General features: G+C 41.3%; 16 protein-coding genes across 17 annotated transcripts in view; 11 read left to right on the top strand and 5 right to left on the bottom strand.

Annotated features, from left to right (window-relative positions):
- elmod3 (ELMO/CED-12 domain containing 3) overlaps positions 1 to 6,500 on the top strand; it is an 8,472-nt gene extending 1,972 nt beyond the window's left edge. Inside the window, exons 2-13 of the mRNA XM_083911765.1 lie at positions 216 to 1,015; positions 1,783 to 1,854; positions 2,235 to 2,309; positions 2,397 to 2,466; positions 2,838 to 2,900; positions 3,017 to 3,105; positions 3,580 to 3,703; positions 3,814 to 3,936; positions 4,413 to 4,543; positions 4,831 to 4,907; positions 5,024 to 5,151; positions 6,257 to 6,500. Of these exons, the coding sequence (XP_083767891.1) occupies positions 980 to 1,015; positions 1,783 to 1,854; positions 2,235 to 2,309; positions 2,397 to 2,466; positions 2,838 to 2,900; positions 3,017 to 3,105; positions 3,580 to 3,703; positions 3,814 to 3,936; positions 4,413 to 4,543; positions 4,831 to 4,907; positions 5,024 to 5,151; positions 6,257 to 6,498 (1,230 nt within the window). The 5' untranslated portion in view covers positions 216 to 979 and the 3' untranslated portion in view covers positions 6,499 to 6,500. The remainder of the gene's footprint in view (positions 1 to 215; positions 1,016 to 1,782; positions 1,855 to 2,234; positions 2,310 to 2,396; positions 2,467 to 2,837; positions 2,901 to 3,016; positions 3,106 to 3,579; positions 3,704 to 3,813; positions 3,937 to 4,412; positions 4,544 to 4,830; positions 4,908 to 5,023; positions 5,152 to 6,256) is intronic.
- An 8,692-nt stretch (positions 6,501 to 15,192) lies between these two features.
- Positions 15,193 to 28,545, top strand: aebp1b (AE binding protein 1b). The gene is made up of 22 exons (XM_083912226.1): positions 15,193 to 16,214; positions 17,236 to 17,406; positions 17,500 to 17,556; positions 18,693 to 19,169; positions 20,866 to 20,940; positions 21,487 to 21,552; positions 21,892 to 21,975; positions 23,058 to 23,129; positions 23,226 to 23,335; positions 23,713 to 23,852; positions 23,943 to 24,027; positions 24,129 to 24,273; positions 24,392 to 24,480; positions 24,944 to 25,067; positions 25,240 to 25,436; positions 25,589 to 25,765; positions 25,908 to 26,071; positions 26,256 to 26,821; positions 26,961 to 27,100; positions 27,234 to 27,333; positions 27,454 to 27,620; positions 27,706 to 28,545. Exons 1-22 carry the CDS (start codon positions 15,971 to 15,973, stop codon positions 28,081 to 28,083), a joined length of 3,828 nt encoding a protein of 1,275 aa, XP_083768352.1. The 5' UTR covers positions 15,193 to 15,970; the 3' UTR covers positions 28,084 to 28,545.
- A 142-nt stretch (positions 28,546 to 28,687) lies between these two features.
- pold2 (polymerase (DNA directed), delta 2, regulatory subunit) lies at positions 28,688 to 32,802 on the bottom strand. Its single transcript, XM_083912030.1, has 11 exons — positions 32,684 to 32,802; positions 31,629 to 31,858; positions 31,417 to 31,538; positions 31,187 to 31,310; positions 30,924 to 31,038; positions 30,152 to 30,350; positions 29,953 to 30,033; positions 29,576 to 29,733; positions 29,350 to 29,477; positions 29,154 to 29,255; positions 28,688 to 28,982 (listed from the first exon to the last, which is right to left on the bottom strand). Exons 2-11 carry the CDS (start codon positions 31,849 to 31,851, stop codon positions 28,822 to 28,824), a joined length of 1,413 nt encoding a protein of 470 aa, XP_083768156.1. The 5' UTR covers positions 31,852 to 31,858; positions 32,684 to 32,802; the 3' UTR covers positions 28,688 to 28,821.
- A 284-nt stretch (positions 32,803 to 33,086) lies between these two features.
- Positions 33,087 to 34,747, top strand: nono (non-POU domain containing, octamer-binding). Its single transcript, XM_083912136.1, has one exon. The coding sequence runs from the start codon at positions 33,166 to 33,168 to the stop codon at positions 34,471 to 34,473; it is 1,308 nt and encodes a 435-aa protein (XP_083768262.1). The 5' UTR covers positions 33,087 to 33,165; the 3' UTR covers positions 34,474 to 34,747.
- A 3,972-nt stretch (positions 34,748 to 38,719) lies between these two features.
- Positions 38,720 to 49,809, top strand: npc1l1 (NPC1-like 1; the record flags this gene model as incomplete). The annotated part of the gene is made up of 21 exons (XM_083912797.1): positions 38,720 to 38,761; positions 40,238 to 40,399; positions 40,541 to 41,452; positions 41,711 to 42,004; positions 42,097 to 42,320; positions 42,413 to 42,513; positions 42,616 to 42,788; positions 43,174 to 43,302; positions 43,928 to 44,110; positions 44,211 to 44,325; positions 44,428 to 44,693; positions 44,890 to 44,979; positions 45,685 to 45,875; positions 47,561 to 47,688; positions 47,796 to 47,925; positions 48,009 to 48,064; positions 48,157 to 48,307; positions 48,445 to 48,676; positions 49,061 to 49,174; positions 49,331 to 49,493; positions 49,589 to 49,809. 21 exons carry the CDS (start codon positions 38,720 to 38,722, stop codon positions 49,807 to 49,809), a joined length of 4,077 nt encoding a protein of 1,358 aa, XP_083768923.1.
- Positions 49,810 to 51,087: 1,278 nt separating this feature from the next.
- On the bottom strand, positions 51,088 to 73,881 carry LOC310946563 (rapamycin-insensitive companion of mTOR-like). The gene is made up of 37 exons (XM_083913064.1): positions 73,806 to 73,881; positions 73,633 to 73,680; positions 71,361 to 71,458; positions 68,968 to 69,032; positions 68,548 to 68,679; positions 68,250 to 68,313; positions 66,994 to 67,120; positions 66,662 to 66,831; positions 66,255 to 66,322; positions 65,607 to 65,674; positions 64,993 to 65,075; positions 64,423 to 64,510; positions 64,128 to 64,218; positions 63,397 to 63,463; positions 63,126 to 63,206; positions 62,848 to 62,948; positions 62,497 to 62,662; positions 61,782 to 61,883; positions 61,648 to 61,694; positions 61,427 to 61,562; positions 61,117 to 61,316; positions 60,889 to 61,015; positions 60,488 to 60,652; positions 59,881 to 59,957; positions 59,678 to 59,756; positions 59,407 to 59,516; positions 59,234 to 59,321; positions 59,001 to 59,093; positions 58,806 to 58,912; positions 56,850 to 57,079; positions 55,592 to 56,690; positions 54,087 to 54,346; positions 53,412 to 53,618; positions 53,147 to 53,299; positions 52,766 to 52,889; positions 52,516 to 52,654; positions 51,088 to 52,424 (listed from the first exon to the last, which is right to left on the bottom strand). The coding sequence occupies exons 1-37, from the start codon at positions 73,852 to 73,854 to the stop codon at positions 52,344 to 52,346; spliced, it is 5,190 nt and encodes a 1,729-aa protein (XP_083769190.1). The 5' UTR covers positions 73,855 to 73,881; the 3' UTR covers positions 51,088 to 52,343.
- A 2,643-nt stretch (positions 73,882 to 76,524) lies between these two features.
- cUnh5orf34 (chromosome Un C5orf34 homolog) lies at positions 76,525 to 79,955 on the top strand (the record flags this gene model as incomplete). The annotated part of the gene is made up of 11 exons (XM_083913017.1): positions 76,525 to 76,728; positions 76,897 to 76,986; positions 77,077 to 77,454; positions 77,528 to 77,790; positions 77,876 to 77,974; positions 78,839 to 78,959; positions 79,069 to 79,160; positions 79,239 to 79,308; positions 79,416 to 79,513; positions 79,600 to 79,646; positions 79,777 to 79,955. The coding sequence occupies 11 exons, from the start codon at positions 76,525 to 76,527 to the stop codon at positions 79,953 to 79,955; spliced, it is 1,641 nt and encodes a 546-aa protein (XP_083769143.1).
- A 1,531-nt stretch (positions 79,956 to 81,486) lies between these two features.
- Positions 81,487 to 91,436, top strand: rnf34a (ring finger protein 34a). The gene is made up of 7 exons (XM_083911676.1): positions 81,487 to 81,616; positions 83,128 to 83,346; positions 85,436 to 85,822; positions 86,639 to 86,701; positions 87,601 to 87,802; positions 88,682 to 88,711; positions 89,650 to 91,436. Exons 1-7 carry the CDS (start codon positions 81,611 to 81,613, stop codon positions 89,835 to 89,837), a joined length of 1,095 nt encoding a protein of 364 aa, XP_083767802.1. The 5' UTR covers positions 81,487 to 81,610; the 3' UTR covers positions 89,838 to 91,436.
- A 1,028-nt stretch (positions 91,437 to 92,464) lies between these two features.
- Positions 92,465 to 102,949, bottom strand: kdm2ba (lysine (K)-specific demethylase 2Ba). Of its 2 annotated transcripts, none has more exons than XM_083911759.1 (10): positions 102,823 to 102,949; positions 99,416 to 99,640; positions 99,049 to 99,192; positions 98,143 to 98,229; positions 97,463 to 97,762; positions 96,534 to 97,348; positions 96,230 to 96,393; positions 95,957 to 96,118; positions 95,384 to 95,602; positions 92,465 to 93,802 (listed from the first exon to the last, which is right to left on the bottom strand). In XM_083911759.1, exons 1-10 carry the CDS (start codon positions 102,874 to 102,876, stop codon positions 93,621 to 93,623), a joined length of 2,352 nt encoding a protein of 783 aa, XP_083767885.1. In that variant the 5' UTR covers positions 102,877 to 102,949; the 3' UTR covers positions 92,465 to 93,620. The 2 variants fall into 2 exon arrangements, with proteins under 2 accessions (XP_083767885.1, XP_083767886.1); XM_083911760.1 differs by having other exon boundaries at positions 99,416 to 99,637; positions 102,823 to 102,940.
- Positions 102,950 to 107,419: 4,470 nt separating this feature from the next.
- On the top strand, positions 107,420 to 112,626 carry LOC310945607 (calcium release-activated calcium channel protein 1-like). The gene is made up of 2 exons (XM_083911753.1): positions 107,420 to 107,736; positions 109,158 to 112,626. The coding sequence occupies exons 1-2, from the start codon at positions 107,623 to 107,625 to the stop codon at positions 109,698 to 109,700; spliced, it is 657 nt and encodes a 218-aa protein (XP_083767879.1). The 5' UTR covers positions 107,420 to 107,622; the 3' UTR covers positions 109,701 to 112,626.
- A 2,621-nt stretch (positions 112,627 to 115,247) lies between these two features.
- LOC310946354 (histone-lysine N-methyltransferase SETD1B-A-like) lies at positions 115,248 to 125,364 on the top strand (the record flags this gene model as incomplete). Its single annotated transcript, XM_083912796.1, has 17 exons — positions 115,248 to 115,385; positions 115,544 to 115,648; positions 116,134 to 116,404; positions 116,508 to 116,620; positions 116,760 to 117,772; positions 118,038 to 118,659; positions 118,784 to 118,900; positions 118,994 to 119,072; positions 119,179 to 119,369; positions 119,453 to 119,591; positions 119,689 to 120,099; positions 120,664 to 121,680; positions 121,989 to 122,155; positions 122,242 to 122,367; positions 124,596 to 124,715; positions 124,948 to 125,085; positions 125,191 to 125,364. The coding sequence occupies 17 exons, from the start codon at positions 115,248 to 115,250 to the stop codon at positions 125,362 to 125,364; spliced, it is 4,941 nt and encodes a 1,646-aa protein (XP_083768922.1).
- A 1,299-nt stretch (positions 125,365 to 126,663) lies between these two features.
- On the bottom strand, positions 126,664 to 131,078 carry LOC310945973 (4-hydroxyphenylpyruvate dioxygenase-like). Its single transcript, XM_083912239.1, has 14 exons — positions 131,040 to 131,078; positions 130,845 to 130,871; positions 130,272 to 130,334; positions 129,913 to 130,017; positions 129,604 to 129,646; positions 129,054 to 129,136; positions 128,818 to 128,907; positions 128,588 to 128,691; positions 128,415 to 128,492; positions 127,696 to 127,858; positions 127,526 to 127,597; positions 127,317 to 127,439; positions 127,041 to 127,157; positions 126,664 to 126,889 (listed from the first exon to the last, which is right to left on the bottom strand). Exons 1-14 carry the CDS (start codon positions 131,040 to 131,042, stop codon positions 126,779 to 126,781), a joined length of 1,182 nt encoding a protein of 393 aa, XP_083768365.1. The 5' UTR covers positions 131,043 to 131,078; the 3' UTR covers positions 126,664 to 126,778.
- A 6,135-nt stretch (positions 131,079 to 137,213) lies between these two features.
- carnmt1 (carnosine N-methyltransferase 1) lies at positions 137,214 to 140,975 on the top strand (the record flags this gene model as incomplete). Its single annotated transcript, XM_083913160.1, has 8 exons — positions 137,214 to 137,350; positions 137,883 to 138,078; positions 138,203 to 138,369; positions 138,577 to 138,717; positions 138,950 to 139,128; positions 139,836 to 139,949; positions 140,313 to 140,416; positions 140,523 to 140,975. The coding sequence occupies 8 exons, from the start codon at positions 137,214 to 137,216 to the stop codon at positions 140,730 to 140,732; spliced, it is 1,248 nt and encodes a 415-aa protein (XP_083769286.1). The 3' UTR covers positions 140,733 to 140,975.
- Positions 140,976 to 142,386: 1,411 nt separating this feature from the next.
- Positions 142,387 to 144,768, top strand: LOC310946304 (uncharacterized protein). Its single transcript, XM_083912742.1, has 2 exons — positions 142,387 to 142,821; positions 143,974 to 144,768. The coding sequence occupies exons 1-2, from the start codon at positions 142,444 to 142,446 to the stop codon at positions 144,139 to 144,141; spliced, it is 546 nt and encodes a 181-aa protein (XP_083768868.1). The 5' UTR covers positions 142,387 to 142,443; the 3' UTR covers positions 144,142 to 144,768.
- Positions 144,769 to 147,655: 2,887 nt separating this feature from the next.
- trpm6 (transient receptor potential cation channel, subfamily M, member 6) lies at positions 147,656 to 167,783 on the top strand (the record flags this gene model as incomplete). The annotated part of the gene is made up of 40 exons (XM_083912795.1): positions 147,656 to 147,670; positions 149,170 to 149,249; positions 149,472 to 149,510; positions 150,195 to 150,384; positions 150,702 to 150,915; positions 151,419 to 151,543; positions 151,679 to 151,850; positions 152,238 to 152,412; positions 152,588 to 152,711; positions 152,794 to 152,866; positions 153,118 to 153,218; positions 153,332 to 153,466; positions 154,093 to 154,146; positions 155,042 to 155,176; positions 156,630 to 156,755; positions 157,044 to 157,315; positions 157,871 to 158,099; positions 159,593 to 159,739; positions 159,857 to 160,012; positions 160,112 to 160,240; positions 160,367 to 160,618; positions 160,716 to 160,890; positions 161,458 to 161,572; positions 161,652 to 161,848; positions 161,977 to 162,109; positions 162,254 to 162,683; positions 162,847 to 163,534; positions 163,779 to 163,873; positions 164,018 to 164,120; positions 164,403 to 164,449; positions 164,577 to 164,635; positions 164,746 to 164,771; positions 164,878 to 164,928; positions 165,119 to 165,184; positions 165,279 to 165,577; positions 165,763 to 165,845; positions 165,919 to 166,124; positions 166,206 to 166,257; positions 166,358 to 166,470; positions 167,362 to 167,783. The coding sequence occupies 40 exons, from the start codon at positions 147,656 to 147,658 to the stop codon at positions 167,454 to 167,456; spliced, it is 5,976 nt and encodes a 1,991-aa protein (XP_083768921.1). The 3' UTR covers positions 167,457 to 167,783.
- A 4,682-nt stretch (positions 167,784 to 172,465) lies between these two features.
- Positions 172,466 to 176,334, bottom strand: rorb (RAR-related orphan receptor B; the record flags this gene model as incomplete). Its single annotated transcript, XM_083912867.1, has 10 exons — positions 172,466 to 172,630; positions 172,837 to 172,949; positions 173,163 to 173,273; positions 173,461 to 173,568; positions 173,674 to 173,806; positions 174,112 to 174,233; positions 174,654 to 175,085; positions 175,348 to 175,489; positions 175,614 to 175,699; positions 176,316 to 176,334. 10 exons carry the CDS (start codon positions 176,332 to 176,334, stop codon positions 172,466 to 172,468), a joined length of 1,431 nt encoding a protein of 476 aa, XP_083768993.1.
- Between the last annotated feature and the right edge of the window lie 43,666 nt (positions 176,335 to 220,000).

Below are 220,000 nucleotides of genomic sequence, written 5' to 3'. Positions count from 1 at the left end.
GACAGGGACAAGCGGTTGAAGATGAATGTATTTAATTATAGACGTATACTTATTTTAAACCCCACCATTTTGCGGCAATGTAGCTAATAGTTTTTATTAAATTTTGGGACTTGACAATCAATTTTGACATGACTAAACCCACATTTTGTTATATGCATCATCATGTAGGCAATAATAACTAACGTTGTGTAATTGACTCAATCTTTTTGTTCTAGTTTTCAGATATTGTGTACATATGACAGCCCCTCCTCAGGACTCTGACCATACAAGAACTCTATCCATGACCCACATCTCACCGGTCACCTTCACTTCTTACTTTGGACGTGTACTGCTGTTTCGTGTGAGGCTGAAGACATAGCAGCTTTGGGGCAAGTGAATTGAGCTGTACTGGTACTTCTCGGTGTGTACTGGATTTGTCCTGAGTGCCAAAGTAATGAAGTGTCTCGGAAGGGGAGAGCCCAGCCCTGAAAAGCAATGTCCTTATCCAGCTTTTGTGTTTGTCTGATGGGGCTGAGGACTGGACCCACTGGCCAAGCAGATCTGTGGATAAGAGGAAGGAGGCAGATTTCCAGGAAACTTGTGCATTGATGGATAGTCATTTCCTCCTGTCAGCTCTTGTAGACTGATACCTGCACATCCCTCTCAGTGTCAAGGTTAGACTTTTAGAGTAGCTAATCAAAAAAAACAAGCTGCCATCAAAACCACACAATCATCACCATTGCACGGAAAAGACAAATATGATGTGCACAACGTGGATTTCTTCCGCCAGTGACAGTTTTGGGAAATCATACTGGTGACTGTGGATGTTGAGTTCTCTATTTACATGAGGAGAAAAGCTACTTGCAGTCACTTCACATGTGTACTAGGGAAACCATGATGGTCCTTGCATCAGCTCCTCTGCCCATCTCAGTCCATTACTACAGAAGCCTTTAGAGGCCACGATCAGGAACACGCTCGCCAGCCAACACACTCATATGCAATGGAAGAAGACACTGATGTCACATCCCACATTGAGGTAATATTATTTCACCTTTGGTCTTAAAGTTTGTTCCCGTCTAATCTCAGTCCAGCTTTTGGGTGTACAGCAACATAACACCATTAAAACAGAAAGAAGAACATGCTGTCTTACCACTGTTGCCATATCGATGTAGTCACCCGCAAGATAATTTATCCTTTCCCGTCCCACAATATTGTAAAATATACAATTAAGAGCTAATTTGTTTAATCAGTTCTGTGACATGTGCTAACTTAAGGCCTAAGGTCAACAGTTATGCTGCTTTAGCTGTAATCTCTGGTTTGGTGTGCTTGGTGTGTTGCTATGGCGGCAGCTGACAAGGCATTTCCCTTATCCCCAGCTTGGTTTTCTAGCCATAACATTACTTATTGCTCCCCGGCCTCTATCCTTGTGTATTGCTTCTTTTGTAAACAGTTGGATAAGTATGTCCCCTGCCTGGCTGGATGCAACGCAACAGGGAAGAGACAGTTTCAATTCAAAGGAATTGCACCCTTAAGTTACTGAATCCACCTACCTAAATCTACCATCACAGGAAGCATCCTAATAAAACAGAAGAAGTAAAGTGTTTAAAGTAAAGTGTGCAACTTCTGAGACAACTTTTTTTTGTTGTTGTACTAATATTTTTTCACACAGGGATGCCAGAACTACCAAAATGATTAAATGCCATGATAATGAATTACCTGTTTTAAAAGGCAATGAAAGCTGCACTATTTTTACATTGTGTACATGTCTGAAGCATCTGTTCTGTGTTGCTGCACTCCTTCTAGGGCCTGAATGGTTTGTCCTGTGAATGTAAACCATTAGAGGATATCACCAATGGACACTCCAACCATAAACCTGTGAGTAAAAAGAACATTTCTCATTGATGCATTCAGGGTTTGTACAAAGTCTGGAAAGTTTGTTACTATTTTCAAGATTAGGAAAATGCTTGAATTTCAATATACTCCTTGAAAAATGCTTGATTTTCAAAATAATCTAATGTTTCATCTACATAATCGCGCATGTACAGCAAACATATTTTAATATTTGAGATGAAACAACTCCCAGATGTGATGGTAAAGGCTTTGAGAGTGAGTGTTTTGTTTAGGTGCCTTGAGATTACTTGAAAAGTGCTTGAATTGTATTATCACAAAGCTGAATGAACCCCATTCATTGTAATTAGTATTTCCTTGCAAGTCTTAGTTCAGAAATTCACAATTCAAATGATGTGTCTTCACAGGTCATGAACGGGCTGATAATTAGTCATAACGTCAAAGACCACACCAACGGCAGCGCACCACTCAGATCCTTGCCAGTAGTTAAATTTTATTCTTAGCATCTCACTGCAACCAACATGTCCCTCCTTGAATGAAAAGTAATCCGTTATTTGGTAATTGTGCAGATTTCAGCACTGAAGCAGAATGGTCTTCTGCAGACCCTGACAGCCGGAGGGGACCAGCCTCAGCCTGCAGGTAACACACACACATACTGTCACACAACCTCTCCTTTTGTATCAAATCCTTTTCCCACAGGAATGTGACACAGTGCATCCTAGATACCAGGCAGTTGCTGCAGGTAAAACCTCTCTCAGGAGTGCAGGTTGCCTGCTTGGATGAAGCAGAGGGTCTCAGTGGCACTCTGAGTAATGCAGGTCTGTTAGACAGGAAGGATTAATGACTGAGGATGAACTGGATGGGTGTCGGCCATTGCACCATAACCCATTGGCCGAGGAGATCATCATCAGTGCTTCTGGTGACATTTGTGTGTGTGTGTGAGAGAGAGAGAGTGTGGGAAACAGTTTGGTGTAATAGATATTGTCCTTACTTTATTTATATCTCTACAGAGGAAAATGTGGAACTGGAAAAAGCCAGACAGGAGTGGGAGGCTCTGGAGAACGTCCAACCAGGTCAGATGCATCTTCCTGTTTCACCTCTTTGCATCAAGATGGTGATGACTTTTTTGAATTTTCTTTCGTCTGAAAGGTGTTTAATTTTTTGTTGTTTTTTATGCAATATCCCCCAGCTCTCACTGAGGATTCAAACCCGACCCCGCTCATCTCCTTCAATGAAGCCCTGCAGTACTTCCAGACCACAGACCTTGGGGACTTGCTGGTAAGGAACGCAGCACACCCCAAATTCTCAGTGAAACATTGTCTTGCTACATGCACACTTTGAATTTGATGATTCGATGATCAGAAGTGAATTGCTGTGAATGTTTGCATTAACAGTAGACATAAGCAACAGCAAATATACAAAAGCAAAGAAGAACAAATTAGGAACAATGGGGATTTGAAACATTTGAAGATTAAATGAAGACTTGTCTTAAAAAAAAAGACCTGTGTCACCTGTCAGTGAGATAAATAAAGAATAAACAGTATGTGAGTAAAAGAAGGACATGCATACATCCAGACAAAATTTAATTATTTCAGTAAATTGAGATTGCGGCCATCTTTCTTCTGTCATGATGATATAAATATTCAAATAGGAAATCAAGTGCATGATGTGGATTTGCTTAAGAATTGTAATAATAGCTCTCACTATCGTTTTAAAGCTGTGTTGTATTTCTGCCCCCACCCCCATCTGTAGAAGAACATCCAGCCAACCATTCGCCGGACAGGTCTGGCTGCGATCACACACTTCCTCTTCGGACCGCCACGGTTGCACAGGGAACTCCTGGAGGAGAGAGATCTTGTCTTTGCCATCGCACAGTGTGAGTGTGTGTTTGCATTAATCATCCTGCCATGTGTAAAATGAGTGTTTCTAAATAAACTACTGATTTTCCCTCATGCATATATTTATGTGTGTGTGTTTTTTCTATAGGCCATGTGGACAACAGCCAAACAGTCCACATGCGTGTCCTCCAGACCATTTATAAGAGGCTGATTGGCAGCAGGCTAGACTGTCCTCGCTTTGGAGCGCACTGGGAAAACATCGGCTTTCAGGGTAAGACACCTGTACCCTCCTTCGCTATCTGGTCATGAACTCTGATGTAACACCCTTTTTAAAAATATTATTTCTGGTTCGAATTGTCCATCGATCGAAACAAACAACAATTGCCGTACCTTTTATAATCACTTCTTTCTTCAGTGAGACACCTTTTCAACGATATAAATGACAATTCTTTCAAGTCTTTTTACATTTAAAAATTTTTTTTTTTTAACTCTGATCTGTTTAAACAACGGGTAAGATATACTGGTTCAAGTCTTTAGATGTTCACATTAAATCCATCCGGCTAGTGAACTGCTCTTTAATGTCACAGTTTTAATATAAAAAAAAAAAAAGTATAACGGTTCAGTCGCGAAGGTCAATGCAGGACATGGTATTTCTACAGTATTAAACAGTATTCTCTAATGCATTCATTAATTGAAATAAATACATAATTATTTTAGTAAAGGATTGGTTTGAATTCTGTCCTGCAGGTACAGACCCAGCCACTGACCTACGTGGCACTGGGTTTCTGGGACTAATGCATACGCTGTACTTTGTGATGGACCCAGAGACTCTACCGTTGGCTAGAGACATCTACAAGTTATCACAACACCCCACACAGGTACAACCAGGTCACACAAGATACTATGATGCCAGAGATGGCTAATATGGGAATGCATGCATGTCTTTTATTCATATGTCAGATTCCACTCATCCTTCAGAGACACTGAAAGACCTCCCACTTTGTGGCTGACCCTGACCTTTGTCATCCCTACAGAGGAAACTAGAGTGAAAAAGAGAATTTCCCTCAGGGGTCACGGCTACAACTTGTTTCAGGCCTTGCTCTTGTAGCCTCTGTAAGTACACAAGTATGGACCTAAATTTAGTTGTGTATTTTCTCTGGTTTAGAACTTTCCATTCAGTGTGATGTCAATCAACATGACCCGCATCGCTCTGCAAGTACTCAGAGAGGAAGCCTTGTCCAAGTGAGTCACCGGTCCTCAGTTTTTCTTTTACTGCATCTTCTTGAGTAGGTATGTGGCTTGCTGTCTATTAATCACACAGCACCTCTTCACTAATGCTCTATCTTCCTTCTCGCCAGGGAGTGCAATCGTCGTCAGCAAGTGGTTGGTGTGCTGAATGAGTTCTACGTTGCCACATATCTGCACCTATACCAACTGTGGAAGACCCAACAGAAGACTATTGTTGACTCTGGCTTTGTACTAAAAGGTAAAGAAAATGATTTATGGTTTCTATTATTACCGAGCACTTTAAAAATATGCTTGTTCATTCATTTGTAATGAGACTATCTTTCATTCCATTGCAGATGCATTGTATTGTGGTAAAGGTGTTGAATGAATTGATTTTTTTTTTCCTATATGATAAGGCATCAGTAAAGGGGACTCCACCAATTTTACACATCTTACACCATGTTCAAGCGACGCATGTTAATTATCAGCTACAAAATCAGTTTGATTGCAGTGTTTTCTGTTGGAATGTCCCAACCAAACGTGAACGATGCAGCGCGACGCTACACAGCGTGTAGTGCTGTCAGACACCCGTTTCTATTTATTTATGTCACTTGCATTGAAAGCGCAGCAGTGGATGAGGACCTTTTTTCTTAGGAGCATAATTTTTAGCACGTTCAGTGCATATTAGACGGATTCTGTGTGGACAGAGAGCGTTGGATGTACAGGATAGCCAGACCCTCACTTGCTGCTAGGACACGGTGAAAGTCTGTTTCCATGTCTTCAGACCTCTGTTAGCCCGCTCCTCGTCTCTGTTTTAGGCTGTCAGATCGAGGCTACGTTAGTCACTGCATAATAGCATAATACACCCGAATCTCCAGTGAACTCTTGGCGGTAGAGTGTCACTGTGTGGGCAAATAAGAATAATGTGTGAAATTAAAAACAAGATATTTTTGGTTCTGCTGCAACAATTTAGATTTTGTTTTTTAACTGTTCATCATGAGTCCAACAATTTTATAGAGTATTCTTTTAACTGCATTTGTTTTTGCCCTGGCTTTTTTTCCTAACAAATCAACCACGTTTAATCAGGCTGAATGTTAAATGAGATGATAGCCAGCTTAGAGTAGTTAAGACTCAGGAAATCAGCTAAACTGGATGCTGGCTTTGGCTTAATATTTAATGGACAGATATGCAAGTGGTATCAATCTTAACTCATGTATTTTCAAAAACATCGCACTTTCCTTTAAAGCATGAGTCACATGTCTAGTCTATGCAATGAACTCAACACTCAGATTGCAGAAGCACAGTTAAACAGATTGTTATCCCAGCACGAATCCCACAGTTTCTGTGTTTTCTAACCCTTTTAGAAGTGGAGCTGTTTGCCAAAAAGAACCCCAAGCAGATGCTGCGCCGACTAGAGGTCTTCTTGAAAGAGAAGCGGGCAGGTGGAATCCCCCGTGGGACATCGCCAGACCCTCAGGCCCAACAGCCCTCACCGAGCCTGGGGGCCAGAGCTGCGACGGGACAAGGAAGCAAGGGAAAGGAGTTGCACTTCACAGGAGTATGTGATCTAACGCCAGACATGGAGGGAGAGGCCAGACTCATCTAAGCTAGACTGTGTGTGTTTGTGTGCGTTTGCGTTTGCGTGTGTGTGTGTGTGTGTGTGTGTGTGTGTGTGTGTGTGTGTGTGTGTGTGTGTGTGTGTGTGTGTGTGTGTGTGTGTGTGTGTGTGTGTGTGTGTGTGTGTGTGTGTGTGTGTGTGTGTGTGTGTGTGTGTGTGTGTGTGTGTGTGTGTGTGTGTGTGTGTGTGTGTGTGTGTGTGTGTGTGTGTCACTGTGTGTGTCACTGTGTGTGTCACTGTGTGTGTCACTGTGTGTGTCACTGTGTGTGTCACTGTGTGTGCGAATGTGGCTTGCTCTCGAAAGCTAGAACCCCACCAGTCCCTGATCTAGGCCTGCTATCTGAACCTATTCAAACACTTCCACTCCTTCCACTGATGCTGGGGTGCTGCACTTTGATCCAATACGCTTGAGGGTCTTTCAGAGTTATATTTGATTTTTTACATTTTTTTTTTATTAATGATTAATTTATTTTTTTTAATCAAGAACATAGAACAGTCACAATCTATAAAAGCCGATGCAGGTGAGAAAAACATAGTGATTGTCTGCACTTTTCTGTGGATTTAGTAGCCAAATTGATTGCTGCCAAATTCTCGTGGTTAAACTCTACCTGCCTAGAAGTCCAAAACATAGACGCCTGTGTCCCTAGGATCTCACAGTTTGGGTATGTTAACATTGTAGAGGGGGGGTGCATGGCATGGAGTGGCTTCTTAACAGGCTTGACTTTTTCTCCCGCTCCATCACACAAGCACGCTAACAGCAGGCTACGGGCAGCATTGTCAGGAATCTTGTTAAACTCTGTAAATGAATGCAGTGTTGAAGGTCTGATCACTTTGCATTCTCTATTAGAGCGTGAATGAAGTGTACGTCATATGAAAGATGTACAAGAATGGACACTCAGACAGTCCAGATGTGTGAAGGTATAGACAGTTGTTGGTGTAGTACTGGTGTCTGTTGCCAGGGGTCTGATAGACTAGGTCCAGAGCTCCCACTTAATATGGGGGAATATATTTTAAATAATTTTAAAGATGAACTATTTTAGTCCTTTCTGAAGGGACAGCTGTCATAACTCTCCAGTTGTGTATAAAAGCACTTCAGGACTTTGTTATGAAAGTGGTGGCTGAGTGACCGTGAGAAGGATTTTTAACACTGTTTAATTCCAGCAGACGTCAGAAAATCTTTCCGAACTGCTCACGATTAAAGCCACGGAGACACTTCATAACAGAGTCTGTGTGCTTGGCTTGGTCCCGGCTAAAGTCAAAGGTCTGGTATGAGCTTTCTCTACATTCCATTATAAAGCATGTGATTGTAATTTTTTTTTTTTGACCAGTTAAGTGCGTGTGCGTGTGCGTGTGCGTGCGTGTGCGTGTGCGTGTGCGTGTGCGTGTGGGTGTGGGGATGAAACGGTCTGAGAATTCGTATCAGGGTTATCAATATTATCATGGTATTGATAAAATGAGCTGGAAATGTTTCAAGTTTTATATTGAACACCCCAAACAAAATTAGCAGCACCTTTGTTTCTATGAACATTAAAATAATAACATGTTCTGCAGACAGGGTGACCATCTTCAGCACTCTTATGAAAATCAAAATACCACCACACTTCAGACTCTCTTAGAAGGCTGTCCATGCCTTCCACCATGTTTTCATTGACGTAACACAAACCTACGTTTCTGCGCATGCCTCTGGGAGACCGTTGCCGGCTTTGGAGTATTTACCGTGATTTTCTTTCCAAAGTATGGTAATAAAACATTGATAATTAAAATTCGAAATGGTAATACAAAGTGTCTGGAATCCTACCGCGGCTTATCATTAAGATGTTCACCGTTTCATCTGCGTGTTTGTGTGTATGTGTGTGTGTGTGTGTTTGCTTGCGTTTGAGAGAGAAATGAAATGAATGAGCTGATATTGATGAAGGGTGCCTCTCCAAGGAGATGTATGGTACAGTATGCAATCCCAGCCCTCACTCAATGATAATCAAACGATAGTGCTGTGTGACGATAGAAATCGTTCCTAACTTCAGGGTTTGTGAGCTTGTACTAGCGAATGTGTTTGTGTGGACGTTTGTGAGTATATGTGTGTGTCGTATGACAGGAACTGACTACAGATGGGGTGCTTTCCTCTGCACACAAAAAGCCAGCTTTACTAAGTACTTGATCCATCAAGCTGCAAAGACGGTACTTTTGTCATTTTTAAAAATGGTACATAACATTTCTGAAGGCAAGATTTATCCCAAAACAAAGAACAGGCTTTTTTTTTTTTTTTTTCTGTTGTTATCTACACCTGGAGTCAACGGCTCTGTGGCCTCGGATGGGTAGAGCTCCTCAGCAAAGCTGGTTCCTGCTTTGTGCTAATGTGAAACCGTCTCCCATCGTTGTAGTCTCAATCTGTAGCATGTTCAGGTAGCACTAGTACTGTAGCATCCTATAGCCTCCTCCTCTTCGTAAAGCTTGTTGATGTCATGTCTCAGTTACAGTCCGTAGTGTCAATGAGTGCGCAAACTGTTACTACTATAGCACATTTATTTCGTATTTGCATTAAGCCTCCTTCAGTAGTCACACATTTAGGTGGCACAGCGTATGTTTAGGAGAGACGTGGGAGAGGCTTGACATGTTATTGAGCTCAACCTTGTCTTCTAAGAAGGTAACAGTTAAAACGGTGCCTACATCCAGTGGAGCTACGTGGGGTAGAGCGCTGGTTTGTCCCCACTACCTTTTTTTTCTTCTTCTCGTTCATTTGAGCCACCGTGCCACAGTAGACTTCCTCCATTCATGAAACACAGTAAACCGAGTTGTTGTGACCCCCTAAAACGGATATATACATAAAAATGACACAGGCATGTACATTTTCTGTGTCGACATCTACTCAAATACTTTGCCATCTCCGTTCTCCACCACAGAACTTCAGAAACGAGCCGTTGTAGTTTAGCCAATTGTCTGCGAGTGATTTGATTGAACAGGAAAATTTGCACTGTTGTAGATATTTGATAGTATGTGTGACGTATGCAAGAGGAAACAGGCCATCTTCAATAGCCATAATGTTCATTATCGCCAACCTCATGAAACAGGATTCGTGGAGTCCGATTCCCCTCCTTCCGCTGAAACCAATTGCACCACAGATATGATTTCACATTTAGTTTTATTCAATTTTAAACTGAGGAGCAGTACAGTGTATGTAAATCAGGAAGTTTGTATATAGAGAATTAATGATTGTAACTGTATGATTGTCTGTAGGGCATTATACTGAAACACATTGCTTACCTCAAGACTTGAGACAAATCTCTCCTTTCTCTCTCCTGATGTTTGTTTGGCCTCTCAGTCAGAATCTATCTTTTTATGTTTCCTTGTACCTAGGCCTTCTCTCATACCAATTGGACATGTTATATAATGTATATTCGACACCTGAAGCACTATGTAATAGCAAACTAACACAAAAGCTGATCAATGTTATGTGTATTCCTATTTAAAGACACATTTATAGACACTATATAGGCCCACACACGCTCTGATCCGCAGATGCAAAAAATCCTTTTTGAAATGATTATAATTGGATGATGTTTACCATGTTTGAAATAAGCTGGTTTTCTTGTGGCTTCAGTGATATTACGGTATACTTTTGCTGTGTTTAAGTGTTTGATGTCCGGAAAACACTCAGAAACCATCTTTACAGCTACAGTCACAAACAAAACATTTCAATATATGATTGTAAAGATATAGGCTTGATTAGCACTCATAATACGGTGTATGCTTTGACCTTGGTATATATTCAGTATCCAGACAAGGCCTGATTTATCCTCTCATATTACCCAAAATTATATTTTCAGCAGTTGTAAAAGATCATATTCTTATGCGTTGATCATTGTTTGGAATCTCCTCAGTTGTGAAAACCAGAACCGAGAGGAAAGAAAACAAAAACAAACGGGTTCTTGCAGGATATCAGATGCTCTGAGAGGTGTGGTGTGAAGTTCTTCTTCCTACAGCAGCAGCTCGGCAAATACAATCACTTCTCTCAATACCCTGCGCTTTATATGAAGGTGTTTTACTGTTGCCGTTGTCGTCATGTCCCTCAGAGCATTTTATGACTGTACCTTGATTGTAGAAGCCCTATTTTATACTGAGAGTTATTTCAGAATACAGTATGTGCTGTTGTACATTAAATGTATTGTATGGAGAAAGCTAAATAAATGCTGTTTAAAAACTTAGCACATTGTCTCTGTGAAATCACTGAACTCCTTGTGATTTTTGTTTTATTGAATCTAATGATGAATTGCATTGACGTGCTTTCTCCTAACTCCACACTTACTAATATATTCTGGGACAGAGGGAAAGCCCCAGGAGCAGTGGCAGTACCCTTGAAAGATAGATAACGGAAGAATCATCTCATCTCATCTCATCTTCATCCGCTTATCCAGGCTCAGGTCTCGGGGGCAGCAGCTTTAGCATGGGACCCCAAACTTCCCTTTCCCGGGCCACATTAACCAGCTCTAACTGGGGGATCCTGAGGCGTTCCCAGGCCAGTGTGGAGATATAATCTCTCCACCTGGTCCTGGGTCTTCCCCGAGGCCTCCTCCCAGCTGGACGTGCCTGGAACACCTTCCTAGGGAGGCGCCCAGGGGGCATCCTTACTAGATGATCCTGAACAACCTCAACTGGCTCCTTTCAACGCAAAGGAGCAGCGGCTCTACTCTGAGTTCCTCACGGATAGCTGAACTTCTCACCCTCTCTCTAAGGGAGACTCCAGCCACCCTCCTGGGAAAACCCAATCCGGCCGCTTGTACCCGCGACCTTGTTCTTTCGGTCATGAATAACGGAAGATAACGGAAGAATGCTGTCTTAAATAGGCTGCTAATGGCATACAGTCTACATCCGGTGTCTCAGACTAGAATACAATAGATCAATAAATTAGTAATGTACTAACATGACACGAATGTCACTGCCAATTCAATTTCCCAAAGAGAAGATTTGCAACTTCTATTTTTGTTAACTGGTTAATTGTTTTGTCTTTAACATGTTTAAATATATATTGAAAGTTCTGAGTCCAGTCAGAGAGAAACAGAAAAGCAGCAAATCTTCACATTTGCGAAGCAGAAATTGGCAAATGTTTTCCACGTCGGTCTGATTAATAAACTAAAATGATTCATTCTTCGTCAACGTGGTTGCAGATTGATTTTCTTCTTTTGATCGTCTTCTGTTTCAACTGTGTATTTAACCTTTTCCAGCTGTGAGCAGCTTTACTTTGTGTAGTGCACTGTGGGGCAATGGTGCACATTGATGTTTCAGTTTGCATGCTGACATGTTTGAGCACTCAAATACAGTTTAGAATTACTTTATAGTTTTGAAATGAGACAGAGTTATGGTTTGCGGTGGGCCTTCAGTTGTACTGTAGCTTTTCTGTAATTCAGCCACTAGAGGGCAAACTCTTCCAAGAGAACATTACAGTCTACAGGTGCTTATTCACGGGGTGTTTTATGTATTGTAGTACTACAAAAAAAAAGTACACAAAGAATCTGTTCAGTGGTCGACGCTAAATTTTGATTTACACTTCACAACACACTTCCATGTGTCAGTACTTTAGCTTCTAATGCAGTGTCTGTTAACTCTTGTGAAATTTAAACCTAATCTTTGCTTATTCTCCCTTTGGTTGTTTAGTTTTAAGTGACCCTCATAAGTTCCTCTGGTGCTTCATCATTAGGGCGGAGCACCAGTATTGGCAGGCTGTGTGTAGACACTCTTTAGAGCCTCAGCCACAGTCCAAGGCTCTTCAGTCTTTGCTTCATCTTTCATCAGGGAAATAAAATCCTTATAAAACAGAAATTCTTGTAAATGTGCCTCCCTTGTGTAACTATAATACACAGCACTGTATAAATATTTGCAACCGATCAGAGAGAGGGGGTTTTGGTCCTGGGTCAGTGAAGTTGGGACGCCTCCAAAGGAATCTTGATGCTGCGTGCTTCTACATCTGTGCTTAATCAGACTCGTGGCTTCAGTCCCACGGTGCCAGATGACTGGGCTATGGCGGACCTGCTGAATCATAACACTCAGGGTGGAAAAATATTTCAACCAACGTTTTTTTTTTAATCACTAATCTGTGTCGAAATCACAGTTCCATGAGCGATTTTTCATATTTGCTAATGGTTTCCCTCTGCTGTCTGTGCTTGTACTGGTGTTCTTTGGCGTGCACGTGGTTTCAGCGGAGAGCAAAGGACAAATACAAGTCTCAACTTCAATTATAACACTCAGGAGCCCTTTAAAGGGTAAATAATGTCACACACAGAAATCAGTTATGTGTCAGATATCCTACAGGAGTGTTTAGGTTTACACATGCTCAGTGAGAGTGAAGAGAAAAGAGCAGGATGGAGTTTTATAAATCTGTTTCCATTTGTACCTAGTGAGCCTGCTGGAATACAGCATTTCTCTCTCTCCCTCTCCCTCTCTCTCTCTCTCTCTCTCTCTCCCTCTCCTTCCCTCCCCCAACTCTCTTCCTCTCTGATGTCATTGTTTCCTGCTCAGTAGATGCTGACGCTGAGCTCAAAGCTGTGTGCAAAGACCCTAAACTTAATGTATAGTAATGCTCTGCTTCTTCCAAACAGGAATTTATAGACACAAATAAAAGTGATGTCAGATCCATTAAAACCCAAGTCTGCTGTTCTCTGCACTGCAATTAAACCTTCCAATGAGAACATTGTCCAATTCAAGTTCGTTTAGGTCCTCAAATGCTTATCTTCTCTTTGTCATTATCATCCATGATGTCTTTTCTGAAACATTACGCTCAAGCTTTTGTGAAAAAAGTCACCAACACTCAGTCTGATGTACTGCCCGAACAGTAATTACCATGTGAGTGACATGAGAGGTCAGGAGTTCTTATCTCCATGTCCTCGACTGGTATTTGGTTGTTTTCAAGTATAGCACACTCTCTTTTATTCCTGTGTGCATGGTATAAGAAGTATTCAGATTATTAACAAAGTGAATGATGTGTAAAAACACAACATTACATGTATAATTGATGTATTCAAAGTTGGATCTGTAAATGATGGAATCAGTCAGTTATGCAAGAATAATTACCCCTAGTAGGTCTATATTAATGTAATGTAATAAAATTACATTTACTCAAGTACTACACTAATTTGCCAATTTGTAGGCTTCTTCTAAGTCAGGCACATTATGTGTGTTTCACTCCACTACATGTATCTTACCAGTTACTTAACAAATTAACATTTAACATTCATAAAATATGATCCGTTATGACTATAGACCTAAATAGACCTAAAAATTAAAAGTATGCATTTACAGAGTAAACCAGTAGCCTATATAAAGGGGAGTGTACCTATGTCCCTCGGGTCCTATGTTCCCCCCTTTGTATGTGACCTTTTCACAGGAAAGGGTCTGTTATTTTTTCCACAATCAGTGACGAATTCCTGGGCATATAGGCCTATGTTGACCCTACCACTAACCCCTAACCCTGACCCTCACCTTAACCCATAACCCTAACAAAAAATTCTAAATGAAATCAGCCGAGGTAGAGGCTTATGCAACCGGGGAACATAGGACCATTTAGGGGAACATAGGGATGACCCCCTTGGCTGTATCAGTTGTCTTTTTTGTGCTACTTTTACATTATATTTTTAGCATTTACTGTTGTCTCATAATTGCCACTTTTGCCACTTTTGTTGCTGTTCAGAAAACACAAACAGCACTTCCTGCCAACATACTGCAGTTAACGCTAACATTGGTCACATACCAGAACAAGTAACAAGTATGGAAGTAAATTCCTGAATTCCTTACTGCAATCTTACTATATTGAGCAAGTGAGCCTTCATTTGGCTTTTATTACTTAAATCATTGCCCCTTCAGATTTCTGTCTGTATTGTGAAATAGCTTGGGTGAAAAAAAAAGAGAAAGCATTTTCCCAGCTTGCTCCCCAGTGTGTGTGTGTATCTGTATCCTTGCCAGTTGAAAAGGCCTCTCCTTGACCTTACTGTAGTCTCAATTATCAGCTGCATTCTTCACAGCCTCAGTCATATCCTCCATAGTTCTGATTACTTGTTGCAATGCAGTTTTCTTAAAAGCAAACCTTCCATGCCTTATTGCAATCTGTTCCAGTGTCTTCACAAACTGAGAGCGTATGAACTGAATTGTTTTAGCAGGTGTGTGCGTGTGTGTGTGTGTGTGTGCGCGCGCACGCGTGTGTGTGTGTGTGTGTGTGTGCGTGTGTGTGTGTGTGTGTGTGTGTGTGTTTGTTCCTCTGTGTGTCTGGCTCGTCTGAAGATTTGCTTAGCTTTAACAGGTGAGGCACAAACTTCAGCTGAGGTCATAGACATTGACTAGACTGGTGGTTTACGACGGGTCCAGCACTTGAAGGCCATGACAGTTTCTCCGAACAGTGGACGGAGGAGGAGGAGAAAGAGGAGGAAGAGGAAGGATGCTAAAGGAAACACCAAATCTTAAAAGGTTATCATTCTGTCATCTGCTCAATTCACAATTCTCCTGTTTCTGTGTGTGTGCGCCTCCATCGCTGATCATAACTTTTCCCCCAGAAAAAGAAAGCGAGCTACGCAACACCGCGAGGGAAGAATGACAGAGCAACACTCAGCAAAGATCCATTCCCAACCAAAACAAGTCCTGGACTGAAAAATGATTTATGTTCTACTCCTGCCTGTATTCATTTTCTTTGAATTCCTCTCTCTGATGATTAGTGGTGTTTTGTTAACACACACAAAATCCCTGTCCTCCCCTTTTTGCCCCTTCCTCCTCTTCCTCCCCCTCCTCCTCCTCCTCCTCCTGTTGTGGAATTCACTGTCTCTGGAGTCGCTCCTCTCTCCTGCTGATCTGCTCTGTGGGGAGTCTGCAGGGTGAAAGCTCTCCGGTGAGTAATTCAACAGGAGCTGCAGATGTAAAAAATAAAAAAAAGGAGCTTGCTTATTTCTCTAACCCAGGAGGTGCAAACCCTGTAGTCTGAGGCCTCACCTGCCTTCCCTCATCCTCCTCCCCCGCCTGTCGCCTGTCTGAGCCTTGCACCTGTTCTGACTCGTCAGGTGAAGTGGATCCTCTGGCCTTTGCGCTGTTGTTTCAGCTGACCGTAGCTGCGGGGCAATTAGGAACCCAGTCTATTCATTTGACTGGATTGCTGCTTTGCGCTGTATCTCTCTCCCTGTGTGTGTGTGTGTGTGTGTGTGTGTCTATAACCCACCTCCCTTCCCTCCCTGCATATCCCAACCCCCCTCCCACTCCATCTCAGTCTAGCCCAGTCTGAGCCTGGTGGACGCCTGTGACTGTGGGTATGTGTGGAGCTCCAGAAATTTCCCTGCTGGAGTAAAAGTGTGGATCACATTGCAAGGACACAGGGGTGGAAAGGGTGAAAAATAATTCTTCTGGTGAGCGAAGTTGGACTGAGCATTGGACGGCTGAGATCGAAGAGTAGAAAACTCCAGACCAAAGGATTCTGCAGTTTGGAAGAGCAGCAGGTATGAAAAGCCAGACTGTGGTTGTGTCTGGGGCTCTGCTGGTCCTGTGCTGCCTGCTGATTCCCAGAGGAGTGGAGAGCGCTGGGGGGATTGTTTCTCTCCAGCAGACTGAAGGGGAGAAGCAGGCAGGGGATCTGCTGCGAGATGGGTCCATGGATGACCCAGAAAGTGAGCAGGGACTCGTAGAGGACCCACTGGGGAGCAGCAACACGGATAAGAGAGACACAGAGGAGGCTGCACGGCCAGGTGAGTGAAAACGAAATCCAATTTGAACTTTAAAAAAAATACAAATATGCTACACAGACAATACATATAAGCTGTTCAGGTTTGGTTTGAGGTCCAACACGACATGGAAGAGCAAACACAGACATAAACACACATTGGTTCAGTCTCTGACAGCTCCATCAGGCATGAGAAAGTCCAGTTGCTCACCTCGCAACTACTACAACTTCTCCACAGCAGAGAAGAAACAGGTTCGACTGTTTCTTTGTCTTTGTCTCACACCAGACACGAGTAGAAGACAGTCAAGCATCTTGCAGACAGATTTTTACAACACTGACCTCTTTCATTGCCACTGCTTACTGCCTGTAACCCTGTATGATTAATGCTGACTCCAGTACTACATTCCCACACAATGGGAATGGAAGCTTGTTGCACACTAGCAATAAACCTATTCCCTGCTTTCTAACTAAGCTTCAAATGCAATACAAATCAGCACACACTAGCTCTTTAATGAGTCTCACTGATGGGTTTATGCTTTGGCAGTAAGATGTTGCTGAGGTGATACTGATGTTTTTTATTGAGTATCTGGACAGATTTTGTGTCATTAAAACAGAAATGTGGTTAATGGAGCACACTTAATGGAAAGGGAGGGAAGTGTTTCCATGAAAATGCCTCAAGACTTCAGACGACCTCAGAAGGAAATACTGATCTGGCTGTCTGGATATTCCTTGGCAGCGTTTGGTTGCGTTTTGACATCGCCGAAAATAAATCATTGCATAATGTTGTTCTCACACTGTTCAGAAATGATACAAAGTGTGGCATAAGTTTTTACTTGAGAACTCAATATGAATGTGCTTTCATAAATTAATAATTTGGCATGTGATGGCAGATTTTCACCTGCTAAGAAATGTAGAAATAACAACTGAAGAGGATTCATTTTAAATTCAGTTCAGGAGATTTCTTGGGCTGGTGACAGGGACGATGAATTATGCATCAACATTTGTTCTGATCACGAGTGCTACATGCTTCTCCTCATCTCTTCCAGGTATTTTGGACAGGGTAAGGAGAGCACCAGAAGAAGGCAAAAAGAAGAAGAAGGACAAGAAGAAGAACAAAGAGCCAAAAGACCCCAATGCCACCAAAAAACCCAAATCTGACAAGAAGGGAAAGAAGAAGGACAGGCAGACGACCACCACTTTACCACCAACGACGACAGGTGAGGGCAGAAAAGAGCACAGAGCCAAGTCTGTACTTGAGTGACCTGCTCTTGAATGCATGTCGTTGACCTTGTGTGTGTCTCTGCCTCCAGCGATCCCGACTGAACCACCCACTGAGCCATACACAGACTACCCCTATCCTGATGTTGGTGAGTGACACATCAAACAAGCAACCCAACTATTTTTTTGTGTAACACTATTAACAACTATTAACGGAGAAATCCGGTAGAGTCGCATTAAAGCGGCTTTTTAACCACTAATACTGCTCAAAATAAGACAAAAACCTCTGCAGTAGCATGATAAGAGTCCCTACACATAAAACGAAGCATCAATGGGCTCCTTCCTTTTGGATTGCATTCAGAAAATGACTTGAATGGACTTTACTATGAGAGAAGCTGGTACCGAGACCAGTTGGTAAGTCTTTCAAAACACTCTACTACATTTGTCGGGTTGCATTGTGAGAAACACAGGCTTCATGTTTTGACAAAGAAGAAGAATGTGTTGGAATTAAAGAGGTGACATCTCTGGTTCTGCTGCTACATTATTGTAAGAGTGCTATGCTAAATCAGTGGAGTACTCTGTTTCTGTTATTTACACAGTAGCCAATACTGTGGAAATTAAAAGTGAAATTGGTCATTTATACATTTCCATTAAAAACAAAATAAGATGCTGAAGTTGAACCATATATATAAGGAACTACGAAATATAAATGTAGGGTGATAAAAGAAAAGACTCCTCTCTGCTCTTCCAAAAAAAATCCCACTATAGCATAAAGAAAAAAAACACAACCATCCCTTTTGTCTGACCTCCCATCCCTCCCCTTATAGTTTGTATACAGTCTTTTAGGAAATTTAGAGTTGTACATGAAGTAACTATGGATCCCTTCAATTTCCTTCTGTCCTCACAACACCATTATCCCACCTACAGGAAAACCTCTATTGAAATAACAATTAGAATAAAAAAAACAACAACTTTTTAGCACTAGTACTATTCAGCTGTCATAATCATACTTTTCTTGGAAGCCTGTCCTCGAAAGGTACACGTGCATGCAAAAGAAACCAACTAAACCTTTCTAAATTTGATTCATGCTTGCTTCAGTCTGCTTCCAATAACAAATGCTGTATCATATTTCTAAGAAAGTATTATTTGTTTTTCGTTTTGCATATTTCACAATTTCAATATGTCACATCCCATTTAAAAACAAAAGCAGTCTAAAAGTGTAAAATTTCGGGAACCATACAAAATATTTGACTCTACACATCTGAGACATCTGTTTCTCTGTCAGACAATGATTACTGGAAACCGGACGACGATGACTACTGGGAGGCCGAGCCAACACCATCCAGGCCTCAGCCCGAGGCTCCGGTAACAGATCTTCCCTACGACTACTGGAAGCCGAAGGAGGAAGACCCAGTTGCTGCAGTGACAGACGCCTACGAGGACTACTGGAAACCAGAGGAGGAGAAAGAGCCGTCCACACCGGCGCCTGATGCATACGACGACTACTGGAAACCAGAGGAGGAGAAAGAGCCGTCCACTCTGGCACCTGATGCATACGACGACTACTGGAAACCAGAGGAGAAAGAGCAGTCCACTCCATTACCTGACGTCTACGATGACTATGGGCCAGACAGCAAAGAACCATACGCCCCCGTGACTGATAACTATGACAGCTACTATAAAGAGGTGGACCCAACACCCCCCGCCCCTGAGGTTGATGGGAAGGCCGGGAAAGATGACACCGATTACTGGGACGCCACATGTAAGTGTGACTCTTCCCTCAGCTCTGTTTGGATTGAGGATGTTTGTTTTGTCAAACATGAATGAGATGAGATGAAACTATAATAATCCCTTGCTTTTTACTTTTTCATTGTTTTTTAGATTGCTACTTTTTAAAGTAGACCAATTTAGAAATCCCTGCAGACATGTATTCGGACATATATACAGTAGTAGTACTAATAGTCTGCTTGGAGCAATAATGTGTGTCGGATGTGTTTTGTCTGCAAAAAGTCTAATTTCCGCATTTAAATCCATAAAAGGCATCTACTTCTTCTACCTCATTAAAAGGTCCAGACTTCAAGGCTTCAAGTTTCTACATCACAATTGTATATTAAGTCGTAAATTGAACAAGGAATGACTTCCAAATTAGTTGTGATGTCACAAATCATGCTCGTAGGCTCATCCCTCATGATCAGATTTCCAATGAGTGCAGAGAAACTTTCCACTTTCAGTAGATGAAAGTGAAAACATCCTTCTCATGTCAAGCTCTGCATAATATCATTCTGCACAGTGAAGCTCAAACATCCAACAGGAAGAACAAGAAGAAAAACATATTTATTTGCTTCTTATATTGGCAAGCGTCGTCTAACTTAATTTCCAACTGCATTTATTTTTTTGCTCGCGGTTTCATATTGGATCACTTCATGCATCGAGCTGCCTCATAATGACTCGTTTCACTGCGTTGCTTACAGCCACAGCCAAACGTGGATCAGTGACACCTGGTTTGAAATCTGTGTCTAAAATGGGTGCAGGGAGTTGTTTACGGGGATCTCTGTCGTGGATAACATTTTAATTGTGATCGAAGAGAAACATCTGAGACACTGGGAGAAACATTTTACACATATAAGAAAAAAAATGGCTCTCAAAACTTATTGTAAATGCCACTGTGTCTGAATTTTCACCCAATACAATGCATGCTGGGAACTGTGCAATAAGCTCACAAGATTTCAAAGAAACTCTAAGTGATGTTTTTTGTTAAATGATCAGTTGGTAATGAATCACAGCTAAAGATCCTCATGACTCACTGTTGTTGAGAACAGCTTGGGGGGTTGCCATAACTAAATATTATTGTTTAAATAGTGATCTTTAGTCCAAACCAAGTCGAAAAAACAAATAATAATTATTCTATTTAATAAATTCAGTGTTTAAGTCTTGATATTATATGGAAAATGATATACCTGAAATGATTTTTTAGATATTTTTCCTTTATAAAGTATATTACTGATATTTAATACAATATCTTCTGAATTCAGGCCTCTGATAACGACAACACATTGTTCCACCCTTTTCAAAATAAAGCCAAATAACAAATACCTCAAACAATTATCCTTTAGGATCTTAATTACAGACTTCATGCTGAAAACCTTTATGAACGTCACTATCTCTTCCAGCCTCCGTGCGGCCGGAGGTCAACTGTGACTGAACTTGTTTTTTCCACAGGCTGAGATATCGGAAACATTGTGTCGTGTGGCTTTGTGACACTAGTCTGGACCGGAGTGACATTCTCTCATTACTCTGTGTTTCCAGCATACTGTACCGTACCACTGCTCTCCCTACATTTCCACTGATTCCCTCACACTCGCCCGTCCTGCATTTGCTGTCACTTTCTCCTGTTTCTCTAACTCCCTGTGTTTGACCTTTAACATCTTTTTATTATGTTTTGTTTTCCTCTCCTGCAGTTGAGGTGCCAGAGAATCTGCCATTCCCTGATGGTGAAGAGGTCAGCCCTGAAATCAAAGTAGAAACTCTACCAGGTAACTGTTGTCACTCAAGCACGTTAGAAATTCGCTTCACATCCATTAATCGATATGTCAGATTTTCAATTAGGAGAGTTAACGTGTAAGAAATCTCTGCAGACTTGTGACGCAGATGAAATGATCATTCCGTCTGTGCCTTGAGGCTCGGAGCAGATGAGAAATCATGAGCAATTCAACACATGGGAATGGAAGTATAATAGTGAGCCTGTGAGCTAACCTGCCCTACTTTTCAAACACGAGTGTGTGTTTGCTTCGTTCCACGGTCAACAAAACTTTCCAATGTTTTGATGTGGAGTTAAAGAAGCCTTGTCATCAGATCACAACTGTTAGGATTCTTGTAAATGTAAATTAAAGATTTAACAACTTAATTTCATGGTAGGCGTCACATTGGCATCAAAATAAAGAACCTTTGTTGTGGTTGAGAAAACCAGGGCTGTGCTAACCTGTAAAACTTTATGAAAGCATGTCGTCTTGGTAAATGTCATTTGTAATGTACGGGTGTCTGTCACTGAACCAGTCGTCTGACTTTTTTTTGTTACACAGACGAGCCCACAGCCACTTCTCCCTACGAGGGGACGTGGTATGATGATTATGACGAATACGGAATGAGTATGTGCCCACACACACACACACACACACACACACACACACACACACACACACACACACACACACATAACATATGAATATATGAAACATATCCATACTGAATGTTTTATATCAGGTCCATTAGTTAAGCTGCAGTGAGACTTCCTGCCAACAAGGAAAAGGGATAAACAGCAGTCAGGTTAAATAACTTTCCAGACTTATAAATGATCCTTTGTGACCTTTTTTCTGTTTATGGTTCCTACTGGCTTGCAAAATCCCCAAAATACATGCATATACATATACACAGGGCTGCCGTATTACAGCTATTTCTATAAAAAAAATACCCTTGATTTTCAACAGGAAGGAAAGAAGACGAGAATGACGACAAATGGATGGTGAAGGAGAGAGAGAGAGCAGAGAAAGAACGAGCGAGGCTGGAGAAAGGTAAGATAACCGCAGGTGTGAATCTTACATAACACCACTCTGCACAGTCATGTCAGAATCTGGTCAGAATACATATCATACTGTAGATGCCAAAGCAAAGCACGCGGCCTGTGACCTAAGTGCAACAGTACTAACAGATAACATCTCCAAGTGTTGGATCATATTTCTGTTCTAAGAGAACACAGATGTGACTTAACACCGGGCTCATGTCGGCGGGCCTTTGGTGCTTGCTTTAACTTGCTCGACAGGGACAAAGTTCATCGCTCTGAAACAAAATGGAGATTATTCAAAAAAAGTTCAGAAAGCTCTCCATGTGCTATAGACTGAAGCAAAGAGAGTGAGATGAGGGGGGGTTGGGGGTTAGCTGAGCAGTGGATGAGTGTGAGTGATAAAGAAAGGATGCAACAAGAATTAGCAGCCAGTGGATGTTGCACAATGTCAAGCTCTAAAGTATCCACATCACATTCGACTCTCTCTCGCCACGTGTTTGTTGTGTGTAGCAGGTTTAGCTGGCGGTTAAGGAGAGCCTGGAGACGATGATATATAACACTGTCAGGACCGGTGTCAATAGGGCACTTCCTGTGCGGACGCTCCGCTGCTATCTGGCTTAAAGGTGCAAAGGCGTTTTTAACTCACATGAGAAGTTTCTGCGGCACTCATCTAACACAGAGGCCCAAAAGCAGATGTGTGTCAATGGATGCATGTGCTTGCCCACTTGAGCGTGTTTCACATTCACCGCTAAGACGTCTGGCAGCCATACCACCAGCAGTAAACTACCCTGTGTCAATGTGCCACAATGTCCGGCGTGTGAGAGTTAATAATGATGGATGGGATTCAGCAGTCTTCTTCAATAGTAAACTCTGTGAGTTTGATCGCACTTGGACTGGGAGGGAAATCACAATATCTGGAAGGGTTTTGTTCACCACACTCCAGCCCTGGGGGATTTTTGGCATATAAAACTGACAAAATAAAGATGAGTTCCTAGATCATTTCTTGGCAGAAAGAGAAAGAGAGAGAGAAAACATACAGCAGAAAAAGCACAATTTATTTGGCATTTAGACTGTTTTTCTGATTTCTGCCAGAGAGACTGCAGAAGCTGAAGGAGGCAGAGGAGCGGGCCAGGAACAGACCACGTGTCTTCAAAGAGCCAAAGAGTAAGTCAGCCTCTGTTCAGATCTGGAAAACATGGCATATGAATTGGTTATATAATTAACATATCATTTGATTTTCTCTTTTGTATGTCTGTGCAGAGTGTCCTCCCCTGGGGATGGAGTCCCACAAGATCGAGCCTGACCAGCTTACAGCCTCCTCTATGTCTCAGTACAGTTTTGCACCCCAGAGGGCACGCCTCAACATGCAGGTACACACCACTCAGAGCAGGAGTGCTGTGATGTGAACGCTTTCATGCAGTATAGCTATCACTTAGATACTGCCAGGCCTTGGAATAAACACCAGCTACCAGCCACGTGTTGGAAAATACTGTTATGGCTGAGTCTGCCCTTTCCATTAGCTGCTTTGGGTGTTTATGTTCACAATCTTTATAGTCTTAGAATCTTTTTAGCAGCTCAGCATTTAAATCAGCACACAAATGTTTCTGCTTAACCCCTTTATTCATCATGGCATCTGTGATGTATGTCCAAGTATGAATGAAACCACTTGTGTGATAAGCGGATGAAGTACATGTGTGAGCTCAAAATGTGACAGAGTCAAAGTTGATGTGGTCTCTGTGGTTCCCAGGGCTCCGATGATGAAGACAACATGAGAGGCGGAGCGTGGTGTGCAAACTCAGAGGACACGATCCACTGGTTTGAGATCGATGCTCGCAGGGAGACGGAGTTCACAGGAGTCATAACACAAGGGCGAGACTCCTTGAACGAGTAAGGCAGAAATGCACAGATGAATACACTAACCGTATTTTTTCTAAATTTCTAAGTTCAACATGCTGCCCACGTATTGTGTCGTTTCAGGAATGACTACGTGATGTCCTACACCCTGGCTTTCAGCAATGACAGCAGAGAATGGACCCCCATCCACGACGGATACGCTGACTGGGTGAGAGTTTACCCCAAAATGATGCATTTCCTCAGGCACCATGTGTGATGACTCCTTCCTCTTTCCCTGACTCACCTCTCTCCCTCCTCTCTCTCGCCCAGTTGTTCTTTGGAAACAGTGATAAGGACACTCCGGTGATGAACCAGCTAGCAGAGCCTGTGCTGGCCCGCTACATGCGAATCATCCCTCAGAGCTGGAACGGCTCTTTGTGTATGAGGCTGGAGGTCCTCGGCTGCCCCCTGCCCAGTGAGCCTCAAACACATTAACACGCTTATACATATGCACACACACACACACACACACACACACACACACAAAAACACACAGAATAATTAATACCTTTTGATCTTTTTGTGTTTCACAGATCCAGTGGACGTTCAGTACAGGCAAAATGAAGTGACTCCAGTAGATTACTTAAAGTTCAAACATCACAGCTACTCAGAGATGGTTGCAGTGAGTATCCTCAGCCCCCACCCTGCTCGTTTGCAGGCTGATTGAATTCCAATGTAAATGTGCAGCTATTTTCACAAAGCCAAAAAGAAAATAATCTCCCTGAAACAATTTAACATTGAACCAGGAGGTCTGCTTTAGTCCACTTTAATATAAACTGATATTAAAAGTCCTGCAGAGGGCTCATTCCTTCTCAGTTTGTTATTTCAACCACCTGAGGCCAACGCGACCTTTTCACACTAACGCTTCCATAGTCCATAGTGAACTGCGCCCACATTTTCTCATGCTCAATGCTTTCTCAGTAGCACAGATAAATCTGCAGGGATGTTTAGCTATTGTGACAAATCTGTGAAGAAGGTCTGATGATGTCTGAATAACAGCCATCAGCTGTTTCGTAAATAATGTGTGAATATGATAACATACAATACTTTGCACACTGACTGTTTCTATAATCTCATGTGTTCAGCTTATGAAGTCAGTGAATGCGGAGTGCCCCAACATTACCAACGTTTACAGCCTGGGCCGCAGCTCCAAGGGTCTGGATATTATGGCCATGATCATCTCTGGTAACCCGACAGAGCACGAAATAGGTGGGAATGCGTTCAATTTTAACAGCATAATGCTAATTGGTTGAAATTAAACAGCTGGGCCTCGATCGCACCACAGAGATTCCTGTGAAACCACATAAACACCAGGTGGAAGTCGGCAAGATTGTTCTTAAGCTAAAAATAGCTACAGCATCCTGTCCGGTTGTCTCTGCAGGTGAGCCAGAGTTTCGCTTCACGGCAGGTCTCCACGGAAACGAGGCTGTGGGTCGGGAGATGATCCTGCTTCTTATGCAGTACTTGTGTAAAGAGTACAAAGACAGAAACCCCAGAGCCCAGCGGCTGGTAGAGGGAATACGCATCCACCTGGTGCCATCGCTCAACCCTGATGGACATGTGGAAGCTTTTGAAGCGGTCAGTGACTACGGTCATTAAACAAGCTTAAGTTTCTACTTAACTGGCAAACAAAAGAGCGAAACAAACAGGAAATGCCAGTGAATCATGCTGTGGCATTGGTCTGAAGTGACTTGACTCCATGTATCGCTTGTCCAAATTCTCCCCTGCAGGGATCAGAGCTGAGTGGATGGACCACGGGACACTTCACTAACGACGGCCACGACATCTTCCAGAACTTCCCCGACCTGAATAGTATCCTGTGGGACGCTGAAGAAAAGGGCATGGTGCCCAAACTCACTCCCAATCACCACGTACCCATACCAGATGACTTTAACACCAACAGCTCGGTAAGGAGAAGAGTACTGTTCTTTCAACCAGCAATCATAAAGTAGACCTTTGTACTCTTACAAAGGTGGTTGTGGTCCTCTCAAACACAAACAAAAATGAAGTTCTACTAAGCTCCCATTGGACTTCCTGTTTTTGTTCCAGATTGCTGAGGAAACCAAGGCTATAATCTCCTGGATGAAAAGCTATCCATTTGTGTTAGGTGCAAACTTCCAGGGTGGGGAGAGAATTGTAGCCTACCCTTATGACAGCTTTCGTCTCAACAAACCTGCCGAGAGCCAGAAACCCCACAGCCGCAAGAAGAGACAGTATGATTTTTTCTCTTCTTTTGCCACTGCGTTTTGTTGTTGTTTCCCTGCTTTACACATATTTATTTCCCAAACTCTCATTTGTTTCCTCCTCCTTTCTCCTGAATAGCTCGCCATGAACCACTCACTGTTAAAAATAATTTAAATTTTAAATATTTGAACGAGATGGACTTATTTCTTGCAGGTATGAAGAAGAAGGTTTTGATGTGACAGAGTGGGGAAGGGGATACCAAGAGGAGCCAGAGGAAGACTGGAGAGGAAGAGGATACACAGATCCCGAAGAGGAGTGGAGGGGCCACGGCCGTGGCTACGAGCACAACCAAGGCTACGACCGGGGCTACGAGCACAACCAAGGCTACGATCGGGGCTACGAGCACAACCAAGGCTACGATCGGGGCTACGAGCACAACCAAGGCTACGATCGGGGCTACGAACACAACCAAGGCTACGACCGTGGCTATGACCAAAACCAAGGCTACGACCACGACCACAACCAAGGTCACAATCAAGGTTATGGTACCAGAGAGGAGGAAGAAGATGATAGAGGAAGAAGCGCCGGCTACCAGTACGCTGAGCCCGAGGATGAGCCACGGGTGATAGCAGACGAGTCCCTCTTTAGGTGGCTGTCTGTCTCCTATGCCTCCACACACCTGACCATGACACACAACTACCACGGCTCCTGCCACGGAGACATGGCTGCAGGGACGCACGGCATCGTCAACCGGGCCAAATGGAAGCCAATCACAGGAAGTAAGTAGAGGGCAGTAGGTTTCTTATGTTTTGCAGGAATTAAATTTTGTGCATGTATTTATAACACACCCTGGTGGTCAATGTGTGCAGTGCAGACTCTGAGGTTTATGTATGCGCATGCGTGTTCTCCCTTCTCTAGGCATGAATGATTTCAGCTATTTGCACACCAACTGTTTTGAGCTATCCATATTCCTGGGATGCGATAAGTTCCCTCACCAGAGTGAGTTGGCGTATGAGTGGGAGAAGAACAGAGAAGCGATGCTCATCTTCATGGAGCAGGTCAGTCGCATTCATGCTGTGTGACAGCATGTGATACACAGTATATAGACTGCTGTACTGTAATACAGACGCTGACTTTAGATTGTCCACATAACTGGTACTCAATCGTGGCAACTTGAACTTCCCTCTCTAGGTGCATCGTGGCATCAGAGGCATCGTGAAAGATCAGCAGGGGAACCCCATTGTAAATGCCACTGTGTCTGTAGAGGGGATAAACCACGATGTCACTACAGGTTTGGTGAAAGACTTCCTCTTCCCTTTCCTGCAGCTCACATGTTTTAACTCAGGTGCTTTGACACACAATACAGCTCTCTCTGTGCTTCAAATAAACTGTCCTCACTTTGTCATTGTAGCACCATCAGGGGACTACTGGCGGCTGCTTAACCCGGGAGAGTACCGCGTGACGGCTCGAGCTGAGGGCTTCTCCTCTGTGACCAAACTCTGTGTGGTGGGTTACCAGTCAGGAGCCACCGCCTGCAGCTTCAATCTGGCCAAGTCCAACTGGGACCGTATTAAACAGGTAGGGTGCTGCCATCCTGAACTGACCACACCATAAATACTGGTCGATCTAGGGCTTAATCAAGCCTTTCTTAATTTCTCTGCAGATCATGGCACTCCATGGCAACAAGCCGATTCGACTCAGCTACAGCGACAACAGAGTACAGAACCCTGCAGTGTCTAATGGTAACAGACGCGTGGTTGATGGCAACAGTGGGTATTCAGCAAATTCACGAGTCAGCGCTGAACGACAGAGGCGGCTCAGGATAGCTCGTATCCGTCGCCTCCGGCAGCAGAGATTACTCAAGTTAAGATCAACAACAACAACGTTACCCCCCACAACAACCACAATTCCCACAACACCAGAGACCACCACCTCTTGGTATGACTCGTGGGCCATAGGGGAGGGGCAGTCCTCGACACCTGGCGGTTTCACAGACTCCATCCTGGATTATAACTATGAGTACAAGATCGATGACTATTAATCTGAATACACACGGCCCCGATTCAGTTAACATGCAACTGTCCTCACCTACAAGTAGTTCTCATTGCCAAGTTGTACTTCGAGCAGGCTGAAAGAATCAAATGAGGTATCAAATCTTTGTATGACACATGAGTAATGAGAATGTACAGAATATTAACTACATTAATTGTATAAAGATAGTGTATCTATTACTGCCTTTCCACAGAAATTGACCCTGTTAATAGTATTTCCATGCGACAGTTTTTAATCACTTATTATTCAGTCTTTTTGCTTCATGAAAAGATGTTTATTGTGGGTGCACATAAAAAAAGATTTTTTTTACAGTATGAACAGTCACTAAAGGTTTAAAAAGCATTTGTTCGAAGTAGGTAACAGAGTCAGAGGAAGGAAAGCATATGACGGGTTGCCTCAGACAGCAGCAGTAGTTTTTTTTTTCCAAATAAAGGCTTGTTAATACACAACGCTTGTCTCTTTTTTTCTGTTTTTTTTAGCACCTTTGCGAAAATTGATCTAAGAGTACAATACTTGGGTATCAGAGAATACACCTTAAAGACCATATAAGATTATTTAACAACAATGCATTGAACATTATGACTGGACAGCATCAGTGCAGAAGGGGCTGTAATTCTTGGCCCGATGTCGCTGTGACTCCTGTGTGGTCAGGAGAAATGAGTCTGAATATTCATCAATAGTGCCCGAGAAGTGTCAGCATTGTTGTACTGTATGTGGATATGGACCCTCAGTGGCTGACGTTCATCTCACTTTCCTCATCGTCGTCGGCAGAGAAGGCTGAGAAGCTGACTGGCTCACATGCAAGAGTACGTAAATTGACCAGGCATGCCGTTTGCGTGCTGCTGAAGTCTGGAATAGTAACCAACAGGACTTCTTGGCCATCAGGACCTTGCAGGAAGAGAAGAAATACATTGGCACATTGGTATGTACAGTTCAAATGGAATGATACTGTATAGCCAAAATAATGTGAATATGTTGTCTGTTAAGGGTCCAAAGAAAGACCAAAGTGATCGTCCAACAAGGTTCTTATGTGTACATGTACACATCACACACACTGACCTTTGATGAGCTTGGAAGCAAAGGTTGGGGCGCTGCCACTGAAGTAAACGTTGGGACACTCTTCCAAGATGAAAGGGTCTTTTTGGTAAAATGGGTAACAGCCTGACACAAAACGCACAGAAAACAGTGTGAAAACTTTGAGCCAATATCAGCCAGAAGGTTCGTGTTTTATTCTGCATCAACTTGTCAGACTTACCTAGAGTATCAGGTGCCGTAGGAGCCAGGTGTCTGAGTCGTAGCGTATCCTCCAGTATTTCCAGATGATTGTCCATGCTGCTGTACCTCTGCATGTCACAGACATTCTGGCCCGATGTGCCCAGGAAACTTGAAGAAAACACAAATACAGGGACCTTTAACGTCTGAAAACTTGTTTGGGATTCAAGGCTAAATGGAAGAGAGTGAATGTGTATGTTATTGCTTACCTCACTCCATCAATGTTAGCTTGGTGTGGATTGGAGGCCAACTGTAGTGTGGGGTACACTGAGGACAGAGGGAACATGCAGCGGTGGAGAGGCTGCTGTGGGAGGGTATAGTTTGTGGGGTCATACTGGCCTGGCATCACATCCACCGGAACTGAGGCCTAAAACAGGAGGCAGTGACACTGTGACACTCATATGCCATCTATATTATCTATTATACTTTATATCAGTACTGCGTGGGAAGCCCGCTTACACTCCTGAATCCAAAATATATTACAGACAAATACAGAAAAAAAACACAGCAAATGCTCACATTTGAGAACCAGCAGTTCAAATAAATACATAGATACATAGCTAGATAGAGGGGGAAGCAGACTCACCACCAGTTGAAGCAGCAGCTCATCCAGCAGACGAATGGCCTCCACACTGCCAGCCTGAGTCTTCTTGGTGAGGTACTTGGGCTTTACACACAGAAAGGAGAAAACGGGTATTTAAAAATTTTTTTTAAGTGAACCGCTTTGCTTCTTTTCTGCAAGAGTAATAAAAAATATGTGTCAAGGTTAAACCAATTCCAGTTACCTTTGTTGATGAGTCCTTGTCCTGGGTGCTTTGGCTGAGGAGGTTTCCGGCCAGTAGGACCCTGGAAATGGTCGCTGCCCCGCTCTGCTCTCCCTGGTCACCGAGCTGACCAGTTACCATGTCAACTAGCAACTGTAGCCCCAACATGCTGTCAGCATTACTACTTCCTAGGCCAAGTCCTGAGACCAGGAGCACAAACCTGAACGGCGGCAGACAACAGCATTAGAATCTTTTATCAAAAAGGCTGGATTTAAGCTGTACATGTGCCATCCGACCTCTGCAGCTCATCTTGAATTCAGCGGCTCAACTGGTCTTCAACCAACCTATGTTCTCACACTACACCTCTCCTCCGCTTACGTTCAGGACATGATTAAACCGTACACCACAGTCCGCCCACTCTGCATCGGCAATTCGGCTTGGAATCGGAGGGGAACACCTAGTCACTCGACTAAGTCACGACTGTTTGCTGTCCTGGCACCCAAATGGGGGAACAAGCTCCCCATCAACATTCGGACAGCAGAAAGTCTACACATCTTCCACCGCAGGCTAAAACGCATCTCTTTCGACTGCACCTTGGCCAAGAATATTTTTAAAATTGCACATATATGTAGCACACTATAGTTTGGCTTATTTGAAGCTACGTGCTTACTTAATAACTTGCTCTCCTGGTTTGTACCCTAATTGTTAAATGCACTTATTGGAAGTCACTTTGGGCAAAAGCATCAGCTAAATGAAATGTAATGTAATGCATGTACAGTATGTGCATGTTTACCTGTCAGAGCTGAGCGCAGGTCTTGGTTTTTGAGGAGGAAGATCAGCCATGCAAAAGTCCTCAACGGTGAACTTTCCGTCGTTCTTCTCAGCTCCATATATTGCAACAACACTGCCTGAAGAAACAGAACAGATGCTATGTTACACAAGAGACATGTGCACATCTGTATTTCAGTGCTGCAGGGCTGTAATCTTTTAGTGATGTGATGTGACAGAGACATGGCTCATCCCTCATCCTGTCTTAACCTTAAGAAAAATCCTGACCTGTGACACACTTGTCTCTGTCAATTTTGCCCTCTAGTTTGATCCTCTGTAGCTCATCCTCCAGAATCAACTCATCTGTTTCACTGATGAATTTGGTTCGTGCAGGCTGTGGCAGCAGGTTGTGCTGAAGGAGAGAGGAAAACAAGAGACATGATACATGCAACTGTCAGCAACTGATTTCATATTTAAGTGTAGATGGGTCAGATATTGAATTTAGCCTGACTGCTGACCTCCTCGCTGATCTCTTTCAGAATAGATGGCTGCAATTCCATACGCTTGAACAAGGTTCCCACAATGCAACACTGCTCCCCTGTCTGAAGATCACACAGCTTTCTGATAAGCACATCTGATCCTGGCAGAAACAGGAAGAGACAACCAAATTAGAAAATACATGGAGGTATAAATTCTTTCCCAGATGTAGTTTAAAATGACCTGAGCTTACCCCACTTCTGCTGCGCTCTCTCTGAGAGCAAGGGCCTCATCTGCATGAGACGTGCCGCGTAAATATGAGCATACTGGCGACTGAAGCTGCGCTCCCCGACTGTGTAGCGCTCAGAGCACGGACTGTAGGCCAGCGACATCCTCTCAAACACCGGCCCCTGGTCCTCGGCAGGGCGGCAGAGCAGAGAGGAGCCCTCCTTTTGGGCGCTCATCTCGGAAAACATGATTGTTCTGAAGCAGAACCAGAGGAGAGTTTAATAGAGAGGTTAGTAATAATGTATCTACTTTATGGCAAGCAGTTTTAACATTTAATCGCTAGACTGGATATGTATTGCAGCTATCTGTAATCCAGTTCTTCCTAGTCAAAAATAACATTTAAGCTATTCACAATGATATATAATTGCCATTTCAGATATCCTCAACATCACTCTTACTGCTACAAATGCTGTCACTTTTGCCATTCATGTGTGTAGGGCTTTCAATTCTTGATATCAACAATTACATATCTACAATGCACATTCTGAATATCTGTCATGGATATCCAAAATGAAAAACAATTGCAGATATCCATCGAAAATACATTCTGACTAGTAAAAATGTCATTACACATATGCACAAGTGCAATTTTACTAGTAAGTATTACATTACAGATATTTTGGATATCTGAAAATCTTATCCAGAGTGTTTAGTCTATATATCTAAAATGTTATTGTGGATATCTAGAACTCAAAGCACAACACACATAAATGCCAAACTAGTAGTACTAGTACTAGTAAGAATGATGTTGTGGATATCTGTGACAAGTGCAGATAGGACGAATGTCACTGTGGATATCTGAAATTATCATTCCGACTAGCATGAATTCAGTTTTAACTAGGAGAAATGTTGTTATGTATATCTAAAATGAAATTACAGATAGGAGTGTGACTCGATAAAACGTGCCATATCTACTTTGGAGTTTTAACAGCCAGGTCCAGGCTTTTATCAGTAATGCCTGAGCTCTTCCCAGAACATGCCACCTGTGAACCACGCCACTGTAAGTTTCAACAACCGTACCTTAGAAGAGGGGAAGTCACGCTGCAGCTGTGCACCAATGTTGAATCAGGTATTAAGTTATATTTTCAGATATCACTGCTTTTATTCCTTGTCGGCGTGCAGCAAAAGACAATTCCCGCGAAATCACCCGCTCGACATCGGAGCGACCACGTATTCTCGCGAGAACATGGGCAAACACCATAAACACAAAAAGTTAAGGTGTCATAAGCCTCAGCGAAAACGACTCACGTCAGCTGCATGGATAGTATTACATATATATAGATAAATAACGTTACACGGTGAAATATTTCGCCAAACGCCGAGTCTTTTCTTGTTTTCTCGCACCGTCGCACAGGACCTACGTCACAGATTTATGTTAACGAGTCGCGCTACATTGAGGTCACAATAGCAGCGTCGCCATTTTCGCAGCTCTTTGTGCGCCAGCGTCGGTGGTTTCGTCGACTCCTATTTTAACAAATTTGCTGAAGAAAAACCAAAACAAAATGCAAGGAAACAGAGGCCCCCAGCACAACCACGGGTCTAACCGCCCCGGAGAGCAGAAGAAACCCGGAGGAACAAACACCAACGGGCAGCACCCTGAGCACGCCGAGCACACCAGACCCAATGAGGCCTTAACCCTGGACCTGCAGAGCTTTAGGAAGCCCGGGGAAAAAACCTTCACCCAGCGCAGTAGGCTGTTCGTGGGAAACCTACCAACCGGAATCACCGAAGAGGATCTGGAGAAGCTCTTCGACAAGTACGGCAAGGCAAGTGAGATCTTCATCAACAAAGAGAGAGGCTTCGGCTTCATCCGGCTGGAGACCAGGATCATAGCAGAGATCGCCAGAGCCGAGCTTGATGACGCTCCGTTCAGAGGCAGACCCATACGGGTGAGATTTGCAACACACGGTGCTGCTTTAACTGTGAAAAATCTGCCTGATTTTGTGTCCAACGAGCTGCTGGAGGAGGCCTTCGCCGGCTTTGGTCAGATAGAAAGAGCCGTGGTCATAGTGGATGACCGAGGGAGGCCCACGGGGAAGGGAATAGTGGAGTTCACCTCAAAGCCAGCTGCAAGAAAGGCTTTGGATAAGTGTGGTGATGGCGCCTACCTGCTCACAGCGTTCCCTCGACCCATCACAGTGGAGCCCATGGAGCAGCTTGATGAAGAGGAGGGACTGTCAGAAAAAATCATCAACAAAAACCAGCAGTATCACAAAGAGCGTGAGCAGCCACCACGATTTGCCCAGCCGGGCTCCTTTGAGTATGAGTACGCCATGCGTTGGAAGGCCCTGATGGAGATGGAGAAGCAGCAGTACGAAATGGTGGACCGCAACATGAAGGAGGCCCAGGAGAAGCTGGAGGCTGAGATGGAGGCGGCCAGACATGAGCATCAAGTGATGCTGATGAGGCAGGACCTGCTGAGGCGGCAGGAGGAGCTGCGGAGGATGGAGGAGCTCCACAGTCAGGAGGTCCAGAAGAGGAAACAGGCCGAGCTCCGGCAGGAGGAGGAACGCCGGAGGAGAGAGGAGGAGATGCGGATGCGCAATGAGGAGATGCTGAAGAGGCAGCAGGAGGGCTTCAGAGGCAACTTCTCTGAAAATAGGGAGCAAGACATGAGGATGCACATGGGCGGTCACGGGATGAACAGAAACTCACTGGGCAGCAATTCTGGTGCTGCCGGTGCTGCTGAGAATGCTCCAATGATGCCAGGGGCAGGAAACGCCAACATGCCCGGAGGAGGCCAGGCTGGCTTTCCCAGAGGCCTCCCAGGGCCAGGAGACTATGGACCTAACAAGCAACGTAGATTTTGAATCATGTCATATTTTTTTCTCTTTTCATACTCACTGTATTTTACAGTTCATGTAGTGAGTGTTACTTTTTTGAACTTCGAAAATGTTTTGCATGTATTTTATTTTTTACCTTTTTATTTCTACCTTTTTGAGTTATGTCTTAAATACTAAAATGTCATAACTTCAAATGAGCCATGAGTTTAACTATTTCTCACCTTTTACTGTATTTTTGATATAGGTTTAGGAAATTTCTATTGCCTGGATATGTTGACTTTCCTGGAATAAATTCATGATTCCCCTCAGAATTTTGACATTTTTGACATGACATTTTCCATTTCTCTACATCTTTTAAAGCAGCGTGGAGCTGTCAGCAGGATCTGTGGCATTAATTAGAATTTGCTTTAATGAACACTGTTCCTGATGAATCAGTGGCGCCAAACACAATTCCAAGGCAGCATACAACATCACATCAATAAAACAATCTCCATTGTGAATATGGTGAAAAAGTAAATAATGCACAGTAGAAACTTCTGAAATCATACTTTGCTTTTCAGCACACACATAAGTAGGGACCAAGTTAATGAGCGTGCATTGGCAGTAATATTGAGGTTATTATTGTCCATCCTTGCCGATGGGAATACCAAAATTCAACTTGCTGATTGATTAAATATTGATTTCATTATCTGTATTGTCGTGTTTACCCTGATGTGATACAGTGACGTCACCTCCAGTCAGCGAGCAAAGCAAACAATAGTTGTCATACTTTATGACATTTTCCAGTAATCGCAGAAAAGGCGCAGGTGTAACTAATTATTCGTCATGGCTCCATCACATTTAGGTGTGCCACTGTGATGTCGTCCTGTTTATCCTGCTGTGGCAACATAAAATTAAAGCTTGTAATGCTCACTGATTTGTTTTGACAGATTACAGAACTAGACGTGTTATGACTCATCTACCATCTAGCAAAGGAGCAAGCTGAGAGAGTTGGTGAATAAAGCACTGTCCAGACACGAGTGCCCTAAAATGTCACAACTCGCTGCATAATGAGAGTAAAAAAAGGGGTGGTGTCATTTGTAAACTAGCAGTAGGAGGAAGGTCTGATGTGGTTTAATAAGCAGGATATATGAGGCTCAGCACCACACCATAAACTTACAGGCGGCGTCAAAGTAAGTTCTCATGTACATCGCTGTGAATTACTTAATTGACCCAGAGTTTAAAGTTCAGTGCAAAACACAGGAATGAAAGTTTTTTTTTTAATGCTGTTTCAGCTGGATCTTAGTGCTGATCTCAGTGCAGATGCATGCCATGTCAGCAGTGTGTACCTCACATCACGCTCTAATGTTTGAGTTTCAGGAAGAAACCCCCTCATCTAGTGACCTGTCGGGATGAAACCCCAACAGAAACAGCATGCAGAGGTAGGCTGCTTTGTCAACAAGGGCTGTTTCAGTGGAGGTGGACTGAAACCGTTTAGAATTACATAATAGCCAAACAGTTGCAACGTGCATATGCCGGACTAGTGAAGTGAAAAGAGCCTGGTTGTATCATTATACTCTATGTGGCTTTGCTTGAACAACTGCTCAGTATAAACAAAACTTCTATTCAGACAGTTATAGAATAAAGTCAGTGGTAAATTACATTTTTAAAACCAGTAGCTTATGGTTGAGTCTCCTGCCAAACATCTTAAATGTAAAAACATGCAGCCCTTAGATGATTTGTCACCCGATAAAAGAGAGAATCTGATAATTGCAGCTATGTGAGGAATCTCCTATCTCCATCATGCAAAGGTTTTATATCCTCTCAGACAGTTTTCAGCTGATAGCCAAAGGACTTTCCTAGGAGACTACCCTTCATCCATATCGGGGTCCAGAAAGTCAAGACTGTCCTGTCAGCACAATGGCATCTCCATAAATGATTATTGATAAGGACGCGATCATAAAGAGGGGAAAGTGTGCATTATCTGGAGGTGAGATCAAGTGAGAGTCTCTGCAGCTCTCTCTGAAAGGTTTTTCTTTTTTTCTAATTGATCGTAAAACTAAGGCTTTTAAGTCTGCAACTTTAAAAAGCACAACGATTCAGTCGATATCTATCGCTTATTATTCCTTATATTTAACATATACATAATTGTACATGCATAACTGCATTTCCTTTAACTTATGGGGACCTTTTTAGGCAATAATTGATACAATATTAGGTCTTTTGTTTGAATATTTTCTCATTTACATGCCACCATAGTGGGAAAATGGTACACAACAATTCATATTCATCCTGCAATATGCAATATGACCATGGAAAATGTTTTTGTCTCATGATCATATTACAACTATTAGATATGAATATGCATAACAATAAAAGTGGGATGTAGTTTTACTTATATAAAAGCATCAGCACAGGGTTCTAACATTTATGAACTGTAAAAGTGCTTCTTGTGTAAAGTGGCCCTCATTTGCTCCCGCTCTAATACTTGAGCTTTTTTTTTGTAAGAACAACACAACAATAAAAAAAGACACCTGTAAAATACAAGACAATCAGACATACCTGCACAAGTAACCGAAAAATGTAATATGACCGTAGCATTAAAGGAATATTTCAATGGCAGCCTCAAAAGAAATGTAGGTAAACATAAAGGTCATATTTATTTAAAGTATAAATACTACCTTTGTAAAATGTATCTTTAACCTGGTGCGTTTTTGTTGAGACTGTAGATAAATATTGATGGTAACTGTTTACTTGAATTTTCAAGTATGTGAAAAGGCTATCATGTTATGCATTAATCGTGTGTTTCTGCTGTTTTGTCCAAGTCCTGAATTTCCTTCGTCCTCTCTTCAAGGAACAGCTGGTCAGTTGCTCTTAACTCCTTGGTATGCTCAGTTTTAAAAAGGTGGTTTACCAACAAGATGACTATACTGTATGCTAAAATTACTTCGAAATATTATGCATCCTATACCATTATTTTATTTCTCTACAATGTGATTTAATGATGTCTGTTCTTGACTATTTAATACTCATGAAATGTTTTGCACACTTAAAACCATAATTATACATACGTAAAGACTTTCTAATCTTACTGCTACACTGAAGCCCAAAATGTAACAGGAAATCTAGCAGAAATGCAGATGCTTGTTACATTTTGTAAAAAGGATTTATGAATATATGTAGAGATAGGCACGTGTAAAAATCTCTCTGCACCTCTCAAGGCTATGTAAAGATGATGCTTTCAGATAATCAAGATATAAAAAAGAAGAGATATTAATGTATAAGGTAAAAAGTATCAAAGTAGGTACTTTTCAGAAGAATGTTGATATGTTCTGTGCTGAACAGACACTTTTACAGTATACTAATGTGGATAAACCTCATGATTTTACCTTCTGATTGAAATAGCTTTTGGTTTGCTGGCTACGTTACAGATTTCCTTGTGCTGTCGTGACTTATCAGCATAGGAAAGATCTAGGGACATCATCATATCTGTCCCTTCTTGTCTTTTTCAACATCTGTGTTTATCACAACTTGAAATGCTCGAAGTACGCACCTTCGCCCTGATGCACCTGTGGTACGATCGAGGAGCCTTGGGTCTAAGTCTTATCTCAGTCATGACCTTGGCATGTGATAACAACATTATTCGAAAGTTGATCTGATATTGAAGGATGTGATCCAGGAAGTGGTTATTCATGTCATTTTGACACAGCATGGCGGCTTTTATGCAAAAAAACAATTTAAAAAAACCTCTTATCATGTAAAACAGTTTATCATATAGGCTGTACACAGAAGTGTCACTTGGATGCTGGTCTCATGGTTCAGGAATGATATGTTCCGAGAACAGATCAACCAATATGTATGGGTCTTCAATAAAAACACCCTAAGTTGCAGAAGGTCAGTAAAAATATATGATTATAGAGACATAAGGAAAGAACTGGGTGCGGTTGGTATTTTGGATTCCCCTGTAGCTATCGATGTCCCTAGCAACCCTATCGAAATCTCCCCGTGTTAATTATCAGACAGAGGAATTGGCCATCCATGGCTGTGATTGGCCAGCTGCAACATCACACCAGATAAGAAAGGTGTGACATCACAAGAGTGATGACCCTGGACATGTCATGATGTTTCTCCTTCTCCAACCCCACTGTTAGACGGACGGACAGATGGTAGGAGAGACTATCTCTCACTTTGTCTAATGTATCTCCCAATAGGGCAGCAGTAATTGATATACACTCCATTACACATTGTACCCGAGGACCCTGACTCTTCTGTTGCTGAAAGACTCTCAGGAATCATGGTCTGTGTCACAGCCCTGATCACTTTTCTGACTTGTATGGTAAGTTGGTCTGGTAACTTTTGTACCTGAGATATGTTGCTGTAATATAAACACTGTTCACTTGATCCAGTCAACCGCATAACAACCTTGCTTCATTCTCATAGTGTTTATAGAATACGACCTGTGGCCAGGATTGATAAGAAGAGTACATGCTAAATGCTTTTGTAACTGAAATATTTGCTAATTGTAATCATTTACAGATATAAGGAAATTACATGATTAAATTGTAGCGCTTACCAGATGTTTCTTACCATAAAAGGACTACAGTTGACAATTTGTTCCTTCAGTAAAGCATCATAAATGACGAAGCAAAAATGATAGTCAGGTGCTTTGTCACATCCGAAGCCGAGTTCGTCACGTCTCTTTGATAAATGTCATAAATAAACATATTCTGTAGTCGTAAGTTCAACTGTACGGAAGATATTAAATGCTTGAATATATACAATACATTTAACATTGTAATGTGTAATTCAACTTTGTTTTGTAATTCACTTGATGAGTTTGTTTGATTTGTGTCTGTTTAAATTCCTTTAAAATCTTCCTGAACATTTTAATGAGATTGTAAGAAATATATTTATATTAATGAATCTAAAGTAAACAGCCTGTCATCTTTAAAAGGGGACATTTCAAAAGCAGCACTGTAAACATGTTTATGACTTTAATCTACGTTGATGTTTTCAATCGTTTACAGTAAATAGTCTTAAAGTGTACATTTGCATATAGGGTCCAGCGATTTACGTTCGGTCTTGGGTTTAGATCGATGACTAAAGGGTGAAAATAACTGCTAAAGTAAGTCACATCTGGATTAATTCATATTTTCTGTCATAACTGAAAATTAAAATTGAATAAATGTGTAGAAAAAAATACATGTTTGGCCAATTCACTCAAAGTTAAGCCATGCATTTATAAGCACTTTTTTCATAAGTAGCAAAAATAGTAAAAATAAAAATAAAAATAGTTATGAAAGACATAAATAATTATGCTAACATTAAAAAAATAATAATTAAAAAGCCAATAAACAAAGAAGTAATATTCATGGCCATATGGATCAATCATTTTACTATTATACTGTATACTTTTTGAATTCACATTTTACTAGTTTAAAAAGCCTTGAAAGAAGGCTTATGATTTATGGTAATAATTGTGGTATTTATATTGACTACAAAGAGTTTCAAGGTAAAACGTGAAGACGCCAAAAACTGTACATAATACACTTCAAAACTAAAAAGGGGATTTGGAGAGTGCAGACCTCTTCTAAGGTCATGCCATATCCCGCAATGTTAATGAAAAAGAAAAATGATTTATGTGGCAACCCTGTGGTTCGGTTTCGGGATAATCCGGTAGATTTTCTGTAATCCTTGACAAACAGGCTTACAAACAAACTGACATAACGTAAAGCATCAGTGCTGAGATGTCTTGAGTCATCTTCACTTACCTGTAGCATAATGTGGTTTTCCCACTGTGATATTCTTGCAGGTGCTGTCTGACGCCCAACATGAGCCGGGCTACTGCTCTTTCTATGAGGAATGTGGTCGTAACCCGTCAGTAGGATCAAGCCTCCTTCCCCCGATTGTCCCCTGTTACGACTACAGCCCCGCCCGAGCTGTCGCAAATGAACACTACAAAAAACTCAAAAAGGTCTGTAGGTCCTTCTTAGTATTTAGGGGAAGCAGTGAACATTATTGAATAAATCATGGTAGAGAATATCCTCTTGACAAGAAGTAAACATATTGTGTTTTAGTCTGTCAGTTTATATAACAGCACCCGTTCTTGCTGCAGGTGTGTCCCATTTTGGACAAAGGAGAGGGCAACACGTTCGCCTGCTGCTCCCTCAAACAGCTGTCATCTTTGGAAATGAGTCTGTCCCTGTCCAAGGCGGTGCTGATCCGCTGTCCTTCCTGCGCCGAGAACTTCGCCCACCTGCACTGCATCAACACCTGCAGCCCCAACCAGAGCCAGACAGTAAAAGTCACAAAGGTGATGAATGTCACTACCCTGGGTAAGACGAAGGAGGTCGTGGTAGGTTACCAGGCGTTCATTGGCACCACCTTTGCAGACACCTCCTTCCAGTCTTGTAAGAATGTCAGGATCCCTGCCACAGGGGGCTTTGCTATTGCCACCATGTGTGGTCGGTATGGCGCCAAATTATGCAACCCCCAGCACTGGTATGACTTCCAGGGAGATTCCAGTAATGGCCTGGCCCCACTGGACATCGACTTCCGGCTAATAAAAGAAGGAGACACTGAGGGAATACCAAAGGGCGTTATTCCCTACAACGGACGTGCTCTGAGTTGTAATGAGACCACACCATCCGGGGGTCAGGTGTGCTCCTGCCAGGACTGTCAAGAGTCGTGCCCAAGGATGCCTGATCCTCCACTGCCCCCCGGCCCCTTCAGACTGCTGGGGACAGACGGCTTCCTTATGATTTCCATCATCTTATTCTGTCTCCTGATATTTGCCTTCCTTTTCTACCTCTCCGTGTGCTGGTTGGTGAGGTCTCAGAAAAGAAAGGATGAAAAGAAAGGAAAAAGAAAGAGGAAAGGCAAAGACCAGAACAGTAATGATGTGACTCAGCGGGTCATTGATCCGTCAGAGGTGACGTGCGCTGAAAGGAACAGCCTGGCTGCTCAAGCTTTCCTGAGCAGAGAGTTTCAGCACTGGGGAACCTTCATGGCCTCTTATCCTCTTACGGTTAGTTTCATGACAGTATTTTTTTAACCAGCAATATAGAAGGCATTGATGCAGACCACTGCGTATCGTTTTACTTTGCTGCTAATATATAAGTTGTCATTAGTTACTGTTCCAGACCAAGTAAGGCTGTAGCAAAGAAGCATCTGTGAGTGTATTGACTTGAGCACGGTTGCATTTTATTGCTCATGAATTCAAATTTACATTTGTAACAGATTTGATAGCTGAAGCTATATCTCAAACATTTTACCTTCATTCCAGGTGCTCCTGTTGTCTGCTATAGTCGTTGCTGTTTTCTCTGCTGGCCTCAAGTCCATTGAGCTCACCACTGACCCAGTCGAGCTGTGGTCTGCTCCCAACAGCCGTGCCCGCCAGGAGAAAGAATTTCACGACACACACTTCAGCCCCTTCTTCAGGACGAACCAGCTGATCTTGACAGCACCAAACAGAAAAGGCCACATTTACGACTCTTTGTTCTTTGGGCAGCAGAACTTCAGCGGGCTTGTATCCAAAGATCTCATCATTGAGCTGCTGGAGCTCCAGACGCGTATCAAGGTAAAGAGCTCAGAATCACAGTTGCTAGTATTCGCAAAAGCTCACAATATGATTTTTGAAACATTGATGCGTCTTCTATGCCGTTTTTTTAGAACATTGAGTTCTGGTCAGAGGATTTGAACCGCACAGCAAATCTGAAAGATGTATGTTTCGCACCGCTGAACCCATCCAACCCCTCGCTGACGGACTGTGCGATCAACAGCTTGCCACAGTACTTCCAGAACAGCCTGGACAACATTAACAAAAGGGTGAACGTGACAGAGCTGGGAGTGACCAAAGAGGTGGACTGGAGGGACCACATAATCTACTGCCTCAAGTAAGGATTCATCAAATGGAACTGAAAAATCAAACTTCTGCAACTTCTCAGGAACTTTAACAAAATCTTCTCTTCTTCTGTCTCTTCTCAAGTTCTCCCCTTTCCTTCAAAGACATCACTGGTTTAGAAATGAGCTGCATGGCTGATTACGGAGCTCCAGTCTTCTCTTTTTTGGCTGTTGGAGGCTACACAAGTGAGTGACTTTCAGCACCATCTTTTAAACATAAAATACCTGAACAATACACACACAAAAAGGGGAAACTCGCTTGAACATTATACATCTTGCTTTTCCCAGATGACGACTTCACCAATGCCGAGGCCTTCATCCTGACTTTCTCCCTCAACAACTACATTCGCAGCAACCCAAAGTTCAATGTGGCTCTGCAGTGGGAGACTGAGTTTCTTAAAATTGTCCAGGACTACCAGAAGAACCCCGCTGCCAACTTCACCTTTGCTTACATGGCGGAGGTACTGTACAATATGGAATCTCGTGAAGCACATAATACATCGGTCATATCACAAAAACATTTATAATTCTGTAAGAAATACAGGTTGATTTTGTGGTTGTGGCAATAGCTGAAGTGTTCAGTAGCCAGGGTGTCTTGGTGGCCTTGGGTTTTAAGACCCTGACCATGTCATCTCAATGTCCTTGGTTTGAGTCCACCGAGGGACCATTGTTGCATGCCATCTCTCATCCCTCTCCCCCTTATTTCCCCTCTGGCTCATTTCTAATAGAGGCACAATGCTCAAAAGATAAAGGCTTCTGTCACTGCTTGCACAGGTGTGTTGAGTTCTGTCCTCTTCCCTTTTCCCTTAATCCTTTTCTCTCTCTGGCCTCCCCCATGGTCTACAGAGATCTCTGGAGGATGAGATTAATCGGACAACAGCAGAGGACATCCCCATCTTCATGATCAGCTACGCTGTAATCTTTGTCTACATAGCCGTGGCACTGGGGGAGTACTCTTCCTGGAAACGCATACTGGTAAGACTTTACCTTTATCATGAGGTAGTATTTCACTTGACTCAGCTTAAAACTCAGTTTCAAGCATTTGGTCAGTCCTCCACTTTGTTTCGGAATAGTCAGAAACTACTGGATGGATAGGAATTTATTTCTGCACAAACATTCCTGCTCCCCATAGGATGCATCTTACAGACGAGGTAGATGCTAGATCCTACCCACTGAATGAGTCATTGAAATCTGGCATGATATGAATCCATCAAAAGTAAGAAGCTAGCTAATGTTACTTTTTAAGCGTCAAATACCTGCAAAATAAAAAAAAATACCTGACATCCCCATCAGGCATACATACAGTATGTTGTTTTATGAAATAAACAGAGCTGTAGAACATGTGCCTGGGAACGACAAGCAGTCACCATGAAAGCAAAATTGATGAAACAGCACTTACCAAATACATGATAAGGAGATACTGCAGCAGTATGGCTGCTGCTGTGTTAGCTCTATAGTGCTTATCTCTATAATGAAGCACATAGCTTTATTGGCTATGAAGTTATACAATATAGAAGACATGATGCAGCAAAAGATACGGTATGCAGAAGGGTCAGTGAGTTGAGTATAACATCTGTATTCTTATCTCTTCATCCTGTAGGTGGACTCAAAGTTTCTGGTGGGTCTGGGTGGGATCCTGGTTGTCGGCTGCTCTGTCCTGTCCTCCATGGGCTTCTACTCCTGGATCGGGGTCCCATCCTCGCTGGTCATCCTGCAGGTCGTGCCTTTCCTAGTGCTTGCTGTTGGAGCTGACAATATCTTCATCTTTGTTCTGGAGTACCAGGTGTGTATATTTGTGTGCGCCATGAATGTACAGTATTGCTGATTTTATAAGATATGCATATCATTTTTAGTAATGTTGCCCTGCTCTTCCTTCCTTGCAGAGGGATGTACGGAGGCCCGGGGAGAAGAGAGAGGAGCAGATTGGTCGTGTCCTTGGAAATGTAGCTCCCAGCATGCTCCTGTGCAGTCTTTCCGAGTCCGTCTGCTTCTTCCTAGGTAGGAAGTTTTGCAAAAACTACATTCACACAACTCAGTGTATACAAAGAGACCAATATTTTTCTGTATGATGCCTCAACTGTGTCTGTTCTGCTACCCAAGGGGCACTCTCCACCATGCCAGCAGTAAAGACCTTTGCTCTGTATGCTGCTCTGGCTGTGCTCATGGACTTCGTCCTCCAAATGACAGCCTTTGTGGCGCTGCTGTCCCTGGACACCCGGCGCCAAGACAACGACCGTTGTGAACTGCTCTGTTGTGTGAAAGTGTCAACCAATCGCCCCAAGAAACCAAATGAGGGCTTCCTGCTGCCCCTCATGAGAAAATACTACGCCCCTGTCCTACTGCACCGTTACACCAGGATCATAGTGGTAAAAATACACAAACTTTAGTTTTAACATGGGTCATAGGATTCTCAACCTTAGGTGTACCTTTAATGTAAATTTAAAGCTTAGATTTTAAATCTGGTAAAATGAAAATAAGCTAAATAAGCTGATTTTCTTGCCACACACAGAGGCCTTTTCACTGAATATTTCTTAAATGTGTTCTGTCCTGTGTTCTCCTCAGATGGTACTTTTCATCTTCATGTTCAGTGGATCCTTATTCCTCATGTGTAATGTGACCGTGGGTCTGGATCAGGAGCTGGCTATGCCTCAGGTCAGTAGGATAATATAGGATACACCTTTGTTGATCCGCAGCGGGGAATAAGTATAGAAAGTAACAGATTAACAATTAGCGGTACATACTGTAAATTACATGGAATAGGATAAAATATAAACTATACAAAGATACACATAGAAGAACATGTTGACACAAAAATGACATGGTAAAGTGTGTGGTGCTGATAAAGTTACAATGTTGTGATTAGTAGCAGCAGAGTCAACAGGTCTAAGTAAACAGCATACACCAAATGATATGATATTGTTAATTATTGGTACTCAGTTGGTCTATATTAATGTGATAGAATATAGTGCAAGAGTCAAACTAACATCTTAGCATAATATAGTGTGATATGGTACATTATAATATAGTGAGCTGAATGAGACAGTATAAGATGCAGTTGTATAGTAATATAGTCTAGAATGACATAATAATGTACAACAATACAACATTATATGGTACAGTATAGTGCAGCAATATAACAAAGTATATAGTATAACTAAGTGTGGGATACAACATAATACATCACCTAATACAGCAATAAAACATGTGGAATAGCAGCATAATATGGAATTATAACATATGGTTTAGTATCATGCAGCATATTACAAGGTATATAATAATCAGCACTGCTATATCAATATAAATGAACAGCTGCACACTCCTCTTTCCATGTAACAGGTTATTCTGTTTTTGATGCAGGACTCTTATATGCTGGACTATTTCAAGTACCTGTACAAATACTTTGAAGTTGGAGTCCCTGTGTATTTTGTAACGAAAAAGGGCTTCAACTTCACCAGCGTGGAGGGCATGAACGCAGTCTGCTCCAGCGTGGGCTGTGATCAGTTCTCGCTCACCCAGAAGATCCAGTACGCCACCAACCACCCTGAACTGTGAGTTGATAATGCAGGCAGGAGAAAATATAGGCTTTCAAGACAAGTTGTGCACTTTTTTTAACTTGGGTCTTAACAACATGTGGCTGCTCAGCTAAACCCTACAATACACCGTCCAGTTCCACTGCTCAGTTGAGTGGCTCTCTGCCTTTGTCCTTCACATTATTATTTTTCAATGACACATCCTTGAACCTGCTTTTATCATAGTAGCAACCTCTAACATACTAGTCAATCATATCGGTTAATGATAAACTTGGTGACATGGACGCCACTGAGCAGATAAAGTTGGCCTCTAACTGCTCATTTGTGCCAGGCATAGAGAGCAAACACCCCAAACACCCTCTACAATTACTGGCATTATTCAAACCATTGCATTATGGTTATGACCAGGCTGATTAATAGGAGTAATAAAACTTAGCTATACATCTTTTCCACCAAACTGGCAATGCCTAAATGAAGACACTTACAGTAGAGAATTATGTCACCTCGTGACATATAATTATAGCATCTCTATCAGCTAGATGACTTAAAGGGGATTGTGAGAGGGATTAAAATTTACAACACACATTTGTTTCCTGGAGATAAGGATAATGGAGATAATGTGTCGTTTGCAGTATCACTTGCTTACTGGCAAAAGAGGGAATTTGCAAGATGGTCATATGAAAGTGAAAGATGTAGGCAACAATAAGACTAAAAAAAAAACAATAATGCTGGATAAGAGATGTATTACATTTACTTTTTTGGAAGAGTTTCGTTTCCAGATGCTCGCTCAAATTAGCTGACATGGTGTCCTCTTGAATTCCATAATGTGAGTTATCACTGTCAAAAGTGAAAAGAATAGTTTTTAGGAAATACTCTTATTTACTTTCTTGCTGAAAGTGAGATGAAAAGATTATCAATATTATGTCTTTGCGGCTATCCCCCATTTCCAGTCTTTATGCTAAGCTAACTGGCTGCTAGCTGTAGCTTAATTTTTTATCATTTGTCTGTGTGGAGCTCCAGACAGGAGGAGGTAAACCTAGCTTAGCATAGAGACTGGAAACTGTAATTATTTCCTCATGTACAAAAGAGTATCATTCTGCTCAACAGGCCTGTGTGGCATCTGTTGTAGACGCCTGTCAGCATCATGGTGGCCGCACGGCTAGGCTAAGCTAAGTTAAGCTAAGCTAAGCTAAGCTAAACTAATCATGATTCTAGCTCCATATGTCATGAGACATACTCATACAGACGTGAGTGATATCAATCTTCTCATCTAACTCTCAGCAAGAAAGTGTATAACCTTTAAAGAATAAGGCTGATTCTTTTTGTATTGTCACTAAATCCATGAAATGACAAACCTAACGTATTGTCTGCGTAGCCAAAGCATGATGTATCTTATTCCGCTGTGCCGTAGAGCTCCATTGCTGTCTGACAACTATTACAATGGATATTGTAGTTTATTCTGTATAAATCCCACACTCCCTCCTGCTGCCATAAATCCTCATAGAACGATTCACCATCAGTTCACAAGAGACAGATTAGCCTACCTGACGGCTTCATATAGCGCACATTTTCTTTCTTTATACATTTTCTTGAACTGAAAGAAACAACAACCTGAATTACACATGACATTTATCTACTTTAAAGTAATCTGTTCATACTAATGCTTAAATTCAAACTTCCTTCTGTGACGATGTGATCTGTAGATCCTACTTGGCTATTCCTGCAAACTCCTGGGTAGATGATTTCATTGACTGGCTGAACCCAGGATCCAAATGCTGTCGTCTGTACGCCTTTGGTCCAAATGCTGGAAAGTTCTGTCCTGCAAGCGAATGTGAGAATCACCATATTAACACACATTTGTTGCTTAGCAATTCCTTGTGTGATGAAAGAGATTGCCCTTCTTTTATTAACACCTTCTCTGCTTCCATGTCTCAAAAGCTGGTTTCAAATGTCCCCGGAAGTGTATGGCTGCTCCTTCTGATGGCGTCCTCAGGCCCAGTGTGGAACAATTCAACCGCTTCCTCCCTGACTTCCTGGGTAACAGGCCGGACCTGCAGTGCCCCAAAGGGTGAGTATTGTAGCGACACGTGTGCATACACAAGTGCACCACAACATGACAACAACATTCTCAAAGTTTGTCTCCTTTCACAGTGGTCTTGGAGCCTATGACACGGCTGTGGTGAGAGATCAGAGTGGGGAAATTATAGGTAAGTCATCTCAAATCATCTTAAAGCAGTGGAAGATCTTCTGTTCTGATAATAGCAGCGGTGCGGTAACTGAACCCGTTCTGTGTCTCCAGCCTCCCGGTTCATGGCTTACCACACACCTTCATCCAACTCTCAGGAGTTTACTGCTTCACTTCTGAAGGCCCGAGAGCTAGCCCATAACATCACACTGGGCATGAGAAAAATACCAGGCACCTCGCCGGATTTTGAAGTATTTCCCTACACGTATGTACTTTTATTTCTAAAGCTCCATCTCATCTTCCCCTCTCTTCAAGAACTATTCTTGCTTCTACAAGTGTGGGCTCTTTATTTTAAATAGTCTGTCATTTCTTACTATCTTTGCTCTTTCCTCCTTGTTCCAGGGTGACTAATGTATTTTACGAGCAGTACCTGACCATTGTGCCAGAGGGACTCTTCAACATCTCCATGTGTCTGTTGCCAACCTTCGTGGTGTGCTGTCTGCTGTTGGGTTTGGATCTGCGCTCTGGTCTGCTCAACCTAATCACCATAATCATGATCACCGTGGACACCGTTGGTGTCATGACGCTGTGGAGCATCGACTACAACGCAGTGGCCCTTATCAATCTGGTCACGGTAAGAACATATCTGCGATGGGGATTAAAGAGGCACTCAAAATTACAACAGAAAGCCTGTGTTACTACCTGGAGGTGTGGAGTTTGAAAAATGATCACCAGGCTGCTATCTACCTACCTATCTAGTTGTATTATAGTAGTATTATGGGAAATGTAGGATCCAGTGGGTTTGGAGCTTGACTCATGCTAAGGATTGAAAATCAGGATATTTTAGCCTCTGCTGCTCCAATTTTGACCATTTGTTGTTCATCTTTAGTCCCTTTTGAGTCCCCCGACTTTATACAAGTGCAATACTTCATTGCTGGAATGTTTTTTTAGATAATCTGTGATGTTATATTTCATTGGGTGATGTCTTGCTTTACTAATTTACATTTGTTGTTTTCAGGCGGTCGGCATCTCCGTGGAGTTCGTGTCTCATATGACAAGATCCTTTGCACTCAGCACTAAGCCCACACATGTAGAAAGAGCTATGGAGGCCACGGCCAACATGGGCAGCGCGGTAGGTGAACTTTGAAGCAATCCAAAGCTGACATGGTTAATCCCTCACATATTTCAGAACAGAAATAAGAGACATTTTTCATGACATACACACAGTTAATTTAATAGATAAATATATACAGTAACAGCTGTTAAATATTTGCTTTGTACCGTGTAGGTGTTCGCTGGTGTTGCTATGACAAACCTGCCAGGCATCCTTGTGCTGGCATTTGCCAAAGCGCAACTTATCCAGATCTTCTTCTTCCGATTAAACCTGGTCATTACACTTTTGGGGATGGCTCACGGACTCGTATTCCTCCCTGTGCTGCTCAGCTACTTCGGTATGTGCTTTGTGTATGCAACAAAAAGGTTAGAGGAGTTATATTCCAACAGAATTTGAAAAGAAATTCACAACTTCATGTCTTCATTTTTTCAGGTCCTAGTGTGAATAAAGCAGTGCTGCTGCAGCTCCAGCAGGAAAAAGCAAAGGCCAGCCAGGAGCTGCAGATGAGAAACATCGCGAGACATGTCTATGATAACCTGAGCTATGAAGGCAATGGCTCAAACCTCACAAAGGCCCCCACAGATGCCAGCAGACCTTCACAAATCACAGATAGCCAACATGAGGAGAAAGAAGTGAGATTGGACCGTTTCTGAGCACCAATAACAAAACTGTTTTTTAAAGCTCTGATGAGCAAATACCTCTATAACAGACTGCACAAGGATGGACACAGAAAAGGAAAAGAAAGGGTCATGAATTTGGCTCCGTATGGTAATCATTAACCCAACTATGTACCTCAATCAGAAATGGGCCGGTGGGACTGAAGACAACAACAAAGTTGTGCAATATTTCTGAGCAATGCAAAGAGTGGACTATCCTATCGCAATGAAAGTCAACCTCCCTGTCTCAACATGTGAAAATCAACACGTCTGTTTTTACAAGCACTGCAGCTTGGCAAGAATTGTTGTTCGACTGTGTAATTACTTGACAGGACAGGAAGTCGACAGATGTTCTTGGATTAGTCGTTTTGTATTTTTTGTATCGAATGTAATTATTTTGTATGTGTGAATACTTCACATTAGCACTGTTTAGAGTCATTTAAAGGAACACACACTCCAGCTTTTAATATTATAGTTTCTTCAATAGCAGTATGGTGGCATCGCTGTAAAATGCAAAAAACAGTGAAAAAACATTGTGTTCAAACATTTCACATCATTTTTCACAAGTTATTTATGTTACGTAATTAAATCATGTCGCCTGTGGACATTTGAATGTAATGATTTCTATTTATAAGATAATGAATAGCACAAGTGTGTGACAAATGATGTCCGGTCATAACAAATACTTTCTCTCCACGAGTTTTCTTGATGTGGTTTTGTTTGGGAGCATCCTGCTCTAAATATCACTAACATTCATAGTCTCCTGACCCAATATAAATAAATAATATATAATTTCAGAGCTTCTTCAGTGTCATGGCTCCAACAGAATATTAGACATTTGAGACTTGTGTATGAGTCAATTCAAATAGAAGTTACAAATGAGGATAAATGAAGAACTTGTCAAACAGTTTGGGTATTTCAAATTTTGTTTTATTAACAATGCATCCCTTTGATAGGATTGTATGTTTCTTTAGGTCATCAATGCCCCAAAAACATACTGTACACATTATTCAAGGGAAACCACGATTCAGGCAAAAAAAAAAAATCTTTTTAAATTATGATACAGTCTTGAGGAAAAAATATAAATAACTTTTTTTTCTTCTCTGGTTGAGCTCACTCTATGGTACAGACATATAATAAATAGATCGGATCTGACATCACTCAGCTGATCTATGAATCATCTCTCTATGAGTCCATCTGTGTAGCAGCATTATAGCAAAAACAAGCCAATGGAAACACCCCCCCCCCCCCCCCGTTTCCTTGGAAACCTTGTACAAATCCTTTAGTCATCACACCGCCTCCCCTCCTCCATCTCAGCCAATGACAGACAGTGATATTGCAATGTGGAAACAGATTCAGGGGTAATTATATTCTGACAATGTCATGGCAGCATGTAATGGCAACCTATTATTATTATTTTTGTTTTACAAGCAAGAAACATTTTAAAGGTGACGTTACAACTTTGCCATGCTTGTTGCACATGCAGTGGAAGTGAAGCACAGAGGTAAGAAGGCGTAGAGTTGGGTGGCTGCTGAGCTTATGCGGGTTTTGGAGTCGTCTGTGAGCAGAGTTTGGTACTAAATCTGTAATGAATCATTCTACAGATAACTTGTACAGCTGAGCATCTTTCCAAAAGACCAACGCGTCTCCTGGAGGAGCTTACTAATAATTGAAATGGCTGAAGAAAAACATTAAAGATCCTAAGCAAATAAAGGATGGCATAAACTAGCATTAAATAACATGCTATTCTCCTTGTGTACTGAATAAGGGTGGCATATATAGTGCTTTAGAAAATACAATACTAGTGATGTTTGATTGTCTGAGATACAAGAAATAGAAAAGTAATTGGCTGTCTGTGCTGAGAAGAGGCTACAGGTTGTAGGAAGTGGTGAGGCAAGAGAAGCAAAAGCATGTTATCTGGCTAGAACAGATCACAAGTCAGGGTGGGATATGAACCAGGAAGGCTCCAGATACGTTTTAAAAACAGCAGGACCCTTCTGTAGTGTTTTGTTTCATAAGGAGAAAAGAACGCGGGGTCTGAGGAATCACTGGGTAGACACAACAACATGCCTTATTCATTTCATTACAGAAAGAACACCACCTCTGGAAAGAGATAAAATGTTAATAGAATTTCTTCTTTTTTTCTTGAAACACAACTTAAGTCTTTGTCTTAATGATCCAGCTTGTCCTTTAGCATTATGTTGATGTTTTATTGAGCGTTGCTCAAGATTGCCAATCCATCTGAAAACAGTATTTGGTTAAACTGCTCCCCCTTTTTCCTGTTTTAAAAAAAAAATAAAAAAGTCTTAAACAGCATTAGGCGTGTCGGGTTAAATTTTGTTTACAGATACCGACATCCTTCGTTTCGATGAAAGGTGAGCGATGACTCCCTCTTCCTTGGCTATGGTACTCTGTTCTAAACAACAGAAAGCCTTGGCAACCTTGTATCTTATATTCTCGCAGTCGTTTTTTTTCCATGTTTGTGAGGTCGCGGGACCAGGGCTGTGCAGGGAACACAAGGAGGAAAAAGATCAGGATTCTGCAGGAGGGTCACCGTCCTCTTCAACAGGTTTTGGTAGCTTCGTCAGGATTGCCTCTGCTTCCTCGTACATCTGAAAGAAAAGGAAAGAGGCCTGTAATACATGGGATTGCAAATATAAAGTTGAGTGTAAGAAAATGTAGGGGGGAGGTATACTGTCTTACCGACATGAATTGCACATCCTGGAAGAGTTCCTGTATGAAACGTCTTGAAGTCAGGCGAAACATACAGTGGGCTAAGAGGTGGGAAACCTCGGAGTACAGGCAGATGTCGTCAAACGCATAGGGGAACTTCTCCTTTATCCTGCAGGAAAAGGAGACATTTATAAGGCCTTCAAAAAACTTCAATTGTTCTGCAAATGAACGACCATCTCAGATTTTTTTATTGTAGAATAAAGAGGAGAGAGAGATTTACGTCAGTAGTCCCGTTTCGTGGCCTTTGGTTCCTACAGAGGAGCTGAGGTTGATGATGAGGCGAAGCACCTCCTTCCTCAGCAGGACTCGGGAGGCGGGGCCATCTTCTGATATCGCTTTGCTGCCTAAATAACACATAGGAATAAATATTCAATATTCACCACATCAAAGATACAATATTGAGCAGTCCCACTGAGCAATTACGTTTTTGTTTAGTTTGCTCCCACTATTATTTTTTATTCAATTTTGAGATCACGATTATTAAACACCATTACTCGTTGACTTTGGAAACACATCTATTGACAACATGTTTCTTTTGAAAATCCTGATGACGTCTCGAAAAACACACATAACTGCAGGTTGCAGTTACTCAGGGTCTTACCTATGACGATGTCAGCAGGTGTGGGTGTGCTACAGATTGAGCCTTGTGACACGGCAGCGTCGCTGCAGCCCGACACCCCAGAGAACTTGGACTGAGGCATGACCTCCAGACGATGGCCGCTCTGCCCTCCCCATGATGGGAAGTCGACATAGTCTGGGAGATAAAGATTGCGCATTATATTCTGCACTGAGTTTAAAGTATGGTAATGTGAACAGCTGAATGTGTGTGTGCGTGCGTGCGTGCGTGCGTGCGTGCGCCTGCTCACCTGTCCGAGGGTGTGTGCTGTTGATCTGTGGTTGTGTGGGGTATCCGAGGACGATAGCTCCTACACAGTAGAGGCAGTTTTCTTCAGTGTGCTCCTGCAGTCCCGTCTCTTCTGAGCCCACCGTGTGGTTCTGAGTGTCCCCTCGGCACACAATCAGCTCAGAGATACTGAACTGTTGCTTCAGTGCTGGGAGAGCAGGGCGATCACCTACAGAGGAAAAAAAAACACGGTGAGCACCAGGCATGGTCCGGTTACCGGTTTCAAGGTATACCACCGTTTGGAAAAGTCATGTTTTTTTTATGAATGGTCAGGTACAGAAAGTGCAGGTCAGGAATCCCATTCAGCATTATTAAATATATTTCATAGTAGAAGTACTTGTAGTGATATATGTATAAAATAAAAGACTTCTTCACATTAAGTAGACACACTGTACGACTGTTGTTGTTTTCTTGTGTACTTTTCTGCAAACTTGAATTAAAAAAATTTGGAAAAAAAATATATAAACAAAATACACTGTATTCAATGGAAAAAAAGTTTTTTTTCTACCCAAACATTTCTAAAGAGCTGCGATTGCAATACCTCCATATTTTTGCAAAAGGTTATCATACTGTCAGAATCTCATAGCTAGTGAGCAACCATCTGTTTCAAAATCTTTCTTCATAGCATAAATTTTACCGTCTCCATCGCCGAAGAGGAAGCGTTTCCGCTCTTCCGATGGCGGGCTGACCCTCTGCTGAAAGTAGGCCGAGTCTCTGATGTGGAACATATCGTTGATGTCCATAGGCAGTGCTAGGCCCACATAGTCGTCGCTGCACCCGTAGGTGGCACTGGAGACCATTGAGCGCACTGAAGAGCAGCGATGTAGAGTGCTTTGGTTGATGGGACTGAGTAGTTCCTCTTTGTCCAGAGAGGCAAAGCTAAGAGCCTTCAGAAACCTAGGGAGGGCAAGAGGAGAGGTGCATGAGAGGATCCGGGGGGAGAGACTGGGACAGAAAAAGGAATATGAGGAATATGTGGAAAAAAATGTCAGACTTAGTGAACAAGGAGTGAGAAGGAAGTTGGGATCACAATGGGCTCTAAAGCCCAGCACACTGCAGCAAGCTATCAGAGCAGCAGCTACAGGTGAACTCACAGCAGACGACACATGTGCATCCAAAGTGTGATACCACTGTCTTAAAGCAACCTGGAGTACATGGCATAGATTTAAAATACACTGAAGGACCCGAGCTTCTAAAGGATCGGCTGTGGGAAATAGCTATTGTGAATTTTTCACAACTGTCTTTCCTTTTATACACCAAACCATCGATAGATCAAAGAAATTAACTCACTTTTTAATGGCTTTATTATTTCCCCTCATAGAATGCCTTTTAAATAGTGTTCAAGAATGTCAATCCATCACCTCAAATGTAAAGTTATAATTATCAAATTATTATTAGGAGTAAAATAATAACTGAATACGCAGTGAGTGAGAGTTTAGAGCGTATGTGGTTCTACTTAAGCTCTTTTGTGTCAGAGCTAGAGCACAAACACTTCTCACACTAGAAGACATGTTCCCCCATATTCTGTCCTGTGTGGTGTCATTTCTTCACCCATCTTCAAATCTACATTATGGCACCTGTGTACTATTTACACCTCCAGGAAGATGTGCAGCTCTAAGAGGAGTGAACAACCAACAACTGACCAGTCTACATGGGACTTGTTCACATTACAGGGCTACAGGAGTCAAAGCAATGACAAAACAACTGCAGGCATAGAGCTGGAGCAAGGAAATATTTGTCTGGATCGGGGCTAGAAGCTACGTCTCTACTAAGGAGGACACGAGTTAGGTCCACCCACCACGGTGCGAGTGTTCTGGACAGCCTGCGGTATGGATTTAAGAAGCTGGGCTCTGGACAGGTATCCCTTCTATCTCTTATCCTGACAGACATAGAGGGTGCACAAAAAACACACTCACACCTGTCATTGCCCAGGTAGACAGACGTCTACCCCAGGGGCATTGGCTGCTTCAGCTACAGTGGCACAAATGTTTTGAGTTTTCCTCTAGAATGAGTAAACACACGTTTTCATTTATGCAACAACAAACATGAAATAAAAAAGCCATAAACACATTCATGTAGACAAAAGAAAAATAAATGCATATGCTTTCTGTCCTACTGTCCCGGTAGCAATGGCTGACTCACCTGCGAGGCGTTAATCTGGAATCCAGGCTGCCGGTCTTCATAGTGATGGTGTCAGTGAACAGCACGTCTTTGGCTGGTGAAGCCAACGCTTCACTGTGAGACAAAGACGGGTGTATCCTCTGCTGCTGCAGCCTCTTCAGCGTAGCGTAGCCCAGTGCGTCTCGTGGGCTGGTGTACATGAAGCTACAGTCGGCCAGGCTCTTGATGGTGGTTACTGAAGGAGACTTGAGAGACTGAGCTCGGCGGGGGAGAGTGTGCGAGGAGCCGGGCGGTACCAGAGAGACAGTGGACGACTTAGACGTGGACATGTGGTTGGTCTGAGCCTGGGGGGTGAGAGAAGAGAGCGTTTTGACAGTCTTGGCTGACACCACTGTGTTGAGGCTCACACAGTCAGAGGAGTCTGGTTCGGGATCGGGATTTTCGGGGTTTCCAACGGTTTCCCTGGATGGGCTGGAGCTCATGGAGCTGATGCCGCTAGTTGTGGTGTCCGTGTTAAAGCTCTGGCTGCGGCTTTTAAACTGAGTACCTCCGCCGCCACCTCCGCCCCCGCCCACATTGCCTCCACTGGACGAGGAACCACCGTCTCCTGCTAGACGCTCTCGGCTGCTCTGTTCCCTCTCCCGGCTGGGCTGCTCCCCGGCCCCATGCCCTCCAAGACCACTTAGTCCGAGGCCTGAGCCTCCTCCCCTGACCAACCTGCCGTCCGCAAGCTGCTCCTCAGAGCCCCCCCTGGTCCCGACAAAGGATGTCTCCAGGCTGACTGTGGGACTTTTCGGCATTCCCCTGCCATTAAACACAGGGGGGAAGACGTCCCCCTGGTTTGGGCTGTAGACAGAGGGCTCCGTCACGGTCCTATTCCGCCTAATATTCTTGAGTTCAGTAGGGGTGCGAGAGCCTGATGGAGTCTTGGGGTCACTGGTGGAGCGCAGTTTCTTGCTGGGGAGGGACAGGGAGTTGAGGAAGCGAGTGCGAACAAAGCGTGTGGAAGCCAGGATTGTGAAGGGGCTGCGGTCCTTGACGGGTTTGGAGTGTAGATAGAAAGAGGGCTCATCTGACTGGTCCAGAACATCACATTTGTCATCGTCGAGGATGTACATGTCTGAGAGCACAAGGAGAAAATTGAGAGCATAATGGGAGGATGAGAGTACTAATGTCTACCATAATTTCAAAAATATCTGATTACTATGATGGTGGAGCATCATAGATTCAACTAAAGTTTTGCCGTCAATAAAGCATAGTCAAAGTAAGTCCTACGTACTTGGCTGAGACTCACTCTCACTATTGTGGCGTGAGCTGGTGGATTCAGAGTTCAGACTGAGTGTGCTCGGTACTGAGGAGAGTTCAGAGGTCAGCTGTGCATCGACCTCTTCTGGAGTGACAGGCCACAGCGTCCTGCGACTGTGTCTGACTGCATCCCAGCCATACTGCTTTAGCACCTCACAACCCTGCCTGGTCTTAGAGATGACACCCAGCACATAAACACATGTCCTGTGGATAAAAAGAGGACCGTTAGTAAACACACAAAGTGTACAAATAAGTTCTGTTAACCCATCACATGCTTTCAGAAAAATTTGACATTGCTTGATCTGTTTTGTTGGAGAGAGGTTTCAGGTGAACATGATTAATCAAATGGAACTGAATAAAAGATAGGATGTCTTATGCCTCTTTGTGTTTTTGTTTACTCTATTAACATCAGGATCATGTTGGAAATACATGTTTTTTCTTTAACATTTTTACTTTTTTGTTATGTACATAATCCATGAATAGAAATAGAATTCTTCTCAGGACTGTGTAGGTGTGTATAATGTGTCTGTGAGTCTCCTGATAGCTTTGTTGCACAAATTACACCTAAATCATGCTTAACGGTAGATAGAGATTTGTGACCGGATAAATTCCTATAGAAACTCCGCCCCACTTTCAACCCAAGAGAGGTCTCATCAGCCAGAATAACTGAAACACCTGTGTGGGTGTTCAGAGGCTTTAAGACTAAGGGACCAGAATTCCCCAGTTTTTTTTAATGAAGACCTTACTGTCTGTGTGATTTCATGAATAAAGTATCGCCTGTGTACAGCTGTGTGTGGCCGCCATCTTCTGGATGCTATCTGTTCAACTTATACAACAATAAAAAAAACGCAGCGGTAATTTGAGCCCAAATTCTGCGGCTGTGGTACAGGCTCGAGTCAGGGTTTCACAGAAACTACGCAGGTTCATGAAGCTTTGTGCCCAAGCATAGCCCTAGATCAGAGGAGTTTCCAAATCACTGCTGGGATAGCAAAGTTGGTTGTGAAATAGTAAAAAAACTGTTTAATTGGTAGTTTTAGCAGTATTTTGCTTATGTATAGAGTAACATTATTTAAGGAGCTGAACTTGAAATTCTGGAAAATAAGTGGGCTCAGACTGCCTCCACGTGGTTCTCACCAACCGTTCCCCAACTTGTCAAATACAGACGCTTTGTCAGGGCTCTCTGCGTCTGATACCGACGCATAAGGCACTCACATGCATGCGCTATCCGTTTTCGGCTATCAAAACGAACAACAGAGAAACTCAGATTACAGCATACATAGAGGGAGAGTCAAGACTGGTAGAAAGAGGCTAAGTCACCAAACAAAAATGGCGAAGCTGTGGGTGGTATGACAGTAAAATCTGGTCTGCAATCGCCATGAGGCTAAATGGGGGGCGCACTATCATGGAAAGAGAAGAAGAAACGGGCCAAGTGCACCCAAAGAGCACCTGAGCAGAAACCATCACTTTAAGTGTAACGCCATCTGCTGGAACCCTCCAACAGCGCAGCTTCAGTTCAACTGTACATTCGTCATACCCCCAAAGCGCCGCCCTCTTTGATTGGTGTCCATGCCTCCTTCCATAGCCTTGTGGTGAGTGACTCCATTCTCTGCTTAGGACGCCATTACTCCACTATATCTTTACATAGCAGATATTTGTTTGCTGCTATATTAATGGTTTGAATGTTGATAACAGCTACTAAATTCTGAAACAAAACATTTCAAAAATCTAATAACTATATATCTAAAACTGTTTTTATGAATTTGGGGTGTTGCTGAGCTGCAGCATCATGAGCAGTTAATTTCTCTTCGTTTATTAATGCAATGATATTTTGAGCTGACCTCACCACCAGAAACCCGTTTACTATGATTTATATGTTCTTGCAGGAGAAAACCAAACTTTAAGGGGCATAAGTTGGAAATGATAAGCTTACCCTCGCACTGACAGCACATCACAGTGCTGAGCTAATGCAAGCATGTCAGGAATTACATTCTCCTCCTGCAGGAGATTCAGACCCCAGTTTGAAGAGCCTATGTTGCCCTGCAAAGAAAATGGCATACCATACACCATCAGAGCCATCTCTTTGTAACTATTATCATTATAGTCACTGATTTACTGTGATACCGACCAGGGCCCAGAGAGCAGCCTTCAGCTGTTTAATGCCCTCCCAGGTGTCCAGCATCGGGGAGCGAACTGTATAGCTGAGGTCAGGAACCACACTCTGGAGACAAACGGAAAAAGACAGACATTAGGAAGAAAGGTCGCTAAATCTCTATAACCCACTGCTCCCCAGAGAAATGAATGTAGAACATGAAACATTTGAAAAAACAGAGTATGCTGTGGGACAGCTGAAGCAGTTACCTGAGCCTCCAATAGATGACAGCCTGTCTTATCATGGACCAGCTGACCATACAAGTGCACAGGGAGATAGACATTTGGTCTTTGTAACCTGGAGACGCAACCAGAGAAATTAGGCACACACTCTTCGAGGCATCCTGTGGCTCGCCAGGTGACGACTAACTCCAGCTTCTCACCTTTGGTTGCTGCGTCTGACGTAGTTGTCTCCATCGACAGGTTTGCGGTAGGTTGTTAGTGCTTCGTTGAGCTGCTCCTCTATCAGGTCCACGTACTTAAGGTTGTATTCCTGCAATCAAAGAGGCATTTGGGTCAAAGAGTAAAACACAAATTAGTTAATTATCTATTAGTTTGTGGTCTCGTCAGAATTCTCTAGCCAAATTAAATTAAACGGGGATTGCAGATGATAATTTATTTTGCCGTGTGCCAATATCATAACAATAATAATACCTTCTGCCATTTGTCCAGCTGTTTGCTGACGTAACCCCTCTCATTGAGGTAGGAGAACCCTTTAGGAATGGACAGGAACCTAAAGAGCAGAAACAATGTGTATAGTGTATTCAAGAAGGCTGCTGTACAACACAAAAGACTGAAATGTGTCATATACTGTGAGCCATGTGTGATTAATTAAGCAGTGCTCTTTTTACACCCACCTGAGGAGCAGAAGTAGGCCCTTGTCTCCCAGGTGGGAGAGAGCTGGTTTCAGCTGGATCAGAGCATGGAGGTTGGCCTGTGAACCAGCACAATATACCAAGTCAGACAAACACCATGAACTCAATGTACCTGTTCCACAGATTATTATTAACCCTCTGAATCCTGAAACCTGCTGAATGGTTTAAAAGGCATGTAATCTTAAAAAAATCATATTATTAATTATAGCCAGAACCTGTAAAAGCAGAAAGCATCACCATATTTCCTTGAATGAATCATGTGAGATGATTCTTCCGTTAGGAAAAGACACCACATCTATGTATAAAATAGTAAAATATTTCCTTTAAATCAATTCAATCGACATGTCTCATTTAAAATGTTAAAAAACAAACTGTTTGCAATAACCAAAAAGAAATTCAGCACTCCTCAGCACAACTGGAAAGCCACGAATTACTCGGCTGAGACAGTAACAGTCACGAAGAAGAGGACAAGAGAGGTTAGGCATGAAATAGATTTTTTCTTTGGATGATGGATTGCATATGAAAAATACAGACTCAGTGCACAAGGACCTTATGGCAGTACAATTTTTGTGTGTTCTCAAGCAGTCACCTTGTCTTCGCAGGCCTCGTCCAGTATGTCCAGAGCCTCCATGGACACAGCCTTGCTGTGGTCGTGAAGCTGTGTGACCAGCAGCTCCATGCCCCAGCTGCTGAAGAACTCCACGCTCGCACGCAGCAGCACACGGAGGTGTTTGGTGGCGTACAACCTACACACCTGTTCGGCAGGACAGGAAGCATTGTGGGAGAAAAGGGTGACATAAGGTTGCTAATAGCGGATCTTGTAGGTGGAACAATGCCGTGATGAGTGCATTATTGTGTATCTAATGACTCTATAATGTGATATCTAATATTTTAAACAAGTTGGGGTAATTGACAACTTGTGAACATGTACTGCTTTTTAAGAAATATTTTCTTATATGCAACGGCCTCTTGTTGTTGTGGCTGTCTTACATCAGTAGCAGCAGTGAGGATCTTGGAGAGGATCACTCTGGCCAGGCCGTCTCTGCTGTAGTCCAGTGTGGATACAGCAAGTTTCAGCACAGCGTCCTGGTTCTTCACAGAACACAGATTCAGCAGGCTGCGAAAACAAAAAACAGGAGTTGTCGGCAGAGCTTTAATAAAATGTGTCAGTTTATCCAACATTTATTCCGTCTTACATTCCTTTGTCGATACACTCACCACTGAAACAGGCCACATTTCTCCAGCAGTTTGACACCCTGTGGGTGTGCAGAGAGTGTCCCCAGGAAGAGGAAGTAGTGTTGGCTTAGTGTGGTGAGCAGGCCGTTACTCTGCAGACAGCGCTCAGGCTTCAGCCCTGAGGATGAGGAGAGCCATGACACCATGTCCCTCACCAGGTCCTCCAGGTAACCTTGGCCGTCCTAGTGACCGTGTGAGCAGGAGAAAGAGAAGGCCGACAGGAGAGGCATGTTAGAAAGCAACAAAAAGTAATAACAGGAGTATGTTTTTGTGTTCGGCACACTTCTCTTACCTCATCCGATTCCATGAGGAACTCAATAAACTGACAGCCGACCACAGTGAGTTGTCTGGCCTTTGGGTGATCCAATGCCAGCCCTGCGTACAATTTACTACTGGGCTTATAAAAGTACAGCAGCCTCCGCACAAACCTGCATCACACAGAAGACAAAATGTATTTAAAACAAGGTGTCAGAGAGATAAGCATTTCAAATTGATGATATGAAGGTGTCTTACTTGTGCATATGCTCATCTTTGTTGTTCCTGAGGTTTACATGTGGCCACTGGGAGAGAAAAGAAAATACTTAAACATTAGACAGGAAAAACAAACTGAAATCAAGGTCTGTGGTGGTGCATGAGAACAGCCTGACCTTAAGGATGGTGGCGATCAGCAACCAGTTCCACTCCAGGTTCTGCTTGTGATTGAGAATGTGACTGTCTCTCAGGTTCATCATCAGTGCTTCTTCAGTGTCCTGAACACAAACACAGAAAACGTGGATTTGACAATGTGAAAAATATAAGTACAACATAATGACGTTTTCTTAATTGTGCAAAATGAGCCCAATAATAATAACAACAACACAGCAACATCAGTTTTGCCCCAATTTAAGTAACTTTTTTGGAACATCTGCTTTACATTGTGCCAAATAACACAGCTGCCCTAGATTGTACTTTTCTGATGTCATGTCACCTAAACCTACAAAATTTCATTCAACTACATGAAATTTAATTTAGAGCCATAATAGATGTACATTTTTTCCATCTCTGATACGCGTTTCACAAGTTTCAACAGGGTCAATTGCGTCGTTGCGACCCTAGCTGCTCTGGCCCCTACATAAAACCCTTTTGGAAGTGAGTTGTTTTTTCTTTTTAACCTGTGATGGAAACTAGCTGTTTCTGCCTTTTGAGCATTCATGCTAAGTCACCCAGCGCAGACCTTTGTACTGAGCAAACAAAGATGAATTTGATATCAACTGTTGGCAAGACGCTTAAGAAGCTTATTTCCCAAAATGTATTTCTTTAAACTACTTTGAAGAGAGTAGCTACACTTTAAATCTGGAATCTGAAAAACATGTTCATATTTACCTTAATGGCGTAGATGTCCCTGTGGACACGCGAGTGTGACTCTCTGCGGTTGTGTGAAGACACAGACTTGCGGATGATTTGGTCCAGGTACAGACTGTGTGGTTTCAAACCTTTCTTCTTCTTTTCATGGAAGCGCTTCAGATTGTTGACTGCTGCACTGGCCCGACTGGAACATAACAACAAACATGAGGGATGCTTGGACTTTTCAGAAACTTGGTTTAAAATATTTAACATGCTATACAACATATAGTAATGATATGTAATGTCTATTGTTTACTTGTAATATCCTACATTTGGTAGGAGTGAAAATTATTTTTGTAAGGGAAAACATGCAAATCTGAGTGTGCTCACAGTCGTTTCTGCTGTGCGATGTCAAAGGAGGCCGCCATGTTGATGAGGGTGGGGAGGCAGTGCAGGTGGTGACTGTGGGAATGGGGAAGGATGGTGTTTGCCTAGACAAGAGAGGGGCGTGTGGAGAAAAAACAGAAGACGCTTTTAGTATGAGAATCAAAATAACTCACACAATCACCAATATTAGTTTCTTATTTAGTTTAAAAGATTTCAGGGTGGCAAACAAAACCTTTTTAGCTTTCTTAAATAAAAAGATATGTTTTGCAATTTTATATTACCATGTGCAGAAGTTCTCCCAGGAGGATGGTGGCTCTCACACCAAGCTGATCATCGCTACTGGTCACAACTTCGACAAGACCCTGTGGTGACAAAGGTGAGGATAGAGAGGAAGATATGGTGTAATGGCAACATTGTGTTAAACTGTAACAGAATACAATATGAGAGCACATGACGTGAGATACCCATAAAAATCATTCAAGGAATATCTTTTCTCATAAATAAGCCCTTAGGTAAAAAAACAAACAAACAAAAAAAACAGTATCAGCTCACCTCTAACAGCCCACTGCTGATGAAGGCGGAAAGAACAAATGCCAGGTAGTTGTCCATCAGATCAGGTCTAGTGAAGCAAAGAGAACTAGAATTAACGCCTTGTAAGTCTCTGCCAACCAGTGAAGTTGCAGTTTACATCCAAATCTGTCCAGACTTATGTAGTGACATAAATGTAGTTAAGACTTTGAAGAGAAAATGGGTATTTTTGGTGAAATGGAAGCTGTAATTATATTGACACTTAATCATTTCCATGCGTCAGTTCCCCACGATTGATGTAAAGGTGGAGTGTTTACTGCAGATTTTGTCAGATGAAAATATTCATAAACAGTTGGGAAAAAATAAATCTCCAAGGGGTGATGACGTATAATCAAGAAGCATTCAGGCAGCGGCCCAGATCATTTCAAGTAATGTGAGTACAAACGGGCCTGGGTGGGGGAAAATCACCCTAAAGCGCAGGGCACGGTACGAATTGACAGTGTGAGTGCGCCCACAGATGCTTTACACACATCTTCCGCCCGAAAGAACAAAAGACCTATACTTACCTATAACAAATGTCATCACTTCACCTTATTAGACATTTGTATAAAATGTTGTCATTATTAAGGTAGGAATTATTGAGTTAAGGCGTCAAATGTGTTTTGTGAGGTCAGAGTGACCTTTGAAAACCAAACTTTAATCCTCATCCTTTAGTCCAAGTGGATCCATTTTTATTCTTTCATATCATCACTCACCTAGAGCGGGCCCGATGGGGTAGGATGACTTTGGCCTCAGCAGCTAGAAACCCATCAGACAGTCTCCAGGTGTCCTGGAACCTGGCTGGGTCTGAGGACAACCAAAGCAAAGATTAGCTTATTCTTAGTAGAAAAGCATTTTAGTATAAAACTGTCATTATGATCATACGCCACAAAGCCAAACAGCAATTACATATGAAGTGCTGTATGTAAAAACACCAGTAGGTACCCAAGGTCCAAGGACAAAATAAAAAAGATAATTCTGATACAAAGATACAAAAGATGTTTCTCTCACCAACACTTAGAAGAGCTTCCATGAAGTCTTGAGTTACAATGGGCACAGGGAGCCTGAATATCTCATATAACACCTCCAACAAGCCTTTCTGCAAATGACATCAGGGCAACCAGATTCACATTTGATACAGCACAAACCACATTTACTAGCACTCAAAAGAGCACTTGGAATAGCTCAATGGTGCGGCTGTGTTACTTGAAGGTGGTCCTAATCTTTCTGGGAATCCGAAGGAAACAGAGTTTGATATATGATCATGGGGGGTGGGTGGATGTGCTGATGTGCTACGGTAAGCGTATTAGTATTATTAAAGTGACTTCCATGACACTTTTCTCTCCTCCCTCCACCTTCATCAGTCATGTACCTTTTAATGTATGTTATTAACTTAACTTCTTCCCTGGAGTCCTTGAGCTTTCTAGTCCAGTAGGTTTCTTTGTATCGCTGATGTGCCAGTTGCCGTTTATATTCATAGTATCATTACTGCTTCTATTTGTACTATTCACATCATTCTAGTATATCCATAATTACTACTAGTCCTATTTCTATTAAAAATAGAACTGTTTCAATACTCACCCTAACTTCCATATTTGGTATACAAAGTAAGCCAATTAAAGACTGGATCCCGGAATTTCCAGCCTTGCATAGGTTGATAATGCCTAAGTAAAGAAAGAGACAAAAACGTCACATTGAACAGCAAAGCACAAGTAATGTAAAACAATCTAGTCCATGTATTTACAATTCTCCATTAAAGGTCCCATATTGTAAAAAGTGAGATTTCCAGGGCTTTTTTTTTAATTATACATATACATTATGAAGGTTGAGATGCTATATAAATACAGTATCAAAACACTCTGTTAGTACTTCTGTCCGGTTTTCACGTCACAGCTATACTAAATATAGGTAGAGAGTGCCACTACAGTGCAGTTAGTCATTCCCCAACTATAATGACTGACCAATCGAAGCTGACTGGGCTTTTTCAGGAGGGGGTCTTAAAGAGATAGGCGCTAAAATTGAGCGTTTCAGAGTGGGGGTGAATACAGACAGTGTGAGATAAAATAATTAATTTTTGAACATTAACGCATGTAAATATGATTTAGTAGAAACCAGAAATACAAGTTTGAACCTGAAAAATAGCACAACATGGGACCTTTAGATAACTATGTTTAATACTGCATCCAAGTCCTTACCAGACCAGGAGCGGAAGGCTGCCACTATGGCCATTCTGCTCGACAAGAAACGGGCCTCTCTGTCCTCCCTGCAAATATGAAAACAGACACACACATTAAAAACAGCACACAATGTTCCATAAACATAACATCATTAGAGAGAGAGAGAGAGAGAGAGAGAGAGAGAGAGAGAGAGAGAGAGAGAGAGAGAGAGAGAGAGAGAGAGAGAGAGAGAGAGAGAGAGAGAGAGAGAGAGAGAGAGAGAGAGAGAGAGAGAGAGAGAGAGAGAGAGAGAGAAAAGAGAGAGAGAGAGAGAGAGAGAGAATGCAGCAAAGGGCCGCAGGTCAGAATTGAACCTGCGCCGCTGCAGCGAGTACTTTTATTTAACCCCTGAGCCAACAGGCGCCCATAAAAGCAAATTTTTCAGTCACTTTTAGGTTTATTGTGACTTCATCTGCGTCACATCCTCAGGAAAGTCACTCTGGAGTCGAGAAGCCCTGATAGCAAGGGTCATATCACAGAAACACAATACAAACCCTTAACTTTCTCATTGCATGGTGTTACCAATATAGGAACACAGCAAACAGTAAACAGAGGGAATGTCAGAAGAATATCTTTTTGTTTCTACTGTAACAGTGACACTCTTCATACCCCCACACACACACTCACTTGAGTTGCCCTTCAGCCGTGTCTGCGTTGTGACGGTAGTGAAAATCAGTGAAAGGCGCAAGGATTTGCTGAAGAAACCAAAACAAACAAGAGAGGGATGAGTACAAAATACAACAGATTTTAAGGCTCTTCATTAAGCATTCTTAAATATTCCCACGAAACAGCTTGCAATAATAATTAACCTGCCTCACATCTCAAATGACATCCATGTGGTTAAGACTGTGGTGATGAGATGCTCCTGTCCCAGGTGTCTGTTTACAGACAATGAGGCTTTAGAGAGCTGCTGTAACTGATTACTATAAGCTCCATGGGAAAGAGACGGGCAACCTACGGCTGCTAATCCTGACTGGAGTGACTGCCAGCAAACTGGCTCATTTTAAAACCTCAATTCATATCTGTGTGTGTACCTCCAGTTCGACGTCAACACGCACATACTGGCGGGTACGTGGGTGGTTGAGTAGATGGAGGATGGTGGTGATCAGAGCTTCGTTGATGCGACTCAGCTGACAGTCAATCACACTCTTCAGGATGGTGCTGAGGCCTCCACGTTTGGCCACCACTTCTGGGTTCTTCAGAGCTACACAGTCAGCCACAAGAAATAGAACAAATATCTTCATAACAAAGTATTTTAAGAAGTATTTATGTCCACTAAGGTCGCGACTTCCCAAAGGCTCCCAGCGAAGCCACTGCGTGTGCAGAATTAATGGATCATCTCCATCTCAAAGAGCCAGAAACTCACCTAGCTCACATACGATGGCAATGGCTGCGCGGACCATGCGGTCTCTCTCCTGTAGTCCATCAGTGCCCACAGCAATTAGAGAGTTTGCAACAGAGGAGGGGAACAACATTGCATTGACCGTGATAATCTAGACAGAGGGGGGAGAAGAGGAAAACATGAGGCATCGAACAAGTCCGGACAAACAGAGGCAGAAAAATAACTACAATCTTTTTAATGGCCATTTTTTCTCAGACTAGACAAAGAAGATATATTTTTGAAATGCAAAAACATTATCTGAAAGGTATTATGAGTGTCACATATCTCAGAAGTTAGAGGCTATATGTCATAGAATGGACTATGGTTGTTAGATGCCAGAATTTCAAACTTCAATAAGAATAACTTTCTCTGGGGAAGGCAGTAGCTCAGTCCATAGGTGACTTGGCTGGGAACCGTAAGGTCGCCGGTTCAAGTCCCTGTGTGGACCATGTATGGAGAGTGGACTGGTGGCTGGAGAGGTGCCAGTTCATCTCCTGAGCACTGCCGAGGTGCTGTTGAGCAAGGCACCAAACCCCCAACTGTTCGGGGCGCCGGTCACTGGCAGCCCCCTCGCTCTAACATCTCTCCTTAATTGCATGTATAGGTCCTGTCTGTGCATGTGTGTATTTTGGGCCTGTGTGTGCAACATGTATAATGATAAGAGTGAAAAAATTCAATTTCCCCGTTGCGGGATAAATAAAGTAATTCTTCTTCTTCTAAACACAAAAAACTACTTTTTTGTTACCAACCTGCTCACAGAGCTGGTATAAAAAAAGTCACTGAACACATACCAACACAGTTATAAAAATGCTGATAGTAATTAACATTATTATTACTATTTTTCAAAGCTTTGGTACTTTCAATAATATAGACGGTATAATGAACAGAGCTTGTATCATTTTAAACATGTGGTATGGAAACATATTGACACGTTTGCCAACCTTAGAACGAACATGGGTTGTATTACTGCCTGAATAGAAACCTGGCCCAGACCGTGTGTACGTGCGTGTGTGAGAGTCAATGTGTATGCGTGAACAGAGTTTACAGTAAACTACAGAAAGGGCTATAAATAACCTCGCCTGCAGACTCGTACAAACCGTCCACACACTGACATTGCTGCTAACTCAATGATCTTTCTGCTGGCACTAAGGCTGAGCAGTGAGGGCAGAGGGCACATTTTTTTAGAACTACGACAGTGATTGAACCAATTAAAGTATGGGGGAAAAAACATATGATCTTACCTTTCGTACTAGTCTCAGAGCCTGAGTCCTCTCCCCCTCATTGCTCTGCTGGATGTCAATGCATCTAAACAAGCACACAAGCATAATTAGTCATCGTGTCCTTTTCTTAATACCACCGCCAGCAAGTAGGAGAGCTATAAATGTGTCAGCAGGAGAAAAACAAGAGTGACTGAAGCGTAACATTTCAAATTAATTGACTTTGGACTTCCCATAAAAAGGAATATTTTTTGACCCACCAAATGAGCAGCTAAACAGGGCTTTTTTCCACCTGACTTGTGCGGCCAGAGCAGGATCTCACCTGGCTATCAAATAGTCCACCTGTAGTCTGAGGACCTTCTGCAGCACGGTGGTGTCTCTAATGAGGTAGCGGAGCGCCCGCAAACCTGCAGCACGCACTTCCTTGGCCTCATTCAGTAGAGCTAGTCGCAGACTTGAGGTTAAAAAATAAAACAATTAGATAAGCTTAACATTGCAAATTGGGCACGACAAAAGATTTACTGAGACTTCATAAATTATTGTAATTTCCTGAGTGCTTTTACAAACATGATGATTTCTGATTCCAACTAATGCTCTCAATGCAAAATATTCCAGCTGATTAGCCACATGATGTGACTTACAAAATCACATGGCTGCATAAATAAAACTAATGGATTGAAAACATGATGATAAAAAGTACACGGTGTACAATAAGCAGCTACTGGCTGCTGACAACACTTACCAAATGATGATTTCTTCATATGTAAACCCAAAGTTTTCCTCACGGTGGCTAATGCTGCATAGCAGCTATAAAACAGAGACAGAACAAAAAGTAAAATACTTGATTCATACAGGGAATGCATTAACAGGACTTTGGTCAAGGATAAAAGTAAGCCTAGCACGGCCATTGTGGTAGAACCAGAGCTCCTAAAAAGGTGTTCATAGGAGAGTTCAGCTGCAAAATGACACCATCATTCATCTGAGAAGCTCTAATGTTTCACAGTGTTTTGGTCAAAAAAGCATCAAACTAACTGCATATCCACTCTAACAGACAGCACAACACTTTCCTGTGGTTGCTGCAGGAGCCATGCAGGTGTGTTTGTTGTATTTTATCACTGGTCTGTTACATGCTGTTTTGTTTGGAGTAGGTGAATCGCTCGTGACTGGTTAATATTGTGCTTTCACTGGTGTTAGATGGTGGTTATAACCACAAAAGCGTCGGGGCAACACATCCACGCTTGTTTGAGTGCATGTGCTTGATTGATATGTTTAATGTATGTGTTGGATATATATTCAAATAATAGAAGGTTTGATAACAGAAAGTTAGAAAAATAAGACATTCTGTTGTATTCTTCTGCTCATAGCCTGACTTTTTGTTCATGCCATGCCTGGCAATGGACCCTGTTTTTAGCACAAATTGCCACTTTTAGCATTTCCCTCACCACAGTTCCTCCATCATTAACAGAGGCCCACACACAGCTGCTGTGTACAAGATTCCATTTCTATGTACACAAAGGCAGTTCATTTTAAAAACAATCTCAGTCTAAAACTCATTACATGCGCGAAGCAATGAGCTCCTTTCGGGCGATGGATAGTGCTATTTCAAAACTGCCAAGTTTCTTATAGGCACCCTGGCGCTCCATCACAGTAGTTCAGTCTACTGTTGCCTGTTGATGCCTGTGAGTGAATTCACAGGTACTTTTGTGTGAGTTTATGTTTAAAGCTGGACATGAATCTCCTCTCTTCATCATAAACCACAGAGGAAAGAAGGAGGCGAGGCAGAGCATGATAGGATGGGTGATAAGAGGCATGGTGAGTAGGGGGTTGTTTGAAACCAGAAGAAGGCAGGAGGAGAGGAGAAGGGGAGAGAGGGGCTTGTGACACTCTCTGGGGGGACTAGGTCACCCTCACTATGCTTGAACCCTTATAAGGAATCAGATAGACTGTGCTCTCACAGACGTGTACGCACAGATAAACACACGCCTCGACACAGCTATTACCCTCCTATTAGTTGTAAACAAACGTGTTAGGTGTATGCCAGGCCCACACACAGCCTTCAGCCATACAGCGGTGACAGACTGTCAGACCTGGTTTAGGGCAGCAGGGTGCTCAGCATAATATCAGTGGCCAGGGTTTTGTAAATGGCTTTGACATTTCTTAATGAAGTGATTGTCATTTACTCATTTTCTACACTCTGGTATTACTGTTCAAAATATCAGGAAGGCTCGAGACTATGCAAGCATGTGTTGGGTGGCAGAGGCAGAAAAACACCCTGGAGAACTAGTCCATCACATGGCTGACGCAGGACATGTCGGCACTAAGAAAAACACTAAAATCTAAAACCACTGTCAACATGAGAAAATGACTTTCGTCTGCACATTTTTTATAATGTTTTTATTCGCACTGAAACTCCAAAAGCAATAAGGAAACTAATTCTGTAATGCTTCCTCTTTTTTAACTTGTAAACAATAAAACTAGGCATCACAGATGTCACCTGCTCAGATGTGCGACAGACACAGCCCAGTTATTCATGGTGGTCTCAGCATTTTAAATGTCTGTTCTGATGCCTCCTACAGTCCATGATCTTTCAGTTTCAGCGACGTGAGAAATCTGAATGCACGTCGTACAGTATGTAATGGGTGTACACAGTGCAAAACTGAGACAGGACAGGTTGTAGCATCTAACAGACCAACAGAATACATTTGGGAATAAATATGAGTTACAGAAATTAGAATTTCTGAGGCTCGTAGGAGCATTAACTAAAGATTAGAAATCTCTGTGCTGCTCTGGATGCACGTTGTTGTGGTCAGAGTGTTTTATCATCCCTAGAGCTCGTGTTACATTCACTGTCAGCATCACAATGACAGGCCCAGCTAGGCCTGCTGGCAGCAACACCCAAGAGGAGAGGATCAAGGAGAGGTTAGTGGTGACACTACAGAGGAGTGGGAGACCAGCTTATCAGTCTTTACAGATATACGAACAGTGAGTCATGCTTTTTGAAAAGATGCATGTTGGTATCCATAGCTTCCACATGGCTTTTAGGAGATAACAACTAATTCTAAGTCTCAGAGAGAACACTGCCTACATTGACAAATAAAACACTGGGATATAAGCACCATAACTTGACAGCAGTACCTTTATGAAGTTGTTCAGGTGGCCCAGTTTTCGCATGTTACTGACTCCGTGTGGTTTGGCCACATTTTGAAGGATTTCACGGAAGTTTTCTGATGGTTCTGCCAGAAAAAAAAAAGGAAATACAATGTAACTAAGACAAACATTAAGCCATATTGCCATAATATCGGTCAATGAACCGTAATTTATATGTTGCAGGAAGGAAGTTGGTTTATCAGGTCGAACTAATTTAGAGTTTACAGTCAAAACAACGGCTAGACAGTAAAAGCAAGACTTGAGCAGGGAAGTGGGTTTTTTTGTTTTGTTTTACCGTTCCTTTCAACGATTACATGCTTCTGTAAGGCTTAATGTTCTTCACAAATGACAAATGTTTTTTAAAGCAGATGGAGTAGTTTGCATGGAAACAAGTTCTATTTCAAACAAAAAGATAAATGCTGCAGAAGCTATGAACACACTAATAAATCTATCCATTTATTTGTCACATTAAATCATATAAAATATATAATTCCAGTGAAAAGGAAAGTAGTGCAAGTTAAATTCCTTAGCATTTCAGTTGATACCTAGAATTTCCTTATGCGTCTCAGGTGAAACATAAGCCGTTTCTCAATACTAAGTATTCTAAGTTTGGACTTGTGGGCTTAGTAGTGTAGACTTTGCAAGTTCGACTCGGGAGTCCACACTCCAGAAGACACAGCACAGCGTTAATGTGAAATGCATTCTGGGATAGCTGGCTGTCCTAAGAACACAGGTGCATCCTCGACAAAATGGGTGGAACAAGTCCCATCCAGGCATTTGGACTGTACTTGGCGAGATGCGGCCTATTGAATTGGAACAGTACTTGACGTTTCACAAGTCCGCCAGAACACAAGTACAGACAAGAATGCAGATTGAGAAACAGCTATTCTCTGCATTGCCTTTATCACCACTGTACAGTATGCAGCTCAGGTGAGGCCTCTGGCGATGTGGACACCAAGGTTTTTGAAGTTGTCCACTCTATAAAGGTTCCATCTCTTCTTCTTCCCAAAGTCCACTGTCATCTCCTCAATAATGCTGATGTCATGAGTAGGTTGTTGTCCTGACACCAGTGGGTCTGGTCCTCTACTTCTTTCGAATGGCCTTTTCTTGATGTTAAACACTGAACTGTGGTCAATGAAAAGCAATCTCATATAAGTTTCCTTCTTTTCCAGGTGAGGTAGAGTGGTGTGGAGGATGTGTGCCACTGGGTGGTAGTCCTTCAGGCAGGCTAGTCTTTTTTGCTTGGGCACAGGAATGATGGTGGCTTCTTGATGCATGTGGGTATGATGCTAATAATATTTTCTCCTAAGCAACAAAGTTCACCAAAGGATGAGGCGGATTTAGTTTCCATCTTCCAAATAGTAATAACTATCAGTAGTTAAGAATAACTTAAATCTAGGGGGAGAAAACTAGTGCAAAACTACTTTGCTAGCACTGAAACAATTATAGGACAGAATGCACAAATAAAACAATAATACACAACGATTGATAATCATTTTCAGCCTATCACATATAACCAGAGGTTGATTAAAAATCAGTGACTCTACATGCATTGTCTCTTGCAAATTGATTTGGACTTGCATACAAATGTAGGGCTTCATGATCATCCTCCTCCCATGCTTGTGCTTGGGACTCGTATCATGTCAGTGTGCCTAAATACTGTTTGTTGCATTCATCTGCAATTTCGGTTGCAAAATATCCCACGGTTGCATTATGAAAATCAGCCGGTGCTCCATCTAAACAAACTGGTGATGTACTGCAGCTGCTCTTGCTGTTGTTGTTGTGCTGTTGCAAATCTGAGCAGGGTGTGCAGCTGTGTATCCGAGTACCACTGGAAAGAAGACACCCTGCGCTGTCTAAATGCTACTCAGCTAACAGCCGTGAAACCCAATTTCTCACACCGCCAGCGATGACCAATGCATGACTACAGCACTTGTGGCTGGTCAGCTAAATAACAGGCTATATATGCCCACTCACACCAATCAAAACAACAGAGCGTCGTCATGGCTGGTTAGCTGTGGCAGCTAGCTATGGCTAACTCAGCTAGTTAGTTAGCTCGCTGCCGCCTGTTATTATGATATCGCTAGCAATGTTATTACACGAAACAGAAAGGGAAGACTGACGACATTACTACAGCCATGACAGGACGAGTGCGCCGACCAACTGGCCTTTTTAATTCACAGGGCTAGTGTTTGCAGAAGAGCCCCTCATCCATTTTGAACAATAATCGCTTTGAGGGGGATGTGATGAAGCTGCTTACCTCTGGTCAGATCCAGCGGTACGTTCTCCTCCCCGCTGTCATTGCGACCTGTCAAAAACACACACCAAGGACACAATGAGGGGTCACGCCCGGGTCATCACGTGTCTGAGAAAATCTAGTTTTGTAATATGCCGCAATTACAGCTATCATTGCATCGAGTTTTTTAAGCTTACCTCGCATCCGAAGACTCCGGATAGGACGGCCGCGGAAGCTGGCCGCCATGTTTCCAGGAACATACACAACACCGGAAACTTCGCGGCTTCTCGCGAGAAAGTGAAACGGACAACGGGGGGTTTTGGACGAGCCTCTGGTCTCTCCGCAGTGTAGACCTGTTTTTTTCTTTTGTTCTAATTTTTTTTATCAACCTTAAACTTGAAGATGTATCAGTGTGGCTTTGAACAAAAAAATCAAATATAATCTATACTTTGATTTCCGTAGGTCTAAGTCTACATGTTTTTGTTCTTGATTAAGTTGTTGTATTTGGGGTAACAAAGTAGACTACAACAGCCTACAAAAATATGTTGCATGAATGCTGTCTTTTATTGAAGAGTAGGCTATTATGCTATGTATTTAGGTCTATTAATACCTAAACGTGTGGGTAAATGAAACTAGAACAATTTGGTGGGATTTTGATTGGCCTTTGAACCAAATGAAATGTAAATCTGGTAGAGTCACACCCTACATTTTACTGTGTGGGTGATGAGGCATTTCTAAACTACAGTGTACACGGCACTTTATCAGGAGTTTATTCTGTTACACCAGTGTAAAGCAAAGTTTCCTAAAAATCACCATTCTCTTAAGATTACGTTGTGTTCGCATGTCGGCAAAGGATCAATATAAAATCATATGACTCGCCGTGTATTGAATGCATTTGTTGACCGTTTTGTTGCAGTTTGCATGTTTGCTGGAATTTAGAAATGCAGTCTAATGGTGATAAAAATGTTTATAACAGTTTGAGAACTACCTTATTATGCAGTACAAATTGGGAAAAACTACAAGGTAACTGAAATGTTAAAATGACCATCTAACGAGTCAAGTAAAAAAGTTAGCCTATGTGAAATCAAAAGTAAATTTCATATAGGTTAGGAACACCTTAGGGTTTAAAATTGTGTTTATACAACAATAGTGTCCACTATACTATAGAAAGTCATGATAACCTTTTGAAATTGTCACCTTTTTTGTCACAATCATGGTTGGAAAGGTGCTTTCAAAAGAGCTCTGGGATAAAGTTGTGGATAGGAACAAGTTTGGAGAAGGATATAAAAAGATATCAAAGGCTTCAACTATCCGTCTGAGTACCGTTCAGAGTATTGTCCAGAAGTGGAAGCCATATGGCACCACCCAGACCTTGCCTAGATCGGGCCGCCCCTCTAAACTGGATGATTGAGCCAGGAAAAGATTGATCAGGGAAGCTAACAAGACGCTCATGTTGACCTTGAACGAGTTACAAGTCTTAATGGCAGATATTGGTCAATTGGACAATTTCACAAGTTCTACATGTATGACAGGGTGGCAAGAAAAAAGCCTCTTCTGAAAAAAATGTCACACAGAGTCTTGTAAAAAAAAACATAATGAAGATTCTTATGCCATGTGGCAAAAGGTTGTATGGTCGGATGAGACCAACATTTAACATACTGCCAAGTCCACCCAAATTCTAGAGGAAAACCTGCAGCCCAATGTTAGACAATTGTTTGAAAATGTGCAGGTTGTTCACCTTCCATCATGACAACGACCAAAAACACACCTCCATAAAAACACCACAGTGGCTAAAGGACAGGAAGGTGAATGTCCTTGAGTGTCCGAGTCAGAGCCTTGACCTGAATCCTACAGAACATCTGTGGATGGACTTGAAGAGTGCAGTCCATCGCCGCTCACCACAGAATTTGACTGAACTGGAACAGTTCTACAGGAAGAATTGAGAAATATTGCCCAATCTAGGTGCACAAAGCTGGTAGAGACGTTTTCAAACAGACTGATGGCTGTAATTAAAGCAAAAGGTGCCTCCAAAAACTATTAAATCTCGGGATTCATAACTTTTCCAACCCTGCTATTCTAGTTTTTCATTATTATTTTCTTATGTATTATTATTTCAGGCTGTAAAACAAAAAAAAGTGAGCATTTCAAAAGGGTATCATAACTTTCTAGGTTAAAATGTTTTTGTATAGTTGCACTGTCGTTATTTGCTGCTCTGTGTGCCCTGAATTGCCCCCCGGGGACAAATAAAGTTTTTTGAATTGAATTGAATTGAACTTTCTATAGGCACTGTACCAGTTAGCTACTTTTCAATGAAATTAGGATAGTTTTACTATGGTTTGAATTTCCTCAGTTCAATATCAAATCTTGATTTGCATTTCATTTGTTCCATGAATTCAAAGTTTCACTTAATTTAACACCCTTGTAACACCCTGTAGTAGTCACACCAACGTTTTGAGTGTAGTTTTAAAGGGGTAATGTCTGCTGCCACCAGATGGCAGTCATGTGTCGCTGATAAGCTAATAATTCCCATTTTGTCAAGTTCAGCTACCGGATGTTTGGGAAAATAAATCTATAATTTGAATCATCAACTGACAGGAAGTTAACAAAGACCAAGGCTGTTGCCTAGCAATGCAATTCCGTTGACAATTTCTTTTTTTTTTTTTCAATAAAGAAAAGAAATAAACATTTTTGGCATTGTGTATAACTTCTGGGACATGTAAGAAAAATAAATGTTTGCATTGCATATTTTCAATACAAATAAATACATGTAAATAGTTAAATAATTTTTTTTTTAAAAACCCGTCACCGCCTGATGACGTACACCGACGCGTCACTATGTTTTGAGTTTCAGCGCGTCTACAACCCGGGAAATGTTTTTACACAGTCTATGGTTGAGTACCATTCGCGGTTTTAACGATGGAAACCAGCTCCAGTGTCAGCTCGATGATCATGTATGAGGATGAGTCCGTGGATGTTCGTTACGGAAATGGAGCCCGGTTACAACTGTCGCCGTGTGGCTGTGAATTCATGCTGGTACAACCCACAGACCCCTCCGGACACCCTCTGCAGCCCACCGAGAGAGTCCGGCAGAGGACACGGTTCACCATCAGCACTTATAAGGTGTAAACACGAAGTATCAGCCGTTCTTTAGAAATGAATGCCAGCCCAGTTTGTGTCTCCCTTGTATTTAAAGAGGTTGTTGTTTGCTGCAAGAAATGTACATAGTTTTGTTGTCTTCTGCATTATGCATAGGCCCACTATATTCAAAGTTATTATATCATTTTACAGGAGTTTATGGTAGCTGCTTTGGCATTTAGGAATAAATATGCTAGTCGACCATATCTGCCAGAGGAGCTCTTCCCTGTTGACCAAAAGAAGGTACGAGGAGCTATTTTGTAGCCCACTATTAGTCCTTCAAATTATGCTTAGGCAATGATATCTGTTTTTATTTTCCATGCCTTTCTGCAGCCTTTTGTTTACAGCACCGACTCAGATGTGAAGTGGCCTGAGTGGTCTTCCTGTGATGCCGAGCTCGGACCTGGAGGCGAGACTATCGTCAGGTCGGACGGGGGTAGAGCTGTGTTGATGCTGTCGCCCTCAGGTGAAGAATTCTCACTAGAGTTCACATGCGGACTCAGTCGGACTCAGAATCAGCAGTGCAGCATGCAGGGCTTAAGCAGAGACTCTGACATTAGCCCAGACAGTCAGCAGCAGCGAAGCAATCTGATCCGTCAGTCCACCAATGATGAGAGCGGGGAGGTTCATCAGGGAAGAGGAAGACGGAGGAATGAGACGATTAGATCGAGGTCTTGTTCTCCTCGGGTTATCAGCACTGCTCAGCCAAAGGTAACATTTCTTAGTAATGTTTCTGTCTGCTTATATCATAGCTTTTGGATAAATATTTCACTTACCTTCCCAGCCAGAGCAGATGTACCAGTCCACTACAGTGGTCCAGCATCACTCCTGCTGCACTGTTGCCCCCATCTGGTGCTACCCTCTCTCCTTGGCTCGCCATCTCTGGATGACTCGTCTCTCTGAACATACAGATGTCAGAGCAGAAGGAACCAGCGATCTCACCCAGGCCCAAAGGAGCTTTAACACGCCAGACATGTCCATTGTAGAGAGACGGTTCTACCTTCCTCAGGCGCTGCCTCTTACATGTCCATCGCCTCACCGGCACAGGTTGAATGATTGAAAAACAGACATATCGAGCACTATTTAACAATGTTCACTGACTGATTTAAGCTTCCTTGCTCATATGTTTAAGGTGGAAGGTTAAAGACCCCCTGGCCCAAAAAAAACATTCAGACGAAGATCTTCCAACAGAGTTGGTAAAAGTGATGTGGTGTCAAGGAGTCACCTACAGGTAGGGATGCAGCGTTTTTTAGGGTTAACAAGGTCCTTAAAGCGTAATTCTGGCGCAAAATCATCCCTTGGTTTTTTTCGGCACTTGCATACATCAAATAAGGCATCGATTTGTGTAACAACTATTAACGGAGAAATCCTGGAGAGTTACTAACAGCCGGTCGTGGCTAACACTGATTAGCTCAGGGCAGTACGGTGAAGGCATTAAAACAGCTTTTTAACCACTAATATTGCTCAAAATAACTCCAAACCTCTGCAGTAGCATGATAAGAGTCCCTACACATAAAACGAGGAACCAATGGGCTCCTTTCGTTTGGATTGCATTTGGTAATCGACTTGAATGGACTTCACTACGAGAGGAGCTGGTACCAGGGCCAGTTGGTAAGTCTTTCACAACACTCTTTTAATAAACTCTGGGTTCACCAACTACGTTGTTGGTGCTTCATTTGATATATAGGGACTCTTATCAAGCTACTGCAGTGGTTTGGTGTTATTTTAAGCAATATTAGAGGTTAAACAAGATGTTTTATTGCCTTCACCGTACTGCCCCGAGCTAATCAGTGTTAGCAATGTCCGGCTGTTAGTGACTCTACCGGATTTCTCCTTTAATAGTTGTGACACGAAAAAAAACTGTCTGGATCGCTTATCTGATTTATTTAAGTGCTGAAAAAGAACATGGGATTTTTTGCACCAGAATTACACTTTTGTCAATTATGTCAAAACCTGCCAAATTATACATATAATATATATATATATATATATATATATATATATATATATATATATATATATATACACACACACATATATATATACACACACACATATTTTTTTAACTGTGTTGACTTGTATGTCTGCTGTGTAGAATACTGAGCGGGGCGGTCTCAGTCATAGAGGTTTCCCCAGGAGATGGCTCAGTCATCCGGTCCAACGGTGTCCTTAACACTTATTTTACCCATCACAAACCTGAGCTCCCGTCAGGGCAGGTACATTTCAGTCACTTATCAAATATCTCAAGTCTATTCAACTTTATTTAAATTACGATGCTATTACATATAACCAATCCAACAATGAGTAATTGTGTGTACCTCACAGGTGAAGGAGCTAACATACCATCTGAACAACCTTCAACCTGACGCACCGGGACAGTTGTACTCTGTATGCTCTGTTGTGAGTCGTGCAAGCAGGTGAGCGTCATCGCGGTCTAATGAATTTCTGACGACTTTATTGCATCAGTTCCTGACCATGGCGTCGCTGTGTTACAGGATCCTCACTTGCTACAACGAGGCCAAGCAATCACTGAAGCTCCCTGTCACACCCAGCTGCTTTCAAGAGGTCAAAGAAGTAGCCCCTGCTGATGTTACTACTGTAATATAACAGTTGATATCTGCAGTATTTGCTCAGTACTGAAGCTTCTAAAGTTATCATACTTCTGTTGCCAGGGGAGACATTTTTCTAAACCAGCGAGGATTGAAGAAAATCTATCCAATCCACTACCTGTTGAGCAGCACGTGAATGTCACACAGACAGAAGAAAGTCGGTGAGTTATATTTTTTGATCACTTCGGTGTTTTATTAATACATGTAATAATTGTATTAATTGTTGTTTTATTTTAACTCCATTTAGATCAGAGCTAGTAGCTGTAGAGCTGGAGAAAATACAACGTTTCAACTGTATCCTTTGCACTAACGGGCTGTAGACATTGAGTTATTGAAACGATCGTGTGAGATGGTAGTCGAGGCGCATGTACTGTCACTGTTAGGTGAGGAAGATCGTGCATGCTCTTTAACATCGTGACCCCAGTTCTGCTGGAGAACAACCACCTGCTGCGAAGTGAGAAGCGATGTGTGAAAGTGGAACGTAGCGCTGCAGAAGAGATGACTAATGAAGTGAACGAGAATTGCATCGCTGAGGCTCTTCAGAAAACATCCAGAGCCATACAGGACATTGATGCTCTCATATCCTCTGCCACACTGACTTGAAAGAGTTTTAAGGAGAAGAAACCACAGTGTATGAGCTTGATACTTAAAAATGTAAAGCTGTTTTTGCAATGTGAAATAAATACTTTTCTTTATGTCAATGATGGTAGATGGCTTTAAACTGTTTATTGGGATTTACTATTAATTGTCAAATGCTGTTTTTAACTACTGACAGAAATCTACAATCTCTGGCACGACAGCATTCATACCGCTAATTGTCTTTGTCACCACACCTTCCTGTCAGAGTCAGAGAACTTGCACTGGTGCAAACTGTTTTTAACACCTTGGTGTTTCCCCCTACACCCATGACAAATTGTGGTGTGACTGATTTTTTTAATAGGCCTCAGTATGATATACAATTTTCACTATTTCTAGGTCATTACATGCTGCAGTCTTGCATTTAACCAGATGCCTAAGGTGCAATATGTACATCAGGGCGGTGCTGACAGTTTAGAAATAGCTAGAATATTTTTTCTTTCTTTTTTATTTTAAAAGATTAAGAAAATACAAATATACTCTACAGTAGATGCAAAGTTGTTTAAAATGCCTCAGTATACAAGAAAACTGCTGAAAAAGAACTGTACCTATTCCCTGTGCTTGTGTTCAAATTCCTCAGAAAACAAACTTCCAGTCTCTAAAACGTACTGTATGGAATCAGCAATGCTATTTTTATGCATCTATATTTTGTACTGTAAATGAGGGACACAATATTTTAGTTATCTATACTATTATTTTATACTTTATTACTTTTATTCTCTATATTTGTACCCTAACGGGATATATTGTATTTATTAATGGTTAGTTGCGCTTGATTAATGTCAAAGTTTGTATATTTTTAAAATCCATGCCCAAACAAATTCCCAGCAACTGTAAAACATTTGTCTCCGGTTCGAGTCCCTGTGTGGACCATGAATGGAGTGTGGACTGGGGGCTGGAGAGATGCCAGTTCATCTCCTGGTCACTGCCAAAGTGCTGTTGAGCAAGTCACCAAACCCCCAACTGCTCAGGAAGCCGATCCATTGCTCACTTTGACATCTCTCCATTAACTGCATGTATATATATGTCCTGTTTGTGCATGTGCGTGTATTTCGTGTGTGTGTGTGTGTGTAACATGATATAATGGAGGGAAGAACACTGGTGTAACGGGCCCCCTTTTGTCTAGGGCCCCAATAGACTATAATCGCCTCTGGCTGCAGCATCCTATGTGCAAAACGAGCTCTGTCATCTAGCTCCACTGGTAGACCACTGCTTCATGTGCACTGTAGCTGGCCTACCAGCACAGTGTTTTTCTTGCAGGGCTAATCAACAAATAGACCTACTGGAGTAAAAATAACCACCATGTTTAGATTAGGTAATTGGAAGATTTAGACTCCTCCTCCGATTGCATAACCCCATCCAAACACTACAGAGTAGGGCATGACATCAGTGGAAGTCGACGACACTCAATTCTACATATGAGCTGTTGAGGGCAGCAAAACAATGTGCAGTAGTGCAGGCTGCCGCAGCTCCAGAGAGAAGAAGCAGCAGCAGCTCGGCTCCCTCTCCACCGCTGCTCTCATCACATCGAGACGCATTGAGGCAATTAAAGCAGTGATGCTCCGTGTTGCAATGTTTGCACCGTCAACCTCCTCTTTCACAGTAGCCACGCCGGAGCTGCAATGAAGGTGCCATTTTTCTTTACTTAACCTCTGGTCCGATTTCAAACTATCGCTAGCGGCACAGCTAACGTTAGCAAAACGAAAGGCGAGCTTCATGTCGCTGATTCGGGGCAGAGTAGTTGTGTTACCTAGCCTGTGCTAACTGAGCTAACTGTCAACGGTCGGCTAGGCAACAACTCTGACAGCTGTCACTAAACACCGACTTGACTAATGTTAGGCATGGCATTATTTAGGTAAGTGTTTTTGAAGGTGTGTTTTGTTACTTGTCGGTTTCCTGTCACGTTAATGTCAGCAGGTTAAAACAGAAATGTTTCAACTATGCAGCTAACTCAAGTTGACTGTTGACTGTGTGGGAGTGTTTTGACAGTTGTAGCTGTTTTTATCCGCACAGTGTGTTAAACTGGGGCTAAATGCGTTTAGTTCTCTCAGCTGTAATAAGCACCCATGTGTGACATCTATACTAAACAAAACTGCACTGTGTTAGGGGTGTAATGGTATACTAAAGTCACGGTTCGGTACGTACCTCGGTTTTGAAGTCACGGTACGGTACAGGACGGTACGGTTCATAGTTAAGGGGGGAAATTAAAAAACTGCTTGGTTGTCAGAACGAACAAAGTTTAATTAGTTAACAATTAAACACAACAGTTAAACAGTTGTATCTGTCAGTGTGAAATATACAAATACAATGTAAAACAAATATACTGCTGAAATTCTCCAATAAATGAAATACTTCTTAAATAATTGCAACTGCAGCATTAACTTAGGTTTTGGCATTTGCCCGTTCTGAATTCCCAGGTAGGGGTTGTTGAAATAGAGTCGGGAGCTGGGTTTGCACAGCCATGGTAACACCTGGATGGTGCCTTTTTAAGTGTGTGTGCATGTTCATAATTAACCTGGAAGCTGAAGTTGTCCCACACTTGGGATTTGAATGACAGGGGGACGTCTGCGAGCTTCGGCATCATGTTGTCGTTCGGCACGCAGTTGGCTCTCCGTTCTCTAGCCATCGATCCACACAGTCACGCTCACGGGTAGCCGGTTGTCCCGTGCTACTGCCGCTGCCTGCTCTGCTACTCTCACTTGCTGGCTGCCGAGCAGGAGGATAAACATACTGGGGGGAACTCTGACTTCAAGTTTTAAGTTGCGCACCTCAAAACATTTCTGTACATTTGCATACTATGTATACCATATTTACAGACCGCGGTCCACCTCTGTACCCTACACTGTTACACTTGGTTGTTGTAAATTGTAAATTGTACATTGTTTACGATTATAACATTAAGTATATATGGGTGCTATTTGTTATATTTATGTATCTATTTTCAATCCACTTTGCTGCTGCAACAATATAAATGACTCACTTGTGAGACAATAAAGGACTATCTTATCTTAAACAAAGAGTATGACTTGTTTCTTTGGTAACCAGGTGCATGATGCACACATGTTAAATGTTAAGTCTAAACAAGATATATGTGAAGATGGAAAAAGGCTTTAATAAATGTGTTTTTTCTGACTGTCAGGCAGGGGCCTCGTCCATGTGGGCTTCATGCTGTGGTCTGCTGAATGAAGTCATGGGTACTGGGGCAGTGAGAGGCCAGCAGCCAGGGTTTGGGGCCGGTGCTGGACCCTTCAGATTCGCCCCAAGCGCGGGATACTCCACATACCCCCCCACCAGCTCAGGGAGTCCCAGTCCTGTATGCAAGGCCTGCGGTCAGGCCTTTTCAGTCTTCAGGAGGAAGGTAGGTTTTCTGGATGTTCTGTGATGCAGTACATGCAAATTGGGGAACTGAATTAATGAGAAGGAAAAGGGTGCATTTGTAGGAAAAGAGGGGGATATTAGATGAATATTTTAGACAGAAGCACTAATTACTTGCTGTACTTGAGTGGAGTCATCTAGTTTTTGGCATTTAGATGAAGTGCATGTTTTTACGCTCTTTTCTTATCTACATTTGTATGAGTCTTCATGGTTTCTATGTTCCAGTCAATGCACTTAACATTAAAAGTGAAGTTATTAAAGCCTGTACACGTGCAAAACCTTAATTATTTGTTTTTAACAAATATTCTTCAATCTTTATTACGACAATCGAAATGTTCAAATTATAAAGCACTTGCAAAGAGCAGTGCACAACTGACCACTGTTTTCTAAAGAGCTGAAACAATATTTTGCTGTGGCTTTACTTCATTTAATATACTCCCAGAGGCTACTAATTTCTTATGCACACACCGTTCTAGCTGATGGCAGAGACAGATGGACACCAATATCTTCACAGAGGGCTCATGTTCATGTATGTCTCTGGGTCTCATTCTGTCTGAACCCTGTGCTTCACTCGCTTACCCTGTCGATCGAAATCCCACGTCTTGCATTTATTACTGTTTGATGTTTGTCACTTAAAAGAAATGAGCTGCCTCCTGCCTCTGTGCCTGGAGAGGTAGAGCAGATGTGAGTGATTGAAAAATGCAGGAAAGTTCTAGTGGCATTGATGTGTTTTCCAGTCGTATAATAAATGTTGTCTCTCCACTTTTCCCGTGTTCCTCTTTTTGATGTAATATAACAATTAAATGTTGAAATTTTTAAACAAGGGTTAAATACAAACCTTTATTTGTAGGGGTGGGAATCTTTAGTCGTCTCACGATTCGATTCAGAAATTTTCGATTCTCGATTCGTAGCAATTCAAAGTCGATTTTTGAATTAGTACATGTTTCAGGATCTACTCCAGTTCTCTGTGAGCTAACAAAGGCAGTGTGGCAAATTATGGCGTGAAAGCACAAGATTGACTTTATTTTTTGAAAAAAGGTATCAACTGATTGCAATATTGTAACATAATAATAACAACACACAAAGGTAAATCTATGACCAAATGTAATGTATTCATGCTTAACCTATTTTTAGTATATTTCAATGTGACTTCTAAAATAAAATGTAGGCTTGTAGCTGCCTTATTTCTCAGCTTTCAAAAATAAAATTGTACAAAAGTGACACTGCAAAGCTGGTATGTTGCCTGTTAGTACAATTATATAGTACAATATTTAATACAATCTAATATTTTAGTGTAAAGTATATTTTGAAATACCCTTTATATGGAAATTCCCTAGTGAAGAAAATTGTGTGACCAAAATTAGAGAACAGTTACCAATGTGTCATGAATAGAAGATTCCAACAATGTTTTCTTAGAGCTATAGGACTTGAAAATGAATAGGAAGAGGTAGAGGTGTAGAGTGCTTTGAATGACTTCAGCACATCTGCACCCACAAGACATCACTAGCTTCTCACACTGCTCTGGTTTGATCTTGGTCCATTCTTCAGTCTCTTCCACATTTTGGTCACTGTAGTGGGTTTCTTAGCCATTACGTTGTCAAGGATTTTCCAGAGATTTAAGAAACTGCTTAACCTGTTTTGCAGTGTGACAGGGGGCATTGGCCTTTATGAAAATTGCAGGCGGATTGGGAGACAATTGCAGTGAAGGTATTGCATGTTGCTGAAGGAGGTTCACATAAACATTTGCATTCACACTGCCATGTAGCTGTACAAGAGGCCCAACTCCTGCTGCAAAAAGCATCCGCCAAACAATGACACCTCCTCCAAATTTAACTGGCTTCGGTCTTTCCCCAGTCCTACACCAAACATAATGTTTCCATCAGACACAAATAAATTGGGTTGCAATTTTTACATGAACCATTTTTTTTGCCCACCCCTACTTATTTGCCACTTGTGTACATGTCAAATGCAGCGTTCTATCATGGGGAAGTTTTAGCAATAACACAGAGTAGAAGTTGTCCCAAATTGACTTATTTCTATCATCTTCATTTTTTCACTCTCTGTCTCTGCAGTATATTTGCTGTGACTGCAAGAAGAGCTTCTGCTCTCTGTGCTCCGTCCTTCAGGAGAATCTACGCATTTGTGCCACATGTCATTTGATGAAGGCAACAGCCTTTCAGCGGCCGCGGCTCATGCGCCTACGAGTCAGGGACCTGCGTCAGTACTTGCTGCTCCATAACATCCCCACCGATACCTGCAGAGAAAAAGAAGACTTGGTGGACTTGGTGCTCTGTCACCAAGGCATTGAGGAAGAGGAGGACCCCGACACAGGCAGCCTCCATTCTCGTTCCCTGTATGCACGGACCCCTTCTACCACGCAGTCAGCCTCAGAGCTCTCTGCTTTCGTCGCCTCTCAGGAGGAGCAGCTCAGTAGGAGTGATAGCTCTGATACCAACCAGGTAAGGACTTTAAACTATGTATGATTTTTGAAAGCATCACACATCAGCCATATCCTTGTAATTATCTTTAGTGTGTCTATGTGCCTCTCAGATTTGAAACTAGTCATTACACGGCCCTTCTCGTTTGTTCGTAGAACTTATTTTGCAGGGAAAATAGTTCAAGCTATAGTTGGTAACTTTCTTGCTTTATATTTGCTAAATCTGTCACTATTACTATATACTGACGACAAAGTGAGACCCACGATCCGTGGAATATTAATGTATATTTATCTCTCTGTGTCTGTTCCTAATGTCATCTGCTAGATCCACTGCACCTGACTGACTAATCAGAGCGAGGGGTTGTCAGACCCAGTTCCAATATCTGCTCATGAACTGAATGGTCATACTGTGAAACTTGACAGCGCTGATCAAACATGACTTGATTTTCTCTTACAGTATTGCATATTTCTCGCATAAAATGTTTTCAGACACAGTTTTTAGTGTACTGCTTAGCTTTAAAATGAGAACGTTCGTCTGGCCGGTCGGCTGCTGGACAGGGCTTAGTTTCAGCTAGACTTGCTCACAACCTTACAGTACAATGATGCAACAGAAAAGGGAGCTCAGCTTCAGGCTGCCAGGATCCACTATAAATACCTGTACTTGGCCTGCTTAGGGAGCAGTAAGCTTTGCTATGAATGGAAGTTACGAGACATTGTTGTTCCCATGTGTCAATGAGCCGTCTGAAGAGTTTCTAATCCTGATCCTCAGGTAACTGGCTTGTTCCTTACATGCAGCGCACACTCATGTTTGTTATTGCTGCTGTTGTGTTTGTTGCAGGATTTAGGTGATGCCACTTCTGTGTCTCTCCTCCACCTGGACCCCAGTGAACACACTCCTGAGGTAATCCCTGACTTATCAAATTTCCTGCTGCCACATATATCATTCATATGTGAAGTGTTGACAAATGTGTTTACTGAGTGTTGGAACAGTAGTGAGTATAAGTAGAAATCATTGGTGAAACAGCTTTATAGTATATCATTGTGTTCCAACTTTGAGTGCAAGGAAACCAGTATAAGGGTTGAAAATGCAAAAAACCCCAATGAAACACAATTTATGAGATTCTACTGCATCACCAGAGAGTTCCCCGGTGATGCACAAATTGCAGCATCTTGCAGATGCCACTGCTCAATATATTAATACACGCTGCTACTTTCAAATTAAATCATAATGTGCCTTTTGAACAAAATAAGCAGCCATAAATCCCTTTTATGGTGCATTTTTTTAATTACAGGAAGTATCAAGGGGTGGTGCATTCATTTTACTACAACCGTTTTCAAAAAGTTTGGATGCTGTGTAAAACAAATAAAAACAGAATGCAATGATTTGCAAATCACTGAAACCCCATATGTAAATGAGAATGGCACAAAGACAACATTTAAAACATTGAAACAGAAAAATGCTTCTTTTAACAACACTTGTTTTGGAACTGAGGAGACCAGTTGCTGTCATTTTGAAATATTGCCCTTTACTCCACTATATTATATCATATGATATTTGTTTGCTGCTAAATGAATGCTCTGAATCTTGAGTACAGCCCATTTAAACACAGGAAGATTCTGGGAAATATCAGCTGCATTTTAACCTAACTGTCCTACTGACTACTTACATTTTTAATGATGCTGGGTGTATTCTTTGTCACTGTGTGTCATGTGCTACTCTATTTCACTGTTTAGCGTGAGGCTAAACTGCCAGGTTTTTCATGTCCCTTATGCTGAAATAAATGATTCCTGCTCCTTCAGGTCAGTCCTCAGACACGACGTCGGGCCAGAGCGTCTCTCTCAGACATCTCCAGCTTGAGGGACATCGAGGGCCTGTCTGTCAGGCAGCTGAAAGAGATCCTAGCCCGGAACTTTGTCAACTATTCAGGGTGCTGTGAGAAGTGGGAGCTGGTGGAGCGTGTCAGCAGACTATACAGAGAGACGGAGGAGAACAGGAAATCATGTGGGTATTAAAATGGACTATAAAAATGTCATTACATACATTATTTTACTATAGAATAGGGATGTCGGGACTGACCGATTTTGCCATAACTATCGTGCATTAACTTCACGGTTTCATATCGTTGGAATTTTAGAAGCTATGATATATATGGTGTCTATGACGAGTCATGTAGCATGTGGTTAATGTAACGCTGGTTTGTTTTGTGTGTGAGAGTCATGTCAGAGCCTTATATCCACCGCCTTAAATCAGCAGTGTGGGAGCATTTTGTATATTTACATAATGAGAATTGTAGAACACATTATACCATACTATCACAATATATTGCTCACAATAACGATGGTATCAGCAGTTCTGTGATAGTGCATTGCAAGACCATCACCTGTGATAAATCACGAAATGTGAGGAAGACACACACACACACACACACACACACACACACACACACACACACACACACACACACACACACACACACACACACACACACACACAAACACAGACACACACAAACACAGACTGCAACTTGTGTGTGTCATTGTTCCGATGTAAAATAGCCATAAACTGGCAAAAAAAAGGTGCTTAAAGCAAAATCGGCTTGCTTGATGTAAACCTGTCTGTTCCTTACAATATGATCAAGATGGCAATGCATGTTTGTTGGGTTGCCTGTGCACTTTACTTTCACAAGAAAACAGGAATCCATTTACAGGCTGCTGTATGTTTTAATGAGTAAATATTTTGCGCCAGTGTATCGACAACGTAAGAGAAAGCGATACGATATATCCCCTTATCGATATTTTGTCCCACCTTAGAGTAAAGTCTGTATTCCAAAAATAGCTTGCTTGTAAGTTGCTAAAATATTTTTTCTCTTTTCTTTTTCAGTGGAAAATGTGAGCAGTACTGTAACCACAGGTAAGCTGTCACACAACTTTAAGCATTGTCCTAGATGTCAGTATTGGATACCACCTCCTGTTTTTAACCATAGAATTATAATATCTCTGCTTCCTCTGACAATATGATTTGCTGTAGGTAATAATAATTATTTACATTAAGTTGCCCTGATCACAAATCAGAATCATTCAACTGAGTTTTTTACATTCAGTATCATGATGAAATGTCTCTTGCTTGCTTTACCCCTCCCACACTAAAGTGGTGGCCTTCCCCCCTCCTATCTGCAATGGGGCCATCGGAGGTAAGGCTTATAGATTCCTTGCCACTTTTGCCGTAGTCACATGCACCACCTGTGACTCGCCTCTCCATCGTACAAACAGTGTTGCCACTGTACCTGTATTCACCGTGAACCCATTCTCATTCGTTATCCAGCTTTTCCTCTCTGTGAAATCCCTGTATGTGGAATGACACTTACTGTGAGGCTCTCTGGCTGTTTTATTGAGGATGAAAGTGTATGAATCATTTACCCCACTCAAAAACAGAAATTTTAACATTTCAGTTTCTGCTGTTGCGCTCCAGGAACACAGATCCACAGTGAGATCAATATCCCTCTTGTCATCTATTCATGCGCTTCAACATGTGAAGAGAATCATACTGAGAAGTGCAGTATGTCATCAGTTGTGTTATTTCTCTCTTACCGCTGCTACCAGTGATAAAGAGTGTGTGGTCGTCATAGAAACACCTTGACACATAACAGGCGTTGACGCCGTAACAGGCATTGACATTTCTGTGGAGATTGTGAGCATGACCTTACCAAGATGAAGCACACTGGATGAGATGAGGTGTTTTATTAAGCTGCTGAGTATGTTGCTGGCCCCTTGTCCCTCCTCAGTGCATGATATATCACTCTGTGTAAAACAGTTTCCTAACATTTCCAATCCCCTCTGTGTCTCTGTCAGACTGCAAAAAGGGTCCGCTGACGATCCAGGACGACAACCTCTGCAGGATCTGCATGGACGCCGCAATCGACTGCGTTCTCCTGGAGTGCGGCCACATGGTCACCTGCACCAAGTGCGGCAAGAGGATGAACGAGTGCCCGATCTGCAGGCAGTACGTCGTGAGGGCCGTGCACGTCTTCAAGTCCTAATGCACCACTGCAACGCCGCAGCGCCTGCTTCAGAGCAGCAGCTCAGACTGAGATTGTACCTTAAATCAACCACGCAGCTCATTACCTTTGAATCCCCAAAATACTTTTTTTTATTGTTTTTTTTGTTCCGTGTTATGCCCAACAACTCTCACATCATCTGCACAACGGAAATATTATGAGAAAGGTGTTATTCTTAAGAATTTGACTTCAGTCTCACGAGTGGGCGTGCGGAGGATCGCACCCTCCTTGAGTCATTCCTCAAGTAAACATATCTCTAATCTGTGTTCATTCCGAAGTGTCTGTTTTGCTTTTCTTTTCTTTTCTTTTTTCTTTTTCAAAGCAGAGAATGTGTGGCACTGGGCCACGTGCAGTCTTGTCAAACACAACTCACCACCCTCAGATCTGTCGATGAACTGTAGCTTAAGAGCAACTCTCTTCACAACGGCTGCAAGTGTTACATATCTTAGTAACACCGACAACAGCTGAACCTCACCACAGGAGAAAGAGGGACTGAACAAGGTGCCGAATATACTTCTCACCTCCCCGACTGTGCGGATCAGTGTGTTGATTTTTCAGCACGTTTTCACAGAAAGCACTTTGTTCACAGTGTGTTTTATGCACCACTGCTCACAACCCACTGCAAACTATGACCAGTAATGGTGGCTGAGGAGGCACGTGTACTCATTTTTGAATACCTGACTGGCGAATTAGAAATCACTGAGCTTGTGTTTTCTTTTCAAGTAAAACTCTGTGTTACTCAGCCCACAAATGAGCAGGTGCGCTGCTGTTGCAACTCAAGGATATTGCAGATTGATGTTGGTGATTTATGATGAAGTTGATGCATTATTGATTATATTCACTTACTTTGTTATAGAGGTGCATATTGTTATGCATTACACATTGAAATGCTCATACAAAGTTTGTCATTTACAGCAATAGCTAACCTCCGCTGACACCTCTGTCTCAACACACTTTAGTGGAGACGACAGACACAAACCGGTGCTAACTCATCCAACCATCTCCTGTTTGCCAGCTGAACCATGGATGTGAAACTGAATGTTTTTTTTTTTTTTTTTGTTGTATATTGTTGGGAGTGGACTGAAGTGTCTTAATCATTTTTAGTTGATCTTCTCTCGTGTAGGAGTTATGAATTGAACTAACTATTCAAAGATGTAGCTACAAGTTTACTGACACCTGTGGTATAGAAAGTATAAAGATATAATGACTTGCTAATGTACATTTGCATATAATGATCCATATGAGATGTATATATCTATATTTTTTTCCATTTGATTTAAATTGTGTAATATCAGATTATTGAAACGTCCCTGGGATCGGGTTAGTTCATCATTACAGTTACGTTTTCCTGTCACGTGGTTTGAAATGTGTTTAATCTGCATAGGTTTGCTTGAACTATCTGTCCCTCTTAAACCGGAGCATGACAAGAACCTGTATGACACTGGTTATGTTACTCCCCCATTTTCTCCACTTATAAAACTCAAGTTCCTGCCCCCAACCCCCCAAAATCCTGCTCATTTAGTAGAGTCGAGCTCTGTACTGTAGCGACACAGTCAGCACTGCTGCTATTAGAGTGGAGATATCCCCTACAATCATGAACAGCAGCAGAGCAGGTTGCACTTTTCCTTTAGAGAGGGTGTAATTGTGTGCGAGATTTGGTCTTTGTATTTGGGAATGTTGAACTTTTTATTTTGGTAATCAAGATTGAATTAAAATATGTTTTTTACTCTCATGCATCTCAAGCAATGTCACTATCTTGGGTAAACTGCAAACACCTCACCTAGTGCTGGAATGAGCAGTTGATCAACAGAAGATTATCAACAATTTTCATAATTGAGTAATACAAAGTTATTTTAAAGGCAAAAACACCAAACATTCACTGGTTTTAACTTGTTGAATGTGAGGCAGTATTTCTGTTTTAAATGGTTCTTGTGAGTCCTTAAATGTATTCAAAGTATGTGAAGTTGAGTGGAAAGTCAAGGCCTTAAAAGCTTTTGAAAATATACAGGTCATTGAAAGTGCTTAAGTTAATATATTCTATAGATAAAGAAGTTTGTTAGATGTATTGTATTAATTAACCTTAGCAAAGGCTGTGCAAATATTTTACAGACAGATAGGCAAACAGTGCTTTGAGCTTTAAATGCTAACCGCTCACAATGACGACGCTTACATGCGGATGTTTAGCAAGAAATGTTTATCATGTTAACCATTTCAATTTAGTGTGTTAGCATGCTAACATTTACCAATTTGTAACAAACACAAAGTACATCTGAGGTTGATCATTTTTGCAGGGATTTAATCTAAATTTAATCAAAGTGCTGCACAAATGGAAATTTTGACCTGATGATGGTGCTATGTTAAAGGTTAATGTATATCATAAGTTATTACAGTGTTTCCTGAGGGAGACACAAATATGTGTACAAAATTTCATGTCATGGCAATCCGTCCAGTAGTTGTAGAGACATTTCAATCAAAAACATAAATGTCAGCCTCACAGTGGATTTAGAGTAAAAAGTCAGAGGATCACCAAAATCTGCAGCATTTATTCTGTGGGGAGCAGGAGTGTCTTTACAAAATGTCATGATATTTTGTCAGATATTTCAGTCTAGATTGATAGGATGTACTGACAGACAGATCCAATTTGCTATAAATAACTCTCTCACCCACTTCGGCCGCCATAATAACCTCAGAGGTGTGATCGAACAAATCAACATGGTATATTAAAACTGACCAGACTCAGTGATGGTACAAATGAAATTATTTTAATGCATATTAGCACTTAGTTTTTGGATTTACGAATATAAACATTATCACATTCACCTGAGGTGATAGATTACAGCACAACACACCCCAAAATACACACAACACCTACTTGATGGAGTGATTATTTAAAAATATGAAAAGGAGTTATTTGCAAAAGTCTTCCTTAAACCTGTACGGAGAACCAGGTTGACTACATTATGGAAAGTCAGTGTCAGGTAAGTCGTCAGTCACACATTTGCTATGACTGTCAATTTCCTGCCACTGCTGGGGTGTTAACTCCACCAACTGAATGCTGCGACAGGCTCAAAACCATTATTCTTTTATATGACCCAGCTCTGAGGCATCCGTGTAAAGTTACTGAATAAAGGAATAAATACCAACCGTAGTAAAAAACAAAAAAAAGGTCAATAAATTAATGTTGAAATGTTGGAGAAAAGCCCGTCAAACACAACACTCAACAATTCATAAAAGTATTAAGGTAAGTGAAGACATGAGGGTGTAACAGGAATATGACATTTGTTTACTCTGCTTTATCATTGTTGAAATACATTCTAAATATTTGGGAAGTAGTTAAGATAACTTAAGTTATTTATTTCTGTACAGGTATTTTTCTTGTCTGATACTGAAGTTATTATATTAATGTCAAATACAGATTTTGGCACATAGAAGACATTGTTGTATAAAGGCAAACAGAGGAAGTCACATGCCCATGCAGTCTCTGTGATATTTTGCTCCTGAGACTCTGTACACTCATGAAATGATGCTTGTATAAAAATACTATGTTCTCAAATATTTAAAGAATAAAAATAAACAACTCAACAGTCAAATACAAATTATAAAAGTACAATCGCAACACAAATACATGCATGCCGTTTTTCTCTTTATCGGTCCAGTGAATGTCTGTCACCTCCTTAGTCGACCCGAGATCTCCATCCAGGAATTTTGTTTCTCATTTCAGTTTTACTGTGACGTTGACTCAGAGACTCGTCGCAGGACCGGAAACTAGCTCGTCTTCTGCAGCAGCTTGTCCTCTTTCAATCGAAACGGTACGCTCACAGACATCTCTGCGATGAACCTTTCGCAGGCCGTCTTGGTCACCTGCTTGCAGAAGCGAAGGTCGATTTGACAGATGCTTCCACAGCGCTTGAAAAATGTTAGGGAATGGTCTGTGACCCGGTTACAAACTGAAAAGAAAACAGAGAGGCCAATTATTAGTCACCAGCTTGATGTTTTAAAAAGGATGTGCAGAGAATATCCGCTGAACGGAGTCTTGCAGGGATGATGTATTTTTCTAAGCCAACCCAGAAGTAAACGTTGCCCCGATTCCCTCAACAACCTGGACTGCTGCAGAAAATAAGTTCTGTGGTGAACTCACATGTTTTGTCCAGTAACATATTCTTCACAAACGAACACCACTTTTATGATTTAGATGTGTAAATGCAAACACTGGAAGTAAAAAAAGCTAATATTAGGCTTTGAAAACACGCTCGCACCACCACTGGCCTCCAACTGATTTTGTGTGTTGACGTGATGATGACCTTTGTCGTCTCATTTAGCCACTTGTTAGCAACCGTCTTTTTTAAAACATGTATAAGCTGTTTAAGTAATAAGTTACTGACGTATTTTATGTGAAAATGTTATGCTTGTGTCAACCACAGACCATATTTCGGACATCTAACAAAAAAGCCATTCAAGAAACCCAATGACTCTGAGACGGGGAAGCAAAAATGCTAAATCATTTGTGGGTTTCAGGCAAGCAGAGGGTAAAAAAAGGAGAAGACAGAGCACGTATTGCGTCATAACATTGGGGTACAACACATGCGCAGTAGTCTGCAATTGTTGGACGGCTTGACAGCAGGTGCACTATCATAGAACATAGGGATGATAGATTCATTTCACTGACCCGTCCACTGTAATTACAGGGGGGGAAAATTTGAGTGTCCCCAAAAAATTCCATCAGGGCCAAGCGTAACCAAAGGGCACCTGATCGGACACCACACCTTTATTTCTCGTGCCACCCTCAAACATGGCAGCTTGAGATACACTGCATGTGTCGTACCCAACAGCTCAGTGATGTGTCATCTCCTCTTTTTACCCTCTAACTTGGGGTTTGAGAGTTCCCTTGGTTATAGGAATCACTCCTGCAGAACTCTATATTACATCATTTTCTCCTCTCTTTCTTCTCAAAGTACACGTAGATTATGTAAGCAGGACAAACGAAAATTACTGTATGTATAAAACGCCTAACTAACATGATCCTGACTTTCCCATTGACTTCACTGAAACTGGACCCAGAAGGCAATTTACAGTGATGACAGGCGACTACAACTTTCACCATTTCATAAAGTGGTATTTTTGTGGCTTTTGCTACGTTTATTTTTCTTCACAAATATTTGATGACAAAGTTACGTGTGAGACCAAAAACATAGCAATTTGACCCAGGCAACTCTTCCTTTTAATCACGCCTACTTGACTCTTATTCTGATGTTTTTGGATTGTAATTTGTTATATCCTGCCTTTAACTTATTTTCTGTTTTGATCATTTTTGTTCTTTTATCTTTCAACTCTGCAGACTTCATGGGTTGCTGAGAGTGTAATGTGCACTACCTGATCTTTTTAAAAACAACTCAACACAGCGACTGTTTCCCCTGAAGCATCTATCTTACTGTATCACACCTGTGTGTCAGGCCCCGTTACAACCCATGAACCCTAGCAATTGTGCCTGTGTCTTCCTGTGCTACCGTTGCTCAGGTCCCAGCTCGCACCTGAAAGGTTGATGTCTGTGAGGGAGTCTCTAGTTGTGGTCCCTGCTGCTGTCAGCAGGTTGACTGACTGGTCGTTGATATGGTTGCAGTAGCTCAGGTCCAGTGTTGACAGAGAAGGCATCTGCCGACTGATGAGACGTAAAGATGTGTCAGTGATGTCGAGCCCCGCCAGACGCAGGTCCTCCACGTTCCGCAACTTGCAGCGGTTATCCAGTTGACCTGTCCATCAGTCACATAAAGAACATCAACGGTCAATGTATGTATATTGTAAACAGGTGCATGATAGTCTCCAAGGATCTCTAGGAAGTCTAAAAGCTATAAAAAGGAGGATCACATTATGTCACAGTTAATGTATCAAGTGAGTTTTATCCCCAATAAATAATTCAAAGTCAGTGAACTAATCATATGGGTTTTAACTATTTAGTAATTTGCTCAGTAGCTTTGTTAATAATTCACATATGTTGAACAACTCTACACACAACAGGCACCACAATGCATGCATACAATTTAACAAGGGAGATGGGAGCAACCCCATCTGTGGCAGTGCTTGTTCTTTGGTGACCCACGAGTTACCTGGTCTGTTGTCTGTGGGGGGTGAAAGGAGGTCCCTCATCTGTGCGTCTTTGAGTCCCTCCACCCACTGGACATCCAAGGTACGTAGCAGAGGGCAGCTGGACGTGCAGAGCGCAGATACAGCAGCCCAAGAACACCCCGATAACCTTAACACTCGCAGACCTGAGAGACGCAGAAGCCATTTAAAATACTGATGCAGGACAAGAGAAACAAAAATAAAAAGAATGGGAACATCCCTTGTCTACAGATCAAGAATCACCAATAGTTAAGTACCTGGCAATCTATTAATGAGCCAGCTTAATTGTTTCTTGGAAATGTTGGTCCAACTGAGGTCCAGGGAAACTGGCTGTCGGCGGATAATCCCACTTAGCATGAGTGGAGTGATGGAGGTGCAGCGGTTCAGATCGATCTTTTTCCAAAGTCTCTTATCACAACACCTAGACATCAGAAAAGAAGTGTTTCCTGTTATTACTACATTCTGTGCAGCAATATGTGAGTTTTTTCCTTTTGCAATCAACGTGATGTTGAACATAAAAATGTGTGTGTGTGTGTGTGTGTGTGTGTGCTGTGCATTTACCATCTGTTCCACGTCTTGCAAATTCTCATGCAGACACACAGCTCCTGGTGTGTGAGATAGCCAAAGATCTTCATCCAGACCTCACGCTGTATCACATGTGTTTTACCATCTTTTAGTGGCAGTCTGTCTGGAGGCGGGCTTATCGGAGGGGGCCGGATGACATGCCGCTCCATTTGGACACACTTGGGTGGGGAGTGTGGGGGCACCGGCCGGTTGGTTGGGGTGCTCCTGTTGAAGCCCAGCGGAGTGATCTGACTCGGATAGAAGTGGCGCAGCTCCCATGGTGTCCCGTTCATCTCTTTGGTCTTGAGGTGGGGCCTCTGATCCCCGTGTTCACTACCGTTGCGGAACAACCTCTTGGGTTCCTCGTTTTCTGTCTCTGGCTCCACCTTGAGGGGTTGGCGGTTCTCGTTGGCCAGGCAATCCTCCGTCTTCTGGATTTCCTGGTTCAGTGCTTTGCTCAGCTCTCGGCTCAGCTCTCTATTGGGTAAACGGCGCTTACGGCGGGCTTTTGGACGTGGACCTTTTTCCTGGGTCTCACTTCCGCCCTCGCTGCTGGGGCCGGCCTGCGGAGAGCTGCAGTGAGACTGATCACTGTCTCCAACAGGCGTTTTAATGCAGGGATTCAAAAGTGCATTCCTGGAGTCCCTTTCATCCCCTTCCTCTTCTCCGAAACGCCCATTCCTCTCTACACCGCCGCGGGAATGAGGCTCCCTTCCTTCTTCATCATCCTCCTCCTCATATGCATCACCGTCCTCATCTTCGGTCTTGATGTGGTGCAGAAGTTTGGAAAAATAAGGATTGTCTGACTTTTCCTGCAGGAAAAATAAAGGTATGAGAATTACTGACATTACTTGGGTTTGGCACAGCAAAGACATTGCATCTAAAATGTCTAAGATAAATTCAGTAACTCTTTAAATGATACAAACCTTCTTCCTCACAGTGAGATCATCTTCCTCCTCCTCATCATCATCATCGTCAAACAGCTTCCTTTTCTTCCTCAGTTTGTCCTCAGGCCTGGGCCGGGGCAGGTTGCTGGGGGAGAGCACTGGCGGCTGTCGGTGGAGAGACTCATCAGGTCTGTACCTGGGCGTCTCCTCTCTGTCTGGTCTCCGTTTGGCTGCAGACGGCACGTCCCCCTCCTCCTTCACAGGCTTCTGTTCCCTCAGCAGAGAGCCGGGGAGGTTGGAGGCGTACTTGAACCCTGGACCCCTTTTTTGCTTCAATACCAAGGGGGACAAAAATTTGCGAGACAACTTTATACCTTTTGCCTATCGTGACTGGGAAAACCAACTGTAACTAATAAAGTGTGCGATCAAAATGAAACATATGTTATGCTGGTGGTTTCCTGCGTCTGTGACAAACGGAGTCACATGTGAATGACTTTCACAAGCTACAAAAGTATAAACAGGAAGTAGCAACTTGATCAACACACAGAGACTAAACTTCTGAAAGCAATACTGAATAAAGAGAGTGACTGTTAAATATGAAAGTCACAACTCAGAAAATCTCAGAACCCTTAATTGTTTTGCTGTTTTCAGAGTGAAACACACCCTTAGTAAGCTGTTACATCATTTAAATCCTCTGACTCGCACATATTTGTACTCACTTTTCCACTTTTCCCAGCGTGGTTGCATTTGGGACATTCCCAGCAGTTAGGGAGTTCATCGTTCACCACTCCTGATGCATCGTTTACCTGATAAACCAACAAGAAAATTAACCAGTTGTTAATCAGAACAACAAGTTGTAACTGTGTCCTGTGTACAGTTTTTTTAAACATGAACAAGACCAGGGGAAGTGAAAGTGACGGTTGTGACGTGTGCCTGTTAAGCAGGTCAGCACAGTTTAACCTCAACCTTAACATTCAGACTCTTGCTTCATGCATTAAATAGAGAAGGGGAGTGGATTTGAACACTCGAGGCTCAGACCTAAACACACACTTCTAAATTGCTCTGTGTTATTGTTATGTATAAAACTGAAAGAAAAACATATATAATACCTTTGTTGTTACATGCTGCAAACAACTAGACAGTGCCTGTCTGACAAACTGGTTTAACCAAGCCTGTAATAGCAACAACCTACAAACAGGGTGTGTGCTGCTTTATAGTACATTCTGTCTGGCCTTAACCTCTTAAAAATGCTTTTGGCACCGCAACCAGTAAGGTCTACTGTCTCACATCCATCCAAGGCAACAAACTACATTCTGGTCATTCAGTAAATATTCTTATCCCCCGATCATTTGTATTCTTGAGCATGTGGCAGGAGTCCAATCCTCAAGACGTGATGGTGTCACACTTGAGCCATAACTACTTCGGAATCACATAAAAATGATGAGTGTGATCAGTCTTACATAAAACAACACCACAGCCAATTACCTTCAGTGCCTACAGTCCAAACGTCTGAGTCACTCAAATTATGCTACGATGACCTGGCCTTCCTGGCACACTACTTTAACAGAAATGAGTCAGCGTGAGAATGACTAAAGTTCAACTGTTCCCAGCCTGCTCCTCTGTACCTTGAGACAGTTGGGATGGACGATCTCGTTGCAGATGGAGCACTCCATCAGCATGAAGTTGAACTTGTCCTCCTCTTCCTCCAGTGTGTCCTCTTTCCCCGCCTCTTTACACACCACGCACACCGCCGTGTGAGGCAGGACCGGCTGCATGGATTAAGAGAATGGGCAGGAATAAATACATTTAACTCAACAAATCATATTTCATTCACTTTTTCAGAAGAGAAACTGTGATAGAGCACATTGTTATTTGTATGATATTTAGCTGCTGTAAAATATATAATGTAAAAATATTTGCATTTGTAGGAATTGTGCGTGAATGCTTTATCAAAATACAAGTGCTACATTTTGAATAAGATAACTAGCTTACCGCAATGCACTGTCTCATAATGCAAGACTGCTTCATGCGCCCCGGCCCTCCAAACTTCTTCATGTCCTTGCAGAAGTGACACTCTCCACACTCGGTCCGGAGGCACGCTTCGCACTTTCGACATCGTGTCCTCCTGCGTCTGGCTCCGGATGAGCTGCGGTTGGACGGCAGCTTAACAGCCGACGACGTCCCCACCTTAGGCTTCGGCCGATTGGCCGCCCGCTGCTGGAAGACAAATAGGGAGAGAAGAGAGGTTAGTCAAAGGCTACAAAATAAAGAGATTTTCTATCAGTAGAGGGTGACAACTTTCTACCTGGAAACAACAAATGTGTCAGCGAATGTGAGGAGGGCCTTAAGGCAAGATAATGGATGAAACATAATGTACATTAGTCAGCTTACCCGTACTGAGCTGCTGAAGCTGAGCATCAGGACAGATATCAAAATGATGCCTGATTAGTGCATCAACACGGTATATGGTTGATTCATTTTTAGGCTGTTCCTGCTGCTTTTTGAGTGCCAGACATCTGCACCCAGCATTAATGTAACACTACAATGACAAGCTAACTATTGGACACAAGACACATGCTGCCATTTAAGTGAAATAGATTATATTTTCAAGGCAATTGATAACTCACCTTTTTCTCTGTTGGATACATTTACATTTGTCAATTTGGATTTGTCAAAAGCAAAATACAAATTAGATTACTGTCTTCATTATTGAGACTATAAAATATCACAAAAATGGGGGAAATAGGCCATCACAATTTCACAGATCTCATTGGACATCTTCACATTTGAGAGGATGGAACCAGCCATGGCTTTAATGATGAATTGATGATCAAAATATAAATTATTGGCGGACTTGTAAATTTATTGATTAATTGTTTCAGCCTTAGATCTGAGATAATAGGAAATGGTCTTGAAAGTTATGAGATCCAAAGCCATAATATAAAGCACATCCAGCCCCACAGCTCTGACCTTTCTCTCAAATTGCATACATATGCTCTATACGTGACTAATGGGAGTAAATGAAAGAAATGGTAACATGTTGATTAAACTCATCTAACATTTGTGAGGGAAAACGGGAAATGACTCTCTTTCACACTTGAATCCATAATCCTAATTTCACGTTCATGAATTTCTCACTTTTTATTTTTAGTCTCTTCCTTGTTGCCATGGCAGTAGTGTAAAGCGCTATGAAAATAAAGACAAATCATAGACCATTACAGTGATTCTTGTTCTAGCAGGAGAGGTTACCTTGGCAACACGTTTGCCTTGCTGGTATCAACTGTTTGAATACTGCAAGAGATGGATAAAAATAAGCTCACGGGAGGTTATGATTTAGTGTGAGCCTGTGAGCCCTTGTCTGATGTAATTTATTCCAATTCTATTACTGATTACTGCCACTGTGTCACATTTCAGCGCATTCTCATTTCATTTCCCAATAACAATGCTAAGGTGCTTATAAATAGGTTTACAGATCAAACCGGTAAAACGGGATGGAAATAGTACAGGACATTCCAGGCTAACAGCAATCTAGTGTGATATTATTAAGGTGGAGACGAGAGACCAGCCGTGAATCTGTGACAAACAACCACCTCTGTAGATGTTGTCCAGATTTTTTTATTTTCCCTCAGGAGGACTTTGGAAAGATATGTTTTTGAAATCTACCTGACTTTCTTTGAAATTGCATGTTTTTCACGCACAGTGGCGTGTGTTTTTTTGTGCCTGTTGTTACCGATGGAGAATTTAGTGAGGAAAAAGACGTCTGACAGCTTTCCATTATTTCATCTGAATACCGTAGAGATATGGGAGGGATACATCAAAGGAAGGGCTGCTGCTGCAGGGTGGTTGTGACTGTCAACATCACACAATGTTTTTATTTTTATGTTCAGTGGCTTCATTATTTTCCTGACCATGTCTGACACAACTATTTCTCCAAAATCATATTTAAAGTCAGCCTCTGAACAATTAAAACCTGTGTGTCTGTGAAAAAAAAATGGACCCGTGTCCTGCCCCTGAAGATCTTGGACATCGTTATAGCAACAAAAAAAATGTGGCTACAGACAAATCCCAGCACTTTGCAGAGTGCAATCTCCACAGCAACTATCAGCTGACCCGTCTTTACTTTAACTCAGTACAGTAATATGTCAGGAATTTGGGGATTGGTCCCTGGAGTCCATGAACAAAAAGATGGCCTATATTCTTAGCTTCTGACTCAGCTGTAGTGTGGATTCCAGGAGGAAGGAAATCACACGCCTCATCGTTTGTTGCTCATGTACAGTGGTCCTCACCACAAATAAGAGTGTGTTGTTACTCTCTCCAACAATGTGTCACTACAGAACTCCTCTGATGAACTGGTAATGTGTGTAGTAGTTGTAAACATTGTGTAAGCAGCACAAGCGCCTGGCTCTTATGACAGGACCTCGTATTTCTCCTGAGCACAGGCCAAGTGTCTAATGGGTTAGACTTGTGTAATATCATTTAAGCCCTGTTAGAAAGCATTCATGCAGTGGACCTAACTATACATGTACGCATAACACAACACTTTGTCCTAAAGAACCTCATAAGACAACACATTGAGTTTAAGGGTTGAGATAAATCACCAGGGTTGTGTACTCCTCCTCCTCCTGGTGCAAAACAAAATACTGTTGAAATCAAACCTGAATATTTCTGCCAGGGGTTTGAGGGGGTCACTGGACCCCAGTTTGGAAACCACTGGACTATTAAGCAACAGAAGTAGAGCCACTTCATTGTTTCCTCACCCCCATCCCCCCTCCTTGGTCCCTGCCTAGACAACATTTTGCCTAAAGCCTCCTTAAAGGCACAGGGTGAATGAGCAAGTTTAGGAAGTGTGTGGAAATTATTCACAAGTATGCATTTTCCCAAGAGGACATGTGGGGGGTTAGCGTACATTGTGTAAATCACCGCTTTAAACGGTGGTAAGTTGCATGATATTACAGCTAAATGGGGGAGACAGGTTCTGGACACGACTGTGTAACACAACAGGATGATGTGTTTAGAGGAGGTCAGTACAAAATGGGTCAGTTATAGCTCACATGCTAGATGGTGTCCAAGGAGGAGAGGACACGGTGTTTTTAGACGGGCAGGGTATCAATTCTGATAAGAGACCATCATATAACTGTGTGTTACAGAACATTTAGCTAGGTATTCACCTCTTTAACCCGGTAAATACTCTATAAGGTTTGAAAAAATACATCTTTTTTATATTTTAATAACGACTGGATACAGAGAAGACGAGCGGGTGAACACCTCACGTTAACCTGAAGAAAACAACTAAGTTCACCTCAAAGAAAAACACCATTCCGCTCGCGAAACGCTTTCTTTCACACAACACACTTCGACAAAAACACAGATGTCACAAAAAGAAGTGTAGCAGCTCTGACCTGCTCAGACTCTGAATCATATTCCTCATCGTCTCCGCTCAATGACAAGGCCATGGCTCCTCTCTCTCATCGTTCGTGAACAGCAGAGAAAACTAACATGGCTGAACAAGCCTCCGCTCATTCCCCCCTCCGTCACAGCCGCTAGCGATGGTCACTGTGCTGTGTTCAGGGACTATGTGAAACATGGGAAACACTAATCTCCTGCTTTATTACTTCATCAAGCATTCAGGTAAGTAGAAAGCAGTACACTGAAAAACGTAAATACAAATAAAAATTATTGTACACGTGTTTTACACGTGAACTAGCGTATATAATAGTAGATTAAGCCACATTACTGCGTCGCAAAAGAACGGTGACATCCGTTGCTACGACTATTAACGCGCGACTTGAATGCGGCATCAATGCAACAGGAAATGAAGATCAGTAAGAAACGCAAGATGATTCCCTCTTACACACTTCCGTATTCGCTTCTGCTGTTTTTTTACGGTTGTGTCGGTGAGTGGCGTTGGCCTACAGGTAAAATCCACGCCTCGGAATTTATTTACGTAACATTATTTTTCATAGGTTCCGTGTCAGCTGAGTTTACACATTTTATACATGTTGTAGTATAATGACCAAAACAAGGCAATGAGTTTTGTCTGTCACTGGCGTTACAGTCAGCTGACTTCAGTCCACCTGAGCAGGTGTTTCACCTGCTGAACACCAGACATAAAGCAAAAAGCCATCCAAGTACAGGCATTACCAGGTGTACTAAAACATGCTACCAGATATAACCTAGCTATGATGATTTTGTTAATTTGCCCAATACATTATGTTCCCATTAAACTGAGGGACTATTCTTTTTGTGTAGGCTTTAAACATTTACAATTACCACACACAATTAAAGGTAAGAGACAGCCCTTTGACCTCAAAGTTATCTCTTGGTTTTAGATTCAGTGTACTTACAGAAACACAACAACAACAACAACAACGACTCAGGGCTGGACTGTGTGATATAATGATGGTGATATAATAATGAGTCATGTAAAGCCACTATGTTTAAGCTTTTAACACGTCTTACTTTGGCGTCATCCAGTGGCAGTGTGAAGAATTGGCAGAGAAAAGCAGTACATGTTTTTTTATACAGTATATGGTTTGTGATTGGTTTCAGGGTTTGTTTGTTTTTTGTTAATAATAATAATAATAATAATAATTTGTATTCTTAGCCATACATGCAGGTTGACTACGCATGCATGCACACTTCTCCCCATGGTCCCATTTATTTTTCTGGCTACGACCTCTTCGGATTACAGAATTGTCTCTTGTGATAACAAGACTTCAAATTAAAATGTCTGACTATGCAGAGATGGATTCACGAGTGTCTCGCATGACTTACTAAATCTAAATCAGTCCCTGTGCCAATGCAAAGAACTAACTTTCCAACTGATAGTAACATAGCCCTGTAACTTTTTCAAAAATAATGTAATGTTGACTGAGGGCTTTCAAGCACCTTACTGATCTATCTTAAAGCAGAAGCATTGCAGCCATTGAACCCTGGTGTCAGTGTGAGTGCTTCTATGCCAACACCAAGGAGCCCTATTTATGAATAAATACAAATTTGTACCTCAAACTATAAGAAACTTGGTTGTTCCTTTATGATTGATCACAGGTACACAGCTGCTGTCACGAGGCCGAGGGGGCATTGGGCCTAACCTCTAGAGGTTCCTCTACCAATAGCCTGCAGAAATGTAGCCTACTTTGTCTGTACATCTGTTTTTAATGTGCAGTGAGCAGGGTTTCCATTAGGTTAGGTATTAAGGCTGTTTCTTTAACTCCCCGTTTCTGATTCTCTCCCTTAAAAGGCTTTGTGCTTGTCTGCAAAACCTAACCTCCAAGAAATGAAGGGTAGTTCAGATTATTAAAACTTTCTCACTTGCTGCATCAGCACCACAACAGAAATAAGTGATTTGCTTTGTTGTGTTTTTAACTTTAATGTAATTGTAGGCCGACTTTGAGGAGTTGACCTTTTATTGTTGTCAAATAAATCCAACGATCTGCTGTAGTCTGGAAATATGAGTACTTCCTGCTCATGTAAAGGGGAGACAGCAACTCACATTGATTTGAGTGTATAATATTTTCTTTCCAGGAGGTAGTGATAACTGAAAGAAACGTCAATGGCTGTTAAAATAAACGGCATTACCAGACTTCTGTTAGATCCAGGATGTAGAATATTTTGGCTTAATTTGGCAGATTTTTGGTTTGAAAGAAATTTGACCGGATTCATTCAAAAACTGCCGACAATAAATCCAGGAAAAATCACACACACGCATGCACGCACTCACGCACGCACGCACGCACACACGCACACGCACACGCACACACACACACACACACACACACACACACACACACACACACACACACACACACACACACACACACACACACACACACACACACACACACACACACACACACACACACACACACACACAGTTAAATTGTCACTTCTTTTTGGTTTTAGCTACAGAAGTACCTTTCAAAATGTTTTGTAAAAAATGTAACACTACCAAATATGAATTTATAACTAACTCTTTATCCCAAATACAGATGAAACTTAGGTCTGATTCATTTGATCATTATCTTAGCAAAATGCTTTACCCCATAAAATGATTTGGCTTAACAAACTACGCTCCTTTTATATTTTTAAAGATTTAAATCGTTTATTTGACCACAATGGAAAACTTAAAACTCATAAATAATAAATTGGCACGATTAGACGTTTAGATTATTAAGAATTTCAAATTTACTCCAGATTCATTTTTGTTTTTCTTATTCTTTATTCTTTTTTCTTTGTTTTAGTGTCTTTGTCCATCTTAAGTTATGTTATAATTGTTTCTACATTTAGAAATGTTTTGTGTTGTGCATAACCCTGGAACATGTAAAAAAAGTAATGTTTGTATTGGATCTTTCAATAAAATAAACAAATAAATAAAAAGCAATGAAAAAACGCTAAAAGTTGCAATAAAGTGTATTTAAAGTGGCACTGTTTGGGTGTACAGTGCCTATAGAAAGTCATGATACCCTTTTGAAAGAGTGATTTTTTTTGTTTTACAGCCTGAAATGATAATACATTAAAATACATGTTTTTCAAGTGTGATTTACACATTTCACCTTACAACATTCAAGTTTCAAAATTTCAGAAAATTAATAAAAAAATGAAAAACTAGAATAGCAGGGTTGGAAAAGTGATGAGTCCCCAGATTTAATACTTTGTGGAGGCACCTTTTGATTTAACTTCAGCCATCAGTCTGTTTGAAAACGTCTCTACCAGCTTTGTGCACCTAGATTGGGGAATATTTCCCCATTCTTCCTGCAGAACTGTTCGAGTTCAGTCAAATTCTGTGGTGAGCGGCGATGGACTGCACTCTTCAAGTCCATCCACAGATGTTCTGTAGGATTCAGGTCAGGGCTCAGACTCGGACACTCAAGGACATTCACCTTCCTGTCCTTTAGCCACTGTGTTGTTTTTATGGAGGTGTGTTTTTGGTCGTTGTCATGATGGAAGGTGAACCACCTGCACATTTTCAAGTGTCTAACAGAGGGCTGCAGGTTTTCCTCAAGAATTTGGGTGTACTTGGCAGCATCCATTTTCCTTCAGTCCTGACCAATAGCCCAGTCCCTGCTGAAGAGAAACAAGCCCACAACATAATGCTGCCACCACCACGCTTCACTGTAGGGATGGTGTGTTTGGGGTGGTGTTCTGTGTTTGGTTTTTGCCAAACATAGCGCTTGGAGTTCAGCCCAAAAAATGAAATTTAGGCATTTTTTCTTCTGCACTTCTTTCTTGCCACCCTGCCAAACATGTAGAACTTGTGAAATTGTTGTCACATGCACAGATCGACCAATCTCTGCCATTAGGACTTCTAACTCCTTTAAGACCACCATGAGCATCTTGTTAGCTTCCTTGATCAATCTTTTCCTGGCTCAATCATCCAGTTTGGAGGGGCGGCCCAATCTAGGTAAGGTCTGGGTCGAGCCATGTGCCTTCCACTTCTGGACAATACTCTGAACGGTACTCAGAGGGATAGTTGAAGCCTTTGAAAGCACATTTCCAACCATGATGAATTATTATTTCTGTTATCATGCACTACTAGGTGTGGAATCCTCAAGGAACAGCTGATTTTATTCTGAAGTCAAATCAAAAACACCACAATTGATGTCAGGTGGAGGCCAATTAACTTGGTGTGTAATCTGGAGGATGATTGCTCATACTTGATAATGTTTATTATGGTTATTCATCACTTTTCCAACCCTGCTATTCTAGTTTTTAATTTTTTTAAATTTTCGGAAACTTTGAGAGAAAAAACACTTGAATGTTTTAAGGCAAAATGTGTAAATCACGCTGGATCTTTTTATGCATAATGTCATAAACGACTTTTTCAAAAGGGTATCATAACTTTCGATAGACACTATGTTCAAGAGGGAACAAACAGCCGCTTCGTGACGCGTAGCTGGGAGGCGCACTGACTGCAGTGAGTGCAGCAGCAGCAGCGCCTGTGGAGGGTGTTTGTAACGCACTGGATTGTGGGTATCTTGTGTTTCCTGATCGACTCTGACAGTCGGTCAGCTGTTGCAGCGAAGTTTTGACATAGTTTCAGCTTTCAGAAGTATCTAGATGTTGTAAATTGCCTTCAAATCCCCTGCGCTCTCTTCATCCGTCTCCTCCATCGAGTGCATCCTGTAAATCCTCCCGGTTTACACCTATATATTTAAAAAAAAAAAAGCAGATTTGGGCTGTAACTTGGAGCAACTTTCGTAATGAGTTTGAACGAGCACTCCATGCAGGCTCTGTCATGGAGAAAACTGTACTTGAGTCGAGCCAAGTTAAAAGCCACCAGCCGCACTTCAGCCCTGTTGTCCGGGTTCGCGATGGTAAGTTTTCTTCCGCTTCACTTGTTCCTGTTGCACAGTTTTTTTAACTCGGTGAGTGTAAACCCAACTTAGGCCGTGACCATGAACCGCGGATCTATGTGACGCAGATGATTGTTTTGGAGGGCTGCGGCGGTGAGGAGCGCACTTTCGCAGGCCTAATGACGGCTCCCGTGCGTCAATATTTACCGCAAGTGTTATTATGACCGCGGACTCAAACAGGTCCCAATATCGACAGAAACAACTCGTCTGTGCAGTCATGTGCGCCTCTGCGGGAGCTGTGTCTCACGGTGCAACAGTGCAAAGATAACGGATCAAGAGTAAGAGTTTATGGAAACTTCAGAGGCTCGCCCACACACCCCCCGAGCCCGGGTTAATCTTCCGCCATTACAAGTAGACCGCACACCCCCACTGTTTTTTATTATTATCTTTTTTTTTTTTGCAACCTACAAATCAACAGCAATGTCATATATTTAAATACAACAAGCAATATTTCTGAAAACAGCAGGCCACTGGTTCTCAAACTGTGGTACATGTATAAGGGGACCAGCTTTCTGAGACAAAATCCGGGGACATTTTTGGTTCAGAGGCGTAAAAACCTCCAGAACATGAGCAGTATTAAGTCGGTTTGATATTCAACATTCATTTTATACTCAGAATAAAAAACTGTTATGCATTTTAACCATTTCATTCAATTATGCCAAACCACTTGTGCAACATAGAGACTAATACTCCTCATGTAACTCAATGCTTGTTTTTGAATAATATATTTTTAATGATTTTTTTAATGATTTTTTACAAAACTTAAATCTATTATGCTTCTTTGTCCTTTGACCTGGAGATATCAAACCCCTTTGGCTTTTGCCTGTGAGTAGTAGGGTGTGCAACTATATGGGTTGTTTGGTCAACATTTCCATTTTTACATTTTTTCCTATGTTTTTCGGATCTTTCAGTCACACTGAAATCTGGGACATTTCCGGAGACTGTAGTAGCCAGGGACAGGTCACTGAAAATGGGGACTGTCCCCGGAAACCAGGGACGTCTGGTCACCCTATTATACCTCTGGTGGTACTTAAAGGGATCTCAAAAATAAAATAAAAATGGAGAAAAAAAGGCTAAACTAGTATAATATTTAGAAAATACTTAAACTTTTAAGATCCTTGAAATGTAATTTTCAAAAAAGGTTTAGCATTTCCTGTCATATTTTTGTTTCTGGAATATTTCCAGCAATTTACCAGAAATGGTACATCGGTACATCTCTAGAATCTACCAAGAGTGCAGTAATATAAATATGACAGCCATGTTTATTGTGTTACTTACTGATGAAATCTGGTTAAAGGGGTTTCAGGTAGGTGCATAGTCCTATGTTGATATTTCAGTTATCAAGTGGGGAAAAGACACTTTTCTTGTATGATTTTTCTCAGGTTGCCATGGTGGAGGTGCAGCTGGAGCGGGATCATAAGTATCCACCAGGGCTGCTGATAGCCTTCAGTGCCTGTACCACAGTTCTGGTTGCAGTACACCTCTTCGCCCTCATGATCAGCACCTGCATCCTCCCTAATCTTGAGGCTGTCAGCAATGTTCACAACCTCAACTCTGTCAACGAGTCTCCCCATGAGCGCATGCACCGCCACATAGAATTGGCCTGGGCTTTCTCCACAGTCATCGGCACCCTCCTCTTCCTGACCGAGGTGATGCTCTTGTGCTGGGTGAAGTTCTTACCCCTCAGAAGCCAGGACAACAACGGCACCATAAGTTCCGGTGAGGCAGCAGCCATCGCTTCCACCTGCATCATGGTGCCGTTTGGACTCGTTTTCATCATGTTCGCCGTCCACTTTTACCGCACACTCGTCAGTCACAAAACGGACCGGCAGATCAAAGAGCTTGAACAGGTCATTCAGCTCCAGAACCAGCTGGACCACAGGGGTGAGAATGACGACCTGAAGGCCGCTATCCATTACCCTTGATTATTGCCACTTAGCACACAGCAGCAACAGACATTCAACAATGACTTTATTGTTATCTGTTATAAAAGCCTTATTTTTTAATGTTCATGTTGTGCTCAGATGCTTTTGTTTTGTAATTGAAATCTGTCAAGTATTGTAGGTGTCGACTCCACTTTTGGATAATGTCCACAAACGTCTACACACATTATACATAAGGAAAATAGTTTTACCTTTAACTTGAAGATAAATCTTTTGCTGTCAGGCACTAAAATATCAGTGTCTTCCTTAATTACACATCCAATCATATTGTACAATAAGGTATTGTAGGGCACTTAAAGCCACTTAAGGAGCCCAGAAAGACTAGCTGGTGGTGTTAGGTAATGGGAATCCTAATAAGCAAAGGATAATGTAGAGCAGGCGGGTCATTATTGTTAATTGTAACCCAGAGGGAACTTGAATCACCACCACCAGGGCTTTAATTCTCAATAATGACCCACTCACTCTACACCATCCATCTTATCACACGGCTAATTAGTCAAGCAAATGTTTCAGACAAAATATTGATTTAAAAAGGATTTAATTGGATTTGAAAATGGTCCTCCAGAGTCTATGATCAGGACCGCATCCATAGCAACGGTCTGTTACACATAGCAGCGGTCTGCTTTCCAGAAATAACAGACAGTAGAATAGAGTATTCAATAAAGCTGTGTAATAATGACCTGCTCGCTCTACGTTAGCCTGCTCATTAGACAGCTACTAACTAAAGAAATCAATAATTTGACACAAATTGTTTTTGACGGAAAGCTCAAGTTTCTGTTTTTTTTTTGCCACAGCTGACCTTAAATTTACCAGGCTTCTTCCTGCAGATTGCTGGACGTGGTCCTCCTGATCAGAACTGTGTCCATCGCAATGGTCAGTCACACAGTGGGCTGTTAATAACAGACAATGGCGTAATTAATCAATCAGAATTGAGTATTCAACAAAGCCGTGTAATAAACTAAACTAAAATGCACACTTGAGGGAGCTATTATAGGAATTGGAATTTGTTTGGATATTTAATGAAGTTAAATAGCCTGGTACAAATTACAACACAGATGTAAGAACAGGACTTTGTACCACCGACACTGAAAAACCCCAAATCTGGGTCAACCTGACCTGAGGAAGATCCCCATCAGAATAAAAACAATAACAATTACTAAATTAAAGGAGCACTTCCTCAATGGAATATGACTCAACTGAACTTTTGTTCAATATTCATGTAAACTGCGGTGAGGCCTGTTTGTGGACTTTTCCCTCTGTACTTAACTGGTCTACTTGAGCGGTCAAACTCCCAGTTTATTCTCTGCTGCTGAGGGCACACTCCCTGTATAACGCACCACCACTGCAGCATCCGCCTGTGGCCTTAAGAGTATCCCACAGCATTGATTTCTCCTGTTCTCAAGTTTGCCCGGCTTCAAGTTAGGCTTTGTAGGGAGCATTACCAAGCCTTTATTATCAATACAGATGTTCATATTGAAGGTGTGAATTGGCTGATATTAAAGTTGTATTAGAATTATTGTCTGCATGCTTTAAAACCAAAATAATGTAACAAGTTGGATCATTTTAAAACATTTACAACATTTAGGTCTTCACCTGACTGAATGGTTCCTTGGAAGTACTTTTTATTTTCCCTAATTACCAAATGTTTTAGGCTCCTTTACTTTCCACATTGTATTTAGGTTTTTCGGTTTATTAAACAATTTCCATTTTATTACCAAAAAACTGAATCCAAAGGAAAATTAAGATTTGAGCAGGTCTTTTATGAAACATCAGTGTTTGTGTGCTATCTGACGCAAAAGAACACGTCTTAATATACGTGCTAGTGCCTTTAACCGAAGTGTGTTATTATAGTGAACATATTTTATAGCAAGGGTTCTGTGACAACCAAGACGAGTTATTAAGGGTAGCATTCAGAGCAGTGATGGCTGAGTCTGTGTACTCCTGGGAAATACATCTCTAAAAAAAATAATAAAGAGAATTGTGCTCGATTTCACGTTGTTTTTGAAAATATACGGTCATCCATAAAAATGGTTTCTGGCTTTGAAGAAGTATTGATGAATTTAATTGTTACAAAGCATGTGCGTATTGGGTGTTGTGTTTAAGTTTTGTACTTTTAGGTTACAAGCTTGGGCGTGTTCACTCATTGTTTAGGTTACACATTGTCTGTGTGGAATATAGAGGTTTTTTTTTTTTTGTCCTGCGGCACATTGTTAGTTTTACTCGAGTCTGACCATTTGATTTACTTTTTAAATTGTCTTTACTGTAATATTGGTACTATAACTCTGTTCAAGCACAAATGAGGAATCGTGCACATACTTAGAGCTGTACGACATTTTTTTTTATCAGTTATTCTCTCATGTAATGGTGTCGTCATATCCCATAATTGTAACCTGCTGTAATTATATCAAGGAAATGTCGTGGTCCTTATTACCCACTTCCTACACGTGGTTAATGCTGAGTCAGGGTAATGCACGAGCTCCCAAAATTTGCATTCACATTGTCCAAACCAGATGATAATATCTCTGTGATGCATACGTAGCAGAGAGAAAGGAGGGCTTTGTACCATACAGACGGTTGAGTAAAATGGTTGTTAAAGTGTTCTTTAAGACTCTTCACAAGAAATGACATTTTTATTTATGTCAACTGCACACACTCTGGACACTTGTGATAGGAACTTCCACACTTTTAGAAATGTATCAATGCAAACCAATGCATGTTTCTTAAGTTTTTTAGTTTCCACTTTTGTGGTTTATTTATTTATACCCAGTGTATGTTACTGTATATAGCGGTTTCACTGCTTTTTCAATGCACAGCTTTAAAGTGTTTTGGTTTTTTTTAGTAAATACTGTATTGTAAGTTTTGCCTTTGTGTGGTGTTATAACATGGTTAGAGTCACCATGATGTTTTGTTGCTGGTTTGAGAATAAAACATATCTGAGATAATTTGTGATTTATTTAATATATATAAATGTTTATTTACAACACTTTTGTCAAATACAGATGCGACATGTTCCTGAAAGAAAGAAACATGCTTATGTTTCTCCCTCATTATAAACACTTTGTTCAGTTTTTACATTTAAACTGGTTCAAGCCAGCATGCATTCCTACTTTGAGATGGAAATACTGCAGCTCCAATGACAACAGACAAGTATAATTGTGTGTTACTTACCTCTTGAAAGACTATCTAAGTGTAAACTGTGCCTAGCATGGTTTTCCCACAGCCCTATCTCCTCCAATAACAACCTTGAATTCCTCTGGCTGAGTTGGGTTTCCTCTGTGTTTCTCATGAATTCTCTCTGGCTCGTGTTTTGTAAAATGACAGATGAGGAAGAATGCTTGCATTGGCTGCTGGTGTATACTGTAGAGATAACCCAGAGATAAACAGAAACTGTGACTGCAGCCGAAGCTAAATGTCAGCTACATGTCATTTGTACAGCCGCACGGAGGCTGTGGTATGAACCGATGAAAAGGTTTGGAAATGCTTTCTGTGAAACTCACTTTGAAACACGCCTACAAATAGTCCAGCCTTTCCTCGATATACTGCTTCACCCTGTCTGTCTGTATTTAAACTGTCTGTCTTTCTGTATTTAAACTGTCTGTCTGTCTGTCTGTATTTAAACTGTCTATCTGTCTGTATTTAAACTGTCTGTCTGTATTTAAACTGTCTCCAACAACATAACTATTGACCACATTACTATATTGAATATCTAATCAATATATCTATATATGTAATCATCATCTATCTAGTATTATACACACAAACTATACTGTCCTATTGCACAATAATATAACATACTGCTGTCTATATTATATCATGTTATTGTACTGTTCAACTGTATGTATTATGTTAGTGTTAAGAATATTATTTATTTTATCTTCCAATTTTTTTTATTCAATTTTACAGATAAGTACACAAGACGTATATGACTATGTATGTATAGGTAGTAAAGTAGGTAAATACCTATACATGCCCACTAAGCTGATTTTGTTAAGTTCAGTTATGCTGCTATAGGCCTAGTCTGTCAGGCCCGGGGGATAATACTGCTCCTGATACTCTGAGCTTCTCTCCTCTCTGTCTGTATCATTCATGTCTCATCAATGCATGTTACTAATTCAACTTCTTCCCCGGAGTTGTTTGTGCTTTGTCGTCTCACAGGTCTCTGCTGCCGTGGTCCGGCATGACGCTTCCTGCTGATAATATCACAATTACTCATATACCATCATTAGTCTGAATTATAAAATTTGTAGCCATAAAAACATCATCAGTGATATGTCTCACTGTATCACAGCTGTTATTACCACTACTCGTCATTGATCATATTTATAATTATTATCATTATCATAGAGAAGTTCAGCCATCAGTGAGGAACTTGGAGTAGAGCCGCTGTTCCTTTGCGTTGAAAGGAGCCAGTTGAGGTGGTTCGGGCATCTAGTAAGGATACCCCCTGTGCGCCTCCCTAGGGCGGTGTTCCAGGCACACCCAGCTGGGAGGAGGCCTCGGGGAAGACCCAGGACCAGGTAGAGAGATTTTATCTCCACACTGGCCTGGGAACGCCTCGGGATCCCCCAGTTAGAGCTGGTTAATGTGGCCCAGGAAAGGGAAGTTTGGGGTCCCCTGCTAAAGCTGCTGCCCCCTCGACCCGACCCCGGATAAGCGGATGAAGATGAGATGAGATGAGATGAATTGAATGTCACATACTCATATTTTATTAATTGTTCATATCATATTTTAAATATTGTGCTTGATTAAATTCATTATACATTCATACTCTAATACATATATAATCCAAATATAGCCCTACTACTAAATGTATCTACTGTCATTTACATTCAAATTGATAACACATTTTAAAATATATATTTTTTAAATTAATTTTGATTTGTTATTGTATTTGTAAGGGACTATATAGGCTACAACTGTCCACGTGTTGACATTTAATGTGTTTGTAGTGTAGTGTGTGTATTTACAGCTTGTGATAATCACATACAACAAGCCTAGCCTACATGGTTTCCTACATAACTTTTACTTTTTATGTGTGGGTAATCACCACATTATTGTCTCACAAAGCCCGAGGGTGCACAGAAAAACACCTGTCACCTGTTAAACCACCCCCTCCAATTTGTTTGTGTTCTTCCGAGTCGCCGAGGGATCTATATTCCGCCTCTGTCTCCTCTCCTGGCGGATGGATCCATTCTCCAACCTGGGAGACGGACGACCCGTGAAAACACCGAGAATCTCAACAGCTTTTCCACAATGTTGCTCCACCAAAGGATAAAACTTTGGTACAGGTAAGCTTGACAAAGTGTTTTCGTTCGACTTAACCTGAAGTATGTTTTACAACTTCCATGTAACAACGTGTTATCTTTTAGAGACGGATAACGCTACAGGTGTTGCTCTCCATCACCTGTCGGGGCGTGTTAACCTCCAGTGGCGGACTAACGTACACTAGACACGTATCCTGCTACAAATGACTGAAATGAATGCAAACGGCCTGTATTTACGTTGATTTTCCAGGGTTTGACGAATGTAATGGAAAGCGAAAAACAAACTACTGAGAGAGAGACACCGCCGCAGCACTGGAGAAGTTGCAAGTTGATAATTGACCCTGCATTGACGAAAGGACTGTACAAAGTCTACCGTTATGATGGACAACACTTTAACATACCCGTGAGCATTTGTCGTTATCTGTGTATTGTCTGTTCTTCTTGGATAAACGTCTGTCAATATATGTATCCTCTACAATATTGCGCAAAACAACAAGCAAATATATTCTCCATTGTAATAATAATAATGGGTGTTGTTGTTGTTGTTGTTTTCCTCAACAGGTGGAGGACTTAGGTCTGTTTCCTTTGGAGACAGTCAGAGATCCCCGCATCTGCCGCCTGTGGAGCAAATGCAACAAGACTGACCTTTTGATTTCTAAATTTAAGGTCATCTTTATAGTCATCATGTTAATTCAAAATTCAAGATTCAAGAATTATTATTATTTATCCCGAGGGAAATTATTTTGCAACAGTTTCAATACAAAGGTGGAAAAGGATCAGAGTAACAATAAGCATAAACATAAATCAAATCAAAATAAAGCTAACATCAGATAAATCAAGCAATGAACTAAGTGTGACAGAGTGCAACAGACGTCGTGGTTAAGCGTAGGTATATACAATATACAACAATACGCACTGTTCAGTTTAGCAGCAGATTGAAATGAAACAAGTACAAACTAATAAGTGAGAAGGAGCGATAAGTTATAAGTGTTAAAAATGTTAAAAAATGTAGCAGCATTTCCTACAGAACTAAGTGACAGTATGGCACAGTGGAGTGTAGCAGCATTTCGTACTGATCAATCATAGTACTACTGATAATGAATCATTTTCAAAATAATAATACTAATACTTGTTTACCTTTGTCATTGCAGGTTGATGAATGGTATGTTGGCCCCATTCCTCCCAAAGAAGTGACATTTTCCAGGTTGAATGACAATGTGAGGGAGGCGTTTTTGACCAATATGTGCAATAAATATGGGAACATTGAAGAGGTGGAAATATTTTACAATCCTAAGAACAGGAAGCATTTAGGGATTGCAAAGGTCGTCTTTGACACGGAGAGGGCCGCAAAAGACGCTGTTCGATACCTCCATCAGACGTCAGTGATGGGAAATGTTATCCATGTGGAAATTGATCCAAGAGGTAAAGCTGATTTTAGGGATCCCTCACATTTGAATGCATTGAAAGTAGTTGTTGATCAATTGTGAAATGTGAAACCTTCCTTCCCTGTTTTTCCTTTCCTCAGGTGAAAACAGGGAGCGATATCTCCAGCTCCTCTTACGTGGCCTTTACACTTCTTGGACGTTGCCAGTGGGCAGCAATGAGCAAGCTATTCAAAGTTTAATCAACAGTTTGCTGGTAAATATTTTAAAGCCGCCAACAATGGTGAAGTAATGGTATATTCAGTATTTATAAACCAGGTGTTAAATAAATATGAATTTATGATAACATTTCCCAGCTGTTATTTTGTTTTCACTATGTTATCCATCTCTTACAGGTCAGCTCAGCCACGCAGCAACAGGGAAGTATCATCAGCCCCACCAGCATCGCCACGCCCCTCTCTTTGGACACAGCCTACTCCAGTATTTGGCAGGATACGCCTTGCATCTTTGGACTTACACCGCGTTCTCAGGGAACCCCCCACACTCCTTGCTTGTCTGCGACTCCTCTCTCCCAGGACTCTTGCTACTCCAGTCTTCAGGCGACTCCGGTCTTGCAGGGGGAGCCCTCCACCTATAGTGTTCACAAACCTTTAAGACGAGAGCTCTGTCATCGCAAGCCTGCGAGGAATCAAAGAGGAGCATCCGGCGAAGTCTCAGTAGCCAACTTAATTTTGAAACATTGCCAACCACAGCCACCAAACCCCCTCTCTTCTCAAATACAAACTAGCAGCCAGCAGCTTGCACTGTGGGGTCACAATGCTCAATTCTCTACTGACAATAAAACAGAACCCTCCTTTAATCTCGCCTCCCCCTGTCAGGAGTCCAGAGACATGTTTATCGCTCCCTCTAAAGCTTTACATCGGAACCACAATTCTTTCAGCATCCTGAGCATTAATTTCACAGCTAACCGTCAGACAACATCATCCTCCCCACGCATAACAGATTTATCTTTTCCATCTGCTGTTAACTGTTCCACTAGCAACCCCCGTCTAGAGGTAGAGAGTTTGGACTCCCGCATTGAAAGTTTGCTGATTAACAGCCAGAGTACTGACCCCTCATTCTTTGATAGAAAGACTTTGGAGGCTGATGTGCACTCTCAAGACAGCCCAACCTCGCCTTGCTCTGCTAATGCTTCCCCTATCTCCGATGACGCACATGTTTGCACTCTGAAGACTTCAGAACTTACAACCAGACGCCAGTGCTCCTACAATGATCTGGAGGATGTCTGTCCAACGTCACTCACTGAAAATATAGAGGATGAAACCACTCAAGCTGTATTGTTTCTAACAAGAGACTCCCAGTCTCCATCTGATTTCACAGTCACAAACAATGAAAAAGAGGCAGAGAGGTTCCAGTCATTCTCACATCCAAAGGTAATTCCTCCAGATCTCATCTACACCTGATGACAATAAAAGTACTAGGTATTTTGTTGGTCTCTATATAAACTTAATTATGCTGTGCTGCAAATTATTCATTTAGATGTTTTTGTGTCTTACTCAGGAGCATCATGCAGGAAATGGGGATAAGGAACACTCGAATAACAGACCATCCAGAGCTTTGACAACCGCAAAACAGAACTCTCTTCTTAAGCCTCCTCCCTTTTCTCTCAATAGCGGCGCTCACCTCCCTACCTCCATAGCTCCTCCTGCCATTCAATCTAGGTACTCCCATCCTCCAGTTATCCATTTCCCTTTCCCCCTGCCTCCCTTTCCCCCATCGCTTCAACCTGTCCCACCCCGCCTGCCAAATGGCACTATCCCTATCCCGCCTCCAGGCTGGATCCCACCTCCGGGCCATCACACTGACACCACTAATCAACCTGCCACTATTCCACCTCCCCCTCCTATACCTGCCCCACAAACCTTTTTTGGACCCCCTCCAGCTTTGATGGTGTCATCCTCTGGTCAACGCCCTGTACACATGTACCCCTTACCCATGCAGCCTGCAGGCCCTTTGGATAAGGGGAATCCTCCAAGGCATGGCGGTGCACCTTTACCATTCCCTCGACCACCCTGGCCCGCTCCACCTTTTCCCAGGTTTAACCCCTTTGTACCACCACCAAGCTGCCTGCGTTTGCAGGAAAACTCTCATAGAGTCACAGTAGAAAAAGTTTTACAAATCATCATGGATGAACTGAAGTCGATCATTAAAAAGGACATTACACGTAGAATGATCGAAGGGATCGCTTTCAAAGCATTTGAGGACTGGTGGGACTGTGAAGAGAAGAAAACAAAGGTAAGTTCTTTCCCTCCCGTATAAGCTTATAAAGTGGTGAGTAAAATAACACAAATGAAAAACAAAAGTTTCTGTGGACTTTTAGAGCCAGTATGTTCATTGTTATTATTGTTTTATTCATTAGATACAAGTGTCTCCTTTGAAAAGGGGAGCAGTAAGTGTTGAAGAGACAAACAAACAAATAAATCCCCTCAGTCACATCAGTCGCCAGGGCAAAAGACCTCCACTGCCATCTTTCAAGGTAAACTATTCTGCTTACTGTAATAGGAAACACATCAGCATTTGACCTCCGTTCACAACCTAATGTAATGTAAAATAACTTATTCCTATACAGGTAAAAAGGAAAAGAGTTGATGATGCTGCTGCATTAGAGGAGATAGAAAATGTAACGTGTTCTACTCCAGAAAGCTCTGGTCAGTGTTTATAATGCTATTAACCCTCATTTACTTACCATATATTCACTCGTTTGTCTCTTTCAGACTGTGTACTGATCAACTGTATTTCTCTCTTTCCATGTAGATGTGAAACAGGGGGACGACAAAGTGAGACCTTTGTCTGAGAGAGTCAAACGCAGACATGCAAGACCACATGAGCTTGATAGTGATAATGATGATGGAGGGAAAGAAGAAGATAACACAATTAAAGATACAGAAACAACATCAGACAAAGTGGAGGCTATTGTGCCACTAGATGATGAACCTCAAATCCTGGTAAATAGGGATTTTGCACGAAACTGTCTATGTCCGGAAAGTATGACCTTCTTAAAACTGCATAATATATCTTGTGCTCGTAGTGTGACAGAGACGACCATGATGATGGTGACCAGGACAGTAATCATCCTGAGAAAGAAAAGGAGTCGCCACAAAAACGCACAGAGAATGAAGATGTGGTCACCCTCAAAACTAGTGATGGAGTTCGGGGCTTTGATAGCGGTACGTTTAAAGGTCATATATCTGCAACATTGACCGCTGCGAATAATCACATGCCTATGTCATATATAAATGTTTTTGTTTCTTTTTTCAATTACAGAGACTTCTTCAGATAGCAGCTCCTCAGAGGAAAGCGAGTACTCGTCAGACTTCGACTCCTCTGACTCGTTCTCCTCAGAGAGCTTTGAGGACTCGTCGTACTCTGACCTCAGCCCTGAAGATGAAGACATGGAAGAAGATGGCGTCAGGAGTGGCGAGTGTATAATCATATCGTCAGATGAAGAGTCGATGGAGCTTGAGTGCCCCGTCACCCCCTCAGCTCCGCTAACCCCTGGTGCTCAGCTGGAGCTGGGCCTGCAGGACTGGTCAGATGCATTTCACAGGGAGAAAACTGAGGAGAACCAGTACACATCCTGTCAACAAGGCACCTGTGACTTTGACATCATGATGGAGCTCCAAACCAGCGAACCCCAGGACCATCTACGGCTCCTGTCACCCATAGGACTTCCAGGTTATATGTTCAGCATGCTGTAAAGCAGTAGATGGAAATAGTTTAAGACAGTTCAAATAATGTTTGATGATAATTGTATGCTAACTTGGTATTCAAAAAGTATCCACTAGATCCTAATTTTCTGTCCCTTCATGGGGATAAATTTAACAATATAACCATGTTCTGATATAGTTTGACATAGGTGTAATTCATTAACCCTCAATGTGCATGGTTATCACAACTTTTTTTTCAGGATTTTAGTATTTATTAAACAAGACTAGAATCTACAGCCTTGCTGTAAGGCAGTACTTAGGCACAGTGGTGCTTTGAGCTTATTGCTGAAATCAGCATGTTCACAAATATAATGCTAGCATATTGATATTTCACATGTTTAATGTTTATCATGGCCATCTTAGTTTAGTATGTTAGCATGCTAACATTCAGCAGAGGATCAAACTTTTTACTATTTATCCTCTGGGGACCATGACTGTGTGTAAATTGTGTGAACAATGGCACAAACATATTCATAGAAAATGGTGGTGAAAATACAATTTTGTAATATTTCCTTGTTATTTATCTGCATAGAACCACACCTTGATGTAGAGATGGAGAGCCCTGAATGGACAGAAGAGTCACTTGCAAACAGAGAAAATCAGAGACCTCCGACTCCTACTGGCTGCTTACTGGACAGCGACCCTGACCTTCTGATAAGAAGCAAACCCACGTCCCCAGCTGTGGAGGAGGTGGAACGACCACAAACACCAGGCAAGGGGATAGTGGCTGAACTGGAAAGTGATGAAGATGAAGTCCTCTCCCTCTCTCCAGCAAACACTGAGCTTGTTCTAGATCCCTTTGAAACCCCAGCCTTGTACCCATCATACCAGGATATGCCCAAAACTCCTGGTAGAGAGGACGGATGTGGATCGACTCAGTACAGTTTTGGGAGAGCTCCGGCAACACCAGGCAAGGAGACGACCATGTCAGAGGGAGGCACAGTGATGTGCCCACCTCCTGTGACATGCCCGTCTAGAAATCCCTATATCACAGCCCCAAAGACTCCTGGAAGAGACATCATCTTACCTCGAAGAGCCATAGTCCACAGGAGGAAAACAGAAACGGCAGCGACCTTACAGCCCCTGTTATATGATTCTATCAGAGGCTCCCCCATCTCAGTGCCCTCTCCATGCAACTTCTCTGAGTCGTTATCTGACTCTGCTGATGGGAGGGGCATGTGGATCAGTTCAGGTGTGAGGATGAAGCCCTTGCAGGGACTGGAGAATATGCCTGGGCTTCTGGATGAGGAGAATGGGAGAGAGACAGAGATATCCTTATTAAGGCGACAACAGCTGAGGAGGCTAAGGAGGAGATGGAGAATGCATCATCGGCGGAGATCACTTAAAAGAATCACCGGTGCTCTCTCCTCTCACAGGCATCCTCACAGGTGGCGTTCACTCGGTGAGGAGAGGAGGATACTTCATAGTGTTTGGAAAGAGGGCCTGGATGAAGAAGATGCAAGGCTGCTGCAGTGTACATATGAAAGACTGCAAGTGCGGGATAATGGCTTTGGGTGGATCAGTGACACCCTGTGGATACCTCACCCCCATATCCTTTTTAACAGAGTTTCATGTTGGAATTAAATTAGTGAGTTTACTCTAAGTGAACTGAGTAACTGATAATGTATGAAGAGGTGTGATTACCTTGAATGACGAATAATTCATATTGTATTTAAATCCTGGTATTTTAGAAAAAAGTCAAAACTGTAAATTGTGAGGAAAGCTTATATAATGTTGTAGTTAAGTATCAATTGTACAGTACTGTTTCCATGAAATATTTGCTATTGAAACATCAATCTACACATAAATAATGAATTCAGTCATATCCTGTGCTTGACCTCCTTAACTGCTGCTCACTGACTAAAGTCTTCACAGAGAGATGTGAGGAACACAAATACTGGCGGCCAAATCACAGGAGCGGCTCTGCTCGCAGTGAAGGATTCTACAAAATCAGCAGGAAAGATAAAATGAAATACCTCAACGACACAAGCCAGGCAACTGAGCTTCCATCTACAAGTACCCAGGTATTAACAAGGGGAAATTGTGAGGATCTTAGTGCACACTTTATTTAATTCACTGCTTAATTTCAACATATACTGTATTTCAGCAGGGAATGTGCATCCCCACCCAGCAACCGACCTCACTGCGTGCTGGATCTGACTTCAGGTCTGAACAGCGACGCCTGCTGTCCTCTTTCAGCTGCGATAGTGACCTGGTCAAGTTCAACCAGCTGAAGGTAAGTCAATTTTAAGTAAAGATAAGTAACACTCCACTGGAAAGTGGAAGAAATCCAAATGATATCCATTTTCAGGTCTGTTAAATATTCAATTAAATTCAATTCAAAGCTCTTTATTCATCCCTGCGGGGCAATTTAAAAGGGTACATTACAGTATTATAAACATAAGCAGCACACACACTGCACAATCACACAACACACACCCCACATCAACATTCAACACATAGCAATAGTTTTTAAAGTGCTTTCTTAGTGCTTCAGTTAAAAAGTGCATATAAAAATAATTCCATTTCATAGGATCATGAGTCAGTGATCAGTATTAAGAAGCTGGACATCCCTGGGGGTGAAGGTTGCCTTCCTCCTTTGTGTCTGGCAACCCGGACAGTGGAGTCTGCGCCCTGAGGGGAGCTACTCAAACTCAGGAAATAGGAGAGGGGTGCTGAAGAATCCTGCGTGTTAACTTTACGGTCTGTTGGTCTCATAGGGCAGTGAGAGTTCGGACGGACTGCTTGATGATTTTTTGAGCAGACCTTGACCACACTCAACAGGCGGTTACTGTTTTGCAAGGTGATGGAGTGGAACCAGGTAGTGAAAGAGAAGGTTATTAAATTTTGAATTAATGCGTAGTAGAATGTGGTGAGAATGTCTTTGTTAATCCCAAATGACTTCAGCTTCCTATGTAGGAACTGTCTCTGATGGCACTTTGTAAGGATTTCCTTCATGTTAAAGGAAAACCATAGCAGATGGTCAAAGGCTGTTCCCAGGTATTTGTATGTACCTCCACTATCTCCACTGGCTTCTGCTGGATGACAGTGGGGACTGCCTCCGCCATCTGTCTCTGTTGGGGAAAAAAAGGTCACAATCATGTCCTTGGTTTTGCTTATGTTTAGCTCAAGACAAGACTTTTCACACCATACTATGAAGTCCTGCAGGGCTGAGCTGTGATGTTGTGTATAGCTGGTAAGCAGAGACAGGAGGACTGTGTCATCAGCAAATATTACAAAGTGGCAAATATACTGCAGTTCAGCAATAGCTCATGAAAGGCCGTGGTATGTTGTGATTATATCACAGCTAATAGGTGTTAAGAGGCGACCTGACTCAAACATATATAACAATCATCAAGTTTTGCAGTATGAAAGTTACAAATTCTGATTTCAATAGATTTTTATTAATAAATAGTAATAATTTGGTGGTTGCTATTGAACATCGCCTACACTAGCAACTAGTATTCACCATAGACGCACAATAATCCAAACAAACTAACCGATCGAGGCAACGGTACATCAGCAACTCCTATGTTCTGCGAAGTAAAATGTCTGTTTATCTCAAAGGTCTGGTGCGTAGTGATAATGATTTGTGCTAAGGAATTAGACGTAATAAATATATATAAAGCCCTGGTAATACAATAGCGGTGAATAGGAGTCTTTTGTTAGGCTCAAAACACTGAAAAGGCTACAGGTGAGAAACTTTTAGTCTACGTTCACACTGCAGTTACACGTGACCTGAATCCAATTTTTCCGCTCATATATGACCCATATCTGATTTGCTTTTGACAGTGTGAACAGCACAAGTCACATTGAGTCTGACATTTTCTAATCAGAATTAGGCTACTTTTAAATGTGGTACTGAATTGAATACGTATCCGATTTTTTTGAATGAGACTGCAATCTGAACAGTTGACTTTGACGTCATTCTGATTTGTAAAAGAATGACAAATAAAGTTGATTAAAAAAAAAAGTGTGGCACAGACGGAGCCAGGAAAATAATCAAAACAAACATGGCGGACAGCAGTGAAGCAGGCGGCCAGTGGAGGGATAGTGAAGTTCTAGATCTGATTCGTATTTGCCGCACACTGTTTTTAGCGTTAAGTTATAAAGTCCTTTTTGATTCCGTAAACACCGTTGTGGCATGATGTCATCAATGATCAACTACGCATGCAGACCACTTCAGGAGTGTGAGATGCAATCCGTAGACAGGCCACATTTAAAGACGTAATGTGAACATCCAAAATATCGGATCTGAGCAAAAAATCGGAATTGTGCTTTAAGACGTGCAGTGTGAAGGAAGCTTTACAAAGCTTAAGATCTGGTTGTGGTCTGAATTTTCTACACAGAACACAGTAACTTCAGTGATTACCTGAAAGGATTAAACTGTCATGTCAGTTTTTGAAGCTGTTGGAGCCTGTGTTGTTAAGAAAGGGCACGTGTCTTATTTTTGTCTAATATTAGTTCCGAAAGAAGAGGATTCGTTTCACTCGGAGTCATATTCATGAGTGGGGCCTGTTTGCAATGGAGCCAATAGCAGCAGATGAGATGGTGATTGAGTATGTGGGTCAAATCATCAGACAGGTAAGACAAAATCAAGCTAACTACCACAGTTTGGAAATGAATTCATAATGTGCCCACCCTTGGTAACAAATGTCACTGACAAGCTTTTCCCCTGTTTGTTTCCCCTGGGTGGACCCAGTGGCCCACTGGGACCCGCTGGTTATTCTGGGTACTTTCCAGGAGTGTGGCAGTGACACTGATAAACAACAGTCACATGACATATAGGCATATCTATTTTCTTAATCCTTTGCAGGTCATTGCTGACATGAGGGAGCAGAGATATGAGGAGGAGGGCATTGGAAGCAGCTATTTGTTCCGGGTTGATCAGGACACCATCATCGATGCGACTAAATATGGGAACTCGGCCAGGTTTATCAACCACAGCTGCAATGTGAGTAAGAGCTGGTATGCTGTGGTTGAAGATGAAAGTGATTTTTAAACAAGATTAAGATTTGTTTAAAATGATCTTTAATGGATTTTTTCAATTACCTTGCAGCCTAACTGCTATGCAAAGATCATCACTGTGGAGTCTCAGAAGAAGATTGTGATATACTCCCGGCAGCCGATAAGCATCAATGAAGAGATCACATACGACTACAAGTTTCCCATTGAGGAAACAAAGATCCCTTGTTTGTGTGGAGCAGATAGCTGCCGGGGCTCCTTGAACTAATCTCCAGTGAAGTGTCCTTGTGTCAAGAACTGAAGTTGCCTGATGTACTGTACAATATAAACACAGACCCTGAAGATGTGTCAAAAAATACATTCAGTCAGCAACTGTCTGGAGGCCATACAGGAGCTCATAAAACACTACAGAGTGATGGTGCTGCTCTGTGAATAGTGATTTAATAAACTACCCTAAACAGCAGCTGTCCCCCTCTACAGCAGCTTATACTGCCGTACTATCTGCTTCTCCAAACTGGCGGATCACTAATCATGATCTATACACTGACTATGGATGAGTAAGCTGCTTTAAAGGAGTACTTCACATTCCAAATGGTCATTTCTTTATCAATTACTCGCTCTGTTTTACCTCGAATTCTCGAAGGAAACATAACTTTTCTCATTCCATCGAATGTACACAGCAAGCAGCAGGCCTGCATAAGTGTGAGACTGTTTATGCAGAAGTGTTTTAAATAGTCTTAAAAGATTTCCCATGTGTTTGGGAAGTACTGAGCATACGACTGGATAAATGAAGCTGGGATTATACGGAATAAGTTGTGTCGCGGTTTGTAAACAGATGTTTGGATATAGTTTTACTTTTGTTAAACAATTCATCTTACTTCAATTTATCAAGAATTGTCTCTGTTTTTGGATTCTTCTTTCACCACGGAAGCATGCGAGAGAAACAAAGTTTTCTCCAAGAATTCAAGGTAATGCGGCTGTGGGAGTAATTGTTATAGAAAATTGTAATTTTGGATGTGAAGTCTTCCTTGAAAGCACTTGGAACTTTACTTTATCAATGGACGTCTGTCACGAAATGATAATGAACCACCTGCAAGCTCTGGTAACCACTGAAATTGTCATTTTCTGGCATTTGGTTGTACAGTTTATGAACACATGGCAACCATTGTTTCACACATTGCAATTGTTGTCTCCCACGGGCACTCCCAACACCATGCAGAGGGCTGCTGTTACAGTCAAATATCTGTTGACCCGACTGTCCAAATGATAACAAAAGTGTATAGTTAAATGTTTTCATTTATGAGAGCTTCAATAGTTTTTTAGCTTGAGTCAAGCTTGAATCAGTAATTTCGTTTTTCTTGTTAACATTTAAAAAAGGGAAAGAAATGCATTATGATTGTTGAGATTGTAAAGATTGTAAAGAACTTTTCCAGATAAGTGATACAAACTCAAGATATTCCATGAACATGAGATTATAATGAAGTACAGAGAAAATAATTGTTAAACTGTAATAAAACATCCAAGACACAACTTTAATAAACATACTTTGTGCATTTTTATTGTTGATATCAGACCACTGAGGTAGCACATTATTAGTATGATAAAAAACAGGAAGTGTCTTTTCATAGCAGTTGATGATTATTGCAACTTTCCAGAACTGTAAAGCAATGATAACAATGGGATCACATCTTCTTTGAAACTCCATTTGGTGTCAGGATCGTCAGATTCCCTCTAGCCTGCTGTTCCGCTTCGATGGCTTCAAAAAGAGCCTTGAAGTTTCCTGCCCCGAAGCCCTGTGGATAAATCATGTGTTTAAGCTATTGCTTTGGCAGCACAGTGACTCTTATTCCTAGCCTAGGGGCTGTTATATTGAAATGTTGTATAATGTGCTGTGTATTTCCTTTTCCCTTGTAAAAGTTGTCATCTATCCAGTGGCGCCCTCACCTGGTGGTTATGTCTCTGAATGACTTCCAAAAACACAGTGGGGCGATCCTGAACTGGCTTGGTGAAGATCTGAAGTAAATAGCCGTCGTCGTCGTAGTCCACCAAGATCTTCAGCTCCTGGATGTGAGTAAGATCACAAGATAACGTTTGTCTTTAGTCATTTATTTCTCCATTCGGTTGTGGTGAACCTAAATAGCTAAATAGTTGACTCTGTATCTTTTTTGTTCACACCATATCAGTCCTCAAAATGTGTTAAAATATGATCTTCGTTCTGACCTGCAGGACATCCAGCTCCTCTGAGATTTTAACCTTTGAGTGTTGCAGGTTCTCCCTCAGCTGGTCGTAGTAGGTGTCTGGCACAGACATAAACTCCACCCCACGCTCCTTTAGGTTACGAATCTACAAGAAAGGCATTCATCACAGATTTATTGTTGCTGCTTTTGGAAAGCATCCTCATACAAAGCCAAAGTGTCTTGTAGACTTACTGCATTGATGATATCTGATGTGTTCATGGCTATATGCTGCACTCCTGGTCCTCCATAGTACTCCACATACTCCTGTGAGTGAAAATTAAATGAAAGTTACATGTCATTTAACTATTGATGTGCAAGAAATTTTTCTAGTCCGCATATTTGTTAAAGTGTAAAGAACATGCCTGGATCTGAGACTTTCTTTTCCCCATGGCAGGCTCGTTGATGGGCATCTTTATACTCTCCTCGTAGTTTGCCACAACAATGGAGCGCAGGGCACTAAACTCTGTCTGAAGCTGCTTGTCGTCCACTGACCAGAAGCGGTGAAAGAGAAGGTTTCTTTGATACCTGTCAGTTCAAGAGCCGCAGTGAGTGGCCTAAGTTCAAACATCATATGGTAGGTCGAAACCTCCTGAAGTGTCTGTTTATGTAGTGTTTGTACAGCACAGTGAAGTTGTTTTTCAATTGTTTAATGCAACAGATGCTATTATTTAATGATTTAAATGAATAATGGAGGCTACAGTTATGGCCTCTAAACATAACTATGAATTTTTTGAGTTATGAGCTGGTTCAATGAGGTTCTTTACATCCAAAACCATCCAGCCTGTGCTACCCCCCTCTTTCAAGGATCAACCAATGAGCTCGCTCATTTAGAGAACTGCCTTTCCCCGCCTTTTCATTCCTATTTGACGGGGTACAAACAAGATCCAGATGTGCAGAATTACTGGAGACCCACTTAAAAAAACGCAAAGTCATGGTGATCTCTGACTTGTGCCAAAAAAGAGTTACGTAAGAATCATTTGACCCCTTGTTTCATCCAGCGTTTTAAAGAGCAGGTATGTTGTATTCACAGGTGCCATACTGCATGCTTCTGAACTCTACAAGAAATAGTTGAGGCCGTTACCAATCCACCACTGGAACCATCTCATCATCCGGCTGGTTTCCCACAACGTGATCGATGAAGTTCAGTTTTCCACTTGGTCTGCACCGGAGCAAAAACATACAAACATACAGTAAGTTTGTTGTCATTGTGGTGTTATCATCTTACAGACATTGTAATGACTTATGCACACTCACAGTTTGGCTAATAAAGGATCCTTAAACAGAGGGGGATTGAAGCCTGGTAGAAACAACCCACTGTATCCGGTCCTCTCCACAAACGTGTGTGTGGTGTCGCCATACTGCAGCAAACAAAGGCAAGTTTACAATTCTGGCGTTTTTTAAATAATATTTTCAACTTATTTAATAATGTGCTCAATCCAAATAGTGACTAAATGTTCAGTGTAAATTCATACATATTGACTTACTGTTTGAAGCACGGCCAGCCTGACTTTACCATACTTGTCCTCCAGGGTGTAAGGCTCCTTTAGAATAACCGCACCTCGCTCTCTGGCTTTCTGTGAACAAGGATATATGCTAAGTGAAAAAATGAACTGAGCAGCGTTCATAATCATCAGTTAAATAAATACAAGCTCATGAGAAGTGAATAGTGCGTTAGAAAGTAGCTGAGAAAGCATGCTTAAATGGAAAGCTGTTGTGTTACCTGCACAAGGAAGTTACAGTCCTGCACTGTAAACGCAACATCCTTCACCCCATCCCCATGTTTGACTAAATGATCTCCCATCTCTGAGAAAAGATGAGAAAAGAGCCTTCACTCACACAATCAACTATTCTGTTAATATAAATATGTACTCATGAATTTGTATACATTATGTTTGTGTTTTTTCTTTGTACTCTACGTGTGCACACTAAATGGGATTGTTTGGAGTTCATTTGACAAAAGCATGTGAGGATATATCAGGAAATGTAATGTTATGTAAGTAATCTTTCTTGTTTCAATTTTTTTTAATCAATATTAAGAGTATAGTTACGGGAGCCAGCAGACTATTTAAGGTATGAAAATGTATTTGAGACATGAACGCTTTTAAACAGGATAAATAAAATAGTGAGGGATTTAACAATTAATTAACTAATTAATTAACTTAAAAAAGACAGTGATGTCTATGGATTAAATGTTTATTATCAATAGTGACGTGACATTTTTGCCAAACACAAATAGCTACTTCAGCTTGAGAACCTGATTAGAGCTATACCTTTGTTTCCAGGATTGAGGGCAGATGAGAACACAAAAACAATCTGTAAAATACAAAGTGAAAACATGAACTCCTCCACCTCTATCATTCAATTTACCATTGAGAGTCCAGTATAACTCTTTATTACAATCCACATTTACTCATGAGCATATGCAATTATGAGTCAGTCTGATTGAGCTCATCTAAAACTCTGTGCTCTGCAACTCTGTGGTTGTCATTTTTGTTTTGTTGCACTAAAATATTATTTTCTTGCTGTTCTTGTCTCAAGAATAATGTGTGCTGTACCTCCAGGAACTAAAGATACTTTACCTTGTCTTGTCTGACTGCATGAGACACAACTTCACGACTGCCTGTCTCCAAACCCTGGTAAGCCAAAGGCTCAAATCCCAGCTTGTTACAGTAATATGATGCTGCCTGTTGAAGAAAATGATTTTTATTCAACAGAAAATCGCCGAGAAGGCTCCGTTTTACATGTGACAGTGAATGGTTGCAACAGGATAGCAATAAACTTTCTGACAGCACCATCTACTGGTGGCCAGTGAGGCTTGACTCAGTTTGTGCTGTGGGAATAGCAGTATTCCACCCCTTAGGAGAGCCAATCGCCCCGCTGAGTGTTAAGTTTTAACTTTGTGAAAAACTGGACAGGGAACAAAGATGAGTTAACTTACCTGTTTTGCATTTCCAACCCAGAATGTTAGGTGATCAAAGCAGAGGAACCTGCCTTGCTCATGCTAAAGACAAGAAGGAAGATTTTTTTTTTCAGCTTTTGTCGTAATGAGATAAGATAGACTTTACTGTCATTCATCTGTGTACACTGCACTACACTGCAATCATTGAATCCACCCTGTGCACTTCCATCACAGCCACAAAACAGGATAGCAAATAGTAAGGACAGCTGCAAACATTTTTGGTGCCCCTTGCCCACATCTATGCCCGGAAACTTGCAGGCAGAATCATCACAGACCTCCACACAACCACCACAATGCACACCAAACCACCAGAAACAGGAACAGCTTTTCTCCACTGGTCATATCTCTCATGATCACAAACAATAATATATCTCAGATATTTATCTGTTAAGGTGCAAATAGTCCAGGGTCTGAAGTGACAAAGAGAAATACAGTCTGTAGCTAAATTAACACTAACAAATGTTAGATTAGTAGCATTAAAAGCCACTTTTGTCACTCAGTGTCTATCTGCTTAAAAGCCTCTTTTCATACGCATATGATACGGTTACCTACCTTTTCGCCTTTATCTGTGTATGTTGTCTATAATAAAAAACAAACAAACATAAAAAAGTCATTATAGGACTAACAAAAAGAACAGGCAAGCTACATTATTCACATATGTTATTTCCGTGCACACACAAGGTCTCTATTAGAGTTAATAATAGAAAAATGGCATTTAAATTGATTCAACAGTGAAAGGTAACTCACCATCTTGATCCTTGTGACCTGACCTGACAGTCAGTGAAATCTACAATGAACCTCTGAGTTTAAAAGCTGAAAGCAAGTTTGTAAACCCACACCCCTCTTGTAAGGAGGAGATATTGGGAGGAAGAGGAGGAGGAGTAGGAGTAGGGAAAGTATTGATGCTCGGTGCATTTTGCTGTTACATAATGATTACTTGGAACATATGTCAACATACTACTGGTCTGATAGTACTTTTATAAATTATTATCTTGGCACATAATTGTTGTGTGTGTGTGTGTGTGGGGGGGGGGGGGGTGTGCTGCATAGATTAGACCTCACTATCACTTAATTCACCGTCAGTTTGATGCTACTGACCATGATGCTTATAATTAATATCCTATCCCATCAAGCAATCAAGACTTGGGATACTTTTTATTATGCCAATTTAATGGCTTACCTTACCTTAATGCATCCTAAAAATAAAACTTTTTTTTTCTGCAAAGGGATGCAGACAGCCTGTTTTTCCTCACAGGTTTAGAATTACAGCTGTTTTTTTTTTTTTTTACAGAAGAAGGCCATATGTTAGTGCTTAGTGGCGAGAGGAGGCTCACTCATGCAGGACGCTCATTGGCTCACTGGGGTTGAGCTAAGTGAACACTTGAAATGCCCCCGTCCCATCAATCCTCCCCCACATATAGTACTCCAATAATTGTGATTATTCCAGTTGAAGAGTTACAGAAAAAGATACAAAGCTGTTGTATAGTACCTTTGTAAAAAAATGCATCTAAAATCCATTAGTAGTGGTTTTTGGGACATTATAGGTTGAATAAACTGGTTTCATGATGCAAAAGTGCAGGTGACGGGTTTAATTTGTGCACATTGTTGAACAAAAAGTGTGGGTGGTCTTAAAAATCTCAGAATCACACTACAACATATATTAATTTTCCATATTGTGTACGTTTTGACATTAAAGAACAAAATATAATATGAAAAGATATGTTGAATGTAACTTGAAAACTTACATATGTTTGTACAGAAGATGCTTCAAATACTTTTACAACTGCAGTATCACAGTCTGAGAACCACATACAGTAACATAAACCTGTATTGTTAACTATATTTGTTTCTATGATGTATGTTTAAAATGATGATGATAAAACTACAGCTAGATACTGAATATAAACCTTCTATATTTGTGTAATAAAGTAGTCTTTTTGTCAAGAGCAGATTGATTTAATTAAACTGCACCAACTACAATCTAGGCAGGACATCTTTGTTTTCTCTCAGTCCTATCACCTTAATTATACCTATTAAAAGCATCTCAACATAAGACATACATCTCTCTACTTGATGATGATTACCCCTAAATGAATCAAGCATGCCAGGATAGATCATTCACCAGTAATCACTGAAATGCACCTTGCTCTCTCTTGCACATTAAAATCTACATAGTGTATTGTAATATAGTGTTCATCTGCGATACTGTACATGTATTGTAGTACTTATTTTATATCTTATATTGTATTTTATTTTTATTACTTCTGATTGCTTTGTACCGCTGCTACGATGACCTAATTTCCCCTCTGGGATAAATAAAGTTATTTATCTATCTATCTATCTATCTATCTATCTATCTATCTATCTATCTATCTATCTATCTATCTATCTATCTATCTATCTATCTATCTATCTATCTATCTATCTATCTATCTATCTATCTAACTATATATCTATCTATCTATCTATCTATCTAACTATCTATCTATCTATCTATCTATCTATCTAACTATCTATCTATCTATCTAACTACATATCTATCTATCTATCTATCTATCTATCTATCTATCTATCTATCTAACTATCTATCTATCTATCTAACTATATATCTATCTATCTATCTATCTATCTAACTATCTATCTATCTATCTATCTATCTATCTATCTATCTATCTATCTATCTATCTATCTATCTATCTATCTATCTATCTATCTATCTATCTATCTATCTATCTATCTATCTATCTATCTATCTATCTATCTATCTATCTATATACATATCTTTTTACTTAACTTAACTTGGTCCAAGGAAACACTTAGAACAACCTTCAGTCTACCTGAGATAAAGCTAAACTTAAATGTGTCTGTTGGCACAAACCAGGAGCGCCTCTAGCAGACCTATCAGATGTCTGTATAACATCTACAATAAGAAGCATCCCTGAATTACAAACTCAAGTTCTCATTCTCAGTGAGTGTAACTGTACAGCTTTTCGGGCCTCAACAGTTTTCACCGCTACCGTCAAGCCCCTTGCCTTGATGAATTGTCCCACCACACCAAGCCAAAACGCTGAATTAACTTTAAAAACCTTAAAAACATCAACCCAGACACCATGACTTCAGACCTCAAGCAAATCCCCTCTGCAAACTCCTCATCAGCAAATGAATCAGTTGACTTCTACAATAACGCCATCAGCAGTATCCTGGACCAGAACAGTCACCTTCGCATGCTCAGTCCCCTTGTTCACTTCAGAGCTACAGACGATAAGAGCAGCTGGGCGTGTTCTTGAGCGGCGTGCTGCAAAATCTGCACCACTGACTGTTCACAGAGAGGCCTATCAGAAACACTGAAAGGCCTACTCAAAATCACTTACAAAAGCACGGTCACAATTCTACTCCAACATCATTAATAAAACAGGCAACAAGACGGTACCGTTACTCACTCATGATGGACTAATATGGACACTGTGTCTGTTTGTCTGTCTAGAGCTGGACGGCAGCTCTGACTACTACGTGCTGTTGAAACATATTATGTCAAAGGACACATGAAAAATAGTATGATGAAGATCATGTATTCTGTGGGTAACGGGGGCGGGACTAGACAAGCTTTTGCTTCTCCCGCTTTCCCTTTCAGTCATGTGAATTGTAAACCAAGATAATGTGTGATGATGCTTTATCTAACTGAGACGCCCGAAATAGATAAATAAATAAAAATCCTGGAAACTTAAAGCAGCTTTTCTCCACCATAAGTCATCTCCTCAAGCCACAGACCCTTTCACACACAGAGACCACAGAAGAGCAGTGCAACAGCTTCATCACCTTCTTCAGGACAAACATTGACACCATCCGCTCTCTTCTCTCCGGCTCTCCTGCTCTGTCTGTCCCTCCTGCAGACCCACAGCCTGGGACCCTCCACACACTCTGCTGCTTTGCTGACATCTCTGACAAACCTTCTATCTGTTCCGTGGACCCCTTTCCCACAACCTTGGTAAAATAAAACATCTGCACTCTAAGTCCTCTGATCACCAAAGTCACTAACCTCTCACTCCAGGCCAGTTATGATCCTTATGCTCTCAAATCTGCCGTCATCAGGCCCCTGCTCAAGAAACCCACCCTTGACCCAGAAGTCCTCACTAACTACAGGCCAATTTCCAACCTCCCATTCTTGTCCAAAGTGCTGGAAAAAGTAGTTGCCAACCAGCTTCAAGACCACCTTAATTCACACTCCCTATTTGAAAAATTCCAGTCCGGTTCCCAGTCAACCCATAACACCGAAACAGCTCTGGTCAGGGTCACAAATGACCTGCTGATGGCGGCTGTTAGTGGCTCTCCATCACTCCTCATCCTCCTGGATCTGTCTGCAGCTTTAGACTCGGTTGACCAAAACATCCTCCTTTAACGCCTCCACCACACCATCGGGCTCTCTGACTCCGCCCTGAGCTGGTTCCAGTCCTACTTGTCTTGAAGAACAGAGTATATTTCCCTGGGAGGGGCCAAATCAGAGACACATACTGTCACCTGTGGGGTCCCTTTAGGGCCTACAAAAACTGCAATACATCCAGAACAGTGCCGCTAGGATCCTGATGAGGGTGCGAAAATACGACCATATCACACCCATCATTCACTCATTACACTGGCTTCCTGTCTCCTGCAGGATTGGATACAAAATCTCCCTTCTCCACCCATCAGTGCATCCATGGAAATGCCCCTCCCTACCTCAGAGAACTACTCACATCACAAACCTCCACACGTAACCTCCGCTTTGGGAACAAAGTCCTCCTCCAGCCCTCCAGGACCAATCTCTGCACCATGGGGGACCGGGCCTTCTGCTCAGCAGCTCCTCTCCTGAGGAATTCCCTCCCAGACCACCTGAGGGCTCTGCAAACCACCCTCTCCTTAAAGAAGCGCCTGAAACCTTTCTTTTAAAAAAGCTTTCTCTTAACTTTGTATCTTACTGCTCTTGTTTTTAACCATGTCATACTATGTAGCACTTTGTGATTGTCTTTAATAATGAAAAGTGCTTTACAAATAAAATGTATTATTATTATTATTATTAATTTTATTATTATCAAAGACAATACCTTTATTATTTCCATCTTAACTTGTTTGTGTGTTATCATAATATGATTAAATGTCTCATATGTATTACATATCTCATTAATTCATCCACTCTGTTAAGAAATTCAACACAGACAATTTTACTGGTAGTTAGTTAAATTGGAGTAATTCCTCTGATTATTCAATTGTAATAATTCAATCATTATTAAGTTTTTCTTTGTCATTGGAGTAGCCACTGGTCAGCACGATCAAACTTAGACTTAAATCAAACATTAAGCAAAAGGCCAGTTAAGACCGTTACCGAAATACGGCAGAGAAGGCCTAACCGGAAACTCCCACGATGCATTGCGTGATATATTTTATCAATAAAGTATTATTTTTCTAACCAATAATGCATCATAAACACCAAGTATGATGTATCACTGACATATCAGCTATCAGAATCATATAATTATTAAAAAAAATGTGAGTGTGTTAGTTTGTAATCATACAACTAATTAAACAAAATTAAAATAAAAGTACTAAAATCTACTTATTAGCAACGATTTACTTTCTGAAAAATGTTATAGACTTTACTCAATTCATTTGGATAAATATAACTTAAAAGTTTGACAGACATAAGTAACATTTACTCAATTTCTTCACATTGCGCTTGATATTGTTGAGTGACTTGTACTTGATATTCAGCAGTAAAATTTACTTTAAAACATTGAGTGCAAATTGTTAGAAGGATTTTATTGGGTAAATCCTACAAGTAAATTTTTTTTCAGGTTGAAATCGATACTGCTGTTGTGGTCCAGACTAAAAAAAAAATAACATGGGAAAGTGAGCAGAAGCTAATTTAAAAAAAAAAAAGTTTCTGAGTAACCTTTTTTTTTTTTTTTTTTTTAAATTTGGTGATCTTCTTTAAGGCAGTACAAAAGCTGCACCATAATGAATGTCTGAATTTGTCTTTTCTCGTTGTTACTGTAGGTCATGGATACAGGAGCTCATGGGCACAGAAAGATCTACTACACACAAGAATAAAATGTAAAAATCACGTCTCTTTTTTCCACATTATTTCAACAGGAGCATCTCAATAAAGTGTAGAAGGCGCAGAGTGCAGCAAGTTTGATAAAATCCAAGAAAATAGCCAATAGACAATTCATGCTGTAAAATGCTTGCTTGCCTTTTTTGGCACTTATAACTACTGGTATATAAAGCATCAACAAACACAGGCATTGTCCTCATATTGAGGTTGAACCAGTTCATACTGACAGCAGTTTTGTCCACTGTGTAATTATCGATTGAAGGAATTTATTAATTTGACCAAAAGTTGTGTGTTTGGAAATATTTGCTCTTGTTGGATGTGTTTAATGTTTTATGTGTTGAAGCATTTTACAAATAAAATGAATCATTTTGGCCCGGAGACTTTCAGTGTTTTTTTCTTTTTTATTCTTTATTTGCAATTTGAACAATTATAGTACAAACAGAACAGTGTGGCATCATACTTCACAAATATATATATGTGTGTAAAGACAAGACAAGTCAGTTCTCCTTTCAGAAAACAATCCACATTAAATTATAATGACATTACATAAGAATACTTAATAAGATACAAAGGCATAGAGAAAAGAAGACATTAAATAAAGTAAAAATAGAAGACTTTCAGTGTTATTATGTGTGTTAACTGATTTTAAACGTCACTTCTGAGTTCACCAATGTGTTCAATCAAATGAGAAATACCGGTGCACTACCTGCAGTCTCCTCAGCCGCCTGACGGTGGCAGCAACGCGCCCCGTGGAGTCTATTCTACTGTTATCATCAAATCACACGAGGAAGAAGCTTCTCGCGTTTTGATTGGACGGCTTTAAGTTTGTCTCAGAGATGGCCGAAACAACAGGAGCGGGACCTCAAGGGGGACCATATTTTAACAAAGAGAAAATAAAATGCAGCCCCGAGGAGGACGCCAGGCTGGAGAGGCAGCATTTCTGGAGAATAATCGATGCTTTTAGATTTTACAGGTATAATAACAATGCTTAAAATAAAGTACGAGCCAGGTAACGGCAGTTTGTGTCAATAAACGATGTCGTTAGCAGATGACAATAGCAAAGGGCAGATAAAAAGGTTTGGAGGGAAAACTGCTAACGGAGATAGTTCACATGTATTCATCCATTGGTTAGTGTTTCCCACGGTTTCGTCAACATGTATTTAACCAGCTTCCGGTCGCATTTATTAGCTAATTTTCTGACTTGAGCTCCATTCATGTCATGGTACCCCCTCCACTAAATGATCCATCCCCTCTGCCCTACCACTTCTCATTGGTTAAAAAACACTGGAGGGAGGAATGGTGTGATGTTTCCCTTAAATACATCAAAGAGAGTAAATAATATAGGACCCATTTGGACCATACTGTTAGACTCCCACTGCATCAATAAACACCCCATAACACCTAATTGCTCCTCAGATGAGTGACTGGCGTTATCCCTCAGGGGACACATGACATTAAACAATTTGTGAACCCGTGTTCTGACTTGGGTCTTTTCTTTGTGTCAGGGTCCATGTCCAGGAGCAGGTCAAGCGTGCCCAGCGGCAGTTCCTGAGCCTTCCGCAGCGGCATCAGAATTTGCTGCCAGATGTTTTGTCCAACTTGGCCCAGATCAGCCAGTGTGCGGACCACAACCAGGAGATTCTGCAGGCCATCATTCACAATAGCCTCCACATGTTTGAAAACATTGAGTACGGCGAGAGGGTAAGGCTAGACTTGCACCAGGTCTACGCACATATCCGAGACTGTATTCAGATACATTTTGTGTTATTTTAGTTATTTACTCAAGGAATTTCGGTAGAGTTTTTGTGTCTTCATGAACTTCCAGGAGGATCCGCGGAAGGTCCGCCCATCCACTACATTTGACATGGACAAGCTTAAGTCCACGATAAAGCAGTTTGTCAGAGACTGGAGCGAGACGGGCCGGGCTGAGAGGGACACCTGCTACCTGCCCATCATCAAAGAAATCCAAAGACTATTCCCAAGTGACCAATAGTAGGAAGCACACATGCTCACTCACACAGACTACCACACCAACACTTGCATGCATGCTGAGACATAAAGATATGCATACTGATTGATACAAGCAATCACTTTTTTCCATGTGGTATGGTATTAGAACATCTTGTAATAATTCTGATGATGTGACTTACTCTGTGTTTTCCGTGTGATATGTGCATTTTGTACATTTTTTTATGTCAGTGATGTGTCTAAGGTGAGCGTGCTGATTCCGGGGGCTGGCCTTGGCCGTCTAGCCTGGGAGATAGCACGGCTGGGTTATATTTGCCAGGGCAACGAATGGAGCTTCTTCATGCTCTTCTCTTCGAACTTTGTTCTCAATAGGTACAGCATACAATGACACACTTCTGTGACTACAACACTGAGGGACTATCACCTTCCTATGGATACATTCATGCAGGATATTTATTTAGCTGTCAATTAATCACACTTAATTTTACCTCAGAACACATAATTCATATTCAGTTATTTGGCAGTAACAATTCTGACCTCATACTGATGAAGACCACTTCCATCAAATCCACCTATCCTCATAAATTTGGACTGCTCCATTCAGGTGTGAAAAGGTGAACTCTCTGACCCTGTACCCCTGGATCCACCAGTTTAGCAACAACAAGAAATCCTCCGACCAAACACGACCAATCGTATTCCCTGATGTCAACCCTCAGAGCTTACCACTAGATGCAGACTTCTCCATGGTAGCTGGGGACTTTGTGGAAGTCTACAGGGACTCAGGTGAGTAAAAGTAGTGTGCCTTTCACTTTTGTAGTGTCCTTGACTTAGTATGCAGTCATCTCTTACTTTCTCTTACATTTGTAGGAGAAATGTGCCAGTGAGGGCTTTGGTTGTACATCAGCCCTTTCAGGAATTTGCAATTGAAAAAAGTAACTTTTCCCCTTTTTAGATATCCTTTCAGGTCGAACTTCACCCCATAAGGTATATTGCCTTCAGCAAGCTCCACAAAATAATTGTACTCCTTCCAGTAACCTTATAGTTTTTTTTTAATGCTGACACATCACCAAAAAACAAAAACAAAATGTAATAATATCTTTCAGAAAAGCTCTTGCAAATGTCGAGATTTCTGGCTGCAGCTATCACAGAAACTCTCTGAGATTATGTTTGGGCTTTATTAAGGATATGCATTTTACATAACCTCTTTGATTGCTTACATTAAGTGTAATTAATAAATTGCAACACAGATGCAAGTAGGCATGGTTTACAGGTCATTTACAGTATTCAAATACAGATCACATTCTCTGTAAAAAAGTGTCTATCATGCATATTTTCTAAGAACGGCATATTGAAATGACCCAACATAAAATGTATTATTCTGATGTGAATGTACTGTAAATGATTATTAATTCATCATTGGTGAATTGTCCACCTTAGCAACATTAATGACGTCAATGATCATGCGATAATATATTGTCTGTTTCGGTCAGATTCCTGGGACTGTGTGGCCACCTGCTTCTTTATTGACACGGCTCATAATGTCATCGAGTATGTGGAGCGAATCTGGAAGATTCTTAAGCCTGGTGGTGTGTGGATCAACCTGGGTGAGTTCACTTTTGAAAAAAAGCAAACCAAAACATATATTAAGAACTTGCACAGACAAACTAAATGCTTTAAATGGGTAGCATTTGATGCTTTCACAGTATTTATATAGCACCTCGACTTGCTTTATAGTAAAAGACATGGAGGTCTCACTTTTCACAATATGGGATCTTTAATCACACAATTTTGCCTCATGCATAGGATGTACATCAGTGTTATGTGTTGTTTGTTTTTAAGTGTTGTGGGGTGCATTTTTTTCTTCAATAAAAAGTACAGTTGTATGACATTGTTTTTTAAATGTTTGGGCCTAAAACCAGGGGTCTAAGGTGAACTTATCTCAAATTTAAAATGTAATGTTCCTTCAGGTCCACTGCTGTATCACTTTGAGAACATGGCCAATGAGCTTTCAGTTGAACTTAGCTACGAAGACATTAGGACAGCAATTGTTAACTTTGGCTTCCATATGGAGGTAAGCAAAGGACTTTGATATATATATATATATATTCATGGCTTAACTTCATGTCTGTCTTCAGAAATCTTCTTGTAGTGAAACACTGTTGCTGTTTTTCTCGCAGGTGGAGAAACAGTCCGTTCAGACCACCTACACAGAGAACGACCGCTCTATGTTGAGATACATTTACGACTGTGTCTTCTTTGTGGCACGAAAACCTACAGACTTGTACTTTTCCGAACAAGAAGAAGAAGAAGAAGAAGAAGACCAACAGCAGAGTTCTCCACGGGCAGCTAAGTCACCACGGCGAGAAGGTATTGACAGCCTGACGTGACAGGAAATCCTGTGACAAAAACAGTGAACTCAGAGGCATGCAACCATTGAATTCGAGATTAGACTGACAACATGAGAAAGAGAATGGACACAGAAGGAAAAAAAAACAGTGGACATACTTTTTCCTTTTTTATCGTATTTTTAATAATGCATCTTATGGGGAAATGTCCCCGACTCTGCAGGCCCTGTGTTATGTGTAACACCTGAAAAAAACATCTAAATTCTCTACATCTCTTGATCCATGAAGGGTATATTTCTTTTAACTGCGGTCCTGCGTGCTAGACTGCCTGTGGTCTTATTGATTATCTCCATTGACTTTCATTGTCTGAGTGAGTGTGAGTGCGTGCGTGCGTGCGTGCGTGCGTGCGTGTGTGTGCGTGCGTGCGTGTGTGTGTGTTTGAGTGTGAGTGTGTGATTGGACAGTGTGAAGTGAACGTTAGCTTTTGAAATCTATTTATTTTTTTCAAACATGGTGCCAATATCTGTCTACTTATTTGCATTGATCATCAGTCAACACTTAAAATGTAATCAAAACATGTTTCAGCTTTTCAGGAATAAGTTGTTTTAAAGTTGAAGATGACTTTCATTGACTTTTCTGGTTTCTAATCACATTTTGTAATAAAGCCAAACATTAAAAACAAAACATTTATCTCCAGAGTTTTACTATTTTGGGTTTGATATGACTTTAACATCGACATAACACTAAAAGGGTTCTCAAGGTGAAATTAAATGTGAAAAATAGTGAATGTATTTTGTGTGTGCTACATTAGGCTTGCTCAACAACTAGGAGGTTGCACATCATTTACTGGAAAATGGATAACTACTTCATTAATCCCCTCAGGGAAATTGCCAGTAGCCAACACATTCAAAACGTAAAGCTGACGATACATGAAAGCGATAAATACGGTGGAATCCATCTTATTGCAATTATCTTTTTTGCTGCTGCTGGGCCAGCAAGTCGTATTTTTCGTTTTTGACACTGTGGCAAATTGATTGTGGATAAGTTATTTAATATAAGCGTTTGAGGGTTTGCTGGTATATTTTGTGCTGTTACAGAAGACGATGCAGCTGCAACCTGCTGCCAAAATTCGATGACAGGTTTGCATTATACACTTACTTTAAAACACAAACAAATATCCCTCAATGTAATTTTGGGTCATTCAAATGGGTTTTTGTTCCGTATATTTCCAAAGTCACGTTATAAGTATTCTGGATGTATAAGAAGGTGTCTGGGGGGGCTGTGTTTAATTTAAAATGCTACTAAGGTAGTCAACAAAAACACATAGACCCCCCCTTTGCTGGGGTCAAATTGACGAGGAGGACAAGGATAAACAGTGTTAGTAAAAATTGAGGGTAAAAGGAGGGCCTGTTTACAATAATATGGTCTTGATTTCAATCCAACCTATAATTATAGCTCAATTCTCAACAAGATAATTATAATTGAGGGCAGGTCCTCATTTACAATGCCATGGAGACAGTAATTAAATGAAAGCATTAATACCATACCGACACATAAAGAGGATGCTCTGGGCGGGGACAGACAGCGGTGCTCTCCTCTGATTGGTTATCTGGACTGCCTCGCAGTGGTTGTACTTCCGGTACTGATTGTTGCGCTTCTGGAACTGCGACACATCCGCGCGCAACAGCGAAAAAGCAGCTATTTACACCATCAAAGCCCCGCGTGTTTTTAGTTCCTGACTGAGCTGACGTTCATGGCGAAGAGACGGGCCGAGGACACGCTGCTGCACGGCTCTCCCTCCAAGAGATGTTACCGCTCACTGAGCAGCAGTGTTGACATGCTGCTCGAAAGCATGGCTCCCACCGGGGGTGTGAGCCCGCCGTCCCTGCTGGCTTTGATGGGCAGCCGCTGCAGGAAGAGGCCGCACTACTTCGAAGACCCAGAGAAACAGCAGCAAGAAGCGGCTCTTTATCCTAAGTCCAAACACTGCGACACTAGGAAGCACGCAGTTGATGTTTTGACGGTAACGACTTCTGGAAGTGTCCAGGACCGTCACAGCTCCAAGAAACGACCCCGAGATGAGGGCGCGGGTTCAGAACCGGTGCCGGTTATTCCCACAGCTAATGATAAAGTGAGTTCATTGACAACATGGACGTTTTTATGGTGTGCACAATGATAATGGGGCTGAGAGAAAGTGAGTAGTCAATGTAATGCTACTAAATGACCACAAGGCGTCACCCGTCACCAACTATAGCGCACTGTTTTCTTTCTTTTTTAACTTTATTAATCATCAAATAGTATGAACAATAGAAAAGAATAACTAAAAAACAAAGCGACAGACATTACAACACATGACAAAGGCACACGTCGAAATGATATAAGGACAAACTTCAAAACACTTCAATAAATAATATATAGTAGATGTATAATATAAAAAATACTGTATAGTAATGACAAAATAATAAGTGAAAAAAATTAATAAATAGGTCTAATGAAAGCAATAAACGATAAAAAAGGAAATCAAAATAAATAAATATATAGGGCAAGTTATAATGGCAGACAAGTTCACTGAATGCAATTTGAATAAAATTCAATAGCTGATGAGCACTTTTTTTTTATTTAACACATGTATAAATATACCTTCAATTAAATTAGTAAATAATGGGAATGAAGGGGTTGCCTTGGACATTTTATCTTTATGTATATGGAATTTATCTAGTAATATGAAGAGATTATGTTAAATGTATTATTGTGAGGAGCCAAAATTAATCATTTTCTCTTAAAAGTGGTACCTAAAATGTTCCACATCTTTCCAAAAGGTGATAGAAATGGGACACTTATAAAATAAATGGATGATACTTTCTCTTTCTCTTTTACAGAAGGAACAGCCGTCATCAATGTCAGAAAATGTGGATATGCATTAGTACGATAGATGTTATGTACTAGCTTAAGATGTAATTCTCTAATTTTGTTAGAAATTAAAAATGTACATGGCACAAGCCAAGCTCTACTCCAGTTTGTATCATTAAAAAGGGCGTTATAATTATTTCTTTTTGCTATAAAAGCGTCTTTTAATATATTTATTGGTACATTTGTAACTGATAAATTGGATTCCATCTAAGTAAAGTGTCTTTTAAGGTTAATAACCTTGTGTAGATTACTACAGCCTTTCATTAGCTCTTTCAAACCATTGGGGGTAGCTCAGTGTTTTCCCACTACTCAGTGGGTAAATATGGCTCTGATTCTTTCTCCTGAACCCTTTTACCTTTTTCATCTCTCTCAGGCTGATGAAGACACCAACACTGAAGACTGCACTTACAACTCCTTCCAGTACTGGAGGGTCCCCTTACCTGAACTTAACCTTTCTCTGCTAGAAGATGCTGATGTCCATTCCCAAGGAAAAGACGTGTCAAAAGTCAAAGACTCCTCTTCCGATGCCATGGAAACCTGAAGATGACAGTTGCAAGCGAGTCTGCTCTACTCTGTCATTACATCAGCAGTCAAAGGTGATGATGACAATGTGATGCTTTCAGCAAATGCAGAAATCAAAAGCACATTAAGGTTAATGCATCAAGGTGAGATACAACAACCTGATGTTGCAGACTGCCCCGTCAGAGAGATCCCCTGTAAGTGAGACCCATGCAGGTGTAAGATCTCAGCGACTTAGGTGAAGCAGCAATGAGATGTGCACAGCGACAATATTGCTCCTACAGCGGTGGTCAAAACTGTGGTGACATCTTAGTAAACCTCTTTGGAGGGTTGCCCATTTAAGTACATTGTCGATACTTTTCACAACTTAGATTAGAAAACTATGTCAGATAGCCTAGTGTACAATGGTGACCAATGCTTTTGTTTTGTGCAAAATGCCTATGTTGCAAACCTGATATTTTACAAATGTATGTTAACTAAATTAGGTTGAAAAGCCGGATCTGTACATAAAGGTTCATATTACTAATCACTCTATAATATCTTTCAGAGCATGTTTTGTGTATCTCATTTCAAAGTTGTTGTTTATAGTCGGCTGTATAGGGCTGAGATATACATGTTGGAAATTACATTTTTAAAAACATATTAAAGACTTTAGTGTTCGCTGTATTCACACTTTTATTATGTTACCGATACACCTCCTATGCCAGTCTGAGCTAATTTTCTAAGCAACTTGTTTTTTATTTTATTCAACTTTGTCATTTGATCAACAGAAAAAAAACAGAAGATGTTCAAATACACTCACCGGCCACTTTATTAGGCATACCTGGTGCTTAATAAAGTGTCAGTGTGGTCTTCTGCTGCTGTTCCCTCTCTGCTGGAAATTAGGTGGTGGTGTGTGTTCACAGATGCTCTCCTGCATTCCTCTGTTGTAACCAGTGGATATTTGAGTTACTGTTGCCTTTCTATCAGCTCCAACCAGTCTGGCCATTCTCCTCTGACCTCTGGCATCAACATTTGCGGCCACAGAACTGCCGCTCACTGGATATTTTCTCTTTTTGGGACCATTCTCTGTAAACCCTACAGATGGTCGTGCGTGAAAATCCCAGTAGATCAGCAGTTTCTGAAATACTCAGACCAGCCCGTCTGGAACCAACAACCATGCCACGTTCAAAGTCACTTCAATCACCTTTCTTCCCTGTTCTGATGCTCAGTTTGAACTGCAGCAGATCGTCTTGACCATGTCTACATGCCTACATGCATTGAGTTGCTGCCATGTGATTGGCTGATTTAGAAATTTGTGTTAACGAGCAGTTGGACAGATGTACCTAATAAAGTGGCCGGTGAGTGAACATCCTTTAATTAAATACAATCTGTCAGAGGCAACAAAATCCAGAGAGAAAGATATGGTAGCAAACAATAAATGCATGACAATATGTAGTAAAAACCCTGAAACAGTATTGCATATGCTTGCTGCAGTGCATACTAGAAAAGAAATACTTGTGCTGCCATGTGTTCAATTGATTGGGTTCTGTAAAGGAAAATGATTCCTCCACTGTCCTGGTGGAGTTTGTACACATGTATGTGAGCCAGCCAACCATTTTACTCCATACACAGTAGAGTTAACATACAATTATTTAGTTGTTTGAAATAGTAATTCTGAGTAGTCTATATTAGGTCAAGAGTACATCTAAAGTTGAATGTCAAGTACTCTACAGGTTTTGTTGAGTTACATAAACTCAAGTGTAAGTATACTATACTGAGCTCTACAGATGTACCGATCCAGTCCGATACTGATACCCGGGCTGAGCGTATCGGCAGATACCGATCCGATACTACTGCTGAATGAACGAACCGTATACCTTGCCATGTGAGTGAAGGCATCAGGCTTGATATATACCTTTAGCCTTGTTAAAAAAAGGTAGCATATTAACACAGATATAAATGTACATTCGCTACAAAAATAAATAACACTTTCCCCTAAAGTGCACTGCAAACAGATATTTTAAAATTGAATATAAAATATAAACTTAATTCTGCAAAATTAACAAGAAACATCTAAACATTTAGTGTAAACAGACAAAAAAATCTAATTTAATATATAGTATAGCATCTCACAAGTGACTAGATCGCTGTAACTATTGCTGTGTACGATATTAATAAAAATTAATCTGATATCCGATCTGGTTGGTGCATCTTTACTAAGCATGCATTAGTAAATACAAGATGCAATACCTATTCCAATGTACATTGATTTTTTTAAGTGCAATCGGTCTGCATGCTTTATTAAAGTAAGGGCAACTAATTGGATTTTACAGTGTGGCTTCAAAAAATATCAAGATACCTTCATTTTTGCCCACTTTGTGTTGCAAATGTCATTTTAAATGGATAAATGTTGTATTATGTGGGGTCATCCTTCTTGCCTACTATCACAAATGAACGTTATCATGTTTCTGTGATCAGGATGGGGAGGGGGGGTGAATAGTACCTCCAGCAGGTGTTGTGAGCTCAGGAGGTGAAGGAGTCCTGGATGTGTTTGAAGGAGGAGGTCATGAACTCCTCAAAGCGTCAAGGCTCTCTGCTCTTTGGACCTGCGGCTGATCAAAGGTCCGGTGTTGTCAGGGGCATAAGAAATAAAGTGGTGGGATTTGACTCATACAGAGAATTCATGAACCAATATATCTCTTTGTGTTTGTGACTGGAGTGTACAGCCATGGTAAGTTATGTATTTTCTACTTTTATCCCTTTATCTACTGAAGCGACCACCTTGTTACCAGCGGCTGAATACAAATAGTTCAGCTATTTATGACGGTAATAAAACTATTTATTAAACGCTATTAGCTGTCGTTAGCATAGAGCTAATGTTAGCAAAGTTTCGATGTAATTTCAGTGTTAGTTAAAGTAAACATGTACGTTAACACATTTAAGTTAACGTCAGTGAAAAAAAATATTGTTTTGTCTCCAGCATACATTTGAGATAAATAATGTTAATTACATTTATACAGCGTTAAGTAACTATAACGTTACTTAACGTTAGCTATTATTACTCAACGATAGCTAGTTGACATAACGTTACTATCAATAACTTGGTAAAAGTTAAGCTGGTACTTGGATGTATTTACATTTCGTGAAATGTTTAACTCCAAAGCATTTTAAGCAAGTGATTGTATGTTTTAGATATTCAACTCTTCACCAGTTACTACCATTTAATGACTGTCACGTTATGTTAAATATAGTTAGGTTAGGTTATAGGTTGCCATGGCACCCAGTTAGGTTAACCATCAAAAACACTTAGTGAAGATGGTATAAATATGATTTTTTATGGAAATCGTTATAGAAATTGAGATATGTGTAATTTACTATCTAATACTCAATGATTGTCAAGTCTCAACTGACCCACATCTTTAATTATGGAATAATATTAAATAATAATAATGATAATACATTTTATTTCTTCAAGACACCATAGGACACTTAACAAAACATTACAACAAAAGTATCAATAGTAAAATCAAGTAGTAAGTAAAATCAAGGTGGATATGGGGAAAGTCAGGGTATGTCTGGTGTTTACAGTATCGGATCGGATATCGGCTCCAATATTAACTAATTAGCTGAATTGGATATTGGATGAATGAGGCTGATCCAGCATTTCTATCCAGTCATTTCTTTTTTATTAACATCATACACAGCAAGTTAAAGTAGGGGTCGACTGATATGGATTTTTTTAGGGCGGACGGCGATACCAATTTTTTTTTGAGCCAATACCACTTTCACTACTGCAAATTTACATCCTAAAAATTACACTATGATGATAACAAATTTCTCAATTTAAAAAAAGGAACAATTATTGAACTTAAAAATGGCTTCTCCAGCAACACAGAGCTGCCTGTGGACGCCTGTCTGTAAATAATGCTGTGAAAAAACTATCGACAAACGCAGCAGCCCGCGTTGGCTGATATGATCCACCTAAAAAACGCAAATATCGGCCGATAATATCGGTCTATCAATATAATTAAGCAATTGTTTGTTGTGTCAGGCAGCTGCGTTATTTTATATTACAGTTTAAAATATCTGTTTGCAGTGTACTTTACATGGCAGTGTTATTTATTTATTTTTGCTGCTAATGTACACTTTGTTATATGTTAATTTGTTACCTTTTTTAACAAGGCTAAATGTTTATGTCAAGCCTGATGCCTTCACTCACATGGCAAGGTATACGGTTTGTTCATTCAGCAGTAGTATCGGATCGGTATCGGGTATCGGCAGATACGCTTAGATTGGATCGGATCAGAAAAAACTGGATCGTGCATCTCTACTTTATAGATGTGTTTTAAGATGTAACTGAATTGATGAGAGAATTTTGTACACCCACTAGATGGCCATACATTTGCATATGTATACATCCCAATATAGAGCACATGATCTTAAGTGCGTTAGTTGATTTATGTTTTGTGGTAATTGTAAAAGGGCTGCTGTAGCACATGGTAAACTAGTGAGGTTTATTGTCCATAAATATATTATTGTAAAAACACTGTGAGTTTCATCAGCTACACTTCAGAATCCCTGTTTAGTGTTTACACAGTGTGATCCAGGGAGGCAGCACAGCAGCTCCCAGCCATGTGTGTACTAATCTCAGGAAGGGGATGTGTGTATGTTTCCTACCAACAATTCTCTACTCAGTATGGCCATTGTTAAAATTGTGTGGGAAACGGACCACATGAGCAGGACAGACCTTGAAAGACCATTGCTCAAGATTGCTGTGAAATTGAATGAGAGGTTGACTGTTATGTATCACATCCTGATTGTGTTTTTAAGAGTGCAGCTCAGTTTTCTATGAAGGGGAGGGACCCACAGTCAGTTCCCTGGGTCCAGCATGTAGGCTGCTGCCGGCACTGCAATGAGCTTCACTGAGAAGGTCACTGATTACATTTTGTTTCAGGAATAGTGAATTTTTCTTGCTAGAGGAGGAGTTTGACTACGAAGTTGAGAAAATATGGCTTAGCTGCTCCAGGATCTGTGTACTGTGAGTAAATATTTTCTCTTCTCCTCCCAGTCACGAAAGTCTTGGATTGAGGAAACCTTCTTCAAGAGAGAGTGTGTGAAGTTTATCCCTTCATCTCGGGACCTACATAGGTAAACTGGAACCTGATTGCATTGATGAGCTTCCAAAAAAAGCGTTTAAAGTACAAGTTTTCATGTTTCTCAGAAAATAAATACAGAATGATTTGTTTAGTTAGTACATAGTATGATATAAAACATTTTTGTGAGTGCAAAACTATTTGGCACTCAGCCCTTCCTTCCAGGAATAGAGATATAGAGATTATTTGATAATGTGTTATTTCCTTTTTCTTACAGATGTATCCCAGTATGTCAAGTATGCCAAAACTTAATCAGGTATAATCTATGAATTGTGTGTTTATGTGTCTTTATACAATCTGCAAACCCGCATTCCCCTCCTGCACCACACCCCTTATTCCAAAGAAGCTCTTGTTGTATTATTGCTGGATTTTTGTGTCACTTCCCACGCTCTTTATTTCATCACTTCCCCCTTTACCCTCTTTATGTTTCTCTCATGTCTTGCTAGTTTAACTGTTTAATGTGTCACAAACTGGCTCAAGGAAAGTAATAATGAAAGTAATAATGCAATGATCTTTTATCTTAGGGCATGTAAGTGAGTAGTAAGTAGTAAAAGTGTATGAGATTTATGAATGAATGAGATATGTGTGCACTTGAAAATGATAAACACAGCCAGACATAGAGATATAGATAGACCCAAGGACAAAGGGAGGTGAAGAGGAAGGGAGGGAGGGAGACAGTGAAATGGGAGGAATTGCAGCAGCCTGGCTTAAGTAAGTGTAAATGAGTAAGTAGGTGGAGGCCTGTCAGGTGCCTGTGAATTTTACCCAACAGCCCTTCCTTGATTTTTGCGTGCTTTACAAGTAAATATCTGTTTTCGATTGCTCAAACAAGTAAAAGAATGCAAGTGAAAGATATGTAGACACACAACTAGAAGTTACTTTGAATTCTGCCACCTCCCTTCACCTGCTATGCTTAATTACATGATTTTTCATTGGCCAGATGTTGTTGTGGCCGCCTGATGGCGGAGCACTCCTGGCAAGAGTCAGTTCCCCCCATATCCCTCTATCCTGGTCCTGGACAGGACCTGGAAGAGGACTGGTCCATAGAGCTCCACACCAAAGCCAGTCCCACCAATGCGTATGGGACCATAGACTTTCAGGACACTGCCACACGAGTCTGCCGGGCCAAGGTCTGTGAGTCTACTAACTGTTCAGTATATGTGTTTCTAGGACAGAGAACAATTTGTTTGTTTTCTCTATTATACCATATTTTGATACCTCAACTCCCATTTGCTACAATAGATTACTCCAAAAATGAAGGTGCATTCTTTGGGAATAGATAAGACATGGATTTGGCTTTTGATTGTTGTATAAACAGGCTTTGGCTTCGTAGTGTCTCAGATAATTTATCAACTGTCCCACTAGCAGTTCACTAGTAGTTGTCACTACCTGAGAAAGGCACAAAGGATATCTCAGTCCCTAAAAGTTCCATGTGTTTCCTGTCCAGTATGTTCGTGTGGCTGTGGACTCAAAGGCAGAGGTGCTGCTCCAGCTGATGCTGAGGGAGTGGCAGATGGAGAAACCCAAGCTACTGCTGACTGTCCAGGGGGGCTCAGAAAACTTCCCCCTGCCCCTTAAAGTCAAGCAGGCCTTCAGCAAAGGGCTGATCACCGCCGCCCTCAGCACAGGGGCATGGATCCTCACCGATGGCATTAATACAGGTTGGTGATATAAATTGTTGTAATATCAGCAAATGCGGGTAAATATCCCTTATTACTGTACGGCTCTTAGGCTATTGTCTGATATACACTCACATTACGAGCATGGCAGTTTAATGGCACAATGATAGTTTAATTAGTGTTGGTCCAGATATGAAACAGTTAAATAACCCTGTGTTCTGTCATGCCTGTATGATGTTCAATCACCGGAAGGTTCACCTTTGAATTGCATCTTTTTTTCTGTAATGCCATCCTGTTCTTGGGCTGTGTGAGTCTGTTAATTTTTAAAAATTTCCATTAGAAGTCCATTTGGTCTCAGTTTCCCTGGATCCAATCTGTGGTGTGTAGCGGTGTGCTATGTCCATTTGTTTGCAGTTACACAATGAGGAATTTCATTGTTATGCAGCAAAATGGTGCGTTTGACACCTGTCTTAAGTGAGCTGAATTCTTTGTTTGTACTGTTGAATATTTGCTGTGCATTCAGCTTCTCTTCACATATTCTCAAGGTGTGTCTAAGTATGTGGGCGAGGCAGTGAAAACATTTGGGGGCCACAACCTGAGGAAGAGAAACACAGTCGGCATAGCACCATGGGGAGTCATTGACAACAACACAGACCTTATAGGCAGAGATGTGAGAACCAAAATCTTATGTATTATTGAATATGATTTCATCACTTTAAATATGTATTACATATCCTAGTGCATTGATTTACCATGACTGAGTCCTGGTTAGCTCTTGGTGTGACTTTATCTCAACATGGTTCAGGTGTTCAGGCCCTACCAGCCGCTTGGGAACCCTCTGAGCAAGAGGGCCTGTCTCAATGGTTTCCACTCTCACTTTCTGTTGGTGGATGATGGAACGCTGGGAAAACATGGCTGCCAACAAGGCCTCAGGAGGAAGCTGGAGAAACACATACAACTACAGAAGATACACCCTCGTGAGTCAGTGTATGTTTGCACGTGTGTGTGTGTGTTTGTGCCAAACCTGCTGTAGTGACATTTGCTGCTCAAAGCCATTGGGCGATTGCTAAACTGGGTAAGACATTTATCAATAGACGTAAGAAGTATGGACGCAGGAACTAATCGCAGGCGACTTTTAGCTTAAAAGACTGTTTATTCCAATAATAACAGTATGACAAAACAACAGTGTGTGCATGGATGGCTACACAGTCAAAAACAGTGTGCTTATCCTGGTCTCCAATCACTCTCCAATCACTTCCCCCTGCGGTTAGCTGACCAGTATGCCTTCTTGCACTAATACTCCAGCCAGTGTTCAAAAGTCTAAATAGCAAATGTTATATCCCCGTCTCCTCCTTTCGTTGTAGGACTGAACCAAGGAGTGCCTGTGGTATGTGTGGTGGTGGAGGGAGGCCCTGCCATTGTGTCCACAGTGTTGGACTATGTAAGCAATGTGCCCCCTGTGCCAGTGTTTGTGTTCGAGGGGTCGGGCAGGGCTGCTGACCTGCTCGCCTTCTTACACAAGCAGACTGCTGTTGACAGGTATGCATGCTTACCTTACTGAATCTGCAGTACCAGGCCTAAAGATAATTTATAATCTACGTAATTGTGTGAAATCAATGTTTAGTTTTGTAGTGGTGTTATACCGTATGTAGCAACTGTTCAATGAGCAGACATGTCGCAAATATAACCAACATGTTCACTGCATTTTTTTTAGGCAGTTGGATGCCGACATTGAAGAAGACTTCCTTGTCAGGATTGGAGATGTGTTTGGAGTAGAGATAGCAGAAGCCTCTCATCTCTACAGTCTCCTACTGCAGTGTATGGATCACAGACAGTCTGTAAGTAAAACACCATTTGGGAGTGTGTTGTGATTCAACACATGGACTACTCACACTACTTCAACATGTCTTTGAACAACAGATAACCATCTTTGACTCAGAGTCAGAAGACCAAACAGCCCCCGATGCAGCCATTTTGACAACTAGTCTTAAGGGTATTTATATTTCTCCTCTTGGTTGTGACAAAAGATATTTTGACATGTCATAGCAGGAAAACCACAGGTGTAATTGAGAACATTAACAATTGCTGCATTCTTTGTAGGCTTACCAGGCTTACCGATCATAAATGTTAGACTTTCCTGATATGACAAGTCAAACTGTCAGGTGCAAGAAAGATTTGTCATAGTTTAGGAACACAGAGATATAAGTTCTGTTGTATGTTTTTTTTTCCCTGTATGATGAAAAGGCACCAAGGCTAGTCCTGCAGAGCAGCTGAGTATGGCCCTGGCCTGGGACAGGGCTGACATTGCACAGAAGGATATCCTGGTGGTCGGACAGCATTGGCAGGTGAGACTGACTCAGTAAATCACTACTGCAAACTGTATAAACTGTAATTGCACACAAGGTATATTGTTCAGTCGTTGTCTAGTCATAATAATCGTATGTTGTGCTGTATGTAGGTGGGTTCCTTGGAGCAAGCCATGCTGAATGCTCTGGTGATGGACCGGGTCAGTTTTGTCAAACTGCTGATTGACAACGGCATGACTATGAGCCGCTTTCTTACAGTGGATCGCCTTGAGGAGCTCTATAACACGGTTATTATAATATATAATATATCTTCTTCTAATGTTTGTGATTCTCCATCTTTCTTTTTTATTCATCTCATTGGTCATGAAAAGAAATACAACATTGAAACAACATATTATAAAACAACCATTTCTTTAAAAAAAAAATGTTTTCTTGCTGTACTATTTACTTGTGTGTTTCCCCTTGGATCACAAATTCAGTTGTTTTGTTTGTGACTCTTGAAGCACAAATTCCAAAACTGTGGCTTTGATTGAAATCACAATAATGCACTGTAAGTGTTTTGCACCAATAATCTGTGTGTTTCCCGGTCACTTGCATTCAGGGTATTTTCCCAGTTGTTGTTTAAGGATGCCTTTGAGATCACAAGACTCTTTGTCATCATTACACTCGTGTTTGGCTTTTTCCACACTGCCTTCATTTTTGTGTATTAAAGCCTGTTTATTTATTCATGACTCTTGGATAATAAGTTCCCCTAAGAAAGGAGCCAAGGATCCCAGGGCTGCTACTGTGTATGAGATATGCAACTGTGTAAAAAAGTAACCAGTGGATCTTTTCTTTGCTGTGATCTGGTAGTTGGTATTTTATGTTTGCTTGTCTCTTCTCTCTGAATAATAATACAAGTTCCTCTCCACAGCCACAGGGGCAAATGGACCGTTTCCTGCACCACATCGTTGAAGATGTGAAACAGGTGAGTAGTGATAAAGACAATGCCTATAATTATATGAATATTAAATTACACTACAGACAACACGTTTCACTCAGACATTATTGGCTTTTACACCGGATGTTGAGTTGGAGTGCATTTATGTACACTAGATATATTGACCGTAGCACCCATATCTAATTTTATATAGTATATGTGTATTTACTGTATATAATAATATAATAATAAGAATAATAACTTTATTTGTATAGCACCTTTGAAAATAGCAGTTGACAAAGTGCTTTGACATAGCAAAAATCTAAATACACACACAAATAAAGTATAATCAAATAATAACAATAATAATAATAGTAAAATCCAATGAGGTAGAACATAACCACAAATTACGCATCATTGTATAAAGGTGTACAGAGGACTAAGGAAATGATTATTAGCTTGTTAGTTAATTAATTTAAGGTGCTTGCAAAGAAAGAGGAACAGTGAGATAAAAGGATAAAAAGATAAAAAGACGGCATCACAGGTCTATAAAAATTAGTTTTAAGAAGTGATTTAAAAGAGGACACTGAATCAGCAAGCCTTATCTCCGTGGACAGGTCATTCCAAAAGCCTCTGAAGGAGTAGATGTTGTCACCTCTGGTTTTGAGCCTTGACCTTAGAACAGTTAAGAGACCCGCCCGCAGAGCTATGGCTGCGAGCAGGCTCGTATGGGGTCAGCATGTCTGTGTTTTATTCTGGGCTAGACCTTAACGAGCCTTTAAATTGATCAGTACAATTTTAAAATCAATTCTAAAATGTACAGGGAGCCAGTGAAGTGAAGCCAAGATTGGAGTAATGTCCTGCCGTCTCCTAAAAACAATGTGTGTGTGTGTGTGTGTGTGCGTGTGTGTGTGTGTGTGTGTGTGTGTGTGTGAGTGAGTAGACTTCTCTTCCCATAGGTTACCGTCTCTCTCTCATTGACATGGGCCTGGTGATAGAGTACCTCATAGGAGGGGCATACCGCAGCACCTACACACGGAAGCACTTCAGAGCTGCCTATGGTCGCCTGCAGGACAAGGTGAGTGTTAGTAGGGCTGCACAATACGAGGAAGCTATTGATTTTTTTGCAAGGATCTAAACAAAGTCTTTAAAAAACAACTTGTAGGCTGGGACATCTCTGCAGCACTTTTCTCTTTTAACTTATAATCTTGAAGTAAATGTTGATTGCACAATGTAATGGCTATAGAAAAATGACACCACAGGCATTTAGATTGGTTTCCTATATGCCATGCTTTCACTATGTAGTACTATCTCTACAATGACAACTTGCTTTACGGCACAAAGGAAGAGAAAGTGCTTGAGTTGTGCCTGTACTTATGAAGGTAATAAAATAAAGACATAGAGGCTTTGTAGCCTGAACCAGGACAGCAAACTGTTTGCCTTCCACATCGCCCACAGCTTCACTACTTCGTTCTCTACTTTCACAATAAAAGCCCTAGACATGTAACTTTAATGTCATACTGCATCACTGCTTACCAGGGAGCATTTCATGAAGAGGCAAGTCAGAAAAATAGCTTACAGGAGCTATCAACAGGTAGCGTAAAGGGTGGACAGTGAACAACCAGAATAACCGTGGAAACCCCCAAAGCAATTTCAGTCAAAAGCAACTGGACTTGGTTATTTGTCCTGGAAGACGTTTCACCTCTCATCCAGGAGGCTTCATCAGTTCATGTACGCATCTGACCAGGCTGGGACTGGTCCAGCTAACTGGTGTGGGGATCCAAGGCCGATGATGTCACTGGAACGTGGCTAAAGAAAAACACCCCGGCAGACTGAGGAAGAGGGAGAGTGATAAGAATTCTTCTTTCAATGTACTTGTTCATATGAAAATCAATGGACAGAAAATATGTTTTAAGTCTCCTTTGAGCAATTTGTTTGCTAACAAATGCAGTGTGTACTGTGTTGTTGGTAACGTTAGCTCTAACGAAGCCTGGGAACACCCAGGGGGGGAGCATTCTATCTGTTGGCACTTCAAATAATATAATGTTTTGACACATATTTTACATATAACAAAAATTACACCTCCTGCGAGGCTATTGGATATTGCACTCTAAAATTCCGATGAATTGAACTCTTTTTTTTCTTTTTTTTGTTCACTGTGTTTTGATAAATGTCCCCCTTTGTGGCTCAAAGATAGAGCTGGTTTTCTTCCAAGATCGGTGGTTTGATCCCTGGCTCCTCCGGTCCGCATGATGTGTCCTTGGGCAAGACACTAAACCCTAAATTGCTCCCTGTGCTGCACATGTGTGTGAATGTGGTTTGAATGATTAGATTAGATTCATTGATACTGTTAGCCTCTGACATCAGTATGAATGTCAGTGTAAAAGTGCCTTGAGTAGTCAGAAGACTAGAAAGTCCATTTACCAAGAAATGTTTTGACTTGTTTTTTTTCTTGCTTTTATTATTTATAATTATGGTTGACCTTTCTAATGAAAAATACATTCTCCTCATTGTTGTTTTGCTGTGTAAAGGGGAGTAGATGGGACAGTTCTGCCTCCTTGTCTAAACAGATACAGGGACTAATACCAATCTCTACAAGGAGCAGGAGTCTCCAGGACCTGCATTTCTTTAGAACTGCTCAGCCCTACAAGCCCAAGGTTTGTGAGGTTTATTTTCAGTGTGGGTTGCAAACTATTAAACAGAGAGTCTAGTCATGTATAGTTGAACCATTGTATAGCCATGCTGTTGTTTCTAGTAGGCAGCTTTCAGATTTCTAAAATAGCCTTGTACAAACATTTCATTTTTACATTTTACACTGTAATTTTCTCTTTTTTGCCCCTCTGCCTCCCCTCAACTTGTTTCATTTATCTCTGTGTCATATCTCTTTCTTTATTTCCATTCCCTTGTTGATTCTTTTGTCCATACCTCTTAACTTTCCCATTTAGGAGCAAGATGTGTCACCTGGGAGCAGTCAAGAGATCACGTCAACCCCTGGCCTTGGTAGTGCTCCGCTGCTGGTTCCCTTCAACTTTAATGACCTGTTCGTGTGGTCTGTGCTTCAACAGCGTCAGCAAATGGCACTGTTCCTGTGGCAGCATGGCGAGGAAGCGCTGGCACGTGCCACAGTGGCCTGTAAGCTTTACCGCTCCATGGCCTGTGAGGCACGCCAGAGCAGTATGGATGACAACATTTCAGAGCGATTCAAGACATATTCACTGTGAGTGTACTGTATATACAGTATGTTACTATGTGTGTGTACATCTGTATCATGCATTTGTTATGATAACAGTACTAATGATCCAAAATAAGCGAGTCGAAAACTTTGCTAACACAGCCAAGCATCAAGCAAGTACAAGCTAGTTAATATAAGACTTAGACTTCTCTTTATTCATCCCTTTAGGATGACTCCTGCAGGGAAATTGAATTTCCAGCAGCTTACAAAAACACAAGGGAGGTATAAAAAAATCGTACTAGTCCAACAGCACGGATCAGCTCGGTGTCTGTCTTGCAGCCTTTTATTTCATGAAGCTAATGTAACGACTAAAAGCCAGTCCAAGATATCCTCTTTTTCCGGCAGCCTCTTACCCTATTCTCTTCTTAGCTCTGTCAACGCGTTTTTTCAGTCTCTTCGCTGCGTATCTTAGGGTAACAATTTTTACACTTTGCAAAGTCTTTCAGGGGCCGGATTTTGGCGGGCGGATTCTGGCCTGTGGGCCGTAGGTTTGACACCTCTGATGTAGATGATCTTGGCTCTCCTGTCTCTGTGTCTTAGTGAGTTTGGTCAGCTGGCAGTGGACTTGTTAGACTGTGCATTTCGTCAGAATGAGCAGATGGCCATGAAGCTGTTGACTTCAGAGATGGAGGCATGGAGCCACTTCACCTGTCTGCAGATGGCCGTCTCCTCATGTCATAGACCGTTTGTCTCCCACTCCTGCACTCAGACCCTCCTCACAGATCTCTGGACTGGTCCGCTCAACATGAGAAAAAACTCCTTTGTGAAGGTAAACATTACCAAAAATTTCATATAATGTTTAAAGGAATTACTCCTATAATGTCTCTGGTTTTAAGTGTCATATCAAACATTTTCTTGTCTAAAGCCGATTTCCCACTGGACAAAAAACAGTTACACCCACAAACATCTGGCTTTTGTCTTTAGTTGGGAAGATTACACTTTACACAAGCTTGTCGCTTCCATCTCAGTAGGGCTGCACAAACTGAGAATCACAATTTTTTTTTTATCAGGAAAAACCTTCATTTTTCTTCTGTAACCAAATTATTGCTATTTTCACTATTGTTTTTTCTTCATCCTACAAAGAAACAAAGCAAGCATATGGACTTACAGTATATTACACCTCCACATACAAAGTAATTGCTATTACCTATATATATGTATATATATATATATATATATATATATATATATATATATATATATATATATATATCCATACCCATCCCCATCAACCCAAAGCAGCTCAATTGGTTTCTGGGAATTTGGTCACGCACGTCTTCTTGACCAAAATCAATCAGATATAACGTGATTGAAGTAGCCTCCCACAGCTGCTTTAGTTTCACACACATTAGAGTTGAGAAGATGGATTGTTTTATACAAAATATGAGTTGGATAGCACTCAAAATCAAGTTTGGAGGTTTTATAAACAGCTGCACAATGGGCAATTGACACCAACCGTGGTAGAACTGTACGCATTCATCCTACTTTTGCTGCTAGAATTGTTAATTATTTGTCTAAACATTAAGCAATCTGATATTGGGTTTTTACAGCCTTCCTTAAGGGAAACACACACCAACTTGCATGTCTTGCATGCTGCTAGTGTCAGAGCCAGACAGAATAATATGAAACCTAGGCTATTTGGTTTACTGAGGCTGTCCCACAAACATAGCCAGACTCTGTGAGATGAGTCATTCTACATATAATGAAGTGCATTTGTGCATGCTCAGCAGGGAGAAATGATGAACACTAATTCTAAATATGCAACTATCCAAAGCAAACATTGGCATTATCATTGTCCTTCAGAAATGAGATTGTCTACATGCCTGAATCGAGATTGCGATCCTCAAATTCCATCATTGTCCGTCCAAGCAGCACAGAACATTGTTCCTAATGAGTCGGCACAGAGTAAAAAAACAGAAAGGCATACTCGTCTATTGGTAATGGGAAAGCGAGCTGATTACTGGCCTGTTATTGCTTATTTTTAGCAAGTTACTTGTCGTTTTTCCAATGTTTAAAAAACCTGCATATATGCGCTAATTTTGGTGGAAAATGGGTATTAGGTTATAATGTATTTGTATGAAGAAAGAAATGAACACAATGAACAGGAGGTGCTTTCACATTATGATGAATCATTTGATTATATTTAATTATATAATCATATTCATTATTGTTTCCCTAAGCTTATGTTTGAGGTATGGTGTCCTGATGTTTCTGGAAAGTTGTAAAAGCTAATGTGACACACTTGTTTTCTCTTTCTTTCAGATCATTTTGAGCCTTCTTCTGCCCCCCGCCATCTTGCTACTAGAGTTTAAAAGCAAAGCTGAAATGTGCCATGTACCACAGACCCATGAGACAATGCTGTTTGGACCCGTGAAGTCAACACCAGCCAACGAGAGAACTGATCACACGGTAAAGTGCCATTAGTGGACTTATCCAGCACTGTTTTGAAACTGGAACTGGGATACAAATAGCCTTAATATTGTGCTTTTGTCTCTTTTTCTATGCTCCCCTACTCTACTCTCACAGGGCAAAAAGGATGCAGAGCGAGGACTCTCGTTCCATGACAAACGTTTTGGTCCTGTGTCAGAAACTGTATCCTCCATCACTGTGCAGTGTCTGTCCTGGATCACAATAGTCTATGAATTCTACACAGCTCCTGTTGTCAAGTTCTGGTTTCATACAGTAGGTGGTGTGCATGTTGTTGCATTTGTGGTGTTTTATGGATATTTTTCTAATCTCCGAATCTCTGTCTGATTCTTTTTTTCACTGCTTTCACATCAGATGTCCTACTTGGCCTTTCTTATGTTATTCTCGTACGTTGTCCTGGTGAAGATGGGGGATCAACCCAGTGTGCAGGAGTGGCTGGTCATAGCGTACATCATGTCCACTGCAGTGGAGAAAACCAGAGAGGTGAGAGAGCCACTAGAGAGACATGTTCTCTTTATTTCTCTTCTCTCCTTTGTAATTATTTAACTATTTAAGGGGCATTGCTGTATGCATTACAAAAGAACATCCAAATGTATACCTCTTAACTAGGTGCTAATGTCTGAGCCGAGGAAGTTGAGCCAGAAGCTGAAGATTTGGTTCTCAGAGTACTGGAACGTATCAGATTTCATTGCCATCCTCCTCTTCCTGGCTGGACTGGCACTGCGTTGGCATGATGATCCTTACCGGATGGCAGGACACATCAGTTACTGTCTGGACATCATCTTCTGGTTCGTCCGGGTGATGGATTTGCTGGCTGTCAATCAGCATGCCGGCCCTTACCTCACCATGATCACTAAGATGGTGGGTAGAGACTGTACACTACTTGCTGGAGAAGGAGAAAGTGGAGATGTTTTTTTTCTTAGTCACTCCTCTCTCCTTTCTCACTCTGTCTTTTCAGACCAGTAACATGTTCTTCATAGTGGTGATGATGGCAATAGTGCTGCTGAGCTTTGGGGTGTCCAGGAAGGCAATCCTGTCACCAGATGAGGAGCCGTCCTGGAGCCTAGCTCGAGACATAGTCTTCCAGCCCTACTGGATGATCTACGGAGAGGTCTATGCAACAGAGATAGATCGTAGGTGGTTCAGTAGAAAACACTGGATACTTATTAACCAGTATTGATTTAAACCAATATAATTGAACCTTGATTGCTTTGGTGTTGCCTTGACTTTCTTAGTGGAGGTGTTTAATGGCACTGTTCTCTTGACTCACCTATTTATGACAATGTGTGTTATTAATTGCAGGCTAAAGGTAAATGGGGTGACTATCTTTCATGAATCTGATAACTTTAACTAAACTAAAATATCCTGAGGGTGACATGGATTGCAAAGCAAAAGTTAGTTAGTGAAGAAATTTCAAATTATTTTTTCGAGGGTGGTCTTCATGCCACATGTCCCTCATTATATGCCAAATATATTGTTGAAAATTCATCAGAATTATAACATTGATCAAATTCAAAATGTGCAATGTAAGAAAAAAGGTCTATATTCAGGCCCTTAAGTTATTAATTTAATCACTAACTCATATTTACAACATTTTAAATACCCTTGATATTTTACAGTGTGTTCTCACTGATAATGATGGCATTGATTGTCACCAGTGTAAGGTCCGTGTTTGTGTGTGTGTTTGTGTGTGTAAACAGCATGTGACGATGGTCTCCCATGTGCTCCTGCTTCCTTTCTTACGGCATTCCTCCAGGCTGTCTATATGTTCTTCCAGTATATCATCATGGTCAACATTCTCATTGCATTTTTTAAGTAAGCAAGGTTATCAAAATATTTCCAAATTAATTTTTTACAGTGAACAACCCCCAATAAAGAGTTTTTTTATTTCCAGCAACATCTACTTTGACATGGCATCAACATCCAATAAGCTGTGGAAGTACAACCGTTATCGCTACATAATGACCTATCAGGAGAGGCCATGGCTGCCTCCGCCACTTATCCTTCTCAGTCACATAACCCTAGGTTTAAGAGCCATCTACAGGAGATTTAGTGGAGACACTGAGCGGGAGGAGAGCGGCTCTGGACTGAGTGAGTACTGCAGTGTGTGGATTGAAAACAAATTTTGCAGTTATCTAAACACCAACACATCTTACGAGTCAGTTCACAGCCAATGTCTGTGTATAAAGTCACTTCTCCGATCTTACTGCCTTTACCAGAGCTCTACCTGGGCCACAAGGATCGTAAGAAACTCCATGAGTTTGAGGAGAAATGTGTTGAAGCCTACTTCCATGAGAAGAATGAAGGTCTCCACAGCAGTCAAATTAACAGGATCAGAGCCACAGCTGAGAGGTTGGATTACTGTTATAATTGATTTGTATAAACTAGGAGTGTAGGTACAAAAATGTACAATTGCGAGCTGATTACTGACCTTTTCGATTTGTTGTGGCTATTACAAAGTCAATGCAAACTTTTTTTTGTTTTTTTTTCTCCTAGAGCTGAGGAGATGTGCATGATGGTGGGGGAGGTCTCAGAGAAGGTCATCTTCATTCAGGACAGCCTGTCGGAGCTGGACTGTCAGCTGGGTCAACTCCAAGACCTGTCAGCGCTGGCTGTGGACACTCTCACTCTGCTCTCTGCTTCCGACAGCCTACACCAGGAGGGGGCACGGCTGGCTCAGTGTCGACCCATCACAGCGTCCCGGCACATCCTCCCTCACAGCTGGACCCTCCAGTACAGAAGTGGAGGAGATGGTGATGTACTTAATATGCGGAGAGTTCTGCCCAGGTCGTGTAAAAGTACCCTGCCTACTTTGCTGAAGGGCTATACTCTGGTAGAGAGTAGACTGACATCCCAGGAGTGTAATGTTGGAACTAGGGGGATCAGGGGAGGAAGACAAGGACACACTGAGGAAGGAGCAAAGGAGGTACTTATTGTTTTCATTTTATATTAATAGCTGTTGTAGGAAGTGAAAGACTTAGGACTTATGTGGATTTAATACCAGACACTGTCTCTGTGGCCTGATACTGTAACAATACAACAACCAAATATTTTATCACTTCTTATGAACACATATTTGTTTCCACTAGGATTCACAGTCTGCTACTGTTGACCATCCCATTGATTATTGTCTGGGAGTCCCTAGACCTGCGTCCCATGCTCCCCTCTCACCCTTTCATGGAGGGGGAGGTCATCTCGGTGCTTTCAGGGATCAGACACCCAGTGAGTCCTGTGGACCATCCCGCTGTGGGTCTCCTCTTTCTCCCAGAAGCTTGGAGTCACCACATCATAAACTTTGGCCATGTGACTCATACCTGTATCCCAGTCAGGAAGAAACTTCCATGGAAGAGGAGGAAGAGGGAGGAGAAGAGGAAGAAGAAGAAAAAAATTATGAACAAGAGGAAAGCACATATGAACAGCTGTCTAATATCGAAGTGTCTAGAGCCTCTAGCAGTGCTGTCCTTCTGTCTGACCTTCAAGAAATCTCGGAGGGTTTGGTAAATCCTGCCTTTTCTCAGGACGATAGCCAACCAATTTCTCAGTCCAGACCTTCCAGCCAATGGGGAAGACCTGTGAAATCTCCCAGGTGGACGTGTGTGTCTAGTGACCGTCCCTACGGCTACTGCAGGTCTCTGTCATCCAGCGTGGAGAATATGACTTTCTCTTGGGCACCTTTAAATCCAATGAGAGGTTCATTTCCTTCTCTTAACGAACAAATGAACAAAGAAAGTTTGTCTGGTTTGGATAGCACATCCCTACAATGCAGCAGGAGCAGAGGTACCCTAATTATTTATTACAAATCGATGCGTTTAAACAACAAAAAAAAAGCATTAGCTCATAAATCTTCATGTTAAGAATGCGGTTAATGTCAATCTTGATATCATATCTTGGAAAGGTCTAGAACTGGCCATTTATACGGACACATGGATTATTCAGCATTCTTTCTCCATGTCTGTCCCTGCGTGTAATAGAAAAAAATATGGTCGTACTTTATGTCTTCTTTTGTGTTCTGAATTTGCAGAATGGTCCAAGTCCTCTGACTTCACTCAAGTAGAAAAGAGAAGCAAAAATCATAACAGGAAGACAGTGAAGATACAAGAGAGCAGTCCAGAAACTGTGAGATCTTCAGAGCAAACTGCTGAGACTTATTTCATTGACAACAGTTTTTCCATCATGGCTCAGTAAACCATCAACTATTGCAAGGATCATCAAACCCAGCTAATTGTTTTGTTTTACAATTTTATCTCTTGTGGAAAATAGCTAACCACACAGTCCAATTTGTCTGATGCCTGCTGGAGAAGGTGCCGGAGATTGAGAGGAGAACCTACATGTTGGTCAGCTTCAACCAGCCTCAGTCAGCTCAGTAAGGACCCACAGTCCTATTTACAGTATATTAAGTACATATCAGTGATTGGCATAAATCATCACATTGAGCCTCAAGTAGGAGAATGACAAGGTGGAGAATGAGAGGATGATAAAGAGTTGGTTGGTGTATCAAACCAAGGCCTCTCTAAATGTATCATGTAACCAACCCAGTGCGTAAATAAAGGAGCAGTGGCCTAATAAAAAGTGCAATATTTAAGTTACTTACAGTCTAAGCTTTGTTTTAAAGATTAGAATATTGAAAATATCAATATTGTTTCAGATTTTGAACCAATGGATTTGCTGCAGAAGCAAGTGTTTTCCCATCAGGTAAATTTGTATGGCAATATACTTTAGTAACTGTGGAAACATTAGAAATATTGAGAAAAATATAAGATATATTGAGTGTATAGTATGTCAGTGAGACTGGTCTGATTATCTTTGCATTGGCCTTCAGGATGCATGGAGCCCCACTCATTCAGCATGGAACAGCTGGGCCAGATCCATGAGCCGCAGGTCTTCGTAAGTCAGCCTTTCTTACCGACTACCATAATATCCATGAATTTAAAAACAGTTGAAGAATGTAATAATTAAATCACATATTTATCTATATGTCTCTGCTGCAGTTTACAGAGTGGAATTGCCCCTGAAGGTATTTCTGAACATATGGTTTGGATACATGTCCTACAAAATATGTTCATATAGTTTTTATTGTGACATTTACTGTCTTTTTTTTCCCTTTGTTTTGCTTTCTGCAGTGAAGAGCTCCTCCTTCCAGTCCACTGATATTTTGTATCCACACTACTCAGGTAATAAGATTGTATGCCGAAAACAATGATTGAAAATTGATCAGTTGTGGCTATCAACATTTTGGTGCACTCCAAGAGCTTTTTTTAAAGCTGAAGTCATCTATACTGCATCTGTTTTCTGAGCTTTTATACTTGTATTTTAGCTCTATTTTAGTTGAGTTTTAACCATGCTATGGTGTTGCATTAACAGCTGTGGAGAGAAACAATCTGATGAGACTGGCTCACACCATACCTTTCACTCCTGTCTCCATTTTGGGTAACTTTTTTGTTTGGTGTCACAGTCACCGTTTTTCTTATTTATTACAGTTTATTCCATTCTCTTCATTGACGGTTTTCCTCATTCTCTGCAGGAGGTGAAGAGGTTAGCATTTACTCTCTGGAGGAAATGCCCCCTGATGCTGACCCTGAATCCAACACAGTCTCCTCCTGGTCGCCACGAGGCCTGTCTGCCATGCTGCAGCCCCTCTCCAGTGAAGAGGGCTCTCTGGATGGGGGTCTCCGGAAGGGCTGCAGGGTGCTGTGTACCTGGGCAGAAAGGGACGTGCTCAAAACTGGTTTTGTATATGTGGTCAAAGCCTTCAGGCCAGAGGTGGTTCGTGCCTGCCAGAAGTACTTCCACGGTAGCACGGCACTGCAGCTTTGTTTAAGGGTAAGTGTACCTAAAAAGTGAAGTGCACATAGGCAGGGAAGCACTAATTAGTTGTTGATGACTTTCTCGGAGCCGATGGCATCGCCATTTAGCAAAATTGTACCTATTTAGTTACATAGTCTCCTGGACCTGTAGCTTCCTATCGCTTTAACTTTATCACCAACCTCTGTCCCACATCTATGAAGGAGATCCAGCAGCAAAGAGCAGCCCAGAAGATGATGCAATTGTTCAATGAGGTCAAACCTGATGATATGCACCACTCACCAAGGTGCGTGTTTTCTCATGTATATGCGCCTGTGTGTGTCTGTGCGTTGTACTAATTGTTTTTTTCTCCTCATCAGGTTTCTAGATGTAGAGCTGGTCCTCTGGCATTCGAATGGCCAGTGGCTGACTATTGAGAGGAACATGTCTGGCGACTTCAGGAAGTACAACAACAACACAGGAGAAGAGATCACCCCCTGCTGTTCACTGGAAGAAATGCTGCTAGCATTCTCCCACTGGACATATGAGTATTCATGCAGAGAGCTTCTGGTTCTTGATTTACAAGGTAGATTCCTTGTATGTACACACGCGAGTTGTTGAGTGTGTAGCTACTTATTTGTCCTTCTTTGTTTATGTGTTTTTTTAGGAGTAGGAGAGGAGCTTACCGATCCAACAGTCATTATGGCAGACGATCAAAGGTAAGTTTCATAAATCTTTCCCTTCTGCTTTTAGACCTTAAGATGATCTCAAATACATTTTAGTAAAACAGATGCAACCTTTATTCTGACCCTGTTGCAGTGGTAGCAGGGGTGAGATGCTTTTTGGTCCAGATAACCTCGGAGATGCTGCCATAAGCGGTTTCCTGGAGAAACACTCTTGCAGTGCCTGCTGCCGCAGATTGGGCCTAGCAGGTCAGAATTGTTCAGTATTGCTGTGTGTGTGTGTGTGTGTGTGTGTGTGTGTGTGTGTGTGTGTGTGTGTGTGTGTGTGTGTGTGTGTGTGTGTGTGTGTGTGTGTGTGTGTGTGTGTGTGTGTGTGTGTGTGTGTGTGTGTGTGTGTGTGTGTGTGAGAGAGAGAGATAGAGAAAGAGAGAGAGACAGAGATAATATGAGCATGTTAACATTTTTAAAATATGTGAATAATCATTTTTTTAAATTAAACCTATATGTGTTTTGCACTCCTTAGCGTATACTACAGATTTTTTTCTTGTACACGTCGTGTGTATATGCATGTATTCGTATGTCACCTCTGTGTCGTCACTCAGGAGGCCAACGTTGGCTCTGAGTTAAATCCCCAACATCTTCAAATGAAGACAACACACAACAACCGCCAGCTAATTAAGCCGCGAGTGTTCGTTTATTTCTATAACAACAGTAGTGTTTGAGGCAGGGGGGTGGGCCCTGCTTTGTGCGTTGTGCTCCACGGCCTTTGATTACATATTAATCATGTCTTTGTGCTGGCGATGTGCTGCTGAGACATTAGCTTTGATTAGCTATTAATTAACGTCTCTGGGTAGTCACGTTACCGGCATCTAGAGGATAACTGCTCGGAAAGAAACTGTGCTCAAAAACAAACAAGCCCGGCTAACACAAACATTCAGACACAGTTGTTTTGATATTTCAAAGGTGCGTTGTTCTTCCTCTTCCTCTTCTTGTGTCCTCTCCAAGATTTCTCCAACAAATCAAACCAAATTATTCATGCCGGATGCCTGGACTTCCTCCCAGGCCTGTCAGCATTCTCTTTCTTGTGGTAATGACTGTTATTGGAGCGACATGTTGCTAACTGATGTTTCTGTTGTTCAGATTTAAGGATGTGTTCGGACAGATGCGAGAACAGCGGCGAGGCAGAGCCGACGCCAGGGAAAGAAGAACAAGAGGACGATGAAACCAGAATGTAACCTTTGACCCAGGAAGTAGGGAAAGAGACACATGCACTTTCACCAACACATGTACTAAGACATGTTTGCCTGAACACACATACTCACACATATGTGTGATCTATTATCATGAGCAGTCTGCGACTGGATACTAGAGATGTAATTACTGTAATTTGTACAAAGGATAGTAATATTTTGCCAAATATTAAGTAAATACTGTCAGGAGGAAGGGAGTGTTGCATATTATTCATTCATTAAAGGCTGTATCTCATGAATCATGATAGAAAATACAGTATAACAAGCTACTTTAGACTTCACAAAACTCTCAATTACTATTTTCTGTACTTTGTCGATAAATATTTTATTATTTAGACAATGACAATTACTTTTCTAATTAGCATACAATTACACATTATGAATTAATCTACCAAGGGTTGAACTGTTTTGTGTTTGGGTAAAATAAAAATAAAAAAGTTCAAATCTAACACTGTGTATGTGTGAGAAAAATGAGGCAGAACTGCACCCATAAAATTTCTTTTATTTTTTTTTCTTCCCACAACAAAATGTCTACAAAAGCGATAAAATATAGAATTTAACAAAAATCACTTCAGACCTTCACATTGTATATACATCTCAAAGGAGGACTCAGGGCCCTGCATAGCTCTGAACTTCAACCCCTGCTTATCCATCGGATGTGGCTGTTCGTGGCTCCTTAATGCAAATGCATGCACACACGCATACACACTCTTTCATTCTCATGTGAAAATAAAAAATCTACAGTAGAGCTGATGGATTTATAGTAGAGTTAGAGTTCAGAGTCCAACAGAGTCCCCTCTCACCAAATGAAAAAAGCCTAAAATGTAAAAACTGTTCCTTAGTGTACTCAAATACACACTTTCCTTGGAGTTCCCCTTTTTTGATTGGTTTATCAGGTAAACTCACACAGTAAAGCATCTACGCCCCACTCTGCCAATCCTTCCTCTCCTCACCATCTATGGCACTTTGAAAACAAAACAAGTCATTTTATTGTACGTTTTTTGATTTGTTAGTCCTGTGTAAATGAGGTCCTGTAGCCCAAACACCTTTTAGGTTTCGGTTCACAGTTTGCTACATTTTGTTTTATTTGCTCTTGCTGGGACGCAAAGACATTCTAAACAATAAATTAACAACTTTCAACACTACTCCAATTGCACGCATGTGTAATGGATCCAAAAGATTTACAAAGCATTGGTAGAGCAACATCTCATTCTCTCTCTCTCTCTCTCTCTCTCTCTCTATCACACACATACACACACACGTTTTCTCAGGAAAGGGTGGAGGAGGTTGGGGGTGGAGTGTATTTGACCAAGTGTAGGAAATGCATTTCAAACCAAGTGTATTAAAAATGCCTTCGTAATTTGTCCAAGCCGTCACGTAGAATGACTAGTTTTATTGTGCGCTCTGAGATGTCATTCTGTGTTGATGGAGTGATAAAGGCGCATGATGCATTCAGCCCCTCACGCTGAACAGGCTACTCCATAACATTCAGAATAGATTTTAACCCCCCACCCCCACCCCGAACCCCCACTCCCACTTCGTCCCCCCTCCCGCCACAGGTTAGGGGTCTCTGATCCGGTTCAATAAGGCCAGTTCAGAAAGGGCCGTTCACTGACTGGTTATACCAACTCACACATTCAAAGGTTGAGAAAAAAAAAACATTTCAAATGGAACGACAAAGTTTAAATCGGTGTGTATAAATAAGAGCATTTTATTTAAAAATTCTTCCAGCTTGTGAAAGGAATTTGAACTGACTGGATTGACGTGGAATTAGCCCTAAACCCATCGCCCACCTTGCCGATAACCCCTCCCACGAAACTCTCAATATCATGAGAAGAGAAAACACAAATAAGCCCCAAATGTTTCATTGCAATGAAACGTCATGCAAATAGAACAGAACAACAATAGGCTAATAGTAATAGAAGAATAGTAGTCATAATAAGAACAATAATAATAGTAAATAGTAATAAAATAAAAAATAATCTTACAATGCAAACATGACAGTAGTAAATGCCTCCAGTTCTTATTGCTACAGTATCTTACTTACAGTGTTGCTTTGCCACTCGTTCTTGCCAGCACATCCCCTCTCATAACCCCATCCCGCCCCTCTGATTCACAGTCTAACAAGGGAAAATAATAACATCACATACAAAAACTTCATATTCAGAGTTAGAATTCACTGTCCCAGGGGTGTTTTGATTTCGCTTGATTCACAGCTTACCAGTGGATTTCCCTCACTGTCCCAAAAGCAGCAAAATAAGCAGTAAACATGAGCGTACAGTGGTGACAAGAGCACCTAACATACAGCATATATTTTTTTTTGTTTTTCTCCATGTGCTACTTAACAATGTTTGTCATATAATCTGGTCTCCAAAGAGATTTGGACAGTGAATTCATGCTCTATACACACACACACACAGACACACAGACACACACTTATCAAAGCCTTGTCTGGGCAGATTCCATTGCCAGCATACGTTGGTGGCGTAGGCCATTTTTTATCCTAAAAAGTTATTCTTTTATAATAACATTTTTTTGTAAATTTGCAAAAATATTAAACCCTCTTTTAATGCAAAGTCAGTAAAAGAGCTGCTCCCTGAGAGATGCTTTGTAGTGCATCAAGCCTTAATGAGCAAGTGATTGTCTTAAGAGTCACTGGCCTCTGATCTGGGGTCGGGTCAGGGGTCGAAGGAAGGATCCTGTGAATGGATCAGATGGATGTGAGCAGATCACTAATGTTTAACATTGTTTAACATTGATTAACATTGACGCTGGTTCCCCATGCTGGTGACATTGTTTTGTTCATGGAGAAAGCATGTAAGGATGCAAATGGTAACGATCAAGCGTTTTTGATGTTAATGAGTGCATATTCGAGCAGATTGTGTCCATGCTCATAGCAAATTGAAGATTTGGCCACTGTGCAATTAACATTTGCAAACAACACCTAACACAGATCTCCACTCTAAGTGCATAAATAATACTATATCTTTTTGTCAAACAAATATTTAGGGAACAAACGTATTAAGAGAACCATCAGCTGATTGAAGCTGTGCTGTTATTGTTTAGTGGGTCACTTGTTTTGGTAAATAGCTCATTTTAAAGAAAACTCTTTAGTTTTTACTTGGAGATTTGTCATAGCTCATCATAGATGTCTTTACAAAAGTAATGCATACAGAGCGTCATGTAGTTGAAGACAGTGATAACAACATGCTTAGATGGTATAGATGCCCAGTTAAAGCAGTGTGATTTTACACAGTGGCCAAATGCTAATCAAAATAATGTAGAACAAGCAACAAAAAAGACAATCTGTAAGTGCTAATTATGGAATGACCAACAAAAAAGCAAAAAAGTGATTGTCTATCACAGCAGTCTGTGTGAATCGTCAATATAATATTGCAGCTTTAAAAGCGTTAAAGATCATTGGAGGCTAATCTGCATTTCTTCACATCTTTCAGTCAGTGCTCTGTGTTATGTCCTAACCCCAGATCATATCGTGTCACTTTAAAAACACTGCAGAGTCTGTGGTGGAATGCGTACCATTCATCGAGATGATTGTTTGACATAATTAATGATCAAGAGTCAAATATAGTGCATTATAGTTCAAACTGCTACCCTGTTCTGATAATAGGAAGAGGAGGAAAGGAGGGAAGTAAGATCAGAAAGGCAGTGTGAAAGTTATTGCTCTTTAGAGAAAAGGGTCCTTCATATTCACAGCCTGGACTGAATTGTGCAAATAGTGATGGGAGGGATGAGGGTGTACAGCACCCATACAGGTTTTTGAAGATTGGAAAGTTGTGAGTTGAATTCAAGTTTGTCTTGTTTTGTTTTATTTGGTGGAATTTGTATCCACTTCTTCATTGTGGTTTCTATCCACTTCTGTCAGCTGAAATCTCATCTCAAGGCCCTTATACATAAGACATAAAGGGCAGGGTGAGGGGAATTTGGGAAGAGGTGGGTTCATTTTGAGGTCCTAGTTTCTGATTGGTTGTTTCTGGTTGATTGTTCGAAAGCAGTCCAGTTTTTATTGGACATAATTATTGCAGCGAGAAGAAAATGATTGATAGGATGGCAAATCTGCCAGATTCTTTTTCTTGCAAAATAGAATATTTATGTATATATCTTCACCATGAAAAGTAGTAGCCGTCCTTTTCTTTTAAAATCCTTCATATGCTCTCTTTACATTTTTCTATAAGTTCTCATCAGAAGGATGCAGTTCCTTCTTTACATATGAACAAAATCCAGACAAGGCTTCTATATATCAACAAAACCCGAATCGTCTTCTGGTTTTACCCAATATTCTTTTACAAGTCTCAACTTTACAAATTCTGTACACAAGAAACTATCAAATAAAATAACACACATAGACAAGGTATAGTCAGCCACTGTGGACTGCTGTATATTTAAATTAGGACTAACTTATTTTAACAGAACAAGAAGTAATACTGGAATCCGCTCTGCACTAGAAGAATATCTACAATAGCTTCTCTAAATCCATAGTTCCCTCCCCCGTCCAGCTTCTTTGACTTCACAATTCCTTCAGATGAAAAAGAAATCAAATGAACCAAAAAGATTTTTTTCAAAGTTAAAACAAATTAACTTACCCATTCTTTTGAAAGATAGACAACTTAAAATTGTTCCTAGATGTTTTAAAGTCTGTACATTTCCAGTCAGTCAGTTCAGTTCAGGAGATGGGAGGAAGCCCCACTTAAGTTGTGGCTTGGGGCGCGTTTCATTTATATATACATTCTTCAGACTGTATCGGTGAACAGGATGGGATAAGTGCTGGACATTCCTAGTATTGTTGGCGGTAACTGTAAGTTTCTGGCATTTGATTCTTCAACCCCCAGCCTTAAATGAGGCTCGGGTAGCTCAGGAATATGTGATTGCCACGGTGATGACGTAGACGACGTGGTCGCTGTCGTCTCGCCAGACATGGCTGTCTTATTTTCTTGGTCCTCCGCTGATGCTGTTTCTTGCATTGGGACCACAGGCAGTCACTTGGGTATGGCCATGGCAGAGTTGGGGTCTGGGTTGAAAAGTTCTTTGTAGAGCGGGGGGAAGAGGATGTTGACTGTTTCTGGGTGGAGCTGCTGGAAGGCCTGGAGTTCCTCGGTGTGGAGCGTGCACAGGGCTGACAATGTTGGGATTCGGCTGATGAGCTGCCAAACAAGAGGAAGACACGGTCAAAGACAAGGGAATTTAAACTCCAAAAACTACAAACAGGGACAGAGTTTTTTTTTCACATTGCTCCAACTCTTATTGAGGACAGAGGAGCTGATGTCTGTGTTTGACTGGTCTGTACTTAAGGACAGTGCCTCTGGGGCTACCTTGATATAATTTATCTCACTACAAATGCTTGGCCTACCTTAGCCAGTGCGTCTTCATCCATGTGGTTCTTCTGCATAATGTGTTGCAGAGCAAAGTAGATCTTCTCCTGGAGCTTCTGGACTTTCCGAGGCTCCATCAGCCATGGCCGATCTGAATAGGAAAAAGGAAGTGTTGATTTTCTTTATGCTAATAGTTTTGAGTGACACGTGTTTATAGTAGAGCTGTTCATAAAGTTGATAAGGCTCAGAGACTGCTGTGCAAAATGGATGTACTACATGGACTGAATGACTTGTCTGCATGAACCTCAGTCAATCAGTGAGGTTGCTACCTGTATTCTATTAATATTAGGGAATGTGCACTGACCTGTGGAAATTAGTACAGCTGCTGAGAACAGAGCGATCTCCTCCTCTGTCAGCTGCAGTGAACACAAACTCTTGGCAAAGTCGAACACCGCATTCACTAAGTCATCACAACCTTGGAGGGAAACACGGAGAAGAGGACAGAAAAGGATATTCATTACAATTATTCTGGTCATGTATGCACTAATGAGCAAAAATACCTCACAGGGTAGAGGACCCCCCCCTCCCTTTTCATTTCAATTTTCAATCGTCCTTTGCCCTCATTTATACCAAGCTGAAATACATAGGTTATAAAGTCTTACCGAGAGCTTTGAACATCTGCATGCCTCCGTATTTCCCTTCGAAGAGCACAGTGTTGTTGAGAGGGTTGAACGCCCTGCACATCCGCACCAAGACCACCTCCAGACAGCCTGGAAGAACCACAGAGCCAGATTGTGATTTTGAAGATAAATGTCTGACCTTTCACATGACAAAGAGATATCCCTGACCCGCCATTGACAGTCCAGTCAACTCACCTGACTTGAGCAGGAGGATCTGGTCATTCTGGCACAGTTCCATGAACCCTGAGATGCGCTTAGCAAACTCCACCACATATTGGATTGCATGGGTGATCTGGATGGCACACTGCTGCCACAGTACATCCCGGGGCTAGAACCAGACACATGCAGTTTAGAGTTATATGTTCTGCACTTATAAGGGTTTATTAATGTCAGTAAATTAACTTGCCGTCCTTCTCTCACGCACTCATTTTAGATACTTTATTGTTATGACTGCTATTGCCAAGTGTGTTTCATTTTCATGTTAAAAGAAGGGAAGAAGGACAAGCAGAATTGTATTTGAATCCCCACTAATGAAATAGCTTTTTGTCCTGAAAACAGAAGGAGAAGCCAAATTTGACCTACAATGTTGTCACATTCTATACATGAAGATGAAGTGATAACATAAACCCTCACCTTGCTCTGGTACATCTTGACCTCTTCATAGGAATGTGTCTGCCAGGCTAGCTGCTGCAGTTCTTCTGTTGTGTACTGACATGTCTCCAAGTGGGACTTGATGATATTCTGAGCAATGCGGTCTGAAAGAGAGGATTGCTTTTTTATTAATTTCCGTGCAGTATGGTCATTCATTTATTTCATCCATTTATACAATTGAACAGTGGTATATGGCATGTGTATGGTTGGGGTAAGCAGGGCTGAATGTACTAAACAAATGTGTATTCTGCACATTGCTTTGCTACCCATTTACGGCTTAATCTCACATTCCCTTGGATGTGTTTTAAATCCTTAACTTTAACTTAATCTTAACTCGTGCTACATACAGTAATATGACACCTTGTCAGCTAGCTGTGTAAGCCTGTCTGATCTCCTGTTCTGCCCTCAGATTAGCACTCTGACTCAGGCTCTCCACCAGGAGTACATTGTGTTTTTTTTCCATGTGGATAAATCATGTACTGTGTCTGTCGAACAAACAGTGCAAAATATAATGCAGTATTTACCCAGCTCTCCCATGCTGACATTATTGTGTCCCAGCTGACTCTCCTGGTAGCCTCCGTAGCTGAACAGGTTGGGCACTGGCGTCAGGTCATACACTGGCTCCTGCTTAATGTGCTTCATGCCCGACATGTCCAAACCTGACTGGTCTGGAGACGGCTGGGTGGAATCCATCCCATAGTATCCCCCTGGGACTCCACCTCCATTACCATGACCACCCTTGGGCAACTCAATGACGTGACCATTGGCATAGGTTCCCCCAATCTCATGGTTTAGGGTGGACAGTCCATTGGTTAGGCTGGATGAGTAAACACGTGCTAGAGCTTCTGCTTCACCTGTCTGCTGCTGCCGCTGCTCCTGCAGTCGGGCCTGGTGCTTCTGGACCTCTGCATAAAGGCTATCACGTTGTTTCTTGGACATGCGGCCAAACTTTACCGCTGTGCAGGTGGGGGAAGGAGGAAGGGAGATAAAATGAATAACAAAAAACTGTCTCAATCTTTCAGCTTCTTCAGGCAGTATAAAACAGTAAGAAATAAACAATGTAAAAGCTTGTTTTGCAGAACAGTTAGCAAAGCTATACAAACCAGTATGTTCATCGCACATAGGATCTGCATGCATCCACGTGTACAATCATGTGCCACACAGCAGTGATCCTTTCTGTACCCACATAGATATAGACGCTGATATACTGGGACTCACCATCTCTGGACATTCCTAGGGCGAGACATTTCTGCAGGCGGCAGTGTTGGCAGCGGTTGCGGTTTGTTCTGTCGATGAGGCAGTTCCTCTGGCGGGGGCAGGAGTAGGATGCGTTGTTCTGCTGACTCCGTCTGAAGAAACCCTGGTGACATGTGAACAGAGGGCATGAGTAAACACGTACAGGTACCCGCAGAGCACAGAATGTGCAAGATTGAGTGCACAAACAAACAAAATAAACTTAGATGAAACAGTTTATTAAGTCTCACCTTACATCCCTCACACGTAATGACTCCATAGTGGATACCTGATGATTTGTCTCCGCAGATTTTGCAAGGTATGACTTCGATTTGGGCTGCAAGGAAAGAGAGAGAACAGAAAAGGCGCACGTTACAAACACATTTTGGACAGGTCATAGACTGTTGTTTCACAGTTTTGAGAGAGACACCGGATTTACTCCCCTGACAGATTTTTAGAGTTCGACTGGTGGTCTAATTTGAGGTTAAAAAAACAACACGTGTGACTGCCTACAGTATGGCAGCGTGTGACTTTGACTTCACAAGGGCGCCGTGACATCTGGACATGGTCTGTACGTCCTTGTAGGTGTTTTTCTAATGACGGGGACATCAAGGGCCGCACACGCGCACACATGCACATTCACACACACACATACACACATACATGACAAGATAGCGTCGATTGCGTATGTGTGGGTTTTTTTGAAGAAGACCCCCACATGTTTGAAGGAGAGACCCCTGCAGGATGGGAAGGTTGCCCATAATGAGAAAACAGGTTACATCACTGAAGGACCACACTTGCTCTTCCACTCTATTTCTCTCTCTCACTCACTCACACACACACACACACACACACACTTACACATTGAGTTCTACAACCCTTTCAGTAATGGTTTACGAATTTTTTTAATCTCTCCAAATATATATTTTTTTACTACTTTTCATTTTACTCACTGTGTATTGGCAGCTCCATGTACAGTCCCAACCAAAGGCACATAATATGAACAACAGAAAGTATTTCAATGTAACATGCAGAGCCACCTGCCACTAGTATCTTTGGACTTTTTATCCATAATATATGGAAAGAGAGAGCTGCAGTTCCTTAAGAGAAATGAGATGGGTGTAGAGCTCGGCAGGTATGTCTGCTGAGATGGCACACCCTCTATAAAGAGATTACACAGCCCATCTAATCCTAAATTATTTCCCGACGAGCGGATTCCCTCCTCTGATGAGCATGGGCTTAGCCACAGCTGAAATAGCCATTCACATGTAATCTTCTAGCATAGTCCCACCTGTAGAAATTCTGGTTTTCAAAGTTTTACGTACATTGTGAGAAGTTAAGAAAAAGTCAACAACAGAACTAAAAAAACAAGTTTGCATGGATTCTGTCTAATTGATTCCCCTTCAGGACAATACATAACTTGCACTGTGTAGCTGTAGTTGCTGCTTCAGGTGTATTTGTAGTGTGTTTGTGTCCCTGTAAGCAAGTCTGAGTGTGTCTTGAGTATTTGTGCGCACACTGAAGGCCATTTGTAGGAGTCGCATGTAGGAGAGCATGTGTATATGTTCTTGTTTGACAGAATGGATGCTTTTTTTATGTATTATTGCACAGGTATACAGTCTGTGGAGGAATGAGTGTGCAGTATATAATTGGATAATCCCATATGAGGATCAATGGAGACAGTTCTGTCTGTCTAAGCGACTGAGCAAGAACAGACAGTCACTGCTGTCTATACATACCTGTACCTTAGGCTTGATCACTATACAGAGTATCATTAAATCTCTCCCTCAATACACACAGATTCTCACAGCTGGTCTGCCAGTGCCAGGAGATCTATGTGAATGATCCCTAATTGCATTTGTTTTTGCAGAGCTACTCTAGGCCAACACGGGTTAAGAGAAGTAGGAATATGGATATTATGATGGAAATGTTTTAGAAACCAATAACCTAATAGCTCCACAAAGAAGTCATGTGGACATTCATTTGCCTATCTGCCCCCTAGTGGCCAGTAGGAGTAATAAACTGTACAATCCATTAACTGACCTCCAGTCCAGACATGACCCTGGACCTTGCAGTCCTTCATTCTTGTTGCATTAAGCTTTGTTATAGTTATCTTTATAGTTGTCATTCAAGATGGGAGTGGGTCTCTTTATTTGTCTCCTGTGAAATTCTAATTTAGATGTACTACCTCAACAATAGATCATTGTGTCCCTGCGCAGTAGATGCTATGTGCTGTGGATGAGTGACCTATGGACGGGACAACGTGCTTATTTGACTGCACATTTAAAGTAGCGTAGCTCATTCTGCTCAAGATGTGACCCATTTCCTCAAATTCTCTCTTGCTCCAAACTGGGTCAGAGCAGAACACTGGACTGGGACGACACAGACTACACACACACACACACAGAGCTGTCAATGAATGTGGCCTGAAACACACTATTTATAGTCTGTAAAACAGGTCAGCTGTACTCAGGACCTGGCTGATATCAACAGACTACATATGAGCGATAAACAGAAGACTGCTGCAACAGTGAATCAGTTGAGCTTCTTATCACCTTCATTGTAAACTTCATCTTTTCTCCTCTTTACAGTTGCGACTTACTTTTGGACAAACTTTTTGATTTAATTGTTTATCATGAAACAAGTGAATCTCCAAGCTCGGTGTATTCAGCCCACACCTGCTGCTGTTGTGATGTGAATATGCATATTTTTTCTTTCTGTTGATTTTTAGAATAAGCGCTTTACATTTTTCCACCTTCGAGGAGTATGTGTTTACTGTTTCTCTCCAGTGATTACATTATATCTTCACTGTATTTCTTTTTACCCCATGGGAGATTGTACTCCTCTTTGTATCACATAATTATGCCCAAAGGAGCATGGGCGTGTGGGCATGTGCATTGTTTTAGTGCGGTTTCCAAGAGGGTTTGAGTGAGCGTTTCACTTATAGAAAAGACACAAAGTATGCGTACACGTCTACGTGTGTTTGGCAAAGTGTTTGTGAATATGTGTGTGTGTGGGTGTGTGCATTGTTGGGTGTATGTTGTGCTCATTGCCAGCGGGGACTGTCAGGTAGGATATAGGGAGACGGTCATGACAGCATTGCTGTTGCCAGGGTGACCACCCACTCGCTGTACTCGTCTGGCTGTCACAACGATGATGTGCTAAGCTGTCACACTCTTAAAGGAAGTGATGTCATCAGTGTGTGGAGCCAACTCAGTGTATCATCACTGTTCGTCCCATCGCCCTCTCTCAGCAGCGGAGGCTTTGTGAATTTTTCACTAAAGGACTCCCACTTCCACATCTTGTCAACAATACATGCTTGCTGCCTTGTTACACTTTTTACACAACAGCTGCTGCCACGGTGGATTACGGCAGAATTAAGATGTGTTATCTTCCGGGTGTTTTGAGGTGGCTGTGTTCTTATTGTTTTCAAAGTTAGGATGTATGTTAAATGATTTTGGGTATTTTTCTTTCATGATTTTACTTTAAAAAAAACGTATGGCTTCAAATATAGCTGTAGTGATTTCTAAATAGAGCAGAACTTCAGGGAGGAGTCTAATGCAGATATTCCCCATACCTTTCTTGACAGGCATCTATTGCCAAACAAGTCCTTAGCAGTAAAATAGCCACTTGCTTCTGTTTTTCACACATTATTTTGCTCCTGGCTAAATATCTTTCACAGGGGTGGGAGGGCCTTCGTTCCAACCTGAGTTGACTCAGTCCAGGCTGAGTGACTGACAGCTTCCTCGGCCAGTGGGAACGCGAGTGTTATCCTGAGGTTATTATGTAAGAGTGGGACTGCAACGCTGGCGATTCCTCAGCTAAGAGGAGGATCAGGCCGGCACAATCTCTTGAGAGAGAGAAAAAGATGAAGAGAACGAACTAGAGATGAATTTCACAAAGATAGCCGTCGTAGTGTTCTCTACACTTCAGTGAGAGTTTGCACATGTGCGTGTGTGGCTCATTGTGGCCATGAGGGCTGTATTGCGCTGGCACGTGTGTTATTATAATTGATTTTTAATGAAGTGAGAATCTCCTGTGTATTTCCTGGGCTGGCCCTCTCTCTAAATAGAGTCCTAATTATCTACTTTACATTGCAGAGAAAAAAAAGCGGCAGCCTAGCACAAATATGTGAACAATACTTTATCTAAAACACACAGACACTTTCACGCACACACCTGTACAATGAGTTGTTACACACACATGATTTTAAAGGGCAGCTCTCCCTGTCTATACTGATAATGTAGAAGCAAATTAAGGCCAGTAGGTGCTGCTATATGTGTATGTGTATGTGTGTGTGTTTGTGTTTGTGTTCAAGAGGGGCAGACTGGACATGCATGTTTCATTCATTCAGCCTGCGGGGTCGGTCTACAACAGAAACATACCCAGAGCAACAAACACACAAATATCGGGCAGATACATAACACAGCGTTACACACTTAAAGTTGGTGCTGTTCTATCACAGCTTATTGAACAGTTGAAATCACTTTCTACCAGAACTTTTGCCAATTTAAGGCACTCATGAAATGTAAACACAGCTCCTACTGTAGTCCCAGGGGTTGATTTGTTGGGGATGAATGTGGGTGGTATCTCCACTTCATTAAAAATATGCATAGCTTCTTGCCAGTTAACTCGATATCTTCTGGGAAAATTTAGGAGATCAGCACTTTACCCCCCACCACTCCTTGTTAAATCTGAGCAACTCCGGCGCCGGTCTCTATGATGTCTATATACTGTGAATTATGCTATCACTGTTCACCATCCATTCCACTTTTTCATTTGTGTGTTCCTCCTCGCTGTTAGCGGCTGTGTGACTGGGAAATCATTTCAGTTTCTGTATTTCATGATCTATTTCCATTTCTCAGCTTAACTCCGTCTTCCTTGTCTCATAGAGCTTAGAGAGAAACAAGCGGTTTTTTTTCCTGCTCCAGTGATGAAAAACACTGAGAGAACTTTTGGTGGCGTGATCGCTGAGTGGATTAACACACAGCTGGGAATAGCGTATAGCAGTGCCGCTTGGGTTATCTCCCCTGTGTCTCCTGTCATGTTTTCTCATCATACTGTCCCATTAAAATCAATGAAACACTGCCAGTGCATATAGTTTCAAACGGACTTGCGTGATGTGCTGTCATACTTTTCTCTCTTTCCTGTCTGAAACATCAAGAAAATATATTGAAGAGTGGTGGACTCTCTGCTCTCCTTACGAAAGTAAATACAACTAAGTGCATTTTGCTCACTTACATCTCTCTTCCATACTTCTTCACTTCCCTGTGTGACACCAGCGCACGATTTAAAACAATAAATGCCATTGTTTGGGAGCTCTGGTGGTCACTACTACTGACCACTATGCATAGAGGCATTTTTTTCAATACTAGTGCCAGTATACTGTATATAAACCAAAACAACACATTTTTGATACTTAAATATTAGGAATATAAATATTTTCTCATACAAAATCCTTTTTCCATTTAACAAAAGAAGCAAAACAACTACAATTTTGAATGACAACATAACTTTATCGAATAACATACAGTGTTAAATGGGAAATGTCCAAAGTGTGCTTTATGCTGGATTTTCTGCTCAGCACTTTCTCACGGATGAATTTAATAAACATTTTCTTATGTTGCTGGATCAATTGCTTTGATTTAATGTATTGAGAAACACTGTTTAAAAATCAGTGAAACTGCATCAATTAATCAGGTAATCAGTAGCTAACTAGGATTAGTTGAGCAGCAGAAAATTAATTGGCAACTCTCTACGCAAAAAAATACCATTCATGCTCTCCAGCTCTTCTCTTGTCTCTGGTTTATCTCACTGGAAATGAATTATTGTTTTTTGAGATTTGAACTGTTTTCAACTAAGGATGTCACCATGCACCTAGGGCATTGCTCACTAATTTCTGACATTTTAAAGAGTCCTTACTGAATCAATAGAGAAAATAAGTCTTAGATTAATAAGAAGGAACATTAGTTGTGGCTTGTGGCTCTAAACAGCAGCAGTGAACTCAGTAAACGTGACACTGAGATGCTAACATGAACCATCCTTGTTAGTATGAAAGGAAAGTCCTGTACCGGTTCTGTCATTGTTTGTACAGTCTGCTGTTCTGTGTGTTATAGTAATAATCAAAATGCCAAGCAGTGGGCCCATCTCCCCTCCCCCATCACCATAACTCCTGCCAAGCATGTCTTTGTCCACTGTGTAATATAGACAGTCATACTGTTGGGGCATAAGCTTACATGCTAACACCCCCCAAGTCCGCTTTTCCCATCAGTCTATCGTCATCGACCCCCCTCCACCACACAACCCCAACACACATATTTTTCCAACGCACACAGTCGCTTTGCCCTCCCCCCCTTGCTGTATGTCAGAGGGCATGAGCTTGTCCAGCTTGCCATGCGCCCACAAAGCACTCTGGGTAATTGCTCAGATAGCAGGTCTGGGATCAGCTGCGGTTTGCTCACAGAATATTGTGCAGCGGCGTGATTGGACGCCATGGAGAGGGAACAGAAGGGGGCCACTGGCTGTCATCCAGTGCATCGATTCACATGCACACACCCACACATACACACACACACACACACAGACACGTTCAAACAGACAGAGGCACATTCAGACATGCTTGAATGCATACATTTCTGCAAACTGCTTTTGAAAAAGCAGATTTTACAGTACAACCCCCCCGTCCTCCCGTCCCCCCCAAACACACACACACACACACACACACACACACACACACACACACACACACACACACAAACATAGCATGTGTCCTCAGATGGATAAGAAGAGATGGAGGCGTGGGAAAAAATCCACAGGGTAAACCCAACCCCTGTCTGAACACATATACACACACACACACAAACACAGTCTGCCCATCTGCCTTCTCAGATCTGCCTCTCATGGTCACTGTACACACACACACAAACACACACACACACACACACACACACACACACACAGGCATACGCTAACACTCCGACCCCCTGGGTGACCTGTAGGACCCTGACGGCCTTTGACCTTTCCTTAAGGACTGAGAGAGTGCATCAGAGTGGAAGGAACGAGTCCAAGTGTGAGAGGTTTGCATCTGGTCATTACCGTCCAGAAATCAGCCATGAGAATGCACACACACTGAGGCACACTTGCTGAAGTAAACATGCTCACACAGGCACAAAAATGCAAACAAAGAGTTCTTTAAGCCCTCTCTTATATATTTTTGTCCTCTCTCACGCCTTCGCCCTCACGATAGCAGGCATGTGTGCACAGACCTTCACAATGTTAAAACATAGAGCCGGGTTGTGGTGTTTATGTTTTGTCTGGATAAAGACAAAAATATGTTTTCACACACAAACACAGGCGAAAATCCTGTCGTTTCACTCCTGAGGTGAGAAAAAAACGTTTTGTTGGCTTTGACCATGTCCTCATACTCCCGTAACCTCACGCTCCTCCTCCTATGGTGTTTCTCTTGAGCCTAATTGTAGATGACAGTGTGTGTGTGTGTGTGTGTGTGTGTCTTTGAGGGGGAAGGGAGAGGAAAGGTGGCTATCTCAGTGTAGAGAGAGATAGAAAGAAAGGAACATCCATGGAGGGACAGACAGAACATTTCTTTCAGTTCTCAGGGTGTAGAGAAATGTGCCCTCCGTGCCACATCCTTTATAGTGATAGTCTGCGGTCAGTCGGATAAAAAAGAAACATCAACATGAGTGAGTGAGGTTAAAGCTTTAATGAAGAGAGCGCACTTAATGTGAATAGACACAATGAAAGCACTGAAAGAAAGATGGAAACTGCGTCTGTGTGAATGTATCAAAATTGTTTCCTTCCAATCTGACTGGATGTTGTCGTTTATAAGCATGTATGCATACAGAATATACCATATGTATAGACTTGTGTGTGCATGCAAAGAAAGTGCACTTGTGGGCAGTGGTAGGAAGTAAAGAAGTACATTTAAGTACAGTTTTTAACTTAGCTTGAGCCATTTCATTTTGTGCTGCTTTATTCTTCTACTCTAATACTTTTTATTAGAATTATTGTACTTTTACCCCCACTACATTTAACTCAAAGCCACAGTTGGTAGTTATTAGTTACTTAAATGAACATTTTACCAAAAAAACATATGATCAACAAATAAAATCTGATGTATTATTATAGATTAAACTACCCAACAGTGTATAAAGCAGTTAATATTGGTTCCACCTTGACGAAAATACTGTTTATACGTTAATGCATCAATAGTAATTGTCAAATTACATAGCACAACATAATATAATAAATCTCTTAAAGAGCCACCTATGAGTACTCTTGATACTTTCAGTATTTTTTTAAATAGCTTCTGTCTTTGCAAAAGAGCATACTGGTTATTTTTGTATATTTCAGCCAAATAACTACTTACACCTTTTGTTCCTACCGGCCGTTCCCCAAAGCATGCAAACATATTTATAATTTGTACTACTTTGTTGAATTGAGTATTTTTACACAGCGGCATTACTACTACTCAAGGGAAGACTCTTGCCCCACTGTTGTGGGTTTATGTATTCCTTTGACTGAAACTCATGAATGTCAGCATATGAATGAGTTCCCATTTGAGTTTTAAAAGTGGTTCGAATGTATGTGTGCGTTTCAGTGTGTCTGTTTAAGCGACTGTGCTAGCACGCATGTGTGTGAGTCAATGTGTGTGTCCTCTCCCAGGGATGGCCGCTAATAGCTCGCCTCGGGCAACAATTTAACTTAGCCTAACAAGGTTCTCCCCAAAGTGGCCCCCGGGGCATCTCTCACAGACACAAATTGATCACAAAGACTATAACGCAGCTCGACTCGGCTTGGCCCGGCCTGCTCTGCTCTTCACCTGCTCCCTCCCTCTCTCTTTCTCTCTCTTTCTCTCTCTTTCTCTCTCTCTCTCTCTCTCTCTCTCTCTCTCTCTCTCTCTCTCTCTCTCTCTCTCTCTCTCTCTCTCTCTCTCTCTTTCTCTCTCTCTAGTGGTATGATTTAACAGAATCCGTTATGAACGTTAAATCTGAGTCGAGAGAGCAAAAGCTGCAGCAGTCTTGGTTTTATAATTGCATTCTCTTTGTGAATGACATTACATCAACTGTAAAATACACACACGTGAACACACACACACACACACGCACGGGCGGGTTAAGAAAGGTAACTCAGGATTTGGACGCAGTGAGAGAGAAAGAAAGTAAGAGTCTCTTCAATGAGATTACAAGCACTAAAACAGGCAAATCATGTCATTAAGAAAAGATTCACAGTAGGCTAAGTCATATTATAGGCTTATTGTTGCTGGTGTGTGCCAACACCGAACACCTTCACAGAGTATAGGCATTCAGGCAACGCGGTCGTCAAATAGCAAATATAGATACACAGTATGTGTATTGCATCATGACTGCAGCTGTGTGGAGACAAATGCAGCCTTTTTTTTTCAGCTTTGTGACAATGCCGATCAATCAGTTTTCTTCAGCCAAAGACATGCTGTAGGTTTTCTTAACCAATAAATGAGCATTTCATCTACGTGATTATGTAATATTACACTGACACAAGCCTACACTATATGGACTAATCTGCTTTGAGTGTCAACTTAAGTCTAGGTGGTTTACAAGTGTGGACTTTGGATACTGCTGGCGTTATTCATTGCTAAGGGCAGCTACAGTATTCAAGTGTAATGTGAGGACAGAGTAGTTTGTGTCTGTGTGTTTGTGTTTATTTGTCAACACGCATGCAAGTAAACACAATCTAGTGGTTTATTCCCCCTCTACCCTATTGTCCCTTACTTTTGCACACAGGCTTCTTCCTCAAGCACACACATGCATGATTGCACTCTTATATAACTCTTGAGTCGCTTTTTTACTTGCTCTCTCTTTTCTTATCTCACTCATTCACTCACTTGCAATGTCCCTTCTCTCCTTTCTCTTTATCTCCTGCATTTCATTACTCTTATTTACTTTACTCACTGCATAGATTCTCAACATATTCACAATCTCTTCAAAGTAGGTACAGAACATTGCAATAAAGGGAAGTTTAGTTTGCAAAGGGGCTAAAATGGAAGAGAAACAAAATAATGAAAGATTTTTTTTTTAACCTAGTCTTCATTAATCCAAATACAGATGTTCTACATGACTCTTGAAAACAGAGTTTAGAGTTTAGAAGTGCAGGTACACATGCTCTCTCCAAACAAGAGTGATTATGAGACATCAAATCTCAATTCCTGCTCAATTGTTCTCGATATGAGCATATATATATACATATATATATATAAATATATATATATATATATATTAATAAAAGCTACCCTTCTAATAATATATAGGGTCTCTGTTCATACATTACTCTGTTTCTACTCTTAACAAGCACAGTCAACCTCTTCCCCCGGTGTTTTACTTCAATGCAAATCGAAGAAAAACGTGAATATTGAATATCATTGTGTCTCCATTGAGACATGCTGGCTTCAGGGATGAGTAAAAATGACAAAACAGAGGAAGCTGTCAGAGGACTCCATGACTTCAAGGCAGATTTAGAGTTTAGGAGTGGTTCAGGCTGAAATCCCTCCTGGCTAAGATAAAGTGGAGACACAAACCGGAGCGTGCCGTATAGCCCACGCTTTGTATGTGTAAAGATAAAAAAAAAAAAAACAGACAGAGAGTTGAGTGAGGGGAAAAAAACTGCTCGCATAGACTCCCCCAGACAGCCGCAGAGGGATAAAACCAACATGGAGCGCACGCTGAGCACATGCTAAACAAACACGAGCTATGATAGCGGCTCAGTGGGACCACAGAAGTGCCATCCAGGCCACACACACACAGCATGGTGGGATGTTCTTGGTAGACGGTTTGAAAAAAAGGTCAGGCGAACGCGCTAGGTGAGGAGTAGACTGTGTAACTGACGACAGGTGCATAGACAGTGGGAAGTGAGTGTAAGCTTGTGTGTGTTGCAACAGCACTTTGGCGGTACCTAAGTCAGTCAGTAGGGCTGTGTTGAGGGATTAACAGTGTGGCCTGCATGGGCTTGGGGTAATCTCTCCTCTCTTCTTACGTAACACTGGGCCATTAGTCAGCACAAACGCACAATAAACAACACAATCAACAACACAGGGCTCGACAACAGACCGCACAGACCCTGATAACACTGAAAACTGGAGATTCGCTCAGGCCAGGTGCCCGCTATTGTGCGTAATCAGTTATTTCATGGCAACAATGGGAAACAGTGATTTGGTGACACAAGCTGTGTGCCAACCTGCTGTTTCTGACTGAGAAAGGTGCTGCTGCTGTTCAAATTAGTCTTCTCTTCTATGAAGTATGCCTGTTTGTATATCGTTGTTGCATTTGCTAACTTTTGGTAATATATGAGTTTTCATATAAACTCCATGTTAATGATTTTAAAATCTTTTGGGCCACTTTGTATTTCTCATTGATATCTTAACACCCCCAATTTTGTATATATAAGGATATAGAAACAATTGATTAATGGTTGTAACACACTATAATGTAGTTATGGGCCAGTTAAAGGGGTTTAGTAATATTGTTTAACAATGTATTGTAATCGTCAAATTACAACAGTTTATATTATTACTGTGTTTACTTTATTGTCATTCATTATTTGTTTATAAACCAGAGTTATAGTTGTTGACAAATACATAAATAAACACTTGTATCTGCTTACAACTACAAGATTTGCGTTACAAGCCACTCAATTTCATAGATATAATAACAAATAAAAGGAACAAAGAGAAAAACATACTGAAAATGAATGCAGTAATACATATTTAGAATCTCCGCTCATGGATGTAAATCTAAAAAGCACAGACTTTAGCCACGCAAGTCATAGATTTATCTAAACAGACTGCTTCCGTTGGCTTCGACTAAAAATTGATCCCGGGATGCTTTAGAATCGGACAAATCAATGCTCACACAAGCCTCCAAAGCAAAGCAGGATGGGACTAATTCTATTGGCATGAGGCCGTCATGCGTAGTATTGCAGCTCTATGTGTGTCTGTGTGTGTATGTGTGGGGGGGTGTGTGTGTGTGTGTGTGTGTGTGTGTGTGTAGTACTTTGTGCATTTGTATGAGAGCCCAGTCCATCTTCCAGGTAATGTAAATGATGTTGGTATTGAAATAACCACTAATGTTGTCACCATCGCTGTAAATTAAAACCTAAGATTTTTAGTTCTCTTCTTTTGACACAGCTCGTCATCATCTTACTGGTTTGTCGCTTTCACACTCCCCCAGTTTCTAACATCCTATCTTTTCCCATGGCAAAGGAGCATGGGAGATTGTGATTGACACATATCGCTAACAGAGGAGATCATATGGCGCTGTGAACCCCTCCTCCCTGTTGCTCCCTCCATCGCTGAACTCTTTGACCTGTCTGAACCCGCCGCATCTATGTGGTACAGAAGCTCTTCAGCTTATACCAGTAACACAAAGACACAGACTAATGGGGACTAATATAAGGAGCACTGTGGAAATAGGAAACTACTGACATGCAGAATACATGTCTACAATTTCTCTTTATGTTTGTGTGGTTTTGTTTGTTTATGTAAATGTTTCTATGTGTGAATGCATCCGGGTGTCTCAGTAGAGGCACTGTGCTTATATTGATTACAACTAAATTAAACATTTAGTTGGAAGAAGTTGATGATGTTGCGCTTCAGATACCCAGACTTATTTCTGGTAAAATATGACTTATCTTATTGATTATCAATTTAAAAAAAAAATAGATTTGAATAATTATTATCTATTTGTCCATTTGTCCATTTAGTTTATTGAAAAATAAAACTTTGCCATCGCCGAGACTTTTTACCTCAGTTACTGTCATTTCATTACGCAACTTCTTCATTTGGTTTTAGAGGAAAGCTGTTCACAGCAAAGCATCATCATGTTGCTGCTGAAAATACAGAAATAATGATCCTGTTTACAACACTCTAGACAACACTGAGCCATATTGGCAGAAAAACCCACAATGCTCCATTTCTGAGATGCAGAAAAGGCCCTGATGATATTATTCTGTCTGTTGTGTCTCTGGTCAGGCGATGGGGTGACATCATCTTCGGTCAGGGCTTCAGGAGTCGTTGCTATTGTTAAATGATAATTACCACGGCTCATGAGGGGCCTCTATTTTTTATAACCTTGTGGTTGTGAGCACATTTCTGTGTAAGGGTAGCTGAGACTCCACACACACACACACACACACACATACACAGGTTGAGAGTGGGGGCCGCACGGCCCACACTGATTTAATTCTATCTGACAAAACCCTTTGGGGCGTGCAGAGGGAGAGAGGAAGATGGAGAAAGAGAAAGAGAGAGAGAGAGAGATGGAGAGAGAGGGGTGAGAGAGACGCTTCAGGGGCCTCTTCTGCCAACCACGGCTATAAAGTGAAAGCCTGAGCTTTTGGTATACCCCCCAAAGCCTCCCATGCACGAGAGTGGTCGCGAGGCCCATTAAAATGTGGATAAAATACAAGGTGCATGACAGAAGAGTTTGCCGTGAGATAAGAGAGAGAGAGGTGGGGGGGTGTTTGGCCATCTCATGTTTTTTCTTGCCTGAGGTTTGATGGCCTGAAGCTGAGGTAGCAGAAAGCTTTATGTGACATTCGGATGCAAAAAGCATCAGGAGACGACAGATAGATAGATAGAGAGATAGATAGATAGATAGATAGATAGAAAGAAAGATAGTTAGATAGATAGAATTTAATTCAGATTGTGTTATAACTCATAGTATTCTTAGCTGATAATTAAGTTATCTTAAGTTAGTGATCATTATAATTAATAATCAACTAAATAATAATGTTAACAAGAATATGTTAAATAATAATCATCAATTATTTCTAATGAAATAAGAAATATAATATATTTGTATTACAAAACTATACATGTGCTTTGTTTTGAAGCAGATGCAAACAATATTTTATTTTGACCTCATATTGTTGCCCCGAAATTATAGTGCCGAGCTTTTACATTTAGTGTGAACGACTTCTCTGTCTTCCTTCTCCAACCTGATGTGGGAACATCCTCGTGAATTAGTGTAATTGTTTCCGCCAAATAGCAACACGGGGGAGGCTCTTCCAGTCCAAAACGGCTTGACTGATAAATTAAGAGTTCAAGATCCTTCAGTGTAACGAGTGTTGCAACTCTGCGTCAGCGGTAATTGCACAACAGCAAATACAAGCAAATCTAACTTACTCAGCTGCTTATAAGCAGGTTAAATATTACAACTAACGAGCGATAAACTCCTGATTAGAGAGAAACGAATAAACGCATTCTCCTGAGGTAAAGGGAATTGAAACAACGTCAAGGAAAGGCTTAGTGAGAGTGGAAAGAGCGGTGTTAACCTGTGTATGTGCGTGTGTGTGTGCGTGTATCTCTGTGTGTGAGATAGAGACGTGTGTGTGTGTTCACGCAGGACGACATTGACGTTGAATTTCAACATCCACGGCGCGGTGCAGAGGAAAATGGATTAGTGGAGCGCGTAGAAAAGTATCCAATAAAGTTTATCCCCAGAACATAGCGAAATATTATTGTGAATAATATTGTTTTCATGCACATCATCTGATCTGACCTGGTGGCAGCATGACCGCAGTTCCTGTTGGTGTGGATTGGAGCTCAGGTGATTAAAGCTTTGATCAAACATTGTGCGCCACTTTTAATTTACCAATCACAGACCCCGACGGCTTTGGGCAGGAATTTGCCAAACTGTAGGCCTATTCCACACACACGCACACACACACACACACACACACACACAAACACACACACACACACACACACACACAATCTAAATAAACTTTTACGCATTTAAAGCGTAAGGTGCTGAGATGTCCAGCTTTGCACACACAAAACACCTTCGCAGCTGAAAACTCCCAGAATAAACTTTCAAGGCCAAAGGTGGGATAAAGCCTGCCGTGCAACATTTGTGCGTGTCTATGTGTGTGCGCGCGTGTGTGTGTGTGTGTTTAGCGGGATGAAGCTTTGGGGAAAGTGTGGTGGTCTTACCTCGCATGGTGATGGTGTTGCTGGAGCTGGTGCTGAGGCTCGCTTCCCAAAGCAGCAGTCATGAAGAAACAAACATAAACACTTAAAAAGGGGGGTGGGGGACGCGGAGGTGGGAAAGATCCTCGGTTTTTAAAAATAACAACAACAACGAAAAGAGTGTTGATGATCTGCGTCGATGTCCACGGGCTGCCCTGAGTGGAGGCGTCTCTGCGCTAAAAGCATCCCAGACCGGGGCGTAGGGAGTCGGGCTGAGGTCGGACGGTGCGTCGGTCGTTGCGCTCTGGTCGTGCGGTCGCTTTTCTCATGACATCTACGCTCTCACCTCTATGGGAGGGTTTCACTGTTTTCTGCGGGCTGAGGGAGGGAAGAGCGTATAGGAGAGGCTTTACCCGGCGGTCCTGATTGGACTGGAGCACTTTCCGCTCCTCCCACTCTCTCCTGCTCAGCCTCTCTCTCTCTCTCTCTCTCACACACACACACACACACACACACACTGAGCACACTGCCGCTACAGTGCACAGACATAGCCACAGCAAAGTTTTAACGTCACCCTCCACATTTAGTCAGCTCCATGCAATTGATGGTATTTCCATGCATGCACAAAAAAGTCTATCTGTAATCCCTTTCCATGGACGCTACTGAAATCATACATTCTGCCTTGTGGGAGGTGAGAAAATATGTGAAAAAATTTAATTTAAACATGTTTTAAAATAACTAAATACATTAACAAACAGAAGTCAGTATTTTCAACATCCATGATGGATCGCTTTTCATTCAAATCGTAGCAAACAACTGCTGGTTAGTGACCAAAAAGATGAAAATGCTGATAAAGAGACTAAATAGATTGCAGATTGATACAGACAAACAATGATATAGAAATATCATGATAGCATTGCATATAAATATGATTGGTTAGGTTTAAAGTGACTATTGCGCACTGCATTCTCTAAGAATGAAAGGTTCACTGTAAAGTCATTACTAACTCAAACACATATTTCAGTTCTTGTTGAGGTTCAATGTTTTGTTTATTTAACTGATGAAGCTCTGTCTGTCGGTCCACCACTTTGGTGCAGTCTGAAATATATCATCAACTCTTAGATAGATTGCCATGAAACTTCATGCTGAAGTTCAACTTGAATTATAACAGTAAATGACACGTTATGACTTTTATATAAAAGTGTATATGTTTTGAGGACAATAAAAAAAACATAATGTCTTGTAGAGTATATATATATATATATACTCTACATATATATATATATGCACCGCGAACAACATTATAAATACTTGATTTATTCTGAAACACTGTTATTTTATATAGTCCATAATTTGATAGAATATTCACTGTGACTATACCACTGCTGTACTAGCATGTTTTTTTTAATAACCAATGCACTTTAACAAAAACCTTTATTTTGTGAAAAAAACAGTGAGCAACATTAGAGAACAGTAACCATTGTGTCAGAAGAGAAGATTTAAACAATGTTTTTTAGGGCTATAGGATTCAAACTGAATAGGAAGTGTAGAGGCCCTTGCTTTGAATGACTTCAGCACATCTGCGCCCACAGAACATCACTAGTTTCTCACACACTCTGGTTTGATCTTGGTCCATTCTTCTTCAGTCTCTTCCACAGTTTGGTAACTGTAGTGGGTTTCTTAGCTGGGTTTCTTAGCCATCACCAAGGATTTTCCAGAGATTCTCTATGAGGTTCATGTACATGCTAGTGGTATAGTTACAGCTGATATTCTATCAAATTCTGAAGAATAAAAAATAACAGTATTTAAGAATAAATCAAGTATTTATAATGTGTTCTCTAATTTTGATCTTAACTGTATACAGTATATGTGTGTGTGCGTGTGTGTGTGTGTGTGTGTGTGTGTGTGTGTGTGTGTGTGTGTGTGTGTGTGTGTGTGTGTAGGGGCTAACAGATCTTATGTCACAGAAAGAAGGGCAGCTTGGATGACATGGTTTGTCTCAGGTGTCCATAGGATGTCTTTCAGGGTGGGGTCCTCGCCTTCCTCTGAGAAACACAGAAATACTGACCTGGAAAATGAAAGAGTAGGTCCATGTTAGTCCACTGTACTATACAATGGCTGACCCAGTGTTGGCTGCTAGGTATTAACATGTATGTAGAGTATGTTTGATCAGAACTTTCACCTGCTTTACTGTACTTATGCAACCAGTGAGGATGAAGATTGTTTCTTATTTTTAATATATTATAACTCAAAATTTAACCGTGTTTCTAGCTTGGTAATGTTTAGCGTGCAGTGTGTTTCATGGACTTCTGTGACAGTTGTATAGAAATCATTTAATGTATAGTCACCATATGACACTTAACACACATGTACAGTCTTAGTAGAATACATTGCTTGATTGTCTGATTGGTAGCTAGAGTAGAAAATGGTACAATATGTATCAAAATATGAGCCAACATTTTGAATTCATTTCTGGGCTTGTAGTTTTTAAGGTTAAACAGGGACAACTCAGCATTCAGTCTATTCTGTGTTCTTGTCGTATCATCACACCGTACTAGCAGATTTGTAACCACAGCGTATGCTAATGATCTCAGGGGTAGACCCCGACTGACTGAGCCAAAAGGAAACCCCTCCATGTCTCCTCTGACCCAGGACCATCTCCTGGTGACCTTTGGTGCCACAATGAGGTATATATTAACAAAATGTAAAAAAAAATGAATGGGCAGAAGTAAGTGTCTGTCCTGTTGGTGCTGAAAAGAGCCACTCCTGTCACACGCAGTTGTCGTCACGCCTGGCGTTCAGCGTCTGTTATTAGAGCGTTTTTCCCAAGAAATAACGCTGCTGGAGCTTCTGTACGTCTGTGCGAGGTAGAAGAGAGGCAGGTGTGGGTGAGAGGCACTTTCACCCCCGGTCTCTTTTAGCCTCTTTAGCTGTGGCCCAGGGAGAGAGAGAAACAGAGAGAGAAACTGCCCCGAGCACATCTCCACTGACCTACATTTCATCTGTCGCTTTTTTCCACTCTTCCCTTTTTTTTCATCTCTTATTTCTCCTGTACCAACAGCTCCCTAATTGTGATGTAATGACCAAAGCAGGCGTGATAAAATCCCAGACTGGTCAGGATGAAACACTCAAAGACAGGCAGACAGAGACAAGAGATAAAGAAAAGGAAAGACAGTGAAAGACAGACAGACAGGGGGTTGAATTGAAAGAGAGGGGTTAGTTAGCTCTTCAAAATACAATAAAGGCTTCATCCCCCTTTGTCAAAGCAATAAAATGCGTCCTTATGCGATCTGTGTGCTGTGTGGACTTCAATCCATCAGAGGGCTGGGGACTCCATTAAGAAGGATTACCCCTCATTGTCAACTATTCACTGTTCACCCAAAGCCACAGAGATAGCAGAGAAATGAGTTTAAACATGACCAAATATGTACATCGTCTGTTGAGCGGGGATGGGAAGAAAAAGAACATAGAGGTTGGGTTTGATGAGATATACTGGAGTGTAGGCTGCTCTGTCCATATGGTGGTAAGAGGGAGGAAGGGAGCAGGAGAAGCAGACCGGGCCATGCCTAAGGGCTGAACTTGGAAAAGGAGGAAGCAGCACTCTGTGCCGAGATGGGATCTTATGTCCTTCTGCCTTTATCTTTCACTGTCTGTTTCTATTGGCTGCCTGATCGCCCGCTACATCTCTGTCCGTCTACCTAGCTGTCTGACCGACAGTCTTCCTCCCTTGACATTTCCTTCCACATTTATACTTACCGAATGGCTGTGAATCTATTGTGTGTCCATCATGTCTCCCATTATTATTTTATTCTTGCATGCGTTTTTTTTTCTGTTATTTCAGTTTTTATCTTCCCTCCTGTCTTCCCTTCCCCGTTTTAGTCACACTAGCGGCGTGGCTCTAGGCATGGTCGATCTGTCTTTCGGTCCATCACTTTGGTCCAGTGTGAAATATATCAACAACTATTAGATAGATTGCCATGAAATTTGGAGCAGACATTCATGGTGCCAAGAGGATAAATCCTAATGACTTTAATGATACATTAACTTTTCCACTAGCACCACCGTGACGTCAAATTTTCTATTTTTCAGATAACTTGATTTATGACAAAATACCTGAAAAGCTTGCGGAATTCCCATCATCCTCAGATGTATGTTGTGTTTAGTGTCAATTAGCAAATGTATGCAAGCTAGCATGCTACACTAAGACAGTGAACATAGTAAACATACCTGCTAAACATCTGCATGTTGTCACTGTGAGCATGAACTCATGCTGATGTTAGCATTTAGCTCAAATCACTGCGTATCCAAAACAAGTGTTTTACCAGCCCCGAGAGCCCAATACACTATCACTCTGCTGGAGATGATTTTGTGGCCCAGATCCTGATCTGAGAACTTTAGTACTGGGTATTGGTCCATAGAGTCAGATCTGATTAAGGTTAATGTTTATTTAGTAAATCTTACATATTGAAATAATAGCTGTAGACTACTAAATCTGACACACCTTATTTTTCATGTACATGATCGAAAAAGAGGCCCTGGTTCAAAACTACTACTTGAATGTTTTACACAACACTCTTTGCTTATGGGTCCAAATCATTTTTGACCTTTATAAATTCTCGTTTTCACTCACATATGCACCAAAATGCTCAACATGTAAAGCCCGACTGTTGTAAAGGAGAGCAGTGCTGCATTAAAATATGCTCAGATTGGCTCAGACTAATACTGATCCTGGCGATCATTTTGGGTCTTCTCTGTTAAGCTTAGTATAAGTAAAATGGAAGAAAATAGACATGAGGGGTATTGTAGACAAGCCTTAAGTCTTGTTCAACCACATCACCTTCTGTCTTTGTGGACATTTTACCATTTTGTTCTGTTTAGCTATGTTGTTGTAACTGGATGTTGTTTTGAAGGAGGAGCAGAAATGCAATGTGTTGCAGCCATATTCATGGATATGTTTGTTCACTGTTGCCAGACAGTGCGTTGCAAATATTAGTTTTTTTTCATCCCACCACCTGCTGCCAAATGGAATACCAGTGGCAGACACGTCATACTTTCACTACAGTTACCCCCTATAGAGTAGATCTGATTAGAGTTTAAAGCACCTTGCTGAATTAATCTGTATCATACAGTACAAGGCTATTTCTAAAATGAAACATGATAATCTATGTGGATTGAGTTTGAATCAATGCATGCAAGCAAAGGACTGCGTTTGAGTTTGCATGTAGTGCAATTTAATTGTAATGTGAATACAGTTTAAACAAAGACTTAAACAGAACGCCACAGATTATTGGGAATTGCCAAGTTTAGCCTCACACATATGTAGACATACGCACACACACACACGCACTTTACACATCCATTATATCTTGGCAACAAAACAACATTATGATCAAGCTACTGTTGTGTGTGAACAGCACACCGGTGGAGAGATATGATTGTGCATTGAGGGACAAAAGAGAGAAAACAACTAGCCTGAAGAGAGCTGGATGTGATAGCCTTGTTTCTTTTGCAGCTCTTCGCTCATACCAGTCAGTGCTGCCCTTGAATCGACCACTAGGAAGTTAACTTATATATAATTAGATAAGTTTCCTCTTGAAAATAAGAAATTAGGCCACAGGTCTCTGAGGAATCTCCCTCTCCAATCTGACGACATGTTCCGCACTGCCTCTTATTTTCCCCTGAAACAAGCAGGTGATATTTCAATGTGAGACTATATATGTGTGTGTGTGTGTGTGTGTGTGTGTGTGTGTGTGTGTGTGTGTGTGTGTGTGTGTGTGTGTGTGGATAGGGGGGGGGGGGGGGGGGATATGAGCACATGTGTCTGCGACTTTGTGGGTGTATTTGTGTGTCTGTGCACATGTCTTTTTATGCATATATAGATATATATATATATGTGTGTGTGTGTTTGTGCGCATAGCCGTATACCTCAAAGGCAGGCTGTTTTGGTGGTGCGAAATAAAGAGGTTGTTCATTTTTTTCCTATTATATGCCAAATTGTTTCACATATATTGCCTCCGTATAATGTGACATTGACACATTGACGTGTCAAGTGAGAGCTCAGAGAAAGAGAAAGAAAGCCAAAGAGAGAGAGAGAGAGATGAGAGATGGAGAGAAGAGGACAGAGAGAGAGAGGGAGAGATTGAAAATACACTTGAGAAATTTGCCAAGAGATACCACAAGTGACATAGGCAATTTCTGCAGAAAAATTACTTCATCATAATTTCAATCCCAAAAAGAATTGAAAGGAAAGCCCTGAAGGAGGAAGGCCAAGTCACCTTGAGAAGCATTAGGGGAGACGCTTCCCCAGCACACACACACACACACACACACACACACACACACACACACACACACACACAGACAGACACACGCGCACACACACACACACACACACACACACACACTCACACACACACACACACACACACTCTGAATACAGCTCAGTATGATTTCATGCAAATCAAAAAATGTTATCCTCTTGTCTCCCTGCAATGAGTTACTCCACTATTTGTATTCAGACACTTTGTCAGAGCCGTTTGTGATGCTTGAGTGTTGTACATCTGTGTTAAGTGCTTGGAGCCTGTGGTATATCAGAGATAAAAATATACAACCTATTAGTCTGGCTGGTACTATAACTAGCATCATCTAATCAAAGCTTTATATAGAGCCAGTGGTTCAGACAAACAGATTCATGTCTCTACCTCACAGTGCCAATCATCAGATTTTAATTGGATTTCTCTATTATCTGTTTTTTTTTCTTCACACAAAGCCATTAAGATATTAAATCTAGTTTTACTTTGAGTCAGTCATTTTCCCCTTCTCCCCTCTTTGCTTGTTCCTCTAAGTATATATATATATATATATAGAGTATATGTATATATTTTTTGTCTTTTTGGTAGGCATATTGAATATGCCTCTGTAGCCCGAGGCTCTCTCTCAAAATAATTTAGTCGTCGTTGATTTCTTTGGGAGAGCTTTATAAACGTTGACGTTGAAATGGGGAGGAAATTGCAAACTGGGACTGTTTGAGGCTTTCATGTTCAGGGCTACTTGATAGTTATGTTGATTTTATGAAGTGGTTCGTAATGATATAAGCTAACAGAGGATACTGCAACAGCTTTGCAAATCAGCGTCTTGGTTTAATATTCACTGATGTTTCAGGAGACGGGTCGGTCTGAAGAGAGACGTTTCCTGGTATTAGGACCACTGAAACTGTGCGTCTGATTGGACACTTCTTAAACTCTCAGGAATAAATAGAAATCAATTTATGTCACATCCTGGACAGTTGTTTTGTGAAATGTGTAGCCATAATCAGACTTCAATCTCCAGTCTCCTGAAACATCATGCTGTATAGTGAACTTTAAGCTTTTCTCTTCCTGATTCTCTTGAGGCATTGCTGGCTTTATTTATTGTAATCCTTCTCATCAAAACAAACAGATGTATCTTTTATAAACACCTCATCTCAAACCCCTTCCTACCCCTAACCCTTGACCTCTGACCCCCCCCCCCCCTCCATATCTGTAGGTGTGGGGGGGGGGGTCTTTTCTAGAAGACCAATAACTGAGCCCTCGTGGATGCCACCCAGAGATCCTCTTACTGTCTGTCCCACAGGGGCAGCACTAAGCACTATAATCTGAAGGGACGTGGATTGATCGTGTGTGTGTGTGATGATGATGGTGTGGGAGTGGGGGTGGGTCTGGGCGGCATGTTTTTAACCCCTCCCTTGCCCACATCCCCATCCCCATCTCGTTAATCCGGAGTCTAGCATGTGGATTAGTGGTCACTCTGCAGCACCACTGTTTGACAGAACGCTGCGTTTCCTCCAGAGCATATAAGATTACGTCTTTAAGCAGTTTACACTCACAGCTCTGTGAGAATATTGGAGTTAGCACATTGGCTAATGACATCGTATGCAATCAAAGTGCTGGCGCATGCTTTGATGCTGTGGTCTGATGTGTCTTTATAAATGTATGTATATCTTTTGTGTTTTAGTGTAGACGAGAGACTGTGTACTGTATGTTTCAGCGAGAATATGCTTTTGCCAACAGGTGTTACTAGCAAGCACAAGCTTTTGCTTTTTTTTTCATCATGGGTGTCAAATAAAACCACCGCACCCTACAACCCCCCCACAAAGACACTCACACACATAAAGCTTCATCACGTTAATACGATCATCACCTTTAGCGTTGGCTGGATGATTTGACATCTCTCTTTGTTTGGGCTGAGGTAAAATGAGTCTGTTAGTCTGTTAATCCACCAGGATTAAGAAACAAAAACAATCCCTCATGTAGTGTGTGTGTGAGTGTATGTGTGTGTGTGTGTGTGTGTGTGTGTGTGAGAGAGAGAGTGCACTACAGTCATGTCTGAATGTACATCTCTGAATTTTGATTTTGACACTTCCAGTCAAAATATTGTCAGATGTGAAATATGAGACATGATGATGATAGTCGTGGTGATCATGATCATAGTAGTAATGATGATCACGATGATGATGTTGGTGGTGGTGATGAGGAGTAGGAGGAGAAGAATGAATGTTGAGGGAGGGGTATAGGGTAGAAGAGTGTAGGGATTAGTTGATATTTCCCTGGAATTACGTACGCTTTGGCGAACATCTACTTAAGTCCTGCCTTATGCGCCGCTGTCTGGAAAACACACACAAAAAGCCCTCTGTCCCATTCACACACACAAAGACTATTAGTACAGTCCAGCTCATCCTCTCAATGCGCAGAAGAAAAGAGAGAAAAACATGTTAAGTCTTTGTCCTCTTCTGTCTGGGCCTATTCATTCTCCCATACATGGGAGGAAGAGTAATGGGGAAAAGAGAAAGAAAAAAATGGAAAAACATAGATGATGATTTGTCCATTGAGGTTTATGGTTGAGATGGTAAACACTAAGTTACTTCAGAGCGGCCTTGGTGAGTGTGGATGTGTACAAACCTTAACAAAAGGATGGCTGTTGTGCCTAAGATAATAGGATTGTGTATTTACATTATCACAAATCATGTATTCACCATAATAAGATGCTACCACAGACAGTAAAACTTAAGAAATTTGGTCAGGTGGGAATTGATAAGAGTTTATTGATCCCAATGCAGTCATCAGTTCCCCGTATCGGTGCGATTCTTTACTGATTCCCTAGTTGATTTCCGATCAGTTTTTGGCGTCTTACACAAGTTTTCAGTGTCAACACAACTCTTCTATTATCTCTGTCTGAACACGGTGTAGATGAAATGAGAGAATATTTGTTCAACTTTCTTCTTGATATATGTTCTAAGTCAAAGAAAAAATCTGCTCAGCCTTCCTGTGTGCCACTAATTTTATTATAAAGCCACACTTTGGAAGGTTTGTTTCTCTCCGCCATGAATCCTTGTTGCAAGTTTCCAGCAGCGTAGAGGCATGAGTCTAACATCATTGTTTTGCAATGCACAAATGTCAGAAATTCTTCCAAGTTTTGATAAAAGGAATTGGTAAACTCAGAGGCATATGATTCCAATTTGTTACCCATTCTTACCTGGAAACGGTTCTCAATTCCCATCCCCATTCAGACACCTCACTGATTTCAGCATGGATGCATATTTCTGATGCTAGTATGGTATCGTCACATTAACTGTGTTTTCCTCACAAATTTAATGCAAAAAAACAACAACTAAATTATACGGGATTTTGTGTAACTTATGCGATTCAAAGCTCAACCTGTTAATGGTCCTGACTGGCTCTGTAGCTTATCAAATGTTCAGTATCAGCACATTGTTATCATTAAGATGACTTATGTGCAACTTAATGACTGCTAAGCAACATAATTGTGCGTTATACATGTTTAAAAGTTCATAAATGGTTAATTGGTGACCTAACCCTATCAGCAACTGAAATCAACTGAAAATTACATATAAAAAAAATGCAAGAAATCTCTTACAATCATGACTATAGCATTAAATAGGGTTGGAAGGTAATATCCTGATGCAAGTTCTGATGCTGTTCTACGATATTATGCCGATAATTTAACATGTCTGTTGTCCTGCTCCTGGGACTTTTTCTGTGCACTCTCTTCGGTTTCTTTTGCTTTACATACTGTACTTAGCCACCGCTCTATCTTTGCTTTAGTGCCTGCCACTTCCAATCTCTCCACTCCTCCTACCCCTTCCCCCTTTTAACTCATTCTGAATTATCCATAGCCGCATCGCTCCCTCACTTTCCCTTTTTTCTCCTCTCCATCCCCCTCTTTCCTGTCTGCATGTTCGCTTACTCTCTTTCTATCGTTCCCATCTCTCCCCCCTTTCTCTCAATTTGCTCTCTTACTTTATGGCATCTTTTCACTTTCTGCATCCTCTCTTCATGCCCCCCCCATCTCACTCTGTATTCCCTTGCTCTTCTCCTCTCTCTCTCTCTCTCTCTCTCTCTCTCACTCTGTTTCTCTATGCTTCTCTCTTAGTGTAACTGTAGGATATAGGTCAGCAGGGCGGCTTGGCTGACTCGTGTCTAGACTCAGCCTCAGTCTTGGGGGCATGCAGTCACACAGCGGAGCACATTGACCAGCACAATCACCGTACCACACTGGAGCTCCATTGACTGCCTGACTGTGCCTATGTGTGTGTCCATGTCTGTGGAAAACACACGCAGACACACTCGGAGGAAAAAAAAGCTCAGGGGCAAAGTTCTTCTAAGGAGGCTTCGCAGCACGCTGGGCATTAACAAAAACATTAACGCCATCTGTGGGGAAAAACAGAGTGGTTGAAATGTCAGTATAAATGCCATTAGTTGGGAGTTGATATTTACAACAGGGCAAACATGACCACAGGGTGCTGCTTTAAATTGATCTGAAATTTTCAAGCGTGCATAAATGCAAATTCAGTTCTGATGAAAGGAGTCTTAATGTGGCATTCTATAAAGTTCCCCTCCTTGAGTTAGATGGATGGGAAAAAATATGAAATGGAAATAAAATTGGATACGCCATGCATGTGGCTGCCTGAGCTTCTATGTGAGTTGAATGCACTGTAACTATGTCTGTTTGTTAGCGGGGGTCGGCAGCTGTATGGCAGTGGGTGCTGCAGGGTGCAACACGCTGTGGGGAAGGGTAGATGGGATGACGGTGTGTGTGTTTGTGTGTGTGTGTGTGTGTGTGTGTGTGAGTGTGTGTGTGTGTGTTAGGCCAATGATTCATTCAACTGAGTGTATGTACCACCCATCCTCCTCCTCATCCTGCTCTTCCTCTCTTGCTCAGTCTGTGGTCCAGATGTGATCCCCCTCTTTCTCCCTGGATACTGATTGAGTCCCTCCACCCAGCCTGCCAGCTTTCCCTCTCTGCAGCCAGGCCAATGGGGGGGTGATGGATGCAGGAGGGGGACATGACGTGGGTGAACATTAGTTAGATGTGACATAGAGCGCTGTCTATAATCACAAGCCACTAAATATTGCAATACTGGCAATGACCTGCGTTTAGTGAACATGGTGCTTCACTAAGTGTTAAAAGTTCTCTATGTTATGTTCTATCTATCTATCTATCTATCTATCTATCTATCTATCTATCTATCTATCTATCTATCTATCTATCTATCTATCTATCTATCTATCTATCTATCTATCTATCTATCTATCTATCTATCTATCTATCTATCTATCTATCTATCATCTATTTATCCATCTATCCATCCACCATCTATCTATCTATCTATCTATCTATCTATTTATCTATCTATCTATCCCAACATGACAACCGCATCACTACCAAGATGTCAGTGATTTTGTGACTTCTCTCTTTAGTCTTTCATGTCATGATCATGATTATGATTTGTAAATTATTGTTTCTTAATCTGCCCGGTAACAGTGGCATCCCCACTCTGGCACGCTGAAATATTGATAGATGAATGGGATTAGAGGTGTGTTAGTGCACTACTGTGCGTGCACGTGTTAGCATGTACGAGTGTTTCTGAGTCTTCACATGGCTTTTAGAAGACAAATCCAATCTGTGATGTAGCTTCATGTTACCTTACTCCCAGCCCATAAATAATGTTACGTCTGCTGTCTGCCCTCACTAACTCCTTCTGCCTCGACCTCACCATTGTTTCTTATTCTTTCCCTCTGCTTTTACGCCAGTTTTCTTTTTTTCTCTCATTTTATAACGTATTAAGTCACTCTGTAAGTCAATCATATCTCTTTCTCTGTAACCCCCCTCCCAGCCCCTGCCAGTCATCCTGTCTCTCTTCCTTTATCTTTAGAGTCTTGCGGGTTAAAAGCATGAAAGAGATTTCTTTTTTCACTAATGAGAAAACCTCCTGGCAACTCTCACCTAACATGACGAATACAGGGAGACACGCATATAGGTACACACACACACACACAAACACACACACACACACACACACACACACACACGCACACTAAAAAAAGGGTAATGTAGTCAATATCACATACAAATTGGTTTCAATCATGAGTGCCATTTTGATCATTATTCATTGTAATAGCTAATTACAGGTCTTTAGATCACACAGACTAACATCCTCTCTCAAAGAATTAGAAATCATTCAACTACACACACATTTTGTCACATATTGTAAACGCATGCATGCATGCATGTGCAGGCACACACACATTCATGGATGGCTGTGCATTTACCCTCAATGCATATGCAAATGTTAAACAAGGTTTTGCAAACACAAACACACATTTTCTCTGCGCACAGACCTTATTATATCATCCCACAGTGATCCTTCATCACATTGAGGCTAAAAATCATCAGGAAAAAAAATGTTTTTAGAACAATCAAAGCTTCTGGCTTTCTCTCTCTTCTCTCTTTTTCAGTAACTCTTGGTGCCAGAACCCATTTCAGCCTCTTTCTGTGTGAGAGGGTGCAGAGAGGCTCAAATCAGCAGTCTGAAATCTCATTATATATTTTATTATAAAGGAGAGATGTTATTATGATTACTCTGCAGTGTTACCTTTGCTGGCACATGTAATAATGATGGAGCTGAAGATCATGATGTTAGATACTTCTCAGCACGATGTAATCAATCACAGGCATCCTCTTGGTACGAGAACAAACAACTTGACTTTGAGCGTATAATATGCTTATTTTTTGTTTGTGCTGGAGTGTTAATGTGTGTGTACAGTAATAAGAGACAAGGTTGTGAGGTCGGTGGCTTCTGACAAGTGTGTGCTGTCTGTACGGCTTGGTCTCCTCACTGTGACCTTGTTTTGTCTCAGTCTACTCATTACAAACTGAGTGTTTTACACATGAAGTCAATTCATTGCCTAGTCAAGTGATATAGAATAAATGTAAAACCGTTTTGATAATCAATTCATTGTTTTACCCGTTTATCAAGCAAAACTGTCAGATATTTATTTGCTAGCTCTTTTGCTTTTTGTAAAGCAATTTGAAAATGTCACCTTAGGCTCTAACAACTGTGATGGGCATTTTTCTGTCTGACATTTTATGGACCACATGACTGATTGAACAAATTAATCGATTATGAAAAATAATTGTTAGTTTTCCAAAGGACACCCTAAGGTTTTTGAGTGAACTCCCACTGTTTTCAGTTCATTCCAGTATGGTACTGAAATCAGGTTCCAGAAACTTAAAACTGGTTAATTAATCAAAACAATAAGAAAACTTTGGTGTTATCAAAGACAATTATGAATTTGGCCATTTCTTGCATTATAATTGTTGCTGTGAAGGTAATCCTCATTCTTTTAATGTATTGATTTAACTTTGACAAAGAATAAAGCTCAATACCATATTCGCATGAAGGATTACCTGTGCAGGTAAGGGCGTTTGCTTGTTTTTCAGGAGCTGGTACTGAGGCCAGTTGGTAAGTCTTTCAAAACACTCTTTTAATAAACTCCAGGCTCACTAACTACATTGTTGGTGCTTCAGTTAATGTGTAGGGACTCTTATCATGCTACTGTAGAAGTTTGGTGTTATTTTGAGGTGTATCAGTGGTTAAAAAAAAGCCGTTTTAATGCGTTGAACTTGCGGAAAAGACCCTGGGATGATTTTTCACCGGAATTTCACTTTATTGAGACAGGCGCTAAAACAGAATATTTCAGACGGAGAGTGAATTAAGCAATATCAGACGAGAGGGAGTGACCGACTCTGACCGAACCACAGCCGGGATGATACACAGTACAACATCAGGACCTAAAGTGTGACATTGCTTTTACATTGCTGCAACAAGTGTCATTTATTAGTTAATGAATAATTTTGCACCTTTAACACAAATAGTTCTTGCAGCTGGACAGTAGCTGAGCATCACATTAACATTTCCCTGTGCACTAGCTAGCTACTCTGTGTAAATTCAGTCTACACATTATGGCAGGTCAGCTGTGTCATGTATATTTAATCTGAAATTTCTCCATTTATTGTGCAACAAGTAGTCGGAGGCAGCTGCTGGTTAGCTTAGCTTAGCACAAAGACTGGAAACAGCTAACCTGGCTCTGTCTGAAGGTAACAATATTTACCTATCAGTGCCTCTAAAGCCCACTATATAACACATTATAATTAGCTTGTTTAACCTGAAAACCTATAAAAGCACCAGTTTGGTTTTCCTAAAGTTTTATCATCCTTCTGTCCTCATCTGTAATTCAAAACATATCAGAGGAGCAGATCCAGCGGGCCTCTGTCCTTTTAACCTCATCTACTGCTGTAGGAGGATTTGTATGTGTGTGCATCGTTATATAGACTCGTGTAACAGTATAGCTCACCCCATGCTCCGCTTCCCATCCCCTTTTCTATCTCTGTCTCCTCTCTTTTACCCATGTTGCCCCAGGCACCACTGTCACCTCCCATCATGCTTTGCTCTAGCCTTGCTATGTTCGTTTTCCTGCCCGGACAACACTGCAGAATCTCTTATAATTGCAGTTTATTTGAATTCTATAGTGCAATTTATTGTGAAGTATAAGTGAAAAGGTGTTTCTGGCAGAGTGCATTATTATCCATTTTTGCCATACATTACCCCGCTCGTGTTTTTCTTTTTTTTTTTTTTTCCAGTGATCTGCATCATGAAGGATGCAAACTGCTGTTGCATGTGTACTGGTCTGTGTGTAATCCACATTACAGGATACAGCGGCAGCTTTATGGTTTACCTTTTACCAAAGCACATTGATCCCTTCGTGTTCCGGCCTCATGGGAAAACCACAGCTGCAGACAATCAATCATGGTCAATTTACAAGCCAACCATACATCCCAGCTGTTCATCCATACGGTGGAGTAGATATACTGTGAATAACATTGGTGCAATTGTTATTGGACTTGTTAACAGGAAATGCGTCAAATTATGGTAGTGACTATTTCATTTTGATGCTTGATGCTTGCAACTGCTTGACCACAGCGCTGTGAGACATAAAGAGCAACAAAGTCCACATACACGATTTTCAGTTAGAAACCAGAAAATATTCAGATTTAAGAAACTGGAATTGAAGGATTTTGACATTTTGTCTAAAAAATTACTCAAAACGATTATCGATTATCAAAAAAGGTGGTGATTACTTTAATAGTTGACAACTAATTGACTAATCATTGCAGCTTTATTAATCATGTGTTAAGAACTGTGGTACATGCGGCAGTTTGACACGTAGCACTACCCAGAGTGTTGAAAAGTGATGCCAAGGGGTCCTCGCCAAGCATCCCTATGTGACCAGTTGAGAATTGTTTTGTTTTTTAGTTTTGTTTTTTAGTTTAAAGGTTCTTAATGCAGTTTTCACATGCAATGTGTCTGTTGAGAGTTATTGGTTACAGTATTCATTCATCCTTTACATACTGACCAAAACAATATTTGTGGAGCCACTCCATTCAACAGTTCATCCGAAGCTGCTATGAGACTTCAGCATTCTCAGTTAGCCAACTGATTGGGTATCTTTGTCCTGGCATGAAGTATCCCTCTGTCACAGCTCAACAAGGAAACAATGTCTGTCGAACTAAGAGGACGAGTACATACTAAAAAAGACTAGTCGATTGAGACGATGTGGAGTTTGTGATGTGGGATTTCTTCATGGCTAATATGAAGAGGAGGAATGATTTCAGCATTTATATAAGGTGTGTTAGGGCCCACACACACTGTCCATTTGTACCGTCTGGTTCGTTTGACCAGTGAGTGCAACTGTTCCCGACCCAGCCACGGGAACAGTGGCCCTGTTGAGAGAGGTGGGCATGAGCATGCACATGTGTACGAACACGAGCACTAACGGCGGTCCTAATATCTGTTTATATACGACTGTTCCCCGCAACGGACATTTAAAAATATGCCACCAAAGGTTTTGCGGTGGTCTGATGTGGAGGTGGAGTGTTTACTGAAGATTTGGTCAAATGAAAATATTCCTAAACAGCTGGATAACAAAAAAAACTGTGAGGGGTGATGACGTCTGTAAGCAAGAGGCAATCGAGCCGAAGCTCGGATCATATAAAGTAATGTGAGTGCAAGCGGGCTTGGGCTGCAGGGGAAGAGGGATGGGGGACAACCACGCTAAAGCATGGCACGGATCATCTGGGCCAAGTTTGAGTGCGCCCTTTAATAACCTAATCAGTTCTTTAACTTCAATGCATTGTCATGTTTTGTTTCCATTATTTCATCCAGACCCTGTCATTCTACATACTTAACATCAAACATGCAATTCCCTTCACTAATGATCCCTCTGTCCTGACATGCACTAAGTATATATTCACCTACACATTCATATAGTAAACGTATACATATAAGTGCACTTTGCGAACATGTCACTAACCTCCTTGCAATCTTCTGCTTCCTCTTTTTCCGTCCATCGGGTGAGTGTGTGGCAGAGGCCATGTTTCCCAGCCTTCCTACTCTTACAGTCGTGGTTGTATGAAACATTAAAGCCAAACTCAGACCATCTATATTTCATACAGCATTTTGCAAACAACAGATGAATAAATTATACCATGAAAGTGGGCATAACCTCTGCATCAGCATATCACCATGGCCTATTTCTCTGCTTTTCTGAATGGTGAGTGGGGCTGATGTGTGTGTGAACCTGGGCATGTGTAGGGGGGTAACCATATATGTGCATGTGAGTGTATCTGTGTCCTGCATGTGTCTCTTCCTCCCTTGTATCTTAACCGTACACAGTGTCAGCAGGGTTAGGTGTGTACTCTTCAAGGAATAATAAAAGCTCTGCCATGTCCCTTCTGTGAAAAAGAAGCAACACTGATACACTTGCCAGCTCACCGTCTCCTCTGCCCCCTACCATTATCACTCCCATAAAGACTCTCTTATATAATATGTCCAACCATTAATGGAAAATAACACTCGACTCCAACAAAGGACAGAAATGTAATTACCAGTCTGAATGGCACTGCTGCTCCTTTTTCTTACCCAGAGAGAGGAGGCAGAGAGAAAGACAGGGGCAGGGATAAAAAAGCAAGGGTAGGATTGAGAAACCTGACAAGCATTTAGTGAAAGAGAAAATCATGAAGGAGATGAGGTAATAAGAACAAATATCATTATGAAATCTTTTGTTGTCCATACTCTTGTCTCGTGCAATCCTTACTGTTGCTTTAACAGATTTTACCTTTTTTTGCTGAGCGGTAAGCTGATATCTCCTGCTCTTCCACATAAAAAGTGGTCATGGATCTGTATGAGTTGCCCAAGTTTCGAGGTATCTGCCGCAGAGATAGTCAGAGAGTCAGTCTTCTCTCGAACATAATGGAACTAAATGACATTTTTGGTGCTCAAAACAACAGAAACATACATTTGAAACTCAACAACAACGTCACTTTCCATAAATCCTGACCCGGCTACTCAAGATAACCCACAGACCGGGTTAGGAGCAGTTTCACATAGGACCTATTTTCTTTCTACCAAACTACACCCACCAACTGTATCACTGCGCAGAAGGAAGCGTACTCATGGGTGACAGAATTGATCTTGTTACAGCGCGACAAAGAAGAGAGTTGGCTGTTGTTAATAAAGAATAGGATCCAAACTGTGAGTTTGGATCCAATGTCTGGTTCCATTTTGGATCCGGTTCCCAGTTGGCAAAATAATCCGGATTCGTTAAAAAACATTTCTTACCAGACGTATTTTACCTCTCCTATTTTAAAGGGTGATTCATTTTGTTTTGCAGGAAAATCTGGCAGTTAAACTTTCATGCATCATATTTTAATCAGCTGCTTAATTGAATAGTTCTGCACCTGCTACATTAAATCAACATTTAATGCTCGTAAAGTAATTCTCAGGTTGTGGCTGCAAGTTGTGAAAATTTATTAGGCTCACAGGCAAAACTGCAGTGTGTCTGCCCTCTCAGCCAACACAATGTGATTATGAATCTTCAAGTTTTAGTTATGGTTAACTGTTGCAAATGTTGAAAACTAAACCTAAATATGATTCCATAAGAAATTTGGAAGGCTCAAAATCCAAAAACAGATTCTCCGGCACCAGACACTTAATTCACAAGTGATAGAAAATGGATGTCAAATCAGACTCCCCCATCCCCCCCGCCCTCCTCTCTTAGAGGATTTGCGGTGCGATAACAGTGTCTCTCTTTTTTGCCTTTGTTAATTATTTTTAGAAAGTTGTAAATTAAAAAACAGAATCATATATTAATGTTTTCTTTACAGGAATATGCATGTCTGACGAAACACAATTTCTGTTCTCATCAATATTGTATTATCATTTCAGACCTATCACCCAATGTTTAGCTTTTCATGTGACTCTACAAAACAGACCTTTGGTGCCCAATATTTAACGTATTTTCAGGATAGATCTGTTTGTTTGGGATGAGTTCATGTTATCGTGATCTTCCTTGTTGGACAGGTATTATGTCAGGCATGTTTACCATTCTTCCTTACCCCTGTCGATAGCATGAAACATGCCAAACTTGCTGAGGGCAAAGACACACGGGGACTGCATGAGTGCGCCTGCGATGTTTTTGCGCATATGTGTGCATGTGTGGGTAAACATGCCTGTGGCAAAGACAAAGGCATTGAAAAAGCACACAGTTAACATCTGGAAGAAAGATGGACTGACAGAACATTTTTACTGTGACTCCCTACGAGGGGACAGGTGTGTTTTATATTTATCTGTGTGTGCATGCTTTTTGTCTACGTACATATGTATTGAAATTTACATATGTGTTTACATCTGTGTGTTCAATTGCTTCTCAATTGCAGCCTGTGTTTATATTTTTTTGCCATGCCTCTAAATGCTTATCATGTTGAAGAACAGTTTGCATGGGTGCATTATGAATCATCTGTGTGGTGATTCACATCTGTGTGTTACAAATCACCTCCTGAACACATCTAACCTTCACCGTTCAACTTTGGATGACTCCATGTGTTAGTCAACGCGGGGATGTGAGTTACTGACTTGGACTGACCCCTGCATGTGTGTCTTCTGCAATATGTGTGTGGATTAAAAATTAGTTGCTGCGACATTAACTCTCCTGTATGTTTATAATGCTGAACATTGGGAAAAGCTTTAGAGAGCGATAGCGAAGCAGAGAAAGGGTCGAAATGTGGAGAAATAAGAAAAGCTGTCGAGATTCGTTAGATATAGAGACAGAGGAAGATTACAGTGGATTTCATCTACACACACTGCGCACATGACATTACGTTAACATCACTATTACATTCAATTAACGTCAACAAAATATTTTTTCATTCCTCTCGTCCTATTCCTCTCGGACCTATTGTCCTCCCATTTCCTCATTGCTTATTGGGAAGACGAAACATTGACTATTAAAAATTGAAGTCTCTTTTCTTGAATAATTCATCAGTGAGTGGCATATGTTAAATATGTGTTGAAAGCATACATTAGATTTGTTTTGTATACAAATCAGCTCCAGGCATGCAGCCTTAGGGGGGAGATTGTAGCCGGAGAGATTTGGCGTATACCGATGGTTGTATTATTTAGATGTGCATAGATTTCTTTCCCTATTCCTGCTGTTGCTTTTGTTAACTGTGTCTGATTATACCGCACATTATTTCAACTGACGGAGGGAAAAGAGGATTTATTATGCAAAGAGTGAAGTTTATTGCGCATTTTTGTCCCAAATAAAATAGTACTTTATGGATAGAAGTCAATATAAGAATTGCATTTATATATACAGTATGTTTTGTCTTATTTATATTATGCAACATTGGAAATTGGACTTTTTTTAATCTGCATTTCACAACATTTTTATCTGTTCCTTATCGCAGTCATTGTGTCGCATGAATTAGTGGAGTGTGTTTAAGCAAAACTGAGGGTGAGATAAGGCCGCAGGTGAGGAATTGAATGTCAGAAGTGACATATAGTACCACTATCTTTTACTTTGCAGAGAGGAAGGGGCTTTCTTTCTTTTCCTTTCTTCTCTCTTTTGTACAGAAAGAAAGGGAGATTGTTAGAAGTTTCACTGGTCAAATTTCATCCATCAACTGTGAGATGAGAGGTCAGCAGAGGCCAGGGAGATGACTACACAGTTAAATGGATTTTAATAGGATATGTATGATTAAATTATTAGTTCTATTAACTTTTCTTGCCCCACACCCACAAGACATACAATGGGAATTATACAGAAGTGACTGAGGTTCAATCAATTATGGGTTGTTTTATTTTTTTTTTAAAAGAGCTAAACATACATTTATTTTCGACAAATTCAACCGCAAACCCTTTTTATATTAACGGATTTCCCAATGTTACCAGCTTCGGCGAGAGTTGTGTATCGCAACAAGATTTTCCAAACCTGATCAAGACGTTTCGTGATGAGCAACAAAGTGTTGAATAGTTTGGAGTGCAAGTGAAGGCAAAGAGAAAACAGGGGGAAAAGTGACAGAAACAAGAGTTGTGCGGGTGGGAGAGAGGAGAGGAAGGAGAAGGGGGGGTGGGTGCATCTCACGCTAACGCAGATCATGATCATCATGTTGGCAGGATCTGAAAGATTAGACACATCAATAGTTTATGAATCTCCACAGAGTTGCGCTCAATTCCCTCTTCTATAAATTACTAAATAAGGGCATTTACATCACAGCACCACGGCAAACTTTTTCCTTTTCTCCACTGTTTCCTTTCATCTTTCTCTAGTTGGAACTTGGACACAGTCCATTTGACCCTCATGAACCGACTAATAAGATAGAGGAACAGAGGGGAGAATACAGGAAAGGATGTCTTTATTGCTGTTGTGATTCAGTAAAGAGAAGAGAGAGAGAGAGAGAGAGAGAGAGAGAGAGAGAGAGAGAGAGAGAGAATGGAAGAGAGAGAGAAAGAATAAAAGGAAATGAAGATGTGGTAAAGACGCAAGCACCTAAAAGACTGACATAATTAATACATGTGGCCCGCCGATACACATGAATTATGCAACTTTTATATTCAAGAAAATTACAAACACAACCCATTGGGAGAGAATGGAGAGGAATCATTATCTGCAGACTCGAACCTTTGTAAAACGCACCAAATTTTTAATAATTAATCCACATAAACAAATAACACATGAATAAAGAACACTTAAAGAGCCACCCAAGCCACAGGAGTTAGGCGAACTTCCTCTGTAACTTTCCTCATGTGTGGAGAGGAAGAGAGCGGCAGGACGAAGACGAAATGAGAATCAGGAGGAAAGAGACGGAAATAATATGATAATTAAAAAATACCATTTTCTTAAGTCAATTCTGATTCAATTTCCAATTCAGATTTACGCGTTCAAATGTATAAAATGAGGCATATAAAGTTGTTATTACGTCTGTTTCAAGTAAAAACACATTATAGATATTGGAAAATGATTGCTGTCAACAAGTGAAAAAGACTGTAATTCATGTAATACTGAATTATGGAGTTGGGACATTGAACAGTTTTTCACATTTTTTGGGTTAAGGATTTTTTTAGGGGGTTCAGTGGGAATAACTATTAAAGCACTAACAGAAATTGGCATCGCAACCCCATCTCAACATAAGATCCACTTCACTTCTTTGCAAATCTGTAAATAAAAGTTTAAAAAGTGAATGAGCACAATAGTCAAATCAAATTCAGCATGGAAAGTGCTGGTTCGTCTTGTGTGACCAGAAGTAGATTAAACTTATTCTGTTAGTAAGTCAAAAGTGAGGCTTTGTTTTCCATTCATGTGCTCATAGATCAGCTGACATTTAAACAATACCCCCACAAACATACAAAGTTAAATAAATATATAATTATAACTAACTGTCATTGTGCTCAGAAGCAGGGGCTGCAGATGTAACTGTTTGTATTATCAATTGTTCTGGATATTATTTTCTTGATTAATCAACTAATGTCAGAAAATGTTAAAAAAAAAAAGACATTTTAACAGTTTCTTCAGAACACTTGTTTTGTCCAAGAAAAAGCCCAAAATTCAAACAGTTTAGTGTCATATAAGACAAAGAAACACTGAAAATATGCACATTTGAGAAGCTAGGAAAATGGATTACACTCTTAATGATTATAGTTAGAGACATTCACTGTCTTTAGTCAAGTCTATCAGACCTAGAAACAAAATATAGTTCGAACACACCCCACCCATACAGCACCCCACCCATACAGCACACACACATACATACACACACACACACACACACACACACACACACACACACACACACACAGACACACGCACACACACACGCACACACACACACACGCACACACACACACACACACACACACACACACACACACACACACACACACACTACTGTACTGTATATATTCACACACAGTCACATATATCCATGAGAGTGGACAGTGAATATGTCAGATTGGGTTAGAATGGTGTGGCTGAAGAGAGGAGAGGACAGGAGGACACCCTACAGTCACCACATGATGCCCTATGGGTGCTCTGACTGCAAATGAGCAAGAGCTGCAACACACACACACACACACACACACACACACACACACACACACACACACACACACACACAGGCGTGTAGGCCACAGTCACCTTCAACATAGTGCAGCATATGTTTCACACCCAAATATCAGTCAATATCAAAGCTCACACCAGCCGCTAATCAAATACGGTGGCTAAAATCTCAAGTAAATGTGTTTTATGCCCCCATCAGCCAGTCCTCTGGATCTTCTGTATTTCTTCCACTTTCTCTTTATCTGATATTAAAGCTATATTTACAATTATAGTTACGATCATTTGAAAAAAATACCACATTAAGACCAACACATCATCACTGCATTTGGAGAAGGGAAGTGTATGCTGTAGCCTACTGGTATTTACTGTTGGATTAAAAAGCTGTAGACTGCAGCATTTTTGTAGATAGTTTAACTCTAAATTATTGTACTATTTATACTATTTTTGCTGTCTCATAATGAAAGGATGCGTTTAGCAGGAGAGTGCTGAAAGCGAGGTGTCTGGAAAAAGTAGCAATTTTGACTTTTAAAATGCAATTTTGACTGCAATTGAGGCAGATTCATGTCTGTAACTGTTTTTGGTGAAATTTCCCAATTTTAGGGCAGAAAATGGGTTGTTTCAGTATTTTTGATACTTGGTGCTAAGGACTACTGACAGAAGGTAATAATTATCACTCAATCAGGTAAAGTAAGCGCCATACATGAAAACTGCTTTTTTGCCATTTCCATAAAAACTTTTCTAATGTTAATCTTCAAAAAGTGCATTAAAATAAGTTTATGCAAACACGACTATTGTTCCACTGCCTTTATTGGAGGAGCCAGCTTTTTGTGGATGTAGTTAAATATCCAGTTGCTGCCGTATATATGCAGGTTTTTTAAACACAGGATTTCCACTAAAAATAGACTTCTTTCCCATTGCCAATACGCCTTTCTGATCATTTTTTTTCCTGGTGTGTCACATTCAACATCATGTGCCTGAAGTAGACTTAGCAAACATTGGAAAGCATCATGGAGGCCACTAAAAATGCTATGGGTTACTTCGTTTTTATACCTTGTTAAGTCTCTCTTTCAAACTCGGTGCTGACTAATTTGGAATGATGTTCTAACGCTGCTTGGGGAGATGGACAAAATTTGTGTCAAAGTGTCAGCAGAAGTTAGTGACGGAGGTGACGGATACTAATACGACTCGTGTCTACGGCAGACTCATTTGTTCCAGGAATGAACCCTAATGTAACCTTTCCCACTAAAGACAAAAGCCAGATGTTAGTGGGTGATGGTGGGGTTTTTGTCCAGTGGGAAATGGGCTAAGTGCATATTTAGTTTTAATATGGTGCACTGGAGGACACAGGAATTATTTAGTTAAAATTTCTATTCTATGTTGGTAGAGAAGACTTCTTGCATTCTCCTCGCTGGTTTCTAGCTACAAACCAGGAGAAAGTGTTATTTATTTGTCTCCCTCTCCATCCTCCTTCCTCTACCTTCCCCCTCACCAGAAGCCAGCCATGGTTCAGTCAGCATGGCAGAGCAGGAGCGGCATCTCCAGCTTTTGTCTCCGCGGAGAGCAGGGGTTGTGTGGTTCCTAATTGCTGTGTGCCAGAGAGACCTGGGGAGCCAATCAAATTGGCCAATCTCTAAAGACGAGCCGAAACTAATTTGTTAACAATATACCATCGTACACCTCGCTCTCTCTCTCTCTCTCTTTCTCTCTTGCGTCTCCTAATGGCAGTCAAGGGTTCATTTCTGTGTCACAGTGGTCATGACCTCTCCCTCTCTTTCTCTCCGTCCCTCTGTGGCTTCATCGGGAGTTCATCTCTGATGATCTTTGGCCGTGACCTGGCTCTGAATGATACGATGATGAGAGCGGTGACAAGGCTGGCAGAGGAAAACAAATCATCTCCCTCTGTTTATTAGATTCTGTATCTTCAGTCACTATCTTGTCCCTGTAGTGTGTCTGAATGTGAGTGTGTGTGTGTGTGTGTGTGTGTGTGTGTGTGTGTGTGTGTGTGTGTGCGTGCACGCGTGCTCGTGAGCGAGGGACACACCTCAGGGAGCGTGAGAGCGGAGCAGCTGTGGTCAGAAAGAGAACACACACGTTAGCTTTGGGTTTCATCCTTGGCTTGTTCAGTGGGGAATCTGGCAGCCTGCTGAGAGAGTGTGTGTATCAGTGATCACATGTCCATGTGTGTCTGTGTGTGTTTGTGTGTCCTGTCTCGGTACACACCTCATACCTTTTACTTTGTCACTCCTGCTCTATCTCTATGCTTTTCTTTTTCTGAGGATCCACAACTTCAAAAGGCGACTTTAAAAAGTGTATATTTCACACAGTCAACAAAAGCATCGCTGAGAAAACACACACACACACACACACACACACACACACACACACACACACACACACACACACACACACACACACGCATGGGCAAACATCCTTTTTTGAGAACACACCTAGCTCACTATCTCTGCAGGACACAAAGCCTCCAGAGAATAAAAAAAAAATTGCTCTTTGATTTCGCAGTGATACTGGCATTTATGGCTGCCAAAGCACCGCGCAGCTTCCTTGAGGCAAAGTGGAGAGGAGGAAGTGAGGAAAAAAAAGATTTTCTTTTAAAAAAAAAAACATCATGTGTCGGTGCCTGTACACTGAGAGACAGTTAAGATTGAAGACGAGCTCAATTGTTTGATTGAATTCACACAAGCAAGCTTCAGAACGAGCATGTTTCTCTGACGGAGTCTTTGATAGTTGGATTAGCTCAAAGTGAGGAAGCCACGCAAACACAGTTGCAGGTCTGAGTGATGCAACCACAAGGCAACTCCAAACTGCTTGTAAGCAGGTCACAGTCACACAGACAGCAACTAACAAAGGTGATCTGTGGAATGAAACCTCTCCTCATTATAACAGTGTTTGAAGGTGCCTCTGTACATATGCTGACTGGGAGTTTTGGATAAATACTCCCAAAATGATGAAGTCATGTGCTATAAAGCTAGAGCCACTAACTATAGTCATTAATATCACAGATTATCAAAAACAGTTTGGAGGTTTCACACCAATATTTTAAACTTCAGACTGCATTCTCAGATGGCAATTTTATCACATGTACGGTATTTCTGTAAATAATAAAGCACATAACATATTGAATTCATATTGAGTTTAACAAGATATCCCCAGTTTGAGTCACAGCGCTGAAGGGTTGAGTTCCTGAAAAAGAGATACCCACTGGTGTTTAAAAGGCCCACAAAAACACTTCACGCTTCTGTCCTGCAAGTATTTCCACTCACACACTCATCTAACTGTATGGATCCCTCCACCCAATTTCACTTTACAAAACAATAAAACATGCTTCCCTATTTTGACTGTTTTTTCCAGGAGCCAATGTAAAACAGAAAACACCCAAAAAAGCATTGAGTTACTGTTAGAAAAACTTGTTACACAAGGACCAGTTCGGAACCAGAATCAAGTTATAATAAAAACGAAATTGATTCTTGTACAAGACACTTAACGGCAGTGTCTCAACATGCTCTGAGGGCAGTCCTCTGAGCCATGTCATTTTAACATGTAGTTGAACAGTAATGGTGGGTGATATATTTAGAAAACATAGTAAGCTATCTTGGCTTTTCTCATAGCTATCGCCAACTGCTGACTCCGCAACACACTCTGTGAGAAAGGTCCCTGTTCTCACAGGGAAACACAAAACAATTAATACAGCCCGAGTTCTCACATATAACTAATGTTGACGTTTTTTAAGTTAGATAGTTTTTATCAGTTACTTTTATCAGCTTTTTGTAACTAAAAGAGTCCCATGCTTCCATCACATGTCACCATAATGTAGCCAAGAATGTATCTTTCTGTGCTACGATGCTTTCTGTCCAATGTTTGCTCTGTTGATGGTCCTATTGGCACATACAGAGTTACGCAGATTGCGCCAAAGGCCACTGAATTGACGTCACAGAGACAAGAATAAATTGAGAACAGTGTAAAAGTCAGCCGAATTGAGATTTCCAATTGAAATGTCATAAAAATGTAAGTGGTTAAAGAACAAAAGTGATGAAAACGGACTTCTAATTGCCTTGCGCGGCATTATTATAATGCAACATGCAATGCTTGAATGGTCGTTCTTAACTTAAAATAAATGCAAGTTTAATCCAGCTAAAAAGCAGGACTGTCTATCAAAGTAGGAAAATGATCATTTCCCTGCTTGCGATTAGAGTGCTTGATCTGACAGTGATAGAGTAATGAGAAAAAGTAAGATGAAGCATATTTTAAAGGATCAGATGAAATTGCCAATCTATTTTAATCCATCGTCACCTTGGGAAAGTAATGCTCCGTTTTTTGTGTGGACTAATTGGATTTCACGACGTATATCGAAAAAAGTCTAATTAGATATTCATCACATGGGGAGGTACAATGTGATCACATGCTAAAAAGCACTGTCTCGAATGCAGGTAACGTTCTTTCTTACTCTTCTGCAGATGTCTTTTCCCTTTCCCTGTCGTTACTTCCTCTTATTAAAATAATACTTAGATAAGGTTGCAAAACATCTTGGTGCTTTGTTTTGATCAGGGCACTTTTGTCGTCACGGTTAAACCACCGTTGACTGTCGAAAGGTAGGAAACAGGAAATGAGCAGCAGTCTACTGTGATAAAATTTGTTGACCCATCCATCCACGTACTCTACGGGGGAATTGTTGGGTCTTTGTTTATCATAGAGTGTTGTCTTTACCTAGTCTGTAAAGTGTCCTGAGATAACTTCTGTTACGATTTGGCACTATAAATAAAATTGAATTGAATTGAATTGAATTGGATCCACCCCAACCTCCTCTCTACGCTGAGTTTGTGGTTTGTTTGTATTTCTCATTGTATCATAGGTGTTAATAACACTACTCATATACAGTAATTGATCATAATTGACACCATAATTATTATCAGTATCATTTTCTATCACCTTAGCTGTACTTGTTTCTACTATTTATATCACTCTGGTATATTAACCACCATAACATGTAAGTCATTTTGGCATTACTATATATATTATTACAGTTACTGTTACTTTTGTGGTTGCTTGCATCTCTGGGACTGTCTCTCTGTCTGTCTTTGTGTCTGTCTTTGTCTCTATCTGTCCATCTGTCCGTCTCTTACCCTCCTTCTCTCTCCTTTTCTTTCTCCCCAACCGGTGCAGACAGACGTCCGTCCTCCATGTAGCTGGGTCTTTTGGACGTTCCTGCCTGTTAAAGGGAAGGTTTTCGTTGCCACGGTGTAAATCATAAATAAGTCATAGAGTGTGGTCTATACCTACTCTATATGTAAAGTGTCTGGAGATAACTTTTGTTATGATTTGGCACTGTAAATAGAATCGAATTGAATTGAATAAGCTCCAATATCAACCAACTTTCCGTGTTGCCCCCAACGTACAAAAGTCATGACTGCGTTTCAGACTTGTTGAAAGAGTTATGGAAATTTGACTTGGTCTGACCTGATAAGACAGTCGTCGTGATTTACATCTAAAAAATGACTCAGTGCAGACATTTGAGCAACATGTAAAATTGCCATAACATTTATTTACACGCTTTTTTATTGATGACGTTTGACTTTCTATACATGCTGTCCATGTCTGCTGTATCTGGTGCTGTAGCTCACATGGCATGGGTTGCTTGTATTGTTCAAAGATATATATTTGATACAAGTATATATATATATATATATATATATAGTGTATACATATATATTTTTAAATCTTATTTTTTTTGGCAGATTGTCAAGCCTTTATTAGATAGGACAGACACGAAACGGGGTGAGAGAGATAGAGGGGAAGACGTGCAGCAAAGGGCCGCAGGTTGGAGTGGAACCCGCGGCTGCTGCCTCAAGGACCTTCAGCCTTTTTTCATGGGGCGACTGCTCTAACCAAAAGTATATATTTTAGTAGTCATAGTCATAGAGAGGAATGTGTATTTTCTCTCTCTACATACGGCGTAAGGTCAAATACTAATAATAATTTAGCGTATGTATGAGACTTTCAACTGTAAACCCAATATTAGATGCTCAGAGCAAGTAGTCCAGAAGTAAGAGCGACCAAACCCCATGTAGGGAGGAGGTCAGGGTAGTGGATGGGTCAAACACTGGAACTTCACCCAGAAGGCCATGGTTCAAGTCACATTTTTGTCCCGCATGTAACTTACGCTACATTTATTTTTTTGGCAGATTTTTAAGCCTATTTTTATTAGATAGGACGGACAGGAAATGGGGTGAGAGAGAGAGAGGGGGAGACATGCAGCAAAGGCAGCAGGTCAGAATCGAACCCGCGGCTGCTGCCTCAAGGTCCTTCAGCCTCTTTACATGGGGCGACTGCTCTAACTACTTTTCCACTGGACACCCCAAACATACATATTTTAATCCCAACCATGATCGTTTCTTACCCCAAGTGGTTTTGTTTGAATTCACAACATTAACCACATGTTCACGTGTTTTAAACAGCGACTATGAAGTGTCACAGTTTGACATGTAGGACTATATATTGGGTAATGTGGAGATGTGTCTGCTGCCTCTCGCCCTCTCTGGCCTGCAGAATGGCTGTTTAAATGAGATTAGTCTTGACAAGTGAACTTCAGCTGGTAATAAAAACCCCTTTTTATCTGCAAAGCAAACATTAGAGCAACCCACCCGAATGAATTCCTAACTCCTGCATTACCATAAGAATAGCTCAGCTGAGTACACTCATAATGCTTAAACTAACAGTGCCGAACACACACACACACACACACACACACACACACACACACACACACACACACACACACACACACACACACACACACACACACACACACACACATGCTCGCACACACATACATGCACACCAACCACGCTAATGAGAAGTTTCGCTGTTAGAGATTGCT

This window comes from Echiichthys vipera (assembly GCF_963691815.1).
Source record: "Echiichthys vipera genome assembly, chromosome: 4".
NCBI lineage: Eukaryota > Metazoa > Chordata > Actinopteri > Perciformes > Trachinidae > Echiichthys > Echiichthys vipera.
The sequence above is the reverse complement of the archived record's forward strand: the minus strand, read 5'-3'. Positions and strand labels throughout refer to the sequence as shown.

Bases quoted from the DNA above. Each gene is read 5' to 3' on its own strand.
- pold2 (XM_083912030.1), bottom strand. From the start codon at position 31,851: ATGTTTTCCGAGATGAGCGCCCAAAAGGAGGGCTCCTCTCTGCTCTGC. The intron at 31,311-31,416 runs GTCAGCAGTCAG...TCTCTCCTTCAG, and splicing joins TGAAAGAGATCAGCGAGGAG to CACAACCTGCTGCCACAGCC. The intron at 29,256-29,349 runs GTAAGTCTGACA...GTTTTGTGTCAG, and splicing joins TACGGCACCTGATACTCTAG to GCTGTTACCCATTTTACCAA.
- kdm2ba (XM_083911759.1), bottom strand. From the start codon at position 102,876: ATGGCCTTGTCATTGAGCGGAGACGATGAGGAATATGATTCAGAGTCT. The intron at 99,193-99,415 runs GTAAGCTAGTTA...TAATCCATGCAG, and splicing joins TTATGAGACAGTGCATTGCG to CCGGTCCTGCCTCACACGGC. The intron at 97,763-98,142 runs GTGAGTACAAAT...TTGTCCCCCTTG, and splicing joins ACGCTGGGAAAAGTGGAAAA to GTATTGAAGCAAAAAAGGGG.
- LOC310946563 (XM_083913064.1), bottom strand. From the start codon at position 73,854: ATGGCGGCCAGCTTCCGCGGCCGTCCTATCCGGAGTCTTCGGATGCGA. The intron at 67,121-68,249 runs GTAAGATCATAT...CCCTCTGTCTAG, and splicing joins CTCTGAGACTAGTACGAAAG to ATTATCACGGTCAATGCAAT. The intron at 63,207-63,396 runs GTGAGCTGATAC...TTGTCACCACAG, and splicing joins TCAGCAGTGGGCTGTTAGAG to GGTCTTGTCGAAGTTGTGAC.
- LOC310946304 (XM_083912742.1), top strand. From the start codon at position 142,444: ATGGCGAAGAGACGGGCCGAGGACACGCTGCTGCACGGCTCTCCCTCC. The intron at 142,822-143,973 runs GTGAGTTCATTG...CATCTCTCTCAG, and splicing joins TTCCCACAGCTAATGATAAA to GCTGATGAAGACACCAACAC.
- nono (XM_083912136.1), top strand. From the start codon at position 33,166: ATGCAAGGAAACAGAGGCCCCCAGCACAACCACGGGTCTAACCGCCCC.
- LOC310945973 (XM_083912239.1), bottom strand. The intron at 129,137-129,603 runs GTATAGCTCTAA...ATCTTTTCTCAG, and splicing joins CCTCAATCCTGGAAACAAAG to AGATGGGAGATCATTTAGTC. The intron at 128,692-128,817 runs GTAAGTCAATAT...TGTTTGCTGCAG, and splicing joins GGCTGGCCGTGCTTCAAACA to TATGGCGACACCACACACAC.
- LOC310945607 (XM_083911753.1), top strand. From the start codon at position 107,623: ATGAGTTTGAACGAGCACTCCATGCAGGCTCTGTCATGGAGAAAACTG. The intron at 107,737-109,157 runs GTAAGTTTTCTT...GATTTTTCTCAG, and splicing joins TGTTGTCCGGGTTCGCGATG to GTTGCCATGGTGGAGGTGCA.
- rnf34a (XM_083911676.1), top strand. The intron at 83,347-85,435 runs GTAGGTTTTCTG...CTGTCTCTGCAG, and splicing joins TTTCAGTCTTCAGGAGGAAG to TATATTTGCTGTGACTGCAA. The intron at 85,823-86,638 runs GTAAGGACTTTA...TGTTTGTTGCAG, and splicing joins ATAGCTCTGATACCAACCAG to GATTTAGGTGATGCCACTTC.
- aebp1b (XM_083912226.1), top strand. From the start codon at position 15,971: ATGAAAAGCCAGACTGTGGTTGTGTCTGGGGCTCTGCTGGTCCTGTGC. The intron at 17,557-18,692 runs GTGAGTGACACA...TTTCTCTGTCAG, and splicing joins CTACCCCTATCCTGATGTTG to ACAATGATTACTGGAAACCG. The intron at 24,274-24,391 runs GTGAGCCTCAAA...TGTGTTTCACAG, and splicing joins CCTCGGCTGCCCCCTGCCCA to ATCCAGTGGACGTTCAGTAC.